General features: G+C 45.5%; 7 protein-coding genes, 3 long non-coding RNA genes and 1 pseudogene across 17 annotated transcripts; 5 read left to right on the forward strand and 6 right to left on the reverse strand.

Moving 5' to 3' along the window:
* The first annotated feature begins 7,408 nt into the window (after nucleotides 1-7,408).
* Eif2b2 (eukaryotic translation initiation factor 2B subunit beta) lies at nucleotides 7,409-14,498 on the forward strand. The gene is made up of 8 exons (XM_032908152.1): nucleotides 7,409-7,626; nucleotides 7,734-7,854; nucleotides 8,008-8,156; nucleotides 9,618-9,781; nucleotides 10,818-10,913; nucleotides 11,437-11,574; nucleotides 12,541-12,607; nucleotides 13,973-14,498. The coding sequence occupies exons 1-8, from the start codon at nucleotides 7,464-7,466 to the stop codon at nucleotides 14,128-14,130; spliced, it is 1,056 nt and encodes a 351-aa protein (XP_032764043.1). The 5' UTR covers nucleotides 7,409-7,463; the 3' UTR covers nucleotides 14,131-14,498.
* Nucleotides 14,499-23,423: 8,925 nt separating this feature from the next.
* On the reverse strand, nucleotides 23,424-58,304 carry Mlh3 (mutL homolog 3). Of its 4 annotated transcripts, XM_032908153.1 has the most exons (13): nucleotides 58,200-58,304; nucleotides 53,644-56,953; nucleotides 50,567-50,662; nucleotides 49,332-49,417; nucleotides 48,354-48,458; nucleotides 45,626-45,698; nucleotides 37,279-37,350; nucleotides 34,454-34,565; nucleotides 32,416-32,575; nucleotides 27,839-27,862; nucleotides 27,674-27,752; nucleotides 25,346-25,497; nucleotides 23,424-23,655 (listed from the first exon to the last, which is right to left on the reverse strand). In XM_032908153.1, the coding sequence occupies exons 2-13, from the start codon at nucleotides 56,888-56,890 to the stop codon at nucleotides 23,533-23,535; spliced, it is 4,329 nt and encodes a 1,442-aa protein (XP_032764044.1). In that variant the 5' UTR covers nucleotides 56,891-56,953; nucleotides 58,200-58,304; the 3' UTR covers nucleotides 23,424-23,532. The 4 variants fall into 4 exon arrangements, with proteins under 4 accessions (XP_032764044.1, XP_032764045.1, XP_032764046.1 ...); XM_032908154.1 differs by lacking the exon at nucleotides 50,567-50,662; XM_032908155.1 differs by lacking the exons at nucleotides 23,424-23,655; nucleotides 25,346-25,497; nucleotides 27,674-27,752; ... (2 more) ...; nucleotides 34,454-34,565; nucleotides 37,279-37,350 and adding an exon at nucleotides 37,717-38,426.
* A 1,634-nt stretch (nucleotides 58,305-59,938) lies between these two features.
* Acyp1 (acylphosphatase 1) lies at nucleotides 59,939-72,671 on the reverse strand. Of its 4 annotated transcripts, none has more exons than XM_032908157.1 (3): nucleotides 72,452-72,671; nucleotides 66,710-66,801; nucleotides 59,939-60,335 (listed from the first exon to the last, which is right to left on the reverse strand). In XM_032908157.1, exons 1-3 carry the CDS (start codon nucleotides 72,615-72,617, stop codon nucleotides 60,120-60,122), a joined length of 474 nt encoding a protein of 157 aa, XP_032764048.1. In that variant the 5' UTR covers nucleotides 72,618-72,671; the 3' UTR covers nucleotides 59,939-60,119. The 4 variants fall into 4 exon arrangements, with proteins under 4 accessions (XP_032764048.1, XP_032764051.1, XP_032764050.1 ...); XM_032908160.1 differs by lacking the exon at nucleotides 72,452-72,671 and adding an exon at nucleotides 67,119-67,196; XM_032908159.1 differs by lacking the exon at nucleotides 72,452-72,671 and adding an exon at nucleotides 66,972-67,144.
* Nucleotides 72,672-72,938: 267 nt separating this feature from the next.
* On the forward strand, nucleotides 72,939-81,575 carry Zc2hc1c (zinc finger C2HC-type containing 1C). Its single transcript, XM_032908164.1, has 3 exons — nucleotides 72,939-73,050; nucleotides 73,803-75,132; nucleotides 81,018-81,575. Exons 2-3 carry the CDS (start codon nucleotides 73,822-73,824, stop codon nucleotides 81,282-81,284), a joined length of 1,578 nt encoding a protein of 525 aa, XP_032764055.1. The 5' UTR covers nucleotides 72,939-73,050; nucleotides 73,803-73,821; the 3' UTR covers nucleotides 81,285-81,575.
* A 2,489-nt stretch (nucleotides 81,576-84,064) lies between these two features.
* On the reverse strand, nucleotides 84,065-125,052 carry Nek9 (NIMA related kinase 9). Of its 2 annotated transcripts, XM_032908163.1 has the most exons (23): nucleotides 124,671-125,050; nucleotides 122,015-122,192; nucleotides 120,112-120,167; nucleotides 119,868-120,007; nucleotides 119,486-119,556; nucleotides 117,993-118,098; nucleotides 115,706-115,837; nucleotides 113,420-113,530; nucleotides 111,189-111,253; nucleotides 107,911-107,961; nucleotides 106,578-106,770; nucleotides 102,295-102,439; nucleotides 101,346-101,546; nucleotides 101,128-101,174; nucleotides 99,844-99,999; nucleotides 98,412-98,520; nucleotides 97,437-97,598; nucleotides 95,831-96,001; nucleotides 94,598-94,657; nucleotides 92,716-92,924; nucleotides 89,891-90,052; nucleotides 88,005-88,211; nucleotides 84,065-86,500 (listed from the first exon to the last, which is right to left on the reverse strand). In XM_032908163.1, the coding sequence occupies exons 4-23, from the start codon at nucleotides 119,901-119,903 to the stop codon at nucleotides 86,378-86,380; spliced, it is 2,517 nt and encodes an 838-aa protein (XP_032764054.1). In that variant the 5' UTR covers nucleotides 119,904-120,007; nucleotides 120,112-120,167; nucleotides 122,015-122,192; nucleotides 124,671-125,050; the 3' UTR covers nucleotides 84,065-86,377. The 2 variants fall into 2 exon arrangements, with proteins under 2 accessions (XP_032764054.1, XP_032764053.1); XM_032908162.1 differs by lacking the exon at nucleotides 119,868-120,007 and having other exon boundaries at nucleotides 124,671-125,052.
* A 5,025-nt stretch (nucleotides 125,053-130,077) lies between these two features.
* Tmed10 (transmembrane p24 trafficking protein 10) lies at nucleotides 130,078-166,271 on the reverse strand. The gene is made up of 5 exons (XM_032908165.1): nucleotides 165,992-166,271; nucleotides 145,716-145,827; nucleotides 141,936-142,009; nucleotides 133,648-133,774; nucleotides 130,078-133,025 (listed from the first exon to the last, which is right to left on the reverse strand). The coding sequence occupies exons 1-5, from the start codon at nucleotides 166,214-166,216 to the stop codon at nucleotides 132,904-132,906; spliced, it is 660 nt and encodes a 219-aa protein (XP_032764056.1). The 5' UTR covers nucleotides 166,217-166,271; the 3' UTR covers nucleotides 130,078-132,903.
* Nucleotides 166,272-214,712: 48,441 nt separating this feature from the next.
* Nucleotides 214,713-218,240, forward strand: LOC116905297. Its single transcript, XR_004388512.1, has 3 exons — nucleotides 214,713-214,783; nucleotides 215,486-215,616; nucleotides 218,187-218,240. It is a non-coding gene; the product is annotated as an uncharacterized LOC116905297 (long non-coding RNA).
* A 4,905-nt stretch (nucleotides 218,241-223,145) lies between these two features.
* LOC116906161 lies at nucleotides 223,146-223,355 on the reverse strand (annotated as a pseudogene).
* Nucleotides 223,356-227,723: 4,368 nt separating this feature from the next.
* Nucleotides 227,724-237,714, forward strand: LOC116905296. Its single transcript, XR_004388511.1, has 2 exons — nucleotides 227,724-227,841; nucleotides 237,238-237,714. It is a non-coding gene; the product is annotated as an uncharacterized LOC116905296 (long non-coding RNA).
* Nucleotides 237,715-253,250: 15,536 nt separating this feature from the next.
* Nucleotides 253,251-255,145, reverse strand: LOC116905815. Its single transcript, XR_004388569.1, has 2 exons — nucleotides 254,616-255,145; nucleotides 253,251-253,342 (listed from the first exon to the last, which is right to left on the reverse strand). It is a non-coding gene; the product is annotated as an uncharacterized LOC116905815 (long non-coding RNA).
* A 393-nt stretch (nucleotides 255,146-255,538) lies between these two features.
* On the forward strand, nucleotides 255,539-258,966 carry Fos (Fos proto-oncogene, AP-1 transcription factor subunit). Its single transcript, XM_032908166.1, has 4 exons — nucleotides 255,539-255,846; nucleotides 256,608-256,859; nucleotides 257,265-257,372; nucleotides 257,486-258,966. The coding sequence occupies exons 1-4, from the start codon at nucleotides 255,706-255,708 to the stop codon at nucleotides 258,125-258,127; spliced, it is 1,143 nt and encodes a 380-aa protein (XP_032764057.1). The 5' UTR covers nucleotides 255,539-255,705; the 3' UTR covers nucleotides 258,128-258,966.
* The last annotated feature ends 27,892 nt before the right edge of the window (nucleotides 258,967-286,858 follow it).

The raw sequence follows: 286,858 nt of genomic DNA on the forward strand, positions 1-286,858 counted from the left end.
AAGCCCTTTCTCCCCAGACCTCTCTGGCAAATCACAGGGAAGAGTCAGGCACCAGAGTCAGGCACCACCTCAGTACACCAGAGTGGAAGATGGACGACGACAGAGGTGACCTGGATCTGTGGTGAGGGCCGCCACTGGAGGCACCACGAGGTGCTGGATTGACAGTTCCACCCATGTCACATGGGACCTGGAGGGGCAATTCCCAGCGGAAAGGGGGTGCAAGGCAGACACAAACAACAGGTGTCCGGGACAATAGCACTTGCTCTCCTCAGGTTGCTTGGAGACATGACCTAGAGCAAAACAACCAAGAAGGGTAAAAACAGTAGTGCATGTGAATGCCGGAGTGTTGAGTCAAAAGCCTTTCAGGAAAAGGAAACGATCTGTGACCTAAAGGAGAGTCTGTCGCCCAGGAGGAGAAAGCTGTAAAAGTGTGGCTCAGCCTGCAGTTGGAAGCTGTGTTACCATCTGCAAATCTCCATGAAACACAGGAAACACACCTGACAAGAGAAATGTCTGAATGCTTCATACGGGGCGCACTCAGGGAAGAGCTGGGAGATCCTATCAAAATTACCATTTTTTTTTCCCAGTTGAAAGAAGGGGGCTGGTGAAGAACTGCTTTTCTTTTTTCTATCAAATAACTTCTACTTTCAGCTGTAAGTGGGCTATGTTCATTCGACGTGTTTTGGGAAATGCACGGCAGTTCATAAACTAAAAACAAAACACAACCCACTCCTGCACCTATCAGATCTGGTGTAAACTTCAAGACGTAAAATCCCAGAACGGAACTGACTTGAACAAAACCCTGGTTTGGTTTGTTCTCAGCTACTTAAGGTCCAAAGACAAACAGCAGTCCAGGCTGGTATGGGGACTCTCCTCCTTGGAGGCCTCAGGGTCCCCATATGGCTGCCAGGGTGCCCACTGCTCATCACCAGCTCCCGACCCTGTGCCTGCACCTGTGTCATCCCAGCTGGCGGAGCAGAGATGGACCTGAAAAGAGACACATTCAAGCAACCTCCTAGGGAAGGGTCCAGAAGCAGCTACACACTACCTTCCCATCAGCAAAAGCATAGGTGCAGGGTCACATCTACCTGCTACAGACTAAATGCAGTCTTTATTCTAGGTGGCCATTTTGCCCAGCTAAAATTCCGTTAGAATACTTTAAAGAAACAGAAGAATGGTTCGGGGGCAACTAAGGGTCTGATAAGCTTGTAACGAGAGGCTCTTAACACACACACACACACACACACACACACACACACACACACACACACACACACACACACACATATCATGTCTTATTTAGGGCCCATTGATCTAATGAACAAAGCCATGACCAAAGCAACCTGGGTAGAGAAGGGTTTCTCTGGCATGCTTCCATATCCACACTCCATCACTGGAGGAAGGACAGGCACTTCGAACACAGTAGGAATCTGGAGGAGCTGCTGATGCAGAAGCCATGGAGGGTTGTTGCTTACTGGCTTTCTCCTCATGGCTTGTTCAGTCTGCTTTCTTGTAGAACCCATCAGGGATGTCACCAACATGGGTGGGCTGGGCCCTCCCCCATCAGTCACTAATTAAGAAAATGCTTGCTTACAACCTGATCTTATGAAAGTATTCCCTCCCTCCTCCCCCTCCTCCTCCTCCTCTTCCTCCTCTTCCTCCTCCTCCTTCTCTTCTTCTTCCTTCTTTTCCTCTTCCCCCCCCAAAAAAGAGTTTCTCTGTGTAGCCCTCTCTGTCCTGAAACATTCTCTGTAGACCACACTGGCCTCAAACTCAGAGATCTGCCTGCCTCTGCTTCCCAAGTGCCGCTATTAAAGTTGTGCGACACCACCCAGCAAGAAGGCGTTTTCTCTGTCTGGTTCCTTCCTCTCAGGTGACTCTAGCCTATGTCAAATTGACTATTTTTGTACCCTGCTTTTTAAAACAAACAAACGAGCAAATAAGCACTGCAGTTTAGTCCCCAACATCCATTAAAAAGTTGCCACACACCCGAATCCCAGCCAGCACTGGGGAGGTGGAGACAGGAGACTCCTGGGGCTTGCTGTCCAGACACGCTCTCCAGTCAGTGTATCTAAATTGGCAAGCTCCGGTTCATCAAGAGTGATTGAGAGAGACTTCTAATGTTAACCTCTGGCCTTTACATGCACGTGCACATGCACAAACATGAACACATATACACCCAAGGTCATGTCCACATAGCACCATGCTAATAATCAAAACAACAGCAATGAAGCAAACCCTGACTACTGGGTCAGTGAGCCGGCTCACTAGTAAAAGCCCTTACCACACAGAACTGACGGCTTAAGTTCAGGGCCCAGAACCCATGTGAGAGGAAAGAACGGACTCCCGAAAGTTCTGACCTTCATACATGCACCATGTCAGCTACGTGTCCACATGTCGGACAAACATACAATAGTAATAATGATTTAAAGTTTGATCAGGCCCAAACAATACATTATAGTTTTCATATATGTGTGGATACATTTTATAAATTCTAATTTAATATTTTCTTAGAGAGCTGGTGGCACAGCTTAGCACTGCAGAAAAAAACTATTATAAAATAATCATAGATTCTTAGGCGGTCCCTACACACACACACACACACACACACACACACACACACACACACACACACTCGCACACACATACACACACATACACACACACACACACACACACACACTCACACACCCACACTCACACACACATACACACACACACACACACATACACACTCACACACACATACACTCACACACACATACACACACACACATACATACATACATACACACACACACACACACCCTTCTAAGATCTTACACCGTGACACATGCGACATATATCTTAAGCATGTATGGGTGCACGTGTGAACCATGAAGAACTTGTGTGTCATCCACAGGAATGCAATCCACCTCCTCTGAGAGAATGTTTATAATTGGCCTAGAGCTCCCCAGCTACAGCAAGCCCCAGGCAGGGGTGTTCCTGCTCCTGTCTGCTCCTCCTCGGTCCCAGAATTACAACGCATGCTGTAATTACATAGGTCCTGGTGTCAACTCAGGTCTTCACACAACTTTAATGCCTGAGCCATCTTTCTGATCCAGAGAGTACTTCCTCCGACTCCCCCGTTGCACGCAGCATGCCAAGTTCTATTCCATGGCATGGAGGTAGTACACTTTAATATCTGACAACTGTGGTAGACAGTTGGATATTTTCCAGGATTCAGTCATTATGAATAAAGTGTCATAAACATTCATGGCCGTGCCTATGGATGCACTGCCCTGAGTGGGCTGGGTTCCCCTTCATCAGTTATTAAGAAATAAAGCTGGGTGTGCTCAAGCATGCCTTTAGTCTTGGCATTTGGGAGGCAGAGGCAGGAGGATCTCTGTGAGTTCAAGGCAAGCCTGGTCTACAGAGCCAGTTTCGGAGAAATGCCTCAAGGATGTGGCCACAGGCCAATCTGTCTGATCTAAGCAATTTCCTAGCTGACGTTCCTCCTTCCCAGGTGACTCCAGGTTGTGTCACACTGACGGCTGGAGCTAACTATGATGCATAACACTGAACAAGTCACTTGGGCCTCTGCTTTCTCTGTGACTTAAGAAAGCCTTCCCGAATCCAAAACTGAAAACAAGCTCCTGTATTTTCCTCTGAATATTTTAGTTCTGTTAATAGTTTATGAAATGAGGGGTCGGGGTTAGGGATTTAGCTCAGTGGTAGAGTGCTTGCCTAGCAAGCGCAAGGCCCTGGGTTCAGTCCTCAGCTCTGAAAAAAAAAAAAAAAAACCTTCATGAAATGAGGGGTCACACTAGGGTTCTGTGTACATTTCTCCACTGAGGTAGCCACCTAGCGTCTTCTAATCTAAACATTTAAAGAAATTGTCTGAATACATAAATTGGAATTATTTTTTGTGGGGGATGAGAGATGTTCATGAAAAGCAATTCTCTTTTCTTTCGCCATTCTTTTCAGCAATAACTTCTAAGATGCTACTGTTGGCTGTCGGGTCTCCAGAACATGTGTGTCTGTCTGGGGACCTGTTCTGTCTCAGTGCTACATTCATCCTAAACTAAAATGCCATTTTCCTAAACACTGCCTTGCCCTTAAAAAAAAAGTCTTGCTCTCTAGTAGGGAAACATTTCTTGCCTACATCTTGTCACTTAGGGTATCGTGACTAGTTTGGTCCCTTTCTCTTCCTTGTATATCTTAAAAACAACTGCTGATTTATTTATTTTATTTTATTTTATTTTTATTGCCGCCATTAGAGTTTTGATTAGAAGAATACAATTGGGAATCTAGATATATTTAAAGTACTAAAGCTTCCTATCCATGATCACGGTATATGTCTCCATTTATCTAGGGCTTTGGGAAGCTGTGTGCCACGGAGTGGGTTCCAAGAATTGAACCTGAGGTCTGCAAAACAGCCAAACAGCTTTAGCCCACTGAGCTGTCTCTCCAGTCCACAAAACTTAAGCACATGTGCATGCAGGTGTGTTGCTGTACACCTTGAGTCCCAGCACCTGGATTTAATCCAAGCCCAAGGAAATGCTTTCTCTGTCACACGTTTTTAAGTTTTCTTGTAAGGAATACAGGGTAAACATTTTTAAGTCACAAAATATGTATTTTAAAAGGTACAGAACACACAGGTACGGCATGATGAGTCACTAGGACAGATGTGTAGCTGTGTCTCTGATAAGGAACATTGGCAGCTCTCTCAGAGGATTGGGTTTGACTCCCAGCATCCACCTGGCAGTTCACGACTGTCGAGGGCATCAGGCTTTGACATCCCCCTTTCTTAAACTAGAAGTGCTATGCATCTGTCACAGGGACTCCTCCTGCTCTACAAACATACATGCAGACAAACTCCCATACACATGGTTTAAAAAATAATTTTAAAAGGAACTGTGGTCAACATTTCTTCTCAGTCACTGCTTTCTCTGAGAGGATGCATATGGATGTGTTCACGTGCACATGGAAGCGGATGTGTTCACCTGCACGTGGAAGACGACGTGTTCATGTGCAGGTGGAAGCTGATGAGTTCATGTGCATGTGGAAGCCGATGTGCTTGTGTGCACGTGCCACTGACGTGTTTGTGTGCACGTGGCAGCTCGGCTGTCATCCTCCAGACGCCAGCCACACTCCTCCTAGAGCTCACCACTTCCCAATATTATCACAGTAAAAGATCAACCTTCAGCAGACTTTTGAGGAACACACGTCAACCATGTGCAAGCTCTAATAATGAGCAAAACGGAGTTTGGTAAGTGTGGGGAAACACAAGACTCACTGGAGCAGGCAAATGCAAATTAAAACAATCCTGAAGTATCTTTTTTATGTCTGCTTCCTACAGAGATGTTTGGTAGTACCATGTGTTGGTAAGCATGTAGAACATTGCTAGACAGATGGCCCCACCACTCCTCTGCTGTGAGGTGACCTGGGCAGGGGGAGATGCCCACCTGAGACAGCTGACCCTAGGGTCATCAGAGTGGGGGAGCTGGGCCTGAACCTCATCTGGACATCACAGTAGCGTTGGCCCCGGTTGAGGGGTTTTGGGGTTAGCCAGTCCCCAGAGTGAGAGCAAGAGAGCTGGCTCCTATCAACCTCTGCCGTGAGGTGGTATGGGTGTGAGGGTGATGCCATCTTGCTCTTCACCACCCGAGGCAATCTAGAGAACTGGTCTTTAGGTCATAAGAGGTGAGTTGGCCCTGTCCCTGAACACTAGAGCACTTGGGCAAATGGGTCCTGTACTTCCCATGTGGGCAGCACAGTAGAGCTGGTCCTGGTGGAGGGGGCGCAGGTGAGTTGTGGAGAAGGGCAGAGTGTGGGAGAGATGGCCCCTTGATACTTCTCTGGTGGTGTGGGTACTGGTGTGATGCCCTTTCCCTTCTCCCTTGCCACCTGCAGGAGCCAGGAAAGTTGATCCTGGAGTCATGAGAGGGAAGAGCTAGCCCTGCCCACTCACTGGCTGCAGCACTTGGGAGAGCTGGCCCTGTGCCTTGCCTGGGCAACACAGTAGAGTTGGCCCTGATGGCCAATGTACAAGTGAGCCAGCCCCCATAAAACAATGTGCCATTTAGATTGCAAATATTTTAAAGATTTATTTTATTTATGTGAGTACACTATAGCTAGTGTGTCTGACACACCAGAAGGGGGCATTAGATCCCTTTACAGATGGTTGTGAGCCACCATGAGGTTGCTGGGAATTGAACTCAGGACCCCTGGAAGAGCAGTCAGTGCTCTTGACTGCTGAGCCATCTCTCCAGCGCATGTTGCTGTATTCTATTTACTAATAATTTATTACAGTTTTTTTGGTTTTGCTTTTTGTTTGTTTTTGTTTTTGCTAATGACAGGTACAGTTTTCCTGTACTCAGTTTATATGATTTTGATATTGATCTAATACCCAGGAAAACAATTAGTCAGCTATAAGGAGAGTCTTAAAAGTCTGGAAGATTTACTTTTGAGAAGTTTAACTTAAATAAGTAAGAGATTCTAATTATGTTTGGGTTCAGGGGACCCTGGATTCTAAGCACAGCCTTATTACCTAACTGCTTAAATATTGTGAATCTCTTTTTCAATTTGTAAAGCTGAGGGAAGAGAACCGACCTAATTTAGCTGTGTAACAGTGAGAACTTATACACAGCACCCAATCAAGTAATATCTAGTAAGTTCCAGGTCAATGGAAGGTCTTATTACATTATATGTACTCGCAGGCCTCCACATTGGAGGACAACATTTTTAGTGTCCTATTAGCTTTTACTTTTTTTTTTTTTTTTTTTTTTTTTTTTGGAGCTGGTTATCAAACCCAGGGCCTTGCGCTTGTTAGGCAAGAGCTCTACACTGTATTAGCTTTTACTTTGACCCTCTTCCATTAGTGACATTCCTTAGCCCTTTCTAGGCTGAGGTTGTACAGAGGCAAACAACTTAAGAGCTAGGAATAAATACTATAGCAACGATGGTACCACTTGCCTAGCACCAGTGAGATTCTATATTCAGTTCCTTTCACTGAGCGGGGAAAAGAAAGATAAAGTCGGTGCGGAATGGGACCCATTGGGAAAAGTGCATAAAACGTTCATCACGCATTGTAGCAGCACTTTTCTGGGCGTCCCGAGTCCTGGACGCTCACTTGCGGCGTCTACCAAGCAACAGGCAGCCCAGTCAGGAAAGAGGAAAGCAACTTCTATTGGTCACAGGGAGGGAGAGCCGCTTACTATCCCCATAGCAACCAGACTGGCCAGTGTCCTACGGGCTTCGGGCGCAGACTCCCAAGAGGACACTTCCAGCCGTCACTTCCCGGCGGCGCGCCCAGCTCCGCTGTAACACGTTTCTGATTGGCCTCAGCAGAGCGAGGGGCGGGCTTACAACTTCTCAAACTCAATTATGCTTCACCGAGCGGAAGTTGACCTCTCTCGCCCCGGAAGTGAAACTGTGGTCTGGCAGTTGAGGCTTCTGCAAGTCCAGGGACTGTGGTGGAGATGCCGGGTGCCGCGGCGAAGGGCTCGGAGTTGTCCGAGAGGATCGAGAGCTTCGTGGAAACTCTGAAGCGAGGTGGCGGGCGGCGCAGCTCGGAGGACATGGCTCGGGAGACCCTGGGGCTGCTGCGCCGGCTCATCACGGACCACCACTGGAACAACGCCGGTGCGGCAGCCCCAGCCCCACTCTTTTTGTCCTCGTTCTATTCCTGAAGCTGATATTCACTCTCACTGCGCGCCTGCCCCGTTCATCTGGTCTCTCTTGGGTTTCAGGGGACCTAATGGATTTGATCCGCAGAGAGGGTAGGAGGATGACAGCCGCGCAGCCCTCCGAGACCACCGTGGGAAACATGGTGCGGAGAGTCCTCAAGATCATACGGGAGGAGTATGGCAGGTCAAACTCACAGCTTGGGTGGGCTCTGTGGGACCAAGGGATGCTGGCTTTTTGTTATTAAAACTGTGCCCCCTATCAGCTTGGAGCCTCTGTTGTGACTGAGCTGCTCCGGTTGCCCCCATGTTCACTCTTTGGGTCTTGTTGCCTCTTTAGACTGCATGGGCGCAGTGATGAGAGCGATCAGCAGGAGTCCCTGCACAAACTCTTGACATCGGGAGGCCTGAGCGAGGATTTCAGCTTCCATTATGCCCCACTTAAGTCCAACATCATTGAGGCGATTAATGAGCTGCTAGTGGAACTGGGTAAGAGATCTGATCACTAAATGGACAAGATAGGTCGCAGGCAAGTGAAACAACCCCCCGAGAAATTATTCATTGATAGGGATAGGGGAGATTACCAGTCTTCTGGTTTGAACAGCATCTGGTAGGAATGGACGGGAAACACCAGGCCTATAGTAACTGCATCTTTCAAGACAGGCCTGCTCTTTCAAAGCACATTATTCAGGAGATTTCTTTTAGGGCAAGTCTTTATTTTATTTAATTTATTTTATTTTGTAGCAAATGAACTTGCTGGGAATGTAACTCAGTTGAAGAGTACCATACTTGAGACCCTGGGTTTAATTCCCAGCGCTGCAAAAACAAACAAACAAACAAACAAACAAACAAAAAACAAAACAAAAAAAGAAAACAAACACACACACACACACAGAAAATGAATTCCTGAAAGTCACATTTGAAAGTTTCTTTTTCGGGGTTGGGGATTTGGCTCGGTGGTAGAGCGCTTGCCTAGGAAGAAAGTTTCTTTTTCACTAAACTTCATCTTGACTTCAAAAAATGTTTAGCATTAGTGTGTATGTGTGCATGTGTGGAGGCCAGAGGACAACAGAGTTTGTCTCTCCACCTTTATGTGGGTTCTAGGGATGGAGCTGTTCCAGGTTTGACCATCAAGCACATTTACCCGCCAAGCCATCATACCCACCCCTTCTTGAATTTATATACATACCAGCTCCATCCTTACTCACAGATTTTCAGAGATTAACACTGGGTACTGGGGCTGGAGAGATGGACGGCTCAGCAATTAAGAGCACTGGCTGCTCTTGTAAAGTCCCCAGATTTAGTTCCCAGCATCCACACTGTGGCTCATAGCCACCTGTAACTCCTATTTCAGAGGATCCGATGCCCTCTTCTGACCTCCACAGGGACCAGACACCTGTGAGGCTAGCAGATGCGAAACATTCATACAATGAAAATAAATGGAGAGACAGAATTTTAGAATGGGGACTTACAAAGCACGAACTAGGTACCATCTGTGCTTCAAACCACCACGTCCAAGCTGCTCTGGGCTTTTGGATTTTGTTTTTCTTTTGTCCCCCCATCGCCCATGGAGATGCTGTGGCCACCTTTTGGAAGAAGAGTTCTGTTAGGGGAAGATCTGGTTTTGGTTAGTACTTCAGGATTTCCCAGATTGCCGCTTCCCGCCTTACCTCACCTTACCTCACATTCTCCAGCAGTCGTAAGGATGAGGTTAGTGGCAGTAGTGCCTGATGAGTAGGAGCGCTGCTGGGATATGTATAGAGCAGGCTGAGGAGCGGAGGTCCGACCCCAAAGGAGTGATGCCTTTAAGAGGTTGGAACGTTGCCCTTTGAGCCTTTAAGCCTGGCGATGGCAGGTGGGCAGCACGAGAGCAGGCTTCCCTTGGGGACCATCGCGTGTCTGGGGCAAAGCATGACGCTTGCACATTCTCTTGTGAACCTATTCTTGCAGAAGGCACAACGGAGAACATTGCAGCCCAAGCTCTGGAGCACATCCACTCCAACGAGGTGATCATGACCATTGGCTTCTCTAGAACAGTCGAGGCCTTCCTTAAAGAGGCAGCCCAGAAGAGGAAGTTCCATGTCATTGTTGCAGAGTGTGCTCCTTTCTGCCAGGTAAAAGGGGCTGCTAGAGTCACAAAGAAGGGGTGAAGAGGGAATAAAGGAGGGGTGAGTCTGAGCCAACTGTGAGTTGATTAGCTCTACCTTGAGTCATTAAGAAAGTAAATCATGCTGGATGTGGTAGCCCATACTTTAAATCACAGCTCTAGGGATGTAGAGGCAGGTAGGTCTCTGAGTTCGAAGCCAGCCTGGTCTACATAGTGAGTTCTATGACAGCCAGGACTACAGAAAGACCCTGCCTCAGAGAGGAGGAGGAAGAGGAAGAGGAAGAGGAGAAAGAAAGAAAGAAAGAAAGAAAGAAAGAAAGAAAGAAAGAAAGAAAGAGGAAGAAAGAAAGAAAGTCAGTCCTGTCAGGAATGCTGGCAGCACAGGCCTTTAGTCTCAGCATTGGGGAGGCAGAGGCAGGTAGATCTCTGTGAGTGTGAGAACAACTTGATCTGGTACATGGTGAGTTCCAGGTAAGCAAGCGCTCAATAGTGAGAACCTGTAAACAAACAAGGGCTGCACACACCACATACACACACACCAAATACACCACACACACACACACACACACACACACACACACACACACACACACACACACACACACACACACACACACAGAACCCTCCCCAAACAAAATATCAGTGAGGATTTTCAAGTTGCTGTAGATGCATTTAAATGGTAGTTTAAGAAAGCTGTGTAAATGACTGGTCCTCGGTACCTTGGGTGTGACTGGTGTTTAATCTCACTCAGTCCTTACGTAAATAACAGGTGTCAGGAAACACACAGGACATCAATGTTGTAAAAGACCGGGATGGGAGCTGTCCTGCTGGCTGTGCTTGCATTACGTAAGCAGTTGTATTTCCAGTTTTGTGCTGCTCTGAAGTAACATTTAATAGCGTCCCCGTGGCCTGCCAGACTCTACCACTGATAGATGGGTTATCTGGGGAACTAGATTTCAGAGTTCGAGATCCAGTTCCATACGTCAGCTCTGGTCACTGTATCACTTTGTTCTATCACCAGGCTTTTTCCCCTCCTGTTTCAGGGACATGAAATGGCCGTCAATTTGTCCAAAGCAGGTATCGAGACAACTGTCATGGCCGATGCTGCCATTTTTGCTGTTATGTCAAGAGTCAACAAGGTGGGTGGCACTGGAATCACTAATTCTGGAATACGAGTTTCTTTTTCTTGTCTTGTGAGGTCCACAGTGAGCAGGTTTCTAGCTCCATTTGAAAATGAGCACTTGGGCCCCTGGAATCTGTCCTCTGGCCTTGTCCCCCTCACCCACATCACCAATCCTCCCGAGGAATAGCCTCTAAATGTGACCGATGCATTGAGAAGAAGGAAGTGGAACTGAGCTAAGCGTGCTAGTGAGCTGTAGGGGTTTGCTATGGGTTCCCACGTCTGCTCAGGGAGCGGGCAGGGTGGGTGGTAAGTGACCGGGCTTAGGTCCTGGGAGGTGCTGGGCATGACTTCCAGGAAAGGCCGGGGAAAAACCGGTGTTGCAGCTTCCCGAGCCATGCCGTGTTTGTCAGAACTAGGAGGTTCCCTGGCCCTCTGCTGCCTATTAGCCCTGCAGAGGCCAGGATACAGGCCTGAACGTCCAGCCAAAGGCCCTGTTAGGTCTCCACCCCAAGGTGCTCATGGCTTTTCTCCTCCCAAAGGTGATCATTGGTACGAAGACTATCCTGGCCAACGGTTCCCTGAGGGCTGTGGCAGGAACTCACACTCTGGCACTGGCAGCCAAACACCACTCCACGCCTCTCATCGTCTGCGCACCCATGTTCAAGCTCTCTCCTCAGGTGCGTCAGTCCGTTTGTAGCTGGAACCAGCAGTGAAGGACAGATGTGTAGGCTTCCACTCCGACCTTCAGCGTACTCCAGGGTCTCCTTTTGACTTGTTCCTTGCTTAATGGATTTGATCCAGTACAGGCTAAAAGGGAGCCATAGGTGTTTTGAGCCAGGAACAGAATCAGTAGTTATAATCCTTCACCAATAACATCAGGATAACACAGGGCAGAGAAAGGCCCTGTACATCCCATTGCCACTATTCTCCATTGCCCCAAACACTTCTGGAAATGTCAAGCAGGCTGAAACTAGGGTCATAGAATCCTCTTTTTAGGGGTGGGAGTGTGTGTCATTATTTCAGGGCCTGTCTTCCGGAGCTTGAATATCAGCAGTTGTTAAGTGTGTAGTCATTTTACGGTTACAGAAATTTCGCATAGGAACAACCTGTGTCTGCATGGTCATACCGCAGTTTAATTACCCATTTATTTAGGCTGTTTGTTTGGTACAGGGTTTTTCTGTGTAGCCCTGACTGTCCTGGAACTCTTTGTAGACCAGGCTGGTCTCGAACTCACAGAGATCCACCTGCTTCTGCCTCCTGAGTGGTGGGATTAAAGGTGTGTGCGCCACCACCCGGCTATTTAGGTTTTTTAAAGTATATTTTATTTCGCATGCTCTGTGTGCATGCCCTAGTGCCCAAGGAGGTCAGAAGAGGGCCTTGCATTCCGTGAGGTATACAGATGGTTGTGCATTGTCAGAACAGTAAGTGCTCTTCACCGTTGCCCGTCTCTCCAGACCCCTAGCTAAGGGTGTATTTATCGGTGGGTATCGGTGGTTTACCTCTTACCTTCTGTGACTAACGCTGCTCTACACGGTCATATATGAATCCTTTGTGGGCCGTGCGTTTCTATCCACACGGCAACAGCAAGGCATTCAGTGAAATGGCCGAATCTCTTTAAAAAATGTTTCTTTTCTTTTTTCTAGTTCCCTAGTGAAGAAGATTCATTTCACAAGTTTGTGGCTCCTGAAGAAGTCCTTCCTTTCACAGAAGGTATGGGCGTGTGTGCGCGCGCATGTGTGTGCGCGCGCGAGCACATTACTTATGTAGACCATTTTCAGTTGCTGTAAGGAGTCGTCTTTTTTGGTGAATTGGCCACTCAGAGCAGCAGATCTGAAATACTTGTACTTGTGATCTCTCCTGCAGCCTAGATGCCCCATGTTGTGGGGGAGGGGTGGGAAGGAGGTGTGCTTCTCAGGCCTCATTTGAAGGCAGCAGCTCTGGTCGGTGAGCCCACGGTCTGGCGAGCAGTCAGCTGGCTGCACACACTGTGTAAGAACAGAACACTAGATGTTGGCCTGATTCTTCTTAGAAGTTGAACAACTTATCCTTTTATTTAGTTTGGAAGCCAAGTGTAGTGGCGCTCATAGTCCTCACTTAGTGAGTTGCTGAGGGCCATCACAAGTCAAGACCATCCTAGGCTCTCTGTATAGTGAATTTCAGGCCAAGCAGAGCTACGTGATGACACGCTGTCTGAGAACACTAAAGGGAAAGAGAAATTCCTGTTCTGCATCGCTGCACGTGGTGCAGGGGATAAAAGAATGAGGCATTAAAGCCCTCTTGCCACAGACATACGCTGTACATGGTGGGCAAGAAAGTGTGGGGTCCTGGGATGTGTTAGAGAGAAAAGGTGGTGGTGACAGGACTTACCTAAGACTGGTGACGGGTCCTGATTGGATGGCATTGCTGGAGTCCTGAATGAGTTGGCTCTGTGTGAGGATTTGAGACGACATTCTAGGGACTGTGTGTCTAGCCAGTTGGGGAGAGCTGGTCATGTGGCTGGACTGTTTCAGGCGTGGGGGAGAGTGGGTCAGAGTAAGTTAGTGTGGTTGGTAGGGGAGGGATGGACCTTTAAGGTTGCAATCTTGAATTTAAATGAAAAAAAATTGTTGTTTGTGTTTTATATGTATGGGTGTTTCACCTGCATATCTGTGTACTACATGCAAGGCGGTTTCTTCAGAGCTGGAAAGGGACATTGGATCCGTTGGATCTAGAGTTACAGCTGGTGGCGAGCTGCCATGTGGCGGTAGAAACCAAACCCAGGTCCTCTGGAAGAACGACTGGTAACGCTAGCCAGTGAGCCACTGCTCAGCCCCGAGTTTGAATTTTAAAAGCTATAAAAAGACACAAGAGAAGTTGGGTTTACCGTCGTCGTAGTTAGTTTTAGTTTGAGGCGGCGTCTCTGACTGTCCTCACACTGGCTGTCCACCTGACTCAGCCACTAGAAAGCACGAGTCACAGCCACCTCTCCCAGTTTGAGTTTAGCCACAAGTGTCTAGCACGCCTGTGTTATTGAACTTGTACTCTGCTGTTAGAGCTGGATCCTCCGTTTACCTCCAGCATGTGATTGTCTTGCAGGAGACATTCTGGAGAAGGTCAGTGTCCACTGTCCTGTGTTTGACTACGTGCCCCCCGACCTCATTACCCTCTTTATCTCCAACATTGGTGGGAACGCACCGTCCTACGTCTACCGCCTGATGAGCGAGCTCTACCATCCTGACGACCATGTCCTCTGACACGGCCTGTCCTACGCGGAACCAGCTTAGACCCGGAGTGGAGTGGAGACACAGTGTTGCTGCTGCAGTGGGGACCGGAGAGTCACCTTAACCCTCAGTGCCTGTCGCCTGCCTTCCTACTCATGCCCAGTGAGGAGTGGTCCAGGACTGCTCCTGCCTTCTGGGCTTATCTGAGCAGCAGGCCTTGCTTCCCTGGGCATTTTGGGGCCACTTTGTGACTAGGCTATGTCTGTTTCGGGAACTTCAGCCTCCTGGCTCTGTGGTGCGTTAGACAGACATACCATGACTACTTTTGTGGGTCGGTGTCTGCTCAGAAATGCCTTCCAGACCTTTCCCTAGGCTGTGCCAATAAAAGCTACTGGAAACTCCCCAAGTTCATTATTGTGCAGAACTCTGACTGGGCTGAAGCGCAGTGCAGCCCTCTCCGTGTTTGCATAGAGGGAGGGCTGGGATCAGACAGGAAAGCCTACAACAGAAGTGTAAACAAAAGTAGTTTCCCATGCAGCTAACTGGATAGGGCCCCAAGCAACTTTTTAGTATCTACGGTAGTGGCTTTAAGAGTTGAGCCTCATGCCGGAGAGATGACTCAGCAGTTAAGAAAGTGACTGCTCTTCCAGAGGTCCTGAGTTCAATTCCCAGCAACCACATGGTGGCTCACAGCCATCTGTAATGAGATCTGATGCCCTCTTCTGGTGTGTCTGAAGACAACTACAGTGTACTCACATACATAAGATAATAAATCTTAAGGGGGAAAAAAGAGGCAAGCTTCATGGAGCTTAAAATGCACCACCTTGGGGTCTGCTTCTGGACTGCTGCATCAGGTTTTGGGAAGGGAATTGGTTCAAAGCCTCCCTTTCTGACGAGGTTGAGGACTCGTTAGTCTGGGAGGCAGTTAGGAGCCTACACTTGCAGAATTACTTAAAGGAACACAAGGACACACAACGACCAGGGTAGCTCGATCACAGCCTGTTTTCCGCAACAGCAAGAAGGAAGGTAAATACGGTGTTTCTGCTACAGTGCTGTGCAGGCTGCAGGTGACGCGTCCTGCAGCAGCTGGACGGCAGTGTCTGGGTTGAAAGTGCTTTGGTTTCCCCAGCCTTGAATTTGTATTCTCGTTATTAAAAAAACTAGAGAGGCGTACTCTTAACAAATTCCAATTTCTTGCTTTTCTGAAGACTCAGGTCAGGCTTCTCCTGACCCACATCCCCAAGTGGCAGGTGTGCAGCTTCTCAAGTGACTGTTGGTGGCCCAGTGGTGAGCACAGCAGCCTTCCGAGTGGCTGCAGTTAGCTACAGCTGCCTAACATAATTCCATTAGGTTGGAAGTGACAGGCCACCTGTCAAAGGCATACTCACATCCCCAGTTAGAGTGGGAGACGGGTGTAAGGAAGTCCACTCTCTAGTCCATGAGTTAGGGCGGGTGGCCGTGAGAGGACACGAAAGCAGTACACGAGACCCTTACTCCTTACATAAATGCAGGGTTAAAAGGTGGAGGAACACCAGCTGTAGCGTAGAGATTCCAGTCTTACATATAGTGCTTAGCAATGGAGTTTTGAAAAGGTGGCTAGGATTAACCGGGTTAGGGACCCACTGCTCTGAAAGTGACTCCCTATGAGAGCTCGGCCTCTAGAGGGAGAGGATGGATGGAGGGCAGGAGCTTAGGAATCTTCACGTTTAACCCCTAAGGCACTGAGCGACTTGGAGGGGTAGTTTGGTGGAAAGTAAGAAGTGAAAGGCTGTGGTGGGGGACGGTCATAGATCAGAGAGGGTTGACCTGAAGGGACTAAGAGCAGCCTGCCTGACTCACTCAGACTTCTAATTATTTCTCTTGTTTCTCGAATAGAAGATCCTGTGCCTTCTTAGGCCATGGTTTATGTCTGCCAGCGACAAGCCATTGTCTCTGAAAGCAGCAACTCTATCAGCAATTCACTTGGGTACAATTGTGTGGTTTGGATTAAGAACAGCAGCGAGCTGGGGACTCGGAATTTGTTTCTCGCTTGCCATGATACTTTTTGTGCATCCCAGTCTCTGTCTAAAATTAGCACGTGTCCTTCCAGGCACGACTGAGACAGATGAGCATGGAACAGAAGCTGTCTTCGAGCCCAGAAGAGATGGGCAGGGTCCCACTTTAGACTCTGACTTAAGTCACCTAAGTCAACTGTACCAGGCCCTGTTTTCCTACTACTCCTCTTCCTTCTCCTGTTCAAGGATCAGCTATGGCTGGGAAGAGAAGGGACACTCACTGGCAGGGTCAAGTCCAGAGACTTGCAACCCCCAGCCTTGCCAGGTCTACCTCACAATACTGTCTGAAGGCAGGACCCAGAAAAAAAAATAAAACAAACCTGATGCTTTTTATAATTACAGAATTATAGAAATAAGAGCCATGGGTGCGGATGTCTTCCCGAACGCACCAATAAACCGTCAGATAACAAACGCAGTTCGTAAGGACACTTGTTCCCACGGTTTCTATCTTCCAAGCTGGGCAGAGAGCAGGAAAGGCATAATTCTTGGAACTTGAATAAGGAACAGAAACTCTTAATTTAGCTTCAGAAGTCTGAAAACATACTCTCACCAAAAGAAAAAAAAAGGAAAAAAAAGTAAATGTAAACTGATCCTCAAAGAAATGCTGGTACTCACAGAATGTCTCACAGACATGCTTCAAACCCATTTAAAAAAACCAAAAACTTGCATTCGTCTATGGATGACAAACGCTGCCTGGCCGCTCTGCTGAGCTCTGTTGATTTTCCCTGTGTACAGCTTGGCCCATCAGGTCTGCGTAGCTGTGAATACTAACACAGGGATAAAATTCGAAAAGCTCCCTACCGTCTCTCTGACCTCGCAGAAACTCCTTAGGTTAGGGTGGTTTCGGTGACTCCACTGGATAAATGAACTGGCAGAAGGATAAAACTCCCACAAGTTGGTCTCCATCTTCTACATGTGTGTGCACGTTCACACACACACACACACACACACACACACACATTTACAAACAATAAAAGAATTCTCCGTCAGTGGATATGCGCCTGAGTTAACATGGAGAAGTTTTTTGAAATGCACTTGGCTTGCAAGGGGTTTGCAGGTATTGTGTATCCGGTCTGCTTCTCTGTACATCATGGCGTGCAGAGCTGGGAACAGAACTCAAGGCTTTGTATGTGGTAGGCGAGTGCTCCCCACCCAGCTGCATCACTGGGCCCCTCTTGCACCAAGCAGCTGCACCTGGATACTTTGTCAGCAGTGACATAGTCATCAATAAAGAACTCCCATCTCCACGTCACTCACAGCCAAGGCACTGCAGTTGGGATTGCTGGATGTTTCCAGTAAATGCTGTGCCAGGGAGACTCCTGATCGGTTTCCTCCCCTGGGCCTGCTGCATTTAGAATCAAGACCTGCCTAGAAACAAGCTAGCCTGTGGTGAATTACGTGAAAACTTGACTGGATCCCTAAAATTCATAATCTATAGCAGTCTGCAGGCTAAGAAAGGAGAACACAGAGTTAAGAGAACGAGGCAGGGCACTGTGTCTCTCTCTGGTAATCCCAACCCTTAGGAGGCAGAGACAAGAAGATTCCAACTTTGAGGCAGTCTGGGCCACGTGCAGAGTGAAACTTTGTCTCAAAACTGCAAACCAGGCAGGTGTGGTAACACATGCCTCTGGTCTCGGTGCTCAGCGGGCAGAGACAGCAGGATCTCTGTGAATTTGAGGCCAGCCTGGTCTACAGTGAGCTCCGAAGCAGCCAGGACCGCACAGAGACACCTTGTCTCAACCAACCAACCAAAAATGCAAACGAGGGGCTGGAGAGATGGATGGCTCAGTGGTTAAGAGTATTGTGTTCTTGTAGAGGACCTGGGTTCGATTCCCAGCACCACATGGTAGTTCACAACCGTCTGTAACTCCAGTCCCTAGAGATCTCATGCCTTCTTTTGTCTTCCTCAGCCACTGACCTGAGGACACTAGACATGCATGTGGTGCACGGACACATACAAGCAAAATACCCATACACATAAGTAACATGATAAATCTAAATGAAGTTTTTAAACACAACCAAATCAAAAGAGAAATAGTAGTCACTGGCTCCGCCCTGACTCTTAGTCACTAGCTATTCCTTGCTTTTGACATAAGCACTAGTGAGTTTTCAGCCTAACCTCAAGTGAGGCTGGCCGAGCTCGGATTTATGCTGGTGCGCTACCTTTCTGCTCAGCATTCCACCGGTGAGGTAAGACATTCCCAGTTGGGTCAGGTGTCATCATCAGACGCGATGGAGGAGGAAGAGACACTAAGGAATGGGCGTAGGGTAAAAGCTCTGAGGGTTTGAGAAAGCTGGGGGCCACGTGATGGTCTCTTTGGCCCGCACCTTCTGAGGCAATGGGCACAACGCACTGTCTAAATGATGGGCCAGTGAGTAGAGGAATAGATAGGACTAAGGATAAAGGATTTATCTGGTGTAGAAAAGCTCTAATTCCAGTCTCTCTGGACTTCCTTCTTCCCCTCTCCTTCTGGCCCCACCGCTTAGCTGTCTCACAGTCTGTAAGTGGCCAAGTACAGTGGCAGCCACTTCTCAGTCAGTCTAATGATGTGCTTTTTGCTTTGGTTTATGGCCGTTGGTTTCTTTGTAAATCTTGATCTCCTGCCTCAGCCTGCTGCCACGTGTTGGGACAGGCGTGTAGCACAATTCCCTTAAGGAATTATGCCTGTGTAGTATATGTTTGTGTGACATGTTTGTGAAGGTACCTTTGGACCCTGGTGCATGTATGGAGGTCAGAGGACAACCTCGGGCATCTGTCATGTATTCCCTCGTTTGAGGCAGGAAAGGTTTCATTTGTTCCTGTGCTGCAGACTCTGGGTAACTTGGCCTGTAATTCCCTTCCAGGGAATTCTCCTGTCTCCACCTCCCAACTCTTAAACCAACTGGATAACAGACAAATACACCCTGTCAAGCTTCCATAAGGGATCCAGGAATCTGAACTCAAGTTGCTCACGCCTGTACACTGCTCTTACGAAGCGGACCTTCTTTCTCCCCAGCCCCACTCCTGGCTTTAAGGGGACGCAGGAACAGCACTCTGGGTTTTGTGTCAGAGCAGCTCTTCTCCAGATGAGCGTGCCAGGCTCCCACATGTGGCTTGGCCGCCAGGGCTTCTGGGCATTGTGAGCTGCGTCTGCTCTCACCTAGCATGGCCCCTTAGGCCCAGATTCTAAAATTCTGGTCCTGTTGTCTTGCTTTTCTCCCAGTCTGTGCTGCCCCTAACTCCGATGGCGATGGCATTGGCGAGAAGCTCTCCCTCTGCTCTCCTGTTCACCAGCTCACTGGCAGCCCTTCCCCCACATTTAGCTTCCTCTCTGCTTTGGCTCTGGCTTTTCTGATTTGCCAGTTCCTGTTACTAAACAGAGCATGTTTCCGGGGTCGGAGATGAGGGGGCTTAAACTTTTTTATTGTATGTGCATGAGTGTTTTGTCTGTGTATATGTCTGTGCACCACGTGAGTGCCTGGTGTCCCGGAAGGTCAAGATCAGGGTCAGACTCGGGAGCTGGCCTTCCAGATGCTGTGAGCCATCAGGTGGGTGCTGCTCCCCCAACCCAGGTCTTCAGCAGGAACCTGCGTTCTTCCGCTCTGAGCCATTATCTCTCCAGGTCCTACAACCGCGGTCTTAATTCTCACAGTGGTTCTGCCATCTCCTCTCAGCCCAGGGACAAAGCACTGGCTGGAATCCAGTGATCCCCATTCTGTTCTCAGTTCCCTTAACCCTCTCCCCGGTTAAATCTCCTGACATTAGCGTCATCCACACGCACCTTTACTTCTCAATATTGTGATGGACATTGCCAAAATGGAACTCTCAAGAATGGCTACATTTCACATCTCCTAACTTTTACCTTCAAGTTACCAACACCTTTACCAACAAAATTTCATAAAGTTGAACCACTAAGTTGGCAAACTAATAAATATTATAAACCCGAATTATGTAATTTAATAAAATATTACACGGAGCTTGAGAGACTGGCTCAGCAGTTAAGAGTGCTTCCCTTTCTTGCAGAGGACCCAGGTTCTGTTCCCAGCACTCACATGGTGGCCCCTAATGACCTCTAACTTCAGTTCCATTGGATCCTGTGCCTCCTTGTGGCCTCTGTAGGCACCTACACACAGGTGGTACGCATATGCTCATACATAGACACAGAAATAGTAAATCTTTTAAAATGTATTACATGGGTGGGTTTGGCAGTGCTAGGCGGTCCGGCTCCCAAGGACACCAGCCCAGCCCAGGTGGCCCTGCAGTCAATGGCCCAGTGGCCAAAAAAGGTGTTCTAGACGATCTCCTGAGCCAAGGTACTGGTGTCTGGAGTCCTCTCTCTGGCCTTTATGTATTTAGAGGTGTGTATTATATATGTTAGAAGTGTATATTTATATAGAGGTATGAAGATGAAAAATGTCAAGGAATCTTGACCCTCAGGAGCCAGAATATCCATTTCAAACCAAGCAGCCCGGAGGGGCAGGAGGAGGACACCCAGAGGTCCGCCTGCCAGGTATGTGACCCGCGCACAGCAGGAGCCACTGCGATGTGTAAGTGTGTGGTGGCGAGGGGGCAGAGAGAGAGAAGCAGATGGTTTGAATACTCTGGAGAGAGGAGGGACTGGAGACAAGAAGGCGGAGAGGAATAGGCCATGACGAAGGACAGGCTTAGGCTGCCGCTGAGGGCCATGTCCCGGCCTGTGGCCATGCAGCAGCAGGAAACTGTGAGTGTCCGTGGCTCATATGATCACTAAAGACCATGTGGATGTATGACCCTGGTCTGGGCAGACAGACCATGAGTATGGGCCAATCTGGGAAGTTGGTGTCCAAGGGCTATGCATGCAGAGCCAGCCCCACCCCTCGCGGGCTGCAGCACTTAGGAGCGCTGGTCCGGTACCTCACTGGCACGGTACAGAAGGCCCTGGAGGCAGGGATGCAGGCAAGCAAGCCCAAGGGCTAAGCATGTGAGAGCTGGCCCCAGAGTGTCATCTGAAGTCTGGTGGCGTGGCCAGGAAGACGCACTCCCTCGCAAGCCTGGACAGTAGAGGAGAATCTACTCCCACAGGTCATTCTCCGGCTTACACACACACCAGGGCCCACGTGTGCACACAGACAGAGACACACGCGTAAATAAACAAATGTTTAAAAAATTACTAGCATATATTAGAAAATTAAGTGTGGTTTTGTTCTTATGGTCCTCGAGTTCCACAAGGACAACAGAAAACCCTAATAGGCAGTAAAAGTAATCCAGTAGATATTTTTGGCTAATAAGTTGTTTTTATGCTGATGAATGCAAATGAGCTTATAAATTATTAAAAGAAGCTAATTATCTCCTAGCGTCTCAGGCTAGTCAGGAAGACATAATTCATGGAAAACATGTTCTGATTCTCCGCTCCTCTTGGGAAAACAGGAGTTGGCAGTTACACAGAAGTAACCCTTCTGAAAGTCGCCCAACACTGTTACAAGTACCATCAGTCATCTGAAATCCTGAGAACTGGGCTGATGGAGGGTCTTTTCAAATTCTTAGTAGGGCAGTGTGGTGGTGATTCATGGTGATTCAACATTCATGCCTTGAGAGGTGAAGACAATTACAGGCTGGAGTTCAACGGGCAGCCTCTGTGTGTCTGAGTTACTGGACAGCCTGGGCTACAAGAGCCTCTGTTCCCACCCCTTCTTCTCCTCACTGATCTGGGACCGTGCTGCAGAGGCCACATGTCCCCGCTGAACACAGACAAGATGCTCCGAGGCCATGACACCCTCATTTGTACAGCTCTGGGGACAAAGGCTGCCTTAGACAGCAGGGCCAGTTCTTCATGGCTCCAGTGAGGAAACCATTGGGATCAGCAGGAGAGTGAGCGCCGGGTCCTCCCTTCAACCTGCCCTGAGGCCCAGGCTCGAGACGGCAGTGCTTTTATCCCGATTCACTCCAAGGCTGCTGGCAAACACTCGTTTCCCCATGAGTACACATTTGTTTTCTGCACTAAAAAAATAGAGAATTCTTTCATTGATGGAGAGGCCTGTGTGAGCAGGATGTCAGGAAGTGCTGCTGTGCGTCCTGTTAATTACACAACAGAGTGCAACCCCTGCAGAAGAATTACTGGGTTGTTTGCATGTACTTCCCCATGGTCCTTTAGTCAACTGAGTTGTATTAACCATAAGTAATTGGAAAAGTGGGGAAAATACAAATTAAAGGAAGCAGAACAAGCATTTTCAGAAAGATTAGTCCTGGTCCCAAGTGAAATGCTAAGGCCATTAGGCCTAATGTAATAAAACCAGCACACAATGAGAAAAGGACCCAGCCGACCTCGACCTCATCTGTGGAGCTCATTTGGTTAGGATGAGATAAATGCTGCATTTGATACAGTAGTCACTTTCACAGAAACATTTTATAAAGTACAAATTCATTTTCAAAAACAGACCTAGTACTTTTTAATGTTTTATTGGTTCAGGATATAAACATTCACTTCTGGTTTTAAAAACCAGTAGGACTATCAAAAACCAGGGATAAGATTGCAATTTTTCTTTCTAGGCAGTGGTGGTGCACACCTTTAATCCCAGCACTTGGGAGGCAGAGGCAAGTGGATCTCTTGAGTTTGAGGTTAGCCTGGTCTACAAAGCAAGTTCCAGAACAGTCCAGGCTATCAAAAGAATTAAAAAATTTTTTCAAACTTTCTCTATTCTTTGTGTTTCTCTTTGTCAGTAGCGTATTTATTTATTTTAAGCAGGGTCTTGCATGTACAGCCTCGGCTAATGGTGCCCTGCTGTGGACTTGCCTCAGCCTCCCTGGGACTAGGATTACAGGTACGCACCACACCCAGCTATAAATAACTTTAATCCCTAATATAATTTAAAGTCTCTCTGGAAGACATCAGGAAATATTTTTATAGCGAGCAGAGACACCATATGTCTGTAATGCAAAATGTGAAGAAGCAGGGGAGTGAGGCTAAGAAGACAAATGCAAAAGAGGGATGGATGGAGAGGCTGCACCAGGGGCTTGGAGAAAGGCAGACCAGCGCTCAGGGCTCAGCGTCCTCACGTAATGTGAACTGAGAGGCTGGGGAAAGCTGCTCAAAGTCAACTGCTGCACCCCTCAAACATAAGCCAACCGACCAACCTCAGAGTCATTACATCTTATCACTAAGGCAATTTACAAAAGATAGGTACTATGTGCAAACTCCTGTGTCTGTGGATGCAAAGAACTCAACTCCCTCAGGCTTGAGTGCATCTGGCCCGCTCCACTGCCCCAGGACAGATGTGCCAGCAACCTCACTGCCCCAGGACAGATGTGCCAGCGACCTCACTGCCCCAGGACAGATGTGCCCGCGACCCAGGGCCAGCGACCGCTCACAGCTGTACTGCTCTCCGCTCGCGCAGGGGCACAGCACCCATCTCCTTATAACTCTTCTCACGGTGGCTCACAAGGAGGTACGGGCTGTTGTGGCTCCTGCTTTGTATCACAGCCTTCTGCTTTTCCAAAGAGATGCCAGGCATGAGCCATTTTGCGAAGTTTAGTAAGACTGGGTTTAACCTATGAGAAGAAAGAGAAGAACTACAGTTAACAATTATATTTTTTAAAGTATTTCAAAGTCTGGCTATCCAAGTGTGTTTAGAAGACAGCATCCCTCAGAATTCAACTGTAAATCTAAATTCTTATCTCCTTAGTGATGGAGATAGGGAATTTTCAAAGAGATGGGTTTTTATAGAAAGGTAGTGGGCAGTGTTTTGTCTGCATGTATGTATGTATGTATGTATGTATGCATGAACATACCTGGGGGTTGGGGATTTAGCTCAGTGGTAGAGCGCTTGCCTAGCAAGCTCAAGGCCTTGGGTTTGGTCCTCAGCTCCAAAAAAAAACAAAACAAAACAAAACATGCCTTATGCCTGTAGAATTCAGAAGAGGGTTATCAGGTCTCTTGAAACTGGAGCTGCTGACAGTTGTGAGCTGTCATGTGGGAGCTGAGAATCAAACCTGGATCCTCTGAAAGGGCAGCCAATGTTTTTAACCACAGAGCCATTTTTCCAACCCCATAAAATAAATTTAGTGGAGTAAAATTAACTGGATAGGTCAGGGAACAGTAGATGAAAGGAAAGACTTTATAGCCATTAGCAAGAAAGAGAAGCAAATGAAAGGATTCTGGAAAGCCGTACACAGCATCCCGTGTACACAGTCGTTTCTGTTTCATTTCAGATCTCAGCAGTTGCCTCGGAGATGCTCAGAGGTTAAGAATACTAACTGCGCTTCCAGAGCACCTGGGTTTAATTACCACCACCCATATGGTGATTTAGAATCATCTGTAACTCCAGGGTGGATCTAACACGCTCTTCTAAACTCCGTAGACACCATGCACACACATGGTGCTCAAACATACATGGAGGCAAAACACCCTTACACATAAAAGAAAAGAAAAACGGATCCTGGGCTTATAACAAGAAGGACTCCATGCATTTCCTGCATTAGCCGCATCACTGTTAAATGCTCGCTCGCAGAGCAGAGCCCAGCACAGCAGAGATCTCCAAAGTCTGCTTCGTGTCTGATGAAGAAAACAGAGATCCTCGGAGGTACTCGCTCCAGCTGCAGGACACTATTGCTGCACTCTGCTCCACTAAGCTGTGAGCACGAGACCCTTCTGCCTTAAGGAATCGTGAAACCTGGAGCTGGCAGGACACTGATGTGCAGGACACATCCCCACACGCTAAGCTTCAAAGCCAGGAGGCCATCCTGGAGACAAGCTGACACTTTGTCCAAGCTCCGTTTCAAATGCAAACTGAAAGACCGAGTGGGTGGCCTTAAATAAAACTTCCTGGCACACTTTTCAAAACTCCTGTTGGGGAGGGCAAAGATGGTTTACAATTAGAAAGCAGAGGCTGAGAGAAAGGAAAGATAAACGTTGCTCCTTCCTGATTCTACAGGTTTAGGCTGGTTGGTTTTTTGTCAACTTTACATAAGCTATAGTCACCTGGGAAAAGAGGGAAACCGCACTTAAGAAAATGCCTACATCAGCGTGGCTGTAGGCAAGTCTGTGGGGCATTTTCTTGATTGGTATTGGTGTGGGAGGGACCAGCTCATGGCGGGTGGTGCCACTCCTAGGCGGATGGTCCTGGGTTCTATAAGCCAGGCTGAGTGAAGCTGTAACCACACCTCCCTGGTCTCTGCTTCAGGTCCTGCAGTTTAGCTGTGATGTAGGAGGAAGCAAACTAGGACAAGGTCATGGCTGTACCTGTTTTTCCTGCTCCAAGTGGTCCAGGTCAGCTAAGGGCAGCATTGAAGGTCGCCCATGAGCACACTGAAATGGCAGCTGGCACAAGGACAGAGCTTCGATAAGCCGACAGCTCTCCTCCAGGCTCAGACGGTCATTAAACTTAATGGCCCCTAAGTGAAAGAGACACCAGAAGGTTGTAGTGCGGTGACAGTGTCAGCCTTGGGTCAGAACAGAGAACCTGGACAGAGTCACGGATTCCTTAGACGCCTCCAGTCTGGCCTTTATACTGCTAGAGACTGACACCTGAGGCTCTGGGACAGACTCAGGCTGCAGGACTGCCCTCCTGTCTCAGCTTCCTTATGGGGTTTGTCCCTGTGTTCTGGGGGGGAGGGGGCTCCTTAACCTGTTAGGATCTTGCTTTGGGGGCTTTCTCAAAGACATAGGAAAGTGTCTGCCTACTTAGAGTGTGAGAAGTTTTAAGTAGTTTCCTTCTGTCCATGAAGGTTCAAAAGCAAACTGTTTTCTTATACTGTCTGTTTTCTTTTCCCTTTTTCTTGAATTCCATAACAGTCCTCCTGGTTTAAATCATCACATGTTAGAACATGACTGTATTCTAAGATCAATTCCCTCAGTCAATAACATGAATTAAGTGTGTGCTTTGCACAGGGAGTCTTTCAGACAGTGAATGGACCTCCTTACCCACACAGAGCTCTAACGGGTGAGATAACATGAGACAAATCACTGGAAAGGAATTTAAATCATCAGTGCAATGAAACATAGGTCAAGAATATGCAGCACAAAACCAACCCAGTTTAGAAGGCCAGGGAGTGCTCTTTTGCTAAACTATTTCAGCTGAGACATTGGGTTAAGAAAACTAAGAAGGCAGACCTGAGTTCGAGGCCAGTCTGGGCTACAACGCAAGTTCTAGGACGGTCAGAGACACACAGAGAAACACTGTCTTGAAAAACCAAAAGAGAAGAAAAAAGAGGAGGAAGAAGAGGAGGAAGAGGAAGAAGAGGAAGTGGAGATTACATGGGCTTTCTTGGAGAAGGAGCAGAAAGGCACGTCGGGCTCAGGAAAGGCCCGTGCAAATGTGTCAGGACACTAGAGGGACAGGACAAAGACGAGGCTGGACTGCAAGCACAACAGAGTGTGACGCACTGAGACTCAGTGGCAGGCAGGGTCGAGCACGGCCCTTGTAAGCTGTAGGCTCTTGCTTTGCTAGGGACAGTAGGAGATGCTGTGACTTGGCACTTTGGAGGTAGAAGCCAGAGGATCCAGAGTTTAAGATTAGCCTCAGTTACATACTAAGTTAAGAGACCAACCTGGGCTGTAAGAAACTTAATCTCAAAGAAACAGACAAACATTTTAAAAATACATAAAATACCTTCATACTAAGAGCATTTGTGAATGGCAGTGTGTATTTCAGATGGAAGAAAGACATGCTTAGAACACGCTTAGAGACATGTTTTAGAAAGATTTCCCAGGCGGGGTGTGGTGGTTCACATCTGTATCCCAGCTGTAGGAGGCTGAAGCAGGAGGATTGCTACAAGTTAGAGGTTGGCTTATTCTATATAAGTAGTCCTAGGACAGCCTGAAGTACAAAGCAAGACCCTGCCTGAAGCAAATCAAAACAATCACCAACAAGGATTCCGCGTGTGCTGAGGGAGTCGTTACTTGAGCAGGAGCTGGGCAGGGTGAGGACTAGGCCGGGGCTCCCAGGGGCAAGAAGGCTGGTGCAGACAGACTCAGACTCTGGAGACAGCGACGGAGCTGAGCAGAACAGAACAAAGGGGCAAAGGACACTAGGACATTTGCAGGGTGCAGACTAAGCTCGGAGAGGCAGAGGTGAGAGGCCTGGGAGGAGAGGAATGAAGTGGGGGTGCCGGTGGGTCCCAGGGCAGCTGCTATGTCCCCTATTTGGGTCCCGCAATGCCCTATCCTCTACGAATCACGTCCCCTGTCCACAACCCTCCACTAGGTCTATGCTCTGTGCCAACTCTAAAGGTCTCTCTGGAACCTTCTACGCGTCTGGTCTTTATTTCCAGCCTAATTTCTTGGTACTCTTGGCTGCTCCCCATGAGAGGAATTTACTCTGGCCTTTGTGGCTCTGCCAAGGCTGCTCCTGAGGCTGTGATGAGCCCCAGGCTCACTTCGGCCTTACTCAGGACACCTCCCTCAGGAGCCACTCCTCTGCTGTGTCAGCCAGTCTGTACCCGGGAGCTGGCAGTTTTTTAAGGTAGATTCAGCTTCTCCATGAGGAGAAAAGAGCGTTTACCTCCTCCCTAATCACTGCAGCCTGCAGGACTCAGCTCATGCAGGACTCTGGCGACGCGAGGCTCTTACCGTGGCAGGCCTGGGAGGCCAACACCTTCTGGACAGTCAGCGGCAGTGTCCCTTGGATACCTCCCGTGGTCTGGAGCAGCTACAGTATTAATAAAAGGGAAGCGAGACCATGAAGCCTTTGTGTGACACATCTGTGTGACACTCCCAAAAAAGAGAAAAGCTTACCTCCAGCTGTTCTCGAATCAATTCCTACAAAGCCAAGAGGAAAACAGGCGTGAGCAGGTGTTCTGAGGGCCTTGCCTTTTTAGCTTTAAAACCATCCTCAGTGAACAAAAACCCCCAGTGATTAGGAAATGTGAGGACATAATCGAAAAAGCAAGTGCATGGCCAGAGAGATTGCAACAGAGTCTACAGCTGAGGGAAAACCTCTGCCACTAATACAGAGGTTAACATTTAGATATATAAGGAGCTAAAATCCAACACATGCGCACACACAAAGACAAAAGCGCCAATTGACAGATGGGCTACTGAACTGGACAGACCGTTCTCAAAAGAAATATCAATGGCCGATAATTTTTCTTTTAAAGTTCAACATCCACAGCCATCAGGAAGTGAAAATTAAACCTTCTTGGAGATTCCATCTCACTGTAGTCAGAATTACCATCGTCAAATCAAGTGACTCCAGGTGGGGGTGCGTGGTGCACACCTCTAACCCCAGCAATTGGGAGACGGAAGAAAGCAAATCTCTTAAGTCTGAGGCCAGTGCAAGTTCTAGGACGGCTAAGGATCTTACACAGAGAAACCTTGCCTTGAAAAACAAACACACAGACAGACAGACAAACACCCCCGCCCCCAAAGATCTGGAGCAGAATGTGGTCCTCATCAGGGGCCGATGGGAAAGGGAACCACTGTGAGGTCTTCTCCAAAAGCTAAGACAGAATTACCACCTGAGCCAGCACTGCCCCTGCCCCACCCTCTGGGCCACACCCGTGTGGAGGGGCTGCACATCCACGCCACAGCTGCTCTTGCACAACAGGAAGAGAATGGAACCAGAAGAGATAGCCAGCGTCAGACGGATGGAGTAGTAGACGTGAAAACATCCAAGTGAGGAGACCCCGGCCCAGAAAGACAAGCACCACGTGTTGTCTCTCATACGCAGGTCTTTAACCTCTGACAGGAAGCCATCTAGGTGCGCAGAGGCTAGAAACTAGCAAGGGACTCCTGAGACAACCCAGTGGCTCTGAGAGGAGGGGAAGGGCGTCAGGGACAGGAAAGTGGAAAGGATCCAGGGCAGAGGAGAGAGCAGGGCGATGGGAAGGAGGTCAGTGAGGGAATCAGCCCGAAGAAAAGATTTACGAAAACCAGAAGGAAACTTCTACACTGTGAGCTCGTCTTTAAGATTTAGTTTTATTTTAATACTATGTGTATGGGTGTTTCTCTCCGTGTATTTTCCAAAGCGCACCTGAGAAGTTTCTCCTCCCTTGTATGTCTTTGTCTTTATGGAGAGTTTTTTCCCTTCAATACACTCTTGCTATGAAGCCCAGCCTGGTCTTGAATTTGTCATCTTCCTGCCTCAGTCTGCCCGCACCCCTTTATTTACAAAATAAATTAAAACCTAGGCCCAGTGAGATGCCCAGCAGGTAAAGCCTCCAATCCCCAGGGTTCCTAGGGTGGAAGGAGAGAACTGCTGTTACACACCCACACAAAAATGAAACAAAACTAAAAATCCACCTTTTTTTTTGTTTTTGTTTTTTTTAAGACAGGGTTTCTCTGTAGCCCGGGCTGTCCTGGCACTCACTCTGTAGACCAGGCTGGCCTCGAACTCAAATCCACTTGTCTCTGCCTCTGGGGTGAGTGCTGGAGTTAGAGACATGAGCCACCATGGCCAGTTAAAATGGAAAATTTTAATTACAGCTGATACTATTTAATGTTGTCAATTTGTTTAGCCTCTGGATGCACAAAAACAAACAAACAAACAAACAAACACCCCCCAAAAAACCTGTCTCAAGGTATGGTACGTTTAATGAATTTTTTTTTTTAACAAAATACAGGATTTATTACTTCTGGTAACAGCTATAAATCACTTTTCTAAGATCAGAACAGGATGGTTTTCTTTTGAAACCCAGAAGTGATATCAAACATTCTGTGTCCCCCTCTGCATACGCTCTAGTCTGCAAAGCTCATGGTTTCCAAGGGCCAGGCACAAGACACTGTGCGGTAGCCAATTAAAAGCAACACCCAACCTCTGCAAAGCTGGGCACCCCGGAAATCAAGGCCAACTTCTGTTACTCTCCCTGATGTGTGAGTGGGGCTGTAAGACATTTGTAAGGCTGCAAAGAGGAAGAGGGCTCTCATTTTCAGTTCATTTCTTAGTTCAGTCAACGGACAATTTTAGTCATGTTCAAAAGACTTGGTCACGCCAAGCATGGTGGTCCATGCCTTTAATCCAAGCAGGTGGACCTGCGATTTGAAGGCCAGAGCTACATAAAGAGACCCTGTCTCAAAAAAAGGCTCAGACATCGAGCTGGACCACAAAGGGTTAAGGATGTATCAAGGACTGTCCATTGCTAGAACTGCTCCAACTTCCAAAGTCAAGGACTTCGCCTACCTATCTGACTTAATATAATAATCAAATTTTCTCAAACCACAAGCTTTGTTTCAATTTGAAGTAAACTCTTTTTAAGAGTAGGTAGTCTTTGAAGTCGCTTCAGAAGTTTTTATTATAATGTTCTGGTTAAGACTTTAGGTATTGGATTACAGTAAGATTCTCATAGATCCTATCTTTTGGATTCAACACAGTTTGAATTCAAATCCAGAGCAGGAGTCTGAGAAGAAAAGAGCTGTGTGGGCAGAAAAGAGCTCCGCTTAAAGCAGAGCCAAGGCTTCACCAACAGAGACTTAGAAAGGGGGAAGGGGACACAAAGGCTAGACCAGAACGTCCTCCACCTGTAAACACACTCAGGTCCTGCACACACAGACCCAACCACTTCTAACCTTCAGCCAACCCCAGCTCCTTCTGTATGCAGCCAGAGGCTTTGGTTTCTTTTTACTTCAGCATCATGGAAGGAAACCTAAGGCTTTGGATGTCAGGCAAGCACTCTACCTATCTACCTATCTACCTATCTACCTATCTACCTATCTACCTATCTACCTATCTACCTATCTACCTACCTACCTACCTACCTACCTACCTACCTACCTACCTACTTACCATGGACCTACATCCTCAGCCCTTTTGGGTTGGGGGGGGAGGAAGGTGGGGGTGGGTGGGGGAGGGGGATAGTTGGCTAGCTGGCCTAGAATGTGTAGTTCAGGCCTCCTCGGCCTCCTGAGTGCTGGAATTACATTGTATGATACCAGGTTGGCCAGAGAGCTTGAGAATTATTTGGCTTCGCTCCTGTCGTGCCGAGTTTTCAGCAACTCTGCTGCTCTGGTCTCACTCTATGCCAGTGCTAACGGCCTCCCTCTTGCTTGCCTTTCCTGGGCTTTTCTTCCTCAGTATCTTTGGTCATCTCTCGCTCTCAGCATGGCATCCTTGACCTCTGTAGAGCCTCAGAGCTGTGTTGAGTGACTCAGCCCTCTGCCCTTCCCCCCTCACACTCTCAGTCTTTGGCTCCTGGGCCCTCTTCACCTCTGATGCTACCAAGTGTGCATCTGTTTATCACCAACAGAAACGCACAACCCGGACTTCTTTTCTAGTTCCAAGAGCTGAACTGTATAGTCTGCCAGCCCCCTGGCCACCCCTAAAGGTAGCGTCTCTGTGTCTCTACACCTCTGTGCTGAGGTCACAATCAGCGCCCAGTAGACTTCCCCTCTCTGCAGCAGCACTACTGTCTGGACACTAAGCTAGAGCTCGGATCACTGGGATGAATCTTTCTCCTTTATTCTTTTGTGTTCAGCACCAGATCTTCTGGAGACTCCCTCTCATCCAGGAGCCAGATATGTCCCTCCTTTCCACTCCACGTGAAGTCTCCATCTTCTCGTCCGGAAACCAGTACAACCAGCCTTACCCACTCGCCCTGCTTCTACCCTTTCCCAGACTGTCTGTCCTAACTTAGTCACTAAGTCTATCTTCTGATTTTTGTGTATCATTTTATTTCATCATTTGTGTATGCATCTGTTTGTTCATGCATGCATGTACACATGCCACAGTATGCACGTGGAGGTCAGTCTTCCAGCTCTGCCGTGTAGGCCCACAGCATGCAGGTCAGACCTGGCTGCAGAACCCTTAACCATCTGGCTGCCTCTGTGTGTTTTGCCTCAGTGTATGTATGTGGATCACATGTGGGCCTGGTGCCTGTGAAGGCCAGAAAAGGGCAGTGGATCTCCTGGAACTAGAGTTAAGGATGGTTGTAAGTCAACATAGGTACTGGGGACAGAACCCAGGTCTTCTGCAAGAGCAGCAAGTAGCTTAACTTCTAAGCCATCTCTCTAGCCGACCACACACATACACACCACACACACACACGCACACACACACACACGCACACACACACAGAGAAAATCTTTTTTAAAGGCAAAAATCTCACTGTGAAACCCTAGTTAGCTTTAAGTTCCTTCCTCCCCTCCTGCACACTGAGATGACCAACAGGTGCCACACATGTAGCTCTAAACACTTCCCAAACACACCTCTCCACTCCACATTCCACTGTGTTATAACTGTGTCCCTCCTCCTTCCTGTGACGTCATACATCTGTCAGTTCCCATCACTTGGCACTCTGAATGTAACACAGATATGTGTTGACTAGAAACAAAGATCGAAGCAGTGGCCTCAGCACGTCTGCAAACATAGAAGATCTCACCTCCACAATACTCTTAGTCACAGGAGATCGTCCTCTTCGAAGTTCATTAGCTTCTCTTTCTACAAAGCAGAGTGGCACTTTTCCCACCAGGATCGAAGAATCACTAGCATCTGGAAAGAGCAACTCAAGGCCCAGATCTTCCAAATGTTTGTGGTAAGACCTAAGGAGACAGCCCCAGATGTAAAAGCATGACTTCACTCTCTCCGGTGCTGGCTCCAAACACTCCATCATTTTCACAAGCTGCTAGGACCTTTGGAAGTCGGATTGTTTTCCTTATGTTTGTGTGTTTAGGATTTTATTATCAAATCTCCTTTCCAATTACAGTAATTCTCATTCACAGTTACTTTCTAAGAACTCAGTTACTGGTGGTTGACAGTGATCCAAAAAAATCAATGGAAAATTCCAGAAGTAAACTTCATTTTAGGGACTGTACAGGGACCTTGCACATGCTAAGCATATGGTCCACCACTGAGCTACATCCCTGGCCATAAAACTTAAATTGTACGCTGCTCTGAGAAGCATGATAAAGGCTCATGCTGGCCCCACTGAGCATCCTCTGTCTGGCATACCCACACAGTGCATGCCTGCTTGTTAGTCACGTATCACGTGACGACCCAGATCACGGTTTAAAGAAGATGTATTATCTATTACTGTATTTGGTGTTTATGCATACTAGCCTGCATGTATGTGTACCACAAGCTTGCCTGGCACCTGTGGCGTCCAGAAGAGGGAACGGGAGCCTCTGGAACTGGAGTTCCAGTCACTTGTGAGACTGCATGTGGTGGCCAGGACGCAAACCTGGGTCCTCTATAAAAGCAGCAAGTGCTCCTAAGCACTGAACCATGTCTCCAGCCCAGTGCTGCAGTTTTTATTTTTTTCTTTTTCTTTTTTTTTTTTCTTTTTTTCAGAGCTGGGGATCGAACCCAGGGCCTTGCGCTTGCTAGGCAAGCACTCTACCACTGAGCTAAATCCCCAACCCCTGAAGTGACTCTTTATTCCATAATGTTCCCACACACATTAAGTAGTGATGGATGCCAGGAGGTACCAAAGCATGAATAATGAAGAGGGACACGGCACAACCTGGCAATGCTACAGGACATCCGACAGCCACAGTATAGCTAGTAATGTACAGTCTACAGGGCAATCAGTATGCACACAGGCCTCACTCGGTAGTGCCATCTTCAGGTGTCTACTTGGGGTCCTTGAACAAATCCATGTAAGGGAAGACTACTGTATAGTAACCTTTTTCCTTCTGTTTTTCTATTGTGAGAACCAATTTACTTCTAAATCTTATTAAGTTTTTGTTCTTCACTAAGGAACTAATTTGTGGCCTTCGTTTAAAGGAGTTGGGCTCAAAAGAAAAGGTCTGACAGTGCTTTGAGTCAGTGTTAAAAGAGAGAGGTAATTAACATCCCCAAGAACCCAGATGTCCTGACTGGGGACAAGTTGGTGGCAATAAATAAGTGAATTATGCTCTAGGGAAAACTGCACTGGCAGCTGTGAATAACCAGGCCTGAAATGAACAGATAAGGCTTTTCATTTGTAAAAACGTACACTGCCCAGAAGCAGAAAAATGACCCATCCTGTGACCTGCCCCAGGACTTGCCCCACCCTGGTATCCCAGTGTTTTGCTTCTTTCCTAATAAGATTGTGGTAATGCAGAATCTAGAATGGACCAAGACAAGAAGAATGGAAGCAATTATTTCCCTAACTTTGCTCTCAGAAACAGTACAGCATAAACACTTGGCTGTTCCAAGAATGAGAAGAGTGTTCTAAGCCAACTGCTGGGAAAAATTACCAGGGAAACTCTAGTCTATGCTCAGTGTCTATGCTATAGCTGGAAGAATGGCTTTTGGGGTCAGAGGACAGGCTCTGAGTCTGATCTACTGCTAACCCTTAAGACCTCGGGTAAGCCATGCAACACCCTGTCTCAGCTTCCTTCTCTGAAAAATAACAGGAACATTCATGTAGAGACCTCACAAAGGGGTTCTACAGTATAGCTTCACAGACCAGCATCATGTCCTTAGATGTTACTGACCGTAAGAGTCTCCTTTGCTCCTCTGACACGGTGATCGCTAGTGGAGGAATTATTGTGGAAGACAGTAATTTCTTCCGGCCAGCACTTTGTGGAGCTTGTTTCTCATAGGAATCTATTGGGAGAGAGATGAACACGATAAGAAGGAAAGGCCTTTCCAGTCAGTTATAACGATGCTTGGTGAGCCATGGCATGGCAAGAGTTCCCCGGAACTACATAGTGTATTCAGTGTTCAGTTCTGCAGTCTGGATTCTAGCAGTAAACTAAGGGGCAGTCAGCCACTGGACTCATTTTAGCAGTTTTTCAAAATAAGAAATAGAAGACTTAACAACTCCTATCCACACCAGCAAAGCAGTGTTCCTACAATTGACATGTGTGGTATTGATCACAGAAACACAGACGTGTGGCATACTTTCTATACAATCCTGTAAGTCACGATGGTTTCCTGTTCCTTCAGAAGGGATTCTCAGTCTTTGAAAAGACTTTGCCAGTATTATTCTTGAGTGGTGCAGACCCTTTATATAGCAAGTGAGTCAGGGTATGAATTTAAAAAATCATCATCATTTGATTTTAAAAAGTTATGTGTCTAGGTGTTTTGCCTGCATGTGTGTCTATGTACCGCATGTGTGCCTTGTGCCCACAGAGGCCAGGAGAGAGCATCAGAACCTGCAGAACTGGAGCTGTACACAGTTGTGAGCTGCCATTTTGGTGCTGGGAAGCCTGGATTCTCTGCAAGAGCAGCTGTTGCTTTTAACTTCTGAGCCATCTCGCCAGCCCCACAGTATTAATTAGTCTATGATGTGTGTGTGTGTGTGTGTGTGTGTTGGGGGGGGGGTGCTTCACACGGGCCATGGCCCAGACATGGAGATCGAAGGACAACTTTTGGGGATCAGTTCTCTCCTTCGACCTTCATGTGGGTGACAGGGATTGAACCCAGGTTGTCAGGCTTATGCTCGAAGTGTTTTGCCAGCTAAGCTATCTCACTGATCTGTAAGTTTGCTTTGAATGAGCCAAAATTTTTATTTGTTCATTTCTTGCATTTCAAGTTTTTTTCTGACGACCTCCTTAGCCCAAGATTCGTTGCCAGTCTTTAACGGCCACAGCACAGCCCACCACTTTAGTAACTGCTCTGTCTGATCTTGGGCAAGGCATGGAAAGACCACGCCTCTCCATCTCCCTTTCTTCCTCTGACAATTTTTTATACAAAAAAAAAAAAAAAAGTCTCACAATTTTGTACAGCCAGTTCATTTCTTGTGGTCACCAGCCTTCTTAAAGTTGAGAACTCAGCGAGGAGACACTTCAACAACCATCTGCTTAGCATTAATGACCTGAACATGATCCTTGCTTTGCCAGCTGCTTAATGAGACTTAGAATTCTCCTCTGGAGCCTCTCAAATACTGACCAGCACCACTACCTATGCGGTCCTCAAACCAATGTATTTCACTTGCCAAAGGCATGAAAGGGGGGCTCACATTTAAGTCCTTACTCAAAGTAAGTAATTTTTCCCCACTGTTTTTTACTGTATCTTTCCAAACTCTTGTGACTTCATTTTATAAAGCAAAAGAAAATATTAGTGACATTAATGCCATTCCAGTTCATGAAACATCTCCCTGGATTCTCACTTAACTCTTTGACATGAAGGCTGTTCATTACTTTATCAAGAGAATCAAGATTTTCCCAATAATTTAAAAAGGATACGGCAGTGCATACATGTAACGTCAACCTTTGGACAGCTAAGAAGATGGAGCATTGAGGGGTTGGGGATTTAGCTCAGAGGTAGAGCGCTTGCCTAGGAAGCGCAAGGCCCTGGGTTTGATCCCCAGCCCCGGAAAAAAAAAAAAAAAGATGGAGCATTGAAGGCTAAACTACACAGAGAAACTCGTGTAGTTGAGGTTGATTCTTTTGTTTTGTCTTGTCTGTATTTTATTACTGGGTGAAGACAAATGTCTCATGATGACAGGCTGATCTATTTAAACAGTACTCGTACTAGCTGCCCCCGAGAGGGAGAAGATGGAAAGTCATACGAGGGTGTAGAGGTGCTTTATCACATTTCCTTTTGTATCTTCTAGAATCACACCAGTGATCACACTATTTATCCTCAAATAAGTGAGATTTTTTTTTTCCCGGAGCTGGGGACCGAACCCAGGGCCTTGCGCTTGCTAGGCAAACGCTCTACCACTGAGCTAAATCCCCAACCCCAATAATTGAGATTTTAAAACAAAAGTATTACATGGGACCTTGAGGACTGTGAGGGAGGATTAGTGACAGCACACAGCAGGGAGAGCACACAGGCATGGGAGAGCACACAGCAGGGAGAGCACACAGGCATGGGAGAGCACACAGGCATGGGAGAGCACACAGGCATGGGGAGAGCACACAGGCATGAGAGAGCACACAGCAGGGAGAGCACACAGCTGGGAGAGCACACAGGCATGGGAGAGCACACAGGCATGGGAGAGCACACAGCAGGGAGAGCACACAGCTGGGAGAGCACACAGGCATGGGAGAGCACACAGGCATGGGAGAGCACACAGCTGGGAGAGCACATCAATACTTGTACACAGTAAATGAACTCAGTCCTTTTGTAGGTCTGGGTGGAGGATAAATGTAGAGGAAATGCACCTCTGAGCAAGTCAATCAGACCCACATGTTTGACATAGCAAAGCAAACTCCTGCAGTCTTTCAGTGGTTTTCAGACTGGGTGCTCTCAGCTTAATTTTTCAAACATACTATGCATCTTCCTCACAGTCATGGTGAGAGAAAATTCTTGTAGGTGTGTCGACTGCACTGGAGTCTTGAACCTCCTCTAGCTGCAGACAGATGCTTACCAGTGATAAGCTGCTCCAAACGAACGCGCTCATGGGCAGCGTGCTGGTCCACCAGGACTAACAGGTTTCCACCTACAAAACCAACCAGGATTTCTGAAGTTTCCAGATCAAGATTAAAAGAATCATGCAGTGTGGAGGGTGATTACTCAATACATTTAATGACACAGACATAAGATACACAATTGTGCTTTGTCACTTTTGAGACAGGGTCTCACTATTTAGCCTTAACAGGCCTGGAACTTGTCTATGTCAGGTTGGCCTTGAACTCACAGCGACCCACTTGCCTCTGTCTCCCACGTGTTGGCATTAAAGGTGCGTGCTATCACAGCCAACTCAACTGAACTCTATACTAAAAACAAACCAAAACCCCTGAAATTATCAATAAATTACCAAATTTGTCCCTGGTGAAAAGCTCTGTAACATCTGTATTTCAGGTTAAATTTTTAAATATTCATGCAAAATTGCCTTTATTAATTCAACTTTACAATAAAGTCATTGAATAATGCACTACCTACATTGTAAGTAGAGGATTTTGATTTGCAAGTTACTCTGAAACTCAAGAAGAACGTACTTGTAACTTTAGATCAGAGGGCAGAACATTTTTTTCTACAAACAGGCAGAAAGGAAATATTTTATGCTTTTTAGGCCACATGAATGCTGTCACGACTACTCGACTATTTGCTTTGAGCCAAAGCAGCCACAGATGATCTGTTCCCCTATAGCAGTGTTCCAATAAAACTTTATTTATGGACACTGAAGTAACGGCATAGAACGTGGCTGTGTCAAGACGTCTTTTTGTTTTTTCCTAACCATGTAAGGATGTAAAAATCATTACTTCCCTGGTTGCAGAAAAACAGGCCCTCACTGCATCTACTCCCGGACTGTGGGTGTGGTTGTCTCAGTCTCGGGCTTCCCAAGCTTTCCAGGATGAACCTGCCACCTGGGAACAGCCTCAGGACAAAAGTCAACAAGGGCACAAGCTTCTGCAATTGTAAAGATCAGCGGATGCTCCTGTCGCTGGCCCCACTTCCGGGAGCTAGAGACACTTCAGAAGTTAGGAACATTTGCGGCTCTTCCGGAAGATGTGGGCTCACGGCTGGATCTCCTTTTCCAGCAAATTTGAAGCCTTCAGCTGGTATCTACATGTACTGCATACATGTGACACACATGCATGTACACAGAAAAAAAAAGCCATACGTATAAAATTTTTAAGTAAGATAAAATTTAATTAAAAACATTTTTAATTATGTGTAGTTGTGTCTGTGTGTAGGTGCCAGTGCACATGACTGCACATGAAGTGGGTGCCCAGAGGAGCCACGGGCTTCCTGTGAGGTAGAGCCAGGTAGCTATGAGCCACCTGACGTGGGTGTTGGCGACAGAATTCTTGAATATGCACTGCTAACCCCTGAGCCATGTCTCCACCCATTACAGGCCTCATTTTTAAGAGCAGGGCTTCAGACTCTCAAGTACAAGCATGGAGGCAAAGGGTTCGGAAGTCAAACTTACAGGGGTGTCTCACAGACAAAATAATTCATTATTATTAATCATATTGAAATAAAAGTTCTCTTGAATTTGATCAAAATAGAAAGTGTCTTTTTCCTATTTCTATTAAGAGATGAACCATTTTCCTATGACACTGACAGTTTTAACTGTCAACTGAGAAGTCTCAGGCCCAGGGCAGGCTGGCCTGTAGGCACCATGTCTTCGTTCAGCTGCCTCAAAGTATGGGGCACCGTGCGTGCTCTGGGTTTGTGGCCTCCACTGGACAAGCAGATAAAGCAAGCTGAGCAGACATAGGTATGCACACACTCATTTCTCTTCTCTAGACTGTGTGTGGGGTGTGACCAGCTTCTTCAAATTCCTGCCTGACTTCTTTCCAGTGATGGAATGTAATCTGGAGTTGTGAGCTAAAATAAACTCTTCCCTAATGTGCTTTGAGTTTTATCAGCTACAGAAATGAAACTAGGGGAGATCCTATCAAACTCACAGCTGAAAGCCCAAGATTAAAAGAAAAAGGAAACAGGCGAGATTCGTGGTATCGCAGGCTAGCTGGGGGCGTACCCTGTAGACAGTGACCTTGCCTTCAACTACTTAGCAAGTTGTAGCTGCCTGATAGGTAAGCTTTCTACCAACTGAGCAACGCTTCTCATCGCACAAACTTTCTGGTCTGCATGTGTGTGCGTGTGCGTGTGCGTGTGCGTGTGTGTGTGTGTGTGTGTGTGTGTGTGCGCGCGCGCGCGCGCGTGCCTGTGTGTTTTCAAGCCAGAGGTCAAGCTCAGGTGCTGTTCCTTAGGACACCTCCCTACCTCTTCTTTCTCACTAGCTTGGAGTTCATCAACTCCATTAGGCTTACTGGCCAGGGACTCACCTGTCTCTCCACTTCTCCACCTCTCTGCCTCTGGGATTATGTAAGTTCATGTTAGTACACTCAGCCTTTTAAAATTTTTTTCTCTTATTAATATCCTAACCATTTTGAGGTTGTCAAACAGAGGAATTTATTTCATGGTGGCATCTACATAAATATGTATCATGTTTTGTTTTTTGACCGGGGTTTCTCTGTGTAGTTCTGCCTGTCTTGGAATTCACTTTGTAGACAAGGCTGCCCTTGAACTCACATAGATCTGCCTGCCTCTGTCTCCTGAGTGTTGGTATTAAAGGCCTGTGCCACCACCACCCAGCATATACTTGGTTTTCATTTGTTCTCTTCAGATAGGAGCTTTTTGTCTTTTTATTTTTTTGAAACAGGGTTTTCTCTGTGCAGCCCTGTGCTGGCTCTTGCTCTGTAGACCAGGTTGGCCTCAAACTCACAGAGATCCGCCTGCCTCTGCCTCCTTCCAAGGGCTGGGATTAAAGGCATGTGCCACCACCACCACCCAACTTTAAATAGACTTTAAATTTTTTGTAAAATATATTAGGATGCATTTAAAACTGAAGAATAGATAAGGGTGTGGAATTGGGGTTCTTATTTTCTTATTTCCTTATCCATACTCTAACATAGTATCTTAAAATTTTTTGATGTGGGTTCTGGGTCTTGAACTTGGGTCCTCCTGCTTATGAGGCAAACACTGTACTAAGGCTCCCCAGGCCCCTTGGCGACTTCTGACAACAGCTATAACACAGGAACGCCCCACGTTAACTTTCTTTGAGGCTAGGAAGAGCAGCTACTATTTCTGATGAGCACTGGGTGAAAGAGTAGAACAGGCCATACCCTTCAGGGGAGTGGCCCTGATACCCAACACAAATCACCAAACTCAGAAGCACTGTGAAACCTGACCTGAACCTAGCAGAAGAGACGCTCATCTTCCCATCGTCTAGACAGTGTTGTGAGCGTCTCATTTCTCGAATGAAGCAGAATACAGAAGATGATTTATCCACACCAAAGCCATGCTTTTGACATCACAACAGGATAGATGCTTTATGCGATGTTTTCATGGTATATTCTTAGCACACAAAATAGAATTTTAAATAATGGGTACTTGATAACTATATCATAAACTTATTCTTTAGAAGGATAACTGAATAAATGTATCTCAATGCAGGCAGAAATCATTAGTTATTGGTTTCACTGCAATTTAGAGCAATAATGTATATGTCCAATTAAAATGTGTCAAAATCAACTGGAGTGGTGACAATGTCTTTAGCCCTGGCACTCAGGAGGCACATGATTTTGTGAGTTCAAAGCCAACCTGGTCTACATGGAGAGTTCCAGGATAGCCAGAGGTACATGGTAAGAACCTGTCTCAAAAACAAAAGCAAAAAATAAAACAAATAAGAAAATATAAAAATTAAAATAAGTCAATTGAGGAATAGGTTGCATATTTATGACTAGAAATAAAAACACTCACATTTGGTTCAGAGGAATACATTTAACTTTGTTTCTGACAGTCTGTTCAGGCTGGCCTTGAACTTGCTATTTAGCTGAGGAAGATGCTAGCGCTGCTTTCCCCGTTCCAGACTTACAGGAGTGCATCACCATGCTCAGTCTCATGCAGTACTGGGCACTGAACCCAGGGTTTTATCCATGCCAGGAAGCATGCTACCGACAGCGACATCCTCAGCCTCAAGAGAATTCTTGCATACTGGCTTTGCATTCTGAAAAGAATCTGGACAGGCAGTGGTGGCACACACCTTTAATCTGAGTGCTTGGGGGACAGAGGCAGTAAGATCTCTGTGAGTTGGAAACCAGTCTAGTCCACAGAACAAGTTCCAAGACAGCCAGGGCTACACAGAGAAACCCTGTCTCAGAATACACCCTTCCAAAAGAACCTGAAGGACTCTTCAGTAGCAAATCCAACAATAAATATAAACTCTCAAAAGAAGTTTAACACGTGGGTTTTTGTTGTTTCCCGTTTTTTTGAAGACGTAATTTCTGTGCTTACACTCATTCTGGGTGCCACAGAATTTCAAGCAACCAAAACTTCAGGACTGGAGAGGAGGCTCAGCAGGTCAGACACTTGTTGCCAAGCCTGAAGACCCGAGTTTAATCCCTGGACCCACCCGGTAGTCCGTACCAAACCCTGAACAGACTCTGTTTCTGTCTAGATCTATAAATCTATGCTAAAGTTTAACTCACAAGTTAGGTACAGCAAGAAATTAACAATAACTAACGGGTGTAGCGCAGTGATGTGAGCACTTAGATAGGAGACCCAGCACTGTAAAATAAATAAATAAGGGGCTGGAGAGATGGCTCAGCGGTTAAGAGCACTGACTGTTCTTCCAGAGGTCCTGAGTTCAATTCCCAGCAACCACATGGTGGCTCACAACCATCTGTAATGGGATCTGATGCCCTCTTCTTTCTGGTGTGTTTGATGACAGTCTACTCATATATATAAAGTAAATAAATAAAATTTAAAAAAAAATAAATAAATAAATAAAAACACACTGACAATAACATGCTACAATAAAACTGCTAACATCACTTCTGCCGTACGCTATGCCATTATTAAGTACAATAGCTTTTCCTTAGACATAAGGCCTTGATACTGTACAGTTACTCGGGTAATGTGTGCAGGGGCTGAGTATCAGGCAGCCAGGGGACACAGCAGGAACACACTGGTCAGAGGAGTGATCTGCAGCCTGGCTGGACCACAGTGAGATGACAGGGCATTTCATCATACTACTCAGAGTAGGGTGAAACCTAAAACTTATAAGTTGCTTATTTCTGGAATTTTCCACTTAATATTCTGACCTTGGTTGACTGTGGGTAACTGAAACTGAGGGAAGTAAGACCACAGAACAGGCAGACAACTGTAATTGCACTCAAATTCTCATGAAAAGGAAAACTCCCCGCTCTCTGCTGGCCACTCCCTTCTAGGGCTCAGATTTCCTTAGCAGCGATGGCTTCTGCTCCAGCTCTTCGGTCAGACCGCTCTCAGTGCCAAGTCTCCTCTGTCACAAAACGGAACAGTGCCCCATGCAGCAGCAGCTGGTATGAGGTCCTAGATGCAGTACGACAGCCTTCATTCTCTCTCTCTAGCCAATGCTTCTTCCCCTCTTCTGCCGGTGTCTTCTTTTTTTTTATTGGATTTTTTAAATTTACATTTCAAATGTTATCCCCTTCCCTGGTTTCCCGTCCATAAAGCCCCTATTCAATCCACCCTCCCCCTGCTTCTATGAGGGTGTTCCCCGACCCATCCACAGCTTCCTGACTCCCCGCCCTGACATTCCCCTACACTGGGGGTCCAGCCTTGACAGGACCAAGAGCTTCTCCTCCCACTGATGTCCAACGAGGCCATCCTCTGCTACATATGCAGCTGGAGCCATGGGTCTACCCATGTGTACTCTTTGGATGGTGCTTTAGTCCCTGGGAGCTCTGGTTGGTTGGTATTGTTGTTCTTAGGGGGTTGCAAACCCCTGCTGGTGCCTCTCTATTCAGCTGTTGTTACATGTTAGAATTATTCTAGACTCAGGGTTGTTTCTCACTCTCTGTATTTCTAGGTGATAAAACTTATGTCACCAATAACCAACTTTATGCAGACAACACAAATGTCTATCACCTGGTCAGAACACTCGAGTCTCTATCTGCACCAGTCAAACACATTCTTGCCATCTCCTCTTAACATTTCAAAGAGAGTTTGGATTAACTTGTGATTTTTATCCTCTCAGTCTGCTCCAACTCTAATCTGGTCTTGCAACATTGTCCACTTGGTCACAGAGGTCAGAAAACTAGGCATTATCTTTGATACTCCTCTCCCATAACAATCTATCAACAACTCTGTTGACTTTATCTCCTGCTTTCTCGATGCATCCATTTTGATTCTTTGTTTTGTTTGAGATGAGGTCACACATGGTGGCACAGCTATACACTATCTAGCCTTGCATCTCCTGCCTTGGGCTTCCAGATGCTGGATTGTCCGTCCACACGACGCATACTTTCACTTCCCCTTGTCTACCCTGGTCCTAGGTAACCATTATTTCTTAGGCACTGTGATATCTTCCTGTCTCTGTGGCATCCTGAACCCCACAAAGACTCCATTCTGCAACTACAACAGCCCTAAAAACAACAAGGTATAACAAATTGTTTCCAGCCAGTGTTGAGACACAGAAAGCTTGAAGCTGACATTTACTGTCTGGCTGCTACTTCTTCCCAGCTTTATCTCCAGGCTTACTGCCCTGCCTCCGCCTGACAAGGAGGGAATTACTAGTTGCTTGCTTAGTTGACATGCTTATACTTCAGCCCCATTCTGCCAAGGTCTGCTGACCTCCCTGACAAAATCAAAATTCCCAACGTCAGCTCTTACACCACCTTTTACTTCTCCATTAAGAGCTACTGTCAAATTTTTATGTTTGTGTGGTTATCTGTTCCTCTGACATATCTATTCTTTCTTATCGTTGTACCCCTAGAGCCTGGTAAAGTCCCTAGCAAACAAATAATATTTGCTGGATGATTTATATGGGAACTATTGTTTCATTAGAGCAAGTCACGAACTGATTCTGTTTAAATCTTTTTAACTTTATGTGCATGCATGTTTAGCCTATACATCTGTGCACCACAAGCATCTGGTGCTCAAGAAGGCCGAGTGTCAGATCCCCTAGGATTTGAGTTACAAACAGCTGTAAGCCACTATACTGATGCTGGGAATCTAACCCAGGTCCTCTGTTAGAGAAGCCAGTGCTCCTCACAGCCAAGCCATCTCTCTCGACTCCTGATTCTTGTAAATACTCTTGATAAACCTAGCAAAACACATTACATAGATTTATATAAACTTATTACTATGGATGAGAACATTGTACAAGGAGCTGGGGGGATGGGTCAGTGGGTAAAGCACTTGCCTTGCAAGCCAAAGGATTTGAGTCAGAGCCTTAGAATCCATGTAAAAATGCCTGGTATGGTGGTATGTGCTTGTAATCTCAAAGCTGGAGAGGTGGAGACAAGAAGACGCCTGGGGCTCACTAGCCTTCCAGTCTTGCCTAACTGGTGACTTCCAGGCAAATTAGAACCCATCTCAAAGGAGATGGATGGCATCCTGAACATGCACCTAGGATCATTCTTTAGTCTCCATGTGTATAGATGAGTACCTGTGTATACACACCTAAGAGTCATCACAGGGCTGGAGGGCTGGGAACCCAGTGGAGAACACTGGCTGTGCAAGCATGAAGACGTGAGTTTGGATCCTAGCGTCCACACAAAAACCTGAATGTGGCCACCCATACCTGCATCTGCAGTGATGGGGAAGGCTGGGATGGGCAGATGAGGCAGAAGAGGCACATGTACTCTGCTGGGCAGTCAGTCCAGCAGAAACTGTAGGCCTCAGGTTTACAAGAAACTTGCCTCAAAAAGTTGGGTGGAAACTAATGTAGGAAGGCACTTAAGTTACCTCTGGTCTCCACATGTCTGTCTGTCTCTTTATCACACACATGCACACGCGCGCGCGCGCGCACACACACACACACACACACATTAAAAAGTCTACAACATAAGATATTTTAAAGGTGTAGAAAATGAAATTCTCTCTTTGCCCACCTTCATTTTCACTTCTGAGGCAATTACTATTAGTAGTAAGTTTACTGCTAATAGTAAACTACTATTAATAGTTTAATGAGTCAGGTGTGGTGTGGGACAGGCCTGTGCCACCCCGGCAATCAGGCTGAGGCATTAGGACCACCATGCATGTGAGACAATGCTGGGCTACCTCTCCAAAGACTAAGCACTTACAGTATCTTATTTACGTGTGTGTCAACACACTGACATCTCACGTACTTTAAAACATGCTTCAGTTCCTCACTTTAGGTCAGTTTCCCTTTATCTGTTTTTTAAACTGTATCCCACACAGGTTGTTGTACCCCTCTAAAAGGCGGTTATCAGAGCTCCAGGCGGCTCGTTAGTGAGGCAGAACTCCATGCTCACCTGCTTGGCCACTCCCGTCCGTCCTCGAGCTCATTAAGCAGGCGATAAACTTGTTATCCACTTGCTGGAGAACCTGCCATTCACGGAAATATGTAATGTGACACTAACCAAAAGTTAGCAAAAGTTATGCTTGCCTGCAAAAGAGCTAAGACAATACTCCACGTGCTAGCACCCACAGCCAAGACCCAGTGGAGGAGCCAGCTAGAAGGCTCTACAAGCAACTGTGCTTGTCCCAAACCTGATACCTGAGTTTCAACCTTGGGATTCACCTGGTGGAGGGAACAGTTTCTTGCAAGTTGCTCTCTGACCTCCACATGCGCTCTGTGTGGCCTTATGTGGCCTTGCTCCCAGTAAGTACAACAAAGACTTGTTTGCAAACACTGAGTAAGGTTCTGCTGACAATGAAGGAGTTCTTAGGAAGGATAAAATGATGGGCAAGCAGGACAGGTGGAGGGCAGGAAGGGACAGGTGCTGCCTGTGTCACAGGGCACTTCTGCAGTAGTTCCAGCAGAGACTGCAACACACCAAAGACTGCTAACGAGCAGGACTAATTACTGGTCTTTTTCAAGACAGTGTCTCACTGTGTAGCCTGGCCTGGCTTGGAACTCTGTGTAGACCAGGCTAGCCTCCATCCTCTGCCTCACCAGTGCTGGGATCAAAGGTGTGCGCCATCATGCACGGCCTAAAACACAAATTCTCAGCTGTGAGGAGCAGGGAAAGCCATTCTGGACGTGTCAGCCGAGCAGCTGGGAAATGCCACCAACAGCTCTGCCTTGAGGGGCTCCTCTGTCCAGGCTCATGCTCACCTAAGGTCTCTTTCTGGATAACTGTGCCCCTGCTGTAGTCCCTGCCTGTAACCCCCAGGTAGGAGCTTGTTTAGTATTGCGTAATGTCCTAGTTTGTTTCCAACTTTGAAGGCAAGGAGACTGAGGCACTCAGAGCTGTGTACAGAGAACAGAGCAGAAAAGGACAAGGGTCACGGGTCCTTTGGTTAATGAACCTCCTAGTCTATGGCTTCCTTAGCCTTTGCAGCCTGACAGAGGGTCACTTACAAGTGAGTATTTGTGCACAGTTAACAATGTTGATTTATAAATAATTTTTTGGTATTTTTCATATTGTTATAAAATAGAAAATTGAAATATAAATTCTCTGCAGAAATGTTAACAGTCCTTGATACTATCAGCTTGAATTATAATTCATCCCCTGGAAACCTGCTCACTCTATTAAAGGTATTCTTCTTGGCTATTAAAACTAGTCTGGATCCCCCCCCCCCAAGGTAAAAATTCAAGGTTCCAGCCAGGAAATGGTGGCATTAGAGGCCATCCTGGTCTACAGAGCAAGTTCCAGGGACAGCCAGAGCTATACAGAGAAACCCTGGCTTGACAAGTAAAACAAAATTATTTTTAATATAAAATTGATGATGATGACGATGATGATAATGATGATGATGATGATGATGATGATGATTTAAGGTTCCGGTCAGATTAAAAGCAAAGGAATCCATGCCTGATGTCTAGTCTTGATTGTCAAATTGACTACATCTGGAATTAACCAAAACCCGAGAGACTGGTACACCTGTGAGGAATTTTCTTAACTAAACCATTTGTGAGCCACTTCTAACCCAGATCTTTTGAAAGAGAAGATCCACCTTTGATCTGAGCCTCACCTTCTGCCGGCTGCCTGCATAAAGGACACGGGAAGAGGAAGTTTGCTTGCCCTGGTTCCTGCTGGCAAGTCATGCCTTCTCTGGCATTAGGCCAGCTTCTTCGGGACTATGTTGTACACTGATGACCAGCTGAGACATCCAGCCTTGAGAACTGAACAACTACTGTATTCCTCAACATTCTATCAGATGGCCATTGTTGGACTAGCTGGACCATTGTTGGAATAGCATGCCATCCTATGCACGTACATGATTGTACATATGTGCTGTCTTAGTCAGGGTTTGAAGCAAGGAAGGTAAAGAAGCCAGTTGGGGAGGAAAGGATTTATTCGGCTTACACTGACGCATCACTGTGCATCACCAAGGGAAGTCAGGACTGGAACTCAAGCAGGAGATGATGCAGAGGCCATGGAGGGATGTGACTTACTGGATTGCTTCTCCTGGCTTACATCCCCAGGACCACCAGCCCAGGGATGGTACCACCCACAATGGGCTGGGTCCTCCACCCTTGATCACTAATTGAGAAAATGCCTTACAGCTGGATCTCATGGAGGCATTTCCTCAAGGGAGGCTCCTTTCTCTGTGATAACTCCAGCTTGTGTCAATTACACACACACAGACACAGATACACACACATGTATGTATGTAGGTAGGTAGGTATGTATGTATTCATTCTATTAGCTCTGTTCCTCTAGGGAGGCCTTGACTAATACAGTTTGTCTCATTTTTTTTTTTTTTTTTGATTCTTTTTTTCAGAGCTGGGGACCGAACCCAGGGCCTTGCGCTTCCTAGGCAAGCGCTACCACTGAGCTAAATCCCCAACCCCAGTTTGTCTCATTTTTAAAAAAAATCAAATAGCTGGATATGGTGGCGCACACCTTTGGTCCTGGCACTCAGGAGGCAAACTCTGAGTTCAAGGTCAGCCTGGTCTACAGAGTGAGTTACAGGACAGCCAAAGCTACATAGAGAAACCATATCTTGAAAAATAACAAAAACAAAAAATTAAACTTCACAAAGTTAGTGTAGGTTAAGTAAGCATTTCACGGCTTTCAGTGTTGCCTTTACCTGCACTGAGTGGATCATCTCTTTGGTGAAGCGATAGGGATATAGAACATTGTGAATCTTAACGGCTAAGCTCCCAGCCTGGCCACTGCTGACGTCAACAGCAACCTAGAAAGACCCAGGAAAGACAAAACTTAATTTTTTTTTTTTTTTTTGGTTCTTTTTTTTTTTGAGAGCTGGGGACCCGACCCAGGGCCTTGCACTTCCTAGGCAAGCGCTCTACCACTGAGCTAAATCCCAACCCCAAAACTTAATTTTAATTCTGTGGAACTGTTTTACCCGATGATTTCAAAGTCCATTAGAATTCTCATTCTGGGGGGTGGGGCTTAGAATAAATAGGCCGGTGGTACAGCACTGCCTAACTCATGCAGGGCTATTATCAATTCCTAGCACTGCAAAGAAGAAAAGCAACCATTTTCATATATTCTACTAGACACAGGATGGGTGGAGGAGAGCTATGATCCCAAGGGCTCTAAAACACAAGTTGTCTAACAAATTTTTATCAACACTGACAAAGCCCAGCATTATTTCAGAACAAATTGTCTATGTGCCATGATTAGGTCTTTCAAGGCGTCTAAGTGAAGAATCAGTAGTCAAACGCTTGTCCGTTACCACACTCATTACCACACTCAGAACATGCCGTGACAACACACCAAAGAAAGAACACTGTCAGGACACGCAGACCTGTTCCTGCAGATGAAATGACATTTGTTGAATGCTAAGCACTTACTACCACCCTGTAAGACAGGACAAACACATTCACTCTTTACACTGAGTGTACATGTTTAAGCCAAAATTCCTGACCTTTCCAAAATGCTGACTTCTCTTCTCTTCATTAAACACTAATATCCAAGTAAATCATCTGGAAATCTGCCTACTTTCCACTCATAATTGTAAATTCATATACTCAGGCATGCCCTTACCCAGCTTAAACGAAGTTCAAATTTAAAAACAGGCAATGAAAAAGTCCTGCAGACTTACCTCTGGGTATCGGGCAAACACTGGATTGCTCCATTCTGAAAACAAAGACTGAAGTGGTTCACTGACAGCAGCAGCATCCACAGCATCTAGGACGAAGGGGGACAGCTGCCATCGAGGCCCAGAAGAGAGTGACTGTCCTCTTCTCCTGAGCTACAGCCTCAAGACCAAAGATTAGACACAGAATCCCCACACTCCACAAATGCCAGAGTGTCCTGGGTTCCTGAATTTGCTCAGATGTCTCTTCTTTGCTTTTGGAGACAGGGTCTTACTATGTAGCTCTGGTGACCTAGAACTCATTATGTAGACCAGGCTGACCTCAAACTTACAACGACTCGACCGCCTCCGCTCCTTGAGTACTGGGATTAAAGGTGTGTGTGCCACTCAACCTTGATGCCACTTCTAAAATTAGTGTTGTGACTGCATCTTCTGGCATAGCTTTTCTCCGAATTGTCTAGAACAATGTTTAAGGGGCCTGGGGAGATGGCTCAGAGGTTAAGAGGTCCTGCTTGCTGCTCTTGCACAGGAACCCAGGCCTGGTTCCTAGCACCCACATGGTGGCTCACAACTATCTGTAACTCCAATTCCAGAGAATCTGCCTTCCTCTAGCCAAAGGCATTGCATGCATGTGACACATAGACATGCATGCAGGCAAAAACACCCACACACCCCATACACACGAAACAAAACAAGTCTTGAAAAATAAAGGAAGAGAGGTTGGGGATTTAGCTCAGTGGTAGAGCGCTTGCCTAGCAAGCGCAAGGCCCTGGGTTCGGTCCCCAGCTCCTAAAAAGAGAAAAGAAAGAAAAAAAAAAAAAGGAAGAATATTTCCAAGTATGTGTCCAGAAAAAAAAAAAACTATAATTCAAATTTTCTTGTTGCCTTTGGTAAAAATATACTTAATCTATTTAAGAAACAACAAAATAATAGATTTCTCTAGCCTTTTTCCCAAAGAATTTTACAAAGATCAAACTACTGAAATATGGAGAAACTTAATCTTTAAAAATAAAAAAACATTTCCGCAGTCACAGACACCATAGCCTATGCATAATCACCCTGCACGAACCTCCAGTCTGGAAAAGCAATTTCTGATGTGAACGCATGTGCTCCGTTACTTAGCGCTGTTGTTAAACAGCGCCGTGGGGAGCGCCTGGCTCCTCAGGCACAGCTGGTGTGGATCAAGCTTCAGAACGCAGCGGACAGTGTGTACTGTCTCCCCGGCCTCTGCTATCACTCACCTCTGTTGTGTCTCCGCCTGGTCCTCTCTTCCTGAGCTCTTGGGAGGAAAGGAAGAACAAGGTCGCTTCTAAAAGGATGACACCTGTACTGGACCCCTAAGTGAAAGAGGAAAGCCTACAGGTTTGAACTCAAAAGTAAACAACTAAAGATGACATAAAATGGCTTTCTCTACAAACTAAACAAAGACATAAGGCAGACCACTAAACACGCCACAGAGAATCAGAAGTTTCCGTGAAACTATCTGCTAACTTACATTAATGCCTTGTTTCTTTACTCATGGATGTGATTCTCAGTGGTGGAAGGGGGGCAGTTGTCTGGGTGGGAGGCGCATTATTAGGCAATGTCTTGAGTCATTTTTCATGGTCATATTTTGGGTAAATGGTGCAGCTACTGGAATCCAGCAGATGGGGATGGGGGTGGGGTTCACTGCTAAATATCCTCCCAGGTGTAGTTACTCAGGAAAGTCTGTCAGACAAACAATTGTGCTTAATGATCCCCACAACTGCTGCGGCCTTAACAAGTTCCCCACTTGTGTCCCTGATCCACAACCTATGTCTCTACGGTAAGCGTGATTTCATTGTATTACATAGCTATCCCTGGTAGACTGTAAGGCTGAGAAGTCAGAAACCACCTCCCTCAGTGTAACAAGCAACAAATGCCAAATGGGTGTGCAAAAAGATGGATCAGCGGGTTAGAGGTGCGGACACGGCAGTCTGGGAAGATACTGTCTAGTTCTAACCATCTTTCTGAAGGAAGAGCACATGAGTCTTAGAACCAGAGAGACAGTTTTGAAAAAGGGGGAACCTGGGGCCGGGGGTATGGCTTCGTGATTAAGAGCAGCAGCTGCACTCCCAGAATCTCTGGGTTTAATTGCCAGCTCCCATATAGTGACTCACAGCCAACTCTAACTCTAGTTCCAAAACTCCAGACTCAATGCCCTCGCCTGTCCTCCATGGGCATGGGGCACGAACATGGTGTTCAAACCTACATGCAACCAAAAATACTCAAATACATAAAAATAAAAAAGGAGGGTGAGCACATAACAGAACTATTACTTGAAAGAGACGAGGACAAAACTGGAGCAAGACATTAGCTAAGACAACACTGTGAGAGTCATAAAAAAGGACACTGATCTGGACTGTGGCTCAGTGGTCAAGTGCTTAACTAATATGCAGGAGGCCCAGCACTGGAAAAACAAGACATTTTTAAAGAGCAAATCCGTGGGTTAAGGACATAACATTGCTCTAAGTTTACCCTTATATAGTAAAGTTTGGGTTTCACGTAGCCCAGCTGGCCTTGAGATGTACCTGCAGATGACCTTCAATTCCTGATCCTCCTGCCTCCACCTCCCAAGTGTTAACGATTAGCAGAGCTTTAACGAGTCCCTCAGTAATTTATTGTGTGTTTATATTTTCATGCGTGGGTCCGCCATGTCCTCCTGTCCCATTATAAAGAGTCATTTCCATGTGAATGGAGGGTGTGAGGCGTCACCTTTTCAATGAACTTGTTTTGATATCAAAATTATTTTCCATTTGGAACGTGACTTAACAGGATTCTCAAATGTTCACAAGATACGGTAATCCAGATGGCTGAGTGGACTGAAGTTTCAACATCGAAATCTACTTAACAGGAGCAGATGTTTATGTTGAATGTGGCAGCTAGGATTCCCCCCTTTGTTTTGGCAACAACCACCCCACAGTTGACCGAGATCCAGTTATTTGCTGGCACTGTATCAGAAGCAGCTACATTTCAGGAAGATGAGGTGCCGCTGTCTCAGATGCTTCTCTGATAAGTGCTCGGCACAGACAAACCAGTACCTATGACCTAGACGGAAAGGCGCACAATGATGCCTTAGGAGCGACTGGCTAGTCTCGAGAACAATACTGAAGGTAGAGGGGTTTCCTGCTCAATTCTCCAGAAGTCACACTAGTGACTTTCATAAGGAAAAAACATGAAACACTAAAGATCTATTTAACCTCAAGTAAATCAGAGCCTCCAACTAGAAACATTTATCCTAAGAAGACATTATAATTTGCAATTATATTCATATAATTTACATTCTTTTACAGCATTTGAGACTTTTAACAGGGATGCATATTTAATGTTTATCCTACTGGTGAAAGCCGAGATTATAGCCAGATGGGAATCAGCTTTACCGATTCCCAACATCTGGCTCTAACGCACTGCCAAAACAATGTCACTTTTAATGTTGCTGGAAACCTGAGAACCCCAAGTCCTAGACCAGGCTCTGGTGTTGCCTTGTGGTGTGACCTGAGAGCCACATTATTATCAACTTCTTACATCAGAAACATAGCAAGTGGATTGATACACGCATTATAGTAAAATACATTTGAAAGATACAGTTATGAAGGCACCTATCTAGCCTACAGTTTGAAAAATGCTGGCCAAATCCTATATTCTAGCGGAAGCTCAGAAAGTCACACTGTACTGACCTAGATCTTACTGGAAACTTGTCTTTCCAACCTTAGGCTGGTAGCCACAAATGGAAGCTGTCCTGTCTCTTAAAGGACAATTTCTACAAGTATATTTGGGAAGAAGGGAAAAACAAGGTGGATAAAAACTGTGGGTCTTTTAGCCATTAACAGTGTACCATTTTATTAAAATGAAGTCCCACTCTCTCTTACACACATAAACATCTTAGACACATGTAAATACATTTACATCTTTATCAGTCTCTACTAAATGCTTGTATTTAAATTATTGTTAAACCCGGTGACTCTCCATGTGCCTTGAACAGTGTAGAGTTCTTAAAACTTTGCCTTCAGAAGCTGAGTGTTGTGGTACATACCTTTAATTCTATAGGATCTAGGAGCAGGAGTTATCATGAGTGCAAGACTAGCTACAAAAAGAGTTTGAGGCCACCCTGGACTGCATAGCAAGACCCTATCTCATTATTCCTCGACCCCAAAACCACCCTCCGCCAAAGAAAACCAATAAAACACAGTCTTACAGTGCTATCTGCTGAGGTCATCTCTATGAACAATAATTTTATCGCTCCTTGGCCACTATTCTCTTTTTAAAAAACATTTCACGCCAATGAATATTGCATACTTACCATTCCCAAGTAGGACATCCACAGCCACGGTTGTCAGATCTTTAGTACAAGGAGTCTGAATGTCATCAGTAGGAGCAACAAACGTGCTAAGCCCTGTCATTCTGTTGATGTAGACCGTTCTTCCCAGGGTTACGTCGAAATGCTGCTGCCAGTCCATACTGTGCGTACTTGATTCTTCATTGTCAGAACAAGATCTTGCTTTAAATCCGTGGCTCTGGGAACAGACTCCACGTTGGCTGCCGGCGCTATCTTCTACCTGACGCGCTACCTCCCTGCTGGCAGAGTCAGGGCTTCTGCTCTGTTGCTCTGAGGCTCTGATAAGAACATGGGAATCTTTGCTGATTTTAGAATCACTACAGGGTAACAGCAAGGAAGTTTCTGGTTTCTCCCTGTCATCTGTTACACTGTTAGAACACAGCACGCTGTTTTTATTGATGGAATCATCCTCTGGGGCAGAATCTGGCATTGGAAGCACTCCACTCTCTGTTTTTTCAAGTTTATTTTTAAATAATTCACAAAAATGTAAGTCCAGCCTAGCGCACTGGCTATTGTCTTTCCAACTGGGATCTGAGTCTGGACGTTCACTAACAGGACCTGCCATCTCCATGGTTTGCATCTCTTTTTCAGAATCCTTGAGTCTGGATAATTTAGAAGCCAGGGCTTCAGTGGACTTCTTAACCTCAGAAGGTTTTCTGTTACAGTGGAGCAATTCCGCCAGAGTGATAGGACTTTCTCTCAAACCAGGCCTCTGTTCTAAGCGATCTTCTTTGGAAAGTGTCTCTGGGTACAGGATGGGACGTAATGGTTGACATCCATCACTGTGCTCTGATGGAGTGATCTCACCACCATCAGACATATCTGCGAGGCTCTTATCTTTCAGAAGAACATCGGGTTCATTGTGAGGCTCAAGATGGGTCCTGACGTCAGTGTCATTGTCCTCTTCTGCAGCTAGGGAATTGCTAACCTTCCCATACTGCCTCTTAAACTTCTCTAAAGACCCTATTTGTGAACGCAAGCTTAGCTTCCTACGGACTACGTGTTTGAAGGAACCCATTTTACCTATTTTCTCACAACCACCGGAAACGTTTCTACACCACGGAAAGGAGGATGTATCAGGCAAAAAGCAATCTGTGTGTGATTCTTTACGGCTTCTCTGAAAAAGGGCCAAGTTGTCATCTGTTGCTACAGGTTTGTTCTCTGTCCCATAAGCTGTACTTGTTCTGCAGAATCTTTTGTGGGGCGGCTGAGTGGATTCTTTACTTAAAGTGCTCGTTAAACCGCTGCTGTCTGGAGTCTCACTTGCATGGTGTGTTCTGTTTCCAAATGCTTCCTGGGCACTTACAGGACCAGGCCGAGCATAATTTTTAAACGACTGTTCTGTTTCAGGTGACTTGGCGGGTTCACGTTGTACCACATGAGTGATAAAGCCAGTGGAGCACAATTTAACCTGTCCATAACTAAAAACATTCACTCTTCCATGGCCACTGGGCTCCTTTTTTCTCTCCGCCTTCTTCCGAGTACCCTGTGCTCTTAATAATGTTGTCTCAAAGGGCAGAGGTTGGCACCCCACTTCAGGAGCGTCTTCAAGTTGCTCCAGTTGACTCTGGATTTCACTATTTGGAGGAATGTTGGCAGCCATGACATTAACAGTACTACTTTTCGTCTCTATTTCTAGATCTGCCTCACTCTCCTCAAGGGGATGATGAGTTTGAATGGGGCCTGAAAACATTTTTGGACTGGTTTCATGTGGCCTTTCTGAAGTCCTATTTTCCAACAAAGATTTTTTCCATTTCTCATTTTCTCCAGCGTGTGATGTTTTGGCTATGTCTTCTTCTGACATCCTTGATCCTAAGTAAGCACTGTCGCTGTTGTATAACGCAGACTCTACCGTTTTTCTATGGCCCAGGTCATCTGATTCATAAGTGTATGAGTCCTCTGTCTTTTTTCTGATAGCTCCTGAATCGCCAGAATTTTGTGTGGTTCTATTTTCTAAAGTAGCTATTCTTTTCACAGCTTTTGACTGCAAATTAAACATTTCATAGGAATCCAAAATATTATTACATGCTTCCTGGAAACTGCTCTGGTCACACTTCTCATGAGTAGACTGTGTCTGAAGTGTTGTACCAATCAAACTAAAACCATTATCTTCATTAAATTCCTTAATATCTTCACTTGATAATTCTACAAATAATTTTTCTTGCTTTAAAAACTTTTTTATTCCCTCCTGAACACAAATCAACGCGGTATCCCAGTTCTGGAACTCAATCAGAGTTTTGGCTGGCTCTATGCACACATCGTACTCACAGAACTGGCACTGCACGTTGATTACATATATCCCATGGAGTTCTGAGGCAGAACGGTGTCGAGGACTTGAATTCATTTGCCTACTGGCAGAGCCATTCTTTGGCCTGCATATAATACTTTCTTTCCTTAATAAAAAGTCAATAAGTTTATGCAACTTTGTTCTTAAAACTAGTCTTCTGTTCACAAACAAAAACTGCATATTCTTATTGTAGTGTGCTTCAGAGCTGATGTAGCCATTAAACTCAAATTCCTTATACTTATAATGTATTTCTCTTAACTTTTGGGACTTGCCCAATCCATAAATTTGATAAAACCGAGAACATATGTCTTTGGTTTTAGGGAGCTGAAGAATCATGGAACCAGAAACGTCATTCCTCAAAGAGAAAGAAATGGAGGGGTGCATAAGTGAGAGGGCTTCCACCCTCTGCCTAACCTTCTCAAACTCTAGTCTAGGGTCCATGCTTTTCCTCCGTACAGGAAACTGGTAAAACAGGTTATAGACCGTCACTGTAGTCCCCACGCTCGGTCTGGTCAAGTCCGCCTCACGGGCGGCGAGGGCTTTTCCGTTCTGAAACATCTTCACAAAGGTCTTCAATGTTGTGCTTTTCTTGGATGAAATTTCCACAGCACTAGCCATGTCAGCTATACTTGCCAAGGCCTCTCCTCGGAAACCGTAAAACGTTGGGTTCTCCAGGTCCCGTACTGAGTGGCATTTACTAGTAAAATACCGGTTCCCCACCTTCTCCACGTCATCCCCCGCCATCCCAAGTCCGTTGTCTATCACTTGAACTTGGAAGGTTTCCATATTCACTCTGATGGCCACACATGTTGCCTCAGCATCAATACTGTTAAGGGTAAGTTCCTCAACACACTGGCCTAAGGAGCTTAGGGCTAAACCAGAACGCAACTTGGCTTGTACTTCATCTGACAGACACCTGATCATGGCAGGGAAACATGCAGAGAGAGCAGCAGACACCGGCTTCCTTCTCTGACTGGAAATAACCACCTATGGAAAAACAAAACACGGCACGCACTCTATTAAACCTCAGTTATGTTGCATCCACCCCCTCCCACCCCATCCCCCTTCTCTCGACGATTACAAAGAACTACATACAGTTTGAGGTAAATAAAGTACTAAACCGGAATGTGAAACAGAGGTAGACTTCTGGTTTCTAGACAGCGCGTAAAACTCATGCCTTGTATAACGGACTTCAATTCCAAAGAAGCATTCATAATTTCATCATTTTCGCTGTTCCTAAAATGAATGCCCTAAAGTGAAATTATAATTATGCTGGATGCTGACCCGTAAAGACACTATTCAAATTTCTAAGCACTTCACTAAAAACAGATGGCTAAATTAAACTCAGCTAAGAAACACTAGCTAGAAATTATTCATGAAAAAAGTCCAAGATAGTTTCATAACATTTATACTTTACACAATTAACCACGGCTTTTAGAAAAACTTTTGATGTTCTAAGACGCTGTAAGTAGGAAGGCAAAACGATGGTACGAATTAAAAAGTCAAACCTATCAAGGAGACACAAGAAGCAACTACTATCGTTGCATTACTTTATCAGGAAGAGGTTGGGGGATGGGAAGAGGCAAAACTTGGGTATTTGAGACTTGTGTAGCCTCCTGTGTTGCTTGATAGCTTGTTGAAATGCCCTTATTACTGATATTCCTTTATATTGATACTCTCGATCTTTTATATCCCCACAACATAGTTTAGCAATAACAAGTAATGGTATGGGGTGGTCGGGCCCTGACTTCAAGTTTTCTTGTACAAACAACCCTAAGACTCTAGGTCGTTAAAGGTCTCATTCTTTTTTTTTTTTTTCGGAGCTGAGGACCGAACCCAGAGCCTTGTGCTTGCTAGGCAAGCGCTCTACCACTGAGCTAAATCCCCAACCCCTAAAGGTCTCATTCTTAAGCGACAACAGCGTGGCTGGTAGCAAGGCTGGTTTTTTTAAAGTCTAAGAAAACCAGAGCTCCTATTGCTCTCTAAGACAACGCACTTAGCAGCCGTTGGCAAATGGGGTGAATGTTTAATGAGTATTCCGATTACACCTCAGTTGTAGGGTCAAGACAGTCCGGGTTCCCGTGCAGGCCGGGCCGCGCCTGCGCAGTCCACCCGCCCCGCCGTTCCGGGGGAGCCCCGGCTCCGCCAGACGGGCCTGCGGCCGTCACCACTGCTCCTGTAAAGTTAGACAAGCTCTCGGGACCATATTTCACCACGTGCTTTCCCGCTTCACCTCGAATCTCCTCCATCAATTCTCACGGACCAACCACCTCCAACGTCCGGTGTTCGCTCCGGAGCATGCGCTTCCGAGACGCCGCGAGCCGGCTTCTGCACGACGTCTCAGTGCGCAGGCGCCAAGGTGGCCAAGCCGCGCATCCCTTCACCTTTCAATTATTTCTTGGGCTTTACTCTCTGTTGAGGATTGGGTGAAAGGCTGTTTTTAGTCAATTTTATTACTTTGTTGCCTTTCGTCTCCTTTGCATATTCTAATACTTAGTTCCACACATATCTTTCTGGTCCTTAGTCTTTGTTCGCTAGATTGTTTTTTTTCTTTTTTTTTCTTTTTTTTTTTTCTTTTTTTTCGGAGCTGGGGACCGAACCCAGGGCCTTGCGCTTGCTAGGCAAGTGCTCTACCACTGAGCTAAATCCCCAACCCCTGTTCGCTAGATTGTAAATAGTGGGGTTTGGTTTGTTTACTGCTGTGTCCTGGTGGCAAGTAGATATTCAGGGAATGAATGCAGAACATTTTAAACTTAATGCTTTATGGAGCTGGAAGGCTGACAAGCCTCTCTCTTTGTGTCTCTGTGTCTATCTCTTTCTCTTATCTTTTTCCCCAGACATGACTCCTCTGTGTAACAGCAGCCCTGGAACTCACTTTATATAGACCAGGCTGGCCTCAAACCCACCCGCCTCTGCCTCCCAAGCGCTGGGATTAAAGGCGTGCCCCGCCCTCCCAGCCCAACTCTCTTAATTTGCAAATCAGGACATCAGGGTCCCTCCCTCCTCTTTTTCTCTCCCACCCCTCACCCCTCACTACCACCACTGCTTTTTCCTAACTGAAGAGGCACAGTGAGAATATTTTGGGAGTTATTAGGCAGTCCTCAGTTTTGTCTTCTGTCTCAATTTCATTGACCCTCCTCCCCCTCCACCCTGAAACTTAAAAAAAAAAAAAAAAGATTTATGTACTTTATGGATTTATGTCTGCCTGTACATGTGCACACCAGAAGAGGGCATCGGATCCCTTAGTCTTAGAGTCATGGGCTGTGTGAACCACCATTTTGGTGCTGGGAATTGAACTCAGGACTTCTGGAAAAGAAGCACCCATTCCTTCTCCCTTTTAAAGGAACTTATGACAAATTTTAAAATAAGTATATATTTGTTTAATTACTAACCAAACCAACTTCTGGAATCAATGAAGCAAACTTCTGATTATGGCTCAGTTTGCCCGGGCTTCTTGACAAAAGGCCACAGGCTGGGTGGTTTAAGTGTGTTAGGGGGGTGGGGGAGTGGGGTGGTGGTGGTGGTGGTGGTGTTTGTTTTGTTTTCAGTTCTGGGACAAGTCAGAGAGTAAGGCCGGGATTCCTTCTTGGGTGTGGCTGGCTGTCTCACGTGGTCTTTTGTGCATATACACTTGTGAGTCAGCAGTCCAATGGGATGAGGGGAGGGGCAATCCAGCCCATAACTACTTTATCTGAATTTCTAACCCTTGGAAAAGGAATAACAGTAGATGCTTCAAATGATTGAAAGCCAAAAGTCATTAGTGAAACACAGCATCTGAACACTTAACAACCCAACCTGGTGGCATTTGCTCTCACTACACATGAAGTCCCCTGGGCAAACAATTTAAAGAAATGACTCAAAGTCACTTCTCTTTCAGACCCCTTCAAAATCTTCCTTCCACAATGTTGACTGAATACATCATGTTGCCCAAAAGTTCACCAATGATTGAAAGAGAAAAAGGCAGTGTCAGCATGAGGTTCTGATGTGTTTTTATTGGTCTTTCGTCATACATGTAATACCTGGTAACTTTCAAACATGCAACTATAATAACTTACTAACAAATTCTAATACTGAGCACAGAATCATTCTATTTTATATATACCGATAAAAAAAAGGAGTGAGATTACTTTGAAAAAAATTAAAATTCGTGTCATTATTTTATAATTTGGAAGTCTGAATAATCCAAGTTTGAGATGATTTTCTCATTGTTGAAGTTTGCTCGGTCGATGTGAGATTTGGGACTTCCTCTTTTCTCCAGCCACTCCTGCATAAAGCGGACCTTGGAGACGGGGCCTTGCAGTTGTCCTTGCACCGTGCCCCTGTTGGTGTTCTGAACCCAGCCCACCAAACCTAGCTTTTTGCTCTCAGCCTAAGGGAAGAAAAGAAAGAAAGAAGTCCGGTAAGAGTGCGCAGAGCAAAGTGAGATGAGGATCTGTGGCCAGCATCCTGGCCTGAAAGCAAAGCACCACAACTAATTTGACATTGTCCAGAAAAATCAAAACAGACACCAGAAGGATCTCATGGCTGATTCTTAGCCACTTGATTCCGTTTTCCTTTTTTTCTTCTACAAAACCCAGCATTTGATTTCTCTAGCATTTTCCACTGCACAGTCATTGTGGCTGAGCACTAGAGCAGGCCCCCAGAAGATGCCTTCAGAATGATGTCCTAATGCTTACGGCTTGTTCCTTTCCTTTCTTTCTCTGAGACAGTCTCATGTAGCCTGGGCTGGCCTAGACAGAACCCATCGGTAGATCAGGTTAGCCTTGATCTTCCAACCCTCATCCAGCCTGTCTTCTTAGTGCTGGGATTATCAGTGCGCGGCACCATGTGTAGCCAAGTACCGTGAGGTGGGGAAGACCCTGAGTTTCAGTTTGGTTTTGCAGGACTGGGGATTTGCCTAGGGCCTCATACATGTTACCAAGGGAGGCAAGCACTTCAGCTCTAAACTACCCGCAACCCTCATTTTCTCTTCTCCTAATCAGCAATCTAGTGGGTGTGTTAAACAGAAAAAGCTTCGAGTTATTTGATCCCTCCCTTTGCCTTTAGCGAGGACCACACCTAAACGAATCCAGATGAAGGGACCCACTGTATCTTTAAAGATCACTGCACAGTATTTCACAATTTCCTGGGCAACACAACCATTGTTTTTACTGTGAGGACCCGCTAACCCAACATGTTTACGTTGCACCCAAAGCCCACTTTCTGTCACACTTGGTGGAGAAGGGAAGCAGCTGTGAGGCCTCTGAACACTCAGGGTTCACGAGGCTCCATAGCTATCAGGTTTCCACTTGCCTTTCTTGTTAGATCAGGGGCCTGCCTGTGGAAGACACGGGCTGCTCTAAGAGACCAGATTGGTAGCCTGGAGAAATCAGGCCAAGTCCATGCGGCAGTTCTTTCTGGACCAAGAGTTAAGAAGCCATGCTGTGTTACGGCCTCATAACTTACAGTCCCTAATATACAGTCCTGTCCAGTACTGGTTCCTCAGCGCTCTTATCCTGTAGGCTCTCCTAAACTAAGTCACTAAAAACAACTTACTGACAAACTCTAATATGGAGAGAACATAAAAGTCGGATATTTCCCCTTGTTTGGGGGTTTCGTTGAAGGCACCATCTCTCTTGGTTATTCCTTCTACCTATCATGCAGGTCAGAGGACTGTTCCTTCCTTCCACCATGTGGGTCCTGGGGATTGAGATCAGTCCACCAGCAGCCTTGGTGGCAAGTGCCTTTACCCACTGAGCCACCTTCCCATTCCTCTCCGAGTTTTCAATGAAATCCTTTAAGTCGTGCCATGTTGCCTGATCTGATGAATTAATGCTCTCCTACCTCAAGGCCTGCCCACAGACCCCAGAGTCACAAAGGTCTCTCAATAAAGCTCATTTCTTGAAGAGGATCTCATGGTAGCCACCTTTCCAAACCTGGTGCTCCTTTTCCTAGCATTTCATTTCTCTCCTCTAATAAGTAATCACAGTTAAACATGTGTGGGCTGGCGAGGTGGCTCAGTGGTGAAGAACACTAGTTGTTCTTCCAGAGGACCTGGGTTCAATTCGCAGTATCCACAGGACAGCTCACAACCATTTGTAACTCTAGTTCCAGGGGATCTGACACCCTCCTACACACTTGCAGGCAGGCAAAGTACCAATAAACAGAAAAATAAAATATTAATTAAAAACATAAAGTTGCATGTGCTTATGAAGAGAAGCTGACACGTGGTTTGTCCTGCCTTGGTGTTCCTTATGGAGCCGTGGCAGAAGCAAGCATTGAGGAAAGACAGTGATGGGCTGGAGCTAGTTTCATTGCTACATAAATCACAATTAGGATATTCTATTGCTGTTGATCGATAGGAGAGGTTGGATTACAAAAGAGTACAGGAGCTAACACGACTGCATGGGCAAATGACGGCATAACCCAGAAAAGGTGGGAGACTGCTGGAGTGTACCAAGGAAAGCATTATGTACAAACACACACACACACACACACACACACACACACACAAATAATGTTCTGAGGAGGAACTGGATGGAGTAGTCATCAAAGCAGCTATAGTCAGGGCAGACATGTTTGCATGATGAACAAAAATATTTCCATCAGGGCTGGAGAGATGGCTCAGCGGTTAAGAGCACTGACTGCTCTTCCAGAGGTCCTGAGTTCAATTCCCAGCAACCACATGGTGGCTCACAACCATCTATAACAGATTCTGGCGTATCTAAAGACAGCTACAATGTACTCATATATACTAAATAAAGTATTTAAAAAAAAAAATTTCCATCAAATAACAGCCTCGGGGATGGACGGGACACTAAGGCTTCTGTCTGCAGTGGGTATAGTTGTGCCAAAGGAGAAACATAAAAGAAGAAAGCAGAGAGTGCACTCTGAGGAAGGCAGCCCATCCAGCCAACTGTGTAACTGCGCCCTTGTGCTCCAACATAAGCTGGGGGAGCTTGCAGCCTCCAGCGGTTAAATCACCAGTCAGCAAGCAGCCATCAGCGTGACTCTGCAGTTTTGAGCAGGAGGTTGTATCGGCCAAATAAATCTCTCATCTGAAATGTGATTGACCTGGATTCCCGTGAACAAGACACTCCCAATTCTGACCCATCCGAGGATGGGAATTTCCAACAGGTTCTATTTGTGTGCTAAGTTTTACTCTTGTTTTTAAATGATATCATAATACTGCTTGCTGATTCAGATTCAGATTAGAATATCCGAGTGCTGGAGAACTCTGTTCTCTGGGCTTAAACCACAACTTAGCAGTTATGATTCCTGGAGAAGCCCCTCATGTTAGGCCCAATAGCATTCCATCCTCGGGGAGGGAGGCACACGAAGCAGCTCCTAAGGGACTCTCAGCACAGCACACTAACTGGCATAAAAGGCAACTACACTCTAACCCTCCCTGACATCACTTAAGGATGGGGGATGGGGACTGCAAGCTGTAGCTGCCTGTAAGTCGTTCATATTTAATCAAAATTAAAGCTCACTGGTTTACCAAGCTGCAATCGTTTGTTTGGTCTGTTCTTGGTACCCTAATAGGGTGAACAGACATCTATCCATGTCTCCCCAGGAAAAATGAACAAAACAATGCATAAAGTGAAATTCCAACAGCCTTCTTTGAAAGGAAATTCCAATATGCTAACAACATATTGAAAGCCATTTTCCAGGCTGGCAAGATGGCACAGCGGGAAGAGCTACTTGCCACCAAGCCTGATGACCTGAGTTTGATCCCCAGGACACATAGTGGAAGGAGAGGAGAGAAGTGACTCCCACAAGGTGTCCTCTGACCTCCACATGCATGTAAACACACACACATACACACACAGACACACACACACAGATCCAATAAACATTTTTGCTTACACAGTCCATATATATATAAATTATATATATAGTTATTTATATATGATTTTTTATTTTCATTTTTTTCTTTGAGGTTGGGTCTCACTATTGTAACCCAGGCTGGTCTTGAGCTCATTTTAGTGCCCACACCCTCCTCCTCCTCCAGCCTTCAAGAATGTGCACCACGGAGCCAAACCTTCTAAGAACAATTTAAGGAATCCAATCGCCAGTTCTTGTTTCAACCTAAGAAGAAAGTCTCTCAGATGAATAACTAGAACTCTGCCTTAGTACAGTAGGAAAAGAACCAGCTGACAGGGTAGCCCGGAGGCAGAAGAATTTGCAGGGGGCCTGATGGCCAGAGTTCTGTGGAAGGGGAGACCTGAGCAGGAGAGAAGGTACAGTAGAGGAAGTGGGTGCACAAGCTGCTGGGCAGTTGAGGGAACAAAGCCTGCAGAGGCCGGCATTGCTCAGGGATCTGGAGTCTGCTTCTCTAAGGGCTGCATGGCCTCCCAGGAAAGCAGTGGCCACGTGGGCTAAGGAGAGGCATCTGGCAGAGCCTGGTGTGCTTTTCTTTCCTGGCACAAACAAACCACATACCCCTGCTCCCCAAAAACTCCCCAAAGCTTAAGAGATCAAAACACGAAAAGCCTTAGGGAAAAACATAGGCATGACTCTTCATGACCCTAAATCCCTAAAAGGACAAATCACAGCACTACAAGTACAGCCGCCGCCGCCACCACCACCGCCGCCACCACCACCACCCCCACCCCAGAAAAAGCAAAATTGGGAGTTCAAAAGTAAATCCTAGGGGTTGGGGATTTAGCTCAGTGGTAGGCGCTTGCCCTAACAAGCGCAAGGCCCTGGATTCGGTTCCCCAGCTCGAAAAAAAAAAAAAAAAAAAAAAAAAGTAAATCCTTCCGCTGGGCATGGTGGCTCACGTCTGTAATTCCAGTATTTGGGAGGAATACCAGGAGTCTGAACCCAGTCTAGGCTATACAGTGAAACTTTCTCAAAACAAACAAAATGAAAAACTTTGATGTTTCAAAGAACCCTGTCAAGAAAAAGGAACTCTCCAAAGTGAAAGAAATGTTGGAATCAGACATTTGCAAAGAGACCAGTATCAAGGCAGAGGCTGGAGAGATGTCCAGTGGTGAAGGACACTTGCTCTTGCAGAGGACCCGAGTCCATTCCCAGAACCCACATTAAGTGGCTCACAACTGCCTGAAACCCCAGCTCCAGGGGATCTCCACCCTCTCCTATCCTCTGTAGGCACTCGCACCTACTCTGCCGTATACTCCACAGACAGTCACACAGATGTTCACATAAACACAAGTTTCTAAAAAGAGAAAGAGTGCTGGGCAGGGTAACATACACCTTTATTCCCAGCACTCAGGAGAAAGAAGCATGTGGATTTCTTAGGTTCCAGGCCAGCCAGGGCTACAGAGTGAGACCCTACCTCAAACTCAAATAAAGAAAGGTAAGAGACAGAGACTTCGTATCTGGAGTAGATAAAGAGATATTAACACATACATAAAAGAAGGAAAATAACTCAATTTAGAAATGGGCCAAGGATTTGAATACAAAGTTCTCCAAATATACAACATCTTCTTTTAATACCAGTTAGCACATAAAAGATACTCATCCCTGTTCATCAGGAGAAGGCAAATTACCCTGAGACCGTACAAACATGTTATTCAGCCTTAAAAAGGAAGGAGGTTCTGACTCAGGACGTGTGGATGAATCTTGAGGGCAGGATGCTAGTGAAGTAAGGCAGTCACAGAAGGACGAATACTTTATGACTCTACCTGTAAGCTAGCTACAACGGTCAAATTTATAGAGATCCAACAAGATGGTTCTTGCCACCAAGCCAGATGACCTGAGTTCGGTCCCTGGAATCTACATGGTAGAAAGAGAGAACTGACTCCCGTAAATGATCCTCTGACTTCCACACATATATCTATACATGGGTAGCAGGATCATGACTGCCAGGGGCTGGTGGAGGGGAAGACAGGAGCTGGTGGTTAGTGGGTAGAGATAAAGAAAAAAGTGTATGTGTCGGGGGTAAGTTCTTCAAATGTTCCTTGGTGATAAGAATGTATGAATGGGGGTTGGGGATTTGGCTCAGTGGTAGAGCGCTTGCCTAGCAAGCGCAAGGCCCTGGGTTCGATCCCCAGCTCCGAAAAAAAGAATAGAAAAAAAAAAAAAAGAATGTATGAATGTATGAAGGTTACAGAATTCTGTGTTTTCAAATGGTTAAAATGGTAAGGTTTTCAGTACATTTCTACCATAATTTTAGAAAAAACGTGTTACTCCAGATAATTTGGAATATTCAGTTATCTTTCTGTTATTGATTTGTACTTACTTCTCCTGTGACTGAAGAACATTACTTGTACAACTTGAGTTGTTTTAAATACTTTGATACCTGAACTAAAACAATGAAAATTCTCAATTAGCTGCTATGTCACATCCTTTAGGATGGATATGGTGAGAGACGCCCTTGTGCGTTGGGGAGATTAGTGATGGGAAACAGAGGTAGAGGATGCCAAGTTTTTTGTTATCTGGTAGAGGGCTTGCTTAGCATGCAAACGTCCCTGGGTTTGAGTCCCATGGTGGGGGGAAAAAGTTGAGGTATTGAAAGGAAGTTGGAGGAATAAACTTGTCGTATGTATGATGATGGGTGATTCTGTAACTTTCTCCAAAGATTGGTTCACCTAACGCCACCTCTCTATCTTGATGGCAGCTTTCCTATAAAAATGACTTAGCCTGGTGACAGCACAACAGGGTGTGCTAACAGTATTCTTCAGAATAGTGTCCAGGTGCTCCCTTCCCACTCTCCCAGTGCCCATTCGTGAGAACCAGGCCTCCTGTCCATCACTTCGTGATGCGCCCCGACACTTAAGTCTATAGGCCACATACCTGAGTGTACTTGCGGAAAAACACCCCTTGAACCTTTCCAAAAATTTCGTAATCCACTGAGACCAAGGTGTCCCCTTCTGCCATGCTCAAACCTGTCAGAAACAGCAAGGTGAGACATCATCCTAAGAAGGGCTGCACCCGTACTCCCCACACCATGGGGGCTTTTCCGGAACCTCAGGATCCCGGAACTGTAAGGAGTTTAAGTGGGTGGGTATGTGTAAACACAATCCCCTGGTGGTGTGGGGGGACTTCACCTGTTCACCCCGCTACCCTTGCAGCCCTGAAGCCGCCATCCATCCTATCCCCATGAGGCCCGCCATCCCCTCCACTGACACTTGGATGATCCGAGCGGCGGACACTTGAGTTTCCGGGGCTTCCCCACTAGGCGCTGGACAGCCCCGAAGAAGACCTTTAGATCAACTGCCCGCGCCACGCTAACTGCCGCTTCCGGAAGTTTAGAGCGCAGCTTCTCCAACGCTGCCCTGCACGTCCGTCATCACGATCTAACCAATCAGAGGTGGCTCCTCGGCCAAGAGTACGCCCGAGGGTGGGGCTTCAAGACAAATGGGTCACATTGTGGAAGGAGCCTGGGATTGATTTTTGAGGCCGGTTTTGCAAACATTGGCCAACTTATTCCCTACTTCGTCACTAAGTGTGCACCTCTTGTCATTTTCCCGTGGGTATAGAAAGCATAGACAAAACACTTAATATGTCCACTCATAAACTAAGCACCAACATGACTGCCTACTGGGTGCCTAGGGCTGTTAGCATAGTCTGTGACTGTAATAGCAGATCTGGCCTGCCTTCCTCCCCCCACCTCCCTCCAGTTGTCTTCCAATTCTGGGTCAAGCATAATTTTAACTTCATAACAAGGGACAATAAATGCACACGACATCACAGTGAAGTCATTCTATCTGGGGTTTTGGAAGCTGCAACCCAGAGCCTACCTTACTAAGATTATGCTTAAAATTGATAAGTAGTAAAGCATGGGCAAGTAGTTCATGGCTCGGAATCTCAATAGAATCAATAAATCTGAGCAAAATAACCAAACTGCATGCATTTGCTTTTAGAAAAAGGGAATCACTAAGGGGTTTCTAGGTGAGGATTGCTAAAATAAGATTTGATTTGTAGGTATCGGAACTCAGCTACCCTTAGGATCAAGAATGCCTATGAAGCAAATTGAGTGTGGCGTTTATTGTTCCCTCTTGGATTGCTTGTACCATATCATTTCATCACACCGAGCTCCATTTGTTAATATGTGGGGCTGGCAGACTTGGCGAGATGAGATAGTTTGCGGTGGTAGCTATGGAAATCTATCATTATACTAGTTCCCCGTTACAAAGTTAAAAAGCCTCCCTGCTGGGGGGAGGAGGAGCAGGACTGAATGGTGTCCTTGGCAATATTTGAAAACAACACTAAACACTGTGTTTGACTGATGTAATTTCTCTAACCTTCAATTAAAGTAAGTCAAATCCCTATGGATTCCAAACCCATTGAGTAGTGAAATGGATGGAAGGCCATATGGTGTACAAGAGGGATGATATATAATCGGTGCCCTCAAAGAGCTCTTCATTGTAGCTACGAGTGCACAGAATGACAAGATCCTGGGGAACATGGTGATTCATTTCTCTAACTCTGAGAGCTCACCATGAACCAGCCCAGCATTAGAACAGGGACAGAAGGTGTTATGAAGAAGCAAAGAGATTAATTCTGACTGGAAGGACCGAGAAAGAGGTGGTGGAGAGGACAGCATTTTTCCAAAGTTACAGAATCACTACCAGAAAATGACGGAGCCAGGATTTAGTTTCAGGCAGCCAGTCCAAAGTCCACTTCTAGGAATACTCTCTCTTTCTCCAGTCTGTGGGTGAGGTAGTACCAACAGGCAAGACGGCAGAAATAGTTGTGATGAAACCAGGGACTCTCAAACACCATCTGCTCATTAGGATCCTAGGGGAACCTTTTGAATATATGCCCACATTTTATTCCCAAGATACTGCGTCCCACTGCACAGCCATGGCTGAGACCTGCTGAGGTGGACTCAATCTATTCAGGGGAGGCAGAACTGTAGGGTGATTAAGTCATGGATCAGTTCCTCAAGAAGTCAGTAGGGAAGAGAAGGATTTAGTAGTTAGCCATGGAGGTTGGATCCATTGCCAGGTATTGTAATGCTTAATACTGGCCCCCAAGGCCTGACTGGCCCCAGGGATGAGGAGATCCTCACTACACCAAGTGATGCTATGCAACCTTAATTTAAAATGATTGGCTGAATAAAGATACCCACAGCCTATAGCTGGGCAGAAGAGAGGTGGGTAGAACTTCAGTTGCAGGGCTTGAGGTTGGAAGAAGGAGAGAGATGAGGAGGAGAGAGGCAAAGAGAGAAGACACTATGGGGTGGGTGAATCACAAGAACACGGCCATGAGGGCTGGACAGTCAAAGTAAGAATGGCCCAGGAGGAACATGGCAAGTTATAACTCAGGGTTATTGACAGGTAAGTAGACAATAACTTTGAGGGTTGATATCTGCTCAGCTCTAGTGTTTCTAAGGCTAGTTATAAATATGTTTTGTGTCTTTTATTTGGGAACTAAATGATCAAAGGTGGGATAGTAACCCCTAACTAATATCAACCACAACGGTTAGCTCAACTTAATCATTTTACAATGTATACTTGTATCAAAACATCACGCTTTACACTGATATATAAATATATATATATGTATGTATGTATATGATTTTGTGCATCTTCTTGTTCATGTGTGTATGTGGACACACATATGGAGGCCAGAGGACAAGCTAGAGTGTCATTCTCCAAGTACGACCCATTTTTTTTCAACAGGCTCGCTCACTGTCCTGGAACTTGCTGGGTAGGCTCGGCTGCCTGGCCAGGGAACCCAGGGAGTCACCTGTCCTTGCATTATCAGAAGTAGGATTACAAATCTGTGAAAAAACGGCCAAGCTGGGCTTTTAAAAATGTGGACTGTGATGACTGATTCAGGTCTTCCTGTTTGCACAGCTGAGCTAGTTCCACAGACCCAAACAATTTTTTTGTAATATGTATTTACTTTGCGTATATGAGTACACTGTTGCTATCCTCAAACACACCAGAAGAGGGCATCAGATCCCATTACAGATGGTTGTGAGCCACCATGTGGTTGCTGGGAATTGAACTCAGGACCTCTGGAAGAGCAGTCAGTGCTCTTAACCGCTGAGACATCTCTCCAGCCCCCCAAACAAGTTTTAAAAGACACATTTTGTAAATTTGTGTTTCATTCTTGAGCAGCAGCTGTGCTAATCTCAGTATCAATTCCGTTCTAGTATATGTGTTGTCAGAGTACTATACACACTTTTTTATTTGTGATCTCTCCCCCCACCTGCTTCGCCCCCCTGCATCTCCCCCCACCCCTGTCGTGCATGCGTGCGTGCGTGCGTGCGTGCGTGTGTGTGTGTGTGTGTGTGTGTGTGTGTGTGTGCGTTATTGTTGTTATTGCTTGGTGATGAAACCTAGGTCCTTGTGCATTCTAAGTATACGTTCTACCACTGATTGATAAGCCTAGGTTCTGCTAATATCTCAACAAAGCTGGCTAAGAAAGTTTAGAATCAACATCTGGACAACAGCGAGAAGGATGGATTTGGGGAGAAAAATGCAGATGTGAGGAGGGTAAAGCCACTGCAGCGATAAACACAGGCAGGACAAGAGAGGGTACCATTTATGAGAAAAATGGCAGATGCAGATTCTACAGAACTTGTAGGTCATTTGGAAGAGATGGCAAAGAAAGAAGATAATGGGAGCTTTGAGGGCGAGAAGACATGAACCACAGGAAACAGCAGACAGAGAATGGGGAGATGATCAGTATCTGTCACACTGAGTTTGGGGCTCCCGAGGAACTGTCACAAGGATGTGCCAGGTGCGTGGTTGGAGAGAGAATGTTGCTAAACAGGGCATATTTTAGACATAGGAGAACCCCCAAACTCCAGATCTGATAGAAGTCTTAAGGAAGACACTGCCTAGAACTGCATATATGTCAAAAATAAGAGCACTCAGGAGAACATCGAAACTTAGAGTTCAGCAAGGGAGTAAGTATATTCCAATATATTCACTGTATGAATGCCAGGCACCTTAAAGAGGTGGAACAAGACTGAGGACGCAGGAGTAGTGAGAGGTGAGTCTTAAGGGAGTGAATGATCAATTTTGCCAAGTAAATAGGCTCCAGAAATAGAAGTTCCCCCGAGAAGGACACTATGTAGTTAACAAGAGAGGGCAGAAGCCAGACCACAGGGGCATAGGCTCCAGAAATAGAAGCTCGCTGGAGAAGGACACTACTTAGTTAACAAGAGAGGGTAAAAGCCAGAGCACAGGGGCCCGGACACAGAGGAAAGATAAGGAAAAGTTGAGTGTGTGTGCGGAGTTTGTTATCTATCAATCGAGGTGTGCTGAGCACGGTACACATCTGTAATTCCAGCTCTTTGGAGGCAGAGGCAAGTGGATCCCTTTGAGTTCAAGGCTAGCCTGGAATACACAGCACAATTCAGACCAACCAAGGCCACATTTTGAGACCTTATCTCAAAAAAAAACGCCAATCAAACAGAAGGGGGGAAGGGTGGAGAAGGAGAGAAAGGGAGGGAGGGAGGGAAGGGGGGGGAGAAGCGGGGGTGTGGGTGGGGGTGTTTCGGTCCTGTTAGCTCTCAATTGCCCGGACTTCAGGTCTAGGGGTTCCATTGCCATCTTCTGGCCTTCCCAGGCACTGCACACACAGGGCATATACTCACATAGATCTTGGGCTCTCTCTCTCTCTCTCTCTCTCTCTCTCTCTCTCTCTCTCTCTCTCTCTCTCTCCCCCCCCCCCCCCGCCGGGGGGGGGGGGGGGGGGTTATATCCCGGGGGGCCTCTGAGGCAAGAGGATTAAATAGGCAGGAGGAGGACTAACCAGTGCTAACCATGGACTAAATAGGGAACCTATCCCAAAACAAACAGCAAACAAAACAAAACAAAAGAGAATCGAGTGGAATCCTAACTAACATAGAGGAGACAGAACCCAGAGAAGTGAAATTTGTCTTGCATGAGGAAGTTATGCATACTTTAAAACTAGAGATTCTGAGGGCAAGTGCTAAAACCAGTTTAAAAGGGAAACCATAGAAAGCTGACCGAGGCAGGGGTCGTGGGCTGCGATTCGCCAGTCCTAGTCGGTGGGAACCGTCTGCAATGCAGAGAAGGCCCAAGAGCCAACTGAGAGTGAAAAGAATGACTGACAATCTGCCCTAGAGAGCCCACCTAGGAGTTTCTTCGTAGCACATAAAAGCTGACATCTGATATGTTGTATTAACCAGACTGCTGTCTACTTTATTTCCCACGTGCACAAATCTTCTGAGTAGTAACAAGAAAAACTGAGCTATCTGTTCCAAACAGCTTATCCAAATGAACTGAAGCACGAAGAAGACAAATAAACTCTCTTCTGATGTCAAAAAGTTGCAGAGGATCGTTTAATGTTGAAATCAAGTTATCTTCATTACTGTTGATCTGGTTGTTAACTTTATTATTGTTACATTTGGCTGAGTCATTCCTGGGCCCTAAGTAGTAACGGTCACGTGAGAGTAAAACATTATAATAGCAGAATGATTAGATTGGCCGTAGAAACTATCCTGGGACTATAACACATAGCGAAATAAAAATAAAGCTAATAGCAGGCGCCAAAGCATTGAGAGGGAAGACAGCCCGGGAGCATGTAGCCTGGAGCTTGTAGCCCTACCTGGGGCCTGAGCGCAGTAGCCCAGCGTGCTCAGAAGGGTGATCAGCAGTCCCACTCCCGCTAGCCCGACAGACCCCCGAATCCTGGGGCGGGATGAGTCTACAGCCCATCTGAGGGCTCCACCCTTCTCCAGACAAGGGCACACCCTAAGGTCTGGGAGCATCATTCTCGGAGAAATCCAAACTCTTCTTTGATGTAGCCCCAGAAAAACTTCTCCAACCCCTTCCCAAGGGCAAAGCTGATCTGAGCTGTGGAGTTGGCTGCAACCGGTGGTCAAGTGACCCGACTGCACCCCCATTCCACCTCCCTTCCCCCTTTCCCTCCCCCTCCCTCCCATCCTCCTATTCCCCCCTCCCCCCTCCCACTTCCCACCACCCAGACCGGTCCCGGGCGGCTTTCCGACAGCTTGTGGACTGCGCCTGCGCACATCTGGAGCTAAACGTTCTCAACCAGAGGCGGCGCTCTGGTCTCTAGGCAACGGGATAACAGAGGTAGACAGAGAGCGCCTGCGTGGACGGCGGTTGGGTTTAGTCAGGTGTGGAAGACTAGGTCTTGGGGATTTTCCTTGAGCTGGAGCGGCTCCCCACCGAGCGCCTAAGGTATGCCGAAAGGGGAGACACCGAGACCTCCCGAGGGGTTGGAGATGAGAGTTTATCCTTAGGGGCCGGGTTCCAGTAAGGGCTCCCATTTGACCTTCTGGGACAGAACATGACTTCGGAGTTCCGGATCTAAAGCGGGCTGGGGCGCTCAGGTGTCTGTCACCCCTCCCCCAACACACACTCTTTACAAGCTAAGACCGGTTTGAGCCACAGAGCATCTTTGAATGAGGGTTTGACAACCAGGCACCTGCTTCAGGTCCGGGCAACCCCGTACTCTTTGTAGTTTGCAGCAGGGAGCCTTTTGGGCCAGGCCTTGTCGCCAGGCCACTGTTCTCACCCTGTAAAACTGTGGGACTGGACTCAGAGCAGTCTCTGCAGTTTACAAGAACCCGGGGCTGGTAAGAACAGGTTGCCTGTTTTGTGTCACAGACGACCTTCGAACTAGAGCTTTTCCCACCCATTCCATAAATAGCGTATGGCAGGTCATATACCGGCCTGGAGAAAAGTCAGTGGCAGAACACCTGTGCCACGTTTATGCTTTGGACCTCGGGGCTTAGCAATGTCTGGTCTAACACATAATCATCACTCCCTAAATGCTTATTGAAAGAACATCCTGGCGGATCCAACAGCACAGTCCCTAGAAACGTTTAAAGGGAACGTGGGTAGGGCAAACGTACAAACAGTTTACTCTAGCAGCCGGGAGTGAACCTCAGACAAATTCTTCACATGTATCTGGTTTAAATCTCCCCTAGGCTTCGGTCCAGGCACTGAATGGCTGGTCTCCAGTTGGCTCCACATCTGCCTGTGGGCGTTATGTTCCCACATAATAAAACAGAAGCTCATGGGCTCCACTCCGCTAAGCACGACCCTTATGAACAAAGTGACTCTCCCCAGCGGTCCTCCATGGGACATTTGAGGACTACTTTCCAGCACAAGCTTTGGAGCAACACACAGCTGGAGCAAGAGGATGACATCTCCACCCACCCCAAAAGGAACATCTGCAGGAAAGCCCGGAGGCACTCCTGTCCCCACAGTGCAGGAATCAGCCAGCAAGGCTCAGGAAACAATGCCCAGGGCCAAGGAAAGGGTTTGTTTTACTTGTCTAGCCCGACACCCCGGTATCCCAAAGCAAATGACCAGGACTTCATTCCATTTAGGAAGAAACGAGTTGGCGTGGATCGGGCATACCCACTGAAACCCATGGTCCACCGGAAGTCACATAGTACAAGCGAAACAGGCATTGACGGGGACCAGAATGGCTACCCAAGGCTCCCTGACTCCAGCGAGTTTTCGGACAGCAGCTTTGGGTTAAGGAGCTGGGTGAATCCCTCTCTCCTTGCTTCCCCGCAGGCAGAGAAGGTCATGGCACAGCTCCATAGGACAGAGTGGACACAGATCCAAAGGCTAGAAGCTGCAGGCGAGAGTTTACAGAAGGAAATCCGAAGAAAGGAGATTCTCCTACGAGAAAAGCTAAAGAAGACAGAGGAGGGTCTTCGAAGGATTCAGAGGGAAAAGAAACAGGCCATTTTCCAGGAAGACAGGGAGCTACAAAGGATGGTATTACCTAGGAGGCGGGTTAGAGATGGTGACCTCAACACCACGCACAACCCCTGCTTATCCCCAGAGTTGAGATCCGAGGTGTTCAGTAGAAACAGGGGAGAGGATCAAACTTGTGAACAGGCTCAGGAAAACTCTAGTCCACTACAGCTCTCTGATTATGAAATCCAGAGGCTCAAAAGGGAAAGGCTGATGGTAAGTAACAATAAAATCCGAGACAGAGACTCAGGACTGTCAGCAGACACATTCTCTCAACCTGCAGAGGATCTGGGCGATGAACTGCAGGCATCGAGTTTGTCCGGAACACCAGGGTCCTCAGGGTCCAGCTCCTCCACAGAAGAGCAAGAGTTGGGCAAATGCAGCCACTGTGGACGCTCGTTTCTTTCCCTCAGGCTGCAGAGACACTCCACCGTCTGTGGCAAGATGCAGGGTTCCAAAAGAAAAGTGTTTGACTCCTCCAGGGCCCGGGCGAAGGGCACAGAACTAGAGCAGTACTTGAACTGGAGGGGGCCAGCCACAGACAAGGTAATAAAAGCCTCCTAGATTTGACTTTGTGTGGGGGTGCGCAGCAGGGCCTGCTATGTCCTCACCAGTTTTCTTGTGGGAACTGGGGTCCTGTAAGATGGAGGGGAGAATCAGGATTTCTGTTTGCCAGTCTCTCTAGTCAGAGCTTTCCACTGGAGCCTCACAATTCTGTGTGAGGGTAAGAATCTTATTGTGTCTGTGGGAATGTCATTATATCCACTCAAAAATTAAGGCCTAGGCTTCCCCTAAACTGACACATGTACACACACACACACACACACACACACACACACACACACACACACACACACACACACACACACACACACACACACACACAGAGAGAGGCACACAAGCTCAGACAGTTTAAATAGATTTTTATCTTTTAGCGACATCCTCAGAGACCTGTAGGTGTGGATCTACAGTGGACTGCTAATCAGTAGCCCTTGCTCTTGAGTTTCTATCTTACACCCTTGTTTTTTACACTCCAGATTTTATTCCCCTCCCTGTCCACCTTCCGACTGTTCCACATCCCATACCTCCTCCCCGAACCCCCCCCATCTTAACACCTTTGTGAGGTACGGCCTATAGATAAATCTTACTTGAATTGACTCCAAAATCTAGACTTCAAAATATATGTCCTTTTGATTATTGTAAAAACGAATTCATGTTTGCTGCAGGAAAAAGCCTACATTTAAAAACTTGCATTTTATTTTAAAACAACTATAAAATGCATATTTTCTTGATTTATTAGGGGAATCCCTTGCTTTTTTCCGACTGTTGCCATTCCCAGTAATCTCTTTCAAAATTAGTTCCACTTTGATGTACTTTCTCAATAAGGTCAAGAAACATATGTAAGTTTGGATCCCTTCTCCACGACTAGTTAGAGTTAACACCATAGGGATACAGTACTCTTTTCTATATATATCAAAAACATCCCTCACTTTTAAAAAAACCTAAGTGAGGCCTTCATGACACCTAGCTGATACGGCTCAGGCTAAACTAACCCAGTTAATCAGTTGTGGGTTAATTTAACCCACCTGGAGACAGTTGCCACATAACCAACCTTCAAGGGTAAGCCACTTACTTGCTTTATAAAATAAAGAGTTTCTCAACACTATTCTAGAATGTATTAGAACAACATATTAAGCCCATAATTTCTGTGAGGTCATGAACTTAAAGAAAAATATTAAAGAATAAGATGGTCAGGGCTAGGAATAACCCATGTTAGACAAACTCAAAGGCCCATGTAACTCTAATAGTCTGGGGAAAAATAGAATCTATTTCTGTTTTCATTTCTTCCCAAAAGAAATGTGCCCTCATAGGCTTCCTCTCTCCACCCCTCTCTCCCCCTCCCTTCTCTCTTCTCTCTCCTCCTCCTCAATGGCTGGCCTGGAACTCACTATGTAGACCAGACTGGCCTCAAAGTCACAGAGATTCACCTGCCTCTGCTTTCCAAGTGCTGGGATTAGAGGCCTGAGTCGGCACACCCAGCTCCCAATTCTCTCTTATCAGGATGTTATAGTTTCAATGTCCCCTTGCTAGATAGAGTCTTTTAAAAGCACATTGGTGTAACGGATGTTGGAGGGTAACTTCTATTTACAGTTGTTTTCTTTCCATACAATTTGAGAGATCACTGCAAGAATGTCTCTCCCACATTCAGAGATGATCTCCCTAGAACCCAGTTTCCAATAAGAAGTTGGCATGTTGCTCTGACAGATAATGACAGGATGGCCAGTTACTATTCTTCCCCCTTTGGTCAGCCCAGTAATTCACTGGGGATTCCCACTAGCCTATCATAGTAATTTACTTGGGGCCATCAAAAGTATTCGGTGCTTCTTAAGTTCCTAAATATCCTAAATATAGTGGCAGTGAAGCTGCAGAATGACCCCCCCACCTCTCCACCCCCCCATCCCCCAACCCCGTTCCCAGCTCTAGGCAGACCCATTTGAGGTCCTGGGCTGCACTGGGCAGAAAGGACTTGGATTGAGCTGTCTATCCTGGACTCTCATGTCTCACTCCAGAGTTCCGTGCCCTTGAGAGCTAAGTGGCTGCAGGTCCTTGTCATTCTTCCTGTATACTCTGAGATCAGGACGTCTGTTAAATCAGTTAATATTCATATAACACCCTGCAGACAGAGAGCGCGTCTACTACACTGTCAGCATGAGGGGCAGGAGCCCACACAGATCTTTGAGCTTAATGTATTAATGAGTATTTCGGTATGATAGGGGATGGAAACACAGCTACTGTAGGGTTGAAGATTCTTCTGCTGAATTCTTTTAAGATTCCTGGTTGCCATGTCTAATACCAGCCCTTTTGTCTTTGGTTTCAGTGAGGTATGCCTGGTCAAGCCTGCTTTTCCCTTTGATGGTATTCCTTGTTCTTACCTTTCACCAACAGTTTTTTTTAATTCTTTTTAAAGATTTATTTTATGTGTATGACTGCTCTATCTGCATGTACCTCTTCGTGCCAGAAGATCCCATTACAGATGGTTGTGAGCCACTGTGTAGTTGCTCTGGATTGAACTCAGGACCTCTGGAATAGCAGACAGTGCTCTTAACCACTGAGCCATCTCTCCAGCCCACCTTTAAATGCTCTTAAGGATCAATATTCACTTACTTTGTGTGTCAGTGTGCACATACAGATGTTGAAATCAGAGGACAACGTGTGAGAGCTGGTTCTCTTATTCTCCCTTATGGATCTTGGGATAAACTTGGGCCATTGAGCATGAGGTGACAGGCACACTCACCCACAGAGCCACCTTGCTGGCTCTGATTTTATTTTAAATAGCTCGTCACACACATTTAAAAATCCATGTGGTACTAAATGGTGTACAGTGCAGTCTTACGTCATCCTTCTCAGGTCCCCGCTTGAGTCTGCAGCCGTGTGAGCTATCTTCTGGCATGCACTCCCATGTTTCTAAACAAAACGCTTGCTTCCTTGTTTGCCAACCTTCCACGTTCTCTGATGTCTGCTTGCAGACCCTTGTCCCTTTGCCTTCTCCGTTATTATTTTCCCTTCTACTCTAGCTGACCACAGTTCTGATTTAAAACAGTGGGTTTTATAGTACAGGTCTGTCTTCACTGACGAGCAAATTTTCCATGAATTTATAAAGCTTCCCCTAACCAACCTAACATTTTTTAATTTTTTTTTTTTTTTGGAAGCTGGGAACCGAACCCAGGGCCTTGGGCTTGCTAGGCAAGCGCTCTACCACTGAGCATTTTTTAATTTTTTTAAAGACTTATTTATTATATATACAGCATCCTACCTGCATGTATACCTACAGGCCAGAAGAGGGCATCAGATCCCATTACAGATGGTTGTGAGCCACCATGTGGTTACTGGGAATTGAACTCAGGACCTCTGGAAGAACAGACAGTGCTCTTAACCACTGAGCCATCTCTCCAGCCCCCTACTGTTTTTAAAAATGTCGATACCTTTTTTTTAAAAAAGATTTTTTAAATTTACTGTATATGAGTACACTGTAGCTGTCTTCAGACACACCAGAAGAGGGCATCAGATCTCATTACAGATGGTTGTGAGCCACCATGTGGTTGCTGGGAATTAAACTCAGGACCTCTGGAAGCATAGGCAGTGCTCTTAACCACTGAGCCAGCTCCCCAACTCCTAGATACCTTTTATAACAAAAAGTTTGAGATGCTTTTCTTTTCCCCCAAATTCTGCAAACTTCCCTTTCTCCTCTTGCTCGGTCTGGAGTGGCCATCCGTTGGCTTTGTAACTTCCATTTGCTTCTCTTCACTGTTGGACCCTGTCTTTTTTCTGGTTTCCCTGTTTGTTTTGCTGGAAGCTTACCAAGAGACATGCATAAGCAGTATATTTTTATTCATGGAATTAAAGAAATTATCTACATAAATGCTTCCTATTTGAAGACTTGGCTGGGCATAGAAATCTCGGTGGGAAGTGATTTTTTTAGAACTTTGTTCTTAAGCCATTGCCTCATTATGCAGCCCTGGCTAGCCTGGAACTCACAGAGATCAGCCCGCCTCTGCCTCCCTGCCTGGCTCTTTATGAGAACGCCTTTTTTTTTTTTTTTTTAATTGTGAAAGAACAAATTTAATAAAAGTCATAAAAAGAAGAAACATTTCATGGTTTCTCACCTTATTAGAACTTTTAGACAGTATTTTTTTCTAGCTTTCAGCACCCACTGCTTTCTCTTGGGAAATCTCATGTTGTTTTGACTCTTGCTTCACTTTATGAAACCAATTTTGTTTTATTTCCAAAAGCTAACAGGGTTTTCTTCACTCTGAACTTTTTTAAGGTTTTACAGGCCTCATTTTGAAGTTTTGGTAAGCCACTTTGAGGGTCAAGACATGATCTTTAATTCTACAAATGTTAATTAAATTATTATTAAGTTATTATTTCCTTAGTAACTTCTTCTTGGGCTTCCTGTCCTTTTTGGAACAGGTTTGCTCACAGGTTGAGCTTTCTGGACTGATTTTCTGGTCATTTCTCCTTTCCATCTGGTCTCGTTTTCCCATTCTGAGGTTTCATTGTTTTGCGATGCATCTTGAGTTTCGACTGTCAGGCTTTTAATTTATGGTGGTTTTGTTTCTCTGGCTGTTCACTTTTCATATTATATTCCTTTTTTTCAACGAAATCTTTTTTTAAACAATTTATTTTTATGTACATGGGTGTTTTGCCTGCATGTGTGCATTGCCTAAGGAGGTCAGGAGGAGGCATGCTGTCCCCTGGGACTAGAGTTTCAGACTATTATGAGCCACTACATGGTGCTGGGAATCAAACCTCGGTCCTCTACCAGAGCAGCCAGTGCTCTTAACTGCTGAACCATTTCTATACCCTAGACATGGTACTTGATATTATATTTTTCTGTTAAAACTTTTTTTCAGTTTCTTGAGTTTTTGTTTTTGTACTTCGGGACCTTCTCTCTTTAGATAAGCTCTCATGGGGGATCTTACAATCCCTGCCGCCTGTCCATTGTTTTGTTTTGTTTTGTTTTCCTTCTTTTTGTTTCTGATTTGAGACAGGGTCTCCCTCTTTAGTGCTGGCTGGCTTTAGATTCCTGCCTCTACCTCCCGAGTACTGGGATCAAAGGTCTGCACCACACACCTTCTGTTCATGTGTACTTAAGCTGTAGTGAGTTTATCAGTAAAGGACTTCATACTGAAGTTATGAAGTAGTGACCCCTGTAATTGTGGTTCCCTAAAGTCAGTATTGGAAGGTTCATTTCTGGCTCACTGAATGAATCCAGAGAACTGTGGTTTCTCCCAAGAGCTTCTTGTTCTTAGTTATTAGTATTCTGGGAGCTGATCTTAGAAAGGAGTTTGACAGTTCTCGTGGTTGCTAGGAAGCTCAGGCTTCCCCACCACCAGCACTGAGATGAACTCTGTTCCTTATCCTGTCTGGATTATTTGAACTAAAAGTCATCTAGGGGTTGGAAAGCCATCTCAGTGGTTAAGAGTACTTTGCCTTTTCAGAGGACCAGAGTTCAGGGGGCTTATAGCCACCTGTAATTACAAGAAATACCCTCCCCAGGCCCCTTGTCTCTCTCTGTGTGTCTCTCTGTGTGTGTGTCTCTCTCTCTCTCACACACACACCTGAAATTAAAAATCTTTAAAAAATGTATCTAGTTCAATTTCTTTAGAGAGAAATCCTGGGGTGCTAGGCACCTGGATATACAGGGTAAGAGAGGAGCCCTACATTCAGTGTTTTCATCCCACACCTCCCTCCTCTCAGGGTCACCTTGCCTCCAGGTAGGACCCCTCCTCGAAGGCTCTTGGGCTGTGCTTTGATTATTCTGCTCACACCTTTCTCTGTTCTTTGGTCTTGAGGCCCTTTCCACATGCTCCCCAGGGAGCCCCAGAAAGGGGAAGGACCCACGGCTCAATGCTCCTTTTACATTGCAGGCTGAGCCTCCTCCTCGGAAGAGCACCTGGAGACAGAAGCACGAGTCTTTTATCCGTACCCTCCGGCATGCACGACAGGTCCAGCAGGTAATCGCCAGAGGTGGCAATCCCTCAGACCTGCCTTCCATCTTGCCTGCAGAAAACCCAGACTACGTGCAGTGTCCTCATTGCAGCCGCCACTTTGCTCCCAAGGTGGCTGAACGCCACATACCAAAGTGTAAGACCATCAAGAACCGTCCTCCACCTCCAAGGAGGCATGACAGCTGAGCAGACAGTGGCAGACACTGCCTCACTCGGGCTGTTCGTCCCTTCAGCAGAAAACCAGAGATAAGTGATGGGAAGCAGGGAGAAAACCAGAACTTTTCCAAAACTCAGGATCTGCCTGTTGGGCAAAACGACCCATGTGGAGGAGAGCCACTGCTGCACGGCAGGGGCAAATGGAAGCCCCATCTTCTCACAGGATCAGAAGCTTGGCTGAGTGCTCATGGTCTTGCCTGAAGAATTGGTAGTTGAGGACCCTGGGAAGTGAGGCTGCATTAAAGCTCTTCCCGAACCTGACCAGGGTTTGTGCCTGGAGTGCCTGTAGTCAGCATTTTCTGGCCACAGCAGAGTCCAGGGTTTCTGTTAGTTCTTCTTGCTCTTGAAAGTTGGGATATAAAGATGAGTGAGTCGAGGTCAGAGTGTCATTGTCACACAGATGGTAACTCTTATGAAAGGCAGTAAGACTGTGCTGTGAGGCATTACTGATGGAAGTCTTTTCTTGGCCTTCATGGCTCATGGGTCTGGCTGAAAGCCAACAAAAGTATGTAACGTTAGGGGACCAGCGTATCCTAACCCTTCCCTGTGGCGTGCTGTAGAATGAAATATCTTTATGCAGTTTACAGGGCAGGGATGGGTAGAAAAGAACTTCTCTGAGCTTGTTTTCTTTAAATGCTTCCTATGTTGAAGGAAGAAGCTGCTGGTACACTTTCAAACATGGCTGTGTGGCTGCCTTGAGGCAGCAGATCCTGTCCAAGCAAGCGTGGACAGTGCTCACTGTTTCATGGCCCTGCGTAGTCATGCTTCTATTTTAAACTCTGAAAGGGATCAGGTCTTCTTAACCGTGGGAACAGTGCCCACTTCAAGTTAGGCCGTCAACTAATGGGTTTGGGGAGCTTAAGGATGGCTGCTTAAGCTCCTAGAACCACTGGATCTGTAACCTGACAGGCTCTCTCCCCCAGGCAGGTTTACTGAGGAGCACACAAAGTTCTCTATTCCATGTAACAAATAAGCCATGGCTAGAGTCACAAGGTTGCATCCCCATGTTCATGATTTTAAAAGATTTATGCATTTTTGTCCGCATGTACGTATTTGCACCGTGTGCATGCTTGGTGCCTGCGAAAGTCAGAAGAGTGTTGGATCTCCTGAAACTGGAGTTACAGATGGTTGTGGACCACCATGTGTGCGCTGGGAATCCAGGTCATCTACAAGAGCAACAAGTGGTCAGTCTTAACCTCAGAGCCGTCTCTCCAGCGCCCCATCCCATTCACGACACTCACAAATGTTATGAAGCACTAGATATGCTCTGACTTGGGTCGGAGCATTTCTCAACAGGCTGGGGCTGGAAACACGGGGCAGCCACTTACACAGGACACAGTGGACGGGGTTCAAATCTGCTGCTCCGCTACTTCAGCGGGGAACGATGGCAAGGGGAACCGGATCCCCTTGCTTCATCTGCTGGGCCTCCTCTGCATGTGGACTCAGGATCCCATGATGATGTTATTAGGGTCAAAGGTCAGCGCTCTCAGGAGGGAACAACTGTGTGTAGGGCTTTCTACAGACCCGACTCAGTTTTAAGGTGCCAAAGAGAGAAAACAAGAGCCTGACTTTGTATTCCATGACCTTGGTTTTGTGTCTTCTGAATTTAGCTAGCGTTGACTCTGGGGGAGGAAGGGTCACGTTACCTCAAATAGAGATAACGTAGATGCTGCTTGTAAATGTCCATGTTCTTTAAGCACGTTGTAAATATCATGCATTTTAAAGTTCAAAAGCTCTGGGACATTCGCTCAGTGAAACTCCCAAGGTAGCTAGCTCTTTTCCTTTAGAAATGTGTGCAGACATGTGGGGCTCAGACCTCCTAGTTCACACAGTACAGTGCTCTTCCAACATTTGCTTCCGGTCAGTTGATGAGTCTCGCAACTACACAGGTGGCAAGCAGGGCTGGGATGTAGATTTCCTCCTCAAAGCCCATGACCCGTGAGGATTAATGATGAGCACATTTATGTCGGCAGTTAATCACTGAGGCAATAAATGACTTCTGGCCTTGCAGGGAATCTCCTAGTCCTGACTGGAGTCCTGACCCCGCCTCCTGCTATTATGACTGTACTTCCTTTGAGGCCTGGGGATCTCATATAAGCAACTTTCTCTAAAATACATATTTTTTCCTGGGCTGCTCTTCCCACCATAAATGTTTCTGGATAACAAACCAAATGAAATTTGAGCATTAGGAGCCTTTTGCTTTAAAGTTTAGTGCAATGCTCAGCCAAGAAAAGTAACAGCTGTTGTGCCAAGGAGACCAAGTACAACTCCGCTTTCCTGAGGAAGTTTTGTAGACAAACTGGCATGATCACTTGGAAAAGTCTCCTGGTCAGGACCAAGGCGGTGTGTAGAGCTCTGATTCTTCTCAATACTGTGTATGCACATGCCAGGGTGTGAGGCCTCAGACAGCTTTGTGGTCTCCGTAGGCTGGACTCTGGTCACCAGGCATGCTCAGCAAGTCACTCTGACCTGCAGAGGATCCTTCTTTTAATGGCTTTTTCCCCTTCTGCACTTTCTAAATTTTTACAAACTTCTGGGGGAAATTTTTTTTTTCTGGCAAGAATGAAATTGGAAAACAGCAGAGGTTATTTCCGTGTAATGTTTCTTATGTCATTTCTGTTAAAAGAACACTTTTAGTTATTTATTTATAGAAGACTCACAGAATTGGAGATTTCCCAAGGCCTAGAACTGTGGGTGTTCTGTCTCTGGAACTGAGGCAGTAGACAGGCCTACTGAAGCACAGCACTCGCTGAGAGTTTATAAACGTTTATTTAAACAGAAATGCCACACCACTTCATCCTCATCCTTTCCAGCATCAGGCTAACAAGAAGCTGGCTCTTGAGCCAGTGTTGGCACAGAGGATAGACGCAGGCTATACTGTAACTCAAAGCAGCACTACTGGAAGGCTTCAATCACCCAGCACTGCATGGAGGGCGAGCAGGACAATTTACGAAGATTTAGCTAGAGAGACCATTTGAGACATTTCTGCTGTCTTCACTTTTACTAAACCCAGTGGATGGTTGTGACTTTTGAACTGGTTTTTGTTTGCATAGCTGTTTGGTAGGGAAAAAAATCTTATGGCTGTCCTAGGCACAATTCTGGAAAGTGCAAATTGTCTCTAAGGCACAGAACTTAAGATTCTCAGCTAGATTAATAGCAAACCTACACTTCCCAAAGGAACAGACTAGAGAAAATGACCGCCATGCTGTACTTGAGCATGACACCCCAGGACTCCTGCCTGCTTCAAGACTCGCTGTCACCCCCCTAGTCAGCAACACCCACACCTTAGCTCCAGAGGGGAAGCAGCGCTCACACTGAGCACCTCAGACCCTGCCTCTCAGGCCTGCTGAGATGGTAAGCATGAGGACACAGGACCTTGAAAGGCCAGCCAGTCCTGACAAAACCAAAGCTGTACTGACCAAACTGAACCAAAACTCTGACAGGGCTGACTGCCAGACCCTAGAACTTGTAACACCAGGATTGGGCCTGCCTTATTCTGGAAAAAGGCTTCAGTGATGACATCTGTACTACTGTACTGGCTTCTCAGAACTGAGAAAACAAGGGACATTAGTGATCCCATTGGACAGAGTTGCCCATCCTCAGAGATGGGCTTCCTCCCAGCACCAGCCTTTGTACCACTAGCTTAAGGAAATGGCAAAATTTCTCCTGCATAGGTAGGTCCTCCTGCAATATTAAAAGAGATAGCAAACCTTTTTTTGGTTTGGTTAAATGAAACACTACTAATTTAGCTGTGTGTAGCACAGAGGATGTGTACTTATCACAGGCTGCGGTGGCCTCAAACACAAGCGATCCATTAGACTTGGTGGAAGCACAGGCTCACATAAGGGAAACTACCAATGTATGCCTGGAAGGCTGGCTCTTCTAGGGCGTTTATTGTCTTTGGGAAAGGGGGCTTGCTCCTCTCGACAAGAACACAGAGTGAGCTTGCAGCCAATTCCCTCTTACTTGGCAGGTTCTACCTGTCAAGCTTTTGTGACCCCAAGGATTTGGTGCTGGCTTTGGGCTACTCAAGTACAAAAGATGACACTGATTGGTCTGACATGGCTCCAAAACACACCCGAGGGGACAATACTGACTAGACATAGACAGGGAGTGCTCAGGGTTGATTATCCCAGTCAGACCCCTAAGGGCCATGACACTAGAGGTACAAAGAAGCCTTCACAGGGACAGAAGACCTCAGTGTCACTGAGGCCCTCTCAGATACCAAGGCAAGGCGCTGAAGGAAGTATTACCTCCCCCCATGACTTTCCCCCACAGCTCTATCTACTACCTGATGGTGGTGTAATTTGCTCATACACCTTTTGTCTTGGAGTAATCCCCCAGAACTGGGAAACCCCATCTTGTACTAACTGTAGCCTCAAAGTTTGGCTATTGCGGTGAGGGACCTGCCCTTTCTCTGCACCTCACTGATGATGTTTCAAACAACCTCCACGGTGAAAGCAATCTAAGCTTCCTCATGAAGCACTCAGCTGCATGAAGTAACCGAACTTCCTGAAAATAAGCTCTAGACTGACTGACTCTACCAGTAAATTTCTCTGGACTCCAGGCTTCTGAGAAGGCATGAATACTTTACCACTATCTGGAGGAGCCTGGGCAGCCCACTCCATTTTTATAGTTTCCTTCATCCATCCAGATGTGCAATGCCTGGTGCTTAAATCCCAAGGCAGCTTCCAATTAATGATGAAAATGATAAACAGGAAATGAGCTGCTACCAGTGCAATTAAGGTGAGTACTGTGTCTCCTCTTCAAAGGTGGGCTCAAAAGACGAGGGACAGAGCTGCTGTTGCTATGGCAGTCACTGATGACAAAGCCAGGGCCACTGGACCCTTCCATTCTCCCACACAATAAAATCACTCCTAGATCCTATCTAAAAGGCAATGCCACTCTCCAAATGCACAAGGAAAGTGCTTTCGAGCCTCCATCTGCCCTGCGCTCTGTGTCTGCAAGTGAGCAAAGCCAGGGAAGCTGCTCTCTGCACTCAGTAAGTGTGCGGTGAAGTTCTTTGGGTCCCAGTTTCCTGAGGGCTATGTGGGCTCAGGAGACTAGAGGCTAGGCCGACAAGAGTCTGTTCCAAGGAGGCACCAGGAATCTGAATCTAAGTCAGGCTTTGGATCCATTTCCATGTCTTCCTTTGCTGTCTGGGTTCCTCTGGAGTGCATCCCCACCTGTGCAGACAGAGCAGTTTCACATCAGCAACAGTGCTGCTGGCCATGACGTCAACACTGTTTTCAATAGAGTCTAATCTCTCAGGCTTTGCTGTCAGAGTGGGGAAGGCTCAGGTGGCAGAGCCTTGGAAACAGTATCTTTACACTTAGGCAGTAGAGTAACTAGTTGTTCTGGTTTGCCCGGGTCTACAGTGTTTGGGGCATGTAGTATGAAAAGTGAAATGGCCGGGGGTCTTAGTGCACACTTTTAATTCCAGCATGCAGGAGGCAGAAGCAGGAGGGTTGTTTCCATGAGTTGGAAGCCACTCTACATAGTGAGTTCTAGACAAGCCAGGGATACCAAGTGAGAGATCCTGTCTCAAAAACAAAAATAAAAAACCAACCAACCAACCCACCTCACCAGTCCTGGATAAAACAATCCTGATGCCTGCTACAGCTGCCAGTGTAACCTTCTGAAGTATTTCACAAATATTGTTTCTCCTAATCTTCAAAACAACATTACACAGTAGGTTGTATTCACAAAGTAAAGTTTGAATTCACATCCGGAGTAAATGGCAAAGCCAAGGAATGACTCTTCCCTCACTTCTAGCTGAGTCGAGATGAAGTGATACCAAGAAGCAGCATATGAAAAATATTCCCAAAATACTTAACCTGAACCCAATAAAGCCGTAATTCTAACTTCAGTTTTCAGAAAGAGTATGTGTGTGCTCATGCCACTGAGTGTGCAGGCAGAAGGACATCTGCTGGGAGAGGATACTTTCCTCCCATTGTTGGTTCTGGGGATTGAACTCAGACTGTCAGGTTTATGTGGCAAGTGTTTTTCTTAGCTGCGCCTTAAGCTGAGCCCAACCTCAAACCATTTTTTTAGAATCTACTTTAAAATGGCTCAGCAAGGGCTAGAGATGTAGCTCAGCATCAAGCATTTGCCTACCAGTGTAAGACATTGGATTCAATCTCCACTGTTGCACACGTACAAATGAAATGGTTAAGATTAAGAATGGACTGGGGCAGTGGTGGTCACATCTTTAACCCTAGCACTCAGGAGGCAGAGGCAGGTGGATCTCCCAAGTTTGAGCTCAGCCTGGTCTACTCAAAAAGTTCCAGGAAAGCCAGCAACACAAAAACCCTGTTTCAAAACAAAACAACCAACCAACAAAAGATAATACAAGAATGTATACATACCTCCAAATAAAGAAACACGTGAGTTATTACTGAGCCTCCACGGTAGGCATACCATGCTCATTATGACGTTTAAACATTTTCACAATCAAAGTGGGAAAGCCAGACGATTTGTAACAGAAAACAATGGAAGTTAGGTGTTAAAAATGGTAAGCCCAGGTACCTGAACTAGGTGGGTCCAAGGCTCCTGGAATCAAGTGCCAAGTCCCATCTTTGAGAGACAGGGAATCACAAAGGGCTAAGTCTAGTTTGCACCTCACGGCTTGTTTCTGTGACCTTTGAAAGCAGGTTTAGAATTCAATTACTCTCTAATGAGTGCTCTCACCTGCTGGCCTCCTTCCAGTCTCTTGTTGAGCTTTTGGAGCTGAGTAACAATCTGGAGGTTTTCTTGCTGGAGCTTCTGCTGCTCATCCAGACACTTTAACACCAGGCCCTGCAACCTCTCAACCTCCACTTGCAGAGCACTGCATGCACAGGCAGGAGAGGTCAATGCTTTCCCAACACACGGCACTGCAGGATTCAGCCGGGGGGGCTAGGGACAAGGAGATAATGCAGAGGATGTACCACGGCTCCCCAGTACAGACAGCTTTTCCGTTAACCAGCACAGTAATACAAAAATACACAAAAATAGGTGCGAATGAACCAAAAACATGCCTGGATTCCAGTGCACTCGGTACTGACAGGACAAGGGGCCCCTGTGCCTCGGGCTCATAGGACAGGCCCCGTGCCTCGGACCCATCAGGCTGCATGATCCCCTATTTGGGAGGATTTTGTACAACTCGGATTTTTGAATGTTCCATTTTAGTGCTGAGGTGAAGAAGTTCTGATCACAGTAAGGTTCATAAAACGTAGATGGTCACACTGTGTCTGAGAGTCCAGAAGAGTTTGTGAAGAAAACCGACAAGACAATTTAGGAAGGCTAACACAGACAGGGAAATGCTCACAAGTTTTAAAGGCTTTGTTACCGCTCTCCTGGGAAGGCTTTCAGTTATTCTAGTTGGGATTTTTCTCCTGTATATACTTTTTAAAAAGAGCAGGTCAGAGCCAGGTGTGGAGAGGCAGAGGCAGTTGGATCTCTTGTGAGTTTGAGGCCAGCCTGGTGTACAAAGTGAATTCCAGGGCAGCCAGAGCCACACAGAGAAACCCTGCCTCTTAAAACCAAAATAGAATAAAATAAAAATAGAATAAAAGCAGGCCAGCAAAAAACAGCCGACAGGTCAATGCTGGCCTACTTTGTAAATAAAACTTTATTGAAACATAGGCCCACTCATCTATTATGTATCACGGGTTGAACATCCCTAACTTGAAAATCCTAAATGCTCTTAAATCCAAACCTGTTTGAACACTGAAGTGATACCATGAGTGGAAAACATCACACCCAGGCTCATGAGATGGCCTGAGTTCAGAACAGGTCTATTAAAATATGACACAAAACAACCTCCAATCACAAGATGGCCTATAAGCTATGTTTACATATCATTATGTATATGCAGATATCCCAAAATCCACCAAAACATGAGATTTAAGACTTCTGGGTCCCCATCATTTGGATAAGAGATAATCTGTATCTGTGACTGCTTTTGTGCTATGGGATCAGAGTTGTAGTGGCAAAGGATTTGTGTAACCCAAAGTCACGTAATAATGTTGTGGCTTCTCTAGAAATGTGATGTTCTCTGCTTTGGTTACCGATTTACGGTTTCATTTCTACCAAGGTTGGCTGCAGATGTGCTGTTCTTTCAGTAGACTCCAGGCATCACTCTTACACACAGCTCAACAACCCATGGTGCCATCCAAACTGAGTCTGGATGCTGGGAACGTGGCTATCTGTGAAACCTTCTTAGCATGTACAGATCTCTGGGTTGGACCCCACACTGCATAACTGGAAATATGGCACATGCTTATATCACCTTTGGGGAGATGGAGGCAGGAGAAACAGAAGTTAAAGGTCACCCTCCATCCTTGGCTGGGCTACAGAAACAAACCATCACAACACAACAAAAAGACCATTTGGAAATTATGGTTCAGTTTGGTACTCCTGAGGAAGAGAGGAAGAAATGATCCTCTGGTGCCGGAAGGTAGAGTGGCTCTTAGAACTACCAAGAGACAGTGTAGCACAAGCCCAGAAAGCAAGAGGACGCGATGAAGCCCGGAGACCTAAGAACTCACAGCCCACTGCCTACCAAGCTGAGGTGACAGAATTAGCTCAGTTACCCAGGCTCCTACTGCAGGCTGGTGTTCCGGAGGGACTTCAGATGCGACTTTGAGTCCTTGCAGCTCTTCATAGGGCAGAGTGTCCTTCTCAGACTGGGAAAATGCTGCACTTAGGGGAGTTGGGCTGTCAGGCATGGGGATGAACTCAGCATTTTCCAGCTCCTAGGCATACAAGAAAGAATTTCAACAGTTTGCTGCAGCAAGTTCCTTTCTCCCACGTTCCCTGCAGCTTTCACTTTCACTCTGCTGTGACAGCAGCACCCTCTAGTGGGACAGAATGGTGGTGGACCACATATATTGCCTAACCTGGAACCAAATTGCTGTCCCTTCAGTGATGCAAACTCAAGTTCAAAAACAGTTGCTATCTGGTTTATTTTCCCAACACAATTCTACACACTCTATCTGCTGGTGAGGAGGCTTGAAGGCAAGGCACTGAGGCCCCTGCCAGGCTGCTAGAGGCTGAGGCGGAGGTCTGCTGCTCCCTCTGTTCTCCATCCTCAGTTAAGTCCTAACGGATGAAGAGCTTTCAGTATGTAGACCACCACCACCCCTTTTTTGTAAAAAATTAAAAATTCCACCATGTGTAGAGGCACGAGCCTTTAATCATAGTACTTAGGAGGCAGAGGCTTTGAGTCTGGAGCCAGACTGACGTACACAGTGAGCTCCAGGCCAGCCAGCAGGGGATCCATAACTGCAAATGTTGCTGGCCATGCACACATGCTAGTGACTGGGTCAAGAAGAATATACCAAGAGGTGGGTTAAAGGCACCAATCAAATCTGGCAATTTCATCACTCCGAGAAATAACCACTATTATAGTGGCACCTAGTCTAGTCTTCCACATTCTTTTATGCAATGTATTGTCTGAAAAAATAAGGTCTTGCTGACAGAAACTCAATCTTTTCATATAAAATAGTTTACTTTTTAAACTTTTTGTACCTTACCTTCAGTATACTATATTTCTATTGTAAGGCATTTCAACTGCTCAAAACTTTAGTTCTATGAAGTGAAAGGTTATCAGTGAGCTGGATCTTAGCACAAGTACACTACAAAAACATGCCTTCAACTCTGTTTAAACTCTTTCTGTATTTTATCCTTAGGAAGCGTCCACAGCAGTTCATTCCTTAGCACTTTAAAGCTGTCTGTGCAGTGCTCCCCTCCCTGTAGTGATGCCTACTCCACACCACAGGCTACCCAAAGGCTCAGTGCCAGGAATGCGCTACCTCTTTAGGAGTTGGCAAGTGAGGGCCCACAGACCCCAAGCAGTGCAGGCTGTGGCCAGTATTCTTGCTATCCTCTAGAACGTGATAGTAAAACCCTATGCTCACTAGAGACAGAGGCAGGAAGCTCTGTGAGTTCAGTGCCAGCCTGACCTACATAGTGAGTTCTAGGACAGCCAGGGGTACAAGTAAGACCTTGTATTTAAAACAAAGCAAAACAAACCCTATTGCTGAAGACATCACAAGTTGAGTTATAAAACAGAGAAGGCAAGCTGATACTCTTTTGGAAGTCTTTTCACAGCGGGCAAGTGTTCACACCACTGAAAGTCACCACTACAGATACCACCACCAGAGAGAAAATGTAATCATGTGGGTGTGCGAGTCCTTCAAAGTAGAACAACAGCCTGGCAAGACATGCTGACTGCTGCACAGAGGTATGGGTATTACTGGAGCGAGTAACCACTGTCCGACTGAATTTAAGGTCTGCTTCACAGTTGAGTCCCTTATCTGGCATTGTTACTGGGGCCACAAACACAGCATGACAGGTCATAGGCCCTAGGGGAGCACCTACCACTATTACTCTGTTAAATGGGCACAGTATTAAACTGGCCCCTCATGACCTACTGCTGTGCTCACAGATGGCCGTGTCTTTTAACCTTCCTCAGAGAGGCTGCTTTTGGCAGTGTTTAGTGATTCACAGAGACCCGCACAACTGGTAATGGAGCAGACAATGAGACCGAAGAGTTCATAGCTCTAAAGAGGTTCTGAGAATCATATCCCAAGGCTCCCAAGGCTCGGGGATCACTGTGGAAGAGGAGGCAGGACTATAGGAGCCAGAGGCTCTAGAGGACTCTGAGAATGAACAGGCGTTCCCTGGACACGGAAGGCCAGTTGCATATTAAGTTCACAGCAATTGTGATGGCATGCCTAAGACCTGGGCAAACTCAAGCCTGAGCAAATCCCAGCCCCAGATGAAGAGTGGAAGTGGGAATGAAATCCCACTCCTAGCTAAGGACTTAATTGGCAACTGCTAGTTGTTAGGAGAGGAAGAATCAGTCTTCTGAAAGGTGGGCTCCTAGTAGGTTAACTATACTCCAGTGGAAGGACATATATCCTAGAGATATGGGCAGCACGAACTACTCGAAGGGCCTAAAAAAAAGAAGGGGGCAGATAAAGCTGGGGTCTTTGGGAGGGGAATGGATATAAAAGAGTTGGAGGGAGGAATTAAATATGATGAAAATAGAAATGCACAAAATTTTCAAAGAACTAATAAAAAATGAAAAAAAAAACTTTCACAATAGGTTGTAAAAACAAAAAGATGTTATATGCATTTACTTTACTTTAATATGCAGGCATGACAGAGCTAGGCCACTGATGGCCTGTGCCTTTAGTCCCAGCACTTGGGAAACAGAGACAAGTGGAACTCTGTGAGTTCTAAGCCAGCCAGGGCTACAAACTGAGACCTAGTTTTAAAATAAAATATAGACATCTTTTTCCCAGGTGGGACGGTGAAGCCTTGACTCTTGTCTAAATTAGTAGGGCACAAGAAAGTGAGACCTTGGCAGTCCTTACAGGCTTAGCTGAAGTATCTGTTCCAAGGGAATTACCTTCCGAAGCCAGCCAGGACAGGAGCTGCTAGCCCCACAACTGTTTCCCACAGCCTCTGTGGGGCTGATTAAACCTTCCATTCCACGGTCTGCTTCCATTGTCCCTCGGAAACCTCCACTTGGATCTGGAGTTTCAGATTCCTGCTGACTGTCTTCCTCTTCACCCCCGCCACCACCAATGCGGCCGCCTGGGCTGGAGCTCTGAACCACTGGTGGGTGTGGAGCACAGGAAAGAAAGAGCTTCGTTAGGCCACAAAGAGAGTCACCGCCTGACACCTCACTTATTCCCACAAAAGTTTTTACATAGCATTTAAATTTATAAAAAATATTCTAAAAGGATTTTTAAAATTTTATGTGTGTGGGTGGTTTTGGCTATGTGTATGTCTAGGTACCATGCACATGCACTGCCCTTGGACGTCAGAAGAGGGCGTCAGATCTTCTGGAACTGGAGTCGCAGATGCTTGTTAGCAGCCATTTGAGTGCTAGGAACCAAACCCCAGTTCTCTGTAAAACCCACAGGTCCTCTTAACTGCTGAACTGTCTTTCCAGCTCCGCATTAGATTAAAGGTTATTACATAGATTTATTATGTGTATGCATGTGGGCATGTGTGTGCCACGCTGTCCATGTAGAGTCAGAAGACCATCTACAGAGGTTAATTCTCTTTTTCTACCATGTGAGTCCCAGGACTGAACTCAGGTTGTCATGATGGTAGTATAAGCCTTTCCTCCGAGAGCATCTTACAGGCCTATACTTCTACTCCATCTACTCTACTCTACCTACCTACCTGCCTGCCTGCCTACCTACCTGCTTACGTACCTGCTTACCTACCTACCTACCTACCTACCTACCTACCTACCTACCTACCTACCTACCTGCTTACCTACCTGCTTATTTTGATTTTTCGAGACAAGGTTTCTTTGTGTAGCCCTAGCTGTCCTGGAATGTGCTCTGAAGATCAGGCTGGCCTCTCAAACTCATAGAAATCCACCTGCCTCTGTCTCCCAAGTGTTGGAATTAAAGGTGTTCTCCATCAATATTCAGTTTGCAAATTTTAATTTTTGAGACAGGATCTTTATGTCAGCCAGGCTGGCCTTGGACTTCTGATCTCACTACTGCCATACCTTCTTAGTGCTAGGATTATAAGCAGGTGCCACCAGGCCAGGCTTACACACATGGTGCTATAATCACCGTAATCCATGTCCATGTTCTAAGTCTTCACGCGTCTCTGGTAGGTAAACACACTGCAGTGTCCTCCACTAGTACTGTCTTATGTAAAAAGCTATGCAGCAGTGAGCCAAGCACCTCTTAAGTTTCCCCCAAAAGGAAGATGGATTCTGAAATGTCTGCGCATACCTGACTTCTCGCAGGTGAAAAGCAGAACAGTTTAGTTTTCTGGCATGGTCCCAAGTAACAGAGAACCAGGAAGAAAATTACAGTGGGGAAGCTATCAGAGGGTTTAGGCGATTTTCCTAAGTTGAAAGTTAATAACTGACTTTTTCTTCAGAGGGCTATTTTGAAGGTAAATTTTGTTTGCTTTTTGGAGACAGGGTCTTACTGTGTGGCTCTGGCTGGCCTGGAACTTGCTATATACACACATTTGACCTCAAACTCACTTGCCCCTGCCTCCCAAGTGCTGTAGATTTTTAAAGACCAGGCTGCTTGGAAGACCGTGGGAGTACAGGCTGATACGGAATACGAATGTCCACGACGATGTGGAGCAAGTCTCTTACCTGCTACCACACGTAACGCAGGCAGAGAAGACAAGGCACCCTGATAACAATGCCAAGGCCTCAACACTCACCAGAATACAAACTTCTTAGCCTCTTAGCCACAATTCCTTAACACAAAGACCAAACTGGTGCCTGGGGCACGGCTGCTTACCAGTTCCGATGGACAGGCCACTGCTGTTAGAACGGATGGTCTTGGAATTCAATACTTTCTCTGAGGAGAAATATGCAGTAGGTAAGCACTTTGTACAGACACTGGGAGGAAGAGTGAAGGGAGATGGGACAGGAAGAAACCGTCATTGCGACACCGACTCCTGGTAACCCAGACTCACTATTAGAAGTGTGTCTCAAGTAACCCAGAACTCACTATTAGAAGTGAGTCTCAAGTAACCCAGAACTCACTATTAGAAGTGAGTCTCAAGTAACCCAGAACTCACTATTAGAAGTGAGTCTCAAGTAACCCAGAACTCACTATTAGAAGTGAGTCTCAAGTAACCCAGAACTCACTATTAGAAGTTGTGTCTCTGGGTTGGGTCCCCAACTCGAAAAAAAAAAGAACAAAAAAAAAAAAAAAAAAAAAAAAAAAAAAAAAAAAAAAAAAACAAAAAAGAAGTGTGTCTCAAGTAACCCAGAACTCACTATTAGAAGTGAGTCTCAAGTAACCCAGACTCACTATTAGAAGTGAGTCTCACGAGTGAGCACTTTGTGGGCTACTGTACTCAGTGTCTGTACTGGGAATTTTCTATCTGTGTTCCTAGAAGCATCATAGATGCTTTACAAAGTAGCAGTATCTGCATCTGACCCCAGAGATCCTGATTAAGCTGGTCAAGGGTGGTGCAGGACTAAGATTTATAAAAGCCAAGCTTTTATCATGTACTTCAAAGCACTCTGTATGCAAAAAGCATTTGGAAAATTTTTTTAAAGGAATTACTAAATGTTTATCAAGAAAATACAAATACAGACAATACATTATGAAATGGAAGTAATACATTCTATGGCATAGATGAATGTTGGGGGGAAGACTCCAAAACTGTTCCATTTAAAAAAGGTCCCAACTGATGGTGGTGGAACAGGCTGCAGTCCTTGCCCTCAGGAGGTGGAGGCAGGTTAGGAACTCAAGGTTGTTCTTGGCTACTAAGTACTGAGGCTAGACCGAGTTACAAGGCCCTGACAAAACAGTCCAACAGAGAAGAAACAGTGGATGCCTAACTTGGGAAATGACAATGTTCTGTTCCTGTCACTCTGCATGACATCTTTATCTAGCACAAGGTTCGAGGAAGCAGCCTCTGCTTCAGGGTACTTCCAACAATGTCACCACTAGTACCGTCCACAGGTGTGAATCAATCCTGTCTAAGCCACCCCAACTCCACATAGATGAAACCCTTACCAACAATAAGAATGGTGTGCCAGCCACGGCAAGAAAGGTCTGGGACGTGATGCAGAGATCCAAAAATAGGCCGAGGCCAGGAGGTACAGATATCAGAGCCATGTGGTCTCTCTGTGGGAGTCATTGCCAGGCGGCCGTTACCACCATTACCCCAGGCAAAAATGTGATTATCTAGAAAAGAATTAAAGAGCACATTGATGGGACACGACTTTTCCAATTCTATGGGTATCCAACAGTTACACCCTGAATCTAGAGAGAAGTCCTACAAAGTGAGGGAAGAGCTAATAATTTCTATATATAGGTAATATATAGGTATATATAGGTAAAAATGACTACTGCTCCTACGTCTGCCATTCACTCACTCATTCATTCATTCACTCACTCATTCAAATAAGTATGAGAATTTACTCGATGGCAAGTGTTTTTCAAGGTGTCTGAGGCAGGACACAAAGTTAAGCCCTTGTTCCTGTGTAGTCAGTGGAGAGAATGACAACAAACAAACAGCTCTCTCCTATTTCAGACAAGGCAAGTGCTATGAAAGAAGGGGGTTGGTGTGACAATGAAGGCCGTGAGTAACAGCAGGACTTCATCATTTCAGAGAAGCAGTCAGACAAATACTCTTTGACCCTTGAGCACCCCTCTAGCGGAACTGAGGGAGTTGTCGGCAGACACAAGGCAGGAGCAAAGGCACACAGGTGCAGCTTTGCACAACAGGGAACAAGGAGGTCTTATTCCCTCCTTGTTCCTTCTTTACTTAGAAGAAAAGTGAGGGAGAAGTCAGGGGGAGGAGAGGTCTGGTCACATGGGACCATGCAGGCCTGACTGCTGTACCAAGAGAGGCTCTGGGCAGGAAGTATTTAAGAGGATTCCAAGGCGATGATGAGGACCAACTGCAAAAGAGCAAAGGCGGAAGCAGAATGCAGCTCAAGTCTTGAGACTTGCTGGGATTATGCTGAAGAGAGTCAACGGGACTTGCTGAGGAAGAATGGGGGGCATGCAGGATGGAGCTGGCCGACCTAAGAAGTCTGCCAAGACTCACAGTGCTTGACCTGCCAACACCAGAAATCTGACTCTTATTAACTTAGGCTTTCTCTCCTTCTCCCTCCCCCTTCTCACAAAAGGGCGTGTGACGGATGATCTTTTGGACAGCAGATACGCACTCATCTGTAATACATGGGCTTTACTGCCACTCTAGCTTTTGTTATCCACGCTGAAGGGCTGTGGTAAATGTCTGAAGGTCAGAGATGGTGGGACAGCTGCAAGGTACAGAGGGGAACTGAAAGGCACGAGCTCCTGGTGGAGAAGACTGAGTCCAGGGAAGAAGTCGGACGTTTCTCTACCCTGCTTTTCCCACATATCCAGCCAGTGCTGATCGGAATGTGGGATCAACATTGGTGTTGAACAAGACAGACAGAAGTGCTCAATGATTCTGGAAATATTTTACCAAAAATGTTAAATGACAGTAAAATTAGGTGAACTTAGAAATCTGGCCTTTAAAAAAATTTACTCTATCAGACATAAAACATATACCAGTTCCATAAAAAACTTCTTTTTCCAACCCAGAATTCAAACCTGTCTGGAAGGCTTGAGAAACATAGGCACTTACCATCGGTGGCAGCGATGGTGAACTCATCGCCACAGGAGACCCTGATCACTTGCTTCCCACCAAGGGGTCCCCCCAACAGGTTGATTCCCAGGCGCTTCTTATAATTCCCAACACCCAGCTGCCCACACTTATTACAGCCAAAAGTCAGCAACCGGCCTCGCTCTGAGAGAGAAGCAAAAATAAAGGGCAATCACAAATGGGTCATGAGACACAGAAGACGGTACAGCAATGCAGACTCCTGCACTAGAACGTGTACATATCAAGTTACCCGTGTGACCTTGAGGCGAGGGTATCTAGGCGGTGTGACCAATCAGAACCTTAATTTAGAATACTTATAGTAAGGGCCAATTAGAGACCATAGAATCCAGATGTTAGAAATATGGTTTTTTTTAAAGAGTATTTATGGCTGGGCATAGTGGTGCACAACAGCTTTAATCCCAGCATTCAGGAGGCAGAAGCAGGCAGATCTCTGAGAGTTTAAGACCAGCCTGCTCTACAACAAGAGTTTCAGAACAATGTTCAGTCAAATATTTGAGACACAGAGAAACCCTGGCTTAAAAAGATAATTTATTCATTGACTTTATGTGTGTATGTCTCTCTGTGTATATGCCACATGTTTGGGTGCCCTCAGAGGTCTGAAGAGCACATCAGATCCCCTGAAGCTGGAGTTAACAGTCAGTTATGAGCAGTCAAAAGTGGATGCTGGTAAAGGTGCTTGGGTTCTCTGGACAATCAGCAAAGACTGTTAACCCTTGAGCCATCTTTCCAGTCTAAAGTGTGGTGTACTTATTAAAGTGCACATTTATCTTGCACTTAAAAAGATCATTTTTAAAAAATCTGTACTTGAATGCCTGATTTGTTAGTGAGTTAATATTGAGTACTAGGGAGAAGTCAGAAGAGATATCAAGAAAGCTAACACCCTATAGCACAGAGCACCCGAGTTCTGAGGGCATGCACCCAGCTGAGCCCGCTTACCATCAATAGCAGCTGTGTGAGTCTTTCCTGGAGCAATGGTACGGATTTTGTAAAAGGATAACTGTTTGGCCAAGGTAAAGGAGGTCGTGTAGGGAACTTCGTGGTATGCCTGAGACAAGTAAAACAGAGCAACAGGGTCAAAGGGTGGGACGGTGATGGTGGGGACAGGCTGAGGATGGAAAAGTCTTTTCAAGCAAATTCTAAGAGAGCATGCCACATAGCTTTCAATCTTCAACAGGACACAAGAAACAAGTAAAACACAGAATCGGAGAATTTGTTGCAAGAAGCAGGGATTTCTGGTTACAAAATCTACGTTTGTACTGCTTGCATACGCTACTTATCTAACAAGGGCAGGGTAAAATCTCTCCAGCTTACAAAGAAATCAGCTACCATAATCTAATTTCACCTTCATTATACATCTTTCTCTGAATTGGTATAAAAGCCCCACATAAAAAAAGTTGACCACAAACCTTCATCTTAACTACCTTTCAAACTACCCACTCTCCAGCCTTTACCCTGAGTCTGTGCTCTCCTGAGAATGGACTTTAGACACTACACACAAATTAACTCAACATGGGGCTAGAGAAATGGCTCAGTGATAAGGAGCATTGTTCGTCCAAAGAACCGGGAGTTCAATTCCCAACACCCACATGGCAACTTGCTATTGCCTGTAGCTATAGTCCCACGAGATCCGGTACCCTTCTTCTGGTGTGCAAATGTACATGCAGACAGAATGCCCAAATACATAAATAAATAAATCAGTTTAAAAAAGAACAAATTAACTCAACTTTTCATCAAGTTGCAAAACTAAATTCAGTTGATTTTGCTCTTTCCTTGCCCTCTGCAGTCAACGGTGTTGAGCTCTAACTGTACAACCTACTGCACAGCTTGACCCACATCTGCACAAACACATTTGTGGGATTTTTGCCTTTGTTTTTTTAAAGGGGTGTTGCTACATACAGCAGGTTGGCCTCAAACTAAAGATCCTCCTGCCTCAGCTTCCTGAGTGCTAAAATTAAAGGCATGTACCATCACACTTAGCCTCTGTACGAAGACATTTATAAAACCACCACCCTGATCAAAACAGAGGTCATTCCCTTAGGTGATTCACCTGATTTTTGATTAAGACTCATGTACCCCAATAAAGAAAAAGAAATATGATAATAATAATAGTAATAATAGTAAATCCCACAGAGAGCTGCACTTCTGACTATTGCCATCAAGTTCATTTAGCCTGTCCCTGAACTTCACAGAACACAGTCACATGCTGTGAACTCTTCTGTGGCTGGCTGCAGCTGGCTGCTTTTCTGAACACAATGTCTGTGAGATTGCTTTCTTCTTGAGTTAAATTCCATGGCCACTAACTTATAATACCAAAGAAATCCCTGCCCAGCATTCTGGCGACGTGGTTAGAACCTCAAGGGCCACTCACTTCATGGTTGATGATCCCAGACATGCACTGATTCAGCCCCAGTTTGTTGAACTCGTTGAGTCCGCAGGCCAGCACTTTGCCTGACTGAGTGAGCAGGAAGGTCCCATCACAGCCACATTGAACCGCAACAATGATTAAGGCCTTTGGAACATCCACCTGCAAGGAAAAAACTTAATGGGAAAAAACCCAAGTAATACATAAATCATATTAGAAAACAACCCTCAAGTTCCTTCGTCATGCTATCATGCTGCCCAGCAGCTTGGAGGTCACCCTTCCTAACACGGAGCTCAAGTTTTATAACACACAGGGCTGCAGTTGAGTGGACAGATGCTCCCCGTTAGTCTGTCTTAGGAGTGGCTCCTACTTCCTTGGAGAAGGCTTCTGTAGGGGAGACTGTGCAGACAAGCTGGGCAGGGGCGACTCTGATCTCCAGCTGGCTGTGTTCTGAGAGGAAGGGCTCCTCGACAGTCTTAGAAGAAAGACAGCAGCCTGGAGGATCTCAATTTTTTAGAAAGTGTATGGAGGGGGCAGCTAGGACCTCCATATCCTCCTACAGCTTACAGGAGAGGGCTGAAGGAGGAAGGGTGTCAGACGGGCCAGGGATATGTATAAAACCTTGAGCCTTAGTTTCTTTTCACAAGTAGAATGGTTGAATCTAAAGACAGTCTTTATGTGTGCCATTTAATTTTAGAATAGAAGTAAAAATTTGGCAACCATTGTGGTAGAGCTATAGTTAAGTGGTAGTTAACCTTCCAGGATCGGGTAAGCCTGGGCCCTGAGGTATGTAAGAGTGGTGTGACTGTGCTTGTCCCTCAGCTGACTCAAGTCTTGGGAGCCTCTTAAAGTGCCAGCTCTGGCAGTCCTGACAGTAATCAGATATGATGTCTCCTACTGCACAACCTCTAAGAAAAAACAATCTCACAAGGCATTCAATTGTAGTAATGGGAGGCTGGGGTAAGAGATACTGTATCACCTCCCACCATCCTTTCTTCGGGAGATTTAGCTGTCTGTGACACTTTATGTTTTATGTACTGACTTTAACCTCATCTCTCAGTAAAATGTGACTCCAGTGTCCACAATAGCTGTATCCATTTTCTCAAATTTCTGTGATTTAGTCCGATGGCAAGACCACATAGTGCTAAATCAGGAATCCTAGACTGTCAGCCTCCTCGACAGGAAAGAGTTCAGAAATAAACGCTCTGCTATGAGGATTCAGTGGGCAAGGATGTCTTTTTGGAGTCTATGTTTTAGATAGGCTGTCAGAGGAAGCTGCTTCTCAGTTACCCTCTGTGGTGTATAGTAATCCTCTTCTGAATCCAAACCCAGCCGTCCTGAAACACACACAAGAACAGCATTCATTACAACAAGGGCGTTCTTCCCCAGAAGCATATCCTGCAACTCTTTCTGATTTTACATTCCCCAACAAGGCTACTTGACCTGTTTAGTGCTCGAAGCCTGATATCAGGGTTAAGTACCTGGAAGAAGTGGGTTGGTTCACCTACCATATTCACCACAGCCCCAAGAGTAGACTTCCTTGTTTCGTGTCAGAACTACCACATGATTATCCCCACAGGAGACCTGCTCCACTGGATTGCTGAGGAAGAAGTTCAGCTGCATGGGTTCAAGCACTTCAGGACCAGAAACCTTGTCTACTCCCATGCAGCCATAATAATCTGATCCAAAGGCATAGAGCTGACCTTCATCTGCAAAAGGAAAGAAAACCATCACGAAAAGGAATGACTTAGGGAACCACATGTCGTGGCAGTAGTACTGTAATGAGCAGTCTAAATAGTTGTAAGATTATTACGCTAACTAATCTTCAGATTTTCCTGGAGCCTTCCCTGTTCTGTAGACAGAAATACCAACAATGGGGCTGGAGAGAGCTTGGCAGTTAAGAGTGTGCACTGCTATTCCAAAGGACCCTGGACATCCAGCACCCACGCCAGGCAGCTCACAACTGTAAACCTAGTTTCAGCGAAATCTGAGCACCTCTCCTGGACTCCATGATCAGTGTAACACTCAGATACACACATATCCATAAAATTAAAAAAAATAATTCCAAGAATTATAAAGTAAGTAATGATAAAATCAAAACTAAGAATAACTCTTCGTCAGCATTTGCAACATGCAAAGCCTAAATAGGTAGGGAGATTATTTTCTCCCCAAAGTAGGGAAAACTAGTAGTAACTTTTCCTCTCTCACATCTTCTGTTGTCCCCTTTTCTCCTTGCTCATCACTCTTTCCACACAGTACCAAATCGGGAAGTGTCTTTTGTTTGTCTTATTCTGGGAACTGAATTTATGGCCTTACTTGCTAGACCCAGGAATGTTGTTATTAATGTGTGTATTTTTTAATGTCTGGGGTTTTGGTAGTTGTTTGCTATAAAATATCAGCTGACATTGCATTATGTCCATATTAAATGCACTCAAGATGCTTTTCATTAGTGCTTACCTGTCACACAAACAGTGAAGTCATCACCACAGGACACCTGGTGGATAGCTTTTCCTTGCAACTTCTCCACATGCTTTGGCTGTCGGTAGGAAGCTTTGTCTCCATGTCCTAGCTGACCGTGAAGTTTAGTGCCCCCTTGCATGTTCTGTTAAAGAAGAGGTCTTGTGAAGTTTTAGCTTTTCATACTAGAAGCTAATCTTCAATATCTATCCTACTTCTGAAGAAAACAGTAAGGAAAAAATAGCTGGAAATGTAAAGACAAAAGTGGGTAAGTGGATTAAACTTTAAAAAAAATTTTTTTGAGACCAGATCTCACTATGTACTGCTAGCTATCCTGAAATTAACTCTCTGTGTTAATCTGCCTGTCTCTGCGTTTTGAGGGCCGGGACACCACTATACTTCACTAGGATAAAGCACTTTAATGGTTAATATAACCTCCGCCTACACATAAACAAGATTTTAAAGAACATCCAGGTTCATATCCATCAGGCATCAGGTCAAATTCTTATCTTAGGTGAGGTGAACTATAAGTGACGATGAACAGTTCGTTGAAGTATAATTTGGTGGCTTTCCGCTCTAATTTGGTTTCTGTTGCTGTGATAAATACCATGACTAAACACACCTTGGAGAAGTTATAGTTTATAGTCTATACAGGGGACACCAGGGCAGGACCTCAAGTCAGGAACTGAAGCAGAAGACACCTCCTCAGGGTTTGCTCAGCTTGCTTTCTTATAGCGCCCAAAATGACCTGCCCAGGGGTGCCCCCACCAATCATCAATCAAGAAAATGCCCCACAATGTGCCAATCTCATGAAGGCAATTCCTGAGAGGTTCCCTCTGTCCAGGTGACTAGTTTGTGTCAAGCTGACAAAAACTAAGCAGAAAATTTTCTAAATGAGTATAATCTCATTTTCTAAAAAAAAAAAAAAAGATTTATTTACTATGTATACAGCTTTCTGTCTGCATGTATGCCCTGCAGGCCAGAAGAGGACACCAGACCCCCATTACAGATGATTGGGAGCCACCATGTGGTTGCTGGGAATTGAACTCAGGACCTCTGGGAGAGCAGACAGTACACTTAACTTCTGAGTAACCTCTCCAGTCCCTTAAAATTTATTTATTTATTTAATGTATAAGTACACTATAGCTGTCATCAGACACACCAGAAGAGGGCATCAGATCTCATTGCAGATGGTTGTGAGCCACCATGTGGTTGCCAGGATTTGAACTCAGGACCTCTGGAAGAGCAGTCAGTGTTCTTAACCACTGAATCATGTCTCTAGCCCCATGAGTATAATCTCTTAAAAACCACAGTGCTATTAAGTTTTATAAATTTTGGTCAACTTCCTTAAAACACTGAACAGCTATAAGGGATATAGTTATATCAAAAAGAAAACAAAACTGAGGGGGCGGGGGAAGAGAGAATTTGGTTCCATCAAGGAAGTGTGTGTGTGATGGGGTGGAGAGGAATCACACCCAGCTGTTCTTTCTTGGTTCTCTCTTGAAGGTTAAGTGTCTTGAAGGGAGAGTGTAGGCAGGGCGAGATATTTAAGGCTACTGTTTAATAATAAAATGTTTACCAATCTTAAGTCTAAATCACTTTGCTGCAGTAGCTGACCTGCCTGAGTTTCTTTGAGGCCAGAAACTGCAGCCTCTGAGATTTATCACCTCATCATAAAATGGCAGGGGATTAAGTAAAGGATTCATTGCTAGAGCCTTTCCTCTCTTGTCTAGATGCCTCTTGCTTGTCAGGCACGGGGGAAGTTTTGAGCAATAAAATTCTATTGAATCAGGAAGAGTGTCTTGCATAAGGAAAAACCTTTATGCATGCAAATATGAATAAACTCACATAAATTCATATACAGATTCATGCTTACACATTCATACATCTCCATCAAACTAGTTGGGTCCCGATACATACTTATCTCATAATTACATTCTTACACAGACACAGACACAAAAACACACACCCATACTTGCATATACACATGCAGCAAAAGACCAAGCGGCAGTGCAGAAAGAACTCACTCCTTCTGGATGAAAAATGAGCTCTAATCTTTATTGCATAGAGAAAGAAAAAGCTTCTGCCCTTTTATTGCTAATTGAACTAAATTTAAATCTATAAGAAGAAAGTTTTGTCCTCTTTAGTAAGATTAAGCCTGTCATGCTATTAAGAAAAGATCTGTTCTGTCCTATGGTAAGGAGAAGCCCGTCTGCTCCTTCTGCTTTCTCTACAGCTCCTTCTTTTTCCCTCTTTCCCTCTGCATTCTGCATATTTTTCCTTTTTTTTTTAAAAGTTGCCTTATAATTTCTGAGTTATTCCACTCTGCATTCTCCTTCTAATCTTGCTCTCTCTTCTTGCTCTGATGTAATGATGTCCTTGCTCCCAATGCCTTACTCCCAATGCTATGCCTTCCAATATAATGTTTCTAGTCTTTTGTACCTTTTCTAGGAGAATAGATCACATGGTTTAACCAAGCATCCCCTTTTTTACAAAAACTCAGTAGACGTTCAAACATAAATTTAAATCATAAACTTAAAAAGTTTACAACAGAGAATATTTACATGTATATCCAGTAAGAGTAATTATCTGGCCAAACATTCATTACCTGTCATTAGCTCAACAGATTCACTGAAAGTTAAAAACCATTAACTTTTGTGACTAAGTTCTTAGTGAAGTTTTCTATAGATAAATCCAGTCAGTATTTTATCTTCTGTCCTTGCACCTATAGTAAATCCTCAGCTCCCCTTTGTATGACCTTAGGTTAATTGTTTTACAACCTCTTGGAATGTGCTCTAAGTTGTAGATGCTTGCTTGCTGTCTCAGAAGCAATTCACACTTGATAGACACTTGAAGACTGGCAGACTCCTCAATGCAGTTTTGACATCAGATAGCACTTAACAGCAGTCCTATTATAAAAGACTTAACAATTACTAATTTTAGAAATTCTTATAGGATCATCATTAAGAATTAAAAAATCATCTATTTGTCTATACAGTATCACTACAAGACAGTACATCTTTATTGTTCTGCAGAGATCTGCTCAAAAGTGAGGGCTAATTCCTAGTGATTGTTGTATATATTTAACAATAACAGGAAAAGCATATTAAAAGCAGGAATCTTTCCTAAAATGAAATCTCCTCAGCCTTGCCTATAGAAGCAGATCTGTCACTAACTTTACAGTTCATGCCAGAACCATCTCAGGAAGATCACCTGCTAGCTTTTAGCTTCTCCTTGATGGCTCCTGGCAGAAGTGCTATATGGTGGTAAGAACAGTCCTCATAGCTTTGTAGCAGTTTCTTAGCTATAACAATTCTTTCCATGCACTCACTCAGACATAAGTCCTTTACTATAAACAGCTGTAAGGCATTACTTCCATTTCTGGTAGCTACCCTAAGCTAGCTCTTCAGGGGATAAGGTTTAGGAAATAACCACAGGCCATCACTGTTACAGAGGCCAAGTCACTTTTTTTTTTTTTTTTTTTAAACATTTCACAATTACTCATTGTCTGTTCTCATACAATGGAGGAAAAGTAGGGGATAAGACAAATACTTGCACCCATGCAAAAGCTGAAGCCACTGAAAATAGAAGGGCTCCCTCAGAAAGGAAGCAGGGGCAGAGTGAGCCTGGTAGCCTGAAATGTTACCTACAGAGGCACAGCAATCAAACAGGAAGCCAAGTGACAATAGAGCTTAGAGGGAACAGTCAATTAATGATGCTAGGTGTTGCAGAGAGGTCACCCAGGAGGGCAAGAGGTGTTCGTTTATTTTATCAGTTTATAAGTCATTTGTTCAAGACCCATGCTAATGAGTGGCAAGGAAGAAACCTGAACTACAGGTGAGTGAGGAGAGTAGCAGATCTGGACGAGGCAGAAAACACGTTGGTGGTGCACAACAATAAACCACAGCACCACACAACGAATGCCAGAGCAGAATTCAGAGGGCGACAATGGGAGAGCCTTAGCATTTTATCCGTAGACAAGGGGCTTGCAGTTTCCTGACAGAAATCATCTACTTGTTCATGACAGTCAGCCCAGTCTTCTGAACTCAGACCCAAGGCTCTCATGTTTTTCTTTTCCTCTCTCATTCTTTCATCTAAAACCATTCACAGGTGACTACAATGTCTGGGAATGGAGCTGCATGAGTGACCTACATAGCCCACATCTGCTTTCGCAGGATCATGTTCTATCACCTCATTCCGACAGCACAAGGTCGGACAAGCTAACAGAAGGCCTACACAGCCGGGGCCCAGAAACAACAGGGCTTATAGCCCACTCTACTTACCACCCAGGTATATAGTTCCTTCTCCACGGTGACCACAGCAAAGTGGGTGTTCCCTGCGCACACCTGTCGAGCACTACAGCCACTCTTGATGACGTCCAATTTCTGAGGTGTGGATTTTCCACCACCCCAAACATAGACTTCACTGGTTCGCGATGTTACCACAGCAATGGGTGCTTCAGTCACAGTGCTTGACCTGGCAGCAATCCCCAGAAGCACATTTAACATAAAGATGGTTTCAGAGAAGACTTGGAATGTAGCTCAGTGCTTGTCTGGTATATAAGAAGCCTTGGACTTGAGGCCACATAATAAAAGCAGTGTGGGCTAAGTAAATCCCTTCTTTAAAAAAAAAAAAAGTTTATTCCCTTAGAAAAGCTACCAATTTGGACATGAGAAATTATGTTCTTTCAATCCTCTCTTTTTTTAAAAAAATTATTTATTCATTTTGCATGTATGAGTACACTGTCACTGTCTTCAGACACAGAAGAGGGCATCAGATCTCATTATAGATGGTTGTGAGCCACCATGTGGTTGTTGGGAATTGAACTTAGGACCTCCGGAAGAGCAGTCAGTGCTCCTAACTGCTGAGCCATCTTTTCAGCCCTCAATCCTCTCTTACAAGAGGCTTTCCCAAGCCCAGCTAAGATAGTTCATCACAGCTCAGCTAGAGCAAATCCCAGCCAGTCCGTACCAGCTCCACTTTTCAACAATCATGGTAATACCATCCACTTTATTGTTAGAGGAAATGATGGCTTTCTTCTTCTCAGAAAAGACTATTTGGGGCTACAGAGATGGCTTCAAGACTAAGAAAACTGTCTGCTTTTCCAGAGGACCTGAGTTTGAGTCTCAGCACCTAGTGGCAGCTCAAACTCCAGTTCCAGGGACTGATGCCTTCTTCTGGCTTCTGTAGAGACCAGACCCACACATATACTGACATGTGTGCAGGTGAAACAGCCATATACATTTAAAAAACATTACAAAACAACAAAAATAATCAGTAGGGGCTGAAGGGATGGCTTAGATGTACTGCTCTTTCAGTGGACCCCTCCCAGCAACCCTGCCACATGGCTCACAAGTGCCTGCAAATCCAGCTCTAGGGGATCCAATGCCCTGTTCTAGTCTTTGAAGGCACCTGCATGCACACAATGCACAAACAAATCTTAAAAAGTAATAAGGAAAGAAAGGACTATCTGACATTTAAGCTGATGTTGGCTCCTAAACTGACAGCGCAGACTGTAAGATCAAATAATGCACAGAATCAAGTCAGCCTCCATATCACACACTGAAGACACATACTGTTTCCACATGCATTTCCACACTATTTCTTGAGCCTTACCTGGGTCTCTTTGTAGGTGCATTAAGCAGAGTGACTTTTTCTTCCATCTCTCTACCAAAAGAAAAATAAAGTTACATGAGTAAAATACCAGGTACATTGCAACCATGCCCCTTTAATACGTTTCATGAACTAAGTATAAACATATGCATGCATCCTCCAACATTTAGGAAAGCAACCCAAAACACTGAGTTATACAGGCCTGACACTGTCTGACTTGTTAAACACAAAGGGCAGCAGGTCTTTGCTTTGTACATATGAGAAATGGTCTGGACTGGAACAGGGAGCCTTCAGAGTCTCTGATGCACACGACAGACGTCTCCATGTGGTCTGCCCACCGACTAACAAACTCAGCATCTCCAACCCTGGGCTTGCTATCTTTCTGCCAAGCCAGCTTTTCTTCCTGACTTCCCTATTTTTGTAACTGACAACACTCCTTCATTCTCTCCTAATCAACTTCAGTCATCTCTCTCTTCTCCCTTTCTTCACTGTGCCTTTTATAGATTCTGCATAGACAGTATCTTTAACTATGCAGAATCTATAGTTTTGAACTTGTGATCTCCTGCCTTTGCCTTCCAGGTGCAGGGATTATAGCTGTACACCATTATACTCAATCACTGTACTTAGTCTGCTACCCTTCCTGCCCAGTCTTACTACCTTAGTTCTGCACAGCTTCGCTTCCCATGTGACTCATAAATATAGTAGTGTCTTCCGGTGCCTTGCTTATAAGCTTCCCAATCAGTCCTTACGTCCTAAACCAACCTAAGGACTAATAACATTTCTACTGTGTAAATTCTATGGGCAGCCCTCTCATCACATTACTGTCCTCTACAAACAACTAATCCTTGTAATCCTTGTGTACTCTCTCTTTTCTTCAGATATATTTTAGAGAGAGAGAGAGAGAGAGAGAGAGAGAGAGAGAGAGAGAGCGCACGCGCATGCATATGAGTGCAGGTGCTAGCAGAGGCCAGAGGAGTCAAGATTCCCCAGGGCTTGGTGGCTGTGAGCTGCCTGGAGTGAGTGCTGGAACTGATCTTAGAGCCTGCAAAAGCAGTGAGTGGTTATCTCTCCAGCCCGTGCACTCTCTTTTGAATTAAGCTTGTCATTCAAGCATCCTGATCCTTCTTTCTTTTCTTTGTTTTTTTTTTTTTTTTTAAGATTTATTTATTTATTATCTATAAGTAGCTGTCTGCAGACACACCAGAAGAGGGCATCGGATCCCATTACACATGGTTGTGAGCCACCATGTGGTTGCTGGGATTTGAACTCAGGACCTCTGGAAGAGCAGTCAGTGCTCTTAACCGCTGAGCCATCTCTCCAGCTCCTTTTCTTTGTAACCCATATTCTAGACAGGCTCATAACTCTGAGTAAGTCTATAAATTACTACAGTATTTCACAGGCATCAATAATTTTTAAAAGCTCTTAAGACAGCTTGGCCAGGTCTAGAACCACTAGTGGTAGCCAAATAAAATCTTGTGTTTGCAGAGTGTTTTACACAACTTTCTGTATCTATGCTTCTCATTCTATTATTCTTCTCTGCTTAGAGTACGGCATCTTATATTTTACAATCGAAGTACAAAGTACAAAATAAAAAATTCAATTAAAAATTAATTGAAATTTTTCAGTTGGAAATTAAAGCCATGATTATATTGTTGAGAAATAAGCTAGATAAAAAATTAAATATGCTTAATGAGTCCCAAATGAGAATAGTGCCTGAATATGCACAGAACAAAAATAGAAGCTCTCAGGCTGTATGTGGGAATGTCACAAAATTCTAGACATTAAAACACTGGCTATAAAACAGCAAGGCTCAGGGCACACTGGGGAATAGAGGTGGAGAACATGCAGGAGCTGGATGATGGGGAAGAGAACACCACATGGCTACTGCTCCCATAACTCCCTAAGGTTACAGTTACCTGTACAAGAGCAAGTCAGCAGGATCAGTTAACATCCCACAGGCAGTACTGATTAAGATTCAATGGGTTATAAAAATGTAAGCCAACATGATGGTGGAGGGGAAGTACTGGGGGCTTCTGGGAATGTGAAAGCGAGGAGTGTGGGGTGAAAATGATCAAGACATATTGTGTGTATGTATGAAATTACCCAAGAATACATAAAAGATAGTCTAGAAATATAATAAAACAAAGGGGACTGGAGGGATAGCTCAGTGGTTAAGAGCACTTCCTGCTCTTACATGAGCCAGGGCTTTGGTTTCTGTGCCCATAGGGCAGGAAGCTTACAACCACTGCTAACTCCAGTCAAAGGGCAGTTGTTGCCCTCTTCTGGTCTCTTTGGGCACCAGGTATGTATGTGGTGCATACATACATATAAGCAAAACATACATATAAAACAAAAATTAAAAAATTAATTTTAAGAAAATAAACAAAACTAGAAACCGGAAAAATTAGTTATAGAACAAAAGTTTCAATGTACCCCAAACTATAGAATGATTAGAAGAAAATATAGGAAAAAAGCTTCAGGGCATGAAGTAGGCACTGAGAGCGAAGTAGAAATATGGGAGACATCACAGTCCAAAGCTTCTGTGCAGCTTGGGGAACAACAGCAGGAAGCAGCAGCTGCAGAGCAGGAGGGAATATGGGCAACGCCATCTGAGGAGGAGCCAATCTCCTGAACACAGGGACACTCCTTGATTAAAAGAAAACAAACCTAACCCCATTTTAAAATGGTGATTTAAACAGACTCTGCGCAAGCATGTCACAAATGTTCAACCATGATCAGAGAAAGCACACCAAAGCCAGGGGAGATCTTCTTGCCCCAATTACAAGACTATCACTAAAAGGCTAAAAAGGAACACTTACTGGCAAGGACGTAGAGAAACAGGAACTCACATACCGTTGGTGGTGATATAAAATACTATATGTCATGGAAAATGGTATGGAGGTTCCTCAAAAACTAAAAATAGGCTGATGTATGCCTATAATATCAGTACTTGAGAAGCTGAGGCAGGAGAATGGCAAGTTTGATGTTAGCCTGGGTTACAGAGCAAGGTCTTGTCTCAAACAAAACAAAACAACCCACCCCAAGTCCCTAAATGCAAATCTAAGGATACCAATGCCTCAATTGTAGAATTAAAACCTGCACAGGTGTGGAGGAACAGAGAGCTCTTGGGTCCTATCAGGACAAAGGCAGAATAAATAGTTAAAGAGGTAAAAGCAAGGAGGTACCCTTAAGCAATGAGAGCAGAGTGTTGGGGAAGGAAACAGGCCCTTCCTTGAGTACTCTCAACCATCTCTGGATGAAGTGATTTCTTTGTGGATTACCTCCTACGTTTCCTGAGAAGGGGGAGATCCAGAAGTGCATCTGCAGTGGGTCTCCGCTCAGGATCCTAAACAGTAAAAAAGGTTAGTTTTCTTTTAAAGTGAATGGGTAATATGGGAACCAACTTAAAAATAAAGTCTTTTTAATTTTATTTATAATTCTTTATAATATATATTTATAATTAAAATTATAATTTCTAAAATGAGAAGTCAGAATGCTCGTTGATATGTCCCACGAACTCTTTAATATGGCTGCTGAAAAAGAACAGCATGATGACATCACCAGTTGACCTGCCAATGAGGACAGGGGAAAATTCCACATGACCCCAGCTCTAGATAAAGTAGTCAATGGCTGCTGAATAAGGAAGAGGCAGTTTCCTCCACGAATAAGCTCCTACACGTTGTTCGAACCTAGTCAGCCCTAGACACACTACATAAAGAAAAGACTGCTGGGTCCTCCAGTGTTAAGAGTAACACATAGTTGTGAGCCACTATGTGGGTGCTGGGATTAAAGCTGGGTCCTCTGGAAAAGCACCTGGTGCTCTTAACTGCTAAGCTATCTCTCAGCCCCAATACTATTTTATACAATAAGGAATAATGCAGTCTTCCTTTGCTTCAAGAACCTGAACTCTGTAGGTTCTATACATGTGTACATATATATGTATGAGTATTTACATGTCTATATAGATGTAACAATAATAATTAAAGAAGAAATCAAGAACTGGGGAGGAGGGATGTGGGAGGAGTTTGAGAGGGAAAGAAAAGCAGGAGTAATGTAGTTAGTACCCATGTATAAAATTCTCAAAAGAGAAAAAATCTTGAATAAAAATATTAATATATTGTCAGTGTGGTGGAACACTTTTAATCTCAGCACTCAGGAGGCAGAGGCAGGAGAGTCTTTGTGATTCAAGGCCAGCCTGATCCATACAGCAAGTTCCTGGCCAGTCAAGGGTACATAATGAGATTTTGTCTCGCAAAAATTATTTTTTCTTACATTACGCTTCATATTTAATGTTTATTGTGTGTCTTGTTATTACAAACACTGCACATGAATGAGGGTTTGTACAATATGCCCCCCACAACAGTTCAGTTAAGGCAGTGACTTTCAAAGCCTAGACATAAGTGTCTCGTCACCTGGGACACTCATAAAGAGAGATTTCTGGGTTTTATATGGAGACTCTGCAGTCTGGAGTAGGGCCCAGGAATTATCTTTTTCCTTCTAAGATCTGCAACGGGTGAATCTGATGCTAGTGGCTTTGTGCCCGTACCATCAGCAGAACTGAATACACAGTTATGAAACTGCTCTTCTAGAGATTCAGTTCCCAGTGCCCACATGGCAGCTCACATCTGTCTGTAACTCCTGTTCCAGGGGACCCAACACCCTCACGCACACATATAGGCAGTCAAATCATCAAGGTACATAAAATAAAAATAATTAAAAAAGAAACTTTGATATAGCTACATATTTTTTTATGTTAAGAATTTATTCTACCTGACTATAGTTTTATAAAGCCAGCTAGGCTCCTACAAGGTGTGACGCACTCACACTCACACGGACTCAGAACTCAGGAAGCTGAGGCCAGAACCACAGCAAGTTCAAGGCCAAGCCTGAGCTGTGCAGTGACAAACCCTGTTTAAAAAAAGACAAAAACAAAACTTGACTATAAAAAAAAAAAAAAAAAAAAAAAAAAGGAATACAATGTAGATGTTAAAAGTCATCTTTTTTTTTTTTTTTTGGTTCTTTTTTTTTTCGGAGCTGGGGACCGAACCCAGGGCCTTGCGCTTCCTAGGTAAGTGCTCTACCGCTGAGCTAAATCCCCAGCCCCGTTAAGAGTCATCTTATAATTACGTAGTTTTAAATTAGAAAAAAATAAGGGCTGGAGAGACCACTCAGTGGTTAAGAGCACTGGTTGCTCTTCCAGACGACCTGGATTCGATTTCCAATTCCACCACCTACATGGCGGCTCACAACTGTCTGTAACTTCAGTTCCAGGAGATCTGACTCCCTCATGCAGGCAAAACACCAATGTACATAACAAACAAACAAACAAACAAACAAATTTAAAAACAGAACAAGACTTTGTTTGCTAAAGCACACAGGTATTACAGATTACCAATGTTTGTCTGTCACAGGACAGACAAGCTGTAGGAGGCAGATGTGGTTTTGTGTGTTTCACATCTATGTCATTCCCCAAATGCTGAGGCTATGAAACAGATGAATGCATCAGGCCTACCTGGTCGAGGCACGCATGCACCAACTGGATGAGCCCCAAAGAATACTGACTAGAGTCGACTTCCATGGCCCGGATACCCTGCACAATCTTCACACACAGGTTGAGTGGGTTCTAGAAGAAAAGGATGACTACTGGTTATACAAAGATAGCATTAGTGGGCTTGAGGGGTGGCTCAGAGGTTAAAGAGCACTGGCTGCTTTTCAAGAGGACCCAGGTTCAATCCCCAGCACCCACATAGTGGTTCAGTAACTATGTGTTACTCCTATTCCAGAGGATCCAACACTGTCTTCTGACCTCTGCAGACACCGGGCACTCATGTGGCACAGTCATACATGCAGGCAAAATACCCTTATAAATAAAATAATTAACAATTAAAAAAAAGAGCATTATCTCTACTGAGCAGGGGCCCAGAGGTATCTGTGACTATTCAGAGAAGTGGCAACAGTTTTTATTAGCTGATTTCATCTTAGGACTATTAGTATGTGTCCGGAAGAAGGGAACACACTGCTATTAGATGGAATGAAGGGAATCCTAAGACAGCGATCAAAACTAGGATGGTGTAGCCAACAGTGTGTTCCTTGGAATACATTATAACCTCACCTTTCAGTTCAATCTCAAGAAAAAGAAAAAGATCATCAGGTATAAAGGAACAGGGGAGCAGAGGCAAGGCGACCAGGAGATCAACTTCACCCCTGGGTAAATAGTGAGTAGGCCAGCCTGCTCTGTGAGACCTTGCCCACCTCTCACAGAAAGAAACATGATTAAGCATGCTTGGTTTCCTGCAATTCCCTTGCTAATTTGCCTCTAGCAAAAAATTCACAAAGTATCTTAAAATGAGATAGCAGTTAACAGCAGTGTAACAGAACCACCACCATCTTATTGAGGAACTACTGCAAACCAGACAGGCATATTACATGTATCTTTTCATCTTTATAAATATAATGTAAATAAGTTATTAGCATTATTATTTTGTACACAAGAAAAATGGGGCTCAGACATATAAAACAACTTGCTCAAAATTACAGGTAGTACAAAAAAAAAAAACCCCATAAGGCATCAGCTGGGTGGCGGCGGCACATGCCTTTAATCCCAGCACTGAAGAGGCAGAGACAGGTCTGAGTTTGAGGACAGCCTGATTTATAGAGTGAGTTCCAGGACAGCCAGGGATACATAGAGAAACCCTGTCTCAAAAACCAAAAGCAAACTAAACCAAAACAACAACAACAACAAGAACAACAACGACAACAAAACACCTCGTGTGGCCCATGGAATACAGCCAACAGCAGCATTTAGGAGCTTGTTAGAAACACAGAACACGGCTTATCCCATCCCGACCTGCTCAAACAGAATCTGTATTTTAATAAGATGCCCAAATGATTCTGAATGCAAATTTAAGTTTGAGAAAAGTTTGTTTTTGTTTTGTTTTTACATTAGGCTTAAAAGAAAAGAAAAAGATTTGCTGTTCATAAAAGCAAAGACAATCTTTACTTAGGAAGTGTGTGATGTTTCAAAATACTTTGATAGTTGTTATACATAACATGCCTCAGCTTAAAAACAAAACTAATGTAGCTGGGGTTGGGGATTTAGCTCAGTGGTAGAGCGCTTGCCTAGCAAGCGCAGGGCCCTGGGTTTTGCAAATTACAGCATCATACGAATGACGCTACATCAGTGGCTCTCAACCGTCCTAATGCTGTGACCCTTCTTTAACACAGTTCCTCACGTGTGGTCACCCCAATCATATAATTATTTAGTTGTTAATTCATAACTCTAATTTTACTACTTTATGAATTGTAAATATCTGATATGCAGGATATCTGATATTTGACCCCCATGAAAGAGTCATTAGACCCCCAAAAGAGTCTTGACCCACAGGTTGAGAACCACTGCTCTAGATACTTTTAAAATTATAGTCAACAAATCTAAGCCCAGTGCTTCAACTGCTTGCTTATGTCCGTCTCAACAGAGGAATTCAAGTTGCAGATAAACCTGGTCTATGGCATTTTAATAATACTCTGTAACACAGGGTCTAACTATAGGCCATTTATTCATTCATTCATTCATTCATTCATTCTTTCTTTCTTTCTTTTTTTTTTTTTCAGAGCTGGGGACCGAACCCAGGGCCTTGCGCTTGCTAGGCAAGCACTCTACCACTGGGCTAAATCCCCAACCCCTCTTTCATTTTTACTACAGGTGATTTCTGCTCAGGAAATCAAGATCTCAGGAATAATTGAAGCTGATTCAGTTCAACACCTACCACATTAACAGCAAAGGCAAAACACAACTTACTGTAGCATCAAATGTTCTTTTCAGAGTAAGCAGTTCAAAAATGACACAGCCAACTGCCCAGATATCAGACTTGAAATTGTACTTTACTCCTTGGCAGAGCTCTGGAGACATGTAATATGGAGTGCCCACAAGCTAAACAACAGAAACAACAAAAAATACAGAATTAATGTTTTTCCTTGGGTAACTATAAAACCATTTCAACAGGTGAATTAAGAGTTAGAGGAATTAGTGCTAACCATTAGCAGGTTGCAAAAGTGTTTTGTGAGGTGATGCCAACTCAAGGACTCAAGAGGATGATAGAGGGCCAGCCCTGCACAACAGGAGAAGCAGTATTCTTAGCAAATCTCTGGGCCACTTACTAAAGGGCAACTTTCGGGAAAGCACATGGATAACTTGGAAGACTAAGCTCAGTGGTTCAGGCCTCACACAGACTTTACCCATTCAAGGTCTACTCCAGACTTCAAGTGGCTAAGAGACTGTAATGGCTAATTTTGCTTGACAATTTGATCACATTTGGAATCATCTAAACCCCAAGCAGCAGGGAACACCTGTGAGAATTTTTCTTGATTGGATCATTTGACATAGAAACACCCATCCTACACCCAGATCATTGAGATCCGAAGACCCACCCAAAGTGTGAGTTACACTGTCTAGGGGCAGAACACAATAGAAGGAAGCTTTTACTTGTTGCCTGTTTGCCCTCCTCTTGCTGGCAAGCTCGTCTCTCTTACTTTGGAGGCGTCCCTTCCTTGGTATTAGAGTCCACCTTTTCAGAGCTCCAACACAGACATCCAGCCTTGAGGCTGTTCTTTTAGGACACAGCCACCACTGGGCTAGCTAGAGCGCAGCTTGTACATCACTCTAACAAGTCTCCTTTTAATATAGAACCACCTTATTAGTCCTGATCCTATAGAGAACCCTGGCTAATAGAGACACACTTAAAAGTTTACCAATTCGGGGGTGTACTCATATATATTATATATACACATATGTGTATATATATATAATAATTCTTTGTAAAAAAAAAAAAAAAGACAATTGTTTATAACTCCAGTCCCTGCAGATCCGACACCTTCTGGTGTGACACTTGCTCTGGCAAAACACCCATACATATAAACAACAAAATCCAAAACAACAAAAGCAGGCTCTGAGCTAGGCACAGTGGTAATTAATGCCTATAAGCCCAGCACCTGGGAGACAGAAGCAGAAGATCAATGGCTAGATCCAGATCCAGATCCAGATCAAGATCTTGGCTACGGAGAGGGTCTGAGGCCCTCTTTCAAAAAAATCTACAAGAATGGTTTTTGAAAGTTGGACATAGAGGGGGACACACCTGTAGTTCTACCATTGAGGCAGGAGGATGTCTTGGTCAAGGCTTACCTGGGCTACACAGATGTCAGAACCTCAATAGAGAACACAAAGGTAGGAAAATAAGAATGTTGTGTCTATTAACTACACCACTTCTGAAAACACAGGCATCTTTAGTTAGCAAAGCACAACTGTCAAAGGCTTAAATGGCATTTGTACATTTTGTATCATTTCCTTATTGCATTTAACTAGCTAAAAGTTAACAGTCAAATCTTGGTTTTAGCAAAAAAAAATCCCTATGGAAAGAATTGCTTCTTTAGAAGTTCAATTGGCCATTACCATACAAACACTGAGTTCCTGGAACAGACACTCTTAAGTCTGGATGCCTACAGTGTTTGCAGGCATTTCTCAATATCAGAAAACATTAGCATAAAGTTAGTTGATAATTTATATGTCCATGTTCTTTTAAGAATAGAGCACTGTAAAACCAGAGATATAATACTTAGGTGTTAATGTTAAAGAATAAGATCACTCTCCTATCTTAGGTCTGCTTTTTAATTAATGATCCTTTTAAAATCAAGTAGTATGGCTCAGCAGCTAATGACACTTGCTGCCAAGCCCGAGAACCTGAGTTCGATCCCAGGACCCACATGGCAAAAAGGGCTGTGACTCCCACAAGTCTTCCTATAACCTCTATACGTATCATATGTACTCATACAAAGTAAACAAAGAGACGTATTAGGGGGCTGTAGAGATGGCCCTGTGGTTAAGAGTATTCATAGCTCTTGCAGAGGACCTAGATGTTGTTCCCAGCACCCACATTAGTTGGCTCACAAGTGCCTACAACCCCAATATCCTCTTCTGGTCTCTGTAGGCACCTGTACTCATGTGGTGCATATACACATATGCAGACACATGTATGAACATGTATTTTTAAAAACTTCAAAAAAAAAAAAAAAAAGATAAAGACTATACTTACTGTTTCGGCCATAGAGTACTCAGAATTAAGTTTCTTTGCTAGGCCATAGTCTCCAAGCTTTATCAGATTTGCCTTGGTCAGAAAAATATTTAATGTCTTTATATCTCTGAAAAAAGAAGGTATACTATATTAAGTCCCTGTAACAATGAACTAACCTCCCCACCGAACTTTTCCTGGGATCTGAACAGAATAAAAAGGAGTGCTAGCACCTCCTGGTTCCTGTCACAGGTTGTGAATGCCCCACGCAGTGCTCACCACCAGTTTAAGGCTGAAGAAGGGGCTTAGGAAAGAAGGGCAGAGAACTGTCTTCACTCTCTAGAGCTGCCCAGCAAAGGAGTGTTTCCCAGATCACTGATGTCACTGGGGGAGGAGTCAGATGACAGGACAGTGCTCCAGAGGACCATATTCCTAGAAGGTGCAGTGTTTTTCAGCTGCCAGTGAGGTCCTGAATTATACACCTTAACGCATAGTTGATGTCAAAGTTTCAAACAGTCTGTTAAGGCCCAGGAGACCGCATGGCTCAGAAACAACACTCGAGGCTGCTTCAGTTGTCTAAATAGGCTGCTGGCCCCTTCTCTAAAGGTGAACTGATCATACACAACACAATCCCTGTGTGGCTCACACTGTGGCTTCTTCTATTACAAAATGTGAGGAAACCAGAATAGTACATTTCTCTATGTTCAAAAAGGAAGTAGCAACCATGCAATGTAGGCCGACTTTCCGTCCAGGGCTGGAGAGATGGCTCAGTGGTCAAGAGCACTGCCTGCTCTTCCAGAGGTCCTGAGTTCAATTCCCAGCAACCACATGGTGGCTCACAACCATCTGTGATGGGATCTGATGGCCTCTTCTGGTGTGTCTGAAGACAGCTACAGTGTACTAGTGTACTTATATAATAAAATAAATCTTTAAAAAAAAAAAAAGAAATTCAGTCCAACTAAACGGACAAACAACTAAAAGAAACTCTGGTATATTATAATCGGTTGACAGCAATGGTCACTTGCTTAGGAAGAGTGAGAGGTGGAAGGGTTGTTAGAATGGTTTTCTGCTATTGCAAGAAATGAATGGTAACTTTTCTCCCCAAATTTTTATAAATAAAGACTTGGAAAAATCATATAAAATGAATAGGCTTGTATTTAAATAAAAATAAACTTGTCTACTAACAACAATTGCCGACTACTTTTCCTCAGAGAAAACATTTACCGTGAATCCCTTTACAGCACTTTCTGGGCTTCATTGATAATCAATGAACTTAGCTCTAAGGTACATCTAAAAAAAATAACTAAGTATTTAGTTACCCAGCTACTAGGAGATTCTTCCTAGACCACAAACCTGGGTTAACCTCAGAGATCAAAGATACCACCCTTCTTTACTCACTCCTTCTGCCTAATTATCAATGAGGAAACCTTGACATGAACATGCTAGTGGGAGGTCCTTAGGGTAGAACTGGATTGGGAGAGAAGAGTCCAATCAATAAGTGTTTTTTCAGACATTACCTATGGAGGATTCCAGCTTTATGGATACAGCTCACTGCTGAAACAATCTGAAAAAGGTACCACACCACCATCTGCAGATTCAAAATGTTATATTTGGATTAGAAACAAAAACCCCATTTAAACAAACACACACACACACACACACACACACACACACACACACACACACACACACACGCCAAAGAAGCTGCAACCAGAGGTTACAACTCAGCTAAACTTGATAGCCCTTGCTTGTAGGTTGAGTAGGCAAAGAAAAGTAGTAAGGGTAAAAAGAAAACACAGGTCATCTAAAATAGTTCCGAGATTATTACATACAGTATGGAAAGCAGACTTGTGGAAAGAACCCCAGGAAGAATGCAAAGGTACAGAAAACTGGGCATACCAGTATGCAGTAATAGAACCAGGAAAGAAAGCCCATAGTGAATCATGGTGTGGAGGTAAAACGGTTAGGAAGCAGCTATAGACAGCTTCCTTGTTAGAGGTTTCCTTTCTCATGAATATCACTCAGAGCCTGGAAGGAGTCTGAACAAAAGGAAAAAAACACTCTTCATTGTTGGAAGAGTAAAGACAGAACCAGAATGCAGAATTAAACATAATTCTAGCTTCCTGCCACACATATAAATTACCTCTTCCTCGAACAACTTGTCCTTCTGACGAAGGATTTTGTCATAGAGGTTCCCTCCTACAATTGAACAAAAAACAGGTTGAGTTGCTCAATAGAGACACACACTTGGATGCCTGTATTAATAGGGGTTTTAACAGGTGACATCAGGAATTGAAGGGTTCTTTCTTTCCTTCTCAAAGGAAATTATTTCTTCCCTCCTGTGTTTTTTACATACATATAAAATTCTTTTCATCTTCCTGTCAGAAATATTTGTCAAAAGTCTCCCTCCCCCAATACAAGATGCTCAATACAAAACTGGGAAGTTTCAGCTTTAACAAAACCTAGAGTGAAGATCATTCATGTCTCTCCAGGGAAACAGCTTCAAAACCAATGTGTTCTTTTCTAGGCTCAGTATTTTTGTAGCAATTTTGTCAGTGTGATTACTGAACCTGTAGATTACACCTATGTAGATTACTGATTTAGAAATACAGTGTTTATAAACAACCTTTTCTTTGTACTAAAATGTTTCCTAAAATCGAGAGTTTACTCCTAGGTTGTTTTATTACTTTACTCATTTCTTCCTGTAAAATAAGTGCCAATTTCATCTTATTTCCTACCTACAGCTCCAATTTATGAATAAATCTTTACATTTTCCTCCCCTGTAATTCAGTAATCAAGTGTAAAAAACTATCATTTGTTCTAGTTCCTCTTAACCCAAAAGGAAGTGAATTATGTAAGGTTCCTGCTACTTTAAAAATTACTTGTAAGGCTAGACAGATGGTGCAGCTGTTAAGAGCACTGGCTGCTCTTCTAGAGGATCTAGGTTCAATTCCCAGCACCCACATGGCAGTTCGCAACTGTGTGTGACTCCAGTTCCAGGGAATCTGATACCTTCACACAGACATAGATGCAGTCAAAATACCAATGCACATAAAAAATAATCTTTAAAAAATTGTATATTTAGGATTGTTCATAACCGGAACTAATTACAAAGCAACAGTGCGGATGAATAAGCCGGCACCTCCTTAATGAGCAGCTCAGAAAAGGCCTCTGGAGATTCTCATGTGTAATAAGACTGGAGATAATAAGGCCTGTCATCAAACACTTGCTTCATATAAAGAACTCACTTAATAAATCCTTAGAAACAACAAACTCATTTAAGATGAGACAACTAAGGCACAAAGTTGTTCTTTTTCCCAAGGTTAGAGGGCAATGGAACTCAGGATGTGAGGTCAGTTAAGAATTTAGTTTTTTCAACAACTAGGCAGAACTGCAATTTATCTTTTAAAAAAAAAAAGCGTCCAAGAAATAAGAAACCAGAATAAGAGTCACACCATACTACCATACTGCCTTTCTCATTTACTTATGATCTTTAGACCATTTACTAGTAGGACAGCATTAGCTAAAGTTAATATAAATCAATACCCCACATAAGATTTCATTAAACACTATACCATTTGGTACTGTGTATGTCTAAAATGGCAAACTGTCATTCCATGAGGAAAAACCCTGAAAATATATACAAAATGTAACTGAAAAAATAATTTGCAGAGCCAGGAGTGGGGCTGACACCTGCAGTCTCAGTCCTAGGGAGAACTGCTATCAGTTCAAGGCCAGTCTGGGTTAGAGACAGAGTTCTCCACAAGCCTGAGATGGATCAAGACTCATAACAACAAAAATGAAAGAACTCATCCCCCACCACAAAACTCAGTAACTTGAAGATGGCTGGAACTCTGTAAGAATGATGGAGGGAACTCTTTCCCCACACTCTGAACATCATCTTACAACTCTCCAAGACCTCAGTGGATTTCTCCAGAAAGCCATTTTGAGTTTTATCATTACAAGTCCTTTCTTATACTCCTCTCCCTCAAAGTAATGATGTCATGTGAGTGTCTCTGAGGAAGTCCCACTGAACTCTGCCTTACCGTTACAATACTCCAACTCAATCAGCAGGGTAGTATTGTCCATGAAGTGGTTGTAGTAGGCAATAATGTTGTCATGCTGTAGCAGCGCCAGAATGACAATCTCATTCAAGGCATCACGACGCTCTTTCTCAGAAAGTCGGGTCAAATCAACTTCCTTCCACACCACCAGTGAGTCATCCTACAACACAGGAGCAGGGGCATTGTGTTTTCTTCTTACCTGGCAGTGCCCCGATCCATACCCAACCTGTGAGCGTCGAAGAATGACTCAGACTTTAAAGATTCTGCACAGTTATTATAATTTGCTGAAGATCTAAGGGAAACAAAGCTTGAAGGTGGTATTTTCCAGCTTGGAAAGATGGTTAAGTGTTTAAGAGAGTATACTGCATTTGCAGAGATCCAGAGTTTGATTACCAGGGTCCACTTTGGGCAGCACACAAATGCCTATAACTTTAGCTCTAGGAGGGCATGGGTGGGACCCAATGCACCTGACCTCTGAAGGAACCTTCACTCACTTGCACATACCCACATATAGACAGTGAATTTAAACATAAAACTAAATCTTTTTTTAAAAAAAGATGTTATTTTGAGGGCTGGTAAAAATGGCTTTAGTGGGTAAAAGGTGCTTACTGTCAAATCTGAAAACTTGAATTTGAACCTCAGAACTGGCACAGTGGAAGAACTGACTCCCACACACATACACAAAATAAAAAAATATAGAAAAAAATCAAAACACTACTTTGTTGCTGCCCTTAATTTGCACAGTCTTAGTTCCAGGTATTAGTATTAGATAAGACCTGACTTCAGGGATTCTGTTGAGGGATGTTGGAGGTCCCTAGTAATAATGGGGCCTGTGGCAGAGCTGGAATTTGAGGAAGACAGAAGTACACAGCAGCATCTCTATCTGACAATAGGTCCTTATAAAATCCAAGTATTATACCTGTCTGATTTCATAAACTTAATTTTCATCTACTCTTTCTGAATAAGACCTCCCCCCCCCCCAGCTTTTCTAATCCTTGTAAGTTGCAGTCACTTCCATGCAGACTGACCTAACCTTTACTTCATTTTGGGATACTTCTCATTCTTTAGCTACTGCTTCCTAGCCTACAGCACCCACGTTAACATTCCTTTAGAATACCTCAGCAAGGCCTTTCAAAGTTTCTTTTGAAAACTTCAAACTTTTTACCAAACACGTAAATACGGCCCATTCTCAGTCCCTGCACACGGTAAGTACTCAGTCCTTTTTTCTCCTTTGGATATCCACACCTGAGACCGTTACTAACATGACTGGCCTTCGGCTGAACTATAACCTAGAAGAAAGGGTTGTTTCTAAAAAGCTTTGCAAGTTCATCTTATAAATACCATGTGACAGAGATAACGTCATACGGTTCTGAGAAGTGTGATAAAATTAACTCAAAGCTAGTAATCAAGTTTAACGTGATACATAAGACAGAGATAGGAAACTGGTGCGCAAACCTTGAGCGAGTGTGCCACTTAAATATACTGACTTAAAAGCTAGGAAACAGTAGTGACGCTCATCTTTGGCCACAAATAAGAACACAGATTACTACAGATGACAGTGCCCACTAATGGGTTCCTAAAATAGAAAAGAACACAAAAATATTTTCTTGTAACTACTTTTCTTCCACCTTTCAGTCTTAGATATATGCTGGGGGCTTGGGCTATGGCTCAGTGGTAGAACGCCTTCTGAGCATTGATTGGTAGAGCCTGTCTTATCCCCAGCACAAAAAGTGCTGGCTGGGAGCAGACACTAGAATTGCAGGTGCATGAATCACCTTCTGCAGCCTCAGCAAGTTCTCATTAAATGTTTACCCTAAAGCTAGAGCTTTAAGCTGTAGAGATTAAACCCAAGTTATGCTTAGTTTGGGGGAAGAGAATCATTACTACAGGGTTTTAAATCATTAAATTCTTAATTTCGGAGCCAGTGATCCATGGGTCTTTCCAAAGAACTTATACAAGAAGGTGGGAAAAATAACAAGCTTCCCTGGGTTCTTAAAGAAAGGGGTCTCTGTTTCCCCAGAACTAACTACATCAATAAAGTATTTGTCTTATATAATCACTGAATGAAAAGCAAGGAGAAAGCACACAAGCAAAAAACAAGACACAATGATTTTTCTGGTGATCAAGGAAATCCTCCAACTCAGTGATCGTTTATGAAAAAGAAATAACAACAGAACTAGCGGAGTGTGTTGTAAGTGCCAGTGTGGCTATTTGGGAGCACACACCAACTCTCCATCCCGACACTGAACAGCTGTATGAAAGGAAGTGAGCTTTTATATATAGACTGTTCTCAATCTGCAAAGCACCTTCGTTTGGATCTCAAAATAACCTTTAAAGTGTAAAGTGGTTTTTTGGGGGTGACATGGGGTGGGAGAAGGTAGTTATCGCTAAGTCCAATTACAAATGGGAAAACGAAAATTCAAAAGACCGCTCAGTGAGTGACTCGCTTAGTTCGCCGTGATAGCAGTGATCAAACCCATTTCCTAGAGTAGTTGAAGCGAAAGCGCGGTGGGGCCCGAGACATAAGCCTCAGGGGACGCCTGAACATAGAGGGCTCGGAGCAAGCAGTGCTAGAAAGCGAGGCCGGGAAGGAGGGAGCGGGGAGGCCCGGCAAGCGTCCGGAGCTGAGGGCCGCTACCTCGGTGCGGCGGTATAGGGTGGCCTCCCCAAAGGCGCCGCGGCCCAGGACGCGGATGGGGATGTAGTGCAGCTCCTCCTGCTCCGCCGCACCGCCGGCTCGCGGCCCCGGGCTAGCGCTGGGCCCCGAGCCCGAGTCCCCGCCACCCCCGGACTCGCTTCCGAAGTCCGAGTTGATGGAATCGCAGTGTCGCTCATACTCGCCCAGCACGGACATGGCGGAGGCCGCAGCTCGGCGTGAGCCGCCTGCGTATCCACGGCGGGCAGTTGCCGGCCGCGTAGCGCCTCACTGGCCTCAGACGCAAGCCACCGGCTTAGGCAACACCGCGGCCCAGTGAGCTTCCATGGTGGCTCCTGCCCCCTGACCCGGAAGCAGTTCTCGGTATTTCCGGCTCGTTGAGGTTTTTCCTCCGCCTTCTCTTGCCCACTTGTTACAAATGAGTCCCGTACACCCTAAGGCATCGCTGACTTTCGCACCTGTGAGTGTCGTGGACGCCGAAGAGCGACCACAGCAGACCGCTCCCTTACCAGCTCTCCAGACGACGTTAGACTTTGGAGGTGGTCCTGGCGTCAAGTTAGTACCAAGAGCTGTGACTGTGTTAGCAATCACTTGACTTGTGGGGCAGAGCTCTTGTTTGTAGAGATACTGTCATAAAGATAATGGAGCAAGCTAAAAACATTTAATTTCTGACATCTCAGTCCGTAGGTTAGGATCTTTCTCCTAGGACCACCATAGGTCCCCTCTTCACAACCTGTAAAATACCTAACCCTACTTGATGCCATTCTCTCCTCCCTTCTCATCTTCCAGAATCGGCATAAAGCATTCCTGAAACATCAGGTGCCGGACGTACACGGTATTTGAGAACAGAGAATGGACACCAAGAGAATTGCAATACAGAAAATACAGCTGCTTTATTGTGTTATCTTAAACAACCTCATAACTACTGTGAGCTTTAACAATTCTTTCTTTCTTTCTTTCTCCTCCTCCTCCTCCTCCTCCTCCTCCTCCTCCTCCTCCTCTTCTTATTCTTATTCTTTTTCTTTCTATAAAGTTGCAGGACTATGACCACCACAGGGGTGCCCAGGTGGGGACTATGCTAAAGAGTTTTGTTTTGTTTGAAAATTATGGCCCCAAATCCTCATAATACTATGAACACAGGGTTTCTGTGTCTGTTGGGGTGGGGTGTGGATTGTTTTACGTGTTAGCTAGTTAGGAGGAGCTTGAGAATCAAACCCTGCAGTCTGGTCCCAGAGTTAGGAAAAGGCAGGGTGTGATGAAACTAAGGGGTTATGGGGCTGGTGCTGTTGCGCTTGTTGGGTAGAAGCAGGAAGTACCCTTTGTGGGTTGTACAGTTTGGTGTTTCCTGTGGACGGTGGAAAACTAAAGCAAAGGACTATGTGATTAGGGCTCTATGTTCCAAAAGAGAAAGAGAGAGAGAGAGAGAGAGAGAGAGAGAGAGAGAGAGAGAGAGAGAGAGAGAGAGAGAGAGCGAGCTGCGCGTAATCATTGTGTGTGTATATGGGGGGGGGGGTTGTGCTTCCAAGACACGTATGCGGTGGTCAGAGGATAATTTTGCAGTTTCTTTCTTTCCACCACAGGTTCTGCCGATTGACTATAAATTGTCAGATTTGCATGACAAGAACCTTTACCCAGAGAGCCATTTTCCTGGTTCTCAATGCTCTCAGTCTTCTGAGGAAATCTGCTTAAGCTTGCTTTCTCTAGCGTAGTGACTAAAACATCCTTTTGCTTAAGTGCCCAACCCAGTGTGACCAGGTGCCCAGGTGACCAATCACTTTGGTCACCTTAGGGTAAGACCTAATTTCTGTTTTACAAAGGACTCAGAAAGCCAAGTGGAGAACAAAGACGGGTGGAAAGATGATCAGTTAGGAGGCAATTTCTATTCTAAGAGGTAAAATCACTGAGTGAAGAGGTTCAGATTTCAGAAATTCATCCGAGGGACATTTAGGCTTGGTGATCAGGTGGAATGTGGTAAGGTGGATGCAGGAACTCTGGGAGTTCAGTCTAGGTTAGCTAAGAAGACCTCACACACAGGAAGAAGACAAGATTGGTGTGGTGTGAGGGTTGAGTTCATACTCCACACCTCATTGGTGTTCCGTTTAACATGGGGTGATACTTCACACCGCATCTGGACAGTAGACCACAAGAGATTTCTGTTGCCTGAGTCTATCTGGATCCAGTGTTTACATTAGTAATGATAGTCTGCTTGTATGATGCTCACATTGAACTAAATCTCTTTTTCACATCCAGTCCAAACTAAGCCAGGCCTCCCAACCTGTTACCATTGCTGTTTTAAGGATGCTTATCTATCACATTTTGATGTATTCGGCTTTATTGCTATTTCTACTTGTTAGAATGTCAGCCTCATTACTATGTATTGTCGGTACCCAGAAACGTGTGCGGCCTAACAGTAGAGACTTAAAAAGGGGTGGGGGGCTGTTGGTTGTTGAGTGACTATCAGGTTGTTACCCACAAGTATGTTACACTTCCTGACAGAATGCCTGTTCACTAATGTTGCTTTCTGAGTGCCCTAGATGATACAAATCTTTCTGATTTTGAGCTCTCTCACTTAACAAGCACAGGTAGTACCTTCTTCATGGGCCAGGTGCTGGATTACAACACAGAATAAACATGGGTCCTACCCTCATGGAGTTCAGTCTTCCAAAGAACAGGAAATAACAAGGCAGTAATAATTTTGTGTAAGTAAGCACTTTTAAAAGTTCAAGGTTCCCAAAAGGCATTTAGAAGGTGTGGATGGAAGGGGAACTTGCTGGCCATGGTTCTCAGGAATACCCAAATGAAAGTGTTAACAGCGATGAGAAGGCACTTCAAGAGTAAAATTGCCTCTTATTTATCTGGGCACAGTAGATTTTAGCTAAACTACTCTGTGAAAGAGAATAGGAAGTCATTATATATTTGACCTGAAATGATGGGGGAAATCAGATTACTTAAAATTATAAGCATCCACTTTCAGTCCAAGAAATTAAGTCTTGCTGAAGTCTAACAATTCATCTTCCTGCTCCTTTTGCATTGAAGAACTATTTAGCATGTTTAACCTAACTGTCTTAGTTATATTGCTTGTATATCTTAAGTTTAATTAGTGGAATGTCCTTTTGCATCATCTTAGAGCATACAGCAAGTTCACACCAAATTCATTAGAGTGAACTAAAACTAATTTTAACTTTTTTTTCTTTTTTTCTTTTTTTGGAGCTGGGGACCAAACCCAGGGCCTTGCGCTTCCTAGGCAAGCGCTCTACCACTGTGCTAAATCCCCAACCCCTAATTTTAACTTTTTGAGACAAAACTTTCATTGCAACCCAAGCTGGCCTGGATCTATGTAGCATAGGCTTAGCCTCAAATTCACAACACACTTCCTGCTTCAGCCACCCAAGTGCTAGGACTGCAGGTGTCAGTCACATGCCCAGCCAAAAACTAATCTGTAAATGCCCATAAATCTTAAGATCCTCAACGCTTATTTTAAAGGCCTTTGGTCAAAACAGACCATTTTCATATTTTAACAAATGCACAATGTGCTATGTTGCCAATTTCTAATTTATGAACGGCAAACCACCAGGGCCCATAAAATTACTGGAAAAATTTGGTCACCAAAGGCCAAAGTCTACACTTCCACTGTCTGCTATTAGAGCCACTAACTCCAAGCAACACTGAACACTTACACTGTACGTACAGATGCACACTGGACTTCAAAGGTTTTCTATTAAAATAGGAAACATGAATCATTTTTATTTCGATGACATGGCAATAATATTTATAACATTCTAATTAAATACACTGCTGATATTAATTCTACTTGTTTGACTTGTTTGTGACACTGCAACATTTTAAATTATACATGGCTCATCTATGGGAGGACATCACCAAACAGAGTAATTTATAAGGTATGTAAATGTAAATATGCCATTATTTTATTGAAACAAATTTATTTCTAAGGTTTTTAAAGACTCTTTTTATTTCATACATATGCGTGTATCCACAGCATGTGTATTCCTGATGCCCATAGAGCTCAGAAGAAGGGACTAGAATTACAGTGTAGGTACTAGGAACCCAACATTTAATAATGCTCTTCTGCAAGAGCAGCAGCAAGTGCTTTTTACCACTAAGCCATCTGTCCAGTCCCTATTTATCAGTTTTGCTGATCTATGATCTCTAAAGCATTGGTGAGAAAACACCTTGGTATGTATGTGTATGTATGCATATAGACGTTACAGGTCAGCCTATGTGTCATTCCTCAGGAGGCATCCATCTTGGTTTTTTTGAGAGTCTTTCACCAAGTCCTGAAGCTCAGTGATTAGGCTAGCCAAAGAGCCCCGAGGATCCGCCTGTCTCTGCCTTTCCAGTACTGGGATTATACGCACAGGCCACCTCATAATCACATGCACAGTTTCTTACATGAATGCTAAGAATCAAACTCAGGGTTCATGATTCTATGTCATGACTTAGCTTCTCAGCTCCCATAAAGCATTTTTGGATGTTAAAATATACTTGGCCAGGTGTGGTGGTTCATCCTTCCAAACACAATTCTTGGACGATTGAGGCAAGGGGACTGCTATGAGTTTGAGGCCAGTCTGGCCTACACAAAGATTCTGTCTTAAACAAACAAACAAAAAAACAACAACAAAACACTGTAAACCATGCTAAAAAAAGATTCACAGTAGGCTATGGATTTACTAATAAACTATGTATGAGTAGACAGCTAGGGATCTATAGAACACTTCATGTTGGCTTTTAGAAAGATTCATGGGGAAATGGAGAGATGGCTCAGCAATTAAGAACATTTGCTGAGTTTCCAGAGGACCAGGTTTGACTCCCACGGCAGCTCACAACTATAACTCCAGTCCCGGGGGATCTGACGCAGTCTTATGGTTTCCCCAGGTGTGTACAGACATATATGCAGGCAAAACACCCATAAACATAAAAAGAAATAAAAAATTAAAAAGGAATACTCATGAAAAAATTAAAAAGTGAAAGAAAAGAGAAATTGCCCTTCGTTTTCTGGGGTCCAGTTTACCCAGAGGGGCCAAAAAATGCAAAACCAAAACACCCCAGGGTTCTAAACCGAATGGACACTTCAGGAACAGAAGCAAGGTGGGGGGACTCTGGAGAAAACAACTCCAGTGGTAGCTTCTTCAGAGCTTACAGTCCAGACCCTCTGAGGACATACAAGGAATGACTAGTGACATAAATACATGTATGAGATGTTTGCTAGTTCACATATAAACTTTATCCATATGGAGTAAATCAGTGACATTTTTCTTTCTTTAATTCACCAGGTTTCACTTCCTGTACTTTAAAAAGCAGCAATATAAAGGAATCTTTGCTGACTCACTAAAAAGGGGCTCTAAAGATTAACAGACAAGTACACCGCAAATGGTTTCTACTAGCCTTTATTTGTGAAAGTTTACACAAAAATCTCCCAACAGGTGAGCCTGTATAAACCCCACATGCCTCTTCCCATTAACAACAGAAGATGGCTCTGACGGGGGTGGGGGTGGGGGTCATGACAATGGTACGGAACAAGGTTTATTGAAACTGTCTTATTCTCAGATTATTTTGAATATGCTGAAAATGAAAGGAAGCAGGTAATAACCTGTTTATAAAGCTGATGTGCATTTGTGCAAGCCTACTGTCAAAGGCAAATAAATGCTCTTCAAGCACAATGTCCAAGTTGGTTGTTTTTGGCATGAATTAAAACAAACGAAAGGACTTGAAATAATTTCAGTTCTACAAAGCTTATGTTTACAGATGTTCTTGTTTACAAGAGCTTGGAAACAAAACCATGGACAAAATGCTCTATTTTTCTCCTCTCTGAAAAATTGACATTTTCCAGGACAGAAAACAGAAAATTAGTAGAGTGGTTGTCTTTGCTCCTAAAAGAGGGGAAGGCACAAGTCAGAAAATAGGAGTCTCGTGTTAGGCTAATGGTACACACCATGGTTTTGCATTTAAAAGTCTACATATGGTTTTGACCCAAAAGTTTATTCTCTTATTGTTTATTCTTTTCATACTTAAATTGTTCTTCTGTCACTTGATATATGGATGTTACAGATTTCTGACCATCTGCTGGTGCCATGGTGAGGACTTGCATGCTAAGATCTTAGAAGTGAGACCTATCATTTTTCAACAGCAGATGGCACTGTTGTACCAGAGAACACTTGATGCCATGCAGGCGTTTATGGAAGTCCTAAGACAAAGACTTTTGAGTGTATAGTAACTGGAACCTTAACAGAACAGCCTGATACTTAACCACATAAAGCATTCCTGTTCACCTTCGTACTTCATCCAGGTCATCTTAACAGTGTTCTCTGATAACTTCAATATTTCACTTCTTTACTGTAAGCAACATGGGTCTAAGTCCTGTAATTCTCAGGACTGCAATTAAGACAATCCCTGTAACAACAGGTCAGCAGGGTTAAAAGATTACCCACTTTCCCAGGAGAAGTAGGAAAGACCTTAAGTCATGAATGAGTATTTCTCGTGTTTACAAGCATTTGTACTTACTTTCCCCCCCAGTGCAGGCAATCAGGTGCACAGCCTTCCATGTGTTAGGTAGGCACTCTACCTACCTACCTGAGGTACACTCCCAGAACTACTTTGAGATACCTAAAACTCCCACCAAGTGAACCTTGGCTTTGTTTTTACAACAAATATTTTCAAGTATTTACTATCTGTGACTTTCCCAGATGTCCAAGTTAAACCCTTTATGTCCACGTCTCTGAGACAACACTGAAGAACAGGAATTAGATCAGTGATTGGCTGTACATGAAGGGCTGGTAAAATTTACTCATTCTTCCTGGTAGAAGTTATGTGAAAAGTTCAAGCAACTACCCAAAAGTCCAAGAGGACACACACAGAACTCAGCGGTGAAGTGAACAAATGATCATGTAGAAAATGGGCAAAAGCCACCAACAGACATTTCACCGACAAGAATGTACAGATGGCGAATGACAAGCACAAGAAAGGATGCTCAACACCATCTGCCATTAGGAGAATGCAAATTAAAACCATAATGAGACATTACAGGCACCTATTCAAGGGGCTAAGTTAAAATAACAATGATAAAGATTAAGGAGAATGTGGACATGTAGCATGCTCTAGCCACTCTAGACAAGGGCAGGAGGCTTCATTTAGAACCGTGTGTGCTTCCCACACAGCATAGCAATTGCCCTCTTTAGCATCTATCCCAGAGTGATGAAGACCTACATTCACATAAGAACTTTAGTGGTTAAGGGCCAAATCACCAGACCCACCCATATGCCCTTTAAGCACATTGCAGTACCATCCATAACCTGGAGGAAAATCAGTGTGCAACACCTTTGAGGGGCACCTCCTGGGAATTATGCTGAGTGGAGAAAGTCAACCTCCAAAGGTTGCACTCTTGATGACCCATTTACATAACAGAGTTACAAAGGTTCAGAACCAGTGAGCAGATTAGGGAGCCAGAGCCTGGGGTGAAGAAGGGAGTGGCCAGCTACAACAGCCATGTGATGGAGCTACTCTACCTGAGATGACCGACAGGACCTACGAGTGATAACTGGACAGAACTAAACACACATACACCAGGACTTCAAGCAGTTGAGCACAAACATTTTAATGGTCTAAAATGAGATTTTCTTTTAAGAGATTATCTACAGTTCAAAGCTCACTTTGTTTTGTGTCCCACCCATGACCCTTTTAGAAGACATAAAATTATGAAGGATATCACCAGAAGCTCTGTAAACATTTCATCTAAGGACCAAGAGAAGTTCAAGGTGTTTCACAAGGAAACCAAAGAGACAACTGATATGAAGGAGCTGACCGAGGTCAGAGAAATCTTGGAGGAGAACTAGAGTGGAGGACCAAGGCGGTGAGCAAGTGGGAGAGAAAAAGCAAACAGCTCAAACCGATCCTGTGAGGCGACCCAGGACGAATGCTGGCTTTGGCGTTATCTAGGTAACCCCTGTTTGTTGTTTTGTTTTGTTTTTTTTATAGGCGACTTTAATAATCTTGTTGCAAACCAGTCCAAATCCTACTGCATTAAAGTCCTCATTGACTTGCTGGGTGTGGGTGGTGCCCATGCTCTCCCACACCAGAAGGATCAGTTCTGGCAAGATGCTCAGCTGCGCCTTGATATACTGTTAGTAACTTGGCCTTGGGCTAGGCCAGGCACGGCCCAGCGATGTTCTGCTGGCTCCAGGGGACAGGAGACTGAGCCTCATTACTCTATCAACTTCTTGGCCTTGAAGAAGCGACGCAGGTAGAAGACCTGCCAGGTGGCTAGTCCAATGAGGCAGAACATGGAAAAGATGCTGAAGTACAGGACCCGGGTGTTTGTGGACTCTGAAGAAACAAAACAATACAAAGCCATTGTAAATGGAATGAAATAAGTTGCTTCAGTTTGCAAAACAATGGTCAGGGAGGAAAGACAATTAACCCCATTCTGTCCTTAGGTCTCAGAGTTCACAATTCAGGCAAGCAAAAGTGAGTATGTAATACACCTGTGATTTCAGCACTTGAGAGGCTAATACAGGAGGATCCTGAGTTCCAGGCCAGCCTTGGCTACGTGGTAAGACCCCAATAAGAAGCAGTACCTCAGTGGTACACCACTTTCTTAGCATGCACAAGGCTCTGAGTTCCATCTCTAGCCCTGTTTCATTTTGCTTTGTTTTTATTCCCATTTAAAATGTTAAAAATTACAAGTTGGTATCACTCTGCTACAAGCTAACCAAAAATATGGTCATCACATATCATAAAGGAAAATTTCATCCTTCTGAAAGCCTAGCCAGCTGACTGACCTTTTAGTAACAATAGCCCTAAAGAAGCAATTTTCTTCCCTAAATCATATTCCACTTTTCCCAAACTGAGAAAAGTGTACTCCAACATTCAGTGTCCAGGATCTGTCCACTTTATATAGAGCTCACTCACTGAGAAACGAAAGCTACCCCAAAGCTACCCCACTCACCGTTGGTGTCCCTCATCTCCTCTTCCCGCTTCTTCATGTAGGCAAAGTCGTTAACAATGGACTCTGAAAGGTCCTCGAGCCGCCGTAGCTCCACTTCCAGTGGTTTGAGTTTCTCAACTTTTGCGATCTGGAAAAGATCAGAATTAGGACCTGACTCCCTGAAAAAACTGCTCAAGTAAAGAACACCAAAGCACAAAACAAAACTAAGACTTCTGGAGGATCAGAGCCTCCTCCTTTCCTGCCTTGCACTGGGCTGTACCTGTAAAGAAGTGCTGTGGGGCAGGAGTTAGCCGGTGTGGGAAGGAGTCCAAAGGAAGTGAGGCAGGGGTGTGAGCAGACTGCCCCGTCTATATATACACATTCAAATCTATCAATCATCCTAAGACACTTAAAATTCAGCTTTCTACCTTTCTCTACAAACTATATTTTCCCACCTTAGATCTTTAATTTTGATTAAGATTTAAGAAATGTGTAGTAGTGATTCGTGTAAACCCAGCATTCAGGAGGCAGAAGCAGGAAGATCTCCAGGACAAGGTCAGCCTGCAATACAAGAAAGCTTGAGCACAAGGCTAGGGAGATGCTGTCAATAGTCATGTAAGATCCCCTGCTATGACACAAGAATGCCTGCCGCTCACCTTCAGCACCCACGGCTTTAAAAGCTGGGCATGGTAAAGCATTCTTGAAACTTCAACTTTGCATTGTGGGGTGGAGACATGAAGGTGGGGGAGGAGCTCAGAGGCTCGCCGGCCTAGCTGAAATAGTGAGTTTAAAGCTCAGGGAGACATCCTGACTCCAAAAAAAAAAAAAAAAAAAAGTTGGAGAGCAACAGCAACAGAGGAGGGTAACCACTTCCAGCAAAACAAACCACTTCTGTACCGGTACAGTTCAGTGGGAGGCTGTAAGGAGGAGATCGTCCCTCCAGATTCCTGGCGGTAATGAAGCACTTTACACTGCCTTTTCCTTCTTTGGTAGGCAGCAGACACTACAGTTAGTGTGGCAGCTTCAAGAGTCACAGTAGGCCAATGTGCATAGAAGAAAGCATGTGTTCCTACAGAATCACAGAGTAACTCAAAAACAAAACCAAAAGCCAACAGGAGGGTCCTGTTTGCATATATAAGTTGAACAACACTGGGCTGGATTATGTTCAGAGCCAAGAGAAATCCTGCATTTGCTCAAAAAACCCACCCTAAATCTACCTTGACAGCTCTTCAGTTCCCTTTCAGAAGCAGCTGTAGTTACCAACTCAGCATAAGGTTTTCAGACTCCATTAGAAGGTACAGTGTTTACAGTTTTAGAGCTTTTCTAGCTGAGGGGCCAGGGTTGCCATAATTTAGTATTTATCTGCACAAAATTCCCCAAGGAAAGCCGGGAACAGTGGCACCTGGGAGGCAGCAGCAGGAAGATCTCTGAGTTCAAAGCCAGACAGGTCTATATAGGGAGTTCTAGGAGAGCCAGGGTTACATAGTGAGATCCCGTCTCAAAGAAACAACAACAAAACCCAAAAACCCCAAACCAACCAAACAAAAAGACCCAAGGAAAAGGCACTAATAAGACATATAATAAAGCAAACTTAGTGTGTTTAACATTTTCCTCCTTGTTCTGAATTTCCCCATCCAAAGCTTCCTGAATGAGACTGAGACAGGCAACAGTATGAAACTTCTTAGACAGCAATTACCTAAGGCCAAATAGAAACTTGCAAAAAGGAACTGGAAGTGAAACTGTGGCTGTGCTCCACCAGCTAGAAATACATATGTATATAAAATATTATATACATATATCCATATGTGTGTGTGTATGTATATATATGTGCTAAGGATTGCTGTGAATGAGGCTGGCCTAGGTTATAGAGTGAGAAAACACACACCACACACCACACACACCACACACCACACACACACACACACACACCACACACACACACACCAGCATCTGGGAGGTAAGTCTGGAGGCTGTGAGGCTCTAGGGCAGCCTTGACTACCATACAATAAAAATGAGGAGAGCCTAGGTAGGCTCCATAAGACCCTAAACAAAAAAACAAAACAAATAAATAAATGGATGAATAAAAGGTGAACAATTATACTAGGTCAGAGGGGTCTGGTTAAATTTCTCGGAGTAGTAAAGTTTGAGAATTTCCAATTCTCCCACTGCAGCTATTCTCATGTTTGAGGGCAAAAGCAAACGCCCTCTTCACTTGCCCAGGACTAAGCATCAGTGACTTACACTAGATTGTTCAAACATAAAAAGTGAAATTTCAAGGCTGGGATCAAGCTTCACTAGCATGCACGCTCACCAGTGCTGCAAGTAAGATTAATTCTTGTTTAAAAGGAAATGAAGGGTTGGAGAGGTGGCTCAGCGGTCAAGAGCACTGACTGCTCTTCCAGAGGTCCTGAGTCCAATTCCCAGCAACCACATGGTGGCTCACAGCCATCTGTAATGGGATCTGAAGCCCTCTTCTGAAGACAGCTATAGTGTACTCATATACATAAAATAAATAAATCTTAAAAAAAAAAAAAAAAAGGAAATAAAAACCTACCATCACCCCAACGGCTGTTCTACTTGTCTAAATGCCCAGCTTAATGCTCCGAGTTCTAGAAGATCAGCTTGTCTGTTTCATGAAGACAGATAAGTACTTTGCTTTTTTCTTCTAAAACTGAAAATAAAGTGTTTGCCCCCCACAGCTTGATAAAGGCAGGCCATGACAATGTGAAACAAATATTCCTCTAGGGGGTGCCACTCTCCTGATATGTTGCATGTAGCCATTAAATAATCAGAGTATTAGAGGAAGTAGGTACTCATTTTATGAGCCCATCATTTTGCAGAGGAGGAAACTAAGCATTCTGTAGTCACTCACTTTTTAGTGGCAGACTACGATTTTCAGCGGCAGACCAGGTTAGACTAAGATGGCCTCTTGAATCTCTACCCAGGCTCAGGCATTTACTTAGCATCAGAACAGCAGAGCTGGGCTGTAAGACAAAACTAAAGAGCATCACCCTTGAGCTCAGAGGCATACAATCTCATTCTGCCCAATCCTACTTACCCTCAAGTGCTAACTAACCATCAAGATTCTCCCTTCGCTCCTGTCCACGACAGCTCTCTCCCGCTAGCCTGGAAGCTATGACTGGTACAATCACTGGCACTCGTACGCTGTCCCATTCCTACATTATAGTTCTGACTCGTATCTCAAGTCCAGCACTAGGAGATTACTTAATATGCAGCACTGGCTTCCAAGGAGCCAGCTTTCTCAAGGACTTTAAGCAAGTGCTTTATATTTGAAGAGTACTCTGCACCTTTTCTCCATAAAGCCCGCTGCACAGAGAAAGCCCTCAATCCCACAGTATCCACTACTCTAACATGACTAGTTCATATTACTTAGAAAAAAACTAAAGCCATGGGGCCTTTCCCTGTCTGTGCACCCTCAGAGCATCGATAAATTAAGCTTTTCCTAAAATGCACCTGTGTCTGCCACTCTGATGATGACTTGAATCCAGAGTTCCCAGACTCATCTGTACAGGTACTGAGAAGATCACTCATCTGCAGGCAAAAGCTAATAAATAAGCTCACTGCTTCAGATCCACGGGAAAGCCTCCTGCTCTAGTCACATTAATACGCTACCTTCTTGCCCTGCCTCAAAAGCCAAATCAGTTCCCACAAGCTCCAAAGGCTAAACAATAACTGTGAAGGACATGAAGTCCGACAGAGGATAAAGAACAAGATTCAGGGACCACTCTCCAGGCACAGTCTGTTCACAGCAGTTCAGAGGGCCAGGAGGCTATCCAAGCTGGGTTCATGGAACAGTGCCAACCTCGGGCACTGAACTTGAAAACGCTCACAGTTCAGAGAAAGGTAAAATCCCTGGTTCAAGTGCCTTCCTCCTGTCCTGTTCTTTAACTTAGACTGTGCAGTTGGCATATGGAAGCAGAGTTCCTCCTTCCCACAGCATTTAGAGAATCAGAGCACTTGGAAAGTCTTTAGCTGTGACCTCAATTTTGTTTGGGAGCACCTACTGACAGAATGGCAGACTAATAGGATCTAACTAACACAGGACTTCCTTATGTTGAAAATGCGGACATCCACAGGAAGAAAGGGCATACGCAGTCAGGAGTTAGGGGACAAACTGCCTTTGCCCCCCCCCAGTTACACAATCAGGGAGTCTATCCCTGCAAACAACTACTCCAGTTCACGAAAGAACAAGCTGCTTTAAAAAAAAAAATTTAAAGGGCTGAAGAGATGGCTCAGTGGCTAAGAGCCCTGGCTGCTCTTCCAGAGGACCAAGGTTTGATTCCCAGCACCCACACGGCAGCTCACAACTGTCTCTAATTCTGGTTCCAGGGAATCTGATACCTCATACCAATAGACATAAAACAAAGTTAAATAAATTAAAAACAAATTAGAAAACAAAAAAGCTAGACTCACATACTGAATCTAAGAGATGCTGCCATCTGAGGGGCAGAGGCAAGGCAGTAGCAGAAGTCCTTAAAACGTAAGGGACCAAACATCTATCTCTGTGTACAGAGCACTCTCTCTTTGCATTACAGCCAGTATTCTGTCTCCCAAATATAAAATACTTTATAGTAAGGCTATATAGCAATTTTACCAAGTCCCTATAACATTTCCAATAGGCTATTGTGTCTCTGTGTCCCACTGTTAGACACTGATTAAGCTGGGTGTGGTGATACAGGCTGGCAATCCTAACACCTCAGACAGAAGCTGAGATTAAAATGATTGATGGTGGGGTTGGGGATTTAGCTCTACAGTAGAGCACTTGCCTAGCAAGCGCAAGGCCCTGGGTTCGGTCCCCAGCTCCAAAAAAAAAAAGATTGATGGTTTGAACTCAGCCAGGGGCCATGAGTTCCAGGCCAGCCTGGACTACATGGTGAGGCTCTGTCTCAAACAGTAAGGCATTACTGAATTTTACAGGACAATAGAGGATTTCAGAACTGAGTCCACATTCTTGAGATGTTGGATGTGAAGAAAATTTAAAAAATATGCTGCTTCCTGACACCAAATGGCCCAAATCCTTTTGGGATAAAGGGTCTCCATTATCTCCAGAGTTTAAAATGAAATGTCTTAAAAACTCTAAATATGCCCCATGCTCTCTGGCAATTAACTAACTAGGGAACAAAATGTTTCTGTTATCTTTACCTCAGGATAGGAGTTATTAGCCTGGGACAAGCCACAGGTATTTCTAAGCAAGGTCCAAAGAGTCTAACCCTAGCTATAGACTCAAAAAATGACTGATTTCGGCCTGTCATGCATAGCTACTCTGCCTTTGCCTGTGCTGCTGTTGGGGGCTGGGAGGAGGGAAGTCATTAAAGAAAGTGGTGGGGAAGAGTTTGTGGTTAGGAAGCAGAACCTTAGAGCTGTGTTGTAATCATGTATGTAAAAAGCTTAGGATACACCAGACATCTGAAGCAGGAAGCAGGCAAAGGAAGCCATGTAGTTCCTTTCTCTAGGGATTCCCCTCTTCTATTAAGCAGAAGGTCAGAAAAGATAAAATCCTTTTCCAGTGTCAGTAACACCTAAGGATACTGGAAATGCCAGGAATTGCGATTCCTATGGTACGTGGTATGATAGTAGCATTCACACCATTCTTCACACAAAGCTACAGTAACACCATTGTTTTGGGGAAAGGATGCTATGTTTCCAGTTTAACAGGGCTTCAGGTTATTTAATACATAGATGCTTAGTGACAGAACAGAGTTATAACAAGTTATACAGTAGGAAGCAATGTCTCTGTTCATAGAATGATCCAAGGGTAGAAAAAGCAGCAGTAACAATGCCACACTGCAAACACTGTACCTATTCTTGTAATTAAAAAGAACTGTATTTTCAGTATTCCAAGGCTCAGGGAACACAGTGGAGAGTCAGAAAGAACGTACGCTCTAGTGGACAAGGAGTGCTGTGAAATGCTGTGTTCTAGACATGATATGGCCCTTGCACACATGAACAGCAGCTATACAAGACCTGAATAAGATCAAGCCAGTCAACATTCCAGCACAGATAAGGAGAGGCCTCAGGAGTACCCAACCTAGCTGAGGAGCTCCTGGCTGTTGATGGCTGTGTTCTTTGGAAGTGTGGCCACTGTTAGGTGCCCATGCACATAGGGCACTACTGACAGCACAAACTAGACCAGTCGTCACCACCCCCGGGGGTGCTGAATGACCCTTTCACAGGGCTACCTAAGACCATCAGAATACACAAATATTTACATTAAATTCTGAATAGTTGCAAATTAGTTATGAAGTAGCAACAAAAATAATTTTATGGTTAGGGTCACCTTAACATGAGGAACTAGAACTAGATTCAGTAGGCTATAAAAAAGAAGATATGAAGTTAAAAGACATGTCTGAGTGGGTCTGGGGGTATCAGAACAAGGAGAGTGGGGGATATTGTCAAAATACATTGTGTATATATACACAATTTCTCAAAAAAAAAAAACAACCTTTTTCCTAGTATTTTATATCTCACAATAACAATTTAATATAACAGCAAGATTCTTTAGAATCTTGAAAAGTTAAGATTTCACTTTTTTTCGAGTAGTAGTGGTATACACCTTTAATCCAGAACTTGGGAGGCAGAGGCTAGATCCCTGTGAGTTCGAGGCCAGCCTGACCTGCAGAGCGAGTTCCAGGACACCCAGTGCTACACAGAGAAACCGGTCTTGAGATACTGGAAAACTTGTTTTTCACTTTTAAACTCATCAGTTAAAGAGGCTCTCCCGCTTTATTTCTTTTAATCACGCTAGCCTGGAGATACAAGCAGCTTAGCCTCCACTGGGAACTGTCTTTTACTCATTACTCTACACTTGCTTCTCCAGCTACTGCTTCCAAGTAACTCTGGCTTCACTCAATTGAACACATGAACAAGAAAAAAGAGGAAAACTCTGTGGACTTGTAGTCACTATGCAACCACTTCCTGATGCACAGATGGTCAATCACTTCCTGTCTTCCATTTTAGGAAATTTTCCTCCCATAATCTTGACAAAGCAATGTCTGTTCATCATTTTTCAAATTCTTCTAAATCACTTTTTTTTTAAAAAAGATTTATTCATTTATTATATATGAGTACACTGTAGCTGTCTTCACACACACCAGAAGAGGGCATCGGATCTCTTTACAGATGGTTGTGAGCCACCATGTGGTTGCTGGGAATTGAACTCAGGACCTCTGGAAGAGTAGTCAGGTGCTCTTAACCGCTGAGCCATCTCTCCAGCCCTCTTCTAAATTACTTTAAATGACTTTTTTTCATATAGTTAGGATGCACCAATAGTCCATTTCCATTATCCTATGATACTTCCTACCAGAATAAAATGTCTGCCTTTCTTTGGGTTTTTTTGGGACAGCGTCTTGCAATAGTCCAGGTTGACCTAGAACTTGCCAAGTAAGCAAGACTGGCCTCATACTATGGTAATCCTTGTACCTCTACCTCCTCACAGGTATGTACCCCAAGAGCTTCTTTCAAATTTCTAATCATTATTTTTTTAAAAAGATTTATTTATTATATATGAGTATACTGTCGCTATCTTTAGACACACCAGAAGAGGGTACCAGATCTCATTACAGATGGTTGTGAGCCACCATGTGGTTGCTGGGAATTGAACTCAGGACCTCTGGAAGGGCAGTCAGTGCTCTTAACCGCTGAGCCACCTCTCCAGCCCCTCTACTCATTGTTACTCTCCCTTCTTTCTTGCAGCTCTTTGTACCACCCTGCCTTCTTCCTTTACTTAACTAGAAGTTATTTTTAGCTACTATTTCTCAAAAAAAAAAAAAAAAACAACAAAAAACAAAAAAAACCAGCACAGCTGTTCAAGACTAACCAGTGTTTGAGTCTAAGCCCTAAGACATACATCCACTTGTTGGTTTAGGTGAGGGAGGGGGATGATCTTAGGAATTAAAAAAAGTCTTTTAACTGAATTCTATTTAAATGTGTGTGTGTGTGTGTGTGTGTGTGTGTGTGTGTGTGTGTGTGTGTGTGTGTGTGTGTGTGTGTGTGCGTGTGCTCGTGTATGTGTTCTGCCCAAGAATGCTAATGGCATGACTGAACTCTTTACCGTACCAACACACATCTGTACAGACAGCTGTTTCAGTTCATTGGTTATAAACACAGCCAGAATTATTGTTCAAGTCTGTTAAGACAACCTTTTGTATTACAAGCCAGGGCTGATTGTCACATGACTGCTGAGAAAACCATAGCCTTGTGGGCCAAGTGTGGCCACTGGCCTGATTAGGTCACATAAGCCTCCAGCCCTGAGTGCTACTCCCTCCTCTGTCTGCTGGAGCAGTACATACCTCTTCATAATTTTTCGCCTCTACTCCATGCTTCATGTCTAGAATCACGAGTTGGTCAGGTATCCGCCCTGTTCCTGAGAAAGAAATCAAAAGATTCATTGTGCAGAATACTTGAAATTCCGGGAAATCACCCGCCCACCCTCCCACTCCGTAACCCCTATCTGCTCAATAGAAGGAAACAGTCATAACTCCGCCCGCCATTCTGCAGCAGCAAAGTCCTGGCTAAAGTCACCAGCACTGCAGACAAAGCCTCCATCTGTGCCGGGTGCTGGAAAGCAAACAGGGCATGCTGCTGGCAACCACCTTCAGCAGGACACAAGAGCCTGTGACTGTACAGAGGGCAGACTAGGAAAAAGAAAACTCACAGCCTCGCCACTGAGAGAAACTCAAGTCACAGCAGTCGGAAGCTGACTGGCATGCACATCAGCATGGAGTGGGCTCCATTTCTACATCTCAAGAGCAATGCTCTACCAGACTGAGGTAGTCCAGGTCTCTTAGGAGCTGTACATGCTAAGATTAGATTACTTAAAACCTCGGCATTGAAAATACAGGTTTTATCTAATATTCAACTTTGACTCAAGCATTTTGACCAAGGCAAGGCCTATTTTAGTAGGTGAATAAAAAGTTTTGGGGATATTTCCATTGAGTATTTGAGAGAAAAGCTCAAAAATCAAAGACAAAAACAAAAGCCAAATTTATAGTCTGAGGGTAACTCTCAGGGATGATTCTTAGAAGGAAGATGTCTATTTGGGATAAAAGGCCCAAGCAATGTAGCAATGATAGCAGAAACCGTATCTGATTTAGCTAATCTGAATTAAGATTCTACACAGGAAAAAGGCAGACTCAAAAATCTCCAGAAAACAGTTCACAATTTCCTGGGTTTTACTATTTATAGAATTAAAAGCTACCTGCATGAAATTAGAAGTCTTAGGCAAATCTAGTGCTGTTTAAGCACTGGGCTTTCTTGATGTCATTAGCCAAGGAAAATGTTACTGTACCCTTTGCTATCTGGGAGACAGCAGAGATTTTCTGAAACTGGCTGAAGTACTACTGATGGAGCTAGAACTGCACCAGTGAGACTTTCCACAGGTATAATGTCCGATGATAATGTAGGACAGACGGACAGACATACACACACATACACACACACACACACACACACACACACACACACACACACACACACACACACACACACTTTAACTCCAGCTGTAGTTCAAATGTGAAACATTGTGTCTGAGTGTGTGTATGCCACATATGGAAGCCAGAAGAGTATGTTAGATCCACCTGAAGCTGGAGTTACAAGTGGTGATAGCCCAGGCTGCCTACAATTCACTATGTAGGCACTAAATCTGACTGTGATCTCATGAGTCTCCTGCCTTCACTTCCCAAGTGCTGAGATTGTAGGCATAAGCCAAACATGCATGGCTAAGTATGTTTAAATGACAATAAGATCAACTTTTGGAGAGACTAGAAAGAGCAACTCGAAAACAAGAGAAAAAGCACTATCGGTGAGATTAGGAACAGAGTGAGATGCTGTGTAAACATGAAGATCTGAGTTCAATCTCCAGAACCAGACATGTAAAATTCAGACATGGTGGTGCATTCTGTAACTCTAATGCTCCTATGGCATGGACTAAAGGTTGAGTAAGAGAACCTGGGAGCTCCCAGACCACTCGCCTATGTGCTCAGCACCAAAGGAGGAAGTAAGGACCAAGACCTGCAGCGGGCTGTTCTCTGATCACATGTATGCTGCAACATGCAGGTCCCTGTACTCACACATACAAATGCTCAGGGCACATACGTATACACACAGACTCAACCATATACCCATGCAAAATTTTTAAATTCTCCAACAAATGAACAATACCAAAAAAATCCCAAACTAAATAACCCTACGGACTGAAAACTAAGGCATCCTAGGTGCTTTCTGAATATTAAACCATCAAGTCTACAATCAAGGCAGCCTGTGCCCAAACCCCATGTGTACTCCTGAGAGTGACATTACCATAAATGCCATACAATCTTTGCTTTCCTTCCCCATTTAGGGTAAGAGACAGCTGGGAAAGCTGGGTCAGCAGTTAAGAGTACTGGGTGCTCTTGCACAGGACTTGGGTTTGGTTCTGAGCACCCACATGGTATTAAACCATCCTTAACTCTAAATTCCAGGGGATCCTATGGCCTTCGCAGGCAACAGGCATGCATGTGGTACACATATATACATAAAATAAATTCTATAAATAAATAAGTAAATAGATAAACAAAACCTGAGAGGGTGATGTCCTAGTTAGTGTTTTCTCAACTTGACACAAGATAGTCATCTGGGAAGAGAAGCCTCAATTTTAGAAAATGCTGCTAGGTAGGTCTTGGGCATTTTCTCCATTAATTAATGATGTGGGAAGGCACACATGGGTAGTGCCACACCCCGGGCAAGTGTTCCTGGGTGGTATAAAAAAAGCAGGCTAAACAAGCCATGGAGAGCAAGTCAGGGAGCATCAGTCCTATATGGCTTCTGCTTCAGTCCCTGCCCCGACTTCCCTTGATGAGGGACTGAAGCTGTAAATGACAAACCCTGTCCTCCTCAGAGTGGTTGGTTAGTATTTATCACAGCAGCAGAAAGCCACTCGGTTAGGTTACAGCTCAGTGGTAAAGACCTTGCCTTCCATGCCCTGGGCTCTGGGTTCCACCCCTAACCTTGAAGATGGGGGCGTAGGAGTGATGGCCACACTTCCCATCCAGCACTCTGAAGGTGAGGGCAGGAGGATCACTGGGAGTTCAAGACCAGCCTGGGCCATATAGTGAAGCAAACTTAAATAGCTTAGTCTTCGTGGTCTAGGAATATATTTCTGTAACAGAGCACCATCCAGAAAATGCAAAGCCCTGGGTTCAAGTTCCGCTATGGCAAAAACAAACAACAAACCCTATCTTTTCTCTCCTACTTTTGTTTTGTTTTTAATTTTTTAAATATGTTTTTAAACAGTGGTCTCACACTGTAGGCCAGAATGGTCTCAAACCCACAGCAATCCAGTGGCCTTGGCTTCCTGAGTGCGGGATGTGGGTGCATGGTACGACACCTGGTTCTTGGCTGAACCTCCTCTCTGTCTACTGAGGTCTTCCATCTCTGTGTGTCACAGCCTATGGCTTTAACACTGTCCAAGCTCAAGTAAACTGCATAGACCCGAGGATAAGCTCTACAATCTCCTGTGCAGGACAGTTTCCTAGTTCCTTGGCTGACTTGAAGGCCTTAAAGGATCTTTAAAGTTTTAAGAACAAACAAAAACAGACTCTTTCTAGTAATCTCTCTCTGCATTTGCCTGGCCAATGGATAACCTATTTATTGCCTCTCCAGATTCTATGAGAGCAGATTTAGGTTCACAGTGAAACTAGTTTCCATTAGCAATGGAATTAGGAGTTCTTACCACTGCACAGGCAGAGCCTCCCTCATTACCAGGGTCTGCCATGGAACAGTCTGTAGATGATGAACCTGCGTGGATACATTACCACTCACAGCACACGAGATGACAGGATATGTGTACACGATGCTTACACATCATTACAGAACCAGACAGGAGGTTCCCTGCCCTAGAAACCCTCTGTGCAATACTTCATCAACCCTTTACTCCACACATACAATCTTTTAAAGATGCATTAAAGGCTACAAGGCATTCATCTCTGCATCAGAATAAACAGGAACCAAATCAAAGTAGGAATCAAGTGCCTCCTATAGCAGGTAGCTCCGAGAGCTGGAGGAGAAGCAAGGAAAACATGGTGACTACTTACCCTTGCTCTCAAAGCATACTTCAAACATGTCATAGTCTTCTGTGGTAAAGGCAAACTTCCCTTTAGTTGCATCCTCTTTGGCATACAGAATATGGCCAGCAGAATCTGTGATCTAAAGAAGAATAAAGAAGTTACTTAATAAAGAACTCTGAGGAAGGGGAATCATAGAAACTGGGGATATAACATAAAAAGATAGCCAGGGGTAGGGATGTTGCTTCAATTCCAGCTTCAAGGAGATCTTAGGCCTTCCTCAAGCACCTGAACACGAACACACACACACATGTACTCACATGCACATACACATACCCATGTACTCATACATATACACTGTCAATTAAAGATAAAAAATGAATCTTAGACATGGAGGATAAATCAGACTTTCTCCTAGGAAGACATCTTTGTCATTTACAAGTGATTTGCTTCCTGGAGGGGCATGGCAGTCCTCCAAACTTCTGACTGCTCCATTACTAAAGGATCACCTACAAGAATAGATGAAGGGCATACCCTGGTGAGTGGCCATGTGAAAAGCACGGAGATGATGCAGTGATTTAAGGGGCCAGATCCCAGGTTACAGGGGTGCATGGTCATTCCTCACTTAAGAGAAGCTACTTTGCAATGTGAAACTCACAAAGGAGTAGCTTCCTGACATTAACTCAAGATGCTAATATCATCTGCTATAAAGTGGAATTCTTTTTTTAATGATACAGAAAATTGTTTTAAAATAAAACAATTCCTTTGATATACTTTTAATTTTACCACTTGTTAAATAGGAAAGCAAATTTACACATTAATTAATGTGTTTATCTGACAATAGTATCATCCAAAGATATACTGCTTTGATATTTATATGCAGAGAAATATGATCAGGAAAAAAAGTCTGCTTTCTGCAATGAAACGATTATTTCTCTAAGACCAAAAAACTGCAATGTACAGTAAAAACATTGCAGTTCAAAATGAGAATCCAAAACCTTTTCATTCCCTGGACAGCAGGCTGGATCCCTCAGGAGCCACTGACCATGGGCCTTTAGTCAGTGAGCCCTGACTTAGGATCAGTCTGAGCCTCTAGCTGGAGGAGATAACAAGGCCAGAACAGAGCTGGTTTCCAAAATTCTTCAAGGTCTCACCAATTACAATGAAACTAAGTTAACAACCAACCAAAAATGGACTAATGTCACTGCTATGCACCCTACCAATCATATTAGAGGTTAACTAATTCTTCTGGAAATTTCTCTTAGTCCTTCATAAAAGGGGTCCATGAACCCCTCAGGTGGTCGCCATTCTGAGAGTTGGCCCCTGCATGCTGGTCATTTCTGCAGTAAACACTCTTTGACTTTGCATACTGTTTGAGTCTGGGGTCTTCCTTCAGTTATTCTTGGACCCTAACAGGAACATATAAGTGTCCAATCTGAACAGAGGTATTTCGGGCAGTTTGTTACTGTGGGTTGGTATAGTGGCCAGAACAGTGGAAGTTGTGTGAGGTTATCATGGGTGAATATTGCCAGACATATGTCAGATTCATCTCACAATTTAAATTATGAATCAAGTTTTGGGTGTGGAGAATTTATCATGACTCCCCCACCCTACTCCATCATGGGGTGGGGGAGAATTTATCATGACTCCCCCACCCCACCCCATCATGGGCCATGATCCTCAGTTAAGAAACTTTGGTCTAACACCCCAGTGTGACCTCCTGGGGACCACACAGGAGAGGAGTCCGGAAGAAGGAGGTCAAAGGACACAAGTCTTCAGGAGCAGCCAGGCAATAACAGGCTGACTTTCTATGATGGTGGAGCAAGAAGAAAGGCTGGGGTACAACATGTGCTACACATCCCCAGTGGAATTCTTTTATGGGTGAAAAGGGATTTTTTTTTTTTAAAAAGACAAAGTCTCCTTATCTAGCCCTGGAATTCACTATAGAAACAGACTGGCCTTGAATGCAGAGAGACCTGCCAGTCTCTAAATGCTGAATTAAAGGCATATACCATCATGCTCAGTCTACAGGTGAATCTTAAAAGTAAAATTGAGTAGCACACATTGAGACCTTTCTGTTGACATGCAGACTAGGCTGTCCCAGAATCTGTTATGTAGCAGATGATGACCTTCTTCATCCTACCTCTTCAGCTTAGCACGTACTGAATAAAGGCATTTAGCTCATCTGCACAGCCCATTTAAGCACTTATACACATAAGCATTCATGCCTTTTTTATTTATAAATATATTTAGTATGTTGTAAAAGTTTACCATTTTTAGTCATTTTCCAAAGAAATTGTGATTCAACACTTTATTTATTTGACAGGGTCTCACTCTACAATCCTGGCTATACAGATCAGGAAGGTCTTAAACTCTGAGATCCACCTGCCTCTGCCTCCAGAGTACTGAGATTAAAGAGAAATACCACCAGCTTGGACTAACACATTCTTCATATGTTAAGTGGATAAATTAAAACACATTATTTTAAAAAAACTATTTAGCTGGGTGTGGTGGCACAAGTCTTCAATCGCAGCAGGGAAATCTGAGTTCAAGACCAGCCTGGTCTACATAGTGAATTCCGGGACAGCCAGGGCTCACAGAGAGCCCTAGTGAAAAAACAAACCTTATTTATTTTTATTGTATATGGATGTTTTGCCTGCATGTATATTTGTGTACTGTGGGCATGCCTGGTGCCTACAGAGGCCAGAAGATTGTGCGAGATCCCTTGAAACTGGAGTCACAGACAGACGTGAACTGCTGATTTTGTGCTAGGAATTAAACTCTGGTACTCTGGAGGAGCAGTAAGTGCTCTTAACTGCTAAAACAACTCTCTAGCCTCAAACACCTTATTTCTTAAGCTGTTGGTGTCTTAAAAAGTTTATCAAATCCAGACCCAAAGTACAAAGGCAACCTAACCAGCGGCCACCACTGCTCTCTTCTGAAGACAGCAGTCTTCACAGGACCTTCTCCACAGTGGTCCTGATGGCTCACAGGGACTGCAGAGCCCGTGAACGTCAAGACGCTCTGTCCAACACGAAGCTGCTGAAGCTGCAGAAAACTCAAGACAGTGAGGAAGACATGACCACCACACACATTTGCTACCATCTTGTCCCTTTACATGAAACGATTAAACAATGCCTATATAAATATAAAATGTTGATATATTTTCCTTTGTTCCATCATACATGGAAGCAGAAGCACTTCTTGTTTTGTTTTGAGACAGTATCTTGGCCACTCTGAAACTAACTGTGCAGAACAGGCTGGCCTCCAACTCACAGGCACGTATTTCTGGCTAAGTGAAGCACATTTTAGGAGTAGTTAACTCTGAATGGTAGGACTTCCTCTTCCTTCTCCCCCCTTCATATCTACTTATTTATTTCTCATAAGGGGCAGGGGCTATAACAAACCATGTAGAAGTAAGAGCAACTTATGAAAATTGATTGTTTACCATGGGGATTCTGGGTATCTAACTCAAATCAGCCTTTTTTTTTTTTTTTAAACTGTCCTTCTATTTTCTTAATTTTCGACAAAGGTCTATGTTACTTAGCATCGAAAATAATAAAGCTATTTTATTTTGAAAAAAAATGATATCTAAAGAAAGTTATCTCATTAGATACATTTGAAAGGATGTGTTAGTAAAACCCCTAAATTCTCTAATAATACCAATGTGGTGGTTTGAATAGGTCTGGCCCCCATAGACTCATGTGTTTGAATGCTTGGCCCATGGCACTATTAGGAAGTGTGGCCTTGTTGGAGAAGTGTGTCACTTTGGAGGCAAGCTTTCATGTCTCAGGTGCTTAAGCTCTGCCCATTGTGGATCTTAGTCTCCTCCCTGCTGCCTGCGGACCAAAATGTAGAACTCTAGCTTCCTTCTCCAGCCCATGTCTGCCTGCACGCTGCCATGCTTCCTGCCATGATAATAGACTAGCACCAATTAGTTTTCCTTTATAAAAGTTGGCTCAGCCATGGTGTCTTTTCACAGCAATAAAACTCTAAGACAATCAGTTAATACCAGTTTAGTGTTTCTGCCTTTCATATCATCCATTAATTTGTAAAACAATTAAGATACTGAGATCTGTGGTCAGTGGGTGAGGGCAAAGGGTAAGAAATAAGAATGCCTCTAAGGGGTTGGGGATTTAGCTCAGTGGTAGAGTGCTTGCCTAGCAAGCGCAAGGCCCTGGGTTCGGTCCTCAGCTCGGAAAAAAAGAAAAAAAAAAAAAAAAAAAAAGAATGCCTCTCTATCTCTTCCTTCCTTCCTTCCTTCCTTCCTTCCTTCCTTCCTTCCTTCCTTCCTTCCTTCCTTCCTTCCTTCTTTCCTTCGCATTTCCTTGATGATTAATGATGGTGGACACTTTTTTGTGATATATTGGCTTTTGATATGAAGTGATGAAATGTTTATTAGCTTGTTATATCAAAGCACCAACATTGTATATACAACTTTTATTTTTACCAATTATACCAAAACTGAAGCCGGAAACAAGACACAGAAAGAAGGATGGAACGCGATGCAAAGAGCCACAGCTACACAGAGCACCAGGGTGACTCTGGGAAAATATGCTGAGACTTAAAGGATGAGCATCTACCAAGGGAAGAAGAGAGGTAAAGAGGTTCAGAGCGACTGCAGTCCTCTCAGTGGTTCATAGGCCTGCGCATCTGCTTTCAGTGCTTAGACCAGCAGACGGCCACATGGTAATGATCTTGGCAAAGTTGCCCATAAACATTTGCTAAAGTCTCTGTTCAGGGGACGCTTCTCCTGAAAACTCAACTAAGGAAAAAGGCAAGCAAGCAAGCACACAGACTGCGTGACAGCCCTGACTATACATATTACACAGCAAAAGGTCCAGAACAAAGCAAACTCCAAACTAAGGAAACGTCCTTTCTTGAGCATCAGCTCACCTACCCAGAAAGCACTCAGTTCCCTACAGCCAGCCTCCTGAAAGCACACTGACAATTCTTAAGGAAAGTTCCAGAAGGCAGACTGAAGAGATAGCTCCGTGGTTTAGAAGTTTAAAGCACTTGTTGCTTCTGCAGAAGACCTGGGTTTGATTCCCAGCTCTCACAAGTGAGCTCACAACTATCCCTAACTCCAGAGGCTATGACGCCTCTTCTGTCATACTTGGGCATCAGACACACGTGATATGGTATACATATTACATGCATATGGCATATATGCAGACAAAATACTCATACATATAAAATAGAATAAATCTGAAAAAACTTAAAAGACAGACTGTAGGAACCAAGCCAATGTGAAAACACCAACTTAGATTAGTCTCCTATGAATGATATCTGAGACAAGACAGACTTGTTAAAAGTAAATTTGGTACAAGAGATTTCATTATTGCCTATGGTACTAGTTTAATTCTAAAGGGAGAAGAACTGCAGGTTGCTAAGATGTGTTTAATGGTAGAAGAACGAGGAGAGGACAGCAGGGAGTAAGTGTTATGCTTATGGCAATGAACAGTCAGATTCCACCTTCTCCATCTCAGGTGAGGAAGGAGACCAGGTCACTGCCAACACCTTGATTTAACAAGGTCTGGCACACATTTGCCCAGCCACCTTATTTCCTAGAAGAGAGAATTATGAGCACCTTACTTTCTCCTAGAATATTAAAAATATTCGGGCTGGAGAGATGGCTCAGTGGTTAAGAGCACTGACTGTTCTTCCAGAGGTCCCAAGTTCAAATCCCAGCAACCACATGGTGGCTCACAACCATCTGTAAAGGGATCTGATGCCTGGTGTGTCTGAAGGTGGTTACAGTGTACTTACATATAATAAATAAATAAATAAATAAATAAATCTTTTAAAAAATGTTTTTCAATGTTTTTTTTTTTTTTAATTTAGTGAAAGGAGCCTTTCCAGATTTTGCAAGGACTTAAAGGTAGGTCATAAAATTCTTACTAAAGCAAGGCTGTGCGGGGTGATATGTGACATAAATTATGGACTTTGCTGTGTTCCTCCAAAGGACTCCACAATTCATCCCTCCAACTGGTACTCAGAGGAGTGAACACGGTTTAAATGTCCCCTCACACTGTGTTCCACTACAATCAGGAAGAACCACTTACTCCGACTGCGCATGACATCTGAGAAACCATCTGAAGCTGAGCTCATTCTAAGGCAATGACTCAATGCATTACCAGAGGCTGAAGGGTCCGCCTTTTTTTAAATATTTATTTATTTTATGTACACTGTGGCTGTGTTCAGACACACACCAGAAGAGGGCATCAGATCCCATTACAGATGGTTGTGAGCCACCATGTGGTTGCAGGAATTGAACTCAGGACCTCTGGAAGAGCAGTCAGTGCTCTTAACCACTGAGCCATCTCTCCAGCCCGACTCACCTTTTTTTTTAAGTTTTTTTAAAGATGTATTTATTTATGTGTATGCATACTTTGCCTGCATGTATGTACATGTAACACATATGTGTCTACAGGTCAGAAGATGGTCACATTACATCCTCTGAAACTGAAGTTACAGATGGTTTTGTGGTACTGTGAGGCTGCTGGTTTTGAACCTAGGTCCTCGGCAAGAGAAACAAAGGCTTTTAACTGCTGAGCCATCTCTCCAACCCCAACCTTCGGAGGCTACAGTTTACAGAAAGCACTGGAGGAACAGAATTGTTAAACATGCAGAAATGACACTGGTCATCTGGAAGGCTGGAGGAGTGCTGTCTAAAACCTGGTGATCTTTACTAGTCTCTGGAGACAGCCTTTCCCATGAACCACCCGTCCCAACACTGAGCAATCCTCTCAGTCACCAGCACCTATCTTCATGCTTGTTACCAGTCCTTCCTCCCCTAGCCTCAGCATGGCTTATCGGGCAGTAGGCTCCTTCTCACGGTTAGGGTTACAAATGCATGGCTGAAGAGATGGCGCTATGCCTAAGCTTTGTTGTGATCATGTGGAAACTTCCCCCAAAGTTTTACTGTGTTTCAATGTGTTAGAAAAATAAAGTGCCTGATCAGACTCCAGCAGTATTTGACCTGGCACTGCTGACCAGAGCTTCATTTTTACCTCATGACGGGACCCGCACACCAACCCCAACCCACTGCCTTTCATCAGCATGAAATCTGCCTTCCAAAAATAATGTGTGATAATGTTTAGTGTTCCTTTGGACATCACGATTCTATCCTTGTCACCTTGCACTAACACAACCATGTGAGAACTATTTGGATACTTGAAAATCCAAGCAATTGAACTTTTGGATTGGACTAATTCATACAAACTGCTGGGCTTTCTAACATTTAATATTTTCCTTTAAAAAAAATTAAGTTTTCTACCAAGTAAAATAACTGTAGTTATTTAATAGCAAAGTTCATGTCTTGCCAACGCCCCCCCCCATGAAAGGCACCTCCCTTCACCCCAACATCATTATAGAAACCAATAGGTAGCCAAAATAAGGACTAGGGAACTGAGCCACACTCGTGAGTAATCAGAGCCCACAGAGTCTATAGGCTGAAACGATGAACTAATCTATTTATTGGTTTTCTAGGTAGGGTTTTGCCTTATAGTACTAGGTGGCCTGAATTTGTAAAAACCTTCTTGCCATAATCCAAGCAAATGATGTTGCTTTTTGTTCTTGTTTTCTGAGACAGGATTTCTCTGTGTAGCCTTGGCTATCAGGGAACTCCCCCTGTATACCAGACTGGCCTTGAACTCAGAAACCTGCCTGCCTCTACTTCCCAAGTGCTGGCATTAAAGGCATATAACACTAAGTTAGATGAAAATGATGTTTTTAACTTTCCCACAATTAAAAAGATTATATATCACCTGCTTTCCAATAAATAAGGTGTACTTAGTTTTTCTTCTTAAATTCTGCAGAATTACCTAGGCAACACACCGAACAGCTGCTGATTTTGTCTACTAGAATATTAAGCCCTTAGTTAGGGTCTACTGCTGCTATTCTGAAGGCAGGGTCTAACTATTGAGGCCTTGGCTGGGCTGGACTCAACTGGCATCAAACTTGGGGGACCTCACCAGTGGATCCTACTCCTGAAGCTTACCTCCCCGGTGCTGTGATTACAGCCTTCAGTAACCATGCAGCACTGCCATGCCTGGCTAACAACAAAATACTTGTAGTAATTACCATACAATTCTCTGATTAAACAGAGGCATCTAAAACTGCTCCAGAAATGACGTCATGGAACAGGAAGTAATAAAATTATGTTTCTAGATAACAGTTTCTAATGAAAAGCAAACCAAAATTCACAACTTAAAGAGAGAAAAGGTGTTAACTGTGTAAGCAGAGCAGTTGATGTCAAGACTGTGAATGCTCACACTGAACCTGTCAACAGTGAGAAAATGGTCACTCATCTCGAATTCTATCTGCTTGGATTAGTCTAAGCAGTGGTTAGGAGCAGGTTCTTGAGCTGGTCCAGAAACCTGCCTGCTGACCAATTCCATTACCAAACATTCAAGATAACACCCTGCCTATTTCGGAAGCTGTGTAAGTAATTTGGGGCAATAAAGCACTCAGGAATAAACCAGAACAGTGCTCACCTGGGGGAAGGAACAAGGACAAGTTTCAAGAGCCTGAAAACTTTTATGGTACATTTGACCTTAAGTCTGCTTGAAACTGAGATTCAAAGACTAGAAGAGAAGCCAGCTGAGTTACATGATTGTTTACCGATGAAAGCCCACAAATTTATCTCAGGGACAATGTTCCTGGAACTAAACATGAAACAGTTTATCTGAAAGGTACCTGTCATTTTTGACCACAGCCTGCTAAAGACACAGAGTTCACACGGATGCACAGTGACCTGGCCACCTGTCGATGCTGGTCTGACCTCACACAGTACTGCACCAGGACCTAAAGGAACCTGAATGTGCCCAAGCCCTGGCTCTCTGCCTGGCCCCTTACCACCACGACTTTCTTTGTATCCCAGCCCATTCCTGCTCACAGAACACTAAAGACAGAGAACCATCTGGCCACCTGTTGCAACAACTGTTGGGGGAAGGGCATCAGAAAAAAACATTAACGATACTATCTATTCTAAGAGACAATTCGACAAACAAAACTAGGGCTCCTTGAAGAAATGGGAACCCTGGATCCTAGGACCAATCTGAAAATATACAATATCAGGTATCTTATAGTGCCAGAAAGTGAGGAAGCCCTCAAAAGCAAACCCCCAGGATGGGAGTATGTGAAAGCCCAAGAAAGCTGCCCTGCACAGCAAAGTTGAAAACAAGTTGATCACCAAGAAAAAGTATTAATGGATTGTAATCTCAAGTACACAGTAGCTAAGACTCCGTACAGGTAATGCATGATTAAACAACTGAGGGAGAAGGGACAAATCTCTCTCAGAAGACTAATGCCACACCCTCTAGGAAGTGAATCTAACTCACCACTCCTTATGTGTGGGCTGGCTTCACTAAATGACTTCATCCCAAAGAGCACAGTGTAAAAAGAGCTACAGTGGAGAAGCCTGACAAACACCAATTCAGACAGATGATCTTTGACAAGTCATGTGCTGTGGTAAGAATGACATCTGACCTCTGCAGTCTCACACCCCATACACACGAACCAGTTTTATCCTGAGGAAACCATCTGACAATCCCAATAAGAGCCATCCTAGGGGGGTTGGGGATTTAGCTCAGTGGTAGAGCGCTTGCAAGGCCCTGGGTTCGGTCCCCAGCTCCGAAAAAAAGAAAAGAAAAGAAAAAAAAAAAAAAAAGAGCCATCCTAGGACTGGAGAGGTGACTCAGCAGTTTGAAGCAGACTGCTCTTCCACAGGACCAGGGTTTGGTTCTCAGTGCCCACATAGTGGCTAATAACCCCTCTAACTCCAGTTTCAGGAATCCAACACCCTCTCCTGGTCTCTGTGGACAACAGGTTCACACACGGTGCACAGACATACAAGCAACACTCATACACATAAAATAAACTTTAAAGTCGTTTAAAATAAACGTACTATTAGTGTGAAGATACAATTCCCTTCAATTTGGCTCCTATCTACACTCTTCACTCCTACCTATCTTCTTCAGGTCATGGTCAGCCATGACATAATACTGAGTAGAAGATTTTAAGGACAACCACTGACCTTGTGAGTCCTGCCTAGAAGCTCTAGTACAGAATAAAAGTACTCTTGACAACGGCATCAACTTTCTTTTTTTGAGGGACAGTACAGGATGTTGTCAGCTGAGATGAAAGCTCCTGGGCTGCAGGGATGGCGCAGCAGTTAAGAGGGCTGCTGCTCTTGCAGAGCACCCCAGGTCAAGTCCAAGTCCACATGAGAGCTCACCATCACTAGTGACTGCAGTGTCAGGGGATCCAAGGTCTTCCGACCTCTCTGGGGACCAGATATGTACGTGGTCCAAAGATAGACATTCGAGCCAGTCAGTGGTGGGGCATGTCTTTAATCCCAGTGTTCAACAGGCAGAGGCAAGTGGATCTTCAAGTTCAAGGCCAGCCTGGTCTACAGAGTGAGGTCCAGGACAGTCAGGCTACACAGAGAAACCCTTGAAAAATTAAAAAAACAAAACTGGGTATATATACAATCAAAACACCCATACATGTAAAATGAAATAATTTTTTTTAAAAAAGATGAGAGATTCTACAATGGCCATGATCGCTCATGCCAGCAATCTCAGCACTTGGGAAAACACAAGATCAGGAAGGTGTTAAGGCTATTCTAAGCTATACAGAGTTCAAGGCCAACCAGGTTATGTTAGAATTGGTCTCAAAAAACAAACAAAAAAATAAAAATAAAAAAACCAAAATAACACACAAAGAGAAGAAAAATGATGGAAGGTTCTAGAATCTGACACTCTGGTCTATGTTCAAATCACAGTCACATCACTTACTGGTTGTAAAGCCTTAGACAGGTTCCTTAACCTCTGTGCTTCACTCATGAAGTAAGGACATAGTTGTGTATACTTCACCAATTAACTGAGGGTTAAGGCCTGGCACAGTGCCTGGCACACTAGCACCCAGTGAAATGTTACTGTCAGGACTACTGGACTATCACAGCTGTCTGTGAGTCCTAACTCAGAACCTAACCCATCAGGTTATCCTCATACTTCCTGCTGAACTGTATTAGGAGATGTTCACCATCATTAGTGATTGCAGTGTCAGGGGATCAAAGGTCTTCCAAACCAAAGGACAATTGGGGCACAAAGTGGATTAGAATTTCCAAGGCCCTACATGGTCACTGCAACAACTAGGTCCATCTTCAGGGAAACAGCAAGATCCTGGAAACTATAGGGTACAAAAGCCTAGCAAAGCAGGTATTCCATGTTTTTAGATGGCAGCAAGGGACAGTACATGCTGGAAGTAGAGTCTTAAAGAGGGAAACTCAATTGAGAAAAGGCCTCTGACAGACCGGCCTGTGGGCAAGCCTGTGGGGCATGTTCTTGATTGATAGTTGAAGAGAGCTGGTCCAACTCAATGGAGGCAGTACACCCTGGGCAGATGGGGCTGGATAATAGAAAGAAAACAAACTGAGCAACCCACGACGAACAGGCCAGTGAGCCCCATCCCACCATGAGCTGTTTCAGTTTCTGCCTCCACATTCTTGCCCTGGCTTCCTGGACTACATGTAAGCCTAAGCTGCTTTTTCATGTTTTATCACAATAGAAACCCTAACCAACACAGTAAGGAATCCAAGCTGAACTCTAGCATTTCTGGAATGTGGGTTTTAATCTGATAAGGAATAAATTACAAGAATAATCCGACAGGAAACTAGGCCTACTGGCTCATGCCTGTAATTCTAGCACTTGTGAGGCATTTGATCAACTTTGAGACCAGCCTCAGACTACAGTGAGCACCAAGACAGACAGACAGACAGACAGACACACACACACACACACACACACACACACACACACACACAACACACACAGGCATGTGCAGAGCCAGGGGTAGTAATCTATACCTACAATTCCAACATTTGAGAAAAAGAGGAAGAATGGAAGAGTTATCTTCAGCTACATAGCAAGTTTGAGCCTAGCCTAGGCTACCGTCTTAAGTTGAGGCGGGGTGGAGCGGGGAGAGGGGGGCAGTTAGGTAAAGTGAGTATTCTAGACGATCTAGTTCAACTTCCTGCACAAAGGAACATGTAAACCACAAGTTGCCAATGTATCTTAAAAGCGAAGAGCACTGACAGAATTTACTGATCTTTCTTTTCTTTTGTAAAACTTATTTTCATTTTTAATTATGTATGTCTGTGTAAAGGTGCAGGCGTCTCCAGAATTATGGTTACAGATGGTTGTGAACCCCACAGTGGGGTGCTAGGAACCAAACTCAAGCCCTCTGAAAGCATGCTAACGCATACATTCCACTTAGCCATCTCTCTGGCCCCTACCCTGATTTTTCAGTCAAGAGCAAATACCAAGTCTATCACCTGTATTTCTGAAGTCAGAAGATCATGTAGATTATACTGAGAACAAACCAAACTTACACAGTAAGCAGCACCCAACACTAAATTCTTTCAGTGTGCTCACACTGCTTAAGCTAATGTGATCAAGGATGGGTTCCTGTGCAGCTGCTGAGATGCAGAGATGGTAACTTCCAGGCCCTGCTGGGACAGCAGGCAGATGCTCTCTCTCTTCCTACTTCTATCAGCATCTGCTACACTAACTTACCACAGGCTAAGATAAATAGGCTTAACTGGAAGGGGTGGAGAGCAGGAAAGAAGAGAGGAAAGGAGAGAGGGAGGGAGAGGATGAGAATGAAGGAGCAGTTGCTGCCCTAACAACACTTCTGCGGGGGTGAAGCCAGATCAAATGTTTTTTTTCATACTGTTCCAGAGTTATTTACGGTAAAAACCTCCAGCATGACCCTTTTAGGCACAAACAAAGCCTTGTTCTTTTTTAACAACTAGTCCCTTGATTTCCCACACACTATGCTGAACAATGAAGTTGGGGCGCAGGATAAAGCAGATGACATCAACCTCCCTCAAGTCTGAGGCCCAAATTCTGGTCTGTGTCCAGCTGGATGATTTCACAGAGGGCCCTACTGTCTAGGCTGCAGTGCTTTAGCATCAACCACCAGTCAGCAACTGGCAAAATCACTGTACCCCTCCAGGTTACTTTTATAATTTGTTCTATTTCCTAAAAGCTGGACTCGTGACTTCAGAAGTTATCACTGATTTCAAAATCTAAGCAGTCCCCTTTTCTAGATGACTTAGAAGACACAAAGCTGTAGACAACTGGTCACTGTGTAAGAGTTCAAAGAAGAAACATTATCCTTTAACTTTTATGAAGAAAGAAATACAAGGTCAAGGCTCAAGTAAAAGCTAAAGATTTCTATGTAATACAAAAAGAAACTAGACTGTAATGCGATCCTATGTTAATTACCAGGTGGCCTTCTGTAGCAAACCACCTTGTTATTGGTCTGGTTTTAATCTTTAATCCACTGGTAATAGTTACATTATAAATATCAATTTAAAGGGCCATATTTTCCCTAAAGAAAAAAGGTGAGCCCAAGTAAGGATTCACATGGTAGTGACTGATAAAAGAGCGGCTTCTTCTGAGAAATAAGCAAGTATGCTACTGTTTTCCCTCTACAGTACAGAAATGTTCTCAACATTGTAATCTCCTAAGAACCTGGAAACTTACATGCACTACATGTATCTACTCACATTGTCCAGCATGGATGTTCATGTCTGCAGTCCTTATACTTAGACCCATCAGCTCCCATGACAGCTCTTATTAGGTCCTTAAGCAGCAAGATGACATCTATATTACTGTGGATTGGGAGGGGACACTTCCAGCCTCAAACATGGGTAGCAAAGTCTTTACAATTTAGTACTAGGGATGGGTCAGCACCACTCATGCTGTGCAGTGAGTGGGGAAGAGAGTGATGAGGTACAGTTGGACATCCAACACAAAGTGTGTCTGAAACAAGCCTTTGCATGAGACGCCCACACACACCATGGCTAGCTACCCAGACCACTCAAATATCCTTTATCCCACCAATCACGTCCTCCTTGACTTTTCACTACTGAGAACCATTTTTTCCACTTTATATTTTATCTTTGTTATTTCCACTATAACTCATAAATCAGGTAGGGAAAATACTAAATATTAAAGAAATATTTTTAAATAAGTAGAAGAATCACAAGTAGAATACTCAGAACCCCTCTCATTAAAACCTTCCAAATCACTGGGCAGTGGTGGCACACACCTTTAATCCCAGCACTCGGGAAGCAGAGGCAGGCAGAGCTCTATGAGTCTGAGTCCAGCCTGGTCTACAGAGTGAGTTCCAGGTCAGCCAAGGCTACATAGTGAGACCCTATCTCAAAAAAAAAAAAAAAAAAAAAAAAAAAAAAGGAAGGAAGAAAGGAAGGAAGGAAGGAAGGAGGAAGAAAGGGAAGCAAAACCAAACAATGGAACAGAGATAGAGAGATTGATTGATTGACTTTAAAAAATGGCGTTGGTGGCACAGGCCTTTAATCCCTGGGAGGCAGAGGCAGGTGAATCTAGAGTAGTTTGGGCCAGCCTGGTTAGCAAGTGAGTTCTGGGATGGCCAGGGCTAGAAACCAAAAAAACAAAACAAAAAGAATCATTGCACATCTGGTCATTTCAATCCCACATGAGGCCAGAGAACAACTCAGTGGAACAAAGGCCAACAGGTTCCCTGAATACAGTCTCACTCAGCTCAGCTGTTTTAACTCCCTGAGCTCTACCATCACTGCACCTTACATAGGGCCTCATGAGAGGGACTAAGGAACTGAGCCTGCACACTCTACACTTAGTGCCGTTGCTAGCAATTCAGTTCAAATCTATGATGGAGATCCGGACTCTCTTCATTCACTGTTCTACAGGGATGGTGGTTCTCCCCTGTAATCCCAGCACTTGGGAGGCAGAGGCAGGAGGACCAGGAGTTTAGAGTCATCCTCTGTTATCCTGTGCTACATAAAACACTATCTCAAGCCCTTCCCCCAATCCTAGAAAAGAAAAATAAGAGAGCTGAGCATTGTGGTAAATTCTCATAATCCCAACAGGCAAGAGGGACTGCAGTAAATTCAAGCTCAGCGTGAGTTATGCAGAGTCCCCATGTTCAAACAAACAAGCAAAAAATATAGGGGCTGGGGGAGATGGCTCAGACAACAGTAAAATGAGCACCTGACCTGAGTTTGGCTCCTCAGCACCCACTTAAAAAGCCAAATGCAGCAGGGAGTGCATGCCTACAATCCCAGCTCTGTGGAGGCCGAGTCAGGAGAAGCCCTAGAGCTTGCTTGATAGCCAGTCTTGGGGAGATCCAAATTCAGTAAAGGATTTTGTTTTTAAAAAAATCATAGATAGATAGATAGATAGATAGATAGATAGATAGATAGATAGATAGATAGATAGATAGATAGATATAGATAAAGAAAACTACATTATGGAGGCATTATGACATTATAGATATTAATAAGAAAGTACCACACTACACCAAGAAGGCTGTCCTGTCAAGCAGTATATAACCAAAGCATATAAGAGGTACCCCACATAGGAGGTACCCCAAAGCCAAGAATAGGCCAACTTAATAAGCCGTAGGCTCATCACAGACCTGCACTGCGGCCTGACATGGAAACAGGAGCTACGTGCTTGGGGAGGCTTTTGAAGCAGAAAGGATACTGTAGGAGCCCTTGAGGTAGAATCTGAGCCTTCAGGAAGCAGAGCCGAGTTCGTAGATACTATGGTTGCAATGCTGCTGAGGGCTTCTACATAAATATACAATACATACACTACATAGAAATAGATGTTGAAAAAAGTCCACTGTGAAGTCATGGCGCATGCTTTTAATCCTAGCACTAGGGAGACAAAAGCAAGCAGATCTCTGAGTTCAAGGTCAGCCTGATCTACAGAACAGTCAAAGATACACAGAGAAACCCTGTCTTTAAAAAAAAAAAAAAAAAAAAATCCGGGGGCTGGAGAGATGGCTCAGCGGTTAAGAGCACTCACTACTCTTCCAGAGGTCCTGAGTTCAAATCCCAGCAACCATATGGTGGCTCACAACCATCTGTAATGGAATCTGATGCCCTCTTCTGGTGTGTCCAAAGAGAGTTGCAGTGTACTTATATATAATAAATAAATCTTTAAAAAAAAATCCATACTCTGAGAACTATTCATTAAAAAGTATAAAGTCAGAGCTGGAGAGATGGGTCAGTGGTTAAGAGCGCTAACTGCTCTTCCTGAGTCCTTCCCAGCACCCCCACGGCAGCTCACGTGTCTGTACTTCCATTCCAGGGGATCTGACACCCTCACACCAATGCTTATAAAAATAAAGTTAAATAAAATCTAAAAGTATAAACTCGCATTTGCCCTGCTTGTGTGAATTGTAAATTTGGGGTAATCAAATGGTCTTCTTTCAATCACTGAAAAACAGAGCAGCATCTTGTCATAAGATAAAATACAAACTACTATATTGATAGCCATAGTGCAGATAAAAATATTTTCTCTCCATTTCAGAACAAATGTTCAAACAGTGTCTGTGCAGGCGCGGTGCTGCATGCCTCACAGCCACAGCACTTGAGAGGCTGAGGCCAGCTTGTGCTACGAAGACTGTTTAAAAAAAACCTCAGCAGTCAGGAGACAAAAGCAAGCAGATCTTTGAGTGTGAAGCCAGCCTGGTCTACACATTGAGTTCCAGGACAGCCAGAGCTATAGAATGAGACCCTGCCTTTACCATTAATAATAATAATAATAATAATAATAATGATAATAATAATAATAACAACAACAACAATAATAAAAAAAAATCTCGGCTTCACAGTGGTAGCACACCTTTAATGCCAGTACTCAGGAAGAGGCAGGTGGGTCTCTGAGTTCAAGGCTAGCTAGAGTGAGTTCTAAGACAGCCACAGCTACAGAGAAACCCTGTCTGAGAAAAATCAAAACTAAACCAAAAAAATCTCTTCTTCTGGTTTGAAAATCCCCTGCCTTCCTCTTCTCTAACTCCACTCCACATAGTAAAACACTGACTATTAAATTTAGTGCCATCATTCTAGCCTTTAAATTCATGGCAATGTGTTGTGACATCAGTAGGACCCTAAAATACATTTGAACTTATGAATCGATAGCAGATCAGAGGGAGATGGAAAATGCCCTTGTGTTTCTTGATCCCACATGAAGTGCAGAGCACTATCCACGAGGTAAGCAGACTTCTTTGTCAGTCTGGAACGCGAGGGAAGTGTGCTCTATTAATAAGCTACATCCCAGGCCCCATATAGCACCAGCTGTCAAGTATTCACAGCAAAAGGAGAAAACTGAACCTGATTACATATTTATTCCTTATCCTTTTACAAGAAATATGGGGAGGGAGGTGTGAGCTGCCAGACGCAGGTAACAGGAACCTGAGGTGCTCTGTAAGAGTAGTATTGTTCTTAATGCCAAGCCACTTCTCTGGCCCCAACACACGAATTTTAAATAATCTTTTTTAAACAAGTGGGGAATTTAAAATTTTTTGTTATGATTTATTATGTATGTGCAAGTTATGCACATGTGTACATGTGGAAGTTTACAGGACAACTTCTGAGAGTTGATTCTCTCTACCTACCACGTGGGTTCTAACAGTTGAACTTAGGCTTAATGACAAACGTCTTTACCTATTGAAACATCCTACCAGTCCATGGGTGGTGAAATCTTAATATGTTCTGAGTATCACATGACATTAAGGAATCATGACGGGATTTCATGTGTTTTGTTTTGAGAGAGGGATCTGAACATGTTAAACCAGACAGCTCTCATACTCACGGGCTTCAACGATCTTACCTCACTCAGCCTGGACTTACCTAACCCTTCTCCCTCAGTCTCCTCAGGATTACAGACACACACAACCGCACCTAACTCACCGTTATTTCTGAAAGGGTGTTTTATATGGCTATAAAACACAGTAGTCATGTTCCTATTTTTTTTTAAGAGATTCAAGCTGACATCAGCTAGACTGAAATACTAATACTGGGGGTTTCCTGGAATTGAGACAATTTAACTAAAAATAATAAAAGGAAAAGGATGAAGATTAAACAAGTATGGATCCTGAATAGTTGCAAACTCTGGGTAACATGCAAATGGATACATTCTTCATAAGAATGAAAATAAAACACTGCCCTGTGTTGGTGATAAAACTCAGGACTTTGACATCATAATTTTTACTTTTTATTTCACTTGAAAAGCCAGATGGGACAAAAGGGCCCATGTGTTTGCAAGGCAAGTTTCATCATGAGCGAGCGAGTACAATCCCTGCACTTGCAAGGCTGAGGTAGAAGGATAGAGGGCTCCAGGCCAACCCGGGCTTCCAGTGAGGCCTCAAACCAAACAAAGATGCTCCCTCCACGTTCACATCTCCACCATGCCAGTGACACCACACTAACACAGCTGCTTCCGGTCTTCTTTCTTTTTAAGTATCCAGCTCAATTCATTCCTAGGTGTTATCTACTTGGCTTTTGGGTTTAAGATTCCAGTAGTCCAATTAAGATGGTTAGGAGTGAGACACAGCAGACAAAGGGAGGATAACTGAGTGTGGGTGAAATACTAGTGAGTTGAAGCACAAACTCCTGCTGGTGATACCCCTTTGCTAGGCGCTGGCCCATGCCCAGATATTCACTACTGGAAGGCTGGACCATGCACGGTTCCTGTTTGCTGAATGCTTACTAGAAGCAAGGTGACATATGAACACTCTAGAAAATATGAACAGAAAAACAATTCCTACCCTTAGGAAAGGCTACTGATAGGGAGACTAAGAATAAGCAGAGGCAGTTACAGAGAGTACTGCTCAGGGGACTCTGTTTGGAACACAAATTGGAAACTAACAACATATGAAGTTTCAAGACAGATCTCATGAGGAGGAGCACGACAGCACGTGTGTCAGACAGGCAGCAGTGAGCCCAGGAAGGGTTTTCAAACACAGGACTCAAGGAGAGACAGCAAGGCTGAAGAGCTCAGCTTCTTGGATTGTAGGCACCACTCCTCTTCTACTCTGGGGCCAGCATTACCAACCCCCAAACATTGTATCTGTGTCTTTAAAATGTACCACCACGACTTTCCTGGTTGACAGTTCAATATTTAGAGGGATAATTAAAAAGATGGCACACGAAACAATAGCCGGGAAAAATCAGAGCTGTCCGGTTTTTCCTCTCCTAAATAAAGTTTGTTACACTATCACTACCATGGCCCAATACTTTAAATAGAAACAATATGACTAAAGCTTGTTAAAACAAAACTGTTCCTGGCTGGAGATGCTCTGAGGTTTAGATCACTTAGTGCACTTTCAAAAGACCCAACTTGGGTTCCCAGCACGCATATGGTGGCTCATAACTATCTTAAATGTCAGTTCTAGGAAATCTAATGCCCTGTTCTGGCCTCCATGGGCTCTAGGCACCCACAAGGTACACGTACAAACATGCAGCCACAACACTTATATGCATAAAACAAAATAAATAGTTAAAAAAGAAACCTTAAGCAAACTGTTTGTATTTGGCTTAAGAATATGAAGTTTTCCTTCTGTTAAAAAGAAACAAAAAATTTACTAGTGCTTTTTGTGAATGAACACGATTATGCAGAACCCAACCAACTCAACTATTAACAACTCAAAAATCTGGCCAAGCAAAACTCCACTGAAAACCAGAACCATACGGCATTAAGTAAAGTAGCTGTCAGCATACATGGATCCAGATTACCCTGGTGTAACTAACTGATGGGACTAGAGACTATGACCATCTTGTGTGATCAATAATAAATCCCAGGAATAATAAATCAAAGGAAGACTTTAGCACGTTTCCATCCAATTCCATCTCCAACGATTGTTCAGTCATCTACTTGAGCCTCAGTTTCTGTGTTTATATAAATGAGGTCAATGGTACCCACGTGTTCCATAAGGTAGTGTTTGAACTAAACGCACAACCTTATGTGGCACAGGAAGTGACACTTCAGATGCTTAATAAATAACAAATTTTATTAGTCACGGACAACGTTATTGTCTGCTTTATTCTGTAGGTGTTGAGGTGTCTTATGATGTCAAACCCCACTGATGCTCTACACATTTCTCAGAAAGATCACGTTATTGCACGATTCTCGAGACTTCACAGACACAAAACCCTGATGACAGCCCGAAGTCGAAAGAGCCCTAGGTCTCTAGACGCTAGGTTCGCCAATGCCTCTCTGCCCCTCCAAGGGCCCCGACTTTGGCGCGCAGCCCCGCCCCGCGAACCCCAACGCGCCGGGTGAAGGGGCGGTCCCCACCGCGCGTACTTAGCGTTCAGGGATGGGGTTGGGGGGAGGCCAGGCCAAGCCCCAGCCTCCGCCCGCCGGCTTCCCCCAACCTCAGCCTCCCCCGGACGACGCCTGCCCTCTTGCCGCCCGCCACCGCGCCGCCCGTGGCCGCACCTTGAGGTGGGTGCGCAGGCCGCCAGCGCCCCCAGACTGGTCGGTGATCTCGTACGCGCCCGTCACCAGCAAGTCTTTGTGGATCTCCTCGCGGAGACACTTCCGAGAGTTCACGGGTAGATGGAAGGAGATGCCGAGGACCGAGCTGGGGCCGAGAAGGAACAGAAGGAGCAAGGCGGACAGGAGAGGGCCAGGCCAGGATAGTGGGCCAGACAAACCAGACATGGTGCCGGAGTCTCGTTCACCACCCGGGGCCTCTAGCGCGCCGGAACCGGGGGAACCCACGTGACTCGCCTCTAACCTGGCGAGGCCGTCCGCGCCATTTTGGAGATTGGCTAACAGAAAAGGAATGTAAAATAAGTTTTAAAAGGAAGAACACATTTGATAGTATGTCATAACCACGGGTTTAAGGGGCTATAGAGGAGTTCCCAGGAGTTTTTCGTACAAGTTTTATTTTTTGTTGTGGTAAAAGACTTAGGAGCGAACCATTGTAAGTATGGGCAGCCCCGGAAGTAATTGTTTTAAGCCCCCCGGAAGTGGTTCATGCGAGTTTTTAAAATCGGTGACACCATAGCAACCAGGCCCCAATAAGAAACAGCCACAAGGCCTTTCTTTGAGCCCGCCCACCGGCTGCTTAGACTTCGGGCTAAGGCACAAAGTGAATTTTGGTGTCCTAACGCTTACTCTGATAGATGTTGAGACAATGAAGCACTGAAAAGGAAAAACACAAAAGAAAATTTTAATTTGGCTTTTAGTGAGTGTGGGCCACTAACTCAGAGAAGAATGTGTAGAGGTCAACAGGTGAATGTGAATTGTCAGGTATCCAGTTAATGCCTCTGAACCGAGTGTTTGGCCTGATGCAAGTTTGGTGTTCACAATGCATTTATTTGTTTGTTTGTTTCTTTAACATCAATAGTCTTCTGAGATAAGGCTGCACTCCAACCAACATTTGAATTTTTGTTTTGGTCCAGTCAGAGATGAGCATAAAATATTATTTTACCAGATGAGCATTGTTAAGGGGAGGAAACAGCATGTTTCCAGAGCATGTTCTGTACCTCCAATAGGTTTTTTTTGTTGTTGTTGTTGGTTTGGTTTGATTTCTCGAGACAGGGTTTCTTTGTGTAGCCCTCGCTCTCCTAGAACTCTATAGACCAGGCTGGCCTTGAACTCACATAGATCCACCTGCCTCTGCCTTCTCTGCTGGGTTTAAAGGCATGCACCACTGCCCTGCTCTTTTGTAGTAAACTGATTTATATAGGACTCGTCCATTCACTCTTGATTTCCTATAGAGACACTACACTCAGTGTGTCTAGTGTATTTAATGAAGTACATCCTGTGCGATCAACAGACAGCACCAAGCAATGGGGATACACACCTTTAATCCCACCAGGGCTACACAGAGAAACCCTGTCTTGAAAACCCAAAAAGCAAACAAACACACAGGCAAAATTCATATCCATAAAATAAATAAAGCAATAGACAACAATCTTATGCTAAATCAGGGATAAATAATCAAACTAGTTCTCAATAAAATGATTACTATATAGTATTTGTCGATGTAAAAGATATTTAGTGCCTGGCATAGTGGCACACACCTTTAATCCCAGCACTTGGGATGCAGAGACACTCGTATCTCCTTGAATGGAGGCCAGCCTAGTCTACATGTTGGGTTCCAGGACAGCCAGAGCTACATACATAGTGAGGCTGTGTCTCAGAACCAGAACAAAAGTTTAACATCTTTATGCTCCAACCATAACGAGTGTTATGGCGCTGAAAATATACCAGTATACACTCAATATAACATGCCTGTAATCCCAGGACTTGGGAGGCTGAGGGAGGAGGATGCCCCCTCTTTTTTTAAAATTATATCTGAGTACACTGAAGCTGTCCTCAGACACACCAGAAGAGGGCATCAGATCCAATTACAGACGGTTGTGAGCCACCATGTGGTTGCTGGGGATTTGAACTCAGAACCTCTGGAAGAGCAGTCAGTGCTCTTAACCACTGAGCCATCTCTTTAGCCCAAAGATGGGCTTGAGGTTGAAGCCAGCTTGGATTATATAGTGAGTTCCAAGCCAGCCTGGGATACATGTCTCAAAAAGCAGATACTACAGCACCAAAGAATAAACTGTAGCCTATGTGTGTAAGTGTAATCTACTTCGATCAATGTCTCTTCAACAATAGCAAAAACATGAGAAGATAACTTGTCTGCCCTTAGTAATTTAGAAACCAGAAGCTGTTCTTGGAGTACTACCCTTCCACACAGACAAAAAAGAGATAGATGGATTGATAAATAAATAAATGTCCTTTCGTTTCGTTTTCAATTTTTACAACTCCTTTCTACCTGGTTCCTTTCCTGGAACAGAAGTCTGAAAACAAAGCAAGCACAAACATAATAAGAGTTGTTAGACATTTTAAAATCTAGCAAATACTATATAGTAGGTCCGATTGTTTTAGCCTTAATCTAAGATTGACAGTCAACTGAGTATATCTTGATAATTTGCATAGCCCCTCCCCCTGCAGTGAAATCAACATATAACTATTCTAATTCATTGTTCACTCGAGTTTTAGGGATCTTCTGACCATTAGCAAGAGATTTGTAACCTATAAATTACCTGTGCATGTGTTTTCAACACCTTTTCATCTTACCTTTTACACAATAGACCACATTTTTTTTTAATATCTATTTTTTTCTTTTGAGTCAGGCTCTCTCGGCTGGCCTGGGACTCGAGGTGATTCTCCTGTCTCTGCTAAGTTCAGGCATCTGCCACCAGACACGGTCTATTTCACATGCCGAAATGATCTCATCTGATATTTTCAAAAGCCCTATAGGATAATTTAGACATTTTCATTTTTCAGATAAAGAAACAGAATGTGAGATGCTAAGAAACTTGGGTAGTATTTTAAAATGAATCGGATTTGCTTAGGTTGGAGAACTGTGATACTTTATCCACTGGAACTGTGGAGACTGTATCTCACTGATATAATGAGAGAGCTTCATTTCAACTCCTAATACAAGGGAAGGTAGGAATTCATGGGGAAGGAGGCTTAGTCACAAGGTAGAAAAAACTAAGGAGGGCTGGAGAGATGGCTCAGAGGTTAAGATCACTGGCTGCTCTTCCAGAGGTCCTGAGTTCAATTCCCAGCAACCACATGGTGGCTCACACCATCTATAATGAGATCGGACTCCCTCTTCTGGCCTGCAGAAAATACATGAATAAATACATCTTTTTAAAAAAAGGAAATATTTGGAATAAAGGGGATTTCTGGTCAAACTGACTTAGCATTCTGTAAGTGAACAGTGCCCAGGCATAAAAAAATCCCAAAAGAGCCTAGTTGAGAAATAGTTCAGAATAGCCTGAATTTAGAATCTGTCAGTATTCAGAATCCCAGGCTTCTCTCTCAGAGAGAGCCAAGGGTAAAGTGGTACTTGTTACCTCGCATGAAAGCCTGAGCAAGGTTCCTGGGACCCACGTGGTAGACTACCACCCTTCCACACAGACAATAAAGAGATAGCTAGATGGATAAATAAATAAATAAATAAATAAATAAATAAATAAATGTAAAACAGCAACGCAATCGCAAAGCGTAAAAGTGATGAAGGGCCAGGTGTGGCGGTCGCCATCTTTAATCCCAGCACTAGGAGGCAGAGGCAAGCCGCTCTCTGAGTTTAAGAGCCACCTGGTCTGCGTGTTGAATTTCAGGACGGCCAGGTTGTCATATCTGTGTGAAGATCCTGTGTCAGGAAAAGAAAAGGGGACAAAGGTCAGAGCCATCCTCTGAAGGACACTATATTTTTCAAATGGAGAAAACAGGCTGAAAACCCGAGTTCCTTCCGGTATCACATGGCGCTCTTGAACCCTGTCTGGTCCTGTGTCTTCCCACCTTCCCCTTAGCTCTGCCTTCTCTCATTTATTTTCCCTCTCAACTCCCATTCTTCTTAGTCCCTGTACTTCCTTCCCTGCCTCCCTAGCACAGTATCTTTTTTTGTAAGAACAAGGATTTTTGTCTTTTCATTGCTTTCACTTCTTAACCCAAAGTAATGCTTGCCCCTCAGGCACAGTAAGTGCTAGAAGAAGGCGAGGCTGGTTCTTGGTTCCTGGTACAATGCCTAACAGCGAAGCCCTCTCTTTGTTCTCTAGCCATTTTCACACCAATTTATTGAATACTGGTGCATCTAACTGACTTCAGTCTCACCAACATTATGCACAGTTTTCTGCTTTTGTTTCCTTGGAACAGGGTCTCCATATTTAACCCAGATGGTGAACTCTCAACCCTCCTGCTTCAGCCTCCTGTCAGAATCACAGACACGTTCTACCACACCTAGCTATTTCCCCTTATTGGAAGATGTGTCTGTAGAAAGACACAGAATAACTCTATCTCGCCTCTATACTGTGGAGCTAGAGAACAGGAAACAGCTCTAGGGAACCGAACCATTTTCTGTTGTTTAGTTTTCCAGACAGGGTTTCTCTGTGTAGCCCTGGCTGTCCTGGAACTCACTGTGTAGATCAGGCTGCCCTCAAACTTAGAGATCTGCCTGCCTCTACCTCCCACCACCACCCAGTGGGAACCAAAACTTTAAGCTCCAAATTTGCATTGAAGAGGTTACCTTCTTACATTTGTGTGAGAGAAAGTCTCATTGGAACTGGTGCTGGAATAGAAAGTGTGCCATAGCCAGGGTAAATGCGTCTTCCCGACCAGCAGTCCAGAGCCGACATGTCGATCATCCTGAAACCTGCCCAGCCAGATACACCTACAATTCCTGAGCCACAGAAGCCTTTGGGGGTTAAGAAACATCTAGTGTATCCCTAAGCCACACATTTTAAATCTTTTCTTTTATACAAGAAGGAGCATGCTTAAAACACACCTCACTCAGTGAATCAGAAACCCTTATTAAAATTTGGCATTTGGGGGCTAGGCACAGTGGCAAATGCCTTTACTCCCAGCACTTGGGAGGCAGAAACAAGTGGATCTCTGTGATTTTGAGGCCAGCCTGGTCTACATGGTAAGTTCCAGGCTAGGCAGGTTTATATAGTGTGTGTGTGGGGGCATTTGTAACAAATTTGGTGGGTGCTTCTGTGTTTGGAAAGCCCTTTGGGCCTCTTGGGCTGCCCACTTTAACAAGCTAACCTTTCAGTTAACTCGTTCCGGACATCAACCTACAAGGATCCATGGCTTCCACAGCCCTTCCCACTCACACGTAAAGTCCTCCACACAATGGATGTTTACAGAGCCAACACATGCTAGTTCCTGGGGAAATACAAAAGACCCCTTTGGAAAGCAGTTTGGCAGTATTTGCCGTGTGTCATATTCATTCTTTGACACAGCGGCCAATTCCAAGGATCCCATCAATGGGTCCTCTAAGTGCTGGAGCCCTGCGGATCTGGCCCTGGAACATTTGTGCTGTTCTCTGGGTGATGTCACCCAACCCCATGACTTTAAATTCATCCACAGACTGATAACTTCCAGACATGGAGCTTTAGCTCTGACCTCTGTCCTAAGCTGCAGAGTCTAGATCCAGTGCCTGGCTCAAGAACTCCGCGTGGATGAGTAACTCCTGATTTCCCCTCTCCTTTGCCTCTCAAATTTGCTTCCTCCTCCTCTGGCCCGGGAAGCAGCATCACCTTCTACCCAGTGCCTGAAACCATCCCTGCTTCCTCTTTCTTCCATTCTTTCCATACACAGGCAGTTCATCAGCAAATCCTATCAGTTCTGTGTCCTACATAGATAACAATCAGTTTCTCCTCTCTAAGCCAGAGGCTACAAACTACTGCTCAGACAGACAGATCAAATCAGGCCTGGGACCTTCTGTTTCGGTATTGCCTAAGAGCTAAGAATGTGGGGTGTTTTTTTCCTTTTCACATTTTCAGAGGTCTGTTTAAAAAAGGAAGAACAGAATGTGTGGCAGAAAACTTCTGTGACCCATGAAACCTGAAACCTTTACTATCTGATCTTTATGAAAAGTATTCTGCTCCTCCCACCAAGGCAACCTTCTTACTGTTCCTGCTTTTTCTTCCTGCCAACCTACCATCACATTATTACAAAGTGACTTTTCAAAGCTTTTATTATTATTATTATTATTATTATTATTATTATTATTATTATTTGTTGTTGTTGTTGTTGTTGTTGTTGTTGTTGTTGTTGTTGAATGCGTTTCGCCTGTCTGCATGTATGCCTGGACACCCCGTGTTTGCCTGGTGCCCGTGGATGCCAGAAGAGGGCATCAGATCCCCTGAAACTGAACTTACAGACGGTTGTAAGCCGATTTGTGGGATCTGGGATTCAAACCAGAGTCTTCTGGAAGAGCAGCCAATGCTCTTAACTGCTGAGCTGTCTCTAGTCCCCTAAGTGAATTAGGTCAATTAGAGTAAAATCTAAGCAGCTTACTTCAGCTCACAAGGCTACTGCAACCTCTAATTTTGTCCTTCCCAGTGATGACTTCCTTCACATCCTACTTGGCCACCCAGCCTTGCAAACAGCTTACACTCCAACACACGGGTCTCCCTGCAGCTTTCTTCTTCGGGTCTTGTAGACTCTGGACTCTACAATTTGCTTCTCGTTATGTAGGTCCCAGTGCTTACTCTCTCTCTCTCTCTCTCTCTCTCTCTCTCTCTCTCTCTCTCTCTCCTCTCTCACACACACACACACACACACACACACACACACACACACACACACACCCCCAGCAGCTCACCCCCCTGCACATAACCCCATCCTCAGCCTACTTCCTAGCATGCTCTCTTGTTTCAGTACCTGCACAGTGGTCGTCCATGCCCTGTCTATTTCTCTTCATGTGTATCTACTCCCACTTCACTGGGAAAGCTAAGACTGTTTGGGACCCGATATATTTCTGGGGCTAGGCATATTCTCCTCGATATGGTAAGTGTTCAACAAATATTTAACTTATGATTGAATGAAACACTACAGCATAAAACAGAGCACCCAGCACATGACGGGCAGAAAGCAGTTGCTCAATAAATGCTAGTTCCCCTCTTCAGCAGTGTTTTAATTACCGGTTTTTCATACAGAGAAGCTGAGGTCTAAAGCTGTTAAGTGACTTGTCTGAAACCATACAGTGAGTCAGTGTAGAGCTGAAAATAGAGATGGCCAGCTGTCAGATAGGATTTGCCACTACACTTGATAAAATTAGTATTTAGTTCCCACTCCATTGGGAAGTTTTATATTCATAAGTAGTCTTTCTCTACCCAAACTAACATTAGTAACGCAGCATGGGTCACATGAAGACTTAAGTCTTCCAGAACATGCACAATGATGTTAATAGTTACTACTAAAACTTAGAGCATCTTCCCTCAATTCATTTTGCTTGAAAAAGGAAGATACAGAATCTTCTTCAGATGCCCATGGTAATAAACTTATTTTTCATGGTGCTAGAGATTAAAGCCAGTTCCTCATATTTGCGAAGTAAGCTCTCAACTGAAGAGCTGCATCCCTGGTTCTATGGTGCTAAATATAGACAGGAAGCATGAATTTCCCTCACCAGCTAGCTATCCCCAATGATCAATGCCCTCTTAGTGGTATCCAGAGAACGCTAAGATCAGGACCCTGCTGTGTGTGCTACAGCCTTGAAATTCTCATTGCTAAGATCAAAGTCCTGGGGTGGGGGTTCAAAACAGGGTTTCTTTGTGTAGCCCTGATTGTCCTGGGACTTGCTATCTAGACCAAGCTGGACTTGAACTCCATTATCTGCCTGCCTCTGTCTCCCCAGTGCTGGGATTAAACTCTTGTGCCACCACTGCCCCACCAAGTTCGAAGTTCTAGTGAAATCTGTGAACCGAGGTTATGAAATATCTAGATTTAACTACAAAACCAAAAATCATGTGGATATGGTAATCGCCCTTATCTAATCACTACCCACTGCGGCGTGTGTGTGTGTGTGTGTGTGTGTGTGTGTGTGTGTGTGAAAACGTCATACTATCCTTTGTGAGTGTAATTACTGCATGACAGTTAATTTTTTGTTGGTTTTGGGGGGGGAGTGCTTTTTTTTGTTGTTGTTTATTTGTTTTTTTCTAAGACAGGGTTTTTCTGTGTAGCCCTGGCTGTCCTGGAACTCACTCTAGACCAGGCTAGCCTCGAACTCAAAGATCATTCTGCCTCTGCCTCCCCAGTGTTCGGACTAAAGTCCTGCGCCACTGCTGCCTGACTGTATGTTAGTTTCTTTACTTAGAAGAATTTTAAAGATGACTTAAGCAAAAAATGCAAGATGAGCCTTAAAAACACAAGTTTCAGAAAAACAATCCTGTCCGTTGAAAAGGTGAGTCTAGAAGGGTCTTCCCCCAACCCCCTGCTGTCACGTAAGTTCTGTTTGCTTATGGACACTGTTCCTAGAATTTGGTAGAGATTTGGATTCCTGGAAACCAGGGAAGCAAAATCCTATGGCAGGCATGAGGTTAAAAAGTTCACTGGGCCAACATGAACAGAGTAACTGAGAGACAAGAAAGGAGAGAGAGTTGTAAAGGAGAAATTGGAGGGAACAACAAGTGAGGTGCATGATGGGAGATGAGAACGGCAGCCGCATGCCCCCCTAACCCCGCTGAGCTACAAAGGAGAAGTAATAAAAAAAATACCCAGAAAGAAACAGGAAAATTGCTTAGAGCTTTGGGAAGTGGCCCTCGAGTTCCCTAAGGCCTCCCAAGGAGGATTAAGACAGAGTCAAAGGGTATCTTCTCTCAACATCAGCTACACTCTCCACCTGGACACAGCCATGCCTGAAGCGTGCATATATTAGATCCTCAGATGACCTAAGATGACCATTAGAAGCCCTAGGAACCTGAAGCTCAGTGACCTGGAGTGGGACATTACACTGGTAGCAGGCCTTCATTCCTGGCTCTGAGAAAGCTGTGATTTCCTCCTACGTACTTTCCTGACCATGCCGCTGCGTCGTTAGCACCTGGTGTCTAACTATGGCTATGCTAGATATGTAACTTACAAACTATATTGTGTGTGTGTGTGTGTGTGTGTGTGTGTGTGTGTGTGGTGTGTGCCCATGCCGTGGTATGTGCGCATCGGTCAGAGGACAACTTTCAGGAGCCAGTTCTCTATCCACCAATGAAGATGAACTTCCGTCATTGGGCTTGGCGATAAGTACTTTCGTCACATGAGCTGTCCTACTAGCCCAACCTCCTACTTTTTAGAGACAATCTTTCTATATAGCCATGAATGGACTTGAGCTCATGTCAATCCTCCTGTGTAGCCTCTTGAGTGATGGGATTACAGTGGTGTCCTCACCTGGCCTCAAATTTGAAGCCTACTAAAACTCATTTTCCTTCAGTGGAAGCTCAGTCCCACGAGGGATGTGAAAAGAGCTGCAGCTTCAGGACCCCTGACGATGTCGGCTTCACTGTTGTCTGTTGAGTATCTATGAGACTGGCCTCTGCGTACCAAACCCAGCCAGGCAGCTTTTAAACATCCCCAGTGCCTAAGCCCTAACTCAGAGAACAAAAACAGAAGACACAGGCATGACACCTGCAATAACACCTTCTCATCATGCCCTAACTTTGTTGTACATTGGAATCCTTTGAAAACTTTTTAAAAACAAACAATAAACTGGAGCCGAGTGTGGTGTTGTACGCTTTTAACCCCAGCACATGAACTGCAGAAACAAAAGGATTGCAAGTTTGAAGCTAGCCTGAGCTACAAACAGAGACCTCAAAAACCCAGGCCAGAGCCAGTGAGATGGCTCAGTGGGTAGAGGAGCCTACTACCAAGGCTGACAACCCGAGTTTGATCCCAAGGACAGGACCCACAGGGTAGAGGGGAAAATCAATTTCTGTTGTTCTCTCTCTCTCTCTCTCTCTCTCTCTCTCTCTCTCTCTCTCTCACACACACACACACACACACACACACACCCACCACCACCACCACCACCACCACTACCACCACCACCACCATCATAATAATAATTGTACTTAATTAAAACAACAAAAGGGCCAGGCCTCTTCCTGAGGCCTATAATTGCAGCTACTCATAGAGTCTGAAACAGGATCAAAGAAGCAAAGGGGTTTGCCAGGCAGAGTGATAGACATCTGTAATCCCAGGACTTAGGAGACTGTAGGAGGACTTCTGTAAATTTGAAGCTAACCTACACTATATAACTAGACCCTGTTTCAAAAAAGAAGAAAAAATATGGAAGCCTTGCCTGGGTTACAGCATTAAGTGTGGCCTTAGTAATTCAGCGAGACTCTTTCTGGAAATAAAAAGTGAAAAGAGATGTGGAGACATCTCAGTGATAGAGTGCTTCCCCAGTACACACAACAGGCCGTATGTTCAGTCTCCAGTATAGTAAGGCAGGCAGGTAGATAAAGGGATGGATGATAGACAGACAGACACACAGACAGATGGAGGCTATGCCTGGCCTCCAACCCCAGATTTTTGGATGCTACTGGTATGGGGGTGTGACCTGGACATTAAGACCAAAACCACCAAAATTGCCATGGTCCCATTTGTATCCAATTGAAAACAAACCCAGCCAGCTAACTCTTGCCCATTTCTGTCTCAGTCCCGACAATCTCCAGGCCTTTATCAATAAATAGCTCCCAGTTTGGTTTGTGTCCTGTTTCTTCCGCTGAGCTCCCACTGCCCTTTCACCTAGAATGCAATGCAACATCTGTTCTCTGGGAAGGAGGAGGGCGTGTGCAATACCAGCCTCAGGACAAGGTTCCTTGCTTCGTTTCCCCACTCCTGCAGGCCCCTTGCCCCCAGCTTAAGTGCTGGTGGAGAGGGAGGAGTGGGAAGCAGGGCTTCAGGGCTGGAGGAAGAACTCTCCGAGGCTCCAAGAGAAAGCTTTTCCTTCTGGCTTGCAGAAAGCCACAGCTGCCTGTGGACAAATGAGGTATTAATAACCTTTGTGTAGACATACTTTATGAGGCTTCATGATGCATGGAGTGCCGTTTTCTACAGATGGCCAACTTCTGCATTTTTGGATGACGGCTTTCGAAGCTGGTACAGTTCTCATCCCTAAAGCAGAAGCCACCAACTAGAGGGAAGGAATCATTCCAGTCTCTAGGCCAGAGGTCAAAAGCCACTGCCCACATATTGGTCAGGGACAAAAAAGACGTCAGCCAGAACGGACATCGGGGTGACCTCTTTGGGAGTGAAACCAAAGTAACACTACAGTATCATCCCAAACAAGGCTCGGTGGTATGGGCTGGCTGTGCCGCTCCCACAGAGGCTTCACACTGATAGTTATGTGTAGGTGGTGTTGACTTCCTTCTGTGTAACTTGTGAAGCCAGAGGTAGGGCCGAGCTTAGCTTTGACTTCTAACAAATCTGTTTCTAAACCATAGTGCTGGCTTACATTTTTAGCTCTAGCATTCAGGAGGCTGAGGCAGGGGTTGAAGGTCAGCCTGGCCTACATAGAGAGCTCAAGGTCACTGAACTACAGTGTAAAAAAAAAGAAGAAAGAAAAGAAGAAACCAAGTCTCTGCGCCCCCAAAATGAGAGCAGGAACAGGCCTCCACAGGCACCACCACCCTCCGTCACTAACAGCTGTGCTTTGGCCATCCTTCTTTTGGGGCCTGGAAACCCACGCCTGCCTGAAGGCAGTGACTTCCCACTACTTGGAATCTCAAGGCCTACCAGGAAACGTGTGTGCCTTGGATGCAAGCCTCTGTGCCGGTGACAGCCACAGCAAACAACTGCAAACTGAGTGGCTTAAAACAGAATGTTTTCTCTGGGAGTCGGCAGGGATGCTCTCCCTCTGAGGACCAGTGAGCTTCCAGATCCTTCCATCCCCCGACGGCTCCAGGCAGTTCTTGGCCTCATCATCCTAATGTCCGTTTCTATCTTCATGTAGCTTTCTCTCTCCTCCTCGGACCTGTTTCTTGTGTACGAAGGGAATGTCCACTGGATTTAGGACCCACCACGTAATCCAGAATGGTCTCAAGACTTCACAATGATCACCTCTTCTGTTTCTAGTCGGGTCCCCTTCACAGACTCTAGACATCAGGACCTCTTCATGTCTCTCAGGGGATGCAATTAACCCCCGCACACCCTCCAAATGGAGAATTGTGAAGGATGTACAGAGTCCTACCAGTCCTTAAAGGTCAGGTACAGAGATGTTAACTCGTGTCACAGCACTCAGTCGCCTCTACAAGGCCTACTACTAGTGTACCTACGAGTGTACTACAGTATATTCCTGTCCTGCCATGTCTTCTCCCCCTCCTGTCTAGAACTCCTGCATCAGACTACCTAAGGAGGACCAGCAAGATGGGTTAGCAGGTAGAGGCCAGAGACCCGAATCCAACCTCTGGATTCCACCAGCGACAGTGAAGAACTGGCCGCACAAGAGTTGTCGTCTGACCTCCTGACCAGCACTGTGAAATGTCCATGCCTGCACCCATGCAATCTCTCTCTATCTCTGTCTCTCTGTCTCTCTTTGCCTCTATGTCTCTGTCTGTCTCTGTCTGTGTGTGTATCTGTGTGTCTGTCTCTATCTCTGTCTCTCTCTTTGCCTCTATTTCTCTCTCTCTCTCTCTGAAATCCATAACAGAATTAATTTGTTTACAGAGTTAGCTAAAAAGTATTAATTTCTGTCCTTTCTGTGTCAGCTCCCTCTGTCACTACCAACAAATCAGGTTCTCTGGGATAGTGCCCAGAAGTCTGTCATTTAAATAGTGTCTCTGGGATATATGTCTATCCACATAGATATGTGTACACATATTTTAAGTTATTTTATTATATACATGAGTGTCTTGCACGCGCGCGCACGCGTGTGTATGTGTATGTATATATATATGTGTGTGTATATATATATATATTTATATATGTATATATAGCCCGCAGAAGTCAAAAGAGGCCATCAGACACTCTGGAACTGGAGTTACGGATGGTTAGGAGCTACCATGTGAGTGCTGGGAGCTGAGTCGTGGTCCCCTGTGTGAGTAACAAGTGCTTTCAACCTCGGAGCCACCCTCCTGGGAGATTCTAACATAGCTGAGGTGCCACCTGACCCCTGTGCAGCCTGTGAGCTCTGGGACTGTCTCTTCTAAACATAAACAGACTTTTTCACTTGTCATTCTCTAAACAATACAGTATTTATGAAACCTTTACACTATGTCAGGTGGTATAACTAATCTAGAGATTCTCTAAATTATGCAGGAGAATGTGTGTACGTTCTGTGCAAATTGTACCGTTTAGACACTGGACTTGAGCATGCTCGATTTCGGTAGCTGATAGGGTCTTATTAATGACTCCTACAGATTGCATTTCATGGTTATAGCAACGGCGTAAGGCACATGAGATAATCTTTCACCCAACAGTTAAGAAACTGGGGTGTGATGGCCGATCTGGGTTGTCCATTTGATACACCTGAAAGGAGGAGACCTCAGCTGAAGAACTGCCTCCATCAGACTTGCTTGTGGGGGGATAGGAAGGTAGCTTACCTTGAACCTGAGAGCAAGCCAGTGCGCAGTGGTCCTCTGCGGTTTGCTTCAGGCTTTGACCTTGGGTTCCTGTCTAGGATTTTCTTCATGGTGGACTACAAACTATAAGATGAAATAAACTCCTCTCCTCTCCACATTTGCTGTGGTCATGGTTTTCATACCAACAGTCAACAAACAGGAGCTAAAACAGGTGGGTTGCACTCTCTGTTTAGAGCCAGTGGTGGAAGCGAGGAAGGATCTGTTTGGGTTCCACCTCCACTAGCACTCTGTTCACTGCAACCCCACAGGCTTTCTTTGCCTGCTTCTTCTGGCCCAGGAAGCTCTGAATCCCTGACTCTCCGGTCACCACATAGTTTTCTTGCAATAGTTCATCACTTCCAATCCCCCGTGCCTTTCACCACCCTATGGTCTGCTCCCTCCTGAGGGAAAAAGTCCTCAGAGGTGTTGAACCGGACCTCAGAGGCATTGAATACTTCTCCATTTTCCTGTGGCACCTCTTTCCACATGTACCTTCAGGATGCTCAAGACCCAGCCTCCACCCCCAACTTCTCTGCCTCGAGGCCGCTCACACCAGCAGCCCAGCTGGTATGTCCAATACCCCCAGGTACACTCAGTGTCAACTGAGAGGTCGCCTCATTTTCCCTCTCTATAGCTCCTGATGGGAAGAACCCACAGGTCTCCATGCCAACAGTAGCCAAAGCTGCCATCTTTTACCACACCCACGGTCTCTTGATCACCTCTGATCCTTCCTCCCAATCCGGATAAAGTTTCCCACACAGGTCCTCTCTGTTGATCACTTTCTTTTCCCTTCCTGGTTCAGGGCATAGGCTTACCACCAGGCACACCAGTCTTATCTCTGTGCAAATACTTCCTGTTTCTCCAATAGTGGTTCTCACCCAATCAGTAATCAGGGTAAACTTCCTTCCATAATTTACTGACCAAACATTTACTGTATAACTGCTCTAGGTAGGGTTCTGGCTAGGACTGCAAGGGAGACCAAACCCAGTCAATGCCCTGAGGAGGTTCTGGCAGAGAGGAAGGAAGCACAGATGTGGGTATGTGTATGATGCTCCGGGGTGGTCCGCCTGCCTTCCTCCTAACCCCATTTCTGCTCCTCGCTCACCATCGTACCTTGGCGTGAATCGCTCACCCTTTCAGAACCTGACTTTTCTTAGCTGTGCAGGGGAGTCGTGCTGAGTTGTTGTGGAGAACTAAGGAAGATTAGAAGCATGAAGGGTGTGGCCGGGCACCTAAGATAGAGGTACTAGCTAGCTCCAGGAGCCAAGAACTGGTGCCACCTTTTAGATAGAAACCAAGAGGTTTCCACCTGCTGGCAGGTCAGCCAAGCAGGCGGGTGATGAGAACGTGTTAACGAGCAAAGTGTTCAGCTGTGTCTGGGGTAAGGCGGAAACCGCAGCCAGACACTGAAACATAACCCCTCAGTTAACTGGCGTGAGTGGGTGGGGGCGTGATTAGCTGTAATGTATCTGTACGTGACAAAACATTTCAGGATAAGACTGTTTTCTGGGTAAATGCTAATTCTGTGGGCAGTCTATCAAGGAGAGATCACTGCAGGCCCGGGGTAGCTGGGAAATGTCTCGCTGTTGAAGAGTCAGCATGCAAAATCCTAGCACCCCAGGCAAAGCAGTCAGCACTTGAGGACACACAGTGAAAACAGTTTCTTCCCACCACCTCCCCAGCATAATAAGCAACCAAAGCAGCCAACCTCTGAGCGAGTGGCCTTGTTTGGTTCTTAGTTCTCCAGCCTGGATTTTCAGGAAGAAGAGATGGGGGGTTGGGGGGGCTACGAAAGTCTGGAAGACTGAGCCTGGTGCCACAGGCCTGTGAGCCCAGCTTCTCTGGGCTACAGAGTGAGCCCAAGTTCAGCTTGAACTTGTCCTTGCTGGTGAGACCTCATCCTGAAATGAAAAGTAAGGAGAAGTGCCCACCCCTCCTTGAGAACCATAAAAAGTTTATGGTTGCGAAGGTGGGGCCGTGGGGGAGCATTTTGTTCAAAGCGGGTGCCCACACTTCTGTAAACATTTACAACCCTAAGTAGGGTTCTTGATTCTGTAAACAACCCTCATGAAACTCACTGGATTACCAAAACAAACAGCATAACACAAAAGAGATATGAAATTAAAAGAAAGATTAAACGGGAAGGGTAATGGTAATATCAGGAATGAGAGCAGTCGTGTGAGTGTGTGTGTGTGTGTGTGTGTGTGAGAGAGAGAGAGAGAGAGAGAGAGAGAGATCAGAATATATACATATATATGACATAAGTAAGCCTATTGTTATGTATAATTAATATATACCAGTAAGAACTTTTTAATAGTAAAATAGATGACTGTGGATATATATTACTTAGTGATAGAGCATTTAAGTGGCTTGGTATACAAAATGCCAGGGTTCAATCCCTGGTAGCATTGGGAAAAAGAGGGAGCCATGGTTGAAGCGTGAGGGGACGCTGAGTGATGGAGACGAATTGGAGAGCTATGGGTCTCTCTCGACCTCACATGGAAAACGAAGTGGTGCTAACGATCCCTTTCCTGGAAGAAGATTCTAGAGAAGAACACCAGAAGGCATGGCCGTGAGCACGAGCTTTGGTATGTGGCAGACCCTGACTCTCATCAAGATGGCCATGTGACCTTAGAGAAGTTACTTTGTCTTTTTTTTTAACTGCTTATTAATATCTTTCATATAATTTATTTTGATCATGTTTCCCTCCTTCCCCAACTCCTTCCAGATTCTCCCTACCTCCCTGCCCACCTACGTTTATCTTTTTTTCCTCTGTCCCTTGTCTCAGGAAAAAAAAGAAGAAGGAGAAGAAGAAGAAGAAGAAGAAGAAGAAGAAGAAGAAGAAGAAGAAGAAGAAGAAGAAGAAGAAGAAGAAGAAGAAGAAGAAGAAGAAGAAGAAGAAGGAAGAATGGAGGGAAGGAAGAAAGGAAGGGAAAAAAAGACTCAAACAAACAAAAGCAGTAAGACAAAACAACGCCAAAATAAAACAAAAAGCACAGGCAAAAAAAACAAAAACAAACAAACAAACAAAAAAAAACCAGAAATAGAAACAACCATGGAGTCTGTTTTGCGGTGGCCAACTATCCTGGGCGTGACGCTGCCCTGGACTGTGGTTGATGTACTCAGCGACACTCCATTAGAAAAAACTGGTTTTCCTGTACCTAGCAGGTCCCAGGTGTAAATAGCCTCTTGGTTAGGGGACTGGGTGTGGGCTTCCCCTTCTCAGGCTGGTTTAACCTGTCCAGGTCTTGTGCACACTGCCAGCCTCTGAATCCATACACATATCTTCCTGTTGTATCTGGAAGAGGCCTTTTCCTTGGGGGTCATCTACCACCTCTGGCTCTTAGAATCTTGCCACCTCCTCTTCTAAATAGACCCCCTGGGCTTTGGGAAGAGGGGTTTGATGAAGACACCCCATTTAGGACAGGGGCTACCTCGAAGTGTCTCACTCTCTGCACGTTGTCCGGTTGTGGGTCTCTGAATTAGCTTCCATCTACTGCGAAGAGCAGCTTCTCTGAGGAGGGGTGAGCAATGCTTGGCTTTGTGGGTATAACAATATGTCATTAGGAAGCCCTTTATTACTCTGTTCCTTCAGCAGAATGGTGGAATCTAGGTCTTGTCCACTTTAGCAGTGTCAGAGATTGGCTCCATCTCATGGAGTGGACCTTAAATCCAATGAGAAAATGCTTGGCTATTCCCATCACATTAGTACTTTTATCTTTTTTTCTTATTATTTAATTATTATACATAAGTACACTGTAGCTGTCTTCAGACACACCAGAAGAGGGCATCAGTTCTCATTACAGATGGTTGTGAGCCACCATGTGGTTGCTGGGATTTGAACTCAGGACCTCTGGATGAGCAGTCAGTGCGCTTAACCACGGAGCTATCTCTCCAGCTCTACTCTTGTCTTTTTTAACCTCTAGTTTCCTACTGTCCAGATGAGGATAAACTGCTTAGAATTTGTACGGACTATTAATTACACAACACAACATAGTAGTTGTGTGCCCTTCTTCCCTCTTGAATGTCTAGGAACACCCCCAGGAATACAGAATGAACTATATTTAGGGTCTAGCTCCTTCCCTGCCAACCCATGGCTAAATTGGAATGAAGCTATCTATGCTACAGGTCTTAAAATTCTAAGTTTCTCTGGTAATGCAAATGGACTTGGTGGGTGGAGGTTTTCAGAAGGCTGTACTCAGTGACCCTGGGTAAAAAAAAAACCCACTGGGTTAGACCAATAGGGAGAGAGGTGAGAGGAATCCCAGAATCCTTTCCCTGGCCAGGTGCTGACATCCAAGTTCCCTTACTCCCTTTTCCTCCTTCACTGCGCACTCTGAACGCCCATCACCAATGAGGCTTCTACTGAGGAGGCTGTGCTGGTATGTGGAGCAGTGACTCCCCCACCTCTTGTCAGCAGTGTGGGGGGGGAGTGCACTGTGTAGCTGAGGATGAAGACCAGTAGTCCGGAAGCAGGTGATTTGGGGCTGCCTGTTCCTCTGAACATAGCTCCTCTAATCTCCCTCCAGAGTCTGGGAGATTTGAACATGTCCCTGCAAGAGAATGTGCTAGAAACTTAATCCCCTAAGGCGACAGTGTTGAGAAGCTGAGTCTTTTTAAAAACTTTTTTATTTTATTTTATTTTATGTATGTCTTAGGGTTTCTATAGCTGCAAAGAAAACATCAGTAGCAAAAATCAAGTTGGGGAGGAAAGGGTTTATTCAACTTACACTTCCACATTGCTGTTTATAACCAAAGGAAGTCAGGACAGGAACTCAAGCAGGACAGGAACCTGGAGGCAGGAACTAATGAAGAGGCCACAGAGGAGGGCTGCTTACTGGCCAGCTTCCCCTAGCTTTCTCAGCCTGCTTTCTTATAGAACCCAGGACTATAAGCCCAGGGGTGGCACCACCCACAATGGGCTGGACCCTCCTCCATTGGTCACTAATTGAGAAAATACCTCACAGCTGGATCTCGTAGAGGCATTTCCTTAACTGAGGCTCCTTCTTCTCTCATGACTCTAGCTTGTGTCAGGTTGACACAAAACCAGCCAGTACAATGTACATTGGTATTTTAGCAGCATCTATGTCTGTGTGAGAGTGTTGAATCTTGGAGTAACAGACAGTGGTGAGCTGCCGTGTGGGTGCTGGGAATTGAACCCTAGTCCTCCGGAATAGCAGTCAGTGCTCTTTACCACTGAGCCATCTCTCCAGCCCCGAGAAAGTAAATCTTGAAACTATTTATTTGTGTGTGTGTGTGTGTGTGTGTGTGTGTGTGTGTGTGTGATGCCACAGTCTTGCTTCCATCTTGACCTAATTTACACCACAGCAGCCTGAGTGATGGTCTTATACAGGAACTGCATCCCATTCCTTTCACCATTTCCAATGTGTCACATTCCAATCTCAACGCTTCAGCTGGGTGACAGCTGGAAGTCTGACCTTTCCTCCACTGCTCTCCTCGCTTGCACTCTTCTTACCGCAAGGCCCTTTCTGTTCCTCATGCCGAACTGCCCTCGCCTAAGGGATTTGGTCCTTTTCCAAATAAAAGTCTAGTATAATGTACAACCGACTTCAAGACAGTACTTCATTACGTGGGTGGTACAGAGGCCATAGTGGAAAATCCAGGTGTTTTAGTAGCAATGGAATCAGGGACCAACGTCATCTCAGGTGTAAGGAACATACTTACATCTGGTAGGAAGGAACTACAGAGTAAGCCTCGAGGGTTCCAAGTGTAGTTGATTGAATATTTGAGCAGCTGTTAAAAAGGTGAACCCCAGAAACTCGTCTCCAGCCACCAGAACACTTTCTGGGTGTTGCCTGCAAATGCTATGCTAGTTATGTTAGAAATGTTACGTTGTTCTGAGAACCAGCCTCATGGCGTTGCCCCGCTGTTCTCTGGTTCCGGAGCTTAGGCAATCCTGCTGTCTCCGCCTCCTGAGTGGTAAAGGCTACAGAGTCATTGCTTTTAGCCACGTTTCCTAATCCACCTGAAGCCTGAAGGACCTTCCTGGGGGCCTTTCCTTTTTAGTTTCTTGAGTCTCTTCTGCGCCAGTTTACTTCCTGTTTGAAAGCTCATCTCCCTCATCTGCCTGCTTCTTCAGCTGCTTTGGGGGAGTCTTGCTACCTTCCTGACCCAACATGGTGCTCAACACCCCTTTCCCAGACTCTGATCTTTGTCCTATGGCTGGGGATAAGTGGGGGAGCACTTGCCTGAACCCCGCCTTTGGGGTTTGGTAGTCTCTGCCTCTTCTCCCTGTGTATTTCCTTCCAGCCTGGGTTGGACGACGACTCCTCTCTAGACCAGAGAGGCAGCCTTTTTAGAGAAACTTTCTCTCACTAGTGTGTCGAATTATACATAACGCTCATTCTTTGGCCTTCCCTGGCTTTCCTCGTGTCTTCATTGAAGATAGCCCCAGTCAAGAGAGTAAGTCCACGAGAACAGGGACCTTTGTCTCAGTGCCTGGCACAAGAGGATTCTCCAGTTAGACACATGAGTAAAGCACTCGGAGTACGTGTCTGTAGAACAGTGTGAATTTTGATGTCCTCAGACACATGCATACACTTGTACATGGTGCAATCAGAGGTCTGGAGTGGAAATAAACAACGGTATCAGGGAAGAAGGCATCAAAGAAGAAGGGAAAAGAACTGTTACTGAATTGTATCTTGGCACCAGGCGCCATTCCATGGCTTTTGGTACATGGCTTTTTGGTGATCCTTAAAATAACCTACTGGACACGGAAGAAAATTCCAAGTATCCAAGCCATTATAGAATCAGGATCTTTGGGGATGGGATCTGACTTTATCGTCCCCATTATGTAGATAGTGAAACTGAGTCTTAGAAGAAGTGGCTCGCCTGAAAACAAGCTATTACTAAGGCCAGAACAGGACATAAAGCAAGAGTTTTTCAGACTGCAGGGCAGTTCTGTTCTTTGTCTCTAATTAAAGGAGAAATAACTTCACTAATTACCTCTCTTTAGTGCTGGGAGATGAAAGAGAAAGCAAGCCAGATAGTGGTGGCAGACACCTTTTATCCCAGCACTTGGGAGGCAGAGGCAGGCAGATCTGAGTTCGAGGCCAGCCTGGTCTACAGAGCGAATTCCAGGACAGTCAGGGCTACCTAGAGAAACTCTGTTTCAAACAAACAAACAAACAAACAAACAAACAAACACACAAACAAACAAACAAACAAACAAAGAGAAAGAAAACTCTGGTGAATGTGGCACCCGGAAAGCAATGGCCAGCAAAGGGAAAGAGGAAGCTAAAGAGAGAAACTTTCTAGTAGACTTTACCATCGGATCAATCTGAATTCAAGACAGTCTCTTCATGTTATTTATAAGCTGTTGAAATTTGTGTTGCTTATTTTAAATAAGATATATAAATGAAGATAGTATGCTAACTTAAAATTTCAAAATGCATTAACATGGGTAAGGCCTCCTCAAACATCAAGATCTCCTGAAGACACTTAGGAAACTTTTCTGAACCAAACTGCATAACCCGGAGGAGTCTGGCTTCAGTGGGGGAACTGTACTATTGAGAGCTCTTAGGTGTCAGAAGACACAGTTGCCCAGCTGGTAAATGCTTACAATCCCAGCACTAGAAAGGTGGAAATGGGAGAACCAAGAGTTCAAGGCCAGCCTTGGCTACACGAGATCTGAGATCTCCTCTCAAAAACAATCAGGCAGTAGACTCATCACTTCTGGCCTCCTATCTTAAACCTTCAATTACATCAAGTCCCATAGTACGGACCCTTACAAAGATGAGTTAGAGATCTTTACCTATAAAATGCAAGCCTTCTCCTAGCCTGCTTGAGGAAGCTGGTATACATGGGCTTAAATTAAGGCTTAATGCAGAGCCATTAAATCCCATGTAAGGACAACTTGGAGAGTCTGCATTGCAGCGAGCCACCATTGATAGCCATCCCCATCTCTAAATCCTTCCCAAAACACAGATTCCCAGGAGAAAGTCCAAGCACCTCATGTTGGGCCATGTGCCTCTCTCATAGGGTCTGGGATTGACTGGCCTCTAAAATTCTGCAGATAAGGAAAAGAAAGACAGTTTTTTAAATCCATCTCTCCAGCTCACCAGAAGGACGGTTTTCAAAAGGACAGATGCTGGCCACACTGAAAGAAACGTATGCGATAATATCTGTTTCGAAACATTTAGAAGCAAAGAAATGCTCATTTCTTTGTCACTGTTTGTTTGATTTTTTAAGACAGGGTGTCTCTGTAGCCCTGATTGGCCCAGAGCTCATTCTGTAGACCAGGCTGGCCTCAGAGATCTGCCTGCCTCTGCTTCCCAAGTGCAGGATTAAAAACCTGCACCACCACCTCCCAGCCACTACTGGTCGTTTCTGAGAGTAGAAATGATGTGCCTGCTGTTCCTGCTACTAGATGCCTGTATCAATAGCTGTACACAACCCTTAGGACATTCAATCCTTTGGTCATATTTATTAAGCTTGTGTGTGCGCGTGTCTGTGTGTCTGTGTGTCTGTGTGTCTGTGTGTATGGGGGCGTATCTGTGTGTGTGTGTATGGGGTCATGTATGTGTGTGTATATGTGTATGTGTGTATGGGGGCATATCTGTGTGTGTGTGTATGGGGTCATGTATGTGTGTGTGTGTATGGGTGTGTGTGTGTATGCGTGTATGTCTGTGTGTGTCTCTGTGTGTGTGTGTGTGTGTGTGTGCACGTGTGCATGCATGTATGGCAGTCTGAGGTCAACCTGAGGAGAGTCATGTTTCTCCTTCCATCAAGTGGGTCCTGGGGATTGAACTCTGGCCTTCAGGGTTGTCGGCATGCACCTTTCCTGCTGAGCCATCTCTCTGATCCATTTTTCACTTTACTGCTTGATTTTCTAGTCCTTTAGAGTAATTAATTTGGCGGCAGTGTTCAAAAAGAAAGCAAAACTCAACGTGGTAGTGAGCACCTGGAATCCCAGCACTTAGGAGGACGAGGCTGGAGAATTACCAGAAGTTTGAGTCCAGTTTGGACCCTATAGTTATAGTAGGTTCCAGACAGCCTGAGCAACAGACATGTGAGATCCTGACTCAAAACCTCGAGCAAGAGAGAGGAAGGGAGAGAAGTCGGAAAGCTGTTGGAGTTGACAATCGTTGAGAAATGAACAAAGCTGGATGGCGGAAGCAGCTATAGCATAAGGCTCAAGGGGTCCACACGTAGTTGGCAATCATGACTGGATATTTGAGTTAAAAAGGTGAACCCCAGAAACTCGTCTCCAGCCACCAGAACACTTTCTGGGTGTTGCCTGCAAATGCTATGTTAGTTATGTTAGAAATGTTACGTTGTTCTGAGAATCAACCTCGTGGTGTTGCCCTGCAGCTCTGGGGCTTAAGCAATCCTGCTGTCTCCGCCTCCTGAGTGGTAGAGACTCCGGACTCGTGCTATCATGCCTGGCCTGGCATTATCAATTTAAAAGTCCTTGCCCGTCCTCCTCCTGAGACAGGCGGCGTAGCGGACATTGTTCTGTGGCTCGCTGGACATCGGTCTGCAGACTGGGCCTCAGGAGTCACTGACCTATTAGACATTTTTTTTTTCTAAATGTTCTTTGTCCAGCTTTCCACCTTATCTCTTGCTGATTAAGTATTATCAAGGCATAGCTTTTGAGTACTTGCGATCTGTGCTCATTATATTAGAGTCAGTAATCTGCAGGATCTCTTCTGAGGGCTTTAGGACGAGAACAAGGACAGAGAGCTTCAGTGGCTCCGAGCCCCTTGATTTATTTTGTTAGCGTGTCTGGGGCTTGTGGCTTCTTAACTGGGGCTCCACGGAGATGGCTTGTCAGGTTTTCCTTTGAGGACAATAATCCCAGGTCACACCCTTCCTCTCACTGGAGCTGAGCCTCCGCAGCAAACACACCTACGTCTGGTATTTCTGAACTGATAGCTATGTACTGAACGAAGACGGGCTGTTCTAGGAGCCAGACTCATTTTGCAATTTCTCCTCCTCCACCGCCCCTTGGTCCTGCTGATGAGTGTCGCTGAGCCTTCACTCGTGACAAGCCATAGGTTCTGGGTGTTCTTTCTAGGATGTCACAGCACTGTTGACTTTTCAGTAACAGCAGTAGTCCAAAACGATGGAGGTTGTGGCCATGGAGGTCTGGTGTAGAGGCAGGTCCTTTGATCTCAACCTGCTCCTTCCCGTGCTTACAGCAACTTGGGGCTCAGAATCCATAACTAGGAAAAGGGTTTCTAATGTTCAGTCGTTTGAATACCATCCTCATGATTTTTTGCCAAATCTGGGTCCTATCCATCTGTTATTTATTTCGTATTTTCGTTAAATTCATTACTGTGCTTTGCCATAGCAATCGTTTCAAGTCTTGCTATAAACAAGAATACTCATGAAGTCACCAGTTCATGAAATCAGATCTGATATGATACCTACTGACTTCCAGTACACATAAGCAAACACACATTTGTTGACCCTGGGTAATCCCTAGCCTAAAATCCTCTCGTGCCACTGGATCTGAGCACCACGCCTTGAGACAGGTAGCCTAAGAAAACCTAGGAGTTAATAGGAGGGGCCAGGGGGATGGCTCAGTGGGAAGAAGCTAGTCACACTGATGATAACCTGAGTGGCCTCCAGAATCCTCCTAAAGAGCCAGATGTTCCTGTAATCCCAGCATTCCTCCTGTGAGAGGGGAGGTGGAGACACATGGGAGCTCCTGTGCCCGCCCAGTTGGAGCGTTCGGTGCAGTAACACAAACAAGAGAGAGCCTGCCTCAGCAAAGTAAAATCCCACACCCGAAAGCTGTTTTTTAACTCTATACTCACACTGGGGCACATGCGCTCTCTCCCTCTCTCCTCTCTCTCTGTCTTTCTGACCGTCTCTCTGTTTCTATCTCTCTCTGATTCTCTGTTTCTGTCTTTCTGTCTCTCTTTCTCTGATTTTCTGTCTCTCTATTTGTCTCTATCTCTCTCTCCCTTTCTCTGCCTGCCCCACCTCTCCCTCCCTTTCATAAACATACCATGCCCATGAGGCATATGCTTGCAGACCCATCAGTTCATCACAGGGTACGTGCCAAACTGTTAGAATAAAAACTACTCTCATGTCCTTGTGCTGCAGATGTCATAGCTCAAGGCAGGAACCAGGCTACCTGCTGTGTGTTCAGTGAAGCTGAAAATGAAGGGCAATGATGGAGAAGAGAGAACAAATCAGAACAAAGTCAAATGACGTGCATGTATGAAAATATCACGATGGAACACACTACTTCATATGTTACATTTTTTTTTTCACAGTCTCACTTTGTAGCCCTAGCTGGCCTAGAACTCACTGTATAAACCAAGTTGGCCTCGAACTCACAGAGATCCACTTGCCTTTGTCATCCAAGTGCTGGGACTAAAGGTGAGCTCCACCTTTAGTGGAGTTGTGCCTAACATTTTTTTTCAGTTCCTGCCCCAACGTGATGGCTCACAATCATCCCGAGCTCCAGTTTCAGGAGATTAAATGCTCTATCTTGAACTCCTAGGGCACTAGGCAAACATGGAACACAGTTACACGTGCAGGTAAAACACCCATATGCATAAATCTAAAAGAAGATTGAAGTCCATCATTTGCTAAACATGACACTGATTAGAAACGGATTCTTTCTTAGACCGAGTACCAGAGTACCCCAGAGTTGGCTCTCTAGGGTAACCGTAACTCCCCCCATAACCAGGGGTCTACTAATGAGATTGCTGAGCGTAGGAATTGGCCTGTAGGGCATGAGCAGAGAAGGTTCAGTGGGTAAAGCGCTTATTGAGTGAGTGTGAAGACCTAGTTCTGATCCTGAAAGTCCATGTAAATATCTGGGTAGTCAGCCATGGTGGCTACAGTAATCAGAGTACTCAGGAGGGAGAGACAGGTAATTCTGGAGCAAGCAGGCAAGGTAGGATAGCTGGAATTGATGAGCTCTCAGTTCAACAACAGACCCTGAATAAATAAAGGGGAGAGCAATCAAGGAAGACATCAATGTCAACTTTGACCTCCACATACATTTCCACACCAGACATGTGCTGGGCACCTGTTCATACATACATACACACACACATGCACACACACATGTACACACATAATACACACACATGCACACACATAATGCACACACACACGCACACACACACACACACACACACACACACGCATGCACACACATTATAGAATCCCCCAGTAGGCCCTAATTCCAGAAGCAGGTAGCACCCCCCAGATCCTCTGCCATGTTTCTACCTTACACACATGGATCTAGAAAAAGCATGCTGGGACACTGTTGCTGTGGGTCCCCACATCCTGTGATGTTGTCAGTGTTCCATGCCTAAAGCAGCTTCATAGGGAGCTCCTGACTTGACTTTCTGCCCTTTAAATCTCTCATGTGCATTTCATTTGCTAGAAATTTCTTTATCCAGACCCTAACTGTAAGGGAAGTCTGAGAAGCATAGTTTAATGGGGAAAGAAGAAGGCTCAGGAAAAAGAGAAAGAGAATAGATTAGAGGAGCCGGTCAGTCAGACCTAGTACATCGCCTGTCATTGGCAGCACAGCTTCCGTGAAGGAAGAAATCAGAGAGCAGGAAAAACAAAACGTGATCAACTTGCTTTTTTAATTTTACTATGCGTGTGTGTGTGTGTGTGTGTGTGTGTGTGTGTGTGTGTGTGTGTGTGTCTTGTACAAGACGCTCGCACCTGTGCAGTGCACATGTGCAGATCAAAGGGCTTTTTACAGGAATCTGCTCTCCCCTTCAATCATGTGGGTCCCAAGGGTCAAAAGTCTTCAGTGGTCAGGTCCTTTACTTCCTGAGCTATACTCCCAGTCCAATGATGTTCTTTAATGCCACCAAACAGTTGTTCTTTAATGAGTGAGGAGTGAGTGTGTGTGTGTGTGTGTGTGTGTGTGTGTGTGTGTGTGTGTGAGAGAGAGAGAGAGAGAGAGAGAGAGAGAGAGAGAGAGATTACTTAATCTAAAGTTACATACTTCTAATAAACATATAGGTAAAGTCAATAAAAATGTCCTTGATGGTACAAATTGACCTGCCATTCCCAAACACTGGGAGTATGCCTATGTCTATGGAAAAACGCCTACTGGGGGAAGGCCTGTGGAAACCTTGGTTTTGGTTTTGGTTGTTTGACACAGTCTTGCTATATAACCCAGGTTGGCCTTTAGCTCAAGGCAGTCCTTATGCCTCAACTTCTCAGGTGCAGGGATTACAGGGGTAGACTCCCATGCCTGGCTAGTTGTGCCTCCTATGACCTCTCCAGTGTTGACCTCAGCAGCATTTCCTGCCTCTATGAGCCTTATATACCCTTTCATTATGGAATGCTAGGGCATCCCTTTCGTAGTCCTTCAACATGTTAGACTTGCCTTATCTGAATACACACTTGGCCTCTTGTGTTACCTTTCTAGCACAGTGACGAAACACCAGAGGTTTTTGTTTGGAGGAAAAGCCTATTTAGACTTACGCTTTCAGTCTATAGTTGGTTGGTTGTGTGGCTTTGGGCTGTGCAAAGATCATTATATCACAGTAGGGGTGCATGGCAGTGGTGCAGGAAAGGCAGAACAAGACAGATTGCTGGCCAGCCAGCCAGCCTAACTGGTAAACTTCAGGCAAATAAGAGAACGTGTCTCAAAAAACAAGATGGAGGAGCGAGGTGGTAGCTTAGTGGCTGAGGGCACACTTCTGAGCAAACCTGGAAACACCAGTTCCAACCCCGGATCCCACATAAAGGTGGAGGAGAGCACTGACTCCACAAAGTTGTCCTTTGATGTCTACATATGCACACGCGTGCATCATGCACCATAGACACTACTAATAGAGCAAACGACACTAGCAACAAAACTAAGTGGGGAGTTCCTGAGGGACTCAGGGTCGATCTCTGATCTCCACAAACACATGGACGCACATGCCTGGATACATTCACACACACACACACACACACACACACACACACACTAAAAATAAATCTTTTTCTTTTTTTTTTAGTATAGAATAGAGTTTATTCAGGGAATGGGGAGTGGAGGTAAGAGGGTAGTAGGGCAGAGAAAGAGAGAGAGTGTGTAGAGAACAGTAGAGAAGGAGAGGAGGAGAGGAGGAGAAGAGGAGAGGTCAGCCATGAGCACCTGGAGAGAGGGGGCGGGGAATGAGGAGAGAAGGGAGAAAGGGGCAAGAGAGAGCAAGAGGAAGCAGGAGCAAGAGCTACAGTAAATCTTAAAAAACAAAGATAAGCTTCATTTTGTTTCTTGGCAATATTGTATCATCATGAATTTTCTTATGATTATTTTTGTTCGTTTTGGATGTGAAATCTCCTTGCAAAGGCTTACAAACTGAAGCATTGGTCCCCAGCTGGTAGAACTCTCTTAGGAAGATTTGGAGACAATCTCCTTGGATTCCCCCATCGCAGGTGTCTTGGAGGCTATATCCTGTCTGAGACGAGTTCTCTCTCTCTCGTTCTATCTCCCTCCCTCCCTCTCATCCTCTCTCTCCCTCCCTCCCTTCCTCTCCCCCTCCCACCTCAAATGTTTCCTAGCTATAAAGATGTGTGATACTGGATTCCATTCTGCCCTCTTTATTATGGTGGACCAAGACCCCTCCCCCCCAACAGTGAGTCAAGACAAACCCTTTCTCCCTGCAGCTGTGCCCTTGCATATTTGTTGAATTATCAAACATTTAGCAAAGATGATTATTGTCGATGTTATCCTCTCCCCAGATTGCAGGTTCTATGATGGTTCTAGATAGAATTTTTTTTTTTTTTTTTTTTTTTTTTTTTTTTTTTTTCCGGAGCTGGGGACCGAACCCAGGGCCTTGCGCTTCCTAGGCAAGCGCTCTACCACTGAGCTAAATCCCCAACCCCTTAGATAGAACTTTTAAATCTGCTTTTGGATGGGGAAAGGAGGTATTGGGGTTGCACTCTGCAGCCTTGCTCATGCTAGACAAGCCTTCTCCCACCGAGTGACAACCCCAGCTCTACTGATGCATTAATTTTTACTTTGGTAACTTCATCTGCCTTCAATGAGGGCTGGTTCTTGGTCAAGATCACAAACAGCTTGGCCGAGTATCCCAATCACCTGAGTCTCATGCTAAGGCCCAGCTTCTGGCTGTCGGTACAGGGCAGGGCTCAGACTCTACATTCTGAGGTGCACGTTGTTCACTCCTATCTACAACACACACCCTGAGTAGCCAGGGAACAGGGAAGGCAAGGCTCACACTCTCACCTCAGCTGATGATGCGCACAGCATCTGAACAGAACTGGAGGTGCAAATGACAGACAGAATTTTCCCTTGACGTTGCTAAGCCAGCTGACTTGTTCAAAACCAATACCCTTGGCCTTATTAGCAACTGAGCTACTCACAGCCGATGAATACCCTTGGCTCCTCTGCATTTTAAAACTGTTTCCTTCCTTTGCTCACACTCTGGTAGGGTGCTAATGAACTGTGAAATGTCTAGGACACCGACAGAGAGGAAAAAAGCAGAGCTGGCCCATCCTGGATGGCTATGCACGTTCAAAAGTCAAAAGCCACTATCACAAGGTGATAGTTTAGATCACACACACACACACACACACACACACACACACACACACACACACATTATGAGATGAAATGGTGAAAATTGATGAGTTAATGATAATGTGTTGTTGGTTTCTTGGTTTGGGAATATTCAGATCAGTGATGTGAAAATGCTAACATCAGCAGGACACAGGGCAAGGGTTTTATGGGAATTCTCTACGATCTCTCCAACTTTTCTTTTTTTTTTTTGTTTTTGTTTTTGGTTTTTTTTGTTTTGTTTTTTTGTTTTTTGCTTATCTCTAACTTTTCTATAAATAAAATTCCAAAATAAAAAACTCTACTGCTAGGCAGGTCTCTAATCCCAGCATTCAGGAGCTGAGGTAGGAGGCTGGTGAATTTGATACCAAGGTGAGCTACATGGGGAGACCATCTCAGGAAGAAAGAAAGAAAGAAAGAAAGAAAGAAAGAAAGAAAGAAAGAAAGAAAGAAAGAAAGAAAGAAGGAAAGAAAGGAAGGAAGGAAGGAAGGAAGAAAGAACAGTTTATTTAAAAATCCCAAGGGCTAGACTGTATTGGTTTCCTTGCTTTGCATAGTGTCATTTGTAAATATAAAGCAAGTTTCTATAATTATAAAAAAATAGCTATTACTCAAGAAAAAATTAAAGGTAAATATTCATGTAAAAAGATTGTCTGATCAAGCCCAAGCAGCCTCATTAAGATGTTAGAGGGCTGCCCGTCCCCAGAGCACACCCAGCAAGGTCACATGCCATCGATAGCTGTGCTCCAGAAGTGCTTGTTCACACATCGTGATCTGTACGATGCCCAGGCTGCTATGATCTTATCTTCCTCTCTTGAACACATCAGAAGTTCTTCCCGTTCTTCCAGTCTCACTCTGTTTTCTGTTGCTATAATTAAATACTACAGACTAGTTTACAAAGAATAAAGGATTACTCAGATCACAGTTCTAGGGATGCAAGGTAGAGGGGCCAGATCTGGTGAGGGCCTTTGTGATAGTTTGAATACGAATGTCCCCCAACCCCCAGGCTCACATATTTGAATGCTTAGTCACCAGAGAGTGGTCCTAATTGAAAGGATTAGAAGGACTAGGAAGTTGGAGGAAGTGTATAGGCTTTTGAGGTTTTAAAAGCCCAGGCCAGACCCAGTTTTCTCTCCCTCTGCCTGTGGTTCAGGACCTAAAGGTCTCATATTCTTCCCCATAGCCTGTGTGTGTGCCACTATGCTCCCCACCATGATGCTAATGGACTAGGCCCCTGAAGCAACCCCCCAATCAAATGCTTTCTCTTATATGAACTGCTGTGCTCGTGGTGTCCCTTCACAGCAATAGAACAGCGAAGAAGGCAGCCTTCTAGGTACAGGGGGAGTCTGCAGTCCTAAAAGGAGGCGCTGGGTATCATGCCTGAGAAGGTACATGCTATGTCAGGTCTCCCTCTTCTTACAAAGATATCGTCTTGCTAGAATCCTACTAGAAGTGGGAACTTTAGTGGGATTAACATAAGAAATGACCCTGGAATGAGGGTGCTGAGGGAGAACTCTCACAACCTGATAACCTGAGCTTGGAACCTGGAACCTGCAGACAGAGCTGGGTGCAGTGGTGTGTGTATTAATCCCATCTTTTGGGAGTCCAGATGGGAAATGGAGACAGGACATTCAGACAGAAGCTCTGATATGCACAGGGCAGTGGCAAAACCAAGAGAGACTCTGCCTTAAAAGCAAAGTGAAGGGGTTGAGGATTTAGCTCAGTGGTAGAGTGCTTGCCTAGGAAGCGCAAGGCCCTGGGTTCGGTCCCCAGCTCCGAAAAAAAGAACCAAAAAAAAAGCAAAGTGAAAAGACAGAACCTCTTGCCAAAAAGGGCCTTCACACACATGCTGTAACACACATGTGCTTACACACACACACACACGAATTGTTTATAAAAAGAATTGACAAACAGGGTTCCATGAACTTAAAAGACTTCTCATCATCAACAGGGAGCAGATGCAGCCTACAGAATGAGGACAAAAATCTTTGCCAACTACATAGCAGATAGGGGATTAGTATCCAGGATATAGAAAGAGCTCCAGAATCAAACACTGAAAAACCAAATCATCCAGTCCAAAAATGAGCTAATGTTTTGAATAGATGATTCTCTTTTTTAAAATTTATTTAATGTATGAGTACACTGTAGCTGTCTTCAGACACACCAGAAAAGGGCATCAGATCTCATTACAGATGGTTGTGAGCCACCATGTGGTTGCTGGGAATTGAACTCAGGACCTCTGGAATAGCAGTCAGAGCTCCTAACCACTGAGCCATCACTCCAGCCCCAAATAGATAATTCTTAAGAGGAGAAATCCAAACTGTCAATACTACGTCAAAAAGTGTTAAACATCCTAACCCATCAGGGAAATGCAAACTATGATGATTTTGAGATTCCATTTTACTCCAGACAGAAATGGCTATTACCAAGAAAACAAACGCTGGAGACGATGGGGAGAAAAAAGAACCCGTATTCACTGCTGGTGAGAATGGACATTTGTACAGCCACCATGGAAATCAGCGCCTCAAAACATAACAAACAGGGCTGGAGAGATGGCTCAGTGGTTAAGACCACGGACTGCTCTTCCAGAGGTCCTGAGTTCAATTCCCAGCAACTGCATGGTGGCTCACAACCATCTGTAATGGGATCTGATGCCCTCTTCTGGTGTGTCTGAAGACAGCTACAGTGTACTTATATGTAATAAATAAATAAATCTTTTTAAAAAGTTAAAAAAAAACATAACAAACAAACAACCTGCCAAGCAATTATATGACCAAGCCACACTTTTTTGAGAATATATCTAAAGGATTCTAAGCTAATACACCATGGAGACTTACATGCATCCATGGCCATTGCTGCTCTGTTCACAGCAGCCTGAAAATGGAACCAGTCTAGTTATCCAGCAACAGATGTGTGGAAACGCAGAAGGTAAATATATATAATTCTTGCCTTACCAACAGCAATGAAAACCATTTCTTTGTATGTTAACCCCCAAAACTGGTTAAAAACCAAAATCAAGCTGAGTATCAAATGCCTTTAATCCCAGACAGAAGGAGACTCTCTGAGTTGGAAGCCAGCCTGAACTACAGAGTGAGACCAGAACAGCCAGGACTACATAGAGAAACTTTGTCTCAAAAACAAAATCAAACAAACAAGAAAATCAAAAACAGAAAACCAAAGGAATGTCAGCAGGGTGGTTAAACCCACAGCACATAGGATTCCTGGGACGGTGCTCAGGGCTCAGAATTGCTGTTTATGAAACAAATTTATTTTTTGTTTACTTGTTTATGTATTGGCTTTTGAAGACAGATAGTCCAGGCTGGCTTGGAACTTTCTGCAGTTCACTTGCCTCTGCCTCCTGAGTCCGGGGATTATAGACATGGGCCACCATGCCTGTCAGCATGTGGGTTTAAATGCTTGGTCTTGGTATCCCATCTTGCCACAACTATGTTTCTTTACATAGGAAAGTCTGTAAGTCTGAACTTTACAGAGAACTTGAATTTAGCCTTTATTGCTGGTGTAACAGCTGCTTATCAACTGGGCGCTTTACAGGTGCTTAAATAATTATATTGTAGCCGGAGAAAGAAACAAGTTACTTCAGTGTTTGAACTTCTACCTGAAAACCATGGATTTCCTGATAATATTTCTTTATGAAATGGTATCCACTTGGTGGAACTTTCTTTCTTTTTTAATCAGCAGTCCTTGCTCAATTCTGGTGAAGCCTTAGAAAACCATAAAGGTCTTACTAAGTCTTTGTTAGAGTTTGAAGCTGGAATGGTTTCTCAGAGAGTCATGTGTTGGAAGTGCTCCCTAGATGCCCCTATTGGAAAGCAATGGGAAGACCAAGAGGTGCAGAGAATAACTTCGAAGGCTCCATCTTGTCCCAGACCCTGGATGCCTGGAGCTCTGAGCTTCTGGCAGAGAAGAGGTGAGCAGCTTTGCTCAGCTCTATCACTCATCTGAGATATCCTACCTCAGCACAGGCCATTCCTGGACTACATGGAGCCAAATGACTGTGGACTGAGCCCTCCAAGACAGTGAGCCCAAGCAGACCTTTCCTTCTTTATAGGTGTCTATCTCAGTTGTCACAGTGACAGAAAGCTGGCTGTCACATTCTTCTAGAAGCTGCAACTGTAACTAGGTCGTGGGCAGTAACTGTGCACTGGTATCAGAGGGCTGTTCTCAGGACCAGCAGTGAGAACTGGGCTCTGGGCTGTCAGGGAATGTCTGCACCATGTGCCGGGTATTTAATGCTTTATCTGGCTTGTCCTTTCCTGTTCTTCGGTGTGATGGGAAAGGAAAGGAACTCACAGTTTACTTCCTGCCTTCTGGGGAGATGTATGATCCCTGTCAGGACAATCGGTCTTTTCTGTGGTTTTGAGAACTCGGAGCTACCCTCAGTGAGAGAGCTCAGAGGATTGGTGTGTAAGTCTGGCACCCCAAAACACATGTAAAGGCAGGAGGAGAAAGTCAACACCAAACAGTTGTCCTCTGACCTCTGCACACATAGTATGTGCAACACACACACACACACACACACACACACACACGCTAATAATATAAAAAATGTATTAAAAAGAATTTAAACTTGGAACTGATGGAGGAGAAACTTTTACTTGCTAGAGCCCAGAACATTCAACTCGGGGCAGCTGTCAGTTATCGTCTCTGTCATACGGGGAGACTCAGTAGCAGGAGAGAGCATGGGCTCTGTGAAGATACAGAAATAGAGAAGGAGAGGGATCTGACACTCATGCTGGGTGCTGGATCCAATTATACTTAAGGCCATCTCAGCTATCTGAGCTTCCAGTTGTGACAGCCGACAAAGTCCCCCACCTCGCTTTTTCCCCTGTGGCTGATCTACATTCCTGCCAGTTGCTATGGAGTTCTGACTACTTCTATTGCTGGGAGAAACTATACCCTTTCTTTCCCACTCCTAATGGGGACTAACGCCAGCCAGGGAGCCTGCTAGGTGCCTCTGCTCAGATGGAGCGCTGCCCTCTCAAAACCCAGAGCCTTCTTTCCATGTCACGTCACCAGCGGCTTCGCCATAGACTATTCTCCCCGTCTCTTACACTCCGGTGGGGATGTATGAGTACCTTTACCAAGCGGGCGTCAGTCAAAGTGGTATGTGTCACTGCCTGGCTGGGAGGTACTCATCATGATCTCCTTTTTGATTTGTTTGGACAGGGTCTTGCCACATAGCCCAGGCTAGCCCTGAGCTAGAGGATAGTGATGTTTCTGTCTCAGGCTCTTGAGTACTGGGACTAAGGGCTTGGACTACCATAACGAGATGAATGTAAACCTTACTCTTTGGCTAATGAGATTGTGTTTGCCTGGTGTGGTGTTGGAATTGTCCCGAGGGCCTTGCTACACAAATACTCCACTGCTGAGCTACAGATACAGTCCTTCCTTACTCTCAGTTTTGCTCCCTAAATGAAGATAAAGAATTCTCGGGCACTCAGTAGTAGTAGAGCCTCAGCTGGCCAGAGCCTGCATACAGCCGCCTGTGATGCTTTCAACAGGTTTGTACCTTCTAAACGTCACTCGGAGAGAGCTGGGAGCAGCAGCAGCGTTCTCCTGTAATCTTAGCATTTGGTTATAGAGAGGCAGGAGGATCAGGTGTTTAAAGCCATCCTCGGACACACAGTGAGTTTGAGGTCAGCCTGGGCAACATGAGAGCTTGCCTTCAAACAAAACAAAACAAAACAAAGGAAAACAAAACAAAACAAAACAAAAGCAAAAATTATTCATATGGACATTTTTGATTGCTTCTGTGCTGGGGTTGGATCTGGGCTTTCTAAGAAGTGATCAGATTGTTAGAGAAATTGATGGTTTTGTTTTGTTCTCGTTGAGACAGGGTTTCTCTGTGTAGTCCTGGCTTTCCTAGAACTGGCTTTGTAGATCAGGTTGTCATTGGACTCTCAGAGATCTGCCTGCCTCTGCCTCCTGTGTGCTGGGATTAAAGTCGTGCACGCGTGCGCGCACACACACACACACACACACACACACACACACACACACACACACTGTGTTTTTCACAAGATCAGGTTGCGGGAAGCCACGCTAGCTCCTCTTGTTTTTCACTCCTGCGAGTGTCTATATGTCCTCTTACATTTCTGCCATAAACTGAAGTAGCTACTGTCCCTTTCCAGAAGTTGCCATTATGCCCTTGGTCTTACCTCCAGGTCTAGCCTCCTGAGCCACATAAACATCTTTTCTTGATAAATGACTCAGTCTCCCACATTCTGCTATAACAATGGGAAAATGAACAAATACATTTCCAGGCTAACAAAACTCAATAATTTGACTCTTATTTGCTTAAGATGTTGAAATGTGTGAGGTTCGTTTGTTACAGAAGCCAGCATCGCTCTGTTTGATACTTTTCTATGGCCCAGGGCCATCTTTTTTTTTTTTTTTTTTTTTTTTTTTTTTGGAGCTGAGGACCGAACCCAGGGCCTTGCGCTTGCTAGGCAAGCGCTCTACCACTGAGCTAAATCCCCAACCCGGCCCAGAGCCATCTTAATAGTCAGAAGTTTTCTAAGAGGCGTAAGAAGGTACATTTTGGGCAAGGCTACGATTTAAGACAAGAAAAGCTGAACTCTGTGGTCAAATCCGAGAGATAATTTCAAAGGTGGAAACAGAGAAAGTTGGAAAGTCAGCAACCAGGTAAAGTCTAGAAGGAGTGGGGAGTGGGAGGCAGGAGCAAGGACTGATGTAAGAGGCCTGTGGTTTGGTGGGTGGAACTGCCAGCAGCAAGGAACTGGGTGAGTCTTCGGGTTTAGAGGGGCAGGGGTGGGGTGGGCAGGAAGCACAGGTTACTGGAGAAACCATCCAGGCATCTGGCCAGGGGACGGGATGAGTTGGAGCCTCAAACAGGAAATCAGCCGTGACGTCAGAACCTGCAAGATTCAGGAACATGCCGGGATGTAGAGCTGGAAACAGGTCAAGACAAGTGGTTCAGAACTAATGGCTGAGGTATTTTGGAAGCTCATTTTCTGTGGAGTCTTGGGCTGGGTCTCTTAGGTAAAGGGAAGGAAAGCAGCCAGGTAGGGATGAGGCATCCAACAGAGCAGCTGCATCTCAGCGCCCACTACCAGGTGACCACACCTCCCGAAGGCCTCAGATCCGCCCCCACCCCCACACCCCACCTTTTTCAAGAAAAGCAGGAAATTCAGATTTTTATGTGAAACCCCCCAGCATGTTAAGAGCTGGCAATGAATTAAACATTTCCCAAAACATCTAGTAAGCCAACTAGAACACCTCTGCAGGCTGAACTGAGCCACCAAGTGCCAGCTTTGGGCCTCAACTTAGAAGAAGTAGGCAGAGACGGAAGCATAATTTAAAAAAAAAAAAACTATGAAAATTGTTTGCTTCCCCCCATTTGTAAACTGTAGGGCAGAACAGGAGGAACTCTGTGGTGCTGGCTAACAACACAAGACCCTTGGTCTTCAGAAGAGGTCCGGGCTCCAGAAGTTGCCGTAGATAATTCCTGTGGTCCCTGTGCCGTTGCAACCTCTTGCAAACTGGCTCTCCAGCTTTGATGGAGCCAGTGATCTTCCTTGATATCGCTATCAGGCTTATCCGTTTAGAATCTCTCCCTTCACGGCTGGGTCTTCAATAAAAGCAATCGGGAAAAACAGTGCCTGAACCAAACATGACCTCGACTAACTGGATTTTATGATAGGAAATGCTTCCAGGCCAAAAAAACCTCAGAAGTGATCAAAGCTTTTCAAAGACTGGATCCAACCAGCTGAGCTTATTGACCTTGGCCTGTGTCTGGGCCACGGTCATGCCCAGAGGATGTGGCAGAGACCCAGTCTGATTCACTTAAAGGTAGTGTCTTTGAGGCTGCCTATTATCTAAGGCTTGTGCATCCCATTCATCCTGTCTGCCCAGGAAGGAGCTATTTCCTGGGACGTGGAGCTTCCAGGGATGTGTTAGTCAGGGTTCTCGAGAGAAACAGAACTGATAGAATGAATCTTCTATCTATCTATCTATCTATCTATCTATCTATCTATCTATCTATCTATCTATCAGTAGATGGATCAGTAGGTAAATAGATATGGAAATTATTATACCGGCTCACAGGTTGTGGTCCACCTAGTCCCACAATGGCTGTCCACCAACAGAAAGTCCAAGAATCACTGTATTACAGTGGTTGCTCAGTCCACAAGGCTGGATGTCTCAACTGGTCTTCAGCATACGCCAGAATCCCAAAGAAGTAGGCTCTAATGCCAGTGAAGGAATGAACTTACCAGAGAGAGCTAGAGCAAGCAGGAAAAAAAAAAAAAAACCAGCAGCGTGTTCCTCCCATGACTTTCTATAGGGTGCCACTAGAAGATGTGATCCAGATTTAAGGTGAATCTTCCCACCTCCAAAGATCAGATTTAGGGTTCGTTGGTCTCCCCACTTCAAATGGTTTAATTAAGAAAACTCCCTCACAGATGTACTTAGCTGCTTGGGTTTTAGTTAATTCCAACCCTAGTCAAGTTGACAACCATGAATAGGTATCACAAGGCTAAAAGTTGGACATCCTTGGGCAAATTATCATGACTGGTCACCCTACATTGTAAGGTCCTTTTCTTAGTGTTCACGCTATGAAGCTTTGACATCTTTCAACTGTTCCTGAAAAAATAATGACTAGAGACACGGCTCTCTGAGAGCTCTTGCCTATCATGTTAAAGGCCCTGGGTTTGGTTCTCAGTACCAAATCGTCGTTGTCATCATCATCATCATCAACAACAACAAAACAACAACAACAACAACAGCAACAGCAACAGCAACAGCAACAACAGCAGTAGCATTTCTAGTACAGTGGAGAATACCTGTAATCCCATACTTGGGAGGCGGAGGCAGTAGTATCAGGAGTTCAAGTCTTTCTTTGGCTACATGTTCTAAAACAAACAAACAAACAAACAAACAAAAAACACAAAGCAACAACACCCCTGCCCCCCCAAATCAAGGTTTAAGGCCAGTCTAGTTACATAGTGAGACCCTTGTCAGAAAAACCAGTGACTCATGGGCCAGTGAGGTGTCTCAGCAGGTAAGGGTGCTTGCCACCAAGCCTGGGGTCTTGAATTTAATTCCTGGGAAGGAATTTAATTACATGTGGAAGAAGAGACTTGACTTTGGAAAGTTGTTCTCTGACCTCTTAAAATGCCCCCCACCCCCGCCACCAAATAAGCAATAAATGTATTAAGATTTTTAACCAACCAATCAGTGTCAAAACAAAACAAAACAAAAACAAACAAACAAAACTCTCCTCCATAAACTATATTGGAACTCTCTTAGCTGTCTTCCTGTTTCTAAAACTGTTCTCTCTCCCTCTCTCTGTCTCTCTCTTTGTCTCTGTCTCTGTCTCTTTCTTAATGGTGCTGGGGATTGAACTCAGGGCCTTGCCTTACCTGTCCACGTATTCACTCTACTAAGCACATGCTTGACCAATAAGCTTCACTTCTAGCCTTTTACTTGTTCTTTCTTGTCTTCTCTTTACTGACTCTCCCCCATCCTCCTCCACCTCCTCTCCCCTCCTCCCCTCCCTCCTCCTCTCCCTTCTGTGTTACCCTCCACAGTCCAGCCCTGGGGCTTCCGTTCTATTTTCTGCCTGTCTCGGTGGATTCACCTTTACATGGAAGATGTCTCCAGTTAGTCCTTGAGCTCTTGCCTGAGACCCAATCCTCAAGCTCCAACAAGCTCAGGAGCTTTTCCCTAAGTTCGCCCTGACGGTCTCACTCCTGAGTCACCGTCTTGCAGTCCGGCTCCTACTCACTCATTCACCGCTCTCCCACTAGCAGCGACTTCATCTTTCCAAGCCCTCAGCCACGGAACCCTGGAGTGGTCCCAAATTAGCATCGCACACTGCGTCCCCAGCAGCCGCCTGTCAGCTAGGCGGAAACAACTCAGCGAGTACTTACTGAATCAAATCAGATCTTGACAAAAAGAGTCAAAAGAAAAGGGCCCTGTAAGGGGTTTGGACGGTGGCTCAGAGAGTAGAGTGCGCCCTAGAATTCACAAAGCCTTAGGGATGCTCTCGCCGGTACTACAAGAACATGGTATTACGTAGTTGTATTCTGGTACTGAGGAGGTAGGGGCAGTTCAGCATCATCCTTGGCCATACCTCATTATTATTAATGTTCTGCACCTCATTATTATTAATAAAAATTACTAATAATGTCCCTGTATTATTTTTTAAAACCCAAGTACTTTTCCAGTGTTGGGGGAAATCTGGGTCATGTTACTGCTGCTGGTACAGTAAACTCAAATTTTCACCAACGCGGCTTCAACCACGGCATCTGACCATCTCCAGGTAAGTGTCTCTCAATCCACAAGTCCACTCCTTGCCAACCTGACAGCTAATCTCTTTAAACCACACTTACTTTCCAAGTAAAGATAACCAAGTCGTGGTCCTGCATCGCCTACCTATGCCATGTACAACCGAGAACATTCCTTCCTAGGTTGAAAGTCAAAGGTTTGCTTGTTTATTTATTTACTTATTTATTCATTTATTTATTGTGTGTGTGCATTCCATATATAGAGATCAGATGACAACTTTGGGGAGGCAATTCTGTCTTTCCACATGTGGTTCAGGGGATTGAACTCAGAGTCAGGCATGGTGGGGATTGCCTTTACCCCTAAGCCATCTTGGCTGTCTAAAGAAGCTGAGTTTCTTGAGTGACGCTGGAGCAGCAAAGACTTTGAGGGCTTGAAACCTACCACTGGGAGTGGGAGGTTCTTTTTTTTTTTTTTAAGATTTTTATTTATTTAATGTATATGAATACATATATGTATGAATACACTGAACTGTCTTCAAACACACCAGAAGAGGGCATCAGATCCCATTACAGATGGTTGTGAGCCACCATGTGGCTGCTGGGAACTGAACTCAGGACCTCTGGAAGAACAGTCAGTGCTCTTAACCACTGAGCCATTGCTCCAGCCTCTGGGAGTGGCAGTTTATGCCTACAACCCCAACTCTTAGGAGGCTGGAGCAGGAGGATCTCCATGAACTTGAAGCCCTCTGGGACTGCATAGTGGGTTTTCCAGGTCAGCCTGAACTACAGAGTAAGACCCTGTCTCAAAACATACACACACACACACACACACACACACACACACACACACACACACACACACACACACACCCACACCACACACACACACACCACACACACACACACACACACCACACACACACACACACACACACACACACACACACACACACACACACACACCCATACACACACACACACTGCTTGGTGCCCTGGGAAGCCAGAAGAGGGAACTGGATGCCCTGGAACTGGGGTGACAGACAGTTGTGAGCTGCCATGTGCGTGCTGGGTATTGAACTTCAGTCCTCCACAAGATCAGTGCTTTTCATGCTGAGCCATTGCTTAAGCCACTTGGCCTCAAGCTCTTGGTCTCTCTGCATTGTCCTCCTGAGTGTTGGTATTGTGGTGTACTCACCCTGCTTGGCTATCGTAGGTGTCTTGTGAGAGTCAGTAGCTTGGACACACTTCTTTTGTTTCTAAGGGAACTCTTCTTCCCATGGGTCCTCTTGTTCAGTTGTCTCCAAGTCTGGATTCTCTGGAGCGACTCTCCTTAGCAAGCACACAGCTCCGAGCACATCCTGGGCTGGGCTCTCCCAGCCTCAGCAGCACTGGCATTTGGCCTGTGACAGCAAGTGACAACAACTGACAGCAGAGGTGGGGTGAGCTTTGCTTTCTGCTGCCGTATTCATTGTGAGGTATTTGCAAGCATCCCAGCATTTTTCATATCAGATAAAGATAGCACGTACACGTCCACCTCCTATCATGACCACCCCAAATGTCAAATGACGCCCCAAAATGGCCATTGCCAAATACGTGGTGGGAGGCAAATTGACTATAGTTGGTTCTTTTGCACAGAAACTGGCCACAGGGCAATAATAATAATAATGATGATAATGATAATAATAATAATAATAATAACAAAGCATCTCATCCTATAGTCCCCACAAGCCATGCCCCAGCCTGCAGCTGTCCCCAGAGACAGGAAGACAGGACAATCTCTGTGCAGGACCCAAGGCTGGCCCTGACAGTCCACTCAAAGACACAGAGCACCCAATATCTTATCAGAGAAAACTCTTTTAGAAGGTATCCAGTTCCCAGATGGATGGAGACTGGGTGCACAGAGAGAACAGGTCGGCTGGGGTTGGAGACGTTAGAGAGGGCAGCCTGAGTCAGCAGAGCTGCTGCAGGCCCTGGGGATTTCCACGGGGAACTGTGTGCACAGAATTCCCCCCGGGATGATGGTCTAGACAGGGCTCACCCTTCCCTTCGCTCAGCGAGAGCTTCTGCTTCCCTATTAGGAAGAGGAAATGCTCTGCCAGTTTATTTTGGGATTGAGGATGTGTGGTGCGTGTGCCTAGGATGGGCACCAGGGCATGCCTTCTTGCAAGGAGCACATTGGGAAACACGTGGCTTGGCACCCCAGGGGATGCAGGTAAGCGGTTAGAACGACTGGAGGAAGACAGTGCCTGGGAGTACGGTCCAGTGAACAAGAACATCTTAACAGCTTAAGGGCAGGTTAGAAACGGCTGTGGTGGCACACGCCTGGAGGCTGAAGCAGCATCTGAAGTAAGGGAGCAACCCAGGATAGAGACAGAAAGACAGACAGACAGACAGGCAGATGGACAGACAGACAGATGGGATGGACAGATGCTGACATAGATGTTCTGGGAATACGGACACTTCCCCAGATTTTTAAGTAGATTCGGAGATTTTGAAATTAGGTCTTCGAGATTGTGTGACAGTCACCTTGCCAACTGAGCCACCCCCTCAGTCCCCTACCACATGATTTTGACTAAAACTCTATCCCTAAGTAGATGGAATTCCCGTTTATCACATGCCAAAGGGACAAGAATCTTCCAAGTGCCGGTGGATCAGGTACTCTTTGGCGCTCTCTCTCTTCCTCTGAGACAGGCTCTTACTCTGTAGCCTGGGCTAACATGGGACTTATTAGCTCAGGCTACCCTTGAGCTTTGCAAGACTCCTCCACCTTCTCAGGGCTGGGGTCACAGAAGTCACCTTGCCATGGCGTGAATCAGGTTCTCACTGGGGCCTGTGACCGACACTGTCAGAGTTGGAAAGTCCACACGGTGGCCACAGATCCTCAGGCTGATGACAAAGGGCTGTGTTTCAGGGTGGAGCCATGAATAAGGCCTCACATTCATAGCGTTTTAATGCCTCGTCAGACTCTGCCTGTCCTTTATATGCCACATATCTGATCTCCACATTTGGTAGATCGGGGCCAAAGTCTATGAAATAAAAGCATGTTGGTCCAGCTGCTTGCCCCCGGTGTGTGTCTATTGGCACTGCTGGGCAGTAGCAGGCGCTTTCTAAGGATCTCCTTCCCACCACAGAGCCTCTTTCACTGTACAAGAGGAAGCTTCCTCCTCAGGACCCCTCCTCAACCCTTTTCCTCACCGTCACGACATTCACTTGTCAGCAAGACCTGCATGCTTTCTCCAGTGTGTCTGTCTTCTGTGTCTCCCATGTCCACGCTCCCACTCTAATCCCACACATCATTGTCCTCTGGATGACCACAGCTGCCTCTTAGTTGGCCTTCCCACGGCCTTCTGGTTTCTTCCCCACACCACAGCCAGAATGGTCTTTTTAACAGATTATATCTTATTTCAAAGCTTCGAGAAACCTTCAACCAAATTCCAGCTGCCTGCTGCCTTGCTGAGGAAGCCCTAGAGAGCCCTGAGGGCTGCGTCTGCCTCCTCCTCAGCCCTCGCTGCACACTCATGAACACACACACACACACACACACACACACACACACACACACACACACACACACACACACACCCCTACCCTGCTGTTCAATTCCAGTCAGGCTGCATGGACTTCTCTCTGCTTCTCTGTCCAGCAGGCTGGCTCTGTGGGATCAGAGGTGACCGTTCCTTACACCTGGCCCTCTTTCTCACTTGGCTTTGAACAGCCAGCCCCTCATCATTCTGAGTTCAGCTTAAAGGTCATTTCTCCAAGGGGCTTTCCCAAACTACCTGTGCCAGGCGGCTGCTTATCCACTCGCTGGCTGTTGCGTCTGCCTGTGTCTGCCTGTGTCTGCCTGTGTCTGCCTGTGTCTGTCTGTGACTGCCTGTGTCTGCCTGTTTGTAATGATCCACACACTCACCAAGGCGGGCGCTACTCATTCCACCATTCATTCATTTACCTCCTGGGTCTTTCCATCACAATCTGTCCCCAGTGCCTAGAACACTGCTGCTGGATCTGCACTCGCTGAATAAACGTAAAAGTGAAAGAATGACATTTTCATCTAATTAATTAACTGGCTCGACTAACATGTATTACCTGTTTAGAGCCTGATGCTAAGCTGTGCGGATAAGCAAGATACATCAACCCGGCTGACACCTTCTCTAAAGTAACTTTAAAAGGAGTTCAGGTTGTGTGTGCTGGCGATGAAGGTCAGTTGGTATGCGTGAAGCCCTGGGTTTGATCCCCAGCACCAAACAAGCCAGCCATGGAGGTGCACACTCGAGAACGTGTAATTCCAGCATTCACTGGGGTGGGGGCCGTGGTAGTCAAAAGTTCAAGGTTATCATTAGTTGTTTATTGGATGTTTGCAGTCCTATCTGTAAAAAAAGAAGGAAAAGAAAGAAAGAATTAGAAAGAAAGAACAAATGAAGTAAGACTGGCCAAATGTTGATGACAGATGGGACACCATGAATGTCATTGTCCTGTTTTCCTGACTTTTGTGTGTCTTTAAAATATCCATAATAAAAATTGTTTTATTTTATTTTGAAAAAAAAAAATGACCAAGTGCCTCTCATTGCAGACTGTTGTGAATTGAACGGCATCGCTGGAGAAGCCATTGGTGTATAAACATTTACTGAGCATCGAATACATGTGCTGAGCACCAGGGAAAGAAGAAGAAACCCCAGTCTTGCTTTCAGGCAGAATGCAGCCCAGCCGAGGGACGTAGGGACACGGCTAAATGAAAGGATAAACAGAAGGTTGCAGGAAGGTGACTAAAAGAGCGTTCCCAGGGCGTGTGCTTCAAGAAAATGGTATGGAGGGAGGGCAGACAGGGAAGAAGGGCACAGCAAACCGCCCGGCATCATTAGAAACAAAACGAAGCAAAAACCAAAAAAAAAAAAAAAAAAAAAAAAAAAAAAATCCTTGCCTCAGAGGAGACCAGTGTTTTCAGACTAAAAGAACACAGAACAAAGGGAGAAAAAAAAAAAAAGGCTGAACCTGTGAGCAGGTCAGACCCACAGGGATATCAAAGTCCTGTTAAAGATTTGGAAGTTTAATCAGGACTGTGGTAGTGCACACCTTTACTCCCAGCAGAGACAGGCAGACCTCCAAGTTCGAGGCCACTCTGGTCTAGAGTGAATTCTAGAACAGCCAGGGCTACCAAGAGAAACAAACAGGAAACCATTCGGAGGTTTAAATTTAAGGGGGATGCAGGGGAGCGGCCCAGGATGCCTTGGAGGTCAGGAAAACTGCAAGAGGCAAAGCCATTAGGGCCAGGCATCCGTGGTAAGGGTAACAGAGTGGACTATAATCCGGCAGGAGAAAGTCCAGGGTATTGAGGAAGCAGCCAGCGCCTGTGTGGGAGGAACCCTGGCGCTCGGAGGGTGGGAGAGGGCAATAAGCCCAAGTAGGAAGGTCAGAGACAAATGCCAGCTACCATATCCTAAGAGTCTGGACTTTACTCCACAGACAGCGGGGAGCCACTGAAGATATTTTGATCATCGGAGAGATATGACCAGAGCTGTACAGCTTAGTTCAGCGCGGGACACAGACAAAGATATCTACGGGAGAAGCAACGAGGGTGCTGTAACCCTCAACGGTCTATCAGGCACCGTGGAGCAGCCCTACGAAGGAAACTGCCCCTTCTGACCTGGCAGAGGACTGAGGCGACAATGCCGACCCAGTGAACCAAGCCCTTGAAGAAGGGGTTCGAGTGTGCACACACACGCATACGGAAAGGGTCAGAAAAGGTTTCCAAATGATGCAAGGTTTTATTGAGCAATTCCTTCCTCCCAGTCTTCCTTCCTCTCTTCCTTCCTTCCTGCCTGGCTTCCTGAGCTACTGGGGATTGACCCTAACACATCCTACAAACCAGGCAAGCAATAGGCCACTGAGCTGCATGCACTCTGGCCTTTCTGGAGGCAGCTGGAGATGTGGAGAAGGAAGGCCTAAGGGATGAGGAGAAGTGCTGCAGACACCGTGAGGGGCTTGCTCATCAAGTTTTGTTTTGTCACCTAGGCAAGGGACCCTCCCGGTTGCTAAATGAATAGTCCTGAGGCCTTCCTTCCCTGAGGGTGGGGTGTCCTTTTTTCAGTTCCTACCTCAATAAAATATGTTCTCTCTCTCTCTCTTTTTCCCCCCACTGTCCTAGCTGATAATTTTAGACTTAGTAAACAATTGAATATCTTCGGTTTTACCTATTAAAATAAACTATTTGAAGGCTTGGCGCGGTGGCATAAACCTGTAACCCTGTCACTTGGGAGGACGGGGCAGGGCTATCATAAACATGAGGCTAGCTTGCATGGTATAGTGAGTTCTGGGCCAGTCTGGATAAGATTGTCTAAAAAATTAGATAGATTTATAGACAGACAGACAGACAGACAGAGATAGAGACAGTGAGCAGCTGATCAATTTTAAGAGGATGAAGCCAGTCAGATCTACATCTTTCTGGGTATCAAAGAAAGTAATAGGTCCACTCCGGCACAGTATTCTTATCCTATGGCGGTGAACGCCAGCCTGCATTGTGATTGGGAAACAGGTGGATAAGGGGGATACAGTCAAGGGACACTAAGGAATTAGAGTTATCAGAAGAAGGATCCCAGGTTAGGTTTCCGGGTTTGCATAATAGGTAAATTTACTGGGACACAAAATATAGAGGCATTCATTCATGGTTGTGGATTCGCAGGCTACAGAAGACAAGTCTTGAGAGGCCAGGATAGCCTAAAGAGTCTGGACTGCAGTCCTCAGACAGTAGGGAGCCGCCGAAGAGTTTTCTGATCACTGGAGAGGCGTGACCGTAGCTATCCCTCAGAAGGTCAGAAGGCTGAGTAGGGAAGAAGCCAAGGCCGTCTTTACGTAGAGGCAGTGTGGACCTGACTTCAATGCTCAACAGTCTATTCAGTGCATACCGTGTGCTGAGTGGGGGCGGAGTGGGAGCGGAGCCACCGGATAGAAAGGTTCCAGAGCCAGGCTGTATCTACAGATCTGCAGGCAGAGCAGGGACCCAAGCCAGACAGATGACACTGGGAATCTATAGGAGATGAGCGAGGTCAAGGTCACCCAGAGAGCATGTGGCAGACAACAGGCAAAGCTGGCCAAACCTCAGAATTCAGGAGACAGGAGGAAGAAATTGAACACAGAACCAAACCTTAAAAGGGGGCTGGGAACCACAGAGTGATGGGGTGGGGGACACTAGACAGGACATTCGTGGGAAGTGAGGAGGAGCTAGGTCCCGAGGACTCAAAACTTGTGCAAGAGCATGTTACGGGGACGTGAGTCCGTATGCAGATTTTCAGCGATTCTTCCCCTTTAGCTTGGAATACTGAGAACGAAAAGAAAAAGAAACCTTTCCCATCAATCCTGAGGCCATTGGGTGACCTAGCCCAACCCTTCACCATTGTCCAAGTGCGTCAGGGGAAGCCACCTGGCAGGAAGGAGCCAGGTGGAGCAGAAAGCAGTCAGTCTTATAGTCAATAACTGGCGATAAGACCAGATGTGTGGCAATATCAAATAATTAAGAATTGGCGTCATCCCCAGGCAGCCTGGTCAACTGTCTTCAGTGTGGAGACGAGGAAGGAATGGAAGAGTAGCCCAGACATCTGAGAGGCAAGTGGGGGAGGAGCTTGAGTTTATGGAGTGGGCCAGGGACTGTGCTAGACTCTTGATGTGTTTTCAAATTTTCCTTTAAAAGCGAAGGAAGCTGAGGCTCAGGGAGGTCAAATAGTATTGCCCAAGGTTACAGTAACTGAATGGTTTTTAGGATGTGACTGGGGAAGGGTATGGCTGCTACCTCGGGGAGCCCTGAGCTACCACTTAAATCTATCCATGCTAGCGACCTGAAGCTCCACATCTGAACCTCAGGTGGGTGGACACTGTCACACACCTTCCCCTTAGAGCGGGAGCTGGACGTGAATGGTGGCTCACTGTTAAATCAGTGGCCCAGTGAGGCATTCCTCAGAAGTGGTTATCGTGGGTGGGTGCTGGCTTCTAAGCCAGACTTCCGGTTATATTCACACCTGCCATCTCACTCTCTCCTGGGGTTTTTGCCAATTTTTTTTTTTTGCCACTCCCACATGGGGTGAGGTGACCTGGCAACTTACAATGAGGAGCCTGTCAGATCTATTGACCCAAGACCTGACAGGCTGCCAGGAACTCTGGAGAGGAATCCTTTTCAGCCAGCTTCTGAGACTCTGAAGGACCCCATCTGAGCCTGTGTGCAGGCTGAACAGCGGTGACATCTGAGGGATGCCAGGGTTCTCTGTTACACTAGCTCAGCATCATATGCCTGGTTAGCATTGTTTCCCATAATCCTTAAAACAACCCAGGAGCTGGGTGGGATGATTACACTCATTATATACTCAGTGAGGTCAGAGTGAAATATGAACAGCCGGAATATCCCAGGTGGGTCCGCATTAGATGTCTGCCAGGTCTCTCCCTCTCTGTCTCTGCCCTGGGGCCCTTGGCATAGATTCCCTGATTCCTGAAGTTCCCTCTCACTTTGTGTCTTGACTCACATAGCCCAGGCTGGCTTTGAACTCCATAGCTGAGAATGACCTTGGCCTCCTGCCTCTCCTGTTGAACTTGCAGACATGTATCACCATGCTGAGATGTTTGCAATGCTAGGGTTTGAACCCACAACCGTGTGCATGCTGGACAAGTACTCTACTAACTGAACTACAGCCTTAGTCCCTCCTCCTCTTTCTAAGCTAAAGAAAAGACTGACCGGAGCCGTAATATGGTAGCAAAGGCAATGTGGGCCTTGGGCATTCCTAGAGCCCATTCAGAACCTTGTACTCCATAAACCTTTGTATACAGAGAGGAATAAAAAAGCTCTGTGCCCGTTCCAACTATAATATACTATGAATGGAGCCAATAAAGAAGGCATAGCTATGTGTGTCTGTGTGTCTGAATGAATGCTTACACATACGCAGAAATGACCTGGGTAGCTGGCCAATAGACCTCAGAGGCTTGTTTCCTGTGTCTAGCATTCCATGTAGCAGCGGTGACCACACTAATCAATCAAAAACAAGGACACACACAGCGTCCATTGCAATGGCCTTTGTCAGGAATAGCATACCAACAGTGAAATCTATGCCCCTCGCGTGAGACACAGCGGCTGCTCCCTAACCATCGGGGACATACCCAAGCCAGTATTTCGTCAAGAGTTCAGGCCTGGATATGTAAGCCCAGACTTCAGAGCTACCACAACTGATTAAGGATGAGGGCCAGCACACTAAATCTCATGGGTGTTCTGGTCTCCCTGCCATGTTAAACCAAGGTAAGGTAAAGCCTAACTCAGTCATGCTGGTGCAAGCATCTCATCCCCCCATCCTCAGGAGGTTGAGGCAGGCGAATTGAAGACTCAAGGATCAGTCTGTGCTTCATATAACACTCTTGGAAGGGTGGGGAGAGACCCTAGCCAAGTAAAAAAGACGACTTCTTAAAATACTCGGTGGATGGGAATAAAAGAAACTTTAGGTTTTAAGTGACATTAATTCAGCATCATTCCTTCTTCCCCACTAGTTTCCAGACACCCTCGTGTCAGGACTGAGGTGGATGGAGGAAGGGAGGCAGTACCGTGCACCGGCCGCAAGTATGTAGTCGGCACAAAGTAAGGAGGGTTACTCAGGGTGTGGGTTCCAGAGGGCGATTTATTGTGGGGCCTGGCTTTACTTTTCTATTACTGTAGAACAAAGTAGCCCAGTTTAGCCCCCTAAGAGGACAATAGCACCCCTAGTTTCCATGGGCCGCGGGTCTAGCCAGAGCCTAATTGGAGTCTCTGCTCAGGGTCTCACTAGGTGCCTGTGGTCTGAATCCGTCTTGGGAGTCTGGGGTTCTCTTCCAGGCTCATGTGATAGTTGGGGGAATTCAGTTCCTTCCATATAAGTCATTAAGTCCCTGATTTCCTTCATTCATTCTTCAGTCATTGTTCAGTTAGCTCCTTTTTTTTCTTTCCTGAGACAGAGTGTCATATAGCCTAGGCTGGTCTCAAACTCTACATAGCCAAGGGTAATACTGAACATCGCATCTGATTCTCTGCCCTCTGACCTCCAGCCTCCAGCTCCCAATCCGAGGAGAGCAGGTGAGCAGCAACGCTCCTAGCTTCTGTGATGTTTTGTTTGCCCTTTCCTCTTGTTTTGGTTACTGAGACAGGATCTCACCCTGAGTCTCGGGCTGACTTCTATTTCATGCTCCTCCTAATTCAGCCTCCCTGGCGCTGCCTTACCTGGTTAGATCCTTGCTTTGTTCTTAGCACCTTCACTTGCCTTGTCCTTGCCCTGTGGCCTCTCTACAGGTCCCCCTCACAGCCTGGTAGCTGACTTCCTCAAGACCACCAGGAAATTCTTTCTGACTTCAGGAAGAGTCCCACCACCTCACCTGATTAGCTGAGACCCAGATAATCTCTTTTGATTAACCCCAAATCATGTGAGTAGGGGCCTCCATTATACTGGGAAAGCTCCCTTGGCACTATCCAGAGTGAGATGTGCTACCAAACCATACTCAAGGGAAAGAGATTAAACGTGATGTGCACCAGAGGCAGGAATCTCGGGAGTCACCTGAGAGTCCTGCCCCCTAGGGCCAGGGAGGGAAGGCCAGGCGTCAGGGGAAGTCACATCTTCACTGTGCATCATAGAATACATTTTTAAAAAAAGGTATTTGAAGTTTATTTTTATTTCCTGTGTAAGAGAATTAGCCTGCATGTATGGATCTATATGTGCCACAGGTGTACCTGGTGCCCTGTGAAGCCAGAGGGCATTAGAACTGGCACTGGAGTTACAGAAAGTCATGATCCATCATGAGGGTGCTGGGCAGCTAACCAGACTGCCTTGCTAGAGTTGCCAGGGTTCCTAACCCACAGAGCCATCTCTCCAACACCGAAGAATGAATTTAAGTTCTCCAGGTTGACAGAGTCGAGGTCGTGGGGGTGGGGGTGGGGCGATTAGCCAGAGTTTTTCTTGATTAAAGGGGATAAAGGAACAGAATGTAGATAGGATAAATGATGTAGTTAGCAGCAATGGGGTTGTGAGGGGCACTCCATTGAGTGCCTCTCTTTCCCTGCTTTCTCAGTTAGTTCTTGGTCTCCGCTCACGTGACCACATGAGGTGGGCTGAAAGACTAAAGCTGTCCAACAACAGAAGCTCTACCTCGAAGCTTCCTACACTCCCTTTGTTTATCCTGTCTACAGCCCAGCTCCTGCAGAGAAGTGCCTTCCTTCGAGGTCTCTCTGCAGGTCTGCCATGCTCTGGCACCAGGCAGGTTCATCACGGCTCTGTTGGTCTATGGAGAAACATACTCATAGAGTATCCATACTCACATCTCACCCTGCCGTACAAAGGGGAGCAGAGCTTTGCCTACTGAGTCAGTTTGGGGGATGCAGGGAGAAGCTGGAGCAGGGCAGATCAGCACCAGAAGAAAGAGATAAAATAAAGAACTAGAAGGGAGTGGGGGAGGCAGTTAGGGGGTCTCAGGTGGCTATAAGGTCTGGACAAGAGCAGAAAGGGGGTGCCAAAATGAGGAGATTTTTGGGGAGGCTGGTCAGAGCTCTTTCCTCCCACCTCCCCTTTGTTCTCCCCCCTCCCTCTCTTCCTCTCACTTTCGCTCCCTGTTTTCCCTCCTCACCTCTGATCTGTCTTTTGACACAGGGTCTAATTCTACATCCCAGGCCAGAGTGGCCTGGAAGTCACTATGTAGCTTAATCAGGTCGTATTTATTGCTAAATGGGAGCCGATGACTCAGTGTATAGGCACCTGCCACCAAGTCCGATGATCTGAGTTTCCTTCTCAGATCCCATATGGTGAAAGAGAACCAACTCCCATCGTTGTCCTCTGACCCACACATACACACACACACACACACACACACACACACACACACACACACACACACACACACACACACAATTGTAAGCAAACACTTGGAGGAGACTCTTATAAAAAGTTGTGTAAGCGAAGTGGAGTGGTGCACATCTGCAATCCCAGCAGTGCAAAAGTCAGAGGCAGGAGGATCACAGATATCAGTTGATGTTATATAGTAAGTCTGCCACCTTGAAAAATTTAAAAAAAAAAAGAAAAAAGACAACGGGATGTGATGGTGACACATCTTTAATCCCAGCCCTCGGGAAGCCAAGGCAGGCATAGCTCTGAGTTCCAGCCCATTTTGGTCTACATAGTAAGTTTATACAGAGTGAGACCATGCCTAAAATGAATAGTATATATTATTGATCGTGTGTGTGTGTGTTGCTTTGATTCTGAAAGCTGATACTACTCTGTTCCTGGGCTTCACAAAAATTTACCCAGAATTTATTATGGCTTTAGCCACAGCCCAGGAAATCATGTACAATAGTTAAATAGAAAGTCGCCCTCCCCCCATGAGTGTGTAATAGCAGACTTTGAGTGTCTATAGACCAGCACGGTAGAGCATGCTTGCTTTGTACAAAGCCTGGGTTTCAACCCCTAGCAGTCAAGCCAGAGCAAAAGGACAACAAATAAACAACCACCAACTCACCCTGTCTAGCCTGTACCATTTTTCTGGTCTCTGGGGTCAGCCATGTTACCCTGGAGGTGGTACCTGGTTGGTATTCACTGATGCAGTAACAAACTATATCTCTATCTTTATCTCTGTCTCTGCCTTTGTCTCCTTCTGTCTCTGTCTCTCGGTGTCTCTCTGCCTCTCTCTCTTTCTCTATTTGTCTGTCTGTCTGTCTGTCTATGCACCAAAGGTTCTGTCCTGCCTCCTCTCAGACAGCAAAAATCACACCACTGCTCTTCTGCTCTAGCTGGATATTTCTGCCCATCACGCCCTCGAGCTGAGTTTATGGCTTCCAGACAAGGTCAAAGCCCCAAAGCCCACAGAACAGCCAAGCTTCCTTTCCCGGTCTTGTTTCTCTCTCCCCTTGACTTCTTGGCAGTCTCTTAACCTCTAGACTCCATGTATTGGGTTCAGCCGAAAGCAAAACAAAACACAGTAAGACTTTGCATTTGCTTATCTGTTTGCAGAATGCGGTTTCAAAGGGGCCAGCCTTCCCCCTCCGTGGCTCAGAGAGAAGTGTGTGGGTCCGTGAAAAGAAACTGCAAGGTAAACTTGAGACTGGTATGGGAACCGACGTCCTTCCAAATAGCCCGAAACGTCTTCTGCACAGTCCCACACAGCCAAGCTCCTTGCCACTAGCTCCCAGGCCCGTCTTTTGACACGCTGTCCTCAGAGCAGGTCGCTACATGGCATACATTCTCACCAATGAACACCCCCACGCACACACAGACACACACGGCTCCGTCTGGTGACAGATTGGGGTCTGAAAAATCTGGCAGCCCGCGCGGCTAATGGCAGAGTGTTGAGTCTGTTCTGTCTCCCTGGAGTCCCTCTGCACACGCAGGTGCACGTCAGCGCCTGCTCTAATTTTATCCCTGGCTGATGGAGGAGACTAACTGAGCAGCAGGGAAGATGCTATTTTGGGTCTCTCTGCAGCTCTGGGTTATATAAAGCCTATTGCCGTGACCTGCATCGCTCCGAGGCTGAGTCTCACTCTTGCGCATGCTGTCATAATATGTCATCAGCTCAGACACACACACACACACACACACACACACACACACACACATACACGAACGCGCACACACACTCACACAGCTCTTGGGGGACGAGAAGAGAGGTGTGTGCTGAGGAGGAGGAGGAGGAGTGTGTGAGTGTGTGTGTGTGTGTGTGTGTGTGTGTGTGTGTGTGTGTGTGTTCCCAGCTCGACTGCACTATCCGGTGAGGGCTTTGTAAGGGAAGGAGGCTTTTTCTGGAAGGAAATGCAAAGCCCTTTCTGATGAAGAAACGTGAGGGTCCTGCTTCGAGCTTTAGGACAGAGTGTTTTGTGAGCTGATGTTTGTAGGTCTGCTGTTGGCATGGTGATAAGAATAATTTCTATTCTGGTAACTCTTTTCATTTTAAAGGAACCTAAGGGGTTCGTGAATTATACACAAATGGCTCTGCTTTGGAATGACAGGATTTTTTTTTTTTTATCTGACATTAACAGCTGCTGCTGCATGAACAAGCGTGATGGTCTGTTTTAGAGATGGGCCGTGACAGAAAATTGCCTTGCCCACACCAATGGGGATAATCTCACCTGGAAAGTTTTTCCTTATAGGTCAAAACGTCCCTTAAGCTGCTGGGAATACGCCCACCTTCTTAAAGATTCCCGCTCGCTTGACTCAGTCGTGTTCTATAGATGAACTGTCTTTGGACTTTCTCTGAGATTGAATCTTTTATTTTTAGATATATACGTTTTGACAGATGAACATACAACAGACTCTTACCAGAACACCCTTGAAAGTACTAGGATTCTCAAACTGTGTGTCGTTCACACAAAACTAGAGTGACAGGGCTCGAGGAGCTTCTCCCCATCTGTCCTGTTCCCCATTTCTAGCAGGGCGAAGAGGCAACCGTTTTCAGTAAGCCACATGTTTCCCCGTACATAATCTCCATGGATATGTTCTGAGTGGCATGACAGAACCCATAAGGTATTGCCCAGGGGCATGCAGACTTGGCAGGTTCAAATGTTGGCTGCGGGAGCTGCCAGAATGGGAGGCCCAGGGCCAGGGCTCCTGCTGTTGATTTGGTTCCCGTCATTGGCAGCGGCTGTGGCCATGGAGTTCCCATAAGTCATAACTTGACGGATGCACTCTTTCTCAGCTGCCCTTTGAAAGGAGTTGGTCCTCCTCTCCCACTGGCCAAAGCGCTTCTAAGGGATTTTTGGAAAGAAAAAACCTGAAGCTTCCACAAAGACAGCCAGGAGAAGCTGGCAATTAGCTACAAAAGGCAGAGAGGAGACGGCCCCGGAGAGAGTTCTAGTGCAGGGAGCCCCTAAGAGAAGGAGGAAAGGGAAGTGAACCAGAATCAAAGACGGGTCACAGAGGCCGGATGGGGAAATGAAGCCAGGAATGGGGAAGGTGCAGATGAATCATTGTGTGGCTTATTAATAATGGTCACTTGTGCCCTCCTTTCCCCTGTCTTCCAGGCTGGGAGGTAGCATCTCACCTTGGTGGACTATTTAATGCCTTTGATCTACCCCTGCCCATTAGTCAAGCTCAGTAGCTCCCTGTGTCTGTGTGTATGTTTTTCTCTGTGTGTCTTCTTCTTTGTCTCTGTCTGCTTCTGTGTCTGTCTGTCTCTGTGTCTGTCTGCCTCTGTGTCTCTGTGCCTCTCTCTCTCTCTCTCTCTCATTATATAACCCAGACTATCCTCGAACTTAAGACACTCCTGCCTCAGCTTCTCATTACTCCAGGCCTGAGTACACTGACATCAGACATGGAGCTCTGAGGCCTGCAGCTTAAGTCTCTGACTTCTTTTTTGAGACAGTGTCTCACTCTATATCTTTGGCTAGCCCGGGGCTTGCTATATAGACCAAGTTGGCTCCAAACTCACAGAGCTCTGCCTGCCTCTGCCTCCTGGGTGCTGAGATTAAAGTGTGCACACCCTCATACTTGGCTCTGGCTTAATTTTTATAGCCACCCCTCTCTATGCCACTCCTTACCACCTTACGCTGAGTGTTCTCAACTCTCTCGTCTTCTCTGTGTGTGTATGGACTGTTCTGTCTGTCTGAAATGCCTTCCTATTACTGGTGTCAGTGGTATTTGTGTGTGTTGTGCAATGTAGCCAAGGCTAGCTTCAAACGTCATCCTCTGCTCAGCATCCCAGATAATAGAATTAAGGTGTGAACTATCATGTTTTTCTTCTTTTCCTGGAAAATTCCCAATTTTTCCTTCTGATGCTGACTCAAATGCGTTGTTTTAACTCCCCCTGCCCTGGATTAGGAGCTCTCCTCTGGCATGCTTGTCCCCCTTTTGCCTGAGTGCTTCACTGCTCTGCAGCCCACCTGGGCCATGGGCATCTGGAGGCGTCCTCGCTTAGCCTACCGCACAGGCTGCCCAGCAAGCATCTGTTGATTGAGTGACTGCACCGGGCAGAAGCCACATTTCAGCACGAAGGCTTCCTCTGTGTCCCAGAGGCTAGGGACTGAACTTTCAGGCAGTGTCAGTGTACATGAAGAGAGAAGGCCAAGCCCTGGGTAATCTGATAGAGACTATAATACGTCCTGAGTTATCTGCCCCCAAAACCTAACCGGAGGAACAAAAGCAGAGCTGGCCGATTGCTGTGTCACACAGGTGCGGTGCTGAGCAAGACGGCCTGTGTAACTAATCTGCCTTTTCTGTGCCCCCTCCCAACCAATTCATGGAGTAGAGTGAACAACTTGCACGGGATCTCACTGTCCTTCCCAGAGAGCGCCAGGACCCCATCATGCCATGGTAGTCCAACCCCACCAACGATCTACCTAGCCAGCTGTGACTCTACCATGAGCATCAGAACGTACAGCCAGTGGGACCTGGTGGTGCATGTCTGTGATCCCCGGGATTCAGGAAGCTGAAAGAGGACAATTGCAAGCTCAAGGCCTACCTGAGTGGCTTAGCAGGACTGTCCCAAAATAAAAAGTCAAGGGAGGGAGCACCAGGGATGAAACTCAGTGGTAGAACTTGCTTAGCATGAGTGAGGTTGGGTTGAAGTCCCACTACGTGGGTAGGTGACGGTGGTAAGAACGTCATAGCTCCATCACTGGGCTGGCTGCCATCTCTGCCCAGGTCACACCCTAATGATGCTGGCCTCAGGGACTGAGGCACAGGAGAAAGTGTGGAGCACCCAATGTTTGACCCAGTTACACCAAACCACGGGTCATGGACATCATCAATTCTAGGGACACCTGAGATGTATGCATCTAAGAAAGCCAAGATAAGACCAGAGGAAACACCCAACTCCAAACCAGGTTTAAATGCATTATTTAATTTAGATTACTTAATTTAACTTCCGATACAGCCTTGGGAAGAATTTTGTGATGGCATATCATCAATGTGTGTGTGTACGTACACATAAATATTACCCTAAAACCTTTGCTCTCACACTCAGAGACACCTTGTGATAGGACCACAGCGACAGTATCCTAGGAGTAAACCGGCTACGGGAAGGTGGGCCTATAATTGGCATCTGGGGGAAATTTTCAAAATGTTAAACAGTTCCTTTTGAGGCTTATGAATCTCGACAGCTATCCTGCTTTGACAGAGAGGAGAAAAGAGCAGCGGTATGATTGGGAGCCTGCAGGAGAGAGGACGGAAGAGGGCTGATACCCTAGCCAACGGCTTTACAACAGCTGCAGGGGCTGGAATAGCTCACCTTAGATGAGATGACGCTGGGCCACTTAGGGGAAAGAGAGAAAGATCCTAAGACGGACGATGACCACAAGGCAGAGAAGGGACTCGGGACACAGAAAGGCTGGGTTATTAAAGGATTATGTGTTTTAGGCCGAGTTACCATCACCCAGAAAGGCATGCGCTTTAACTGCCAAGAAGCTAATCATGAATTGGAACACCATCCAGGGAGGAGAGCAAGTTAAAACAATAAATCCTGTGCTCAACCTGTGTGCTATTTCAAAATCAGCAGTTCGCTGGCTTTGCGGGGAACAGTGCGCAAAAAGCAGTGTAGGATTCTGTGCTGTCATTTAAAGATTTTCTTTTTAATTTGTGTGTTTATTTTGGTTGGGGGAGAGTCTTAAGTAGTTGTTTTTGAATTTACTATGTATCCAACACTGGCCTTGACCTCCTGATTATCCGACCTCAGACTCCCGAGTTCTGGGATTTTAAAGGTATGAGCCTCCATAGACCAGTCTGATTTTGATTCTTTTTTTTTTTTTTTAAAAGACAACAGTTTACTATGTAGCCTCAGCTGGCTTAAAATTTGCTATGTAAACCAGGCTAGCTCAAACTCACGGAATCCGAGTGCCTCTACTTCTGAAGTGCCGGGATTAAAGGTGTGAGCTACCTTACTATCTGATCCTTTTTTTTTTGTAATGAATACAAATGCTTTATTTAACAGTTGTAGGTGATTCCGTGGGCTAAGGAGTGGATATCCAGGACCCAGCAGCAAGGTCAGCACAGCCTCTAAGCTTCTCTTTCTGACTCCAACAGGGTGAGCCCATCACCCTCTCCAACAGGGCCTTTGACGTTTCGGATGATAGAGTGGCTGGTGTCATCCATAAATTCCACTCACACCTGCGTGCACTGTCCCTGCAAACCGGTCCTGCCCAGCACTTTGGTTACCCTAGCCAGCTTGGTGGGCGGCACGCGACTTGTGTCCATGATGGCAGCGATCTGGCGGAGACCTGATCCTTTTTTAAAAGATCAAATAACTGGGCTCCTTGTGGTTAGGATCCTTGTTGGCATTCTACCTGTCCTTCTGAATGTTTTAATGCCGATCACCTCACACAAGCCTCACGGCTTTACTACATAGCCTTCTAGTAAGTAACTATCCCCCTTTCACCGCCGGCCAAATGTACCCGCTGAGAAGTTCAGTACATGCCTAATGCCACAGAGTTAGTGAATGGCAGAGCTAGGATTTGGACAAAGGCAGTCCGGCTCCAGATCCCAAATCAGTAACCATCACTCTGTACTGCCCTCGAAGTAGCCCATAAACATAAAAACAAAATAGAACAACAAAAGAAACCCTGACTATTGGTGGTATGCAGGGTGTGGGTTCAGGCCCTGTACGGCAGATGAGAGCGGCTGTGTGGAAATCCTGTGTATGAACGTCAGCATGACATCATTGGGGATGAACGCCTATGAATCCAGGTCAGCTGTGTCACCCGAAAGACTTCACAGCCTCTCCATACAGCACTGGGATGAGTCTCGCTTCTGGAGGCCCTGCCCTTGAACATTCAACAAGCATTCCCTTTATGTGTTCACTCAGTAAATGTGCCTTGAGCACTTAGTCTGAGTCAGGCAAGCTGTACTAGGCCCAGAAATGAAAATGGACCTGACACATAGTCCCTCCTGTATAGATCAGGAGAGGTGAGGGTAGGTACCCTCAACCAACGACGAGTGGGCTTAAAGTTTAGCAATACCCTGAGGCTGATGTCACCCACTGTCTCTCCATCCTCTGAGGATGCTACTATTTTCTACATGTCTTACGATGGCTTGGTGGCTAACTTACTGGGCTGTCATCCCGGCAAGCCACCTGTGTCTGCAGTGTTCAGACACCAGCTTGAGGTTTGTTTTCGGTTTTGTTTTTCCTCAGTGACCGGGGTTGAAGAGGAGGTAGGAGACCTTGACAGAGACTCACATAGTCCAGACCAACCTCCAACTTGCTATGTAGCTAAGGCTAGCATTTAACCCTTAGTCTTCCCCGGTTTCTGCCTCCTTGAGACATGTACCACTTTGCCATTCAAGAGCTTGACTGTCTCATCTAGAAAGTGGTATGGGGTGATGACAAAGACGATGGTCAGATGAGAGATAACTGTGAACAGAATGTGTAACACCAGCCCACAGTGGTTTAGTTAAATATGCGTAAACCAGCATCTTCAGCTAAACATCTAACCATCTGCTGGAACCCAGTGACTCGGAAGGAACCTGGGCTCTGAAGTCAGGCGACTTTATTTCTGTTAGAGTTGCCACTTGACCCTTTCTACGCTGTGTGTTCTTTCTGTGTGGATTACAAATAGTCAATGCAAGTCACAGCAAAGCCCAAACGAGAAACTACAGGTCCTTAGAATGGTGCTAAAACACAGTAGGTAAGTGTAAGTGCCAAGTTTTTATTTTTGCAGAAGTGGTAATCTTTAAAACGATATTATTAGTAACCATAGTTACTTTATTACCTCTAGAGAGTGGCTTGAAGGGCGAAAGAGGGGAGACTTTACCATTTGTGTGTGTGTGATTTGATTTTTTTATTATTGCAATTAAAGTAGGAATGAATTTTATAATTAAAAAAGAAAGGAAAAAGAATGTAGAGGTCTTTTTGCTCTCCGGGGGCCCTGGTTGAAATTAAATGGGTTGTCTGAGAGGTACATAGGTGTGTCCTGTCTACCTGCCCCACCTACATTTGCTTCACAGGGGACTTCAGGTAGGAGACTTACAAAGGGGCAGCCTAGTTTCTCTAAGAAGTCCCTCATAGAACTGAATAGTCCAGGACAGGCTACATTGAGGAGATCCAGGGCCTGTCCTTGTCTCTCAGCAAGTCTCCCAGGCAAGTAACTCTCAGCCTCCTCCTGTTCGGTGACAGATGGCAGCTTTAGGGTCCCATGCTCCAGGTTCTATGCTAGTGCAAGAAACGCACCACCTCCTCTATTCTAGGCCAGTGTAAGAACTGCACCACCTCCTCTCTCCACACAAGGTCTCAATAGGTATCAATGACTCACTAGGGTCATGTGCCCATATCTGAACCAATCACTATGGTTGGAAGATTGAGCAAGGCTCTGATTGGTCATACCTTGGTTGTACATCTACTGGGGAGTTGATCCATCGAGTCACCTCGATGTAATGTAGAGACCAAGAAGACTAAGAAGAAAATGAGTGGTTTCCTGAAAGAGAACAGGAGTCCAGTTGCAGAAGAAGCAGGAATGAGTGTTGGGTGGCAAAGCAAGAGGTCTGATACAGCCAAACATGGTGGCAAATGCACACAATCCCAGCACCCGGGAGGATGGAGAGTTCAAGGTCAGCCCGGGCTACATGGCAAAATTGTTATCAACATAGCCAAATGAGTCTCCAGAGAGATGGCTCAGTGGCTAAGAGCATTTGTTATTCTTGCAGAAGACCCAGGTTCGATTCCCATCACCCACATCACATGGAGATTCACAATGATCTGTAACTCTACTTCTAGGAGATTCAAAACTGTCTTCTGACAACTATAGACACCAAGCACACATGTGGGATGTGTGTGTTCGTGTGCGTGTGTGTTTGTGTGTGTTTGTGTGTTTGTGTGTGTATGTGTGTGTGTGTGTACACGTAGGCTAACCACTATACACATAAAATAAGATAAAAGAATCTAAAAGAAAAAGTAAAGAACCAAACAAAGGCCAACATTAGGGCTCACGGTCTTCAAGCCTGGCATCCTGAGTTTACATAGTGTAAGGACTCACATAGTGTAAGGAGAGAACCAATCATTGCAAGCTGTCCTCTGATCTTCACATGTACAACATGCACACATGCACACGTACACACGCACACGCACACGATAGATAGATAGACAGACAGACAGATAAAATCTAAACAACAACAAAGAAAATGCCATCGTTTTCGTTATGCTCAGGCAGGGAAAACATGTTCATAGTTGTCTTTAAGGTAGAGGACTAATGACTTGGAATCAGAGGAACCATAGAGAAAAGGATAACTCGAAACAAAGCATAGAGTATACAGACTCAGGCGTCAAGGGCTTCAACCTCCATCCTGGTGGATGGAAGCTTTCTGTCTGCCTGATATCGCAAACACCCGACTCCAGGCAGATCGCATAAAGGAATAGAGTAGATTCCTGTATTAGCCTCCCCTCCAACACCACATGGCTGCCAGGCAGCTGTTTTTCCCTCACAAAGGCCCGTGTGTGCATCCAGACTCCAAGCCTTTGCATGCACATGCATGCAATCTCTGTTTTTAAACGCCGGGTAATTTAAAAACACACTACAGGAGCCAAAACAAACACATCGATGGGTCAGAATGTGTGTGTACCCTCTTCCCTCCAGTAAGTGACATCTGAAAGAACCCTGTTGACATAGAGCAGATGAAAAGCCCTTCTCCTTTTATAGAGTATCGAATCTGTGCTCCAGTCCACAATTGCCCAGTGTTAGCCCTCCTGCCAAAGGTCAGCCCTTTCATCTCAACTATCTAACTCAAATCTGAAAAACACCAAGTGGGCCATGAAAGGCGAGGAACATTACTGTGAGAACTGTACTTTCATTTCCTGGCGGGGGTGTGGCTACATTCACAACTTCGGTGCGACTCTAACCGTTGGAGGGTTTTTACATTCAATTTCCTGTTTCCTTTTCTTAATAAAGAAAGGAAAAGTGGGGGCCCCTGCCACAACTGTTCTTAGGGTTCCAAAGGGAGACACCATGGGGGTTCCGAGTTGGCCACAAGCAAATATAAAACAAAACCTAAAACCCAGCAAATAGCAGTCCATTGAAGGTGGGGGCGGGGGTAGGGGGAGAAGAGGGGGAGGTAGGGGGAGGTTGTTGTTTTCATCCTCTCAGGCAGCAATTTTCCATTCTACAACCATCAGACGTGTGACCATCTCTCCCTCTCTGTTTCTGAGATGCTGGAACCATTTCCCACAAAGGTCTAGAACGTACTGATGGGGACGGTAGCTATCCCATTTCCGGGACTGTCTAGAGTTCTAGCCTAACCCTTCTAAGAAGACTTCTGCTCACAAGGGAACACAGGCATGGAGGTGCTGGGATAATTTGCCCAACTGTCCTTCTTAGCTTTAACTGTCAACTGGACACAGCCTAGAGTCATCAGACAGGAGAGCCTCAGTCGAAGAATTGGCTAAATCAGATTGGCTTCTGGGGCTGTCTCGGGGGTGGGGATGGGGTCTCGCTTGTTTGTTAATTGATTTCCAGAGGGTCCAGCTCACTGTGAGGAACGCCACTTCCCGTACATGTGTTCCTGGGCTGTAAAATGAAGCTACGTGGGTATGATTCAATGGGCAGTCACATTTCTCTTTGCTTCTTGCCTCCGGGTTCCTGACTGCGGTTCCCTCAGTGATGGGCTAGAAGTGTTCAATGAATTTTCCTAAACAAGCTGCTTGCTGTCAGACTATGTTATCACAGCAATAAGAGAGACTGGAGCACAGACCTCTCAGGTAACAGGTAGCGCACATCATTCTTCCATCCCTTGGATTGGTCACCTATTGGTTGAGAAGGCATTATCAAAAGGGTTCCACGATAGGGTACCTGTGTTAAGAATGAATCCTGCTGGCTGAAAACGGCCCGTGTGGAGTCCATGTTTGGCATATATCTCAAGAGTTTATTTATTTATTTAATTTCATTCATTCATTTATTTAAGTTTTTTTCACAAATTTATGTATTTACTTCTGTCATGTGCAAGTGTATGCGTCTGAGTATTCGCGTGTGCACGGAACACATGGCATGACATTGGCGGCTGAGAGAGAGCATCTGATCCCTGGAGCTAGAATTACAGCTAGTTGTAAACTGCTCTAGACGAGTTCTGGAAAGTGAACTCGAGTCCTCAGTAAGAGCAGCAAACCCTAACCCCCACTTTAACTCTAACATTAGGCTTATATAGCCCTAATCCCTAACCCTAACTCTACACCTAACTCTAGCCCTAGTCCTAACCCTAACTCTAGTCCTAACCCCTCACCCTAACTCTAACCCTAACTCTAGACCTAACTCTAACCCTAAAGCAAATGCTCTTGATTGCTGAGCCATCTGTCCTGCCCTAATCAGACTCTTAATTAGCACCTACTGTGCGCATGATTCTAGGCTGAGGCTAGAGGGACACAAAGAGGAACGCAGAGGTCCCTTGACTGCTAGGGCTTGTTGCTTAGTTAGAAGGCAGTCTATACAGTAGAGCCCACAGTACAAGACGATGCCCAATACGGACCAAGGTCAGTGGTCCAGACAAAATTCAGAGTGGTTTTTGCCAGGCACGGTGCCACAAGACTATAGTCCCAGAACTCTGGAGGTAGAGCAAAAAGAGTCAGGAATTCAAGGCCATAGTTAGTTATATGGTAAGTTTGAGATCAGCCTGGGGGCACTTGAGACCTTGCCTCAAAAAAATAACCTCTTTTTTTCAGAAGGGTGATGGACTGACTATTCTATGCTGGAATGGTTGGAGCAGCAAAACAGTGAAATTTGTGTGTGTGTGTGTGTACACTTGTACTCACACCTGAGTGTGTGCAAGGGATAGGCAAATTGCAAATAATATCCGAGGTAGGTATCCAGCAGGAAAGGGGCAAATCGTAGCACACAGAGGGTATAGAAAGAGGAAAGTATATGGTATATATGGTACCTCGTAATTTGGCAAAAGAGCCCTTGGTTGTAGCAGTCACATGAGATGCCAGGCTCTGCACCTTCCTACCCACGTGACCCTAGATCACGTATTCCACTTGTACTTCTCAACCTGTGAAGCGAGCAGAATCCACCAACTGATACAGAGCTGTGCCCGTCCCCATTGGTCTGCTTGTGGGGGTATCCCTGCAGGTGGCTGTTCCACTAGAACAGCGGAGAGATGTATATGACCACAGTGAAACCATAACGTAAGAGCCCAGAGGACTGGAAACTGTAGCCGTGAACTGAAAGCAACATGTGTGAACCCCAGAATCGGATAACACAAGCAAACCACAAACATGCCGCTTAGTTGTTTGAAGTTCTCCGACAGGGCAGGACCCGCTGTAAATTACTTCATGCAATGGAGTCAAACCGCTTTTTTTTTCTTCTTCTTTTCCTCATCTGACTTCACAGGAAATCCACTCCTCTGTTCAGATTTGAGATAAAACAGCCTTTCACCTTGACCCTCCTTTGTGGCAGGAACTCAGCCCGTGATGTTGATCACTTTCTATCCCAGACTAGCTCATCATCAACTTATATTTAGTACGCATGTGGGTTTGAACTGCCCTTATGTTACAAGGGAGGGCAGTTAAATCTATGAAGATGGGCTCAGCCATCAGGCTGAGATGATGGGCTAAGAAAAGGAGGTGAGGGTGCTTAGCGCGAAGCCAGCCAAAGCATGTGGATTTTTTAAAAAGGTTGTTTATCTTCTGCCTGTAATCCCCTACCACGCTGTTGCCCAATAATTATTTTAGGTTTCATGACTTTCAACCTAACCTCTGTACCCAACGGAGAGAATCTATCCCAAGGTGTTGACATGATTTCTCAGCAGCTGTTATAAATGAACGGCTTTGGCCGCCTCCCCCCAATTGACATATTAAAATTATCAGGGAAACTGGCTTTGAGGAATTTCCCGAGCCCCCCCCACCACGCCTAGTCGGATGAGCCTACTGTCCAGTTGTCCAGTTCTAAGAGTGATTGTTGCTTGGTCTCCGTGGAAAGGAAAACTGAAGAGGTGAAGACGGGACACAGCACAGTGACTGTGAACACTAGTCCAGTAGGTGACAGCTCATCTTACCATAATCGAGAAAGAACCAAAGGTATGACAACCCACCACCAGTGTATTAGTACCCGATCTCTGTGGAGTCCTTGCGCCCCCACCTCTATATCTATTAACCCCCAAAAGAAGGCACTATGGTGTAATGGTTAGTGTTGTCAACTTGACAGAATCTAGAACCACTCTGAAGCAGGAATCTGTGGGAGATTAGCTTGATTGCGCTCATTAATGTAGGAGGACTCCTTTAGTTGTGGGTGAGATCCCTGCTTATGCTTGTGGTTCCGGACTGAACCAAAAGAGAGAAAACTAGCTGAATACCTACATTCATTGCCTGCTGCTTCCTGATTATAGGTGAAATGTCGGATTCCCTGCAACTGGACAGCCATTAGCTGTCCATGTGGGTGCTGGGAATTGAACCCAGGTCCTCTGGAAGAGTAGCTGGTGCTCTTAACCACTGAGCCATTCTGATTGGAGATGAAATGTAATTCATCAGCTGTCTTAAACTCCTGCCTTTCTAACGTCCCCTACTACTAAGACTATAACCTTGAGCTACGAGCCAAAATAGACCATTCTGTCCTTAAGTTGCTTTGCTTAAGTTGATTTTTTTTTTAAATCATAGTAACAGGAAAGAGATTAAGATATATAGACCTAATCTAATAAATGAGGTAACTAGGCACAAAGTAATGACAATTTGGAAAATTAACTGTTTATAAGTAATGTATTCATTGTCCTCTGCTTCTTTAAAGAACCTAATGGATGGTCTCACCCACAATGAAACTGAGTCTTCCTACATTAATCAACACAGTCAAGATAATCTCCCACACATTCCCACTTCAGAGTGGTGCCAGATTCTGTCAACTTGACAGCACTAACCATTATACCATAGTGCCTTCTTTTTGGTGTTAATGGATATAGAGGTGGGTACTCTATAGACATCAGGCACGAGTACTGAGGTAGTGGGATGTTACATCTCTGATTCTTTGAGCTAGGATTTGAACCCTAGGGGCTGAGGAACAGGGCAGAGGAGAAAGAAGTCTAAGATAAGAAACAGAAAGGAGAATGAGGCAGGAGGATTTCGGTGAGTTAAAAGCCAGCCTGGTCCACACAAGAAGTTTCAGTATAGCCAGAGATATATAGTAAGACTTGGTCATGATGGAGGACAGGGTAAGAATGGGTAATAAAGAAGTCTTGAAAGGTGCTTGTCCAGCAATAGAACAGAATTGAGGCCCAGATGGATGAGAAGTCCAGACAAATACCCAAAGATCGCCTGCTTATTATACCTGCTTTCTGTCTCCAACCTTTTCCATTTTGTTGGGTCAGTCAAGCTCCTGGCCATTCTGAGACTTACAGCAGACTGTGGGGTTACCGGAGCCACCCCTAACCCATGAACTTCTAAAGTGGCCACTCGGAGTCTGGGTGCCTGTCAGATGGTGTTCTGTAGGCATGGGTCCCAAGGATCCCCAGACAACTAGACTTTGAGGCCTTGAATCCTCAAGTCAGTATAGCCATGCTGACAGACTCTCCCTTGGTTCCACATCATCTTCCTGGATTCTGAGGGAAGTGGAGCATACTCCAGGAAGTCAAAGTGAGTTTGGACTTCGCCCTTACTTGTACTGACTCGGGAAGGTTCTATTCTCAAGTCTCTACTTCTTCCCCAGTCCGATGGGATTATAGGCTAACATACCTCATAGATTACTTGGGAGTTAAGTGTCTGAATCTACATCAGACACCTTAAGGACTCCACGGGCTTGGTTAAAGAAGGCGAGGTAATTACCCACCCTCCGTCATCTCTCTTTGAGGAGAAGATTCTAACTGTCTCAAGCCCACGACACAGATTATAGCATCCGGGTAGGGAGTGACCTCAGGAACAGAGCCTGTAACCCTGCCAGACGCTTTTGGAAAGGAAGTGGTTTCATCACCCAGGTGTCTGAGTTGAGGCTACTTTCTTCAGGGAAGGGCCCTTTGCTGTCTTGCCAGCTCAACATGCTGGGTTACACCAGGCACCACCAACCTGGCTCTGCCAGTCCCTAGTGTATCAAGGAACCCCTGGGAGTTACACACCTACCTCTTAGGCAAAATGTTCATTCATGACAGGCCTGAGTGTCATTGTGTTGGCTTGGTTCCTGTCTGTGACACAGGTGAGAAGCTCGCTTAAGCAGATGCCCTCCCGAAGGTCCTTCTGTTTACCTGGTAACCAGGACTGGCACCTTCAGTCAGGAAATGCTGGCATTTCAGTAAGGCTACTCCAGGGCTCACAGCGAAAAGGCTCTTTCCAAAATTGACCTAGGAGCCTGGGAAATGACTTGTGAGTATGATGGAGTGGGGAAATAATGGCTGGATTGGTGTAGCTACCCTAGCACAATATGGCCCTGATGTAACGCTGCCAGTAAGCTATGGATCCTGGACCAAACGCCCTCTGTCCAAGACTGCTGTGGTCACATAGAAGCATGTGGTAGTTGGCAATTTTCTTGACTTCTCTGTCTCCATTTTTCATCTCTATCACGTGATGATGATAACAGCATTCAGCTACTCACCTCTTTAGGTTGTTGTGGGATATAAGTGAATTTCTACAAACATGTTTAGAGTCCTGCCTGGTTGTTGGGAATAGTGGTCCATGTCTGGAATATTTGGGATACACTTAGATACACTTGGGAGCAAAGCAAGACTTCAACATTTTTGGCTACACAATGAGTCCGGGGCCAGCCTGGGCTAGAAACCCTGTCTTTAAAATCAAATATTCAGACAGCTAGCAACAGCAGCAAACAAAGGAACGGTTGCCTGGAATATGGTAATACAAGGACTAGCTGTTGTTTCCCCATAGGCCAGAGATTTCCATTCTCGACAGAGCCTCTCAGAAAGAAGGAGGGAAATCCACAGTCTAACCTTGAAGGTTTGCTCTCTTTGAATGCCATTACCTTGTCTGAAAAGAATATATGCAAACCCCACACTTCTTGGGGGGGGGACTACTGTTCCCCCAAACAGAACACAAACATCAGATGGTAGATTTTTGTTTTATTTGACTTTAATTAATTAATTAATTAATTAATTTTTCTATTTTGCTCTTTTGAGACATTGTCTCATGTAGCCCAGGCTGGTCTTGAACTTGTGGTAATCCTCCTGCCTCAGCCTCCTTCCTTCCCACTGTTCAATCACATGTGTCTCTATGTGGAATTTGTTGTTGTTGTTGTTTGTTTGTTTTTGGCTTTGGGCTTTTTGTTTACTTGGTTGGTTGGTTTTGGTTTTTTGTTATTTTTAGAAGCAAGGACTAGGGTGCCTCTGGGTAATAATATAGGCTAATCTAGCCCAGTTGGATTTGACCACCCATTCCCTAATCCCGGATCTCAGAGTGTCATGAATCTGGTAGGTCTGCCCTTTGGCCTGAATCTTAGTGATGTTAGTTAGTAATACAGGAATAGGTGAAATGGCAGCCACGCCTAGTTAACCCAGCAAAAGGAAATACTTCCCACCCCTTGCTTTTGCACATGAGGGCCCCCAGGAAAGGTATCCCCAACGCCAGTGCCTGGACCTGCTTTAATGCCTGGGTGTGGCTGCAGGAACCACCCAGTACAAACTGGAGTGAACCTGCTGCTCTCCCTCACCTCCCCCGCCCCCTCCACCCCGCTACCAAGTCAAACAGAACACTGGGAACACAAATAGAATCATCACAGTAAACCGGTTGTTGGAGCCAGACACCGGACAACCCACTCCCTGGCACCGCCACCTCCATCACAGGTCCAGACATGAGAAGGGCTCTGAGGGCTGAAGAAGGTGTGGCCCTTGGGCATTCCTGCCCAGCAAGAAACCCTGCAGCTTGTCTGTGCTTATTGCCAGCTACATGCCTTGTTCAAGGAGATGCTTGCCAAGACGGGGAGGGAGAAGGGTCTTCTCTTCCTCCAAGTCCTGGATCACTAGGAAATATCCTTCTCACCAGACCCACTTAACAAATACAGCTTGTCAAGAGAGAACACTTCAAGAACATTCGAATCCTTAAAGGCATCTGAGGTTGGGAGGCATCTGTGCTGGACGTGCTTCTCTGCAGGGTCAGGCACGGTGAGAAGAAGGAGGGGCCAGTCCTAAATGACAGCTTCAGATAAATGAGAGTACAGTGCTCCGGGTAGCTCTGAACTGGGGTAGTGCCCTCCCTAGCCCAGAGCAGGTCAGACTCCTCAAACCGCCCAAGCCTTTCTGCTGTGTGCTCTGGGGCATGTCTCTCTTTGCTTTCTTGGATCCTGAGCCAAGGAGGAAATGCAGGTTAGTCCCAAGAGGCAAGCATGGATCCTCCTTCTTACTTCCTGATGTCAGCACCTTTTCCAGATAGTCTAGCAAATCTCACAAACGATCTGCAAACGCCCACCCCACCCGCCACCCCCGTTTCATTTTAGTAAGTTTGGGTACGTGATTAGAACTTCCCAGTGGAGAGGAACACATACAGAATGAATGATCTGGGAGGAAGCGCCTTCTTCTACTGCATGGTGAGGGTGGGGGATGGGCAAAAGATCCAAAAATGAACATCTAGCCAGGAAGCCTGATTCTTTGCAAATATTGCATCCTTGGTATGCTGTTTAACTACCGGAACCTCAGTTTCTTTCATTGTCAAAGAAAGGTCTCCTTCTCAGAGGTGTTAGAGGGATACAATGTGACAACAGGAGGATACACTGTCCTATCACATGGAAAATACTAGCTATATCTTCTCTCCTGACTCTTTGTCCTGGCCTTGCCAAGTCCTTGATCGGCATGAAGAATTAGAGGAGAGCTTTGGAGAGAGAATCATTCCGGAAACTGTTATTCTAACCTAGCCACGATTTTCTTGGGATAATAATGATTGCAAGGTGGGATTTCTGTTGCCTACAGGGGAATCTCATCTGCTGCTCCTCCCATGGAACAAAACACAAAGCCTAGAAGTGACTCAATCTCATCTACCTACAAGCCAGGCTTTTCCACAGACCTGAACTTGCAGTTCTTTCTTGCCTCTGCCTTGTGTTCTAGGTGCTCAGGGAGGTCTAGCCTGATGCCTGTTTGGATAACAGGGAGGTCTAGCCTGATTCCTGGTTGGATAACAGGGAGGTCTAACCTGATTCCTGGTTGGATAAAGTAGAAATGGCCGCCACATCCCTGAGAACGTCAGAGTGGGCAGTTGCTGCCTTACCTAGACTCCTATAAGGAACAGCTCTCACCTGGCTGTACCTTAATATTACCTGGGGGTGTAAGTGCAAGGGTAGGTTTGTCCCATTTACTATACTTGTCCTTTGTTTGGAACGGGACAAGGCTTCCAAATGCCGCCTTGGCAAATTAAAACAGAGCCCTATTTTTTTTTCTTTTTTATATTATTCTTGGAGACGGGTATATAGGACAAGAGTTTAAAGAGTGTTGGTTGATGCGTAGAGACCTGGAGAGAGGCAATAGAGTAGGAAGGGAAGGGGAGGAGAGCTGTTTAGAGAAGGGTGCCAAGGAAGTGAGAAATAGGCGGGTCGAGGCTAGAGCAAGAAGCTGGGAGGAAGCACCATCCACTGCATGGTGAAGATGGGGGATGGGCTCCCTTTGTGGATAGGTGCTAAATGTCTATTGGACGCCCAGTGAAGGGCTATTGTGGAGTAACAGGAAACCCCGAGGCGCTGATTGGCCAAAGACGGAAAAGGCGATGGGATGTGTGTTGGAGGAGGAAGGGAAGAATACCCAGGCCATTTCCAAACGCCATTTCTTTGCACGAACTCCTTCTTTATATCTTCAGTCTCTAAAGCACACTCTACTATACTCACCCATCTGCTTGCATTTTGGATGTTGTTTTGAGCTTGAGTCTTGCTGTATTGCCAGGGATCGTTGGGGCTGGAAACGCGCCTGCTCCATTTACATGCTGGGATTACAGCAGCGCACCCCATGCCCTACCACGATTGTTTTGAATTCCAGTGAGTAATCTCTCTTTTGACTCCCCACCCCCATAGGGCACAATTTAAATCTAGATTGTGACTATGTAAAATATTGAGTGCCTCAGCCACGGCTTATCACCCACAACTTGCATTCTGTTTAGGGGTTGCCTTAGGGTGGTTGGCTCAACCCTTCACTCTGTTTCTTTGCTTCTTCAATCTTTTCTGCAACTGTTTCCAGAGCTGGGCCAAGGAGGAAAAAAAGAGCAAGAGCACAAAAATTCCTCATGTTTGGCCGGCTTGTCTCAAGAATTAACACAGAATAAAGCTTCAGTTGTTTACCTAAAATTTTCAGGACTTTCTCAACTTTGCAAATCCCAGTTCTCAGGAACTTCTGAGTGTCCTTTCCCTTCAAGTAAGGTCATTTAGGCATCCCTTCCCCCAGATCTTCAACAAAAGTTCCACGGAATGTATGCCTCGAATTCTGCTATATGAAAGGCAAAATTTAAACTTTCCCTCTCCTGATTTTTCTTGACTCTGGGGTTGATTCCAACAGTGGGACTTCTCTAAGCTGGGTTTGATTTTAGCCTCCTGGGCAAGGTAGCTTGGTTAGTGGCTGTTCTGTGGTCTACTGTCTGAGGAGAAGTGGTTAGGGAGGTCACCCAGACAGTTATGGCCCACTGAGGGTGGAGGGAGTGGTCTAGGTTTGGCTTCAGTCTGGAGTCCCGGGCTCACAGACAGATCTTGGCTCAGGACCTGAGGCTGAGGCGTGCTGGGACAGCCTAGGGGGTGTCCTGGCTTTCCCAGGGCTGGGGAACCCTCGCTGGCCCGGGGGCGGTAGACACTGTTCCAGAATCTGTTCTGGCTCCACTGCCGCCTCAGCACTTTCTAATTACAGCTCCAAACAACAACAGCAGCCTCGGCAGTCATGACAACAGGCCCCGCCCACCAGGCCTCCCGCCCAGATGGCAACACGTGATGGCGACGCTCCTCCGCCCCTGGCGCACAGGGAGGGCGGGGAGGCGAGGAGGAGGGAGGGATGACGTTTGCTCTGTCGTCTCCATGGATAAAACGCATAGACGTCAACGCCGCCAGTGTTTAGTGTGTAATGTTCTTTGGTCTCCATGGGAACGTCAGGCTGCCCAACACAGAACCCCGGCAACAGGCTTCTGATTGGTCGGAGGTTAGCAGGGGCGGAGCTTTGGCTCCCGCCCGCTCTACCAGTGTTGCTGTTTTGGTTGTTGTCTCCCAGCTGTTTATTTCTGTAACAGATCTTGGAGGCTGCGGTCTGGATCCGTCGCCAAGGATGAGATCCAGGAGAAAACGTGCTCAACGTGCAGCTTTGCTCCTACTGATTACAGCCCCACAGATGACATCGCTCCACAGTCACACCAAGTCTCCTGTGGGAGTCTTGCTCCTCGTTCCCAGCGTCTGCTACAGCTCAGTATTTTAGTGTCAGAACGTCGGCTCCCAGCCCGCACCTCCGCTCAGCAATGCCATTATCTTCTCAGCCAAGTCCTAGAAATGGGTTGGCTTCCCAGTTAATGCTTTTCATGCTCTCAAGAGCAATCGGAGGCTTTCATACCCAATTCCTGGATTCAGTGCTACCCCCTGCAGGATCTGGCTCCATTTCCTCAGTCTGGTCCTAATTCTGTGCAATGACATCATTTACCCACATTCCCACCGAGATGCCCAGATTTCTTCTAGCCGGCGTACATCAAAAAAAAAAAAAAAAAAAAAAAAACAAATGACCTTGGGCGGGTACTTCTGGTTAAGGACTCTTATTATTTTTCTCTGTCCAGTTGCAGTCTGCAGCGGCAAATGGGGGTGAGATGTAGTGATGTTACACTCGATTTCTCCAAATGAACTAAAATAAAACTGAAGGAAGATACAGAGTCACTTTTTACATATTAAAATGCCAGATATTTAATAAATAATACTACCATACCGATGGAGTTAACGTTCCAAGACATAAACAATATCTACAGAAACTTTTCTACCAGCCTCTCTCAGATGAGGACTGAAGCCAGGGCCCAGGACCTTGGGCATATTAGGTGAGCGCTCTGCCAGTGCCACACATTCCCCAACTGTGTTAAACTTACCCTGAAACCAAGTTAGCATCTCTCTAGAGATAACAATCTCTCCTTGTGGCTTTCAGTCAAGTCCTGCTATTAAAAAAAAAAAAAAAGCCTTAAAATCTTTAGTTCCCAAGTCAAATAGAATGCACCTTCACCAGCTCATGCACGTACAAGTCGGAGATGTTTCGATGACCTGATAACATGTTTTCAAACCCCGGGGAGAGAGGCTGACACAGTTAGAAGTTAAAAACAAGAAGTAAAATGGGGGGTTGGGGATTTAGCTCAGTGGTAAAGCGCTTGCCTAGGAAGCGCAAGGCCCTGGGTTCGGTCCCCAGCTCCGAAAAAAAAAGAACAAAAAAAAAAAAAAAAAAAAAGAAGTAAAATGGCCGTCCTAGTCTTGGGATGATAGGCGAGCATCAATCCCTTCTGCTCAATTGTAGCCCACAGCTTCCTTTCCCCTTTCTCTGCCCTGGTGAATATCTTTGCTAATTTCCCTTGCCCCCTTCTTGGCCTGCCTTACAGCCTATAATTCCCTTCAGAGACGTGAGTGAAATTAAATGAAATTAGAAGCTTGCTTAATGCAAATAGGACCAAAGGGCACAGCTCTTAATCCTAATGAACTTCATTCTGATTAAGTCAGGAACTGCAAGCGTTTACTATTTACCCAGTAAATGTATTAAAGAGTCCAGCAAGTCTCCCTCCTGTCCTGACACTGCTAGCGGGTATTTGGAAGTCTGAGGTAAGATCGTTTCTAGACCGTCATCCATTGCTTTCTAATGCTATTGTTTCTTTCTACAGTTCCAGGAATACAGAAATGCTGTGGTTTCTAAGAGACAAAATATCTGGGTTATACCAAAGGGGGAGTAATGGGGTGGTATTTACACTGCATGCTAAAGAGGACCCAAAGAGACGGAAGTTAAGTGGGAGAGGAGGGGGGAAGCGCACGTCTCTAAGTGCCTAGATTTAACTCTAAATCAGGAAGCAGATTTGTGACCCTTTGCAAGGTCATCCATTATAATAAAGCTTCCATGTTTGAGTTCTCTCTTTGTTAGACCCAAACATGACACAGGCATATGTGGGTCAAAGAGTCTTTATTTTAGCAAGTCCTAAGTTGATTACGATAATGGTATTACAAGACACACACACACACACACACACACACACACACACACACACACACACACACACACCCTGATATAAACTCTTTTCCTATTCTGTATTTTCTTTGTAAGCTTTGGTTTTTTGGTATCGCGTGTCTGTATGTGTGTCTATGGAGATGAACACAGAGGCTGGAGGACTGAAGTCCTCTGCAAGAACAGCACTCACTCTTAACTACTGAGCCATCTCTCCAATCCCCAATTGCTATTTTTTTCTTCTTCTCCAATTCAACCAAAGGACCGTGATGACCTTCCACGTGGTTGAGTTTCTTAAACCACAGGACAATCAATTTCCCCAGTGTGTTTCCTGCTCTGTAACGTGGGACCTGGGCACTCCCTGTGTTTGCTTTGACTGAAGAGGGCTGAATGGATGGGGTGATTCCTTGTAGGCACTGTGGAAATACCAACTGCTGGGGCTATTATGATTGGGCACACTCTCCCACAGCACCTCTCCGTCCCACTGCTGAGTGGAGCCTCTACCCCCAGATTTCCAGAGCAAAAGTTTTGTCCAAGGCCAGGATGTGTGGGAAGAGTGACCTAAAACACGTGTACCTTGAACCTCTTCCAACCGCAGCCAGGGTGGGAAGCAACCCCTCTGCTTGTGCTCTCTACGCTGACTTTCCTCAGATATAAAAGTAGGTGTGTCGATGTCAGTCGCACACGCTTCTCAGATCTGATGAGTTCCCCTAGTACTTCTCACAGGGGTGGTTGAAAACATGAAGCAGAATAATTTTCAGGTTTAAAAATATTTCGTAAGTGTTCAAGGCCAGGCTCTAGGCATGTCACTCACTTGGTAGAATGTGTGGAATGCACAGCCTGCATGAAGCCCAATACTTCATAAGCTGGATGTGGTGGTGCACACAGATAATCCCAGCATTCAAGAGATGAAAAGATCAGAAAGGTAAGGTCTTCCTATATTACATGGTGAGTTCGAGGTGGTGAGAAGCAAAGAGAAGTGAAAAGTCCAACTCAAGAACTGTGTATGGCCTCGCATGGTGCCTCTCACCTGGAGTCCCAGCACTGGGGAGACCAAGAGGCCTAGGATGTCTGACTCCAGGTTACAGCGTCAGACCCTGTATCAAAAGTAACAAACAAACAAACAGGACCAAACTACTTCTTGGAGGGGGCATAGTGGCGTGTGCCTTCAATCCCAGCACTGACAAGGTTAGGCAGTTGGGCTTCTGTGAGTTTGTGGCCAGTCTGGGCTATACAGTGAGACTATCTCAAAAACAAAACCAATCCATTGCTCGCACTAGAATCTTTGGGTCGCCAATAAAACAGAGTCACATAACCCTAGTAGGACAGTTTACCATTATCAGGATACAGTTTCTTTCAAAATTGGAACATTCCACCCTCAAGCAGGAAAGTGAACAACTAGAAATAGCTTCAGGAAGTCTCTGAAACTCACCAGATTCACCAGGCCCCACCCCGCCATGCATGGGATTCCCTCTGAGACTAGAGGAGCAGAGCTTTCAAAAAGACTCTCAGACAAACTGAAATGCAAAGAAGTGGCTGAAAGGAGAAAAGCTGCAAAAGACAGACGCTCTAAGAAGCCAGGTGCTCGCGGCACACGCATTAGTTCTAGCACCACAGAGGCAGGCAGAGCTCTGAGTTTGAGGCCAGCCTGGTCTACACAGCAAGTTCCAGGACCACCAGGGCTACACAGAGAAACCCTGTCTGGAAAAACAAACACACACAAGAACAAACAGACTGATCTCAGGACTGGAAGAAACGGAAAGCAGCCCATCTCCAGTTAGAAAGGACCCTCTCCAACCTGCTAGCTGCCTGCAGGCTGTGCAGTGCTGGTTCCCAGCTTGATGTGACCTGTCTGTCACCCATGCTGGGGTGGGCTTTGGTGAGGCAGCTGTCGTTGAGTCATTGCTGCTCCTTTGAGTAACCTCTCACCCATATTCCTGTAAATAACCCCAACGAGGGTCTTTGGCTCACCAAGCTGGACTTCGATGGTCCCCGTGCTTTGGTCTGTCCTGGGGTCTCCTATTTGGGGTGAGAAGATGAAGTTGATCTCCCCATGTCACACAGCATAGGAACACAATATTATGACTAATTCCCTTGGAATTATTTCTACTTTGGAGGCCAGCGGATCTGGCTTTAGTGGGTCCACTCCTTGCTTTGCCTGTTTCCTACCTAGATAAACACTAAGGGTCTAACCTCTGGGAGGTGGGGAGGTGGAATTACTGATTGTACTATGTGTGGTTCATTCAGATCTGATGGAGCTAAACAACAGGAACTCCCAGGCAGAGTTCCCAGAATAGGGAACGAGCCTGTCTTTTACCTCCTGTCCCAGGACAGAACCCAGATACTGGCAGAACCAGTTTGACCAGCACCTTGAGAAACCTCAGCCCATTTTTTCCTGCTTCTAGTTTTCTTTCTTAGAAGTGGAAGCATTTTACACGTTCTGTGATTGCATATGAACTTACTGAAACCAGGAAAAAATGCCCCCCAACACACACACACACACACACACACACACACACATACAGTACAGACACCACACACACCACACACACACACAGACACCACACACACACACAAACACACACACCCACACACACACACACACACACACACACACACAAACACACACACCACCACACACACAGACACCACACACACCACACACACACTACAGACACCACACACACACACACACACACACACACACACACACACACACACCACACACACATGAAGATAAATAAAACTCTATGGAGTGCTGGTCTTGCCGAGCATGTAAGAGAGCCTGGATGCAATCCCAGGCACCCTAAAACAAACAAGCAAACTAAACCCTACAAAAATCTCTATGTGGAACTTATCTTTTTGATATTAGACCAATTTCTTTGTAAATAAACATGTATAACTATAAACATGTGCTATTATAAGTGTTGTCAAATATACCTGGAAGATGAGGCTATAATTTAGTTCTCTGTAATGTAAATATAATTAAGGCCCACAAGCCTGAGTTTCTCTTATCGGACTCTCTCCCTGGTAGGTACCTAAGGGAAACAAATTTACTTAGGTCACCAGGGCACTTCTTCCACTACAACGAAGAGGTGAAGAGAATATTTAGACCAATTATCTACTGTGGGTTTGGCGATTATAACATCAGTATTAAAAAAACAAAGCAGGAAGGAACCTAAGTGAAGAGTGGTGATCCGTGCCTATAATGTTCAGGAGGCTGAGGTAGAATGATTGAGTTTGAGCCATACTGGGTTTCACATTGATTTTGTCTTAGCCGACAAAATAATTGAACAGGTTCAGCCGCCCAAACAACCCGGTTAACAAAACTCATCACCAAATGAAGTAAAATACTAATCTCAGTGACTATCCTACCATGAGTCTGGAGCAAGCCTTCAGTGAGCACAAGCTCGTTTAATAGCATTTCCACGGACTCCGAAGAGTTTCTAAAATGTTTATTTTTTGTGCCAGTGTGTTTATGCCATGTCTATACAGGTGCCCAAAGAGGCCAGAAAAGGGTGTTGGATCCCCTAGAGCTGGGGTTACAGGCTGTTGCGAGCCTCCCAACGTGCGTGTTGGGAACCTCGTATACTCTGGAAAAAGCAACAAGTGCTCTTAACTGCTGAGCCATCTCTCCCGGCTCTGAAAGTGTATTTCTGAGCAGCTATTATGTGGCAACTGCTGTACTGGACTGGAGAGAGCCCATGATGAATGAAGCCCCAGGGGATTGTCTGTCTGCCTTTCTGGAGTTGGGCAGTAGACACCGAACACACGAACACACGTACCCAACAATTACTAGTTCCTAGAACCCGGCCTCTTGAAGCGTTCAAGGGTACATCTGTAAATAAACGGAATCATCAGTCAGGCCCGGTGATCCAGACCTATAATCTCATCTACTTGGAAGACTGAGACAGGAGGACTCCAAATTCATCTGGGACTTCCGGGTGATTTCAAGGCTAAATTCAAAGGGCAACTTAGTGAGACCCTGTCTCAAAATAAAAAGGGAAGTCAGGGCTGGGGGTATCTCCGTGGTAGAACACTTGCCTAGCGTGTGCAAGGCCCTGGGTTCTGTCCCTAGTATAACAGGGCAATGAAGGAACTACCTCCTCTCGACAGAGGTCTCTTCACCGAGCGCATGCGGTTGATCTTGGGCTGGTTCCTTCACACATACGAGTGTATGTATATAAACGGTGTGCGAGTGCAGCCAGTGGAAAACCTCGGACTGGATGAGGAATTCTAAAAGACTCCTTAACTCAGCCTGGGTACATGTGAACCCAGGAGTACATGTGAAGATGACATTTGAAGTTTGAGATCTAGACAAGGGGTTGGGGGAGCGGGAGGGGGAGGACGGAAGGACAGCACTCGTGGCACATTTTAACTCTTCAGGCCTTTCCCCAACTGTCCTCACATTCGGGGCTGCCCAAAGACAAGGAACGCTTTTTACATCCCAGATGTGCGTGAGCTTGCATCGAATCGAGGCCTCAGCTCCTTCCACTGAAGCAGCTGCCTAGAGTCTTCTCTCTTCCGGGGATTCACTGGCAGAGGACCCGACAGCCGTCGCCGCTGCCTCGGCTGCCTCGGCTGCCTCGGCTTCCCGGGGTCTCCATTGCCTGGAACCATCAGTAGTCGCTATGATAGAAACGACCTCTCTGGGAACTGAACTCGACTTCTTGTCCTTGCTGTAATGAAAGTCACCCACGTGCCCCCAGGAATATGTCAGCATACATTTGCGGCTGGATTTAAATAATAGAGTGTGGTTTGGATAATCCATCTGGGACTGGAGCTCCCCCCTCTTCGCCCAGCACTCACCCGCCCCCACCCCCCAGCCCTTTGCTACCGACTTTTCTCTCGCTGCACTTTTAACGCTTTGCTTATGTCATTCCCATTAGCAAGCTTTCCTCCTCGGGTTCATATTCCAGTCGCGAAATAGTTCACATAGCACAGTGAAGACATAATATTTACAGGAACTGAAGATGGGTGGATTTGATAGTGGCTTGTGGAAAAGCCCTCAGTGCAGTCAAAATAACAAAAAATTCAAGAAGCAGATATTTGCAACGGTTTCCCAAGAAACCCCACCCCCCTCCCCCAACACACACTCCATCAAACCTTGGGCAAGAATTCAGGGACGTCTTGCCCTGGGTGAGAAAGCTTGGTTCTGCGGTTTTACAGCACAAATTCTAAGCTGAACTCTGTTGTCAGTAGCTTTCCAACAAAGGGCCAAGTGGAATGTGCCTATTTCCACATTCCTGTAAAACAGCCCTGGGAGACCTCAAAGCCTGAGGTAGAGTGAGTGCACGACAGACTTCATTGTTTTGAAGACCCCCTCAACTACAGAGAAGCGTGGCCCCAACCACCATACCATCACCACACTGAGTGTGATACCCTCTATGAGGGCTTATGTTAGCATGAGAATGAAATGAAACTGTCCGTATCCTGTTTGAAGTGGAGGGGCAGCTAGGGAGGAAATGAAGCGAGGAAGGAGCTGGGAATTTTCCAAATTTGGTAGTCTGGATCCAAAAAGTTGGCATTTAAGGTCTAGGAAAGGGAGAGTCACCAGACAGCAGGGGCGGGGTGTCCCACTGCAGCTTGGTAGGGTGGGTGAAGGAGTTATCCTATCTATCTGTCTCCCCCCCTTCCTCTCTCTTGCCCTCCCCTACCTCCCCCCTTCTCTCTCTCCCTCCCTCCCTCCCTCCCTCCTTTCCTTTCTTTTGATGGAATCCCTTAAGCCCAGGCTGACCCCCAGTTCACAGCAGTCCTGCTCTGTGTCCCGAGGTCTGGCATTGCTGGTGTGCACCGCCATACCCTGGGCTAGCTTTACCCTTCACAAAGTAGCTACAGAGTTACAACACAACACAGTCTTCCACTTTCAATTAAACTCAGCATTACTTTAGAAAAGTCTCTCTTCCCCCACGTGCGTGTCTAAGAGACAGAGAGACGGAGACACAGACAGTGATACCGAAAGTCAGACAGTTATCCTTGCAGGGACAGTTCTCTTCTATCCTTTAGGTGCCAGGGATCAAATTCATTTGGGTAGTCAGGTTTGAGTGACAAGCACCTTGGCCCACTGATGAGATGTCTGTCATTAGCACCTCAGTATTTACTGTCATCTGATTTTTGTTTTGTTTTGTGTTTCTGTTTATCGTTATCAGACAATAAGCCTTATGTTAGGAAGCTCGCCTATTCCCTATGGATTCCAGTGATCTACACAGAGTAGGTGCTCACCAAAGGTGTTCAGTGACTGCAAGGAGCAGGACACTGGAGTCTGCACAATTTGAATTAAGGAAGGATTAACTGCAGAGGCCCACCCTGTCTCAGTACCTTCTGGCTCATATACAAGGAAATGATATTTTGAAGGATGTGAAAACCCCTTTCTTCCCCATAGGGAATTCTGAAACCATTGGGAAGTAGAAAACAAAACAGGGTCATCTGATAAAAATACAACTCAATTATCTCAGACTAGATGCATGATATAAATGCCCCATAGCTGCCCTTACCCAAACATAAGACTCAGACATTTAATGTGAAACCCTTTGCTTCTTCATATGGTCGCTTTACTGTGCGAGTCATAAATGGTTAGAAAGAGCCAGGCAGGTACCTGCCTATAATTCCATCACCCAGAGAGCTGAGGCAGGAGGATTTCCAGGAGTTCAAAACTACCTGAGGTTATATAAGTGAGTAACAGGTTAGCCATGGCTACATAGAGAGACCCTGACTTAGAAACACAGAAAACAGAACAAAACAGGAAGAGGGAAGGGAAGAGGAAGAGGAGAAGGAGTTGTCCCAGGAAATGGCTTAGGGCCCGGAGAATTTCTGGCCAGCATGGCTCGGAATTACCTTTTGATCAACTGTTTCAGTGGACCGATGTGGGAAAAGTGGGGTGCCCGTCAGAGTCTTTATTATTTATTTTCTATTCTCTTCTTTTCTACCCTCCAGACTATTCCACAAGCCTTTGCTTATCTCTTTTCCAAGTTCTGAATCCAGGCAGGCATCTGCCAGATGAAGCCCAGAGTTCAAATGAACTCGACGTACCAGACACAAACACACACATTTCCTATTTGCAGCAAGCAGAGTCCGGGCAAAAGCAAAGACTGTTAACCCACAGACAGCCTCTGGGCATGTATCCCAGGACTTATTCCAAACCACTTGATGAGTCTGGACAGAGGGCTATGCCTTCATGCTACATGTGCGTGTGTGAACCAGGCAGGAGCACAAGGTGGTACGTACAACAGCAGACCGGCTCTGTAGGGCTGATGTACGGATACATCTGGGGCCTCAGCAATCCTGGGTGTGTGGATTTATTCTTTGGAGTTAATGTACAGTGCCCCCTGAGTTTGCTCAGTCATAGCCAGATTGCTCCCAGAAGCCAGCAGCTGGAACAGGGGACAGGGCTATTCACCAAGAAACAAGAGACCTGGATCCTTTATCCTGTTGTGTTAGGTGCTGTTCCTGGTACTGGGGAAGCAGCCCTCCCTCCTCCCTCTGTGGAACTCAATGTCCTGGCACGATCTCAGCATACTGTAAAGTGTGTGTGTGTGTGTGTGTGTGTGTGTGTGTGTGTGTGTGTGTGTGTGTTTTAGATCACATATCCCAGGCTGGTTTTGAACTGTATGATAATAGTCCAGGATGCCTTAGACTTCTAATCTTCTTGACTCTAAATCCTAAGTGCTGTGGTTTACAGTTTTGTAAATTCATTTTTTAAAAAATAAAACCTTTGTATCAGCTCGATATTGCCTTTATTTTGAATTACTAGGGAAGGATAGCTAGTCATTTCAGTATTAGGGTAGTGAAAGTGTCTTTGTTTATGATTTTGCTGTACTGGGGATTAAACCCAAGGCTTCGCACATGCTTGACCACTGAGCTACTCTCCAAGTCCTGTTCATTTTTTTTTTTTTTTTAATGTTGGAATTGGGTCTCACTTCGCTGCATTCAACTTGTGCTGCTTCTGTGTCACACTCCTGAGTAGCTAGGATTATAGCCTTGCACCAGTAAGCCCAGCCTGTTTAAGTGTTGCTACTGCTGCTGCTGTTGTTGTTGTCTTGAGACAAAGTTTCCCTGTGTAGACCAGGTTGGCCTCGAACTCACAGAGATCTGCCCACCTTTGCCTCCCAAGCACTGTTATTAAAAGGTGTGGTCCATACACGTTTTACCATGCCTCTGTAACCAGAGTCTTGCCATGATCAATCCCAGGTGTCCTTAAACTCCCAAGTTTCCTCCTTCCCGGAGCTGGGATTACAACCACCACCTAGTATACCTAAGGAGTGCTTTCAAATTTAAACGTTTGTTACATTTTTTATGTGCAAATATTTTCTAAAAAAGTTACTTGTAGTGTTACAATTAAATTTGTGAATCTGGGCTATAACCCAGGACAATCTTGCCGTGTGTGTGTGTGTGTGTGTGTGTGTGTGTGTGTGTGTGTGTACGTGTGTGTGTATACACTATGTGTGTTTGTGCGTGTTCGTGTGTGTTTGTGTCCTTGCAAGCATGTGTGTGCTCATTCATGTGTGTGTATGCATGTGTATGTTGTAAAGTTCTCATGCGTGCTGGGTCTCATTGATTATTCATGGGTGGAAGGGTTATGGTTTTAAAATGAAAGTACCTCAGATCTTCCTGTCTGGGTACCAGATGCTAGAAACATAGAGAGAGCAGGGATGATGGGTATGTATAGTCCTAAGAACAGGTGTGTGTATGTCTTGGGTTGATAAATCTTTGAACTATATCGATCATGAATATGCTAACCAGGGTTTTGGTTTTGCTGAGGAGGGTAATGCCCATTACAACTCTCTGTACTAATTCCAACATTTAAGAGGCAGGGGCAGGAGGATCACCATGAGTTTGCGGCCAACCTGAACTACCCAGTAAAGCCTTGTCCCCAAAACCAAACAACAGTTTCTTATCCAAAGAAGGAAAACTATGCTGTTCTCTTAGTTACAAGGCTCACTAGCCTTCTCCTTAACGTCCTTCCATTTCACAAGCATTTACCCAATGCCTCGTGAAGGTTGATACTCAGGAGCTCAGGATCTACTTGGAGAAGACGATGAAAAAGCACATGGACAAATGAGTAATAAATGCTCGGTAAAAGGAAAACCAAGGGGTGTGACAGAGTGTGACAGAAGGCACGGAATGTACAATGCTGGAGGAGGGCCGTGATAGGCTTCCTGGAGAAGGTGACATTTGAGCAGTCATTGCTAGAGGAAGAGTCAAGAGGTCAGTGTCTGGAGCAAAAGGAAGCAAGGAGAGGAATGGTCCTGCTACAGAAACAGCTGAGGTCATTCAGCAAAGGAAAAAGCACAGCATCGAGGCTGGAATGGCGGGAGGGCAAGTGTTAGAAGCTGAGGTCAGAGGCTAGGTGAAGGGCTGGGTGCAGCGGATGTAGAGACACGAGAAGGAGTGGCGTCTTGCTTGTATGTTTGATTTTTAAAAATCGAGTTTTAAGCAGGGTGAGTTGGGTAGGATAGCAGGTCTGTTCAGAGCCATGATTTAATTCACCCTTAAAGGAGGAAGTAGAATCTGCTGGTGGGGGATCTGTCTCCATTTGCCCTGATGACTTCATATCCACAGTAGCCCAGATTTCAAAGGTAAAAAAAAAAAAAAAAAAAAAAAAATTGTTCTGGTATTGGTCTCGAACCCATGGCCTTTTGCACTCTAGGCAAGTGAGGTTCCTGTCCGTCTCCAGCCTTGAGGATGAAATTCTTAGGTGAGTCCCTTTTAGAATTTCACCAGTGATCTCTAACACTAACTCTGCAGGTAAACAGGGCAGCAAAAGAAAATCAGACCCAGGCTGGCAGTAAGCTACCGCTGCAAGTTTTCTTACAGGACATAATCCAACAGTAAGACGAAAAAAGTTGCCACATCTAAGGGGAAACTGATGGACAAGCCAGAGAGCAGCTTCACTCTGCATTCCCAACTGGGATTTTTCCCAGTTGGGGAAGAATTTCTTTGGCATTCCGACAGTCTGCCTCTTTCAGCTTCTGTTAAGAAAGATGATGGATAAGATGTCTCAACGCCTTGACGCACGTCATGTGCCAGCCCTTTCAAGCCACCCTTGGCCCTGCCCATGGTGATGGTGAGATTTTCTCGTTGGATGGGAGCCCTGCAGTCGAGGTTTCTCAGGGTGTGTTGCTGTCCTATAGGTTTGGTGACGTATGTGAGGTTCCTTTGGAATCCCAGCAGCTAAGCTGACCAGAACCACAGGAGGTCAGCTCAGGACGATGGAGCAGCCGAGAATCCAAAGAAGACCTCCCTTGTTGTCTGATAGTGTGTTCTTGTTTCTGGAGCGTGGCTCGGCATGGCAGAGAGACGGGTGTGGGGTTCTGCCGCTGGTGGTGGAAGGCGTAGCGAGTTTGGGCTGAAGCGAGTTGATCTTCAGCACCCAAGCCACCCGGTTTCCTCAGCTCCAGATGGATCTGCTTCTAGCATCCCACAGCCTTGTTTAAGTGTTCGCATTAGCAGCAGGAAGGGGTTCCTATTGAAGCATCATCTCTTGTCAGAAAGCCAAGAGTGGCTCAGAATGAAAACAGAATTCTTCCCAAAGAGGCTAAATCACTTGTACTAATTAGCCGCAGTGGTGGCGGGTGCGTGGGGTGGTGCTAGTGGGCAAATCTGTGCCTGTGCTCTTCTAAATAGGGACAACTTGGGGCTTTGTTCGCAAGCAGAGGCAAACGACGGCTAGCCTTGGGCCCCTGAGACCCCGTGTTGGGCCCCCATTCATCTGAGTCTCGCAGAGACGGTGAGACGTTTCTGGTCGAGTCCAGACATTCAGAACGAACACATTTAGAATACTTTCAACAGTTACTGTCATTGTAGACAATGCGGTGTCTAGGTCCGGGCACTGCAGCCCTTCTCATGAGGTAGAGGGAGTCTGATCCTTTGACCTTCCACCCGCCATGATCCACTAGTATGTTACGCCACATAGCCTGTGCCAGCTGAAGGATAGCACCAAACGTGTTGTGTATTTTGTCCTTCCCAGTTTCTGACTATTCACACTCAAGAGCGTAAGCCTTGTCCCCTTGGCTTTTTGAGATAGAGTCTCATGTAATCCAATCCGGCCTTGAACTTGCCACGTGGCCTTGTGTCCAAGGGGGGCTGGGGGAAGCATAGAAATGACCAAAAGAGTGCAAAAGAGAAGAGGCTTTCTCAAGTCACCAGAAGAGTTGATTCTGGTGTGCACATCTTCCTGACTGCTGACTGGTCTCGTGCTCTGACCACAGCCCTCCACCACTAGACCACACTTCCCTAAATAAATAACTACTTCTGCACGCTGGGGACAGGGCATGTGCGGCAGCACTTACGTAGGTGGCGCGGACGGCAGCCTTTCACTTAATGTTGCAATAGCACAGGCTAAACAATGCACACCCAGCTTCAGAAAGTTACCGAACTGTCTTGACGCTGGTCAGGTTTCCCTGCCGTCCCCACCACGCCATACAGCAAAATCAGAAGAGCCTGCATGGGATCTGCTGAGAGAAATGGCCCCTTCCTTCCTCCTTTTCCCTCCTTCTCTTTCTCCCTTCCTTTCATTTCTTCCTTTAGCTCAAGATAACCCCACATTCCCTGTGTAGCCAAGGATGACTTGGAACTTCGGATCCTCCTGCATCCACACCTAAGTACAGGCATTACAGGCATGGGCTGTACTCTGCTTTGATCATTACGAAAAATATAAATGTATTAAAATACCTCCCCCCACAAATCTATACAGTGATCTGCCCGGCTCCTCAGCTCCTGTTTTTGACTTGGCTGTTTCTTGTCATTTTGTTTTTTGTAAGTCAAGGCCAGTCTCACTTTGTAACCAAGGCTGGCCTGGAACTCCCTGGGTAGGCCAGATCCAAAGCCATCCCCCTTCCTCAGCTGACTGAGCACTGGGGCTACAGCCCAGAGCTACTATACCCACCTCGAATTTATTTTATATTTGGGTTAAAGCCAGACTAGAGATTCTGTAGCCTTTTGGCTCTTGATTTCCAGTGAGAGGAACTCAGCACACAGATAAGGATTCATTGTCAATTTTGGGGTGCTTCCGTTCAGGCTTGCCCAGGGCACGGAATCCCTGCCCTACTGGGAGACAGCACCAGGCAATGTGGAGCTCAAACACCTGCCTCAAAGTTGCTCTGACCTTTGCAAATGACAAAGATAATTTCTCATGCTGGGGACGATTTGTCTCTATTATCAGGCTATATCAAGTGCGCTTCATTTTTTATTTTAAAAAAAAGTTTATTTTTAATTGGCAGCTCACTGTATAGATTTGTGTGTGGGGTATTTTAATACATTTATATTTTTCGTAATGATCAAAGCAGAGTAATTAGTGTCCCTACCATCTCCAATGTTTATAATTTCTTTGTGGATAGAGGGATCGAAAATCCTTTCTTCTGTTTATGGATATTTTGAAATATATGTAATTAGCCAGGTTTAGCAGCATGTGTCTGAAATCCTAGCACTTGTGGGGAGGTCAGGGGGGTCAAGATTATCCTCAGCTATGTATGTAGTGAATGTTGGCCAGCTTTGAGGCCCTGTTTTAAAACATGAAAATCTGTGTGCTTGTGCGTGTTTGTGCTTCTGCATGTGTGGGTGTAAATGTGCATGTGTACACATGCATGTGTGTGTGCATGCGTGTGAGCATGCATGTATGCATATGTGTGTGTTTGTGTGTGTGTGTGTGTGTGGTCTATTAATACAAGACCACAACCTATCCTTCCTGCCTAACTGTATCTTTCTACTTGCCCACCATCTTTCCCTCTTCTTCTGGCTCCTGGTAATCCGGTTTCTACTCTCTTCTTCCAAGAGTTCCACACTGATCTTTCAAATGTAAGTGAGATCACATGCTATGTGTTTTTTTGGTGTCTGACTTATTTTACCTAGCATGATGTCCTTTAGGTTCCGCCATATTATTGCAAATAACAGATTTTTTTTTTTTTTTTTGGTTCTTTTTTTTTGAGCTGGGGACCGAACCCAGGGCCTTGCGCTTCCTAGGCAAGCGCTCTACCACTGAGCTAAATCCCCAACCCCAGATTTTTTAAAAGACTGAAAATACTATTTTGCTGTCCGTGTACACCATATTTTAAAAACCGACTTGTGTTGATGGATGCGGGTGTTTCTGGCTACTGTGATGAATGCTGCTGTAAATACCTGTGCCAACACACTTGGCACAATTTCTTCTTCCTGCTTGCTATCAGGTTTTGTAGTGGTGGGATCAAGCTGAGGGCCTTGTGCACATCAGGAGTCACTGTGCCACTGAGTCATACCCCCGGTCTGCCCTGTTTCTTAAGGTGTGACGTTTATACTAATGAATGGGGGCCATGAACAAGTTGAGATGTAAGAGTGTCTTATAGGTCGGGGAGGAGACAGGAGGATCTGAGTAGAGGGTTTGGATCCCATATGATGATCTGACCTTTGCAGTCCTGGTCTTACCTGAAGGGGAGATGTTCTAGGCCCCACTCTGCATTGCAGTCACTTCCTCTGAATTCTGTCTCGAAATCCTCACTGTGCCCCTGGCTATTCCATTCTTAGATCTGTCAAGCCACTTAACAGTCTATTGACTTACTTATCTATCTTTCCCAGAGGCTGGCTCCGTGTGAAGGTAAGGATAGGTACACCCCATTCGCTACAGGAAGTGCCAGCCTCTACCCTAGTCCTGGTCCTTCTATAGTTCTTCGTTAGGCAAACACAAGAAGGTACAACACAATGGTCTGTCCTTTTAAAATTGTATTGTGTTATATATATATATATATATATATATATATACACATATATATAATATATATATGTGTGTGTGTTTTGTCTGCATATATGTATGTACAATGTATGTGTGCCTGATGCCCAGGGATGCCAGATGAGGGCATTGGATTCTCTGGAACTGGACTCACAGGCTGTGGGGTAGCCATGTGGCCAAGGGACTTGAACCTGGGTCCTCTGGAAAAGCAGCCAGTGCTCTAACCACTAAGTCATCTCTCCAGTCTCTGGCTTGTCCTTTTCAGAGGACAGATGTATTAGATGTCCAACTCTCCGGCCATAATGTTGCCAAGAAGGAAAAAAAGACAAGCTATTTGGAGGAGCAAGGCTCACCCAAAGACCTTTTTTTTTTTTTCTTTTTTAATTGCCAAAGTAAGTGATGTACGAGATAAATCCTGGATATAAAATCTTGACACATCTTTGAGGTGTTGGCCAGAGCTGCTTCAAACCTGAAAAGGAAATAAATCAAATCACTGTGGTTTTTCTCCAAGAGCCCCTGAGATGTGGTTATGAGTGGAAGGCAAGGCCAGACAGAACCAGGAATTCAAAGGTTGACCTACTTTGTCGAAACTAATAAGAGGGAAGAGGTCTGCATAATCTTTCTGTCTCTTCCTTTCATAGTAAAGAACAGTGAAAGCACATGACAGACTAGAATTCACAGAGAGCAGAAGGCCAACGAAATCGCTTCAGGATTGACCGGCTATACGAAGCCTGCGTTTCTACATCATGTTGTCCTCTTTCCCTTCCCCCTCTTTCGAGTGAGAAAAAAAAAAAAAAAGCGCCTAAATTCCCACCAACATAAACTAATGACATACAATGATGAAATTCTGTTTTCACCTCTGCCTGTGACAGGGAATGCAAAAATAGCAAGTGGCCTATTTCCACGAATCCCCGCCTCCCTGCCCTCCCCGCTCCTGCTGGGTTTGGATCTCTAAGAATGGAGGCTAGCGCATAGGCAGGAGCCAGCCGGGATCGGCCCCCCAACCCGAGGGTGATGTCAGTCGGCGGAGCGGCCGCAGCCTGGCCAGGGAGGCCACGGCTCTTGGGGAGCAGGGAGGGCGGGTGGCCTGGATGGGCGGACCGTGAGCCCGGCCGCGCGGCGTCGCCTGGAGACGGCCCTGGCGGCGCTGTGTTGCTGTAAACAGCCGCTTCGCTGTTACTATCTATAGCAAAATCGCCTAGCTCCCGGGTGCGGCGGCCCAGGGCAGGTTTGTGGTTCTGCACCTCTTGGGCCCCTGAAGATCCATCCGCTGCCCCAATCCTCTCTAGTCCGTCTCGGAATGCCCACCGGTTAGTTTGACCCCTGGGATCCACAGAATGGAGAAGAGGGGACACATGAGTTCTGCGAGGATCTGCGGTTTCCTTTCCCAGAGGTGACCAGCGCTCTGGGGCCGAGCCCAGTCAGTCTAACCCGGCTTGTCCTCTGCTGAAGGACAGGAGGCTGAGGGCAAGTAGGGGTGTGTTTGTTCTACACCGAAGCACCCGGTATCTCCAAAGTTCCATCTTCCAAGACTCAAAGCTGTGCTCAGGTCCCAGACGCCAACATCTCTGCACAGCTGGGAACCGTGCTTCCAGTCCGTCCTCCCCCGTCCCCCGCCCCCCCCCAAGTCCGAACTGGAAAATCACCCGCTGCGGGTTCCTTGTAAGCGCAGTTTCCAGGCTGCACGGATTCAGGTCCCCACCTCCCCTGTGCACCGAATTGCCTTCTTCCCGGGAGATCACCTCACTTTGTAATTCTGAGCAGACCCCTGCCTTCACTCGCCCTCTGGCCTCCGCTCAAAACTGAGCAAACGACCCCTTCAGGCATCCTTGCAGGGTGGTTTTGCACAATGTTTATCCGTCAGTGTCTCCCGGGACAGTCACCCTGATTGTTCTAAGTGGTCGGGGAGTGGGTGCTGTCGTCCTTTAAAACACGAATGTATGAATGAACTCAGTATTGTAGGTAAAGCGGGTTATTGAATACTTACTTAGAATCCTTCACTTACTGCTTCCAACCTCAGACCTAATGTTGCACTGATTTGGGACGGGGAGAGGTCTGATGTGGGCTAGCTTTCCTTTGGGAACAGAGGCTTGGAGCCTTTAGGGCTGCGTGCCTGCTTCTCCTAATACCAGAGACTTTTTTAAAAAAAGCTCCAGATTGCTGGACAATGGAAAGGAGGTGACCCCCGGTCTCATCCCCTGACCCTGGGAACAGAGTACACATTGAATCAGGTGCGAATGTTCGCTCGCCTTCTCTGCCTTTCCCGCCTCCCCTCCCCCGGCCGCGGCCCCCGCTCCCCCCTTGCGCTGCACCCTCAGAGTTGGCTGCAGCCGGCGAGCTGTTCCCGTCAATCCCTCCCTCCTTTACACAGGATGTCCATATTAGGACATCTGCGTCAGCAGGTTTCCACGGCCGGTCCCTGTTGTCCTGGGGGGAACCATCCCCGAAATCCTACATGCGGAGGGTCCAGGAGACCTTCTAAGATCCCAATTGTGAACACTCATAGGTGAAAGTTACAGACTGAGACGGGGGTTGAGAGCCTGGGGCGTAGAGTTGATGACAGGGCGCCCGCAGAGGGCATTCGGGAGCGATTTCCCCCCTCCAGTTTCTCTGTTCCGCTCATGACGTATTAAGCCATTCAAGCGCTTCTATAAAGCCGCCAGCTGAGGCGCCTACTACTCCAACCGCGATTGCAGCTAGCAACTGAGAAGACTGGATAGAGCCGGCGGAGCCGCGAACGAGCAGTGACCGCGCTCCCACCCAGCTCTGCTCTGCAGCTCCCAGCAGTGTCTACCCCTGGACCCCTCGCCGAGCTTTGCCCAAACCACGACCATGATGTTCTCGGGTTTCAACGCCGACTACGAGGCGTCATCCTCCCGCTGCAGTAGCGCCTCCCCGGCCGGGGACAGCCTTTCCTACTACCATTCCCCAGCCGACTCCTTCTCCAGCATGGGCTCCCCTGTCAACACACAGGTGAGTTTGGCTTTGTGCAGTCGCCAGGTCCGCGCTGGGGGTCGCCGAGGAGGGCACACTGGGGTGTGACTGTCAGGGAAGAGGAGGGGTCTTCCTTGTTTGCTCCGGAGGGAGACTGGCGCGGTCAGAGCAGCCCTAGCCTGGGAACCCAGGACTTGTCTGAGCGCGTGCACACTTGTCATACTAAGACTTAGTGACCCCCCCTCCCGCGCGGCAGGTTTACTCTGAGTGTCCTGCGCTCTTCTCTCGGTGACTTGTTTCTGAGATCAGCCGGGGCCAACAAGTCTCTAGCAAAGACTCGCTAACTAGAGCCTGGGAGGCGGCAAACGGCGGCAATCCCCCCTCCCGGGGCAGCCTGGAGCAGGGAGGAGGGAGGAGGGAGGAGGGTGCTGCGAGCCGGTGTGTAAGGCAGTTTCATTGATAAAAAGCGAGTTCATTCTGGAGACTCCGGAGCAGCGCCTGCGTCAGCGCAGACGTCAGGGATATTTATAACAAACCCCCTTTCGAGCGAGTGATGCTGAAGGGATAACGGGAACGCAGCAGTAGGATGGAGGAGAAAGGCTGAGCTGCGGAATTCAGGGGAGGATAGAGGATATTGGGAGACCTTTTTATCTCGGATGAAGTGCATACAGGAAGACACAAGCAGTCTCTGACCAGAATGCTTCTCTCTCCCTGCTTCATGCGACACTAGGGCCACTTGCTCCACCTGTGTCTGGAACCTCCTCGCTCACCTCCGCTTTCCTCTTTTTGTTTTGTTTCAGGACTTTTGCGCAGATCTGTCCGTCTCTAGTGCCAACTTTATCCCCACGGTGACAGCCATCTCCACCAGCCCAGACCTGCAGTGGCTGGTGCAGCCCACTCTGGTCTCCTCCGTGGCCCCATCGCAGACCAGAGCGCCCCATCCTTACGGACTCCCCACCCCGTCGACCGGGGCTTACGCCAGAGCGGGAGTGGTGAAGACCATGTCAGGCGGCAGAGCGCAGAGCATCGGCAGAAGGGGCAAAGTAGAGCAGGTGAATAGCGATTCTGGACCTGCGCGGGGAGTTGGGGGGGGGCGGAGGGGACGGACGCACAGACGACACAGTAGAGAGGGTGAAACCCCACGCTCCTGACTGCACTTCCTGACCAGGGACCGTGGCTGCAGCCCTTTCCCACCCTCGTCAGACACTGACAGTTGGCCCCAAGAAATACTCTAGTTTCCCTGACAGCTTCCTACCACATTCTCTAGCTTGGGCGCTTCTTTGTTCCCCTCCTAAAGATCTCACTTTAAATGCAAATCACACTCAGCCTGCCAACTGCAGGTTAGAAAAACTGCTTCCCCGTGAGAGGTGCGGGTGCTGTAGGAGCCAGTTTCACTGGGGTGACTGAACAGAGGTGACACCAGACCACCTTATTGACTGTTGGTCCTTTTCTTATAGCTCTCTCCTGAAGAGGAAGAGAAACGGAGAATCCGAAGGGAAAGGAATAAGATGGCTGCAGCCAAGTGCCGGAATCGGAGGAGGGAGCTGACAGATACCCTCCAAGCGGTAGGTTGAACCAGCTGCTGCTCCTGAAACTTTATTAAAGTTGGAGGTTGGGACTATGGGGGCAGGGTCCTTGAGCAAACCTGTGTCTTATGCTTTCTTCCACCTCTGTGCAGGAGACAGATCAACTTGAAGACGAGAAGTCTGCGCTGCAGACCGAGATTGCCAATCTACTGAAAGAGAAGGAAAAACTGGAGTTTATTTTGGCAGCCCACCGACCTGCCTGCAAGATCCCCAATGACCTGGGCTTCCCAGACGAGATGTCTGTGACCTCCCTGGACTTGACTGGGGGTCTGCCTGAGGCTACCACCCCAGAGTCTGAGGAGGCCTTCACCCTGCCTCTTCTCAATGACCCTGAGCCCAAGCCGTCCTTGGAGCCGGTCAAGAACATTAGCAACATGGAGCTGAAGGTTGAACCCTTTGATGACTTCTTGTTTCCGGCATCATCTAGGCCCAGTGGCTCGGAGACTGCCCGCTCTGTGCCAGATGTGGACCTGTCTGGTTCCTTCTATGCAGCAGACTGGGAGCCTCTGCACAGCAGTTCCCTGGGGATGGGGCCCATGGTCACAGAGCTGGAGCCCCTGTGCACTCCCGTTGTCACCTGCACTCCTAGCTGCACTACTTATACGTCTTCCTTTGTCTTCACCTACCCCGAGGCTGACTCCTTCCCCAGCTGCGCAGCTGCCCACCGAAAGGGCAGCAGCAGCAACGAGCCCTCCTCTGACTCACTGAGCTCGCCCACACTGCTAGCCCTGTGAGCAGTCAGAGAAGGCAGGGCAGCCGGCACTGACTGAGCTGGTGCATTACAGAGAGGAGAAACACGTCTTCCCTCGAGGGGTTCCCGTAGACCTAGGGAGGACCTTATCTGTGCGTGAAACACACCAGGCTGTGGACCTCAAGGACTTGAAAGCATCCACATCTGGACTCCAGTCCTCACCTCTTCCGGAGATGTAGCAAAAAAACAAAAAAACAAAACAAAACAAAAAAAAAAACAAAACAAAAAATCAAAGCCAACCGCATGGAGTGTATTGTGACACCTGAGAGCTGTTAGTTAGTAGCATGTGAGCCAGGCCTGGGTCTGTGTCTCTTTTCTCTTTCTCCTTAGTCTTCTCATAGCATTAACTAATCTGTTGGGTTCATTATTGGAATTAACCTGGTGCTGGATATTTTTTGGATTGTATCTAGTGCAGCTGATTTTAACAATACCTACTGTGTTCCTGGCAATAGTGTGTTCCAATTTAGAAATGACCAATATTAAACTAAGAAAAGATAGGACTTTATTTTCCGGTAGCTAGAAATAAATCGCTGTATCCACGTACTGTAGCTCTTCAGCGTCCATGTTCATTGTCATGTAACTGATCATGCATTGTTGAGGTGGTCTGAATGTTCTGACATTAACAGTTTTCCATGAAAACGTTTTATTGTGTTTTCAATTTATTTATTAAGATGGATTCTCAGATATTTATATTTTTATTTTATTTTTTTCTATCCTGAGGTCTTTCGACATGTGGAAAGTGAATTTGAATGAAAAAATTTTAAGCATTGTTTGCTTATTGTTCCAAGACATTGTCAATAAAAGCATTTAAGTTGAATGCGACCACCTCGTTGCTCTTCTATTCTGAGAGTTTTGGAAGTTTCGGGAAGGCCTGGGAGAGAGACCAGTTTGTCAAGATGGGTGGGTCCTGGAGGGGGACACGCCCTCTGTTCCCTTATCACTCAGAGGAAACGCTAGTTCAGGGTATTTTACAGATATGTGTGTTCATATTGCATTGCTAAGATTTTCTACCTGCCTGCCCTGGGGGCTGAGAGTTGCCTGTAACAGCTTGTGCAAGGCTGACGTGCCTTCCTGCTTCTCTGGAGGGAGCATTCTTAAATGTATTTGCCTATCTTCGCCTTAGTGATTTTCCTGGGAAAGGGATGCTTTGAACAGAGCCTGGCTCTATGCAAACTTTTCTCATTAATTAATTATTATTATTATTATTATTATTATTATTATTATTATTTTGGTATTGTTGGAGATAGGATCTTGCTAGGTGGTCCAGGGTAGCCTCCCAACTCCCAGCAGTCCTCTTGCCTCAACCCTGCCAGTGCTGGTTATTACAGACAACCAGCAAGTTTAGCATCTTATTCCCATGAAATCAAGGGAAGAGTTACTTTTATCTTAAAAGTGAGTGAACTGAAGAATAGTTGAAATAAGCCACCTTCCTTCCACACTGCAAACCCAATTGCCGCTTCCCCCTCCTGTCCATTGGGCTGAACTGCCTCTTTAAAAAATAATTAAAATATATATTTATTTATGTGGGGAGGGCATTCATGTACTACGGCACTTGAGGTCATGGGACAACTTCCAGAAGCATTTCAAGAAGAACAGGATCGGGGGTTGGGGATTTAGCTCAGTGGTAGAGCGCTTGCCTAGAAAGCGCAAGGCCCTGGGTTCGGTCCAAAGCTCCGGAAAAAAAAAAAAAAAAAAAAAAAGAAGAACAGGATCTTTGTCTGGGAATTAAACTTAGGTCACCAAGTACCTTTACCCACCAAACCAATCTTGCCAGCCCCCTTCCCTCCCTAAACATCTATTTATTTTTATTTTCTGTGTAAGGGTTTTTGCTGGCATGTATGTCTGTGCACCGTGTGCATATGCAGTGTCCACAGAGGCCAGAAGAGGGCAAGGGGTCCCATGGAACTGGAGTTCAGAGACAATGGCAGCTACCCAAGCAAGTGTTAGGAACCGAAATCTGGGTTCTCTGCAAGACTAACAACTGCCTTTAACTGCTCAGACATCTTCCCAGCCCTCATCATTCTTAGCCTTAAAAGTTTTCCCTTGGTTAAAAAAAGCAAAACAAAATGAATTTTCAATTGTTTGTTTAAGATAGGTCTAACGTAGTCTAGTCCAACCTCAAACTTGCTATGTAGCTGAGGCTGGGCTTGAACTCTTGATCTTTCTGTTTATATCTCCCAAGTGCTGGCTTTACAGGTATGTCCTATCATACCTGGCTTTGGTTCCTTACCCTAACATATGTTCATTTAGTCAACCCTTTTTAATCTCCATAGAGAGCAGGCTATCGTCCTAGGCCACCATGAGAGTCAAATTCCAGCTTCTGAAGTTCCTTTAACACTGGGTGTGATTCACAGTACAGAAGGGGAAAAGGAACTGACAGATTCAAAGATCTTGAGCAGCCTAAATAATGACTGACCAACCAGTCTGTAAATAAGAAGTTACATAATAGCCCAGTAGGGAAGGGTCAGAAGACTCCAGATAAGCTTAGCTTAGAAAGTTTATCATCTCAAAGAAGAACATGACCTTTGTCTGGGACATCTCAGGTAATTAATGCTGCTGCATGTGTGCAAACCAAAAGGAAAGGAGACTGATCCCCTACCCTTGCTCTCTGGTACCTAAAAGCCAGAGATTGTTTCCACCCATGCTGGGTAGAAGGGGAGCCTTCATGTCATTAGTGGTAATGAAAATCACTTTGTGGTCATGGTGGCCCTCATTCTCTGTCGAGTTACGCTTCAACTTCAAATGACAGTTCCATTACACTTGGGCTGTTAACCTATGATCTACCTGCTCCAACCATAACGATTGACACTTCAGAGCAACTCACTCAAGTCTTTCTAGAACATTCTTTACATCACGCTCCACTTGCACACTGCTTTTGCCAGTCCCGAGTTATGATGGGCCTTGTTGGTATACCAATAATCCTAGAGCTGAGGAGAGAGTCCCGGCTACACTGTGAACTCTTATGTAAACTAAATGAAAAAAAAAAAAAAAAGGTTTAGGCTTAGCTTCATTATCTGCTGTTTAAAGGGTAAATAGCCTTTAAATATGGTGTCTAACTTTAGAATTGATGGAACATTTTAAGGACCCAATGAGCTCCTTTAAATGTGAGGTGATAACAACCTGAGAGGAATTTCCCAGATTGGAAAGAGAAGCAGGAAAAGCAGCTTGCCCCCAGGGCCCCACGAATGGCTCTAGCAACTGCAAACTCACCACGGGAGAAGAACATCCCCCTTTCTTTGACAGGTCTGTCACAAAGCCTTCTTCCAGGTCACCATAGCCCGGACTACATTCCATCCACAGGCAAACACCGAAACTCTAGGAAGACAGAATCTCTGAAAGGTTTCCCCGAGTTCATGGGATCCCCTGTAGGACTGACACCTTCTATGCTCCCTGCCAGCTACTTCCATGGTCTAGACAAAAGAAAGGGGTATCTTCCCTGTCTGGGAAAAGGACTCCTTCCAAATCCCCCTCACCAGAGACTCTGGATTCAGAAGCTCCTGAGGATGTCTGAGACTAAGAATGTCACCTTTCTTTTGGGGACACTTCCATCCCTTCTCAGAAGATGAAGCCTCAAACTAGTTTCAGCGGAACAACTACCTGCCTGTCTTCAGTGCCTCAAACATTGATACAAGTCCTGAACATGCAACACAAAGGGCTAAAGACCAGGGGACATTTCCCTTTGGGGACCATGTTAAGCCTGAGACACCAATGGACTCTAAGACCTAGTTCAGAGTTATACTACAGGATGAAGGAACATTTTGCTCAGTGGGCGAATGAATAAATCCTACACTCTTTTTACAACCAGAAAGTAGTCTGTGCATGTTCTGTAGCTTCTGTTCCAGGCCCCCTTAGGATGTTAGGCAATAGTAATGTTACATCTTTTACATCTGGCTGCAAACACACAGGCCACGTCTGTCCTTCATTCCTGGAATTCCTTCATCGCCTCCCCTGGAATCCTTGTGCCATTTCAGCAAAGTGAATGACTGTGCAATGATTGAAATTAATTTTAGATAATGGAAGAAAAAAAAATACTCACCTTTGTAGAATAGAGGATAACCAGCTCCCTAACACCTTTGCACAGGCCTAGAGCTTGTGCGATCATCAGAACTAAAGAGTACTTTTGGCTCTAATCACAGTTACTTTGTATCAACAGCGATTCCCAAGTAAACAATCATGCTATGTTTAATTAAGGGACAACAAAAACTCTAAGATGGTTACCCTAAGCAAATGATCCCAAGTTTCAATACGTCTGAAGTAAAAGAAGAAACAGAAGCAAAAGCAGCCTTTCAACTGTGCACAAGTTTCCTTTGAAACAATTCGACAGAGGGCAAGGGATAGAGTGACATTTGAATGCTTGAAAGGTGCTGGCGCTTTAAATGGTGCTGGCTTTGCTGTTAACATCAAGGAGTTGACCCTTGATTCTTCGGGTCCCCTCGAGTCTCCATACCCTGTAATCACACAGTGCAACGGACTCCCTTCCATTCTGCACACGTCTAGTGCTCATCCCTTGAAGAGGGTATTTGTTTGTTTGTTTCTTTGGTGCCACTGAGCCTCTACCTGGGTCTCTTTGTCCAAACTGGCAAAGACATTCAAGGCTCAGCTCAAGGCAAGTCTCCTAGACACCCTCCCTGGCCACTCTATCTAGGGTGTCTTCTGTGTACACTCCTGCATGACTTTCTCATGATTGAATTCATAGCATTTCTCCTGTAGCTGTAACATTCAATGTTGGTTTCATTTTACTTAAAATAATAAAGGTCTCCTCCCATGAGAACAATGACCTTTTGTAACTTGATCGAAACCGTCTCTCTTAGGGTTGTTGATTGAATGTAAATAGATGAATGAATGCAGATGACAATTATGAAAATATCATAAGAGGGCTGCACCTTAGGAGGGAAGATTAACCTCATAGACTTCTTTGAGGATAGAAGACCATGGCCCTTTATTAAATGCCAATTCCAGGCAGGACAGATGGCTCAGTTGCTAACACCAGTGGCTCTTCCAGAGGACCCAGATTCAGTTCCTGGCATCCACAATGAGTGGCTTATAAGTGCCTACCACTCCTGCTATGGGGGAGTGGGGATCGAACATACCTGACTTTGGTGGGCCGCACCACTGACTCATGCACACATGTATATGTAAGTGAAGAGTTAAATAAATAAAATGTAAGCAACACAAATAGCCAGCTATCCAAGTGTCTCAGTAGATAAGAGAGCCAGGTGACCCGAGGCCATCTCTGGAGATCATGTGAAGGTGGAAGGAAAGAATTGATGTCACAAAGTATTCTCTGGCCCCCAACATTTGTGCACCCAGACCTGTTTTATAAAAAAAAAAAAAAATCATGTTGCCCTAAGAATGGTGATTCACACTCCAGCAGTGGTGTGAAGCAAGAACATTGTCATGAATTTGAGGTTAGCGTAGACTATAGAGTGAATTCCAGGCCAGCCTGGACCTACAGAATAAGACCCTGTTTTGTTTGTTTGTATGCTTTTAAATGAAACAAAAAGAAATCAGAATGTTTTTACTTTGGTACGAGATGTTCAGAGTCTAACGCAAGTCTGTTTGAGTTCCTTCAGTGTGCCGGAGGACGCAATCTGTAATTGAGCCTGTGTTAGAATAGAAGAGTAAGGGTTGCCTGTTCTGTTATCAAGATCACTATCGTTAGCCAAGAGAAGGTGCAGACCACCGTGGCTAAGATGCACTGGATGCTGGCGAATCACTTTGGTCTCTGGAAGGGGCCAGTTGGGTCATGTCCCTTGTCTTTTCATGCAGGAAAAAGCAACAGAAATCTAAACAGGTTTGGTTGCGATCCATCCCACAGTTCCACAGACCACTCATGGACTAAGCTAATTGCATTTCCTTTGTCCAGAAAGCATTGTTCTGTTACTCAGAGTAGAAAGGGTTCTGGCTACTGTCCCAAGGAGGCTGTCAGTTCTGGTCATCAGCTTTACCTCATAATCCCTTTCTTACTTTCAGCCCTGGTGCTTGGGTTTGGTTAAAGCAGGTGATTAGAAGTCTGGGGACCCACAGGTGTCTAATTGTCGGTTTCGTTAGAAACTCTTTGTTCTAGAAAAGGCCCAGAGGCTCGGGAAGCCATGGTATAGGGCTTGCTAGCCTGTGTGAGGCCTGGGGTTGTCTCCCTGGCCCTGCAAAATGAATAAACATTAGTCCGTAAGCCTGTGTGGAAAGGACCCCGTTTAAAAGGCCTGGGACAAAAAGCACCTTTATCCTGACTGTAGGCGGCCCAGGGTCCAGCTGCTATGTTTATTTAGGGGAGAAACTTACTGGGTTAACTGATCATAGGACTGTCATGACAGGTAAATTTATCGAAACAACGTGATAATGGAGTCTGGATCCAGTATTGCAAAGTGTTCCAGAATGTAGACTTGGTTCTGAATTCCTGGCTTCTTGACCTTAGGCAAATCAAGCAGTCTGCACTCAGCTTCCTCAATGGTAAAAGGGAGATGGTAATTGTGTCTGCCTATTGAGACTGTTAGGAGCATTCAGCAAAGCAAATCAGCATGCAGAGAGGGCTTATCACAGCTCCTGGGCGTGAAAAATGCGGTAGAAGAGCCGGTTGTTATTACGACTTCGGGAGATCGTCAGTCAGAGAAACACAGAGGGACCGCATTATGTAGACTAACAGGGTTCTGGGTACCTACTGTGTAATCACGCTTTGGATTCAGAAGTGAGCAAAATATTGCTGTATTTCCAGAGTTTGGAACTCAATAAAGGCAAAAGACATATAAACACATACACTATAATACACGGTAATACCAGAAGTAGGCTTGAGGGATGAAAGGGAAAGGGAATCCTCATTAGAGGCGGGGGGGGGGTCTCTAAGTGACCCCTGCGTTGGACTTTGGAGGTGGAAATTCAAGGCAATGAACCACTTTAAAGCGCAGACTCATAAAACAACCAATTTGAATTTGCCAGGCGAAGTCTATGAAATGCTCGCTCGGGTAGAGGTGAGTGGAGGGGAGAGTGGGGATCTAACAGTCACATCAATATTGTAGCATCACAAGCAAAGGGGGTTAAAGGTAGGTCAAGAAGAGATAACCGTGGCCAGATTGCTCCGAGCCTGGTATTTAATTAGATCAGTCTGTTCGAAGACTTAGTTATGGCAGTGGTGGCGGGGATGGAGAGGAACAAGTGATGATCAGGAGGAAGGACTGCCCAGGCTTGGTGATGGGGGAGAGGTGGGTTGTGAGGGAGAGGGAGGAATCTATGCTCACAGCTAGGTTTTTACCAAGCTTGATACACAGGGAGGCTTATGATTCCCCAGGGACTCTGAGTCCATAGAAAGAAGCCTGGGTTTAGGGGATGTAGGTTGTGTATGGAGCATGTTAGCTTACAATGCCTATAGGATCCATCTAGGGGGAGAGGGAGGGTAGTCCCAGCAACTCAGTAGAAAATGGAAAGAGTTAATAGGATTTATTCAGAGCCCAAGGTTGGCACAGAACCTGTGGCCCTGGTTTCACAACCTGTTCTGTGCCAGGTTTTGCTTTATACTTTACAGAACATTCTGGGTCAGGGATTGCACTGCTAATCAGTGTCCCTCTAACAACCCACAGCTGATAGGCACACAATCATCACGTTGTCAAATGGCTGCCTCGTTTGGTCCTTTCAACGCCAACAGTCCACTGAGGCAGATATTAGGGTCTTCATTCACAGGAGCAGAGCACGATCTGGGAAACAGTAAGTCCATTGGTCAAGGGCCCACAACTATTAAGTAGCAGACTTATGAGATTTGAACATACGCTTTGTGACTCTAAAGCCCAAATTGCTTAATCACATTACCAGATCATTAGAATTTGACTCTAGTTATATGATCTACTCCGAGAAAATTTTTATGCCCATCAGGGGTGGTGGGATTAAAATATCTCTAAGCTGGGGCTGGAGAGACAGCTCAGCAAGTAAGTGCTTGCCAAAGCCGGACAACCCGTGTTTGATCCCAAAGACCCACACAATAGAAAGAAAAAAGTAACTACAGAATGTTCTCTGACTGCCACATACATTCAATGTAAATAAATAAATAAAGAAGCAAACACATGCACTCTTGGGGCTGAGGAAGATAGAGCTCTGGATTTTCCATTTATTTCTGTATGTGTGTGTGCACGCGCACTTGTGTCATGGTGGTATGGAGGTCAGAGGATGACTTTTGGGAGTCAGTCCTCTCTTTCCATTTCTACATGGCTTCCAGGGATCAAACTCAAGTCATCAGGCTTGCTCTGTGAGAGGTTTAACAGGTGAACTCTCATCACCACTACCACCACTACCACCACCACTATCATCATCATCATCATCATCATCATCACCATCATCACCATAACCACCACCACCACCACCACCACCACCACCACCATCATCTTTTTTTAAAAGATGTGTCATTAATGTATTTTATGTATATGAGTACTTTGTGTGCATGTACATCTGCACACCAGAAGGTGGCATCAAGACAGGTCTGAGCTGCCATGTGGATGCTGGGACTTGAACTCAGGACCTTCAGAAGAGCAGAGAGTGCTCTTAACCATTAAGCCATCTCTCCAGCCCTCACAACCCTTGCCCCCAGCTGAGCTATCCTGCTGGCCCCTTTAAACCAATTTTGTTTGTTTGTTGATAAAGGGTCTTATCATTTAGTCTTGGTTGGTCTGGAAATTGGGAGTAAACCAGACTGGCCTTGAACTATAGAGATCCTACTGCCTCTGCCTCCTGAGTGCTACCCACACCCCCCCAACCTCCAAACGGATCTGACATGAAATAGTTAGTTATGGCGCTCTATATGTGTAACCCCCAAATTGAGGAGTGGATAAAGGAGGTTCACCTCTGAAAGATATTCAAGGCTAGCTTTGGCTGTATACCAAGTTTGAGATCAGCGTGAACAGTACAAATCCTTTCTGGAAAAAGAAAAACCAGGCAAAACCAAACTGATACAACATAGCGACTGCGAAGGCAAACGGAACTTGAGATATTTCAGTTAGCCCTGTCGCTGTTGTATGAGCACTGGGGTTTTGATGTGTGTTTATAGGTAACCTTTTGTCGTGCTTACTGGCAAATGCATTGTGGTGAACACATTTCGAATGTTTATTATTAGCTGTACTCTTTAAAACGGAAGATTTCTTTAAAATTGTTCGCTTTGAAACTGCAGGACAATCAGGAAAACATGACACCGGCCGTCGAGGTACAGTTAAGCTACTCTCCTGCTTCCAAGGGATAGGCAGTCAGCACTAAACACTGCTCTAAACTATACAACTTTTACATTTCTTTTTGCGCGGGGTGCGGGGGGAGGGTGTACAGTGTACACTGATCTTGTAGAAGATCTGAATTTGGTTCTCAGCACGTACCTGCACCCAGCACATCTGTTGTACAAACGTGCACAGACACAGACATAAAAAATAGTAAATGTAGATTTTTATTAAAAATAGTCACAGGGCTGGCGCTGTGCTTTAGTGGCTAGAATGCTTGCCTAACATTAAAGAAGTGCTGGGTTTGAGCGCTAGAACTGTTTGTACAGGATACGGTGGCTCATACCTGTCATGTCACCATGTAGGTCTTGCTAGTATGCTTACGTTATAGATGACAGTCTAGGGCACAGAAAGACTATGGCCTGTACTTCATTATCCACCTGGAGTGGCGGCCCTGGAATCTGAACCCGGTGTAAAGTGTCCCCAACGCCTGCACGCTCAGCGGCTAGTAAGGAAAACCAAGTCAGCAACAACCTTGCAGGCTGATGAAACGCTCGGGAAGGTTAGGAAGGCTCCTCTCTGCGAGCTTTCCAGGCTCCTCCCGGGGGTATCGGCGTCCCTGCACCCTCCTTCTCGGCACTCTCCGGGCGCCCCCACCCTGCTCTGCCAAGGCCAAGGTGTCACCTAGCCCTTCCCAGCTTCCGGCCCTTTCCTCCAGGTCAGCTCGCTCGGGCAGACAGCACCAGGAGCCCGCCAGTCCTCTATTTACTGTTTGGTTTCCACGGTGACACGTAGGCGCCGTCAACGCCTCCCGTCAGAGGCCCCCACCCGGCGCCGTGACGTCTGCCCGCTGCTTCCGTTCTGCCCATATTTGGAAAGGCGCCGCGGGCAGGGAGGGGTTGGGAGCCGGACTCCCGCGGCGCCCCGCCCCCTGCTCGGCTCCGCCCCCGCGCGGGCCTGCAGAGCCCTGGGCTGCGCACCCCTCCTTCTACCCCGACCCTGCGGAGGCGGGCGGGGGCTCGGGTCGCCAGCATCCTTGGGCTAGTGGAGGCTGCAGTCAAAGCTTAGGACCTGGCTCCTCTGTTCCCGGTGGACGATCCAGGATCACGATTTTCTCTTTCTGTGCCCGGAAATCCTGGAAGCAATCCTGGTCTAACCCTCCCTCCCTTTGATATACTTGATTTCAGATTCTCGTCATTGGCGCAGTGGAAAGCTTTGAGGACAGACGTTTTGGGGTCTGTGTTTTCCCTTGGGACATAAGTGACCTTGGGAAGGCCACTTTCTCCTGGCTGGGGAGTGGGACCTTCCTTTTTTTTTTTCAACCCTACCATCCAGCTGGCGAGGTCTTCCATCACCCTCTAACTGACCCCTCTTGATGACATAATTGCAAAGTGGGTGAAGTTCTTGTGGACCCCTGCAGTTCCTATGCCTTCACGAGTTGTATCTGTGCGTCTCCTGGGGCTTGCTCATTTTAGACGCTTAATTAACTTTAGTTAACTGCTGAATGAATGGATCCGAGACGGGTTTCACCTTCATAAGTCCGGACCCCGCAATTCCTTTTACAGGCGGAGGGAATATTGAGATGATTAATAATCGCGCGGCAGGGTTGCTGATGTAAAGCGATTTGCGGATGTAGAGGGCAATAAACATGCGGATGTAAAGGAATCCATCGAGATTCCAGAAGTCTCTGAGGAGCCGTGGGTGTGTGCAGCGAGACCGTGGGGGCGGGGATGGGGCGGGCAGTGCCGCAGTGGCTACTGCTGGGTACTCCGTCGCAATTAATGAGATGTGTGGGGCTTATCTCCCCTCAATGCCAATGCCCTCTGCTATCCTCTGCTGGTCGCCCACGTCCCCCTGTCCATTTGGCTATAATAGAAGGTTCTTTTTTTTTTCTTTCTAGAATTTCAAAACTGGAAGGACTTCAGAGATTAAACTTGTTATTTCATAAACAAGGGCACTAAAGCTCGTAGAAGTTGGTTCTCCCAATCAAGCTTGGACAGTTAGCTAGAAATAGATAAAAGTCGGATTTCTGGCATTAAATCGTGTCCTTCTCTCTCCTTAGAGGGTATCCAGATGTGCTTAAACCCGAGCTCAGGTGACCGTATTTCTTGGCTTAGCTATGTACAGTTGGGCTAAACATTACATTTAGAATATCTAACGATGCCCACTGTCACAACTGGACAGCAGAATGGGATGAGAATGTTTACTCCTTAAAGCCCCTAGCATTCCTCTTTAGCGCGGCTGGTGCTTTGTCCAGAGAAGGGTCAGAACGGTGGTCAGCTGGGCTGAAACCCGCGCGTTAGACTAGCTTTTGTTCCTACTCATACCCAAGCCATAGGCAGACTGCTCAGACTGCGGCTGGTGAGTAACCTACAGGACCAGCCCTCCCTGATGCTTGGAAGGTTTCTCGTTCTCAGGAGTCTGGCTGCAGGGACGCATCTTTCAAAATTCCTTTTCAGCTTCACCCAGATTCTTCTCACAACCCCTCTTCTCTAACCTCCAGGTTGGCTTCGAAGACAGCTCACTCGGAGAAGATTGGTGCCTCCTCACCACCAGCTGATTTGAGGGGTGGTCTGGGACCGGTCCTCTTCCTTCTGACTGCTCTTGGAGCTGTAGCCCCAGAACAGCAGCTCTGCCACCTGGTGGTTCTGGGAGCCAAGTGTGCCCTCCTCCAGTCCCGTAGGCATCATCACAGTAGTGAGGGGGCTCGCAGGAGTTTGCCGCGAGGAGGCTAGAGGACAAAGTGTGAGAGTTGTTCTCCTCCTCCAACCCGTGGGGGAGCAAACCCAGTTTGTCAAGCTTCGCAGCAGACACCTCTGCCTATTGAGCCAGACTGAGGGCCCACTCTGAGGAAAGAAGAGCCAATCTGGCAGATGAAACCCAAACCAAAATAAAACCAAATAACTCTAGCTGGCTTCTTTCTGTGGCTTATTTCTGAGCATTTGTTTCACACGGATGTAGGAAGACAGTTTTGTAATCTCTTTCGCCAGGGCTGCTTTTCAAAACCTACTCCTCTTTCCAACCAGATTTCAAGTCCTACCTTTCTTTGAAATAAGTTTCTCTCTCTGTCTCTATCTGTCTCTCTGTCTCTGTCTCTCTTTCTCTGTCTCTGTCTCTCTCTCTGTCTCTCTGTCTCTCTGACCTTTTGTAATTTAGCTGCACTGAGAGGGACACACAGGGTATTTATAGGTTCCCTTCTTTTACAAATTTTAATTCATGTGCATGATGTGTGTACTTGTGTGGTCGCATTGCCACAGTGTACATGTGTGGGTTGCATGGACCACAGAGTACATGTGGAGGTCAAAGGACAGCTAGCTGTGTGTGGAATGGTTCTCTCCTTCCATCTATTTTTTTTTTTTATAAAAAAGGTTTATCTGTTTATATGTGTTTTGTCTGCATGACAGGTACAGATGGTTGTGAGCCACCATGTGGTTGCTGGGATTTGAACTCAGGATCCCTGGAAGAACAGCCAATGCTCTTAACCCCTGAGCCATCTCTCCAGGCCCTTTCCTACCCACCTTTATGAAGGTTCTAGGGATGGAATTCAGGCCATTTACCTTTAGGGGGCTATTTGGCCAGCCCCCTTCCTTTTCTTTCATTTGTTCATTCATTCATTCATTCATTCACTCACTCACTCAATCAACCTTTATTTTTATTGAGACTGAGTCTGTCTATGTAGTATGCACTGGCTTTAAATTCACTATCCTCTTGTGCCAGTCTTTTGAGTGTTGAGAGTATGGGTACATATCACTGTGTGGGGCTGGGAGGGGTATGTACCACCACTCGGGGCTGACTTCTTCAGTAACTTTGGGGTGGGGGTCATATGTTGTCTTTTGTGTTTGGAGACCCCTCCCTCAATAGGGGCCTCCATAGGGCTGGGGACAAAAAAGGGCCTCCAGTAAGTCATTGCTTACTGGTCATTTCTACAGACACACTCTGGACCTTTGCATAGATAAGCCTTCTAGAACTCTTCGTTCTTGGTGGTGGTGATGGTGGTAGGGTGTAGAGGGTGATCTAATCAAAGGTGGCTTTGCACAATGCGGAGTTGCACAAGAGAAACACCACCCAGAATGAGACGAGGAAACTGGAAGCTTGCAGCAGACTCAGAAGAAACGAGGAGGAGGGTGGCAACCAGGAAAGGAGGAAGCACAAAGATAGGGGTCTTCTGTGGCTGGGGTTGGGGAGACGCTTTAGAGCTAGCTTCAAGACCAGATTCTCTTTACTGTTTAGCCTCGGGTGGTTTACTCTGCTGTCCCAGCTTTCTTCTACATAAATATGTGCCCAGCTCACGGCTGTGCCAGGGTACAAGCTGAGTTGCCGTTTATAAACGCCCCAAACGAGTACAGAGCACGCGGTGACTACGAATGAACTTTCTGGCTTCCCCTCAAGCACCACCCTTTTTGGGCTTTCTCGAAGTCTAGGTTGCCTCTTGTCTGTCCTTACTTGTTGACCTTGAGCAGGTCTCTCCAAGTCCTAGACTCGTCGGTTTCTCCCGTGTGAGGTAGGCCTAATTGTATCTGCCCCCAAAGACTGCTGTGTTACAACCTTATAAAATGTCTGGTGTATAAGGAGCCTAAAGTCAGACGTTATCATTAGGAATGAGAGATAGCCCAGTTAAGATGAACAGAGTCCCAAAAACCCTAGAAGTTTTAAGAAAGACAGAATTCATGGACTCAGAATGAGACTGGCGCACCAGCTTCCAGGGTAGGCTGGGCTGGGCTGGGCTGGGCTGGGCCCCGACTATGTCATTTCTGAAGCAACCAGAAATGATCGGGGCCTCACGAGGTGTGAGCCGCTTATCCCTCTGCTCTAGGAACTGTGCAGCCCCACGGCTACGCAGAGGGTGTGGACCTAGTGAGGCAGGATGCCAAGGCCCGTAGGTTCTCCTGCCCTCTTTCCAGGGAGGGGGGCTTTAGCATCTGAGGGCGTGTGCTGGGTGGGCCTTGGCAACCTATTGTTGTTGCATGTGTGTGGGAATGGCCCGGGGAAATCTTGGCCCAGGATGTGGACTCTTGGGCCTACGAGGCTAAGAGCCTGTCTGCACAGCTCCTGGGAGCCGCAATTCCAAATCTTAACTGAGGGGCGCCCTGGGATCGATTGCCAGCAATTATAGGAGAGGTGGGGAAGGAGGGTTGCGGGAGCTCAGTTCCCTTCAGCTCCACGGGTGGAAAAGTACTAACTGGGCTATGCAAATGGCTGGATCCTTCTTTCAGTTCTTTTTGAAGAAGGAAGCCGGTTGCAAAACCGTACAGTGTTGCAATTTCAGTGTGTTGGGAATCACAGTATGGATCCCACGCTTGACAGCTCCTGCCCCCTGGAACACACCGGGGCGTCTAAGGGATCCCAGACACAATTTGAGGCTCTAACTCATCTTTGGAGCTGCGGTTGGGGGAGCACTGAGGAAACTGGAAGTCTCCTTCTAATTTCTAGTAATAGCTACAGGGTGGATCCTGGTAAGCAGGCTCCGGAGAAACTCTGTAGGAAGGAGACAAACGACAAACAAACAAAAGCAAAACCCACAAAACAAAAACAAACAAACGAAGCCACCCAGCTTACAAAGCCAAGAGGGTGCAGAAACTGGTTGTGCCCTGAAGGAGAAGTGCGGGTTTTTTTTTTTTTTTTCTTCTGCTTTTTGTACTTTTTGACTGGTTTTGGTTGTTTCTGGTGAACCCGTATTGCTTTTGTAAGATGTTTTAAAATGTTCTCAGCAGAAGAGCTTTTTTTTTCTTCTTTCTTTCTTTCTTTTTTTTTTTCCGGAGCTGAGGACTGAACTCAGGGCCTTGCACTTGCTAGGCAAGCGCTCTACCACTGAGCTAAATCCCCAACCCGGCTTTTTTTTTTTTTTTTTTTTTTAAAGAGATAGATGACAGAGCATAATTTGCCTTGCCTTTCTTTCCCAAAAAGAAATAGATATTCCTAGTTTAAACACACACACACACACACACACACACACACACACACACACACACACACTTGAAATTCAGACAGTAAATATATACAGAATATTAGAAACGATCGTAATTCTTTCACAAGAAAACTCACTGTCAATAGTTTCACTCTAACTTTCCAATGCCTACTTCTTGAGTGTTTTGGTTTTTGAGATTGGGGTTCTCTGAGTAGCCTTGGCTGTCCTAGAACTTACTTTGTAGACCAGGCTGGCCTGGTACTCAGAGATCGGTCTGTTTCTGCCTCCTGAGTGCTGGGATTAAAGGTGTGCAACCACCATAGCCCAAAGTGGTCTGCCTGTCTGACCTGCTTCCTTTCTGACATTCTTCCTTCCTTCCTTTCTTTTCTTCCTTTCTCTTTCTTTCTTTCTTTCTTTCTTTCTTTCTTTCTTTCTTTCTTTCTTTCTTTCTTTCTCTCTTCCTTTCTTTCCCTTTCTTTCTTTCTCTCTCTTTCTTTCTCTCTTCCTTTCTTTCTTTCTCTCTTCCTTTCTTTCTCTCTTTCTTTCTTTCTCTTTCTTTCTTTCTTTCTTTCTTTCTTTCTTTCTGATTTTGCTTTTTCTTCTAGTGATGGAGCTTGAACTCTGCATAAATCACGGTTTGGTGGCACAGGCACGTGCCTGAAACCCTAGAACTGGAGAGGTGGAGGCAGGAGGAGGACCTCAAGTTCAAGGCTCCTCTCACCTACAAGGTAAGTTTGAAACGAGCCTACATTCTGTAAGGAAAACAAACAAACAAACAAACAAAAAACCCACCAACACCCCTCCCCTCCCCCAACTCCAAATCACTAAAACATTGAGGCCTTCATGAAAAATTCTACATCTGACCCCAAGACAGGACACAGCCAAAGCAGGTACACTAACATAAATTTAAAAGCACCTTCAGGGGGTGGTACACACCTGTCCTCCCAGCATTCAGGAGACAGCAGCTCTCTGTGAATTTGAGGCCAGCCAGATCTACACAGTGATATTTCAACAAAATGTATCTCAAGACTATGAATATAGTTGGTGCCGGCCAGTGGAGTCCACTGCTGAGCTGTGGGGAGACTCAGACCACCTGCTTCAGCCTCTTGACTGCTAAGACTATGGGCATGTGCCTCCATGCCCCTATTTAAGGTACAAAAAACAAGTAAGTTTGGGTATTAGGGAAAGCATGTGTTGGGTACATTCCCTTTTCTTATCCACAGAGTTCTGTTCTTGAAGAGGACACGCCCCATTCCCCCAACCCCCACCCCTGCTTCCTGGGGGTGGGGGAGCATTGTGCTGGGGTGGAGAAGGGAGTGTCCTCCAGAGAACATGTCGCTCAAAGGGATCCTTATACTTAGGTCACAGGAACTGAACTTAAGGCAGAGTTCATGAGCCATTAAAAAAAAAAAAAAACCCTTTGTGAGCTTTCTCAGAGAGCGGAGTAAATTGTTTTATAGGTGGTTTGGTCAGTTATGTCAAAAGCTCTTGGCTGTCAGCCAGGGAGAGCAAGCGATCCCTAGAGAGTGGGGAGGAAGGATCCCTTCCCATCTCAAGCACCTCAGTTTCTTAAGTAAGCTGCCTCACACAGGAAACAAAAAGCATGTGGTGTTTAGATGTGGTCCATCTATTCAGGTCTCCAGTACATCTGAGTACTGATTAAAGGTCTGTCCAGGCTAAGTGGTCTTTACAATTGAAAGAAGTAAACTCCTTCCCTCCCTCAACTACAAAATTGGCATATGGTAGGAGCTATCTCATACAGTTGTCTCGTTACTTTTCTTCCTTCCCTCCTTGTTTTGTCACGGTAAGAATTTGAATTTATGGCTGCAGGTAAGCAGTGTGTGTGTGAAGGTTTGAGTCAAGGGAGGAAGGTTAAGAGGCAGGGGAAGGGGAGTGTGGAGGGCTTGTGTTGACTGCGTGAGGGTGAGGAGAAGAAACAGCTAGCTGCCAGGGCAATGAAAACTTCACCAACCCTGGGAAATGTGTCCACCTTGATCCCCGGGAGCGGGCAGCTTGGTCAACAGTCAAATACAGAGACCTGAGGCCCGGAGAGACCACCTACATGGGTCAGAGGGAGCCGGTATGTCTGATCCCTGGTTCTGGAGCCGGCTGCTTTCTCTTTCTCCTTGGCCCCCTTCTTGCCTCATGGTATGGCTGCTTTCTGTTTCTCCTTGGCCCCCTTCTTGCCTCAAGCTGTGCCTCATTCCGTTCCTTGAGTGCTCCCCTGCTCTTCCCTGTCCCGTGTGACCTTTGTACATTCTGTTCCCAAGCCAGGAACTTCCACTGGTCTCTCAGCCAACTTCTAAGCATCCCTCAGGCCTCAAGTCTGAAGTTCACTTCCTCAGCCATGCCTTCAGATTATTCCCAAGAAACCATACCTTCGGGGTTGGTTCCCCTCCCCCCTTGATAGTCTCGGGATCCTCCCTATGTATGGTACTAGCTCCAAAGCGCCCTGTTGGGGGAAAATCCGTTTTAGTTCACTGTTGGTGTGTGGTGGGCACCCAGTGGGCATTTAAGGAAAGAGAACAAACCAGTTCATTTGAGACCTGTAAAATGCCCCCTACCCCACTTCAGAAGAGCTTTAATTCTATCCTGATGGATGCCAGCTAACTGACTAAGGAGGTGATTGGAGCAGGGAGCTGTGGGATATACTTAGCCAGTCCCAGGATCGTCATCTTCCTGCTGCTCACGCTGCCGCTGCCGGGGCTGTGATTTCACCTTAATATTGAGTCGCTGCGCCCCCTTCTGGCCATTATGGTATATGACAAGGACAAAATTCTTGGGGATGGGAAGCTCGTTTACTAAGGGCCAATGAACTAGCATACCGTTACAACTCACTCACCCTGTTAAGGACCTCTGCCATCGGGAGAGGAATTGCTGGAACAGAAGAATCCTGGGGCTGGAAGCTGCCCTCAGCTATGGGGCCCCTTTTCCCAACTGCCTCCGCTGTTTTGCGTTGCACAGTCCCTTTTACGATTGGAAATGTTTCTAGTCAGGAATGCATTCTGACTTTCGTGGCACTAGTTTTTGTAGCTGTTCCCCCACACCCCAATAAAAAACGTCATGGTAAGCCACACTAACAGTGTTTACCATCTTCTTTCTATTGTTGATGGACACTTGGGTTGCTCCTTTTCTCCCTTTGTGAATAATGCTAATATTTACTGGGGTGCATATAGATATGTCGCCAGGTGATCTGCCTCAGACCGGTTAAGAATACATTCAGAAGTAGAATTTCTGGATCTCATATTGTTTTTATTTTTCTTTTTGAGGAATGGCCACACTGCTTTCCAGAGCTACTGCGGGTTCCCCCACCCCTCGCCCCTTTCAGGGCTTCAGTAGACTTGCCGCTAACATTTTGATGGGTTTGAGGCGGCCTTGATACCTAGTAACGTTGAGCATTTTTTTTTCATGAGTTTATTGGAGACATCTCCATTCAGTCTTTTGCACATTTTTTCATTGTATTCGTGTTTTTGGTTTTTCTTTTCTTTTGTTTTGTTTTTGTGGGGCTGGACATTAAAACCCAGAGCCTGGTGGGAGCTGGGCAAGGGTAATTGTTGAATTACACCCCTAGTATTCTTTAACACCCTCACCCCCATTTTTGAACTGGATTGTATGGGTTTTCCTTTGTTCATTTTCTCTTTCCCTGGTTTTTGAGACAGGGTTTCTCTATGTAGCCCTAATTGTCATGGAACTCGCTTTGTATACCAGGCTGGTGTTGAATTCAGAGATTTACCTGCTTCTGCCTCCCAGGTGCTGGGATCAAAGGTGTGTGTTTGTGCGCGTGCGCGTGGGGCTGCATGTCTGCTTTGCCGCTGGGGCGTTGATGGCAAGCCACTCAGGGGAGGCGGAACAGTCTGTGATAGTGGTCCCAGCCCATATTTCCCTGGATGAGAAACAGCAGGGTCTGGGACGGATGTTGTGGTTCCCGGCTTCCTGTGTAACCATATGCCTCTGGGGACAGAGGGGAGTTGGGAACGAGGGTCTTAGGGTTTGAGCTTCCCCAGGGCAGGAAGGGGATGGCTGAGCGGGAGCCTGGGATTGGGGCTGAACCCGGTTTGGTTTCTGAGTGAGTGCAGACAGGCTAGAATACAGAAGGGGTGGAAGAGAGAAGGCCTTCTCCTGAGATTTAGGTGCCACGCTTTAGGATGAAGGCCTTCCTCCCCTTCCTCCCAGTGGCCATCTTTGATGAAGGAGACAGTACTCGCTTGTCCAAACTTTGATGGTGGATGAGAATGCATACACTTTAAGTGGGGCGAACCAGGGATTAAACACTTCTTGTAGGGGCTGGAGAGATGGCTCAGGGGTTAAGAGCACTGACTGCTCTTCCAGAGTTCCTGAGTTCAAATCCCAGCAATCACATGGTAGCTCACAACCATCTGTAATGGGGTCTGGTGTGTCTGAAGACAGTTACGGTGTGCTTGTATACATACATAAATAAATCTTTGAATATCTTTGTGTAGGAAGGACTGCCCAGGACGAGAAGCTCACTGACTAAACACCCAGGGCCAAGCTAGACACCCCATTAGCATGGGGAGCTCCAGGTTTTTATGCTATGTGGCCGATTGCTATGGTCCTCTCAGTAGGGTGTCATGGTTACATATTCCAGATCAAATAGTTTGGCAGGGAGGGAGCTGGCCTCATGCCTACTGTTCTCCGTCCTGAGATTTCCCAGGTATAGGCTGGCTCAACCTTACCAGTTTTTCTTTCTGGTGACTTAGTCCACTTGCTTTCCCCCTCTAGTGATGGGGCTCAGCAGCTTTCCCTGCTGTTTCTCATCCAGGGAAATATGGGCTGGGACCACTATCACAGACCTTGCACATGCTTGGCAAACAGTCTACCCAGTGAGCAGCGCGTGCGTCCTAAGAATGTCTTTTTGTTAAGACAGAAGCAGAGTCGGACCTTTCTCTAATGCTACATCGTAGGCTAATTCTGTGTAGGTCTCTCTATGTAGCCTTGGCTGGCCTGGAACTCACTATGTAGGCCAGTCTGGCTTCAAATTTACAGAGATCCACCTGCCTCCTGAGTGCTGGGGAAAAGGCGTGCACCACCATGCTTGGCCCAATGTCCACTTCTGCCTTATGTTTGCCTCTAATGTAGTTTTAGGTCTTATGCTTAAGTCTTTGTTGTGATTCTTTTTTTCTTTTTTTTAACTTTTAGTACTGGGAATTGAACCCAGGGTGTCATGAATAATCAACACATGTTTGTTTCCACTGGGTTACATTCAGATCCCCGTTTTGAATTAATTTAGGATGTAGAGTTAGCGGAAGGTCCCACTTTGTTCTTCGCATGTGGATGTCCCGTCTTGCTAGAGCCAATTGTTAGAAAGAGCTCCGTCTGTTAAAACATAGAATTTTTGTTTTTTAAAAAAGTATATTAACTACTTAAGGAATTCTGAGAGCACAAGGTTGCATTATTGACCCAGTTTCTAGATTTTAGGCCTAGCAAAGCCTAGAGGTTGATCTCCCCAATGAGGGACTGTTCTTTGTATCAAATGTTCTTATCGCTCTTGCCAAAAAGCATTTGATCCCTGAAGCTACAGTTTATGTCTGCGTTATTATAAAGGGGAAAAGTGTTAATATTTGACATGAAATAGTTTTTCTTTGAATCCATTCATTCGTTACTCTTCTACTATTATCTACTATAGTAGTAGTATGTATAGTAGTATAGTAGTAGTATAGTAGTAGTATAGTAGGAGTATTAACTACTACTATTGTTAGTGTGTGGGTATGCATGCCCTCGGGGACATTTTGTGGAGTAGTTTCTCTTCTTCCCTCCGTATATGCATCCAGGGATGGGAAGCAGACCACAGGGCTTGTTTAACAAGCCGGGCTGCTTGTTACCGTTTTGTTTTACCGGGCTGTGAGACCGCTTAGTGGTTAAGAGCACTGATTGCTCTTCCAGAGGTCCTGAGTTCAATTCCCAGCAACCACATGGTGGCTCACAACCATCTGTAATGGGGTCTGATGCCCTCTTCTGGTGTGTCTGAAGACAGCTACAGTGTACTTGTATATAATAAATAAATAAATCTTTAAAAAACAAATGCTTTACCTACTGAACCATCTTGCCAGCCCTATGCTAAATATCTTCCTTCCTTTTTCTTGTCTTCCTTCCTTCCTTCCTTTTTATTTATTTATTTATTTATTTATTTATTTATTTATTTATTTATTTTTGAGACAGAGATTCTCTGTGTAGTCCTGGCTGTTCTGGAACTTGCTCTGTAGACCAGGTTGGCCTCAGACTCACAGAGTTCCACCGGCCTCTGCCTCAGCAGTTCTGGGATTAAAGGTGTGCATCACCCCCACCAGGCCATTTTTCAAATCTAAAAGTTTTGGGCTTTTTTTTTTCCTTGTGATTTTTTTTTTTTTTTGGTTCTTTTTTTTGGAGCTGGGGACCGAACCCAGGGCCTTGCGCTTCCAAGGTAAGCGCTCTACCACTGAGCTAAATCCCCAGCCCCCCTTGTGATTTTTAAAATAAATAAAAACACTTTACACTGGTTATGCTTGCCTGTGGCATGCCCAAGACTGCTTTAGGTCTTTGAGTGCAGTCTGCTTTGTAAGCCTTGCCGACCTTCTGTCAGGTAAGCAACCAAGACCTAAGTGGGCTGGAATTGTTCTGTGTGTCCCGTGCTCCCCGCATGTCCTGTGAACTGCAGAGCACCTCGATCTCTGCGAGCTGACAGGGTAACGTCACTTTCCTCATACCACACAACTGGTAGGTGGCAGATCAGAGACTTGAACCCGTGGCAGGTCCCATCTCTCCAAAGGCTGTGTCCTTCCTCTGTGACAGGAAGTGGGATGAACTGGTTTCTTAGGCTGTGTTGTGGTCTTCCATAGGAGGATTGCCTGCTGGGCAGGATGTCAGGGAGGTTGGCCTGTCTTGGGAGGAAGGGGAGACTGGGAGAAGGTTTTGAAGAGAGGGTAAGGGCAGAGACGAATCATTAGGGAAAGGTCTTGGAGACTATAAGGTTTGTATGTGTAGATGACAACAGCTTATCTGGGAGACCAGGAGAAACCCAAAGGGAGGGGGCTGGAAGGAGAAGGTCAGGGACAGGGTGTAGGATCTGGGCTTAAGCCAGTGGTTTTTTTGGGTGTGTGTGTGTGTGTGGTGTCTTCATTTCCTTGAGCGGTGCAATCTAACCCTGTCTTCAGTAGACAGTTTATAGCTCTCCTTAGTGCACTCGAATGTTCAAATGGCTGCCAGCTCAACATTAGTGGGGACATGTGTCTATTCAGGCAGTCATTCTAGGGCCAGGTCCCTTAGTAGGTAAGGGAGAGCAAGCCCGGAGAAGTCTAAAAATCCCTTAACAAACTGAAAAAAAGTAGCCGGCACCTGCCTGGGGAAATATTACCAGCAGAGGGCGCTCTTCAACGAGACAAGGATTGCCAGGGACCTTGCTCTCCGCCTTGTGCATTGAGGGCTGGCCTTCCACTCTATGGGTTCTTGGGCTCGAACTCGGATTGTCAGGCTTACCTGCTGAGCTGTCTAGTCAGGTCCACTGATTGTTACTCTATGTTAAGAATCTTCAAGGTTCTTCTAGCCTTTTGAATTGTATTTTATTATTTTACATTACATCTACATTACACTTACGTCACACTCTTGTTTTTGTTTCACATTTTTTGTTTTGTTGTAATTCTCATTTACTTATTTATTATTTATTTACGGTGCTGGGGAGTGAACCCAGGACAAGTGCTCTACCGCTGAGCTACACCCCAGTTCCACAATACCACCTTATAGTCTCTGTCCTATGCCACTGCACACTGGGACTTCCTGTCCTTTGCTCTCACTCAGTTCCTGTTGGCTAGGGTTCATCACCCCTTCCTCATTCTCCTCTTCCAGCCTTTGGTACCCATCATCCCCCTCTCCCCTCGACAACTTCTGAAAAGCCCCACTGTCTTTGTGGCTTCCACTTTGCCCGAGGGGTTACCATGTGTCATCACACTGGGCTCTGGGAGATATTATTACCATGCTGGGGAAATACTCCAGGGTGCCAAACTTTTTTTCTTCCCAGGCAGGGAGCTGCCTTCCCTGAATCCAGGGCTTCTGACTTCAGCGCCCCATCCTGCCCCCACCGCAGCCAATCAACAAAAGATCTCCTGCAAACTGACAAGCGAAAGAAAACCTTGCAGCCGCAGCTGAGCTCAAACAGACTTGCGTGAGGCTGAGAGGAGCATCAGGCCTGGTGTCACCCGGCTGCAGGCCAGACAGTTGCCTGGCCACAGTTTGTTCATTTACCAGCAGACAGTTGAGCCGGTTGGGGGAACCCCGGGAGGACGGGGGTGGGGGAGGTGGCGCTGGTGCCACCGGGTTTCTTTAAGTAATAGAAACCACAGGGAGGGCTTGGCTGCTTTCGGGAGGGCACCTTCCTCACACAGGAGCTGGCGGGAAGCCTGGGGGTTGGAGGGTGAGGGAGGCCCTGCAGGAGAGCCAAAAGCAGCTACTGCACCAGGGAGGCTTGTGGGGAAGCTGGGAGGCCTTCCTAGTAGACCGGATTCACAGCTGGGCTGGCTTTCTGGACAAAAGATGAACTGAAGTAGATCACAGAAAGTGTGTGTGTGTGTGTGTGTGTGTGTGTGTGTGTGGTGTATACGGGTTACAGGTGCATGCATGTGGGATCACAATAAAATTTTTTAAAAGCAACTATACACACATACACCAATGGGGAGAGAAAGAGTGGACTTTAGAATCTCTGAGGTAGAATGCAGGATACCTTATGCCCTTCAGAAGTCTAATCTGTGTCTGTCTGTCTGTCTGTCTGTGGTTATTTGAGACAAGGCTTCTCTATGTAGCCTGGACTGGCCTGGGGCTTTCTACATGTAGCAGAGGCTGGCCTTAGGCTTACCACCCTCCTGCCTCAGCTCCCAAGTGTGTCATGAGCCACCAGTGTGTGTGTGTATGTGTGTGTGTGTGTGTGTGTGTGTATGTGTGTGTGGTGTGTGTGTGTATGTGTGTGTATGTGTATGTGTATGTGTATGTGGTGTGTGTGTGTGTGTGTGTGGGGTGGGTGTGTATGTGGGTGTATGTGCTTGTATGTCTGTGTGTGTGTGGTGTGGGTGTGTGTGTGTGTGTGTTTGTGTCTCCGAGGTGTGTGTGTCTGTGTGTGCTGTGTGTGTGTGTGTGTATGGTGTGTGTGTGTGGGTGTGTGTGTGCATGTGTGCCTCCAGTGTTATGGGCAAGTTGACTAAGGGAGGGCAGTCGAGGCATGGAGGTGACTGAAAAAGAACTGTTGCTTAGAACCCAGAAGAGGCACCAGTGCCTCAGCAAAGTAGGAAAGAAAGTTAGGCCCATTCTTCTCAGGAGCAGTCGGCCTCCCTCAGCTGCTCAAAAGTCTTCCTTTGCTCTGGCTGAATTGAGAAACAGGTTAAGCTTGCCCATTTCCCAGGAAGTGAAATGAAATGAAACAGTGTCCAAATATCACCTCACACATTTCATGAAGGGGAACAGCCTGGTTACAACAGAAAGCTGGTGGCAGTCATGGAGTCTAGGACAGAGTCGTACTGCTCCAGCCAAGAACTGGAATCAGTTTATTAAGGCAACGCCTCCAGGCTAAAGAGTGGCACAGGGTTGGGGGGAGGGGAGGGTGGTGGGGGAATGGGGGATAGTGGGTGGAGAGACCGCCCAGTGGTTAAGAGCACTGGCTGTTCTTCCAGAGGTCCAGAGTTCAATTCCTAGCAACCACATGGTGGCTCACAACCATCTGTGATGGGATCTGGCGCCCTCTTTTGATGTGGGTGAAGACAGCGACAGTGTACTAATATATAATAAATGAATAAACAAACCTTTAAAAAGGAAGTCGCTGGTGTCTGCCAGCAGTTATGAACACAACTGTGCCTGTATCCCATGTGCCCAGCGACAGTGAAAGCTGTAAGCAGCCTATCTATCTTTTTAAAATTCACTTAAGAACCATGAAAGGGGAGTTTAAAAAAAAATAGACAGCAACAGGAGACTCCTACTCTTTTGTTTCCCTTTTCTTTTTGAGAATTTCTCTCTCTGTAGCTTAGGCTGGCCTCACACTCTCCATCTTCCTGCCTCAGTTTCTCCCAAGCACAACAATTGCAGGCGTGCACCACCGCACCGAGGAGACTCCATTAACTTATTTGGTCTTTGTGATGTCTATTTCCTGATCCTTTTCATGAGAATAATGTCAGGGCCAGAGAAGTGCAGCCGCTTTCGGGCTTCCCCACAGCTGGGGGCAGCAGTGTCAAGATTCGAATCCAAGTCTTAATCCAAGAGCGTAAGCTCTGTTCTTAAACAACAGTGTGCTGGAGATGACACTGTGATTAGAAAGTTACAACACAAAATGGACAATGAATATCATGCTGTGGGGGGGCAACTAGAGTGACTGCTAAGGTGCCCTAGCACGACGTTTGTGAGGTCGCAATGACATTCAGTGGGGAAGAGCCCGGAGGTCGTGAGCAAGGAAAGATTTGGCTTGAAAGTTAATGAAGTCATGGAATACACCATGTATAGGGTGTGAAACAAGCTTGGCTGTCTGTGTGTGTGTGTGTGTGCGCATGTGCACTCGTGTGTGTGGGTAGTGTGTGGGTGTGGCTGGGTAGAAAGGCTGTGTAAGTGAGGAAAACTTTATGGTCTCTGAGTGTGTGACACTGAACCACACACTGTAGCAGCCAGCACTTAGTTTGGACTTGAGCAGGGGGTTCCTTGTTTCATACACAGTAACTCATTTGTCTTCACAGCTCTACCGTGGTTAATTATAGTGCATTGCATGTGATAGATGCACAGAAAGACCAGCCCGTCAATAGGAAGTTGGGCTGAGATGTGGAGCCAGGCAGATTGGCGGCTCCTTCGATTCTGTTCTATTATTTATTTATTTATTTATTTATTTATTTATTTATTTATTTATTTGGCTGGTTGGTTTTTGAGACAGGGTCTTACTATCTTGCTATAGCCCTGGCTGGCCTGGAGTTCACAGAGATCTACCCACCTCAATCTCTCTCTCTCTCTCTCTCTCTCCCTCCCTCCCTCCCTCTCATTCCCAATTTCTATTTAAAAATTGTGTGTGGGGTGTATGCACATGCTTGTCTGAGTGTGCACAAGCGTGCACAGAAGCCAGAGGTTGACAGCTTGTCTGGGTGTGTGCAGGTGTGCAGGGAGGTCAGAGGTTGACATCGTGTGTCTTCCTCAACTACTCTGCACCCATAGTTTTTTTGAGGTAGGGTCTCTCGACAAACTTTTAACTCGTTAACTTGTCCAGATTGCCTGGCCAGTGTGCTCCAGGGATCTGTTTTCTTCTGCACCCCAAGAGCAGGGCTGTAGACATGAGACACAGCACTGGATGTTTACTTGGGTCCCTGGGATCTGAACTGTCCTCATGCTCCTGTGGCAAACATCTTCCTATGTCATCCCCTCAGCTCCTCCTCCTTTTCTTCTTCCTCTTCCTCTTCCTCTTCCTCCTCCCCTCCTCCTCTCTTCCTCCTCTTACATTAGCTGTTTAGGACAAGCCTGTCACATCCCTGCCCCATTTCTGTCTGCTTGTTTTAGAGATAGGGTCTCATTATGTAGTCCAGGCTGGCCTGGACTTCTCCATCCTCCTGCCTCAGTTTTGTAATTCCTGGGATGACAGGAATGTGCCACTGTCCCTGGTCAGAATGGTTTCTAATCCCGTGACCTTCTATTCTTCCCATCACTTGTGCTGCAGGCATCACACTGTGATTCAACAGTCACACTAGGAAAATGATACATTTTTGGATCTCGTTTTGTAGTCAGAGAACATGGTTACAATGTGACACTGCTGGCTGAGACAATCTGCACTCCTTCAGCCTGCACAAGCCAGGGTGAGCCATTTAATCTTGATACATTTGATGATTATTATGAGCTGACAAGAGAACCAGGGAGCTGGCTCTGTGGGTAAAAGCAATTGTTGTAAAACCCTAGCAACCCAAGTATGATGTTCAGAACCCACAGTGGAAGGGGGGAACCAATCCCCAAAGCTTACCCCTGACCTCCACACCCATGCTGTGGCACGTGCACACACAACAAAAACAAATTAGTCTTTGAAAAGAACTAGGAGCTGGAGAGATGGCTTAGCTGTTAAAAGCACCGGCTTCACGCACAGAAGACCTGTATCCAGTTCCCAGGACTAAACGCTTATATGTGGTTCACAACCATATATAGCTCTAGTTCCAGGGGTCCCGACACCACCCTCTTCCTGCCTGTACAGGCACCACATGCATGTGGTGTATAGACATATATTCAGGCAAAGGGCTCATACATAAAATACATCTTTTAAAAAAGGAACCATGAGGGTTTGTCAATATCGTATGTTTCATGTTTGTGAAGTGTGCGTAGACAAAAATAGCTTCGTTGGTTTGCCTCAATTAAAACGGGGGGCCACAAGGGCGGGGGGTGTAGCTCAGTGGTTTGGCCTTCATGTGACGTGCATAAAGCTCTGGGTTTGGTTTCTAGAGCCTCAGAAAATAAAGCAAAACAATGAAGGACCACTTAAGAGACACCCACACTGTGGCTCGGAGGTGTTTGTGTACCGCTCTACGTTTCAGGCGTCAGAGTGCGGTTCACAGTGAGGTACTGAGAGAGCTGAAGCTTGGTCTGACGATGGTGTTTACTGAGAGGCAGGGCCTTTTTGAAGGTGATTAGGACAGAGCCTCCATGATTGAATTTCAGTAGTGTTATAAGGAGGGAGACCAGGGGTCTTGTTCCTGTACACACCCAGCTCTCCGACTCTCCATGTTTGATGCCCTAAGGACTTTGACAGCCAAAAATGTCATCACTCAATAAAGCCCCCTAGCCTCAGGTCAGAACAGTGAGAGAAAAAAAAAGCTCTTTTTCCTTAAAACAAAACAAAACAAAACAACAAACAAACAAATAACCCCAGTCTGTGGAACTGTGCTGTTAGACACAGTTTGAAAGCAATAGTATCCGGGGACTAAGCCACTACCTAAAGACTATACACGGACTGACCCTGGGCTCCAACTCATAGGTAGCAATGAATATCCTAGTAAGATCACCAGTGGAAGGGGAAGCCCTGGGTCCTGCTAAGACTGAACCCCCAGTGAACGTGATTGTTGGGGGGAGGGCGGTAATGGGGGGAGGATGGGAGGGGAACACCCATATAGAAGGGAAGGGGGAGGGGTTGGGGGGATGTTGGCCTGGAAACCGGGAAAGGGAATAACAATTGAAATGTAAATAAGAAATACCCAATTTAATAAAGATGGAGGAAAACAATAATAAACACTTTGGTAATTAAAAAAAAAAAAAAAAAAAGCAGTAGTATGAATAGGCCAGAAGTTCTGTCACCAGGACAGTCTGAGTTCCTCTGGTAGAATGGTGTTCTCCTGTCTTTCTCCGGTTGCCTTTCTAGGGCTTGCCGCATTAAAGGTAAGCTTGACAGAAGGCAGTCTTTGGTCATGCCGCTCAAGGTGGAGGAGTCTGAGTTTGTACTACAGCAGCACAGGGGAGCTGGCTACACATCCCATAAATACTTACTGGGCACCTGTTATGTGGCTGGCTGTTTTACCTCAGTGATGAGTGAGATAAAGTAGATGTTCTTACGGAGTGTTCGTTCTAGTGCGGAAAACAAGGAAGCCAATATAAGTAAGTAATCCAAATCCAGAAAGAAAGATGGTCTGTGAAGAAAACAGTGCAGTGTGGG

The sequence above is a fragment of the Rattus rattus genome, chromosome 7 (genome assembly GCF_011064425.1).
Source record: "Rattus rattus isolate New Zealand chromosome 7, Rrattus_CSIRO_v1, whole genome shotgun sequence".
In the NCBI taxonomy this organism is placed as follows: Eukaryota; Metazoa; Chordata; class Mammalia; order Rodentia; family Muridae; genus Rattus; species Rattus rattus.

Bases quoted from the DNA above. Each gene is read 5' to 3' on its own strand.
- Acyp1 (XM_032908157.1), bottom strand. From the start codon at position 72,617: ATGATGCTCCCAGACCTTAGGGTGTGCCCTTGTCTGGAGAAGGGTGGA. The intron at 66,802-72,451 runs GTAGGGCTACAA...TGTTTCTGACAG, and splicing joins CTACTGCGCTCAGGCCCCAG to GTTTGAGCATGGCAGAAGGG. The intron at 60,336-66,709 runs GTATGTGGCCTA...TTCTTCCCTTAG, and splicing joins TTTTCCGCAAGTACACTCAG to GCTGAGAGCAAAAAGCTAGG.
- Eif2b2 (XM_032908152.1), top strand. From the start codon at position 7,464: ATGCCGGGTGCCGCGGCGAAGGGCTCGGAGTTGTCCGAGAGGATCGAG. The intron at 7,855-8,007 runs GTCAAACTCACA...TTGCCTCTTTAG, and splicing joins ATACGGGAGGAGTATGGCAG to ACTGCATGGGCGCAGTGATG. The intron at 9,782-10,817 runs GTAAAAGGGGCT...CTCCTGTTTCAG, and splicing joins AGTGTGCTCCTTTCTGCCAG to GGACATGAAATGGCCGTCAA.
- Mlh3 (XM_032908153.1), bottom strand. From the start codon at position 56,890: ATGATCAGGTGTCTGTCAGATGAAGTACAAGCCAAGTTGCGTTCTGGT. The intron at 48,459-49,331 runs GTAAGTCTGCAG...GGGTCTTTCTAG, and splicing joins TGTTTGCCCGATACCCAGAG to GTTGCTGTTGACGTCAGCAG. The intron at 25,498-27,673 runs GTAAGAGCCTCG...TCTTTCACTTAG, and splicing joins GGCCTCCCAGGCCTGCCACG to GGGCCATTAAGTTTAATGAC.
- Zc2hc1c (XM_032908164.1), top strand. From the start codon at position 73,822: ATGGCTGGTCTCCAGTTGGCTCCACATCTGCCTGTGGGCGTTATGTTC. The intron at 75,133-81,017 runs GTAATAAAAGCC...TTTACATTGCAG, and splicing joins GGGGGCCAGCCACAGACAAG to GCTGAGCCTCCTCCTCGGAA.
- Nek9 (XM_032908162.1), bottom strand. From the start codon at position 124,886: ATGTCCGTGCTGGGCGAGTATGAGCGACACTGCGATTCCATCAACTCG. The intron at 122,193-124,670 runs GTAGCGGCCCTC...CCTGTGTTGTAG, and splicing joins CCCTATACCGCCGCACCGAG to GATGACTCACTGGTGGTGTG. The intron at 106,771-107,910 runs GTAAGGCTCAAG...GATTGCTGCCAG, and splicing joins GCACCTACAAAGAGACCCAG to GTCAAGCACTGTGACTGAAG.
- Fos (XM_032908166.1), top strand. From the start codon at position 255,706: ATGATGTTCTCGGGTTTCAACGCCGACTACGAGGCGTCATCCTCCCGC. The intron at 256,860-257,264 runs GTGAATAGCGAT...CTTTTCTTATAG, and splicing joins GAAGGGGCAAAGTAGAGCAG to CTCTCTCCTGAAGAGGAAGA. The intron at 257,373-257,485 runs GTAGGTTGAACC...ACCTCTGTGCAG, and splicing joins TGACAGATACCCTCCAAGCG to GAGACAGATCAACTTGAAGA.
- Tmed10 (XM_032908165.1), bottom strand. From the start codon at position 166,216: ATGTCTGGTTTGTCTGGCCCACTATCCTGGCCTGGCCCTCTCCTGTCC. The intron at 145,828-165,991 runs GTGCGGCCACGG...ATTCTTCTTTAG, and splicing joins GCCTGCGCACCCACCTCAAG to ATCACAGATTCTGCTGGCCA. The intron at 133,026-133,647 runs GTGAGTGGGGTA...TTGTTTCTTCAG, and splicing joins GGAGATGAGGGACACCAACG to AGTCCACAAACACCCGGGTC.